Raw genomic sequence first — 248,293 nt, 5'->3', positions numbered from 1 at the left:
AAAGACAGGCTCCCCCACCCACAGAACACCCCTTCTGATCCAAACAAAAGACCAAATGGAGTGCATGGTCAGCAACTTGAGTTGGTTCAGAAACTAATTGGGATAGGCCCATAGTTGTCATGGCTGCTATGAACTCCTGAGCTGCACCAGACAAGCCAGCCCCAAAGTGGATATTGAAGTCCCCCAGCACCAAACGTCTAGGAGACTCCAACACCAACTCCACAACCAGCTGTCAGCTCAGTTAGGGAGTCAATTAATCAGTCTTTATTACCAGCACAGGATATAAAACAGTAATACAATAAGATAGATTGTATGTATTACTGCGATTGGTATTAAAATTAAGAGAAAAATAAAAAATGCAAAGTATTTTAAATTATACTACGAAGCACAGACAAGGTAGCTAAAACACATATAGACTACAAGAAATAAAACCTCTAGTTAAAATAGTAAGGTGACTATCTAGAACGGATAATAGGTTTATAAGATCTGCTACATAAGATGAATAAAAGATACAGGAGGATAAGAATGATTGCAATTTACTGGTAGTTAAAATGCATATCTACTAAGAAACTAGAAAATACTAAAAATGAAGATGATAAAATAAGCCATTATAACAACAGTATCATATACGATTACAAGATAAAAGCAACTAAGGTAGTAAGAGTAGTAAAAATATTTTTTAAAATATTTAAAAATATTTTTTAAATCCCTGCCTTGGGATTGTTTTTAATGAAAGGCAGTATATAAATCTAATAAAATAAATAAATAAATAAAAGTTGATCAATAATTAAAATCACAAGTTATGGATTGGCAGTCAGAGTCCGTTGAATCTTGCATGCTGCCACAAGAACCTAGCAAGATTATACGTAAAGGTTCACTTTTCATCTGAGAGGCGGCCAGGGCAGTTTCGAAGTAGAGGAAGTATGAGCCTCTCCCGACTCTCTTTGTAAACAGTTAGGGAGTCAGTTGGACAGCAGGGTGACAGTATACCAACAGAATCCCCAATCTATCCCTAGTTCCCAGCCTCAAAAATATGCACTCTGTACAAGTCAACTGTCTCACAGGGGCCCTGGTAAGGGAAAGGGTATTCTGATGGACCACAGCCACTCCACCCCGCGCCCCACTTCCCTAGGCCTGCTCCACAAGAGAGTAACTTGGACCACACTGGACCACTTGCCGCCCCCCACCAGATCTGTTATATATGCCAGGTCAGCTCCCTCATCCATGATCAAATTGTGGACAATTTCGGTCTTATTCTGAACTGACCTGGCATTGCAGAGGAGCAAGGCCAGACTCTGCGGGTCACTGGAGCTGTTCCCTGAGGCCTGAGAGTTGACAAAGCAGTTGGATGTGGAAACAGTTACTAAATTACTGATTTCCCTTCCCCTGTGACAGCCAGCTGCTCTGCCAGCGCTAACTTTTTCTGTTCCCCACTACTACAGTAATAGCTGCCCCAGAACTGCCAGGCACACACACCCTCAGCACCATCCTACTCAAGAGAGCCCAAACACATATCTGCAGAGAGGCCTGGCACAAACCAAACCACCAGCCATCAGCCCCACCCTCAAAGGCCACAAGGGATCTTGAGCCAAACAGCCAGATCCTCATCCTCGTTATCCCCCAAAAGGGTGGCTCTCCCAAAGAGGTGACCCCCTCTGGTGTCACTGGTGGCAGGCCCATCGCCACAGGCAGCATTCCTATAAAGCCCAAAACTGAGCAGGTGACCCGAGGAACTGCTGAGTCACTCAGGAGCTGGTCCCAATCCTGACCACACTCCCCACAGATGTTAACCCAAGGCTGAAGCCCCACAGGAGAAGCAGAAACAGGCAAGCAACAGCAGAAGGAACCCCAGGACCCACCTGGTCTCTCACCCTAGGCAGCACTGGGTGGGAAGTGGATGGACTCTCCTCCGCTGGGCTTCTAGATTTGGGTACAAACAGTTTTGTACCCAAATGAGTACCCAGAATGTTGAGGGCAATATGCTAAATCATTGTAAACTGCTTAGAGAGCTCCAGCTATAGAGCGGTATATAAATGTAAGTGCTATTGCTATTGCACCCAAATTGATTTGCACATCCCTACTGGTAACCTCAACTGGATTACTGAAGTGCGCTCTATGTGGGGCTGCCCTTGTATGTAGTCCAGAAACTACAGTTCATCCAGAATGCAGCAGCCAGGTTGGCCTCTGGGTCATCTCAGACATGTTACTCCCATATTGAAGGAGCTACACTGACTGCCACTAGGTTTCCTGGCAAAATACAAAGGAAGCTGCCTTCTACCGAATCAGACCATTGGTCTATCATGCTCAGTATTGTCTTCACAGACTGGCAGCGGCTTCTCCAAGGTTGCAGGCAGGAATCTCTCTCAGCCCTATTTTGGAGAAGCCAGGGAGGGAACTTGAAACCTTCTGCTCTTCCCAGAGCGGCTCCATCTCCTGAGGGGAATATCTTACAGTGTTCACACTTCTAGTCTCTCATTCATATGCAAACAAGGTGAACCCTGCTTCGTTAAGGGGTCAAGTCATGCTTGCTACCACAAGACCAGCTCTCCTCTCAGCTGCATAGGTGAAAAGTTCCTGTTAATTCTGAACTAAAGAAAAAAGAAAAAAGAATCCACCAGGGCAGATATTCAGACGAATGTTGTGCATGCTAAGACCTCTGTATACACAACAGACAATATGTCCCACAACTGTATACACATCTGAGGGGCAATTATTGCTCATCTCCCCTTTGTTTGATAGCCCATTGTGTCTCATGAAAATATGGCCAAGAATTGTGGGACATATTTTTAGCAGGCCCAGATGGATGTAGTGGAAAGACTTGCAAAAATCTTTCATACCCTGTTGTGTTTACAGAACATTTGGCAAGTGCAACTTTAGTTTGAACTAGAGATGTGCAGAACGTTCCGAGGTCAGAACATTCCGCCTTGAAACTAGCTGTTTCTAGTGTTCCGAGCGTGGAACAGAACATTCTTTAAAAAGGGGTCCTATTCCAACACTGGAACGGAATGACCCCTTCTGAGGCAGAATGTTCCAACCCCGCTCTGAGTGCCATTTTGGAATCCAAAATACCAGCCGGAATGGCCGCACAGAATGAGGTTGTTCCATCTGAACCACCGGCTTGCCTGGTTGTTTCCACAAAATGTTTCACACATTGTGTTCCATTCCAAACTCAGAACAGAATGCTAAATGTGTTTCGTGCACACCTAGGAACATAGGAAGCTGTCTTCTACTGAGTCAGACGCTTGGTCCATCTAGTTCTGCATGCAAGCTTGAAGGTGCTCTTCCCCATCTAGTTTGAATTGTCAGCCCATGTGTTTAATTTGCTAAGTGAAATCAATAGGACTTCAAAGTGAATTCCTTTGGCTGGATTATGCCCTACTTTGTATGCCTTGTTTACTACTGGACATACTGCCAGCACATTTTAAGAATGCAACACTTTTCCAAAGAGATGAACATTTTACAAACATTTTTGTGAACACAGATCAAACATACATTTTAGGTCACAGTACATCTAACAACTGTTTTATTAAAATTGAAATTAAACTTCAACCATATTTTCTAGTGTTGCACATTAAAATAACTGACAAATACAAAATGTGGGTAACAAAATAACTGATAAAAACCTTGTGCTTTGCAGTTACTTAACGCAAGGATTCTTGAAGGGTTCAGGAGTAGATTGACTTGTCTGCAAGCCTGCATGCTCTGAACACAAAAACACAAACGTAATTATTTGAAAACTGGTCTTTCAACCATATCAGTCTTCCCTAAACTAATATTTTGTTTCTTTACACATTCACATGCTCTTGAAGATCAATGGTTTTCAGCACTTCTGCAATTGACGATCTGCTCTTTCAGAGCTTCCAAAGATGGCTTCTCTTTTCAGTTGCACATGCCAGTCCGCTCACACAATTATCTGTAGAATTCAAGTATATATGTCAGACCCACAATATGGCTGCAGAGATAAACGTAGAAAATTGACAAGTCTGAAAATAGTCACTTGACAATAGTAGGATTTAGCAGTTCAGTTTTAAATGCTCTAAAAAAGATATTTAAATCTATTTATGAATATTTAGGGACAATGACATCCCATGGAAGAATTGAACAGATGGCTACATCATTTCCTCTTTAGTAAACAAAACCAGACAAGTCTTCAAAAGTATCTTGCTCACCAAGGGTGCAGTTTTTAGAAATGCCTACAAGATGTTGCTTGCATCTGAAAAATACTGTGTATTCTGTGTAGTTATTTGCACATCCTGTAACCAGCTTTAATTTTTACACCAACTAAAAGTAAGTTGTAGCATTGCTTTCAGAAACAATTACTGTCATAAGCAGCTAACACTTGGCTCATGAGTAAAAATTCCATAAAATCTTTAACACACAAAGAATCTTTTAACACACAAGCCTGTATGCAGGTTTGTAGCCTTACACCATCCTTAGCAGTAAGTTCCACTGAAATTTGTTCCCAAATATGTTTAGCTAGCATTAGAAATTTATTAGCACTATTCAGAAGGAAGATGTTTGCCAGGTTGAACTGTATGCAACACTAGGAAAAATGTCTTGCAGTTTGCAAGCATTCATCCTCTGCTACAAAATCCAGACACTCTGTGTAAAAGTACCCAAGAAAACTGCCAAATTTGGTTCAAACTCCAACACTAACCCTCATACTTTCCCTAACCTAATGCTTTCCCCATGAGAGAATCAAGAATCAATATTTATTTCAATCAAATATCAAATGAGTTAAAAACAAACCAACTGGATTACGACTGTGCCAATTGTTGTATTTTTACTGCTGCTACAGAGGGTTTAGGTACTGTGCAAGTTATGATTTGATTTGTATCAGAGAGCAATCATTTGGTATAGAACCCCTCCTATCTGTCTGGGTACCTCTGCAATAGAGGGAAAATATATCTTGTGTGGGAATCCTTGTAAAAGGGGAAGTGTAACAGGACATGAAAGAGTTTTCCTGCATATTCCAGGAACGTAATTTTCCCAGGGTTTTCTTTTCATAGTCTGGGCGAGGTCTGGAATATGTTTCTTTATTTCGTGGGTTGGTCTGGGAGTCACATGTGTCTGGCCCAAGCAGCTTTCTATTAGAGATTACGGTTTCAAGTTATTTTAGGTACTTACCTATTTTTCAGATAAATCACGGATTTTTGTCTGGTTTAGGTGTATATTTCTTCTTCAGAAGCGATGATGTAATTTGTACAATAGTGCTAAGGGATAAGCCACTCAGTAAACCTTTTGTTTCTTTCATTTCCACCAAAGCATCCAAAATACTGTTTCTAAAGAAAATCAAGGAAAAATGAGAGCCTCCAAGACAAGCCTGCTAAACACATTTCTCTGAATGCCATCTTGGAACATTCAACTCACCTACTAGTTTCTGGATGTAGCTCTTCCAACTTCTTTACCACTTTGCGGAAACTTCTCAAGTTTAATGAGTTTGGAGGTATATAGATAGTGGATGGATTTGGAGTAAATTGTATTGAGTCCAATGGCAAGAGACCCTCTGCAATCTCCTATGTAAATATTATACAGACAACTTAGAGCAAGCAAAACTTCTAATTCAACAAGATGGTTACTCAACTATCATCAATCTATGAATAGCACTACAAGTGCAGAATTTCAGACAGACACGGAATGGGAGCCCCTGTTCTTACAGGACCTCAAATGCAGAGACCTTTCATGGATATTTAAGCCACTGAAAAGGAACACATATCTTAGGGCTCTTTTGATGCTGCACTCCCTACTACTTAACCAGGTTTTAAGAACACAGGATCTGAAACCAACTTAGCCACAGTTTCAAATGCTGAGTTAAGTAGAAATCCTGTTTAATCCTCAAATGTGATCAATGCTGGTGCCAAACAAAGTTAACCCTTGGTTAGATCCAGTTGGACAAAGGGGGTCTGCACTTCAGTTAAGAGGAGCATATAATTCCACAGCTTGCTCACTATCACTTAGACGTGGTAATCAGAGGTATTATGCCCATACTGAATCTTACAAAGGAGGCTGTGTGCTTGATGCTTTAAATGGCATTTTAATAAAATCCTATAAACCAGGGCTTCTCAGATTTGAAACTGTGACCTCCAGATATAAAGCTATGTGATCCCCTAATGTTTAAAGCTGCTGTCTGATATCCTACTTATGTGTAGAGCAAACACATATTGCTGAGGGTCAAGCAATCCATTTTCAGTCTAGCAGAGCATTCCTTAAGTACTCTTAGAGAGCAGGCAAGGAAGCAGTCCTCACAATCACATAAGGCGGCTACCCTGTTCTGGGGAGAGGAAGCCCAAAAGCTCTTACTGCCCCGAAGATAATCACAGCCAGGTCTCTGCATGGGCAGATTACTGGTACAGACAACTGGTGGCTCTCCTGCCATCCACCCGCGCCTGGCAGCTCCGGGGGTTGGGTGAAGGGAAGTGCCACCATGCGATACCTCACACACACCCCGGAGCCCCAGTAATGCGAGTGCATTTGGAGCCCCCCTCCCCATGTCCACCATGGCTGCAAGCAGCTGCAGCAGACACACGATCATTTAACCTGGTTTGGGGGCACACACTTGTGCCTCAAACCTGGGTTAAGCAGCAGGTTCTGTAAGTGGGCTTGCCACCAGGAACCACACGGCTCCCATAAGTGCACATGAGCACCAAGAACTGGGCTGGGCTCCCTTAACCCAGTTCCTGCTGCTCATGAAACTAGCTTCAAGCTCTGGAAAGTATTTGCACTATTGCACTAGAGTGGAAGAGTACCCACGCTTTGGAAGCATGGCAGACCAATGCTGAGGCTAGTGTTTCATTGATGTTAGGAGTGTGCATAATGTTAGTCAGGATGTCAGCCATTGGTTTGATTCGGTAGAGGCAAAAAAAGCACATTTAAATTTTGCATGAGGATGAGCTTGCTTGCACTTACTTAGTTTTTCAAAGCTCTTGGCTTTGTGTTTGAGACTGCCAATCTAATTTTAGGCTTTGCTCATTATAGCAGCAACTGCTGAAAACACTGATTCGCACAAGTAGGAATCAAGCAAAGGAAGTCAGTATTTTCATGGCTTTTTCACTTAATGCTTTGTATTCTGCTTGCACACTAATCTAAAATTCAGGAAGAGAGAGAGTCAAAAATGTGAAGTGAAGAACTGCTCAGAGTTCCCCAAGGCATGAGGACAGGAGCTGAAAATCACCCAGCTTCTCCACTGCTCACAAAGCCAAGGACAGGCATAGCAATGGCACTTCTTTGGACACTTGCTAGAGAAGAGGGAGCTCTCCCCTGTCCAGGCAGCCAAAGAAGCATCCCTGTTGCGCCTGCTCTTGGCTTTGTGAGCAGCAAAGCCAAGCAGTTTCTGTCTGCCTCCCATCGTCCATGACCGTCTCCACACCTTGGACATATTATGTAAGGTCTTTGTCATCCCGACAACTCTCGGCTGAGTGGCTGAGTGCCTGCTATAAACAATAAATGCAAGTTACCTCTTGGTCAATCTGAAGGAGTGCATTTTTGGATGAAGTTTTAGAAGATTCAAGGCCAGGGTTGGATACTTTTGAAGGGGCCAAAGAACAGTGGGGCTGTCTTAATGAGGCAGAGGCAGGCTGAGGAACACTTGCAGAAGCCAAAGGAGATAGAGATGACTTTATAGAACCTTTGGTTACATCTGGTCCTTTCAAAGTAGAAACCGGAGCACCAGCACCCAATGCAGAAGTAGTTGAGACAGAAACAGGTGCTTTCAAAGTCACATTATGATTCTTCTTATATTCAGTAGGCTTTTCAGAACTGTAACATGGTCTTTGGGTCTTATGATCTTGTTTTACCGATCTCCAATAATCTGGGACTCCACTTTCTCTTACAGTCTCCACAAGCTGAACTTTCACTGCTTTTCCCTTTATTTCTCTCCCATTCATTTCTTTCACTGCCAACACTGCATCAGTGGCTGCTTTAAAACCAAGGGTTGCAAACCTAAAATTCATACGTGCCAGAATTAAGAAAAACACTATCACGTACAACAGAGCATTAGTAATTTAAATATAGAAAATGTATGTCCAACATGATTCTTCCACTTAGGAAAATAGTTTTTCTTACAGGTAAAACTTGTTTATCTATAACTTATTATCTATGAGTGGTCCTTGTACATCCATGTAGTATTGTGAGCAGCACCTGTGCAGCTGATGCTTTGGAAAACTTCAAGCTTTAGACAGTTCAAGGCCAACATCATGTGTCTAGTGTTACCATTAGAAAAGCGCCATTTAGCGAGTTATAGCCTCAGTTATACCACTATGACCACTAATAGTTATACAGTCATTCCAGAAAAAGGATCCGTGAAGTTGCCTATGTATATGGGCTTCCTAAGTATATAACATAGGAAGCTGGCATATACTGAGTCAGATCCTTTGTCCGTCTAGCTCAGTATTATCTACTCAGACTGGCAGTGGCTTCTCCAAGGCTGAAAGTAGAGATCTCTCTCAGCCCTATCCTGGAGATGCCAGGGAGGGAACCTGGAACCTAGATGCTCTTCCCAGAACAGCTCCATTCCCCAAGGGGAACATCCCACAACGCCCACATATCCAGTCTCCCATTCACATGCAACTATGTGAATAACCCGTTAACTTGGCAAAGAGGCACCTTTTAATGTGGTGATTTTATTTATTTAGCAGGGGGAGAGAAACTGGCCCTATCCACCCCCAGCACAGTACCTCCAGTGACTTCTGCTGGTGTCTATCTTATGTTTCTTTTAAGATTGTGATACCTTTGGGGACAGGGAGCCATCTTATTTATTATTTTTCTGTGTAAACCGCCCTGAGCAGCCATTTTTGGAAGGGCGGTAGAGAATTCAAACCAACAAGAACAAGAACCACCACCAGGGCAGACCTGCCCAGCCAAGGGGACAAGTCATGCCTGCTACCACAAGACCAGCTCTCCTCCCATTCGACATTTAATGGCCCATCCTTCCACTCTTCTTTGTCACCCAGAAATACACCTCTTACCCCTTGGTGGACCATGGAATGAGAGAAACCTCTTGCAACTGCACCAGAGAGAGCAATTTCACTTAGCTGACAGATGGATTTCTTCAGAAACAGAAGCAATAAAATAGCCCTGACATTTATGGACTAATCCCAGAATTCCCAGGTAGTGCAATTCTCCCTATCCCTCACATTGTCTGTGCTTACTTGCTTGTTGGAGGGGAACCTTTTGTCCCCAGGGGATCTAATGGATACCAAGAAGCAGAGTGCAATTTGCAGTTTTTGCCCAAAGGGAGGATTTATTTCAGTTGAAGATGCCATCAGATAGGGACCACAGAGAGTCGGTGTGTTGCTTTGTGCAATTAAGCCATCTTCAGAATTTGTTTATAAATTGAGAAAAGAAACGTTACACTAAAAGTAATTAAATGGGTCAGAATGTAAATAATTGAGAAAGCTAAGTGAGAATGAGAGCAAGTAACACCTACAATGGGGTGGGTACGAGAGTCATGTGAATGCACGAGGACCACTCAAAGAATCAGTTACATGTAAGCAACCTTTTTGTCTTTTTTGTGGCCGTCTGTGCATTCACACTATTGGAAGATTAGCTGGTATACCCATATGATAGAGAGGCAGGCAATCACAGCAGTAGGGGTGTGCAATTCGGGTTTTCGGGTGATTCGGCTCGGACCCGAACCGAATCACCCCTGTTCTGTTTTGTGCCCGAATCTGGGTCACCCGAATCTCCCTTGATTCGGTTCAGATTCGGATTTAATCCGAATCCGAATCGATTCGGGGGGGGGTAAAAGGGGCCCAGGGTCAAAATTTTGGGGTGGGGTGGTAGTGCCCAATGGGTAGAGTCTACCACCCCAATTTCAGGGGGATTGGGCAAAGTCCTGATTTTTGGTGAATTTTTTAAGTTTTAGTGACTTTGGGGCAGTTCGGGGGCATAGCATGGGATCTGGGCAAAAGGGGTGGGGTGGTAGTGCCTAATGGGTGGAGGCTACCACCCCAATTTCAGGGGGTTTGGACAAAGGGGTGATTTTTTGAGAATTTTTGAAGTTTTAGTGACTTTGGGGCAGTTTGGGGGCAGAAAGTGGATCTGCCCCAAAAGAGTGGGGTGGGGTGGTAGTGCCTAATGGGTGGAGGCTACCACCCCAATTTCAGGGGGATTGGGCAGAGGGCTGATTTTTTGGGAATATTTGAAGTTTGGGTGTCTTTGGGGCAGAAAGTGGATCTGCCCCAAAGGAGTGGGGTGGGGTGGGCTGGTAGATAGTGCCTAATGGGTGGAGGCTACCACCCATCCCCAATTTAAGAGTGATTGGGCAGAGGGGTGAATTTTGGTGAATTTATTTTTATGAGGTTTGTCTTCATAAGGTGAAGTGTGCTAAATTGATTACTTCCTCATATTATTCATAGTAATAGAGAGTGTGAAAAAGTGAAAGTGGGGTCATGAGAGTTGTCTAATTGAAAAAAATCTCATTTGCTATGATAGAATGAGAATTCACACCTCAGAAAAAACTTCTGAGGTGTGAATTCTCATTGTATCATAGCAAATGAGATTTTTTTTCAATTAGACAACTCTCATGACCCCACTTTCACTTTTTCACACTCTCTATTACTATGAATAATATGAGGAAGTAATCAATTTAGCACACTTCACCTTATGAAGACAAACCTCATAAAAATAAATTCACCAAAATTCACCCCTCTGCCCAATCACTCTTAAATTGGGGATGGGTGGTAGCCTCCACCCATTAGGCACTATCTACCAGCCCAGCCCACCCCACTCCTTTGGGGCAGATCCACTTTCTGTCCCCAATCTGCCCCAAAGACACCCAAACTTCAAAAATTCTCAAAAAATCACCCCTTTGTCCAAACCCCCTGAAATTGGGGTGGTAGCCTCCACCCATTAGGCACTACCACCCCACCCCACTATTCTGCCCCAGGCCCCACTTTCTACCCCCAAACTGCCCCAAAGACATGAAAATTTCAGAAATTCCCCAAAAATCAGCCCTTTGCCCAATCCCCCTGAAATTGGGGTGGTAGCCCATTAGGCACTACCACCCCACCCCACTCCTTTTGCCCAGATCCCATGCTATGCCCCCGAACTGCCCCAAAGTCACTAAAACTTCAAAAAATCACCAAAAATCAACCATGAACCGAATCACCCGAATTTTTTGGGTCCAAAATTCGGGTGATTTGGCTCGTGCCCAAAAAATATCGGGGGACATCGAGGGTGATTCGGTTCAGCCCCGAATCACCCGAAATTGTTCATTTCGGGCACAGATCGTTCTGTGCCCGAAATTTTTTGCACATCCCTACACAGCAGTACCGGTTTCAGAACCCCTCTCCCAAAAGATGCTGCTGCCACAGATTTAACATCAACTGCATAATATCATGAATCGCAACTCTGATGACCAAGTGGGCACACAGATATCCTGTATGGGAACTCCTGCCAAATTGGTGGCCGAGGACCCTACTGCTTTCATATAATGTGCTTTAATATTCAATGGAGTTTGGATCTGTGCCAACATGTTGAGATGATTGTACTGTCAACCCAGTGTGAGAGTTCCCAACTAGAAGTTATCTTACCCTTAATCTTCCCTGAGTATGGGAACAATTAATTTTCTGTTCTGAAGTCTCTAATTCTGTCTACAGGTGAAACTCGGAAAATTAGAATATCGTGCAAAAGTCCATTAATTTCAGTAATGCAAATTAAAAGGTGAAACTGATATATGAGACAGACATATTACATGCAAAGCGAGATAAGTCAAGCCTTAATTTGTTATAATTGTGATGATCATGGCGTACAGCTCATGAAAACCCCAAATCCACAATCTCAGAAAATTAGAATATTACATGGAACCAAGAAGACAAGGATTGAAGAATAGAACAATATCGGACCTCTGAAAAGTATAAGCATGCATATGTATTCAGTACTTGCGGCGTGGCATGGATGCTATCAGCCTGTGGCACTGATGAGGTATTATGGAAGACCAGGATGCTTCATTAGCGGCCTTCAGCAATTCTGCATTGTTTGGTCTCATGTCTCTCATCCTTCTCTCGGCAATGCCCCATAGATTCTCTATGGGGTCAGGTCAGGCGAGTTTGCTGGCCAATCAAGCACAGTACACGGTATACTTTTCAGAGGTCCGATATTGTTCTATTCTTCAATCCTTGTCTTCTTGGTTCCATGTAATATTCTAATTTTCTGAGATTGTGGATTTGGGGTTTTCACGAGCTGTACACCATGATCATCACAATTATAACAAATTAAGGCTTGACTTATCTCGCTTTGCATGTAATATGTCTGTCTCATATATCAGTTTCACCTTTTAATTTGCATTACTGAAATTAATGGACTTTTGCACGATATTCTAATTTTCCGAGTTTCACCTGTAGATTGAAAGATAATTCTCTCCAAACCATCGAGGAGTTGAGATGTTTATCAGCGTCTTGATTCTGGATTGGGGAAAATGTATATTATTCTGATGTTTTTGGACTGAACGAAGTATCTGGTGGCAAAATCTTATCTTTGTGAATCAGACCTGCACAAAGTGCTATACTGTTTGACTGAACTGAAGAGTCAGAGTTCACTGAATCTTCTTGCCAATATTATAGCTACCCAAAACAAGGTTTTTTAAAGTTTTATAAACAAAAACATCTTTTTAAAAATTTATAACATACAGTAGCCATTACTTCAAATGGTTTAGACATTTGGATCCAACTCCAAGCTGGCACTGGATTGCTCACCAGTGGGGAAAGTTTAACTTCTATTAAAATCTTTTAGCTAAGGTATGTGGGGAAAAATGAATAAGTCAGTAGATGGGTGTATTGCAAATATGGCTGTAAGGTGTACTTTGATTGGTTACACCTGATGCCTTTAAAGATTTAAAGTATAATAGAATCCAATACACTGAAGCAGATTTGGTGGTGGTGGTGGGACTATCTTCCACATAAAACATGAAGCATTCCCATTTCCTTATATATGACTTCCTTTCAGATGGTTTCCCAGCATTCAGTAAGATGTTTGACAGCAGACTACAATGCTCAGGGCTAAATCTTCCAAGCTGTCATCTTGAGTTGATGTCATGATGAAGTATTTTGCTCCTGTTCTTTTTTGCTCCAGAAGAAACCTCAGAAGTGTGATGAACTGTCCCTGAGCTAGGCTTAGAAGACCAGGAAGCCACCATTGTCCCAGCCATTGATAAAGGTCACATTTTTTGTTGAATTCAGAGAAAAAAGATCCACTGATGGGAACTCTCACTTCCTGAATATTGGACAAAGATGGGACAATGGCACACTCCACCTGTGAGTTTGAAGCATGTCCCTATATCTGCTCAGAAAATCGACTTTAATATTGTCCACACCTTGGAAGTGTATTGCTGTAGAAGTGAAATTGTGAGGACACAGACATAAGATGGTGATGGATCAGCTTCATTTCAAGTTGTTAAGAAGCATAGACTTAAAATCTTTAAAGCCGAGCATTATCTGAGAGAGTTGCTGGCTGCAATGGGGAGGAAATGAAATAGGATGAGCCATTCCTCATTAAAAGCACCAAAACAGACACTGACCAATGACCTCCTACTTTTAAAAAGAGACGGCGAGTGACTTGGCTACTAAAACCTCTCCCAATAGATATGAGATGTTAGAACAGGAAGATCAAAGCCTGGCTGATCAGTTAATTAATGAGGTTGGGATGACGAAGAGCAATAGAGATCTGGTCTCCACTACCAAGGTTTGTCAGACAGAGCAATTACTCTGTTAGGAGACCAAACTCAGGAGCCTCAACATGGCTCCTTCACAGGCCACTTAGCCCAATATACTTTTCTTACAGCAAACACAGTTTTGTCAATTTCTGAACAATTATCAAATATTTCTAATAAACTGGACCTCATTAATACTGTGCTTGACTCATTTATACAGAAACAACTGGGGTTTTCTCTGGCTAAAAGCAAAAATGTCAGAGTCACAGAACTAGGAAAAGCAGCAGTACAGCCCTTTGGAACAGAGCCAGCAACTCCAAGAAGGTAATGCCTCAGAGTTGAGAACAGAGCTCTGGCTAAGCAATTCCAACAGAGAAATTGTATCACACTGCAAATTGCTTTCTCAGAGATTAACAGGGGACGATGGCATTCAAGGAAAATATCATACATTCACTGAGCCAGATTTTAATAAGATGGGATCAGTCATCTATAGACCTGTTGAACTGGGAGACACTCCCAAATATATCTCTGGGAATGCATCTCCTATATTAACCTTTGACCAAGCTCCAATTCCTTCAATTTTATTGAAAATGGAAAGATTTCCTGTTCTGCCATATAAAACATCACCAATTTATAAAGAAGTGAAGGTCTGCCAAAAACGAAAGGCAGTTCCTGGGCAGAATGACCTTGCGCTACAGAAGTCTACTGGAAGGATTCCAGTCTTCAGTTTTATCTGGACCGATAAACAAGCCAGCCACAAAACCACACATCAACAACGAGCCTTTAAAACAAAGTACTGTTAACTCTCTCAAGACTACTCTACAAAAGGAAGAAGAAACAATTTCTTCAAGTTTAAATAATCTCAATTGCATTTTTTGAATGGCTGAAACGCTTAATCTCCTTCCTGAGAAAGAGACATTGTCAAAGAAGGAATATAAAGAACATGGAAAATAAGAGAAGATACGCAACCAGGTAGTTATTTTTTTTTTTACATAATACAGCAGAAGACAGTAAGTCCACTTCAGATAAATAAATAACACAAAAGCAAGGCAGCTCAAAAAACTGAATCGAATAAAAATTTAATGGATTTTGAAATTTTGCATCCAGTGGAAATGTGTAAAGATACATCTTCTCCTTCATAGGGCAACCTCCTGAAAATACTAGACACTGACAGTATTGAGGCAGAAGCTTCTATGGTGTTGCACCATTCACCAGAGTTAACTGGGAAAGTTCAGAATATGAATCCATCTTCAAAACCAGCCAAGAGCTTAATTGTATCTACCAACTTATCTACTCCTTCTGAGGTGGATGCAGGTTCATCTTCATCAATAACATGTTTGTCTAATTCTAATCCGGAACTCAATCTGTCCATAACAGAAGCAGCCCAGCAGGAAGATATCAAAGGGCGACATCCATTGCCAGAATTGACAAACACTGCAAAAGGAGGCCAGGTTCAGAGCCCTCCTATAACATTAGGGGTATGGGCAAGACAATTAAAATGAAGGAGTGTATTGAATTTTCTCTAAGGATTGCATTTAACAATCACTTTGCTGCAGGAAACTCGCAGCTGGGGAAACAAGACAAGACAAGACACTTGTAACCACCCTTTAATAGGGCAAAAATTTGTTTCTATTGATTTATCTAGAGCCAGGGGAGTAGCCATCATACCAGCAAGCTCTTCAAGTTACATGTTAAAATTAAGAAAGATCCAAAGGGGTGGTTCATTTTTATTATTTAGACCTATTGCCTTGCTCAATCAAGATCCTTACATCCTGCTTAGCAAAAGACTAAATTTCATAGCCCAGTGCTGATCCCTATCCTGGGAAAGGAGAGCGTTTTCTCTCAAAACAGCCAAAATCAATTGCGTTGTAGTCAATAAATTAAACTTTGATTTTTTCCCACCTCAAAGCATATCCAATTAGTTGAAGTTGAACAATATGAAGCTGTTGGAGCGGAGTCCTGCCCCTTGAGGTAAGAAATCAATTATATGTTTGCATCTTAGATAGGCAACCACTACAGCCATACATTTGGTGAAGATGCTTGGCGCCATGGACAGATAACAAGAAAGGACTTTGTATTGATTCACCTCTTTGCCTACAGTGAAATGCAGGAACTTTCTCTGTCATTGTCTTATACTGATATGGAAGTATTTTATAAGTGATTGTAGAATTCCCTGCCCTGAAATCATTCTGAAGTTCCTGGTCAAGACAGTCATCAAGCCACTTGAGGCCTAAAATTGGTTTGATCTTTCCATCCTCATTGGTACCTGAAAGTACTTCAAGTAAGTTATTTTGCCCAGATGTTGACAAACCTGGAACAGATTCCATAGCATCTTTTTTCAAAAGAACCTTGACTTCAACAAGAGCTGGGATTGGTTGTGAGAATTTTCTAACACTTCCACCCATACTGGGTATAATTTCTATGATATACCTGAGTTTTACAATAGCAAGGCATCTTGCTGTTATGAAGAATTTTGTGGAGGGAGGGAGCAGGCAATATTAGACACTCTTGGATATGATTAGGGATGTGCATTAACAGAAGTTTGTGCACATCCTTAGAGATGTGGTCATATGATCTGAAGGATCTTCCAAAACTTATGAGTCAGAGATGCTTGCTATTGTCAGCAGATTTAGAGCAACAGAAAGCCTGAGTTTCTGCATGTAGAGCTGTCCCTGCTGCTTCATGTCCTTTCCGTCTCTCTCATTTCAGGACACTGCTTATTAAAGTCTTTTGAAATAAGCATTATGTGGATCAATATTGATATAGAGCTTATAACTGTTGCCAAGAGAATAGGCCAATTTTTTTTGCTGTAAATATAGATTTTAGTTTATCTAGTGTTTTATCAATCTGTGCATTGAACAAACTCTCACCCTCAATAAGGACAAATCTTCGCTTTCATATCCTAAAAGGGTAGAAGTCCATAACCAGCTATTACATCTCAAGGTGATAGCTCCAACAAATTTCAGATTCACAAACTACTAAATGCTTTTTGTGCCAATATGTTGCCTTGTTTAGTCCACAAACTTTTGTAAATAACTTAGAAAATTTCCTTTTTGAGATCTGCAGTAGGAGTTGAATATGTTGTTGCCAACATTCCCACAGACTGCAACAATACCTAGCCATAGACAACATACAACTGGCTATGCAAACTACTAATGACAATGCTAAATAAGAGTGTCAGCCTGTATTATCTAGTTTGATCTTTTCAACCAGTGCAGTGCACTGTGTGGCATTTTAGACAGTGAGTGCTCCACAATCATGGAGTTGTGAGTCTGATCTTTAAAATAAAAATTGCCCAACAACCTGCACTTTGTACATGCTCTCTTAGGTTCCACAACGTTGGCAAGACCAAGGATGGCTTTGGCCAGGCTTACTTCAACACCTGAATTGGTATAGGGAACATAGGCAATGCCACTAATCTAGAAGAAACAGCACACATGAATTCAAACTGTACTCTTAATACAAGAAGACTGACTTGCAGACCCAATGGTTTTGCCATTTCCAATATATGGAGATTGTTCTTTAGCTCTTCAGCAAGTGGCACCGATTTTTGAGATAAATCATCAAAACCCTTTGTGGTTTTGTACTATCTGTGACAATAGAATGTTCCTCAGATATATACTGTATGCAGCAACCAATTAGATCCTGACAAATGCAGTTTAAGATTCTTTTCTATAGGGTTTGATGTTGAGTTACTGCTGATGTCCACACTGAAGTAATGGACTCAGATGGTCAAAATTGGAACTGACATTACTGCTGTAAATGAAGCAGTATCTCATGAGCAGCTGTTGGGTGACTTTAACCATTATCTCATTAAATGTATTGAGTAGCGACTTCTTCCTCCTCATCAGTAATCCATATGAAAGCAGATATGATTAGTAGGAGAAATGGCCAAGATAATCCACATCCCCTGCTAAAGAGGAAAAGAATGGCACCCCAGCCGCTTTAAATAACAAACATGCTGAGCGCGCGAGACAGAATGTGGGTGCTGCAAGGAACTATAGCAGTCCCCTTGTGAGGTCCTGCACATACTTATCGATGGCTAATGGACCACACTCACGATCCATATTCATCAAAGATCTTCCACCAAATGGAGGACTATAATGATGAAAATTGTGTCTCGGTCCTTAAAAGCAGACCATCATTTGTTGTAAACTGCCCAGAGATGTGTGTTTGGGGCAGTGAACAAGTATACTGAATAAACCCCCCTGAATCTGTATCTGATGAGTCAATTGACCCAATTCAAACTGGTTTCCAGGCTGGCTATGGGATGGAGACTGCCTTGGTCAACCTGATGGATGATCTCCAACTGGGAATGGACGGAGGAAGTGTGACTCTGTTGGTCCTTTTGGACCTCTCGGCGGCTTTCAATACTATCGACCACAGTATCCTTCTGGAGCATCTGAGAGGGTTGGGAGCGAGAGGCACTGCTCTGCAGTGGTTCCGCTCCTACCTCTCGGGCAGGTTCCAGATGGTATCCCTTGGAGACTGTTCTCCAAAATCTGAACTTTTGTATGGTGTCCATCAGGGCTCCGTATTGTCTCCGATGTTGTTTAACATCTACATGAAACCGCTGGGATCATCAAGAGATTCGGTGTAGGGTGTTATCAGTATGCTGATGACACCCAAATCTAATTCTCCATGTCAGCATCATCGGGAGAGAGCATAACCTCCCTGAATGCCTGTCTGGAGTCAGTAATGGGCTGGATGAAGGATAACAAACTGAGATTGAATCCAGATAAGACAGAGGTACTTAGTGTGTGTGGTTGGAACCAAGGAGACGATTTTGATCTGCCAGTTCTGGATGGGGTCATGCTCCCCCGGAAGGAACAGGTACGCAGTCTGGGGATGCTTCTGGATCCAAGTCTCTCCCTGGTGTCCCAGGCTGAGGCAGTGGCCAGAGGTGCCTTCTATCAGCTTCAGCTGATACGCCAGCTGTGTCCGTTTGAGACATATGACCTCAAAACAGTGGTACATCTGCTGATGTAATCCAGTCTGGATTACTGTAATGCACTCTATGTGGGGCCACCCTTGTACGTAGTCCGGAAACTACAGTTGGTTCAGAATGTGGCAGTCAGGCTGGTCTCTGGGTCATCTAGGAGAGACCATATTACTCCTGTATTGAAGGAATTACCCTGGCTGCTGATATGTTTCTGGACAAAATACAAGGTGTTAGTTATAACCTATAAAGCCCTAAACAGCTTGGGCCCTGGGTATTTAAGAGAATGTCGTCTGAATTTGCCACCAGTTCATCCGGTGGCTACTCAGGGACAGGCCTTCTCCGTTGCTGCCCCGAGGATTTGGAATGCACTCTCTACTGAAATAAGAGCCTCCCCATCTCTGACAATTTTTAAAGTCTTTAAAGACACATCTGTTTACCCAGGCTTTTAACAGATACTGTTTTGATTGTGTTTAATGTTGTTTTAGAATATTGTTTTTAATTTTTTTAAATTGTTGTGTTTTAAATTTCTTGTTTTTGTTTTTAACTCATGTTTTAATGTTGTTTTTATCTTTTTGTAAACCACCCAGAAATGTAAGTTTTGGGCGGTATAAAAATATGTAAAATAAATAAATAATAAATAAATTGAGGGATAGAAAGTGGTCTTCCTGGGGAAGCATGAATAGGTGAGAGTGAAGGCATTTTCAGTATTGGGCATTCCTTGTGGAGGCTGATTAATGAAAACGACCGATAACACCACTGAAGCAGTAGTTGATGCTGAAGCCAAAGTCAATTCTGAAGGAGGCAATTGAGTTGGTATCTTAACTGTCAAAGATGTTGATGAGGTAGAAAAGGCTGATTGTTCTTCAAGTGGTATTTCTGCCATTTTTTGCGGCCATCATTCTTATTTTTGGACACTTGCCCAGAACAGAAGATTGTGTCATCACTCTCAGATCTCCTCTTAGCGGGCTTATGATCATGTGAACCTGAAAGTCCATCCTAAATAGTAGGTGGAACAGAGATGCATCTCAGGATTAGCTGCAAGATGTCCGATGGCAACTGAATGAGACAGGGGAAAGTGGCACTGAAACCAATGGTCTTGACAACAGAGGTAAGGAAGTATTTATCCATGTTGATAAACATTGAAGCAGCTGATGATGTCGAGCAAAGTGCATGTTTATACAATGTAACATGCAGCTGCAACTCTACTTTGAGTTTGTTTGGAAAACTCAAGGCAGATTTTTTTTTTTAATTGATAAATTTATATACTACTTTTAATTAAAAAACAATTTCAAGGCTGTTTACAAAAGTTAAAAACATACAATAAAAATGACAATAAAAATATTAAGCTAAAAATATAAAACCAATCTAATGTAAAATCTATAAAATACAAACATAAAAACTATACGCAAGTAAAACACATAGAAGCAGCAATAAAAACAATCATGTAAAGGCCTGGATAAAAAGCCAAGATTTAACAAGCTTTCTAAAAACTGTGATGGAGTCCAAGGAGCGAATGGCCACTGGGAGAGCATTCCAAAGTCTGGGGGCAGCAACAGAGAAGGCCCTGTCCCGAGTGCACAACAGCCGAGCCTCCCTCATTATCGGCACCTGGAGCAGAGCCCCCCTCAGATGACCTTGTCAAGCAGGCAGCAACTCTTGGGAGCAGGCAGTCACTCAATTACTCTGGGCCCAAACTGTTAAGGGCTTTAAAGGTCAAAACCAGCACCCTGAATTGGACCTGGAAACGAACTGGCAGCCAGTGCAACTCTTTCAGAATGGGTGTGATGTGCTCCCATCAGGCAGCTCCAGATAAAACCCTCGCTGCCGCGTTTTGCACTAGCTGCAGTTTCCAGATATTCTTCAAGGGCAGCCTTCAATAGAGCGTGTTACAGTAATCCAGCTGTGACGTGACTAAGGCATGGGTAACTGTGGCCAGATCTGCCTTCTCGAGAAAGGGTTGGCACACTAGCCGAAGCCGTGCAAGGGCACCCAGGCCACAGCCTCCACCTGAGCTTCCAAAAACAGAGCCGGGTCTAGTAGTACCCCCAAGCTGCTTACTTACAAGGGGAGTTCAACTCCATCCAGAACCAGTAAAATCTCCTCATCCCGACTGGCTCTCCTACTGACCAACAGTACCTCCGTCTTGTCTGGATTCAATTTCAGTTTATTAGCCCACATCCAACCCATCACAGCCTCCAGCCCCCGATTCAGGACATCCACCGTCTCCCTAGGATCAGGTGACAAGGAGAGATAGAGCTGAATGTCATCTGCATAGTGCTGACAACTCAGTCCAAGTCCCCGGATGATCTCTCCCAGCGGTTTCATGTAGCTGGGATGAACAGCAGATCTTACACAAGTTCACTTTATAATCTACCATGACCATCAGTCAACGTTAAAACTTTGCCTTACAGAGACAGTAACATTTAAATGATTTTTAAAGCCCATATGCCTCCAGAAACATACACAGTCTGAAAAGAGCAGGAAAAAATGCTCATAAATTGACAAAGTTGTTCTCACTCAGATCTGATAGAACTCCAAATGAGTGAAGGAATGAAGTTCCCTCTTGCTGCTTGAACGGAACTGATGATCCAATGCTCCAATGGCCCTCCCTAATGGTCATGGCAGACATATGAGGGCAAGGTAAAGCATCTCAAGGAGCTAGCTTATTTAGCAGATTTTTATACCACCCCATATACAAATCTCTGGCCCATTTACAAATTTAAAAGCACAAAACAATTAAACACATTACAGTAAAAGTTTAGAAAATAAATATCAGTAAACTTTAAGACTTCTGAACTAAAAGTCTGATTAAACGAGTGTGTTTTCTCGTGTTTCTTAAAAGCAACCAGAGATGGGGAGGCTCTAAATTTGCTTGGGTTTCTTTTAGTGGTCATCTGTGCAGTCACATATATGGACCTACACCGAGCCAAGTTTTGGAACAGTATAGATCTAACTGGGGAGCTAGTGTGTATCCCCTTTCTTCAAGGGGAAGTAGTCTATGTGCAAGTCTTGAGAGGCAAGGTGAGCACTCTGAAACGCATCAGTTACAGGTAAGCAACTTGTTTCTTTTTTGTTCCAAAGTCCTGGACCTTAGGAGCCTGGTTTGGGTCACCACCAAATCAACCAGTGGCAAATGCAATTGAAACTCCCCTGATGATCTAAATAGATATTATTATTATTATTATTACATTTATATCCTGCTCTTCCTCCAAGGAGCCCAGAGCGGTGTACTACATACTTGAGTTTCTCTTTCACCCTAACCCTGTGAAGTAGGTTAGGCTGAGAGAGAAGTGACTGGCCCAGAGTCACCAAGCAGGTATCATAGCTGAATGGGGATTTGAACTCGGGTCTCCCCGGTCCGAGTCCAGCACTCTAACCACTACACCACGCGGGCTCCAGGTAGCAGTGTTCATGAAAGAGACAGTGCTCTCTTAAATACCTTGAACCCAAGCCACTCAGGGCTTTACAGGTGATAACCATACAAATAATTTGTATTTTACCTGGAAATGTATTGGCAACCAGTGTAGTTTTTTAAAGAAAGGAAATAATGTGGTCTCTTCAGATAACCCTAGACACCAATCTGGCTGCAACCATTCTGCATCAATTGCAGTTTACATTGCAATACCTTTGCACATACTTCAGACTGCATTGCAGTCAATCCTGGATGTTACAAGCATGTGCACCACTGCACATGCAGAGGTCATTTATCTCCAGAAATGATGTAGCTGGCTTATCAGAGTTTAAGAAGTTTCCTATAGCATCAACTGCACAGGTGTAACTCCCAATACAGGCCACACACAAAAATCTACCAACTTCTGCCAAGACGTTTAGGGCACGATCTATCTTCCTGTTCATATAGAGCCCAGCAGAGCCCTCTCCAACCTCAACACTGATTTTTGGCTGGTGCAGCACACCACCACATGTATAGTAATTGCCTACAATGAGAGGGCTGTGTATCTCCTTTATGTAGAGCTAAGTGCAAGTAGTTACTTGCTCTCCACCCTGTGTGCATGAGCCTGCTGAGCAGTGGTTTTCTGGGCTGACAAACCAGAACACAGAGTCCTTCAGGTGTGTGCACCACTGTGTACTTATGCCCATGACCAAGGCCAGCAGGGAACAAAGAAGACCGATTCAGTTGTACCTGTGGACCCCTGGACCTTTCAGTTGGGTGGGAAAGGGGGAGAAGAGAGGGGTGCTGGTTGCCAGATAAGGTAATGAAGGGTTGTCTTTGAGGAATACTTGTAGAATGTTATCTACTTTAAATTTATTAAATGTATTTTTATACTGCTCAATATATTTATCTTTGAGAGGTTTACACATTAAGATCAATTTAAAACAAAACATGTAATTGTTTTAATCATTTGAATTCAATTTAAATGTTAAAACTTGTTAATTTAAAAGGCCTGATTAAAAAGGTACATCTTCAGCCTTTTTTAAAAAACCAGCAGCGATCGGGAGGCTCTGATTTTATTCAGGAGCGCATTCCAGAATCCTGGGGCAGCCCTAGAGAACAGTCTTATTACTGTGTTTGCATCAGGTAGAGTGATGTACCTGTTGCAGAGAGAGTCATGCCAATTAGACACTCCCACTGTGCAGCAGGGAAGCAGATTGCCTAGGGACCAAGAAGCTATTAGTTTGAGTCCCCACTGGTGTTTCCCAGACTGTGTCTAGTAAATTTATATTTGTAATCACCTCTATCGGGCAGCAGTTATACAGGACAGCACTGGAAGCAGATGCTCATTTCAGTGATGGCAAAGGCATCATCTCATACTGCGCAGGAGGAAGGCAATGGTAAACCACTCCTATATTCTATTAAGAAAATATGGCTCTGTGGTCACCAGAAGTAGACACCAACTCAACGGCACAATCTTTACTTTACTCTATAAAGGCTTCTTCTGGCCCATTGCTCAGGCAGACTGACCCAAAAAACAATCCCAGTGCTCCATTCTGCCTGAAATTTCTGATGCTGAACCTCAAGTTGATAAATGGCAAGGCCCAATTCACCCAGGATTTCATTCTGGATGAGTGGAACAACTTGGTGTGTATCACAGAAGTCTGATTGGATAGATGAGAGCGAATGTATATCTCTTGCAGTTCTGCCCAATAGGCTTGTGTGCAGTACCGGCCAAGGCAGGATGGACAGATGGGGGTATAGACTGTGGTCCAGTGAGATAGCATCACCCTCAACAGATGCTCCATCCACCAATCAGCCCACTTTGAGTATTTGTACCTGGCATTGATTTGTGTTGCATGATTGAGATTCTTCTGGTGTACTGCCCATCCCACTGCCTCACTTCTCTACCCAAGCTGGCAGAGGTGGAATCAGATTTGGTATAGAAGACCCCAAGATGTATAGTTCACACAGAGGCTGACTTGTCAGACCCCAGGATTTCAAGGCTGCCATGACAATGGGCTTGTGGAAAGTTATATCTGGCGACACACACATAGCTGGGCATACAATTTGACTTGTTTTGGACAATGATGGGGTTGGTAATGACAGGTGTCTGGTGCAGGTTAGACTTTGGGCAGACCTAGTTTACCTCTGCCAGAGTAGAGGACCGATTGGAACGGTTGCTCTCAGAAGCTTATACATCTAATGTGGGGGGGGGGGGTTCCCCAGGGAGAAAACAGACTGCAACAACCCTGCTTTCTTTTTGGAATGAGAAGATGACCTTGGCAATCTACACCACTCCCAGATGCCTTCTTCAGACCTACTGAAACCAGGAAGCACTGTGGATAAATTTTGGACAATGAAGCAGACAGACAAAAATGCAAATGAAATAAGGAGAACTTGAAGTAGAACCAAAGAGGTCAGAGAGCTGATACTGGGGCCTACTCTGCGGTGAGGGTGGCAGTGAAGAAAGCTTATTTCTCTCATTTCATTCCGCAATTGCAGCCCTACCTGAATAAGGCAGACCTGACATCAGTTACCCATCCTGGATAGGCTACCCATCCTGGATAGGCTACCCATCCTGGATAGGCTACCCATCCTGGATAGGCTACCCATCCTGGATAGGCTACCCATCCTGGATAGGCTACCCATCCTGGATAGGCTACCCATCCTGGATAGGCTACCCATCCTGGATAGGCTACCCATCCTGGATAGGCTACCCATCCTGGATAGGCTACCCATCCTGGATAGGCTACCCATCCTGGATAGGCTACCCATCCTGGATAGGCTACCCATCCTGGATAGGCTACCCATCCTGGATAGGCTACCCATCCTGGATAGGCTACCCATCCTGGATAGGCTACCCATCCTGGATAGGCTACCCATCCTGGATAGGCTACTGTAATGTGCTCTATATGCACCTTTGAAGACTGACCAGAAGCTTCGGAGGGGCCAGAATTCTGCCGCAAGAATGTTCATGGGAGAACAGTAGTATATGAAGTTTTACATGTGTAAAAAGTTTACAATACCATCTACATACCTGTAATTGTTAGAAAACCCAATGGAAGTTTCAGAAATGTTATACTTCTGAAAACGTAACCATAAGTCCACCTGAAATAGGCAAAAATATTTTGACTGTAAAGAAATGATAAAGTATCCAGTGAAATAAATGATTTAAACAAAACACAGCCTCACTTCTGATACTGAAGGACTTAAGCCACCAACATGAACATAATAGAAGTTCTTTGACTCTTCCTTTGTCTGCATTTCTAGAAAGGTAAACAAACCAAACAGAAACTGTAAGTGTCTAACTGAACACACTTCTATTAAAACAAAGAAATGGCATATTTTACAATTATATGTATTGTGCAATTGTCATTTTTATTTTTGTATGCTTGCAATAATGTTTTAAACAAAAACACAAAATAATATCTGTATTAATACAACCACAATACCGATTACAGAAAACACATTCATGTCCCATTAGGCGAGAAAGCAAAGATTCCTTATGAAATTACTCCCACCACAACACTGGGTATCAGTTTTGCAGAACTTTAGGATTAAACAACCAACTTATGATAAATATATCTGACATTTCCTTAAAGGCAGGTTGATTACATGCAATTGGGTTTCTTTTAGTGGTCATCTGTGCAGTCACATGGACCTACACTGAGCCAGGTTTTGGCATATATGGACCTACACTGAGCTAGTGTGTGTCCCCTTTCTTCAAGGGTAAGTAGTCTATGTGCATGCAAGTCTTGAGAGGCAGGGTGAGCACTCTGAAACCTATCAGTTACAGGTAAGCAACTTGTTTCTTTTTTGTGGGTTTTTTGCAGACCCATATATGGGAGATTAGCAAGATGATATACCTGGAAGAGGGTGCTGCTGTCTTGGGGGAGGCTAAGGATGACTACTGTGTCAAATTTTTCATCACCTATGACTGAACATACAGAGAGGAGTGCTTTGCAAGAACAATCAGCAGCAACTATTTATTATTTTTATTTTTACATTTATATCCCACTCTTCCTCCAAGGAGCCCAGAGCGGTATACTACATACTTGAGTTTTTCCTCACATCAACCTGTGAAGTAGGTTAGGCTGAGAGAGAGAAGTGACTGGCCCAGAGTCACCCAGCTAGTATCATGGCTGAATGGGGATTTGAACTTGGGTCTTCTTGGTCCTAGTCCAGCAGTCTAACCACTACACCACACTGGCTCTCAGCTACATGGGAGCCTTACCAAAAAATCCCTACGAAAGGCCAAGGAGAGAGCACCTCCCAACTGAATGAATTTGACATTAAGGAAAGACTGGTGAGCTAGCTCATAACATAAGATGATAGTGGAGATCAACAAGAAAAGTGTTGAGTAGAAAACAGATAACCTTTATTAGGAGCACTGTAACAATCGAGAACTCTCTAGTCCTCCTAGAAGCTGAAAGTTATGTGAAGATGGAAGGCTAGTGCCCAATGAATGGCTAAAGGGAGCCAGCGTGGTGTAGTGGTTAGAGTGCTTGACTAGGACCGGGGAGACCCAAGTTCAAATCCCCATTCAGCCATGATACTAGCTGGGTGACTCTGGGCCAGTCACTTCTCCCTCAGCCTAACCTACTTCACAAGGTTGTTGTGAGGAGAAACTCAAGTATGTAGTACACCGCTCTGGGCTCCTTGGAGGAAGAGCGGGATATAAATGTAAAAATAAAAATAAATAAAATAAAGCGAGCAGGGCACAACCAAGGTCATCCAGAAGGCTTTTTAAAAACCTGCAAGGATGCTGCCCAGGGGAAATCAAACATCTTCAGGAGAAATGCCAGACCAGACCTACTTTTATCCTAGTTAGAAGAGCAGATCACAACACAGGGAACTCAATTCACTGGTATGCTGGAACAGGATGGCTACCAAGCAGTTTCTGCTGAGCAAAAGCTACCAAGTCATGTAAACAAGGAGCTACTGCATGAATTGCAACAGAACCAAGGAAAGGCTGATAATGATAAGGCTGATAATGATAACCAAGGAAAGGCTGATAATGATAAGCTTCAGTTCCATAGGCCCTTAAAGAAGCACATAACCAACTCGTAAAAGATTGGTGGGTGGATGCTCTGAGGATTGATAGCAAGATTTCAGCCATGTGGATTCACAGTGCAAAAAGCCAGCCCAGGTGTCTAAGTGCAAGAGACACAGGATGAAAGAAACCAACCAAGCAGACCAGTTCTGAGTGTGTATGTGCCAAACACACAAACCTAGTCTGTTTCCGGCAACAGGACCTTCTAGTGGCTGCCTTCCTTACACTAAAGGAGGACCTTCCAGAGAGCCAAACAGGTCCCTATAAGAGTTGTGTTCTTTCCACAGTGGGTTTCAGGGTGTGTACATTTTGTGACTTTCATTTTACAGAGAGGAAGTCTGCCTGCAGTAGTAGACAGATTAAGGTGTCCACATTAGTTGAAGGAGACAACAAACATTGCCACTAAGGTGCTATAAAATTAATATTAAATTGATTTAATATTTTAATGTGTTTTAATGGAATTTTTTGTATCAACTTTTGTAAGATGCGTTGGGATAATTTTATTGAAAAGATTTATATAAATCTAACAATAAATAAAATAAATAAGATGAGGATGCAGTTTTGCAGTCCAAACAAATCTTTTGAAGGAGACAAGAAGTCATAGATGAGGGCTTCCTTCCACATCCTTATGGACACATCCTCAAAATATTGAGTCAGTTCCCCACACTCTGCTACTGCACAACTGGATACACTTGGCATTGTCCAACATGGCAAACAGGTCCATGTAAGATTGATCCATTCATTGAAGATTTGTGGGCTACGTCCTCTGGCATTTGCTGCAGAGTTCCTTAGGCTCATTAGTATGCCACAGTGAAAATCCACCGGTCCCAGAGGTCCATGAACATCTGACAAAGGGTGGTTTATCCTGTTCCCACTTTGTTTCATATTTTATCAACTTGTATTTGTTAGCCAAAAACAAGACCACAAAAAGACACCAATCATAAAGCTATTAAACATACATGGGGAACAGGACAAACTTCACTATCCCAGGTAGGGAACTGCAGAGATGATAAAGAATCTCCCCAAACTAGCATGAAGAAAGATGTCTGAAGCTCAGAACAGTGTTTGTGCTATTCCGGAACCAATACAAGCTTACCTGTCGTACCAGTTAGCTTTAACTGATGTTTTTCTATTTCATTCCCTGTAACTGACACTGAAGAATCAGTCACTGTCAGGTTCTCTTTAGCATCAAACCAATCTTCACTGATTTCTTGAGTATTCAAAGAACCTTCAATACAATTTCAAATATTAAAAACTGGTAGTACTGAGAATATAGTACTGACAGGTAAAATCCACACAGGATTCAAGAAAGTGAAAAGTTCTGGACACGGAGCTTTTGTCATCTTCCCCATCCCTAATGTTTGCTGCCCCAGCACATAACACAGGGATCAGGATAGGACATACACACAAATAGTTATACCAGCCCAAGATGTGTATAAATCTTTAAACACACTAAAAAATGAGAGCTAAAATTAAAGTTAGTTATATTAAATGTCTAAAAATAATGTGGCTTAAAATTAAATCTGAATCTAATTCAAGTCAAGTCTACACTTATGTCTTCAAACCGATTCCGTGATAATCCTATATTCAGAGGCACAGCCACCCTTGGACAAATGGGGACACTCATCCCTAGTCTGCCAGGGTCTGGGGGAACACCATGGCACCCCTTGCCCCCTCCAGCACCCATCTGCTGAACGAGTGATTGTCAGCTGGGAACGTGAGGCACGGCCCTCTTCTGCCCAGCAGGAGCTTCATTCAAGCGCTGTTAGCCAATGGCTTCTTTCCCTGCCTTGCTCCCAGAAAGGCAGAGAAAGAAACCCCCAGCCAGTCAGCAAAGCACTGGGTGGGGAGGATTGGGGAAAGGGCCAAGCAGACGCAGGGGACGTGGTCAGCACCAGAAGCCGGAACACTCAGCCCTACTCCCCCAGTTCTCCCCAGCCAGAACTTTGTTCAAGCACTGCTTGGGAGCTCCTCTCTGCCTCGCAAGGTTCAACACTGAACCAGGAGTGTGTGGTTAGGGCATGTTTTCCACAGCAAGCTTTGTATGCCCCTGCCTGTATCAACGGTAATGCATTAAAGTCTGTTTTTCTGCATAAAAGGTGGCTGGTCAGTAAGTGCAGGAGGGGCTGTGCCCCCGCAAAAAAAGAAAAGAAAAAGAAACAACCCCCCACCCCCAGCAAATAAAGGATCAGACTTACCAGCAGCCGGAGAAAACTTCACAGCAGGTAGATTCTTCTAGCCCCTCCTCCCCTGCCAGTAGCTTCTTGTTTTGGCCTTAGGGGCTGCTACTGAAACTGCTCCAGCCAATCAGATTCCTAGGGGGTTCCTCCTGACACTGCCCCCAGGAAGAACTAAAATAATGGATTAAAAATGCATTTAGAAATCCGATTGGCTGAAGCAGCTTGAGTAGCAGCTGTTCCAGCCAGTAAAACAAAAAAAGGAAGTTGCAGGTGGAGTGGGGGGGATGCAGGGAAGCTCCCTGCTCCAGACAATTTCCTGGCTGCTGGTAAGTCTGATGTTTTACTAGCTTGTTTGGTGGGAGGGGGATGCAATCCCTGCTTTCTGCCTTTCACCCTGCTTTTTGCCCTGGCATTTTTACTTTCTGGCTCCTGCCCCCCCGCCCCACATTTACTTTCTATTTTTATCCCTGTTTTTCTGCTCCCCACCCCGTTTGTTTTCCTCAATGCTGGCAGGCTTGGGTAAACACCCAAGCCTGCTGACATGGGAGGGGAGGGTTAGGCTTCTGCCTATGTGACCAGCACTCCCCACGCCACTCCAAAGCCCACCAGACAGACACACACACAGACAGACAGACACACAGACACTTCTAGCCCATCGTATACCTAAAGGTCGCAGAGCAGGTTACAATAAAACCAATACAAGACATAATTAAAACATATGGACACAGAAGTCCATATACTACCGTGCAAATCATGAATGTTTACACTAATGAATCGTGCAACATGGAGATTTACTTTCCATTTAATGATGAAACTTTTTTTGCCAAGTAAATACCAGTCTTTAATTGAAGTTCTGGACACTTACACTACAATGATAGGTACTGCATCTACCCGAATAGGATAGAATAGTACTCTGAATGTAAAATGAAGCCTTAAAAGATAGGTTAAATACAGGTTATACCTGTATCTACCCCAAAGGAGGAGGACTGAATCTAAGACAATGACCACCCACCCCACCCCTACTTAAGAGGCAAGACCTAGGGGAAACCCTCATTTTAGATTTGGATAAATACAGTAGATTTCTATTATCTTTTAAATTATTTATTTCTTACATTGCTATACCACCCCATACAAAAGGTCCCTGGGTGGTGTACTATTAAAAAACCATTAGTACAATTTTAAAATGCAGATAAAAATGCTAAAACTCAAAGCTTTAACACTATAAACGAGAACTATAAACAATGAATGGTGCTTGCCAGGGGTGTAGCTAGGGGAGATGGGGCCCATGCTCACCTCTCTCCCTGGTGGCCCCTCAAAGTGAGGGAGATAAGAAAATAGGGAGGGGTGGATCTGGGGTGGGAGCTGGGTCCTTTGAACCCATCCACTCAGTTATAGCTACACCCCTTGTTCTTGCCAATAAAACAGACTTGGAGGAGGAGGAGGAGCCTGAAGCACATCTTGCTTTGTGAAGGAGAAAGAACTGGCTTGACCTTGCAAGTCTCTTCTCCAAAGAGTTGCACAGTATTCAATGCTGTGGGATACTCTCACTGGTTGGGTAAAAAAGGTAGCGAGTCGACTGCTGTAATCAGACATCAACAGCAGTTTGTTTTCGAGCAGTTTGTTTTTAAGGTATTCACATTCATACTTTAGTGACTCAGAGATTAGGTTACAGAGTAATTCACTATACATGGGGCTACCCTTGGGAACATAGGAAGCTGCCTTCTACCAAATCAGACCATTGGTCCATCTAGCTCAGTCTACACAGACTGGCAGTGGCTTCTCGAAGGCTGCAAGCAGAGAGTCTCTCAGCCCTCTCTTGGAGATACCAGCGAGGGAACTTGGGACTGCTTGCAGATGCTCTTTCTAGAGCTGCCCCATCCCAAGGGGAATATCTTATAGTACTCACAGTCTCCAATTCAAATGCAAACCAAGATAGATCCTACTTAGCAAAGTGGACAATTCAAACTTTCTACCACAAGACAAGGTCTCCTCCCATACGTTTACCCTTGAAGACAGCCCAGGATTTCAGCTGGATCAGCATGTGGCATGGTTATTTTATGCCTACATCCCATGGGATGTTCAGTTCAAAGTTTATTACTGTCTCTGACCAGCACAAGGGGGGGGGGGAATTAAAATATAAATAACAATTAAAAACATAACAAGTCAACAGTCTAACCCACCAACAATATTATAACTAAAAGGTTATAGGGCAGCACTAGAATTATTAATTAAAAACTGATGCAATCTTCGAGCTGCCGCACAGAAGCCCGCCACTTTCCGAGTGATGGCAGGAATACTGTCCTCAAGCAGGAAAGCCACTTGTTGACTAGGCGAATTTCCTGGGAAACGAGCCAGCAATGGAAATATTAATTCTAGATGCAAGTCCCTACAAAAGGAGCAATGAAGCAAAACATGTTCAATTGATTCAACTTCCCCATCACCACAAGGGCATAGATGCTCCGCATAAGGAGTCCCACTGTAGCAACCTTCAAGAAAAGCAGAGGGAAGGCATCTACATCTGGCTTGTGTGAAAGCCACCTATATCTGGGGGTGTCTAATTGTTGCAGATAGGATAAAGGAGCAACAAGGTACCTTGTGGTATCGTTACATTAAAACTCCGGCAACTTAGCTAAATCTTCCTGCTGCTCCGTGTCCAATATTTTCTGTTTCACCAAGGCACGGGCTTGTTGTACTTCCATTTTAAGCAGGGTAAGCAGAAGCAACCCCATTGTTGCCAATTTAGTAAGTATTCTATGTTCCCAGGAGACATGAAATGAATCTTTTAATGTAAGAGATACCAAACTACTATGGGAATGATGGATCTTAATCCAGTAAAAAATTGTAAGTATCCAATATCTAGCCTCCACCTTGACTAGACCCATCTCCAGTATCAATCTGGCATTAGAGACACAACGGGGGCGGGGGGGGGGGTCAAAAGTACAACTCTAAGAAATTTTTAGATTGAATTGTCTCCACCTGCTGAAAGCTAGATAAGGGCCCTAGCTGCGCACCATATGTAAGCTGAGCAAGAGATTTGGCAAGAAAAAGTTTAATGGCAGAGGGTGCAAAATGCCTCCCTTGTATTTTATAGTACATCCCCAGCTTATAGAACCTAGCATTATATCAAGATTTGTGGATTCTTCGCATTTTGGGTATTGCCAAAAGGATTTTAATACAACACTGGAAGGGCAAATTCACTCTTCAATTGCAACTTTGGATCACTGATGTGTCAACATTTGAACTGGTTCCTCCCTGCCCCCCCTATCAGCAAGGTAAAGAAGAAGAATTTTTAGCTATTTGGTTTAACTTTAATAATAAATAGTTTATGCTCTGAAACATAGAACATATCATTGAAGAAGGTGTTGTGTCCTCCCCGCCACGATTTCCTCCTGAGCTGGTTTTAACTTCTGTTTCAAGGGATTTTTCTTTCAGTTATATTCACATGTATTATTACTATCCTTGGTCATGTTTACACATTGTAATCCTATTACAATAAAGGAAATATATATACTTTATGCCTATCTCAAAACAGCTTTATTGATTTCCATTTTGCTTCCAGGCCAAACTCAATATGGTGGTTTTAACTTGTAAAACCTTAAAGAGTTTGGCTTCTAAATATCTCAGGAAGCACCCTCTTTATGAGCTTCCTGAGATTTAATCAGCCAACGAAGCTCTGCTGTGTACCATGTTTTGATGCTAGATTGTCTCAGGGGAATGGCATGGGAAGAACAGAAAGGAAAGGCAAGTGCCAGAAGATCACTTCTCATCTCACCACATGTAGTAATAGGTTAAATACCCAAGCAGGCACCGATTTGAAAACATATCAAGAAAACAGTACACGGAACATCTAGCATCTGAAAGCCATGATATAAACACATTAAGTCAACAACATGGAAGGAAAACTAAAATATGTCACCATGTAAGTAGAGGCAAGTTTAAATTGTGGTGCTCCACAAACACACATTTTAAAATAAGTGAGATGCTTATTCTAATTACTGAAGATGAGAACTGCCCAGAGACTTGCATATGGGGTGGAATAGAAACGTGCTAAACTATATATAAATACATACATGGCACTGGTTCAATACAGAGGCAGTGTTGTTTTAAGAGAGGAGGAATGACACTGAGCAATAAAATTTGCTACAAATTAGAAACCTTTACTCTCCCTATTACACACATTTCTATTAATATCTAATACATTTTGGATAGATCTATTTAACTGTTTGGTCATAATATTTAATGCTTGATTGTTATAGTAGAAACGCCAAGCAATTGCTCTATACGCTTTAGACAGATGTTGAACTTACCGTTTTCTACAAGTTGATCCCTCTCATTGCTGAAAAGCTGCGGGGCACTGTTTTCATCAACACTCACGTGACGAGTAACCTATTAAAAAAACCACTATATTCAGCGGTGTTTCCAAATTTTAGTTTTTTTCCTGACACCACCGGCCCCAGCTTCTTCAGAAGCAACTGCAAATATTTATACACAGCTTTTCAATGAAAGTTTCCAAAGCAGTTTAGAGAAATAAGATAAACCAGCTGGCCCGGACACAGAGCATCTGTGCCTCTAGTTCTCCCCCATTCTCAGACCCTTGTTCTCTGTCCTCCCCCCTCCTCCTATGTTTTTCTCTCTGGCCAGCCCCCTACCCCGGCAGTCACCACTTTCTCTTCCTCCCTGCCACTGCTGCTTTTGCTTCCGCCCCCGCATTTGCTTTCTCTCCTCTGCCACCGTTTTCACTTTCTCTTCCCCCACCACCACTGCTGCTTTCTCTCCCCACCCACCTACCTACCTGCCTGCCTGTTCACTGGCCTGTCTGTTGGCCTTATGTTCCTTGCCACCATTGCTTTCCTCTCCCCCTCCCCTCACTCACGAACTCTTGCGAGAACTAGCAAGCATAGAATTAGCGATGAGTACGTCTAACAGAATTATATATATAGAAGATAGATAAATAAGATGTATCCCTGTCCCCAAAGGGCTCACAATCTAAAAAGAAACAAGATAAACAGCAGCAACAGTCACTGGAGAGGTACCATGCTGAGGATGGACAGGGCCAGTTGCTCTCCCCCTGCTAAATTAAGAGAATCACCACTTTTTAAAAGGTGCCTCTTTGCCCCAGTTAGCAGGGCCATATACTTATAAAACATATGGACAGGTTTCCTACCTGTAACTATAGTTCTTCGAGTGGTCTTCTGTGCATCACACTTGGGTTATGCGCCTGCTCAGAAACCAGGTTCCGGAACCTTCCAAAGCTTTGCCATTAAAAAAAAAAGAATGTGGGAAACGTAGCTCCGTCTATAGGACTCTATCCCACTCTACCTCAGTCAAGGAGACAGCAGCAACCAGAGATTGGCAATAGAGTCAGGCTGCTGTGGGGAGGTAGGGCGGGAGTGTAAATGCACAGAAGACCACCCGAAGAACTACAGTTACAGGTAGGAAACCTGCCCTTCTTCGTGGTCTCTGTGCATCAAATTTGGGATCATAAGCTGTAATTACCTGGTCGGAGGAAGCAACCTACCGAGAGACTGACTGGGGCACCGATGTTCCAAACGTGGCTGTGACCGTGACCGGATATCCAGGGCATAATGGCAGACGAAGGTTGACGCGACTTCCCAGGTCGCTGCCCTGCAGATTTCATCCAGAGAGTTTCCTTGCCAGAATGCCATGGCAGATGCCACAGCCCATGTTGAATGAGCCCAGACTAGGCAAGGTAGCTTTTTCTTTGCCACGTGGTAGGCCAAAGTAATTGCTTCTGTGACCCAGGACAAAACTCTTTGTGTCGAGATGGGCATACCAATGGATAGGGATGTGCCCGAACCGGTTTGGAGGCCATGCTGGAGGCCTCCGAACCGGTCCGGTGGTTCGGCACGGAGGAAGGTTGTAGCTTTAAGGGCAGGGGGGTGGTACTTACCCCCCCCGCCGCCGCTCTTCCCCCTCCGGCGCTGTGTTTTTAGATAAAGATTCTGGGGCGGCAGTGTTCCTCCCTGCCACCCCTGCCCCCGTCGTTAGTCTGCCATTGGCGAAGTTAGTCACACGCATGAGCCCATTCTGCCGTGCGCACGCTCCGCAGACGTCACACATCGTGTGATGTCTTCGGAGCGCACACAGTGGCGGCGGGTGCGCACGTACGGCAGAACGGGCGCATGCGTGTGACTAACTTCGGCAATGGCAGGCTAACGACGGCGGCAGGGAGGAACGCTGCCCCCCCCGAATCTTTATCTAAAAACACAGCGCCAGAAGGGGAAGAGCGGGGGTGGGTGGGAAGTACCACCCCCGCCCTTAAAGCTACAACCCCCCCGTGCCAGACCGGACCGGTTCGGAGCCTTGCACATCCCTACCCATGGACAGACCTGCATAACTAACAACCAGCCTGTTAGACTTTCGGTAGGCTTTAGGCCTGTCCACATAAAAAGCCAACACTCTGCAAACATCTAGAGAATGATAAGCCCTTTCTCTAGCAGAGAGCGGGTTAGGGAAGAACACCAGCAACCTGAAATCCAGAGCCATGTGAAACTCTGATACCACTCTAAGCAGGAACATAACGTCAGGATGCAGCACGAGACTGTCCTTGTGGAATATCAAGTGGGGGAATCACAACGAAGGGCCTTCAGCTCACTAACTCTCCGAGCTAAGGAGATGGCTACCAAAAATACTGTTTTCAATGTCAGGAGCTTCAGGCTGCATGTGGCCAACGGTTCAAACGGATGAGTCATCAGCTGAGAGGACTAGCTGTAAATCTCATGAGGGCAATAAATTGGGGGGGGGGGGAGGCAATGGAAACAAGTTAAGCAGTTAAAAACCTAACTGCCGGGTCAGTAAACAAACCTGAATAACTGTGATAGGCAACTATCACCACCAAGTGTACCCTGTCAGACATGAGCTTGTGCTGACTCCCACAGTGCCAGAAAGAACTCCAAAACAGCTTGGACTGGAGCTTGATTGGGGGCAAGACCCCATTTTGAAGTGTGTGAGCACAATTTCTCCCATTTCGCAGCCTAACACCTACGGATGGATGGTTTCCGTGCTGCATCCAGGAACCTTTGAATTGTCAGTGAATTGCGTTGGCCTTATATTTTCCAGACCATCCGGAGCAGCGACTCTAGGTCTGGATGCAATCTGCAGCCATTGTCCATTGTTAGAAGTTGAGGGCTCAGAGGTAAATGCAGGTAAGTGTGACTGGCCATATCCAGAAGGGTGGTGAACCAAGGCTGCCTCTGCCACCATGGGGTTACCAAGATCACCCACTGAATCCTTGGAATCAACAGAAATGGTGGGGACACATAAATCAAACCCCGACCCCAAGGGCAGAGAAAAGCATTGCCTAAAGAATGCTGGTCGACCTGCCCTGCTGCAATAATGTCTGCACTTCGCGTTGGCAGCTGTGGCGAAAAGGTCTATGGACGGTGTTCCCCACCTGCAGAACACTCCTAACAGGGTGCTCAGATCCAAGGACCACTCATGGGGGTTAGCTGTCTGGCGGCTGAGTGCATCCACTAGGGAGTTGGAAGTCCCCTCTATGTGTATGGCTGTCGGACAGACTTTCCTGAGCGTACACCAGGTCCGTATATCTAGAGGTAGATACATCAAGCTCTGAGAGACCCTGAACTGGCCCTGCCAGTTCAAGTAAGCACAGGCTGTGGTGTTGTCTGTTAGGATGAGCACCGGCAGCCCTTTGATCCAACAGTGAAAAGCTTTTGACACCAGAAAAACAGCCAGTAGTTTGAGGGAATTTATGTGCCTCCCCCTGACCAAAGGCCCGCTACTGTGAGGTTTCTGAAGTGGGCCCCCCAGCCAGAGTTGGAGGCGTTGCTTGTTATGGTCATCTTCAAGAAGAGCTGTTGAAACAGCATACCCTTCGTCAAATGCTCATCCCTTGTCCACCACAGTACTGCTGCATGTATCTCCTGTGCAAGCCAAATGTGCATGCCCTGATGTTGGTATTGCGGACTGAAGTTGTCCAGGAGCCACGCTTACAGATGATGCATGTTGAAACAAGCTAGCAAGAAAACTGTCGTGGTGAAAGCCATAAACCCAAGAAGTCTTTGCATGAACCTGGCCATATGACATCTTCTCTGACAAAATGCCCATGCTGTGTCTAGGAGACTGTTTACTCTGCGAGGAGCCAGGTAAGCCCTCCGCACCCTGGAGTCTAACAGAGTCCCCAGAAACTCCAGTTTCCGAGTCTGCGTAAGTGCTGACTTTGTGAAATTCACCTCCAATCCTAGGGAATGAAGCAAGCGAAGAGCAAGTTGCATGAGTCTTACTAGGTGTTGGTGGGAGGCGGCCACCAGCAACCAGTCACTGATGTATGGAAAAACTGTTATCCCTTGAAGCTGAAGATGTGCCACCGCCACGCACTTCATAAAGACATGAGGTGCTGATGCCAGTCCAAATGGAAGGACCTTGTACTGGTAGGTACAGTCACCCACTCGGAACCTTAGATACTCTGTACATGCCCTCCAACTTCTTTGAGGTCAGAGGGAAAGATGCTGGCTTCTCCCAAGCGGACTTGACAATTTGAGCGATCGTTGAAACTAATGGAAGCACAACCACTCCCATAGTCTGAGGCTGAATTAACTCAAAAATGGGATCCTCCACTGGAGGGCACTGATTAGAAGTGTCCAAACCCAGTGAGGTGCCCATTCGGAGCAATTGCTCTGTATAAGCCTTAAACTCCACTGAAGAGCTGCCTTCCGGCTGCTCCGCTCCAGCATTTTTTGTCACACTGTCCACTATCTCTCCATCCAGGGTATTTAGCACTTCCAATGGCTGGAACCAGATTTCGTCCAGGATCACTTCAACTGGAATAGATAGTACAGCTGGTGGCAGTGATGGAAGTGGGGGTGCAGGGGTTACTGGGGCAGGTGGGTCCTCCACTGGGGTTGGAGGATCCGGACCTGGAGAGCTACGAGGTTTAGCAGGCTTCCTCCTTTTAGTCCTTCAGCAGTCTAGAGTTTTGCCTCAGATGTTTGGTGGAAGCCCCTCCCTGTGCTACTGCAGTCAGCTTAAATAGGCATGACTCTTGCCTCCTTTCCCTCAGTTTTGATAGACTGCCACAGTAAACCCCACATGGAAAACAAAGAGTTACTGCAGAGGGCAATGTTTGTGCACAGATGGCCACTTGTTTACTTTCTCTTTGTGGCCTCTGTGCACTCACACTTGGGAGCAGGAAGCTAGATTACCAAGGAGGACAGTGCAGATCAGACAAACAGGGATTAAAGAACAGCCCTCCTGAGAGCTGCACTGAGAGCATAGTATCTAATGAAAGTGAATGGTTGTGCGTAAGCAGAAAAGACTGAGAGCATAGTATCTAATGAAAGTGAATGGTTGTGCGTAAGCAGAAAAGACTGACAGAGTTCAGGAATGAAGACACCTATACAAAATGTAGTACAACATGGCAATAGTCCATGCGGAACTATTACAAACAGACCTGTACTGGCACTGGCTTCTTAGTCAGATGGTACATGAGATTAATCATGAGAGACCAATTGAGACAGGAAACAAACTGAAACCTGGAGTCCCTTGTTGGACCTGAAACAGCAGATGAATAGAAACAGTCTTTCAGAAGGCCGACAGTACATGCAAGAAAAAAGCCCCCACCTAAAGAATGCAGAGCCTGTTCATCTACAGATGTTGGTGAAGGGAAGGACAGGTATATGTCCTGAGATAAGTTGAAGCTTCTTTGATCTCCTGAATTAGTTCACAACTTGAAGTTCTAAGGTGCTGTCAGATGTAGTACTGGTAGATATTCTCAACTGACTGAACAATGTAGGGTTGATAACGGAAGAGGTTTCCACCTGGGGCTGCCATAACTGCCAGTGATCTTGGTGAAATGCCAAAATGACATTTTGTGTCAAAGTGTACTAAGACACTTTGGAATACTAGGTAGAAGCAATCTCATCAGTATGGCCCAACGTTAGAGTTCCAAAAGCCTGTGTGAAAATCTGCTGAGTTCCAGAATCTGGAGCAACCAGAGATTCAGTCATTGGTTCTGAGTAACAAAGAGCCAAGATGGAGGATGGCGAGATATTACACAGCAGCTGGACATGTGAAGTTGAATTCTTGGCCAAGTTAACAAAGCTCAGTAACAGTTTATCCCCCAGTAGAACAGTTCCTCCCAAACAAGAGGAACAATTATGGCATGCACAGCATGTGCATTTCTGACAGTGAAAGCACAACTCAGCTTTGTGTTTTTCTCCCAAATAATCTGGCATTTGTCAGTAGCAGTGTTAATGTTGAGCGTTTACTTCCATACACTAATAAAAAGGAAATCTTGGTGGTAAATCTATGGTAGTAGCAGCAGGAGGTGGGTGGGAGGGAAACACGATTTTAAAAATAAGGCCAGGTAGACAAAGGCTACCAAAAAAAATGCAAGTAAGAAGATATAGAACTTTGCATGGGAAACATTTTTCCAATTCAGAAATTTCCAGAAAAGCCACATTTCTAGTTTGAATACTGGGATACAATATGGTTGACATTGTGACTAGACTGCTGTATTAGCCTTGAAAATAAATATATTGAGGACAGTGTTCCCTCTAAGGCGTGCGTGTGTGTATGCTCTCACACAATTTTTGATGCTCACTCAGTTAAATTTAGATCACACTCAGGTTGAATCAGGAAGGTCCCACTCTGAATGCATGTGCACGCACACTGCCTTGATACTGTTACACAGAACAAAACTCATTCTGCACACAGTTGGGGGGGGGGGAGAATGAGAGAACACAGATTGGTTATAATTAATCATCCAAGGTTAGGAAAAGGTTTTTAGCAGGAGCCCCTACTACTGCAGTGCCAAGCCTTGAATTGAGGAGTAAAAACTCACTTTTCAGAGTGAATACCCAAAACACAAAGGTTCTTCTGTCACACCTACTTAGGCTGAAACTACAGTAGTAGGGGCTCCGCATGTGGAGCAAGGCTGCAAACAGGCTGCACAACAGAGGCCCATGCAGTCACTTGGGAGGAGGGGAGCTGGAAACGGAGCATTGGTTTCACTTACCGTGAAGGCTCCTTCTTGATGCTGGAACCGAGGACATCTCTCATTGGGTTATCATGTCCACGTGCTCCCAGGCAGGACTAATCAAAATTAGTTACTAGGCTTAAGAGCCCCGGATGGATAACCCCGCCCAGTTCTTTTAGGCCAAATGTGCAAATAGCATGGAAGTAACTAGTATACAACCAGCGTTAAAACACGGACACACACTGGAACTATTAGCTGTGCTCTTGTAATATGCTCAAGTTTCCTGTGGAGTAGGCCAGGACACCGCCTGGGAGGGCCGAGATGTCCTCAGCTCCAGCATCAAGAAGGAGCCTTCACGGTAAGTGAAACCAATGCTCTGTTCTCTGATGCCTGGAGTCGAGGACATCTCTCATCGGGACATACCAAAGCCCTGGCCAAAACTCTCTGGGAGGGAGTGTCCTTGCCTACTCTGGGGGAAGAACCTGTTGAAGCACTCTGCGTCCAAATGCAGCTTGAGAAGATGCATATAGATCAATTTTATAGTGCTTCGTAAATGTTGACAGAGCCTTCCAAGTCGCAGCCCTGCATATTTCATGCACTGGCACGTTGGTTGAGAAGGCCGCAGATGTGGACGCTGCCCTAGTAGAGTGAGCCAGAATGTGTTCTGGTGCTGGAAGGTGTAGAGACTCATAGGCTAGTGAAATACAAGTCCGTATCCATCTAGCAATAATCTGTGAAGACACTTGGCTTCCAATGGAAACTGGTAAAAAACTAACAAATAGACTCTCCGTCTTCCTGAAGCTCCCCGTGCGTCTCAGGTATCTCTTCAAACATCTGCGTATGTCTAGTTTATGCCATTTTCGTTCTGTTGGGTGAGTTGGCCTAGGACAGAACGATGGAAGTATGACATCTTGTGAGTGGTGGAATGCTGAGGACACCTTCGGCCTGATGAACGGGCTAGGAATGAGACACATGGAGTCAGCAGAGAAAATGCATACATTTTTATGAGCCGACAGAGCATGCAATTCAGATAGTCTTCTTGCAGATGTAACAGCTATTAAGAACGCCATCTTGTACAATAAAAGCCTTAAGGGAATGGTTCCTATCAGCTCAAACGGATGATTCTGAAGTGCCTTAAGAACAGTGTGGAGACTCCAAGATGGAAAAAGGTGAACCACCATAGATGACAGCAGGGTAGCCCCCCTCAGGAATCTTTTAAAATGAGGGTGGTTAACAACCTTGGATTTGGATAGACATGCTATCACATCTGCTAGGGAAGCAGCTTGTCTTTATAACGTATTAGTCTTGAGTCCTTTGTCTAAGCCATCTTGTAAAAATGCCAGGAGATCTTTAATGGACACTGTCCCCTGAGGTATGGAATGCCTTGCTGAACATCGAAGAAATGCTCTCCATGTATACTGATATATACGCTTGGTGGACTCCCTTGTGGAAGATAACATGGTAGTTAGGACACTTCTCGAATAGCCGAACTTACTTAAAATTCCCCGCTCAGTCTCCAGGCAGCTAGTTGAAACCAGCCTGGATCGTGATGTTCTATGGGACCTTAAAGTAGAAGATCTGTTGACACCAGGAAGAACCACGGTTCCTGTATGGCCAAGTGATGTAACTCTGCAAACCATGGTCTCCTGGGCCAGTAAGGCGCTACTAGGATGACCTGAGCCTTGAGCAAGCGCACTCTGCAAAGAAAGCGGGCCAAGAGCGGAGTTGGTGGGAAGGCATACAGCAGTTCCCAAGGCCATCTCGCTGCTAGGGTATCTGCCCCTTCTCCTTGTGGGCAGGGGAAGCGGGTGAAGAACCTGGTGAGCTGTGCGTTCAGTGCTGAGGCAAACAGGTTGACTCTCGGGGTGCCGAAGCGTCGCGTGATCATCCGAAAGACTCTCCTGTTGAGTGCCCACTCCACGGGTAGGAGCTGCTCTCAACTCAGCCAGTGCGCTATCGAGTTGAGATCCCCTTGTACATTGTGGGCTATGAGTGAGGCCAGGTGAACCTCTGCCCAATCCAATATCAGTGATGCTTCTGCCTGAAGAGATCGAGACCTGGTCCCCACCTGTCTGTTTATGTGGGCCTTCGCCATCGTGTTGTCTGTTCTTATCAACACGTGGGAACCGGTGATCAGGTCCTGGAATGCCAAAAAGGCAAGACAGATGGCCCTCAGCTCCAACCAATTGATGCTGTGTACATTCTCGCCTTGTGACCACCGGCCTTGGGCTGTTCTGTGGTGACAATGTGCCCCCCAGCCGGTCTTGCTGGCATCAGTCATGATCAGAATCCAGGCCGGGTCGAGGAACTCCTTGCCTCTTCGCAAGAGCCACCACCGCAGGGACATTAGTATGTCCTGGGGAACGAGGATGGTTATGTTGACTTTCTTCGAAATGGGTTCCCTGAATGTTAGAAGGAACCATTGTAGCGGTCGTAGATTAAATCTGGCCCACAGTACTGCATCCAACGTGGCCACCATTAGGCCGAGGAGACGTGCCAACGACAGGAACTTGGCTTGACAAGCATTCAGCACCTCCCATATCTCTTCCCTGAGGATCTTGATCCGGTCTTCTGGTAGAAAGAGACAGTCCCTTCGTGTGTCTATTAGGAAGCCCAGATGTTGCATCCTGGTGGAAGGTTGCAGGTGACTTTTTTCTACGTTTACTAGGAATCCGTGTTGTTCTAATGTGCGAAGAGTTAGATGAAGGTCTCTTGTGGCAGACAGTTCTGAGGGAAACCTTAAAAGCAGGCCGTCGAGATAACAAAGAACACGAACTCCCTGTAGTCTTAGATGTGCGGCCACAGGTGCCAGCACCTTGATGAAAATTCTTGGGGCTGAGGAGACACCAAACGGCAATGCTTTATATTGATAATGTACTCCGCTGTATTTGAAGTGCAGGAGATGACGACTTTCCAGATCTATGGGAATGTGTAAATAAGCTTCCTTTAGATCTATGGAAGTGAAGAGGTCCAGATGTTGTAACCCCTCTGTTATGGTGCGAAGGGATTCCATGCGAAATCTGTGTTTGGGAACCCACTGATTCAAAAACTTCAGATCCAGAACAGCTCTGAAGGATTTGTCCTTTTTGGGAACCGTGAAGATTATGGAATAGATTCCCTGTCCCTGTTGATTGATAGGCACCAATTCTAAAGCCCCTATATCTTTTAAGTGGTGAATAGCGCCCAGAAGGCCAACATGCTTGATAGGCCAACGTGACCTTGGGGTTGGTAGAAATCTGCTGGGTGGTAAGGATATGAGTTCTATCTTGTAGCCCCACTGCACTGTCGACAGAGCCCACAAGTCCGTAGTTGTTTCCTGCCATTTTTGAAAGAAGGCTGACAGGCGGCCCCCCAGACACCGTGCTGGGGAGTCATTGCTGTTTTTGAGACTTGGGTTGATTGGCAAAGGCCTGTCTGCCCTCTTGAAGGGCCTAGTGCCTCGCTGTCTGCCCCATTGGGGTCGCTGGAATCTCGAATCCCTGTCTCTCCCTCGAAAGGAGGGTCGGAAGGATCGAAAGGGCTGGTACTGGAACTGAAAAGTCCTTCTTGGAGGAGGACGTTCCTGTTTACGTGTGGTGGATGGAAGAGGCATGGTCTTATGTTTGTCCTTAGACTCTACTAACACCTCTTTAAGGGCCTCCTCCCCAAAGAGTTTAACCCCATCAAAGGGAACAGAGGCCAAACTGGCCCTAGAAATCGCATCCACAGGCCAATGTTTTAGCCACAAGTTACGGCATCCCACAACTGTGGCTGTGGAAGCCCTGGATGAAAATCTTATAGCATCTAGGGTTGCATCAGAGACAAAGACTTGCACCTTTTGAATCTTTATGAGTTGGTGCCTCAAATTAAACACATCTGTAGGGGGATCCTGAATAAGGTCATCTAACCAAACTATAGATGCCTGTGACAACATTGAGGCCACCGCCGAGGCCCTAATGGCCAGAGAAGAGGCCTCATTAGCCCTTTTGAAAGAAGCTTCCAGTTTTTTTTATCATTTTGATCTTTCAGGGCTGATTCCCCATCCTTCGGTAGTAAAGCCACATTTAGAAGGGCAACCACCGGGGCATTTGTTAAGGGTACTTTAAACATGTCCATAGCCTCTTGTTGGAATGAGTAGTACTTATTGGCCACTGCCAATGATCTACGACTAGAGGAGGGGAGTAGTCACTCCTCCCTAACCATATCAGCCAGGAGTTCTGGGAGAGGTAACAGCAACTCCTTACTCTTCAGTTTAGGAAACACCAGCGAGCCCTTAGTAGGTGGAACTGCCTCAGTGGACACAGGTGTTTGAAGGTCTAATGCATTCATGGCTCTAGACATGAGGGGATTCAAATCCACTTGAGAAAATAATATTTGAGATATTGTGGATGCAGGATTGTCATCCAACCATTCTCCCTCTTCTTTGTCAAATGGGTCTAAAGGTAATTCCAGCCGCGGGCTAGGAATAGAGATCGGTGATGGAACCACAGGATTAGGAATTGGAGCCACAGGATTTGGTATAACAACAACAGGTACCCCCGGATCTAACGGTACCGCATCCGCTCTTGAAGGAGTCGGGGATATCAGCCCGACAGGGCGAATGGGCTCACGTGGGGGAGCCGTAGGTAGGGGTTACTGGGTGTAAAATCCGGTGACTCCCCGCCAGACCCCTCCGAAGAGTGAAACCCCCCCCCCGCCTAAAACCACCACGTCATGAGGTGGAATCAGGTTGAGCCTCTCAGCGTTAGTGTGCCTCCTCTTGCGTGTTGCTTTTCTGGGGGCCTGAGAAGTGGACTCCTCAGAAGAGGACGTATACACATTCCCTGGACCTTTTCTTAGACTTCCTCCCTTTTTTAACCACCTCCCTAAGAGACACAGAAAAGATCTCTTTAACCCAGTCCTGCCATGCAGTCAACATATCCAAAGGGAGACTAATGGCCTGAGGAGGTACATTCTGAATAGGTTGAGGGACATTTACTGGGGGGTCATTTACTGGAGGTCCCTGGCTAGCCGCAACAAGGAGGAATCTCACCGGTCTTTCTGCTGTGGAGACAGCTCCCTGACGGTCCGTGGAAGAAATGTGGCTTGGAAGAGTGGCGGCTCCCAGGATTCCCGCCAAAACTGTCGAGCCGCCATTTGCAGGAGCTGTTGCAGAGCCACTAGAGGGTACAGCGGCAGAAGCGGTACAGCTCGGCTCTCTGAGCTCTGGAATGGGTGGGAAAAAGACCGAGGTCTGGCCAGCACCATCCAGGCTTGCATCTCCCCTTGCTCTTGCCACAGTTCGCATTGTGCGGGTGAGCAGGGATGGGCCCGATCCAGCGCCCATGCCCATAGCACTTGAGGGACCCGATATGGCGGCCATCAGCAAATCCTCCTCTTCCCATGCAGCCATTAATGGCGCCGCCGCTAATGGCAGTGATATGGGGGGCGAGCCCGGCGCTCGAGAAGCCCTCCATTTGTCCTCCCCTGGGCACTAAAATGTGTCTAATAGCCTGGCGACGCTCCATTGTGCAGGGAAACAGAGGAACAACAGTTGAGGAGGCTAGCAAAAAGAGCGAGAAAGAAAGTGTGTTGGTTTAAGTTATTTGTTTGTTTTAAAACTAAGTAAAAACTAAGTAAGAAATAGAGTAAAAGTCCAAGTACAATGAGAAACACCACAAAGAAGTAAGAAAGAGACAAATAAGATTTGCAAGAGCAATACAAACGATCTCTGCCTAGGAGCGACTGCAGGACTAAAAGAACTGGGCGGGGATATACGTCCGGTGCTCTTAAGCCTAGTAACTAATTTTGATTAGTCCTGCCTGGGAGCACATGGACACGATAACCCAATGAGATGTACTCGGCTCCAGGCATCAGAGAAGAGCTTGCTGCCACCTCCCCCCCCGCATCCCGCCATGCAGGGTCATTTTCAAAAGTACAAGGGGGAACTCTCCCCTCCTCACCCCCACTTCCTCCCTGCAGCCGCTGCCCCAACCCATCCCGCTACCGGCAGCAGTGCTCTTTACAGGGCAAAAGGGTAAGTTTCCCCTCCCCCACCACAGCATTTTGTTTTTAAAATAAAGGTAAAAGGGCAGCAAAAGCCTTTTTGCCTATGGGAGGCAAGAAGCTTAATCTGCCCCTGCACAGGAAGAAATATGTGGATACCTTGCAACCCTCATCTCTGACTAGATGACATACTATGATAGAGATGCTACATCTTTGTGTAGCCCTAATTATGACATCATATAGTGGAGAATCTGCCCTCAAAATACTTTAGCAAGTTGTCAAACAGCTGAAAAAAGTTAATGTTCAAAAGACTTACTAAAGGAGCTGAAGAAGCTTCCATATCTTGGGGCAATGAAACCTGCAACACAGACTTTACTGTCCCGAAGGTAGAACTGAAAAACAAGACATTACTACTCTAAACAAGTATACATTATCAATTTATGTAGCATTTCTTTAAGTGTGTGAAGTACTTTCCAGCCACTGCTTTATTCCTTGAGTGTCTGTAAATATGCAAAAGAGGGGGCACCACAACAGCAAGGCCAAAGATGCAGACACGTGGCACAAAACCGTTTACTGGTGAAAAACAAGTCTCTACACATTTCGAGAAATAATCTCTTCAGGGGACTACAGTATCAAATAGGACAACACACAATAGAAAATGAATTGCAGGAAGTTCAAGCAAACATCAGAAGAAATACAACACAGAAAAATAAAATGGTCATAATAAAAAGTTACACAAAACACACTACAAAGCATAAGGATTCAAGTTACCAAAAAGACAAGAATGATGAACACTTAAAATTAAGAACTTAAATGGAAAAGTTAAAAAACAATTTGAAAAGATGAAAAATATACCTACTCTAAAAACAGTGTTAAAAAGTTATATTAATAAGTATATAAAATACTGACTAGTTTATCCTATAGACTTCAGGATCCTCAATGTTGGGCCCCCAGATGTTCTTGGACCAATTCCCATAATCCCCAGGCCCAGTGGCCTTTGGCTGGGGATTATGGGAGTTGAAGTCCAAGAACATCTGGGGGCCCAACGTTGAAGATCCCTAGAGTACAAAATATATCTTACCAATAGCTGTTCTGTGAGGGACCAGTCTTTTGTATATCATGAAAAAGAATTTTGCTTTTTATATACTGTACTAATTTTTAAATATTGAGGAACAATAAATGGGCTGTGCCCACTCTTGAAGAACCAAGTACGTAACCCAAGAATGTCATTTGATACAGCACTGCATTCTGAAACTCCAAACAGCAGCAACATCCAGAAGTGCTTTTTAACAACTGCATTTAATTCATCAGCAGAAGCTTCTCCTGGAGAGACGGCTTGACAATCTATATCCACAATAGCAGTTTATAAGACCGACCTATAAGACACCCTACATAGGGCTATCACCGAAAAATATTCAGAAGGTTCAGCTGGTGCAAGATGTGGCAGCCTGCTTCCTACCAGGGAATAGGACATGTTATAATGTATGTTAGTCTTTAAACTGGCTCCTGTGTGCAATTTCAAGATGCTTGCAATTGTTTATAACACTGTAGGTCCTGCCTATCTCAGGGCATGCTTCCCATTTGTGCCCATATTCTGCTGAAAATGGAAGAGGGACCCTATCAGTGAGAGGCACAAAACTGGCTATGTTGGTGGCATGATCCCTGTCAGATGATTTAACTACTGTACAAGGTTTGCCCACACCCTACCATGTAATAATTCCACAGGCACTGCAAGATTTAGATTAGTATTTAATTTGTTGATCACAGAATCAGTGACACCTTTTTCTGTGACTGCTAATAATTGTTTTATTTATAGTACAACAAAATCTAACTGTTGAATAACAGCCTTTTTCAGTTTTTATTTTATTTTAAGTGGCACAACAGTTAAGGTGGGCTACAATGTCTAGCCAACAAATAGATGAAAAATATTTAGCTTGATAAAAGGTGCCAATTTATCGAGACAATTTTTAAAAAAAAGATTAATGTATGTACTTGCAAATCCACAAGTGGCAGGAATCTTATTCTTAGTCACTTGTAGTCCATTTTTGTGTTTTTGAGTCTAGCAATTCTATTTCATTCAAGAGGAATTTCACACTTACTTGCTTACATATTCCTTTTCTTCTATAACAGGCCTGCAAGTTTGCTGGCAGTGCCGATGATACATCTGACAGCGAATTCTCAGAAACTGCATTTCAGCAGTTATTACTCTCTGTAAGAGTTCCTTACAGCAGTTTGGCAAGTGATTGGTTATTTCTTGAGAAAGCTGCATCATCCTTTCAACAGATAAATATATAAATTAAGTAATATTTAGGAATTTACACCCAACCTACTTTTCAAGAAACAAGGTAGACTAAAGGATTATTTAATTTTTTACAAAGTTGATTGTTTATTGTTTATGGCCTATCAGCAGTTGCCTTAGCCAAGCAAATAGTTATAAGGGAGAGTTATAGTTCCAATTTTCCAATATTATTGATACAAAGATGTATCAAGAATAATGTATTCAAATGTTTCAAATAAATGACGTTCTTTAGCTTGGATTTCAAATAAAGTATTATGAAAATTTGTTTTCCTAGCTTTTTTAAACTTGTTGCTATTTTTCACAGAATTTTAACTTCTTAAAGGAAAATTAAGTCTTAAGATGTAGTAATATCACTAGAAGAGCGCACACATTTTAAAGCATATATCATACCTGCTCAGGATTTCATTTAAGTCTCTACTATTCAATTCCAAATGATCCTGGAAAGACAAGTTGTAAAACGTTTCTACCTGAATTTGCTGGCAACCATAATTTGCAAACAAGCTTTAATCAATGTAATAAGTTTTTATAACAGCTTTAGCTGATTAAACAACAAATCATTAACTTTGTTGAACACGCACTGCTTTGGTGCTCCTGTAGTGTTTGAATAAGGGAATCTGGAGTACAGAAAGAGCGAACTATGTGTTCTCTCTCTCTGCAAAATATCCACTTCATACATTAAAACAGAAAATACTTTTCTGTAGGACTCAATGGCTCTTACTTAAGATGCATATCTGCAGCTGGACACTACCTTATAAAATAAATTGTGGCTACATATCAAAGATTTGTCCAGAAAGGTGACTAAATCTAGCCCCTTTATGAACAGCTGATTAGAACTGCAGTTCATTTTACAATCTTCTGTACATACAGCCTATATATCTGATTGGGCTGGCGAAAATCACATTCATAGCACCCACTTCTGTGTACTCATCCAGCTGGAGATGTGTGCAGAGAAGCCTGTTGAACATCTGGTTCTGACCAATACAGTGGATATTTATTCTTATTTCTCTATGTAAATCGCTTTGGGAACTTTTGTTGAAAAGCAGTATATAATATCCATAGTAGTAGTAGTAGTATCATCATCAGAATGACACAATTTCACAAGCCCTCCAAGGTTTTTCAAGGTTACCTCCATGTTTGATTTCCATCCATGTTTTGCAGTTTCACAAGTGATACAGTTTTCTAATATATCAGCCATTGCTATTTGCGAAGAAGTCATCTCCATATCACCGCAGATGCATGACCAATCGGTATTGCAAGCAACACTTCTGTGGGAAACATCCAGCCATTCCTTTGGCCTACCTTTGTTCATCATTGTTATCACTGTGTTTTGTGCCCGGGAAACCACTGAAGCCTTGATATTAGTTGCTCGACTTGTTGTAAAGCAAGCTCTAAAATCAGAACTTGCATCAACAGCTTGGTTAACTTTGCTTGGGCCATCATTCAAATATGTTATGCACTTTAACTCTGAGTTGGGAAGATTCTCTTGGCATCTTCCACTATGACCATGTGATCTGTGGCTGCAATTCTCCTTGTCAGTTCTAATTGCAGACACAATTGATTCTTGATAAACACAGGAATCTGAATGTGCCGAGTCTCCACTATAAATGTGTGCATGTGGTAAAAATGTTCTCCCCTGCTGCAGTATGTGTGAGTTTCCACTTTTCTGTAAGACACTTGTACTGGTGTGATCAGTTTTTTTACATAATTCTCCATCACTAGCCATTTCAGACACCAGTGCTGTGTCAGTGGCTTCCATCTTTTCATCAATGGTGATATTGCTCACAGAAAGAGATTTTGAATTATTCCTTCCTTTACTTCCAGCGGCTTTAGCACTACCTGAATCTTCATTAAGGAAACTATAAAAAATACTGATAGTCTGCTCTCTTTCACCGTCCTCAAAATTCAAATGTGTATCTTCTGAACATTGGCCATTTTCATACATTTGAGGGAACTTTGATATTTCACTATAATCGTAACAGTCATCAACAGAACAAACTGAAGTAGAGGACTTATCCTCCAATTTGTTAACAGACTGCTGGTCATCTATAGACTCATCTTCATTTCCTAGTTCTTTGCTCTGAAGAGATTCTGAGCTTTCTGTTTCTTGCCTGGATGAGGAGCTTTGATCTACGTAATCTTGTTCTTCAGCACTGTGATATTCTAATTGCGAATCATCATCTAAGTCACTAAATCTGTACTCATCATTCTGATTGTCCCTGGAGTATATACTGATACAGCCTTTTCCCAAGTTATCAATATCTGCTTCATTTGCATTATGTACTGCAATGGAAATTCTCTGTCTCTCTTTACAAGCAACATCAAGATCATCATCAAACGATGAACTTAAGTAAGATAAGTTCTCTTTTGGTAATGTTAATTCTGAGGCACTCAGATAGCATGACTGGCTTGAAATGGAGCAACTGGTTCCTACTTGAAGTTCACTAGAGATATTAGTAATTTTAATTTGTTCAGTATGTTCTGACTCTTGGAATGCATTCAATATTTCTGATTTACAAGCAACTTTCTCTACTCCACTTTGTGTTTGTTGCATGGTGCTAGCATTATGACAGTCACTAGAAGCTATTAGCTTAAGCATAACTTCATCAAATCTACTTTTCTCAGAACTACTTGATGGCTGACTGGATTTAATGATTGCGTTCTCACCTGTTTAGAGACAAGACAACATTCAGGCTACACATTTCAACATTGCTCTTATAATTACACAATACAATTTGCTGATGCAACTAAAAAGGAAGTGACAATCTATGAACACATTGATAGTATGACTAGAGTTGCCACCCCCCCCCCAATTCCAGGTTTCACCCAGATTTTAAGCATCTCACCCAGATTCGCAAGAATTTCAGCTTTCTTTTTCTTTTTAAGCTAAGCTCTAGCCCTTGGAGAAGCAGAGTTATAGAGCAAAACATGGTCACTATTCTGCTCAAAAATTATTTCCAAACCAATTTACATAATATGCAGATTAAGCACCTAGATTTGGAAAGCCAAAATATGGCAACCCTAAGTATGACATACTACAAACCAAATACGTAGCTTCTTTCACAAATAAAGAGATAAATTACTTTTCTAAAATTAGAACAAAAATCACTAAGCTACTGAAAAGCAAAGTTAACTCACCTGAAGGGCTATTAGTACTGGGTTTTGTGAGAACGTTTCTCCCAGATGCATTTATTGCAGCAGTACCATATCTACAATAATACTCCCTTTGCCAGTAATTAGAAGCGACAGGTGAGAAAGGTGCTACCACAAAGGGGTGTGATGGATCTATAGTCACAGGACAATAAGTTTCAGGTGTACACAAAGGTGTTCTTGGGCAAATGTATAAAGGTACCACTGAATAAGCAAATCCTTCATGAAACAAATAGTGTCCCTGAAACCAAGGCCTTGCACACAATAAAGGTCGAGCATATACATTTTCATTAAAATAAGGTAGGCATGACATATTTTAGACATGTGTAACAGGATAAGAGTATAGTTCCTAGAACGCAAGAAAGATAAAAACATGCATATAAAAATAATTAACAAATTGACTGAAGAGTTCAGTCATGAAATTGTTAATTTATATTTTAAGTTTAAGCAACATCTCAAACAGAATTTAAAAGTTTGAAACGAAACTAATCATGGTGAAGTGCGCTTCTTAAGAACTACTTTAAGCTTGAGTTTGTAAATATTTAAAATATTGAGACTGCATTTAGCCACAACTAAGTTACACAATTTCGCTTACAAGACCACCACCGCCCCGCAACATGCAAAGAAATAATGAAACATCATATCTTCATGTCAGGATGTCTTATCTAGATTTGGTGTCATTTCCAAAACAACTAGAGAAATACAGTTGGGCCGTGGATAACGAAGGTACACCCCCGCCCAGCCCCGTTAGTTCAGTGGAACGGCGGCCCGTTACGCAGTCAGAGGCCAGGCCAAACTCCCCAGCACACCTCCGTTAGTATGTTTCTCCTCGGGCTACGTTCCCTCCTCGCGAGAATATCTAGTAAGAAGGGAAGGTTTCGGGGCGCGGGAGAAAAGGGACCGCGCAAGGACCCTCGAACCAGCTCCCCCAACGAACGGCGCTCGGCGTCGTAACGCACGCGCCTAAACAGCTCCTTTTATAGAGAGCGGGCTCGGCTGGGGCCTAACGTTCTCTCCGCGGATTGGTGTAGAACGATCGCGCGCGCCAATCGAAACCGGCGTTCTCATCTGCAAAGTTTTTCGCAGGCTCAGAGAAGCTACGCGCACGTCGCACAGTCCGGTGAAGCGGGTGGGGCGCCGCGGGAAAGGATGGGACGAGGAAGCCCCCCCCCCCCCCCGCTCCCGGTGCTGCTCCCGCCTTTCTTGTTCCGTTAAATTAATCCTTGTTAAATTAATCCTTGCAGTGACGATTTGACGACGACCTAATGAAGCCTCTCTCGCTATGGAACCTTAGAAGTAGTCAAAGAGATCTTTGATTATTTTTAACCCACCAGGCAAGGGAGAGCGGTTGTGTGTGTGTGTGTGTGTGTGTGTGTGTGTTTAAATGTTTTGCTCCAATGTTGAGGGTAACATAGGAAACTTGCCTTATACCGAATCATACCAATGTTCTACTTCTATCTCAAAACAGTCTACACTGACAGGGCCGGTTTAAGACTACTGCAACTGCAGGGGGCCAAAGCATTTGGAGGATCCCCACGCTTGGACAGGGCATGCGCAGAACAGCAGCAACATTATAAGGTTTACTCTGCTGTGCTCTCCTCCCTTCCAGAATCTACCACCCCTCCAAGGGGATTCTTTCCTCATTTTTCTTGGATACTTGGATCTAATTTCAGGACATTATCATTTGCTCTGCTTCCAGCCCCAGCCCACCCCCCCATCCTCCTCTCCTGTCTCTTATAGGGTTTGTCCCTTTAACATTATCGATCCATGTACCTTCAGGTTTCAGTTGCATTGGTTATCCCATTGCTGCACCAAAATATGTTTTAGTTCACTGAACATTTCACATGTGTAAGCCTGAAGATTTTTTTTAACACAATGGTTATTAAAACAATTTGTTTTATGTTGTTAGATCTGGAAAAGGCCTCTTGGGGCCTGAGAGAGCTGCTGAGGTGTGCTCTACTGCAGAGCTATGACCTTGTAACTTAAAACTGAATCTGTTTTGAGTATATGAAACTGTCAAGTCTACCAAGTCAGACCATAGATTCCTTAAGCCTAGCCCTGTTTCCTGTGACTGCAAGCCCTTCTCCCAAGTGCCAGGCTGGGAGAAATCCGAGAAAGACTTCTTTCTTCTCAGCCCAGGTCTGACAGAAACAGAAATGGATGTGGCTGGTGCACCAGCTGAAACTAGCCAAAGGCCCCTCTCTAGGCTTTGGCAGGCATCCATGTGCAGTGCTACATCCAGGAGTACTCCCAGGCTGCAAACCTGCTCTTTCAAAAGGAGTGCAACCCTGTCTAAAGCCAGCTGATAGGCTGAATCAATAGTTCTGACCAGGAGATCCTATGTCTTGCTTGGAATACATTTCAATTTGTTAGCCCACATCCACTCTTTTACTGCCTCCAAACATTGGTTTAACAAGGGTAGGCAACCTTGGCTTCCCAGGCATCAGTTTATTGTAACTGGGATGATGGGAGCTATAGTTCAATACCTAGAAAGCCAAGGTTGTGTACCCCAGTTTTAAACACCAACAGATTCTCCAGCAGGGGTTGGCACAGATATATCAAACTGCATGTCATCTGCATATTGGCAACACCCAATGTCAAACCTTTCCATGACTCCCTAGTGGTTTTCATGTAGATGCTAAAGAGTATGCAAGACAGGATAGATCCCTTCAGAATACCAATGGCAAGGAGTTTAGCAGGAGTTCCCCAGAACTTACATACCATGCAAGGAAGTGCAGAACCACTGCAGAACAGGGTCTCTCTTAACTGCATCATTGCAAGGTGATGCAAAAGAATACCATTGTCCTGAAAGCTCCTGAGAGGTTCAGTGGAACTAATACACACACTCCCCTCATTCAGTCTCCAGCATTAATCATACAGAGTGATCAAGGTGGTTTCAGTCCCCAAACTAGGGCAGAAGACAGACAAATCAGTTTCATTCAGGTATCCCTGGAATTATTTTATTTTTCAGCTTTAAAAATTCTGTGTCTGCAACCCAGTGGATGGTTGCCAGTAAAATCCTCATGAAATCAGCTCCCGTCCCTGTTCCCTCCCGTCACCTGTCATTTTTGACAGGCCTTTGGCTACTTCTTTTCATAAACATGTTAGATATTTATTAGTGTGTTGCAATATATCCAACAGTAGTCATAATCTTACATTTTTAATCCCATGGAAAAAACTGAACCAGTTCTTAGAAAAAGTGGAATTTGTTCACTTTGTATCTCACTGAAGTTTACAATATTTAAATTAAGTAGACAAGTTTGATGGGACTAATTTACATCCCATTCATTTCAGTGGGATTTGGGAATCCTAACTCTCTGAGAATACAACCCATTGATGTGAGACAGCTAGATGCACCTTCTTGCTGCTCTGTTCTGTCTATCCAAGAAGAGAAACTTAGGTCTTTTCAGCTGCCTATGAGGTAATGCACATTGGCTGACATCTGGACTAAACTACTCATATCTGGCTCCTTGGTATACGAAAGAACTACAGGGACTGAAGCAGCAAGGCAGATGACTGGAGGGCAAGTGGAGAAAGTCTCGACTCGAATCTGACAGACAATCCAACATGGAGCGCATTTGAAGATCTTTGCTCAGACAATATGTGTGGCAAAGAAGTGATTCTTTTCTGCTCGTATTGCATCCACAAGTTCACATCTGACAGAGCTGTTCAGGGTTGTGAGAGGACTAGTATGTGCCTCTCCTTGAATCAGAATCTGGAACCATTGATTACCCGCTGTGACATGTTTAATGAATTTTTTGTCGGGGAAATCTCTTGTATTCGGGCCAACTTAGACTCCATCTCCACAATTACTTCAGTGTCTGATGTGGAGGTGTCCAGTGACTCCTCTTGTGTGGTTAAGTTGGATCAGTTCCAGTTTGTGACTCCTGAGGTTGTGGACAAGCTGATTGGAATGGTGCAACCTACCACCTCTTCTCTTGACCCTTGCCTGACAAGGTTTATACTATCTGGCAGGAGGGCTGTTGTAGAAGGCCTGGTAGAGATTACAAATGATTCTCTGAGGAAAGGCGGGATGCTTTCTTGTCTTAAGGAGACAATTATTAGACCGCTTCTGAAGAAGCCTACCTTGGATCCCTCAGAGTTTATTTTATTTATTTTTATTTCTACATTTCTATCCCGCTCTTCCTCCAAGGAACGCAGAGCAGTGTACTACATACTTGAGTTTCTCTTTCACAACAACCCTATGAAGTAGGTTTGGCTGAGAGAGAAGTGACTGGCCCAGAGTCACCCAGCTAGTATCATGGCTGAATGGGGATTTGAACTTGGGTCTCCCTGGTCCTAGTCCAGCACTCTAACCACTACACCACGCTGGCTCCAACTACAGGCCTGTCTCCAACCTTCCACGGCTGGGCAAGGTAATTGAGAGGGTGGTGGTCTCCCAGCTCCAGATGATCTTGGAGGAAACTGATTATCTAGATGCATTTCAAACTGGCTTTCGGGCAGGCTATGGGGTGGAGACTGCCTTGGTCGGCCTGATGGATGATCTCTAATTTGGAATTGACAGTGGACACTGTTGGTCCTTTTGGACCTCTTGGCACCTTTCGATAATATCGACCATAGTATCCTTCTGAAACGTCCGAGGGGGTTGGGAGTGTGAGGCACTGCTTTGTGGTGGTTCCGCTCCTATCTCTCGGGCAGGTTCCAGATAGTGTCAGTATATGGCAGCTTCCTATGTTCCTCCTTGGAGTCCCAGGTTGAGGCAGTGGCCAGAAGTGCTTTCTATCAGCTTCAGCTGATACGCCAGCTGTGTCTGTTTCTTGAGATCAGTGGTATATCTGCTGGTAACCTTCAGACTGGATTACTGCTCTATGTGGGGCTGCCCTTGTGTGTAGTCCAGAAACTACAATTGGTACAGAATGTGGCAGCCAGATTGGTCTCTGGGCCATCTAGGAAAGACCATATTACTCCCGTTTTGTAAAATCTACAGTGGCTGCTGATAAGTTTCTGGGCAAAATACAAGGTGTTGGTTATAACCTATAAAGCCCTAAACTGCTTGGACCCTGGGCATTTAAGAGAACGCCTTCTTCGTTATGAACCCCACCGCCCATTGAGATCATCAGGAGAAATCCATCTGCAGTTGCCACTGACTTGTTTGGTGGCTACTTGGGGACAGGCCTTCTCCGCTGTTGCTCCAAAGCTTTGGAACATGCTCCCTGCTGAAATAGGAGGCTTCTCATCTCTGACAATTTTTAAAAAGTCTTTAAAGACACATCTATTCACCCAGGCTTTTAATTAAATATTGTTTAAATAGTTTTAATATGGTTTAAAATGTTTTAAGGTTTGAACTGTTGTAGTGTTTTAACTTTTGCTGTATCATTTCTTTTGTTTTAACTGGTGTTTTAATTTTTGTTATTTATTTTAACTGGTGTTTTAACTTTTTATGTTTTGTTTGCTTTGTGGTGAACTGCCCAGAGACGTGAGTTTTGGGCAGTGTAAAAATATGTTAAATAAATATCTGGAAAATTGAGGTGCAAGATCCCATTTGTTAAAGCCTTTATACCTGCTCCCCAAATGTTCTCCTTGAGTTCCTGCTGCCACCAATTGTTTCCAAGTAGGTTGACGGTTTTGTGCACCCCTGAACCCCCCCAAACAAGGGGGTTCAGTCATGCAACTGGTTATTCCCTGGAGCCTAAGGGAAATCCTCAAAATCTAAGAACCTTTATGTAGCATGGAACCAAAGTGGCGCTAATAGGACTAAAGTAAAGTGTGCCATCGAGTCGATGTCAACTCCTGGTGCCCACAGAGCCCTGTGGTTGTTTTTGGTAGAATACAGGAGGGGTTTACCATTGCCATCTCCTGCACAGTGTGAGATGATGCCTTTCGGCATCTTCCTATATCGCTGCTGCCCGATAAAGGTGTTTCCCATAGTCTGGGAAACATACCAGCAGGGATTCAACCAGCAAATTCTAGCTTGCTAGTCAAGAGGACTAGCACAGTATAAAACCAAAGCACTGTCAATTTTATTTTAAAAAGTTAAAAGCTTATAACAAAAAGTAACAGAGTTTACAGGCAAATAAAGATCAAGCTGATACTAATGGAAGGAAGGAGAAAAAGTCAAAGGCATTCTTTCTTACTGCAGTATCTAGGTGTCACTGCATCAGAGGCATGCAACTATCTTAACGTTGCAAACAAGGAGGTTCATATAAAGCCCTAAAAAGCACAACTGTCCCCGGCCAGAAACACAAGGAACATGGCCTATGCCAAGGCACAGTAAGCCAGACCACAAGCCTCCGAGTTCCTCCTCTAGGAAGAGAGCCCTACTTGGTTATACCTACTTATAAGAAAACATAAAAGAAAACTGTTTGCTCTGGCCTATCCTGCTGTCCATCACCTCAGAGACACAGGAACATAGTGGTATTCTAGCTAATGGGATCCCATGAACTCCTATGCATGTGTAAAGTGTCCTGAGCCCCAGGAAATAATTTCAACTGTGAATGGTAGCAAGGAGACAAGGGAAAAAGAGAGCCTCCCTCTCTCCCAACACTAGAACCAGGGGTCACCCCATGAAACTGAAGGTTGGGAAATTTAGGATGGACAAGAGGAAGTACTTTTTCAGGCAGCGCATAATTAAGCTATGGAATTCTTTGCCATGGGATGTGGTGATGTCCACTTGGATGGCTTTAAAAAGGGGATTAGACAGATTCATAGATCCAGCAGGGCTGTTCTTATGGCTGCCCTATTTGCATTAATGAATCTTAATTTCTTAAGGATGACCACTATTATCCAGGTGGGCAGGGGTGGAAGTGCAGGAAGAGGGCATGTGCTTGTCAGGGTTCAATGAAATGGAGTTGTCATGACTAACTTGTCCCATTAATTTTAATGGGACTCTTCATGAGTAACTGAGTTTGGATCTTAGTCATTTGATTTATATTTAAGTAATGAATAGTATGTGTAGTAAACAGACAATGAGATGAAATACACCCTTTTAAAACATGGGATTGCGGTTTTATTTTTTGCAACATTACATCTTTTAAAAGAAGTCATTTACTTCAATTCCAAATACAAGGATTAAATACAAATAAAAAGCTGTAATTTTTTTTTAAAGTCAAGCTATTGCCTATTGACCCTGAAATAAAATAGTCTTACAATTGAACAGGTGCAAAAATCCCTCCATAACCTTTTATTTTTATTGGCAAAGTCATTTAAGGTCACTTTTGCTTCCTAGACCGTCTTCTTCCATGACTTCCACTGAACAAGTTTTGCTTTGTAATGGCTTGTGGTTCCACAGTGTTTTGTAAATGAAGAGACTGCTATGAATACACTATCTCTGTTGCTACAGTTGCAGACACTGCCACAAGAGGAAGTCCAGAAGTTATAGTTATTTCTCCCACTAATTTTCAGAAAAAGACAATTCAAGTTCCAGTTTAACTTTTTTAAAACCCCACAAAAAAACCTTTCAGTATCGTTTTCACAATGTCAACAGCCAGCTGCTGTGCCTTTCCAACTGAGGAGCTTACAAGATGCCCAGTGTGCTTGTTAAATGGCATACAGATACTGTACTGCATGCACTTCCAGAGTACAGTGTGGAAGGGCATCTACAAGGAGAGGCATTTGGAGCAGCTATTTTTATGCATATAGTGCAGCAGGTTTGAATCTGTGTAGATGGAACCTCAGTATGGTGGCACATGGCAAATGGGTTCATGTGTTTGGATTTTTGTTGCTCTCAGAAGGCATGAAACAAAGCATCCCAAACAGGTACAGACATAAGCCTCTGCAGCATTGTTGTCATCCAGTCAAGTGATCCAACAAAAGCTGGCATCTATTGCTGAGACAGTAAAGCACTCCGATTTGCTTTCATTTTCTCTAGTCGTTTAACTAGATGACCATTGCTTACTTCAAGTTCTTCTGTTTTGTCTAATGCCGAACGAAGCTGTAAATAAATTTTTAAAAGGTTATACCAAAAGCCAGGGGCAGCATAATTAGTAGCATTTGCTCACTCATCCTTCAGCCCTGTGGATGTTTTTCATTCTGATTTTAAGAATGGGAAACTTAGGTTGCAGTAAAAGTGGATTGCACAAAACTGGTAAGTGAAGTCATGATAAAACTAGCATCTTCTAGAGCTCTATCCAGACATTATGTTGAACATTATGTATGTGAGTGTAAATAGATCTGTACACATATACCATTATTCACACATTGTGCTGAACACAGGTACAGCCGTACATTTCCTAACTGTACCATGCATTTGAAAGGCCTATACTCAGGTTCATTTTTAAAATGAACACAGGTACAGCCATTCACACAAAAACATGCACAAGTGTACAGACATATGTACATTTATACAACATAATGTCTGAATAGAGCTTAGGTCAACAGACTATCCACCCGACTATGCTGACGTCTACAAAAAAGAAAGCCAAAGTAATCATTAACTGCAGTTCTCTATTTAATGGGTTAATTTGTTGGGAAGTCTGTAATATTGCCAGATCTTCTGTGAGCAGTTGGGACCAAATAGCCTGCACTTCTCAATTCTGCCCCATACAACACCACTGTATAGCTCTTGCCATGTAGTAGCAGCTTAGGGAGCAGGTTGTCTGTACTATGTCCCCATGGTAGAGTAGGGTTGCCAGCCTTCCAGGATTGCCTTGGAGCCTCCATGAATCAACATCAATCAATACTGAAAGCAACCCTGGGGATTTTAATGGCCTGATATTGTGAGAAGTATTGGGGAGGGAGAGGTCTCCAGGAATAGCTTCGGTCATTGCTGGCAACCCAAGCAGAGCCCCACACAACACAAGTCAGACTCAAATACTCTGATAGCAAAGATTATTTGCATATCTTGCTTAGGAAACACTAAAGTAATTTTAAGGGTTTATTACAACCTAGGAACTTGAAAAGAAGTTAGATATTAATTCTATGATTTAGTAGTTTGGATTACCTCTCTTTGGAGTTTACGTTTTTCTGCTTTCAATTCATCCTCTATTCTTTCAGCATTTTCTGCAGCAGTTTTATAGCGAGCAACTTGGCCTTCCAGTCGTATTACCTAATATGAAAGCAAGTTATTATTATAGAAGTAGGAATAAATTATTTATGCATTTAGTAGATCTGTGTCTCGCCTTTTGACCATAGTCCCCAAAGCAGCTCATAACATTCACCAAATGCATTGGATAGATTAGAACACACACTTTGAACCAGGCAGCAAGCTCAGCAGGTTCTTCACTTGTTTCCCGCTCTCCCCCACACCCCTGTTCCCTCCCAAAAGGTCACTGGCTGTTGGAAGGGCCTATGAGGAAGAGTGTGTCTAACAGTGGCAAGCCCAGGCACCTGATTCTAGCAATTCTAGTTCCCCTTTGACAAACCAGTAATCACCATTCAGGATTGAAGAATAACTCACTCTTCAAGCAGCATAGAAGGCTAACTGGTTCCATCTAGCTTGCCTGTAAATATTTTTCATCCAGCCTATATAAAGATGGGCTCCATATTTCTTCACAACCAAGGGGAATCACTTTAATGTAATTGAGTGAACTAACATGTTTAGAATTACATACTGCACAGTATAATGTAGGTGCTTTTCAACTACTCATGCAGCGGAGAGTGTCCAAATCAAGGTATTGCACAAGGGCAGTCTTGATAGATGTAAAATTATGCAGTTGCACTCCCATAGCGCTATGGCCATTGGAAATAAATAAATCAATAAATAAATCAATCAATAAATAATAATAATAATTATTATTATTATTAATAATAATAATAATACATTTATATCCCGCTCTTCTGTAATGGCTGTGTAATGGTGGAAATAATGGCTGTGTTATAGAAGTACAATTGCACCATTTTACATATCCACGCAAGAATGCTCTTGTACAATAGTACAGGGTGTTTTAGATGCTCACAGCAGTGCAGGCGGTGGAGAACTGCCCTGTGTTACTCTGTGAGGAATGTCAGACAAAGGTAGTTTAATCAACTGATCAAAATTGTGATGTATTAGGTTTTACACTGACCATGGCAGGCAATATAAAAAATAAATCATAAGACAAAGCCTCCAACATATGAATACTTCAAACTGTTCGATTCTGTTTACATGTGAAACACTGAAGAAATGCTTCCAGGTTTTATTTTATTTTTAAAGTAAGTGAAGACCAATTAGGGTTCAAGACATTACCTTTCAAAACCTGTTCTGACTCTGAAGTAATTTTGCCCCAATATCTTCTTATGCTCTGTAGCACATACTGCTAGCAACATGTCAACCACCACATATGTTCAATGATTCTAAAGCAGTGACATTAAGGCCAAATTAGACTGCACATTAACTGCATTTTTGGCTAGCTAGTAGTTAATTTTTTACTTTGAACAACAGCCACATTGGGCTTCTGATCTGTACCAGGACTGGGGCACAAAGGTAGAGCATGTTTAACCTTTTACTTCTGTGGTATTTTCCCCAAACTCAACCCCCCAAGTTCCTATGAGCCCTTAAAAGAGCCATTTGCCACAATGGCTCGTTTGAGCCCCGTAACAGTTGGGGCGGGCAGATTTTAGGTGGGGGAAAGGCATGGAAGTAACGAGTTCTCTCTCCCTCAATGTGCAAAACGATGTGCAAAATGTTTTGATGCTGAAACGGGCCATTTCGAGTGTCTCGAGTTCAAAACAAAATGCCATTTAAATAAAGGGCCTGTTTCAAGCTTGGAACAAACCACCTTGTTTTGATTTGAAATGTTTTGATGTTTTGAGAGCCATTTTAGAGGTCTGTTTTTCCCTTGCTGATTAGTTTTCTGGCACTGGCTTCCAATTAGCTTGTGATTCTATGGGGGTTTGGGGGAAAGGTTAAAAATGTGTTTAAATTTCTTTGCTTGCCCATTTCTTTTGTGGGTTTGGGGGTAGGTTGCACCCATCATGCCCTACCACCCAACCTACTTTGGTGTCCCTAGGAGCTATCCGTGAGGAACAATGGTGTGTTTTGAGTTTCCCCATTGTTCCCTATGGCCAAAACACTTGAAATGTTTCAAGGTTTGTTCTGTTACAGCAGCAGTGATGGGTGGGTGGGTGGAGCAAAGGAAACCATGATTGGGCCTTTGCTCAATAGGAAGCCAGCTACACAAAGGTTGAGACATTGCAGCCCATAATGGTTGGCCACTGTTTCAACTAAACATTTTGGCTGTCTGCGTTTTGTTTTGAGCTCAAAACTAAACACAAAATCTGTTTCATGCACAACCCTAATATAAATTCCACTAATTTCAGGATCACTTGCTTTGCAGCACATCCATTTAAGGATCACAGCTTGAACTTCCTTCCCCAACATCTTTAGATAAGCAACTATAAACATCTATATGCAACTGCCATGGCTCGAGTATTATAAACATGCCATAAACTTACATTCTGTTCCAGTGCTGTAATGTCTTGTTCAGATTTTGCAAGTTTAAATTTGAGGTCACTAATTTGTCTGTTTGCATCTCCTAAAAAGAATTTAAAGAAACCCTTTATGGTAGGCATCAAAACAATTCTGGGTGAGGTTCTATCCCAGGGGTGGGCAAACTTGGCCCTCCAGCTTTTGGTGAAGTACAACCCCCATTATTCCCAGCAACAATAAATTGTGGGCTGGGGATGATGGGAATTGTAGTTCAACAACATCTGGGGCAGTGTTCTAATTTTTTTCATCTGTGTGTAGAATGATGTTTGTTCTGGGCGGTAGTATCAAGGCAGTGTGTGTGCATATACAGAGTGGTACCTTCCTGATTAAACCTGAGCGGGATCCAAAATTGAATGAGCAGACATCAAATAACTTGTGAGCATGTGTACATGTGCACGCCTTAAAGGGAACACTGATCTGGAGGACCCAGTTTACCCACCTCTATTCTATCCCCTACAACCCAACAGCATTAGATATATTGTGATTTGTGTGCAATGTAAAAAAAAAAGTATGGACTTCACACCCATGATAAACCTCATGAGCTTCTTATATTCACCCCTAATGAAATGCATCACTGAGCTTTTGTCTCCAGAGAATCTCTTGTCACTACACAAGTAGTGTCTAGTTGGTTTTCCGAGAAGCAAAACCTGAGCTCCTTTTGCTGCATACCTCTGAGCACTAGGAGCCTACTGAAAGTCCCTTTCTTTGGATGCATGGATGGATCCTGAGTCAATTGAAAATAACTTTTTCTTCCAAGTTGAAAGGCATGCATACTTAGTGAGAATCCCTCTAATCTACATTGATTACCTTTGATCACCCTATAAGAAGATAGCCACCACCCAACTTCACGATCAAAGTCACTTTAATTCTACAGTATTTGATATATTCATTATGTAAGTGAAGATAATTTACTATTGTTATTGTTGTACAAAATCTTCAACTGGAGAATGAACCTTACTTTGGAGATCGATCACATGCATCTCTGTGCCATTTTCTAGGACTCCATCTTCCAAATGTAAATGCTCCATTTTACTATTTTGCTTTTCTTCCAGTTGTGCTTTTAATTTTTTAATCTGAAAGCCACACATAATTTAATCAACCTATTGAGAAAGCCAAGCTACATGCTATGGAACAGGCTAATTAGAACTATCACAAGAGACAAATATGTTTTGTGCAAATATGCTATTTCCCCACCCGCCCAACACCTCAGTTGGCATGTTATGACCTGATATTCGCATTTGTGTAGAATTTGAAATTTTGTAACCATTATGTGATTGAAGTTGTTGATGTTATGGCAAGGTGAGGAGCAGAAGAGGTTTATGAGTCAAACACTGTCCCCATTTTCTCAAACAACTATGGCAATTAAAGCCCTGCTCTTGTTGAAAATCTTGGAAAGCAAATTATTGCATTAGATATCTGGGTTGTTTGTATACATAGATCAGGAGCAATCCTGTTTACAGGGGATTGTTGTTTTTCAAATCAACAATGTCTCATGTCTAAGATGGACTGCTTCGTGCCAGACACAAAGGATGTGAGGAAGCACAGATGCTGCATTAACTACCCTACTCCCCAAGGAACAGGCTGTCAAGACATGATTTTGCATTACTGTTTTCCAGATATAGTTCTGTATTACAATTAATAAATGCAATGGAAAGAGGCCAGTGTCACTGACCTGTACAAAGGGAAACATCACATAGTAGTTACCAAGTGATAAAATGGATTGTACTCAGGTAGGATGCATTCAAGCACAGACTGTCTTAGCACTAAGTCAGATAGGAAGCACATATGTATCTTGGTGACACTTCAAAGTATGAGGGGACACCCAATCTTTCCCCAGTATCTTTGTATATGTATTATGTAGCCATAAGTTTTGGGCGGTATACAAATATGTTTTACAAACAATGTATTGCAAGAAAATGCACATGCACACACACACACACACACACACACACACACAATTTCCTCCACACACACCCCACACCACTACATATACAATGATTCTCACACTCAGCCCCACATCCAAGTATGGAAGTTCGTCCTATAGAATTGCCTACAGTCTTGTTCTAGTCTGGCTCTGTGAAGCAACTTAATGCAATTCAAATCACTATGTGAAAAATGTGACCTTGTAAATGAAACAAGTGGCAACATCCAAAGATACTGAACACAGAAGTATTTAACTTTTGATTACCTGCTCATGTAAATATTCTCGTTCATCAACAAGTTTTTTCAGTCTAATGTCTACAAGGGGGGGAAAAGGAAATATAAAACACTTTGTGTTGATATTGTTAAGTGAAAGATGTCACTGTAGGTATTTAATTTTTTTGTAAAAAAAAAAAGAGGATGATGGTTAGTGAAACTAATGATAAAGGTAGTTATGCACGTACCACGGTAAATGAGGTCACAAACAGGACTGGGAAGGGGTTTCAGCCAAGGGAGGTTATGCCAGTCTCACAAAGCATGCTTGTCACTTCAGTAGAAGCACCCAGCTGCATGCAAAGCGGCTAATCTTCTACTGTAGGTTAGCATGCAAGAACTCTAGGGACAAACACTGGAATACAAAAATCTTACAGATCTTTAGAGTTTATCAGCATTAGGTACACATCAATACACTGTAACAGGGAACCTAACATACTCTTAAACACTCTAGTTTTTATCATAGCTTCTTAAGCTTTGTGGGTTTCCCCCCCCCCCAGATTGAAAAAAAAAAACCCATTCCTTTTTCTATATGAGTTTTTCATACCCAAAATCTCACCCCAAAACAGTTGCTTATTGTATTCCAAAACTTGAAAAAGATCCATACATTCTTAAAAGTCTAGTATGCAAAAATAAGCATGCAATTTATTCCCGTATAAAATAAATGTACATGTTTCAGAAGATAACCATGAAATAATCCAATAATCATTGCATTTATTGTATTTGGATTGAACATACACATCAAGATGAACAGTGGCAATGATCAAAAAAGCTACTGCATGCACATTCTGAGGAGTTTTTCTGTTTTCTCATCATCTGTCGAGGTCACTAGCTTCTCAAGGCTTAGGCACTTTGTTCTGCTATACAGCAAGCTGCTTGCAAAGACTCTCAAGGAATATTTATGGGAATACTGCACAGGGAGATTGCTATTCTTCCCACAAAACTTCTCTGAAATCTAGTCATTATCTTTAGCACAGAAGTAGTGCAACTACAAGCAATCCAGCAGAGCTATTGAATCCGTAAAGATATGTGTATTATACTTTGTACTTGAATGGAGAGCGCTCTGTGCTATGTAGTAGAAATTCAAAGCAGAAGGCCTGAGCCCCAAACACTTTCATTGGGACAATCCATGATGTTAGTGGGTCTTGAGTAGTAAAATAAAGTTATCTTCGTCTGCAATCTTCCCAAATGGGAGATTTATTATTTGTAACTACAGTCCAAAAAGCTTAGAAGACAGTTAAATGGAAATTTTATATATGAATAGTGGCTCACATCCTAACATTCTGTTTTTCAGGGAGGGTTTTTCAAGAGGGAGGGCGCTTTTCATAGATCCCTCCTTTCCTTCTGCTGATCATGAAGCCCCTCAGAGTTGGGAGTTCTCCAGGGACATATTTTTTAGGGGGCATTGAGGAGGAATTAGAAAAAGCGTTAAAACATCACCCCTCCCCCTTGCACAAGCATGTTAGTATGTGAACCAATTAAACTACACTCAATTCCTTGCAAAAATGATACCTTCTGTGATAACTGAATTAATATCTGTGGGATGTAGAACTGCTTTTTTAAAAATGTGGTATCAGGATGGAGCAGTATGGCAACTCATTAGGTCCAACCCAATGATAGTTATTAACTTAACTGAATCTAAATATTGTCTAATGAAAACAACAAGGTGCCCATCATATACAGTTGCAGACATATAGGAGTATTTTCCAGTGTGATTCCTTACAGCTGGGGATAGCATGAGAATGATGCAACCATGTGGCCTTACCAGTTGGTAAGGGTTTTTTAAAATCCAATCTGCCCCACCCACATGGTTGTATCATTAACACACAGGCCCCATCCAGGTAGGATCATATCACAGAAAAGCCCCTCTTCCACATGGCTGTGTGTAAAGTACTTGACTGAGCATACTGGGAACTGAATTGCACTGCATCACTTTATCCACTTTATCCAAAATGCTTTGAGTATTTTGAACACTGCCTTTTAAGATAAACATTTAAACAACCTCACAAACACTGATCATAAAAATACATGGAAGCATCAGGATTGTGGAAGAATGATGCCGAGAGTGTACAGAGGGCAGAATCATCTTTAGAAGTTTCAGGGAGGAGGGAGAACTTCACTCTTGGAGCTAAGTTCCAGGGACAGGTAAGTTCCAGCCTGCTCCTTATTGCTACTGTATGGCATATCTGAATTCAACAGTTCAAGAAAAGCAATTGGTCAATGTGCTCCATCATTTTCAACAGCAGTGGAAGACACTAATATTCTTTTCCCTCACTAGTTCCTCCATCCTCCCACATGTAGTTCTTTTCAAGTAGCTGGGATAAAGCCATGAACCAAGAGACAGGGTGGAGATTTTACAAGTAATATCTTTGAGCAGTCGCAATGACTTGCCATTAACCTATTTCTCAGCAATGGTTACCACGCATATCTTCATCATATATGAATTAAGTGAACTCTTGATTAATTCATATAATTCTTTATATAAATATTGGTTGAAATGGTAGTTATCAGGTGATAAACTTCCCACTTAGCTTACCACCCCCTGGCAAAGAGACAATCCTCATAGAATTACAATTAGGTTGTCAATATGAATCAACCTAGTTTTGTAACAAATGACTACAACTGCAGATTCATAAGTGCATATGAAAGTTGAATAATTCTGGCTTTGCTTGGCTACCCAAGTAGTCATCATTGCTGATTTCCAGGATTTATGGGGAAAGTAGCCATAACTACCTCAGCTCATAGAGAAGCTACAGGTGATACATAAGGAGTATCATAGTAAGAGTAATGCTTTCCTATTTTGCTTGACTGAAAGGTGCACAAGCCCAGGACCATTAATTCAAACACCCATGCAGAAGATAAAGGGTACCCAAACTTTAAATGAGAAGTGTCATTCTATTACAGGGATTTTCACTATGTTTGAAGCAGGAGCCACTTTGGGGGCAAAACTCCAATATATAAACCATTTCCCTCCATGTTGGGAAATAGTGCTGTGCACTATTTAATACATAGGGCTGTAATTTCCCCAGTCCCAGGGTGTGTGTTTGTGTGTGCTCTTTAAGAGAAGTGGAGTCCTGTCAGGCCCTAACACCATCTTGGAAAAATGCACATGAAGCAACACAAAGTGTAATTCTTTCCAGTGCTTTCGCAAAAGAGCTCTGTGGGAAGGACTGCACATCCCACAGTTCTGTGTGCACCTTCCAAGATCCCGCTGCGGCATGAGGAAATGTAATTTCCCATGAAAGGGCCACATTGCTGCTAGGCAAAGGACAGCACTGTGTGATGGGAACAGCTGCCCCCACAAGGTGGCGGTGGGGTGGGGTGGACTGTGCAGAGCAGAGCTACCACTGGCTCTCAAGCCTTGAAATGAAGGCGACTGGTTCTATTATATATAGAGAACTCTATGTACCCAAAGAGTGAATGAGATCCATAGAGCTATATGCTTGGAACACTTGCTTACAATGGAAATTGGCCACAGCTTATGCAGTCAGATCCCCGAGTCTACAGGAGGCTGGCTTTATTATTTGTAAGGCACCATCTATATTGCTGCAATTGCTGCTATGTTCAAAATTGCCATTTTCATGATAAATCGGGTATATTTTCAAACACCTGGGAAGAAGGTATAGAAGCTGCAACTGTGAAGGGGTGCCATCTCTCTGGAATGAAGGCTGGGAGTGCTGTTCTGGCATCTTCAATGCTTGAAGTCATTCCAGGCATTCCAATCCATGGGTCCTGTCCACTTTGTGTTTTCTAATATCATTTCATGACTTCATTGCTCCTAGTGTGAGAAGCATATTTTCGCAGAGAGAGTATCCACTTATGTGTGATTTAAGTTACTAATATATATATTTAATTCTCTAAGGCATACACGTTGCTAATCCCTTGTGTGGCAGCTCTCGCGCGAGTTCACAAGCAGAAGCACCTGATTGGGCAGTGGGGGATTCCATATGCAGATAGGGAGGGGGAGCCTGTGATGGTTAAGGTCAGTTTTAATGCAACAGTTACTGGTTGGAAGATGTTCCTGATTGTAGAGGAGAGGAGAGGGGAGAAGCGGGCCGGCGGAGGCGCATATGCTCTGCGCCCAGCCCAGCTAGTTTTAAATATTCCTAGTACTATTGACACAGAATAAGGGCTCTGTGTTTTTAAACAGTGCCTTCTAAAAAAAAAAGCAACAACTGGACAGACAGAAGCAGCTTCCCCCCCTCAAATAAATCTTTATAAAAATATTAAAAGCAGTATCCATTTAATTATAATCAGCTGTACAAATACTGGGTGAGGCGTTTTACAGTATAAAAAGTTTATTTCCATTATATACAACTCAATGTGTATGGCATACAGCTTGTTCTTTTTTGTGCTTTACTATCTGCATACAAGGAATACATTTATTATGGTGCTCTAGTGCTACAAACTTTCAGAATTTGCATTCTCCCTTGATTTTAATAGCATAACACCACTTATATTTATGCAATAAAAAACCTTCTAGTTGTGCACATTTGGAAATAAGATGCAAGCTCATAAACGAGGAAAATGCCATTATTCAAAAGCAATTAAATGCTGATAATTTTTTTTAAGGCAGTGTACTTAATAGGAGTTTCACACATAAAACAGCAGTTGCCATTACCTTTGGTTATGTGGTTTTAAAGAAATGATTAAGGCATTCACAGAGACATTCAGATTGCCTACATTTCAGTTAAGAGGAAGGAAAAAAATCTAGATTTAAGAAAACATTCATTTACAGCTATTGCTTTGAGGGAGAGGGAAAGAACATGATATAGACTATTAAGAAAAGAGATCTGAATAATTTTACAGTAATTACTACTTGAGAGAAAGCACAATGTGAACTGAAGCTTTCTTAAAAATAAGAAATGTGTGTTAGATATAAAAGGCTTGATTTGGTGTGGAATGGCTAAAGTGTAGACCTATTTCTTTTAGCAAGCCAACAGTTTTTCACTTCAAAATTCTGTAATACAAAACTCCTACATTGACCTAACTATATTTTGGCAAGATAAGTAACATTTATTTGGAATATGTCGATACTAAAACTGCATTTTAAAAGTGCATTTTTGTAAATCTCCAGCAAGTTACCACATGGATATTGAAATGATAGTGCTTTATAGTAACTTAAATCAAGCATAAATGCATCTGATAATTTTTCGCTAGCAAGCACTTAAAAGTGGTCAGTTCCGAAGAACATTCAAATCTTAACTAAGACTGAAAACTATATATTACATTCTTGGTGAAATATTTTTTAAAAACCATTTTATTAGGAATGAGAATTATTAATAGTTTTGTGTTATGATAAACAGAAATTAAACCTGGAAATAAAAAAGAATCTTTCATTACTATTGCTATACAAATGGAGTTACATAAATTTATAAAATGGAACTAGTTCAGTGTGAAACTCTTAAAAAAATCAGGTTAGAAGATTTTTTCTTTGGTCTTTTAATAAGATTTTGCTCTGTAACGTATCAGATAGTTGGTATATAATAAGTAACAACTTAACCTCAGTCTTAGCTTGAGGTTATGATAACACACAGTCATCCCGAGATTTACCTTTTCCCTTTCTACCCACCTGTGTTTCCTCTTCACTTGCATCCACAGAACTTTCTAGCCTTTCCAGCTGCTCTAATGTATATGCAGTAGCAACAGGTTTTATACTGGTTTTATCTATCAGCTTTTCATGAGAGTCCTCCAACAATTCACATGGAGGCTTTGAGGACTCTGAAACCAAAGAATCAGTTTGCAAATGTTGACCTTCTTCAGATTTCTCTCCTTTCTCCTGATTAATATTTTCATCACCTTCAGTCAATGTGCCCTCATTTATCACCTCATCTTCCAAGTTTAGATATTTTCTCTCTATATTTTCTTCAACTTTTTCTTGGCCCATATACTCCTCTTCATAGTCTTCTTTGATTACATTCTGCACTGCACTTTCTGCAATATCATCTCTCTCTTGTACCTGATCATTATTTCTCTCCTCTTCATTATCTTGACTATCACTTCTTTCAGTAGTTTTTAGCTCTCTGGATTCCTCAAAATCAAATGCTTCATGATATTCTTCTACAGCTACTTCTTCTTCACTGTTGGGATTTTCTTCCTGATCACTGAGTTCAGCCTTCTGTGAGTTGAGGCAAGCAGCTGCTTTAGTATCCGGCACAACTTCACACACCTCTTTCTCTGTCTTTTCACAATTCTCCTCTTGATTCCCTTTGTGTACTTCAATAGTGTCCATGTTTATAGTTGTAGCTCTAGCCAATTCATGAACAGTTTTATCTTGTTTGTTTACATTCTGTTCTTCTACAAGCCAGTCTCTCTCTTGTGCTGGAGAATATTCTTCTTCTTCTTCTTCTTCCTCCTGACTGTCATAAGTAACTACTTTATGTGTTGAAGCATTTGCCAGAGTTTTGTCATCTATGAATTCAGAGTTTATTTCTTTGCATTTTCTAGAGTTATCTCCTATGTCTACATTGCTTTCTTCATAGGCCTGGCATTCATTATGACTAACATCATCTCCAGCAGTTTCTTCTGTATGTAAGGTATCTTTCACAGCATCTTGCTCATTCTTTTTCTCAGAGTCCGAGTGTGCACACAATTCTCCTAACAAAGCTTCTTTCTGATCGTTCTCCTTAATGGAACTCTTTTCAGGGTTATTTTCACCTCCTGTTTCTTGCTCATGTTGCTCCTCTTCAACACATGGATCATGTTTTGAAGCCAGGAACTGGATTTCTTCCATTTCAACTTGTTTTTGTTCCTCTACAAACTCATCTGGTGTATATTCACTAGGACTTGTCATTTCTGCCTGTTCTGCTACTACTTTGGTTTCCTGCTCTTCCTGGATTACATTCTCAGTGTCACTCTCTTCATTACCAGGCTCATTTTTGTCCCACTCTGCTTTACTGGTTATTTTAATATCCTCTTCACCTTCAATGTCTTCCTCCAAATCAGCAACCTTGCTTTCGGTATTTTCTTTTGCATTACACCGCAGTTCAGTATTAGAATCAGAACTTGGTGCTTTGGTAAGAATATCTTCTAGTAATTCTGGTTGACTGGAACTTGCCCTTTGACTATTAATCACAAAATCCAAAGCTTCTTGAAATACTTCATTATTATTCCCTTCTGCCTCATCAGCTAAAGTATCTTTTTGCATTTCTTTACCTTGCTGTTGGGGAAGCATTTCTAAACCTGCAATTATTTCCTGATTAGTCTCAATACCTAGACAAGCTACTTTACTTTGGTTACCAGTTTTACTTACAATATTTCCATGTTCAACATCTTTTCTATCAGACTCTTCCACTTCTGTGGTATTACCCAGTAACCCCGCTTCACTCCTTAATTCAACTACATCACTATTTTCAAGGGAATCAACAATTCCTGGAACATGCTCTGAATGACTTTTAGCTGGTTCCTCAAGTCCACTATTTAATATCAATGTTGATGCAACTTTGCCTTCAATGATTTTCTCTGCCTCCGCATTTTCATCAGCATGCAAAGTCTTTATCTCCGAACATTCCTGTACAATTTCCTGCTCCTTAGTATCCTCTGTGTGTTCCTCATGCTCAGTATTCTGCAAGATTTCTCTTTTCCCCACATTCTCCAAAATCTCATTTTTCATCTCCACTTCATTGGCTCTGCCTAAAAGATCATTAAGAAAGTTGAAGGGACCAAACTGTACGGGGACCACTGTGTTAAGTTTAACACTTACCTCCCCATTTAAAACCCAGAAGAGAGAATGAATCAGAAGAACTGGTTAAGAAAGATCACCTTTTGCCAATTATGTGAAGGCAAAGCAGCAATTGAATTAGTAAGTTGTATCAACAAAATGCACCTCAGTTCCCTGTATCAACTGCCTTTGTAAATCTGGAGCTTTCTGCTGTCATTGAAGCTGTGAAGATTTCACAAGTGAAAATACTCAGTTCAAATATATAATATAGAACAGAGCACTTCAAGTGGCATTCTAAATATTTTTACAAGGATATGTCTCATCAATTGTAATGGAACATTAAGTAATTGTGCTTAAGAAAACAGTGTACAGTTTAAGATGATGAAAGAGGAAACATTTCTTCTACTGTTCATAAAAAGGAGTTGACTCATACATTGCCTGCAGTTTTTCACTCTCTTATTGTGTTCACAATTATATATCTGCAGTACTGCATATTTAATGTCTGTTTTCTTCAAAAGAGTAAATAATAAAAGGCTATGTACCTCAACTGGCATCCAGACCTTTGGCACAGCAGTGTATCATAAACAGATGCTCACAAGTGGAAGGACAGTTGCATCTATGCGCAGGTTTGTTACATGAGCAGAAGAGACTCTTTCATAAGCATAGCTTGCTTCTGAACCTTCCACCAAAGGTCTGGATGCCACATTTTACTTTCTCCTTCAGACTTGCCTGATAGCTATAAAGATTTAATTGACCAAATATTATGTTTTATTATCCTTGCTGACATTAGGGACCAGTAGGTTTTCATCAAATATGAGATAATTTCAAATTACCACCATAATACTAAGCATAACTAACATATACTGTTATATGTTATATTGTATACATATACATATATTGTATATGCTCTAACATATACAAGCTGGTGCAAACAAAAGTATTCTAGAACTTTACCCTAACCTTATAAAGAGTCAAGTACTCTTAGTCTGGTTCTCGTGTTATGTGTTTTCTGGGAATCAAAGCAACTTTGGAGGATACAATTAAGTCTGTATATCTGTCTAAATAAAAGTTGATGCATATTTTGTATATTTGCCCTGTTACATAGTTAAGATGTCTTTTGATCACTTATTTTCTTAGATGGGGGAGGAAGGAATTACTTTCACATTCCCTTTTAACATTGAAAAAATGTAATAATGCTTGAAGTGATCATTGCCATAAGCAGAGAATAAAATGCATAGAAGTGATTAAACAAGCAGCATGCTGGTGATCAGTTCAGATTATAGAAGTTTTCAAGCAAAGGTGGTGATCAAAAATTCTGGAAGAATTCACTTACCTAGTATATCATCCTCAACTTCTTTAAGGGCATGACTTGTCTCTGGAACAATCTTGGGAGAAAATCCATCTTTATCAAGAGGAACAGAGGTTTCGCCATTGGTAGCTACTTCTGAGCTGAAGATTATTCCATGTTGCTGTGAGTAAAAGAAAGTAATGATACGGTATCATGGTCATGAATTTTTATTTTGTCAGCAGGCTGAAGACCCAAAACAGAGATGGTCCAGAGCATGTATGTGCCTAATGGGAGGATATTAACGTCTGATACAACATGATAAAGGAGACTGTATTATATTGAGATCAACAGAGATCATGGTCACAGACATCTCAATCTGTGCAAAGATTTTAAAAGTCACTTTAAGGTGCCTGCGGCCTTTACGCCAGAATTAAGGGGTGAGGGAAGGAGGTGCGGTGGCAGCACAGCAGGACCCTCCAGCCAACAATAGGCTCCACATGGTTGAGAGGGCCTCGAAGGAATAGAGGCAGTGGATGAGGAGTGGCAACTTCCTGGCTAAGGGTCTGCATGCTCTCCCCCCTTTCCATTTACCATGGAGTGCTGTTTGCGCTCCACTTGGGGGCTCTCCCCACAATGGTGTTTGCTCAGAGAGTGGCCAGGTTGGGCTTGCAGCGAGGCCATGACCACATTTAGCAGCCAGTGAGGGTGCCGTAGGGGGTGGTGGGTGGCACCTTTAAGTGGAAATTAGAAGGTGCTCACCTCCTTGTATTGCAGGCCCTGACCCGACAGCGGCGGAGGATCAGCTGCGCCACTAAGATGCAGCCACTCTTGCATGCAGCGTGTGCCCAGCTGAGTGGTGGAACCGATCCTCCACCACTGCTGGGAAGAGTTTTCAGGGCCAGCCATACAAGGAGGTAAGCACCTTCTAATTTCCATCTAAAGGCACCTCCCGCTCCCCCTCCCCTGGTCTTTGCAGTGGCTGCACCCGTGTGGCCTTGGCCTCGCTGCAGGCCACCCCCGCCCAAGCAAACACCTTCAGTGGGGAGGAGAGCAAGAGGCCAAAATGCTCCCACGTGGAGCACAAACGGCTCTCCATGGGAAAGGGAAAGAGGGGTTGTATTTGGTGCTTTAGCTGCACCCTTTACAACGTTGTGGCGTTTCTGAAGTGATTTTTTAAAAATTCAACCATTTTGCGGCTTTTACACCAATGTGGCCTTTCTACCAGAAAATATGGTACATCTGTATCTTTGCTTCTCCTCCAAGCAGTTCAGAGCATCATTTTGTCCCATGGCAATCATGTGAGGTAAATTAGATTGAGCACCTCACAGCCAAAGCAGGATTTAAAACTGGGTTTCCTTATGTCCGAGTCCAAAAGCTTTCACAACATTCATTTGTTTTAATATGGTTTGAGCAGGAAACATCTCAACAGGTTCTGTCAGGGTCATCAGGGCTTTGGTTTACAGAGACAGACTGACAAATGGTCTCTGTTAAATAGCAGGATATGATTAGATACATGCTTCTCTCCAGTGTTAATGTTCACTAAATATCAGAACATAGCTGTGCATTACAGTACTACACTTAATTTTAAAAATTCCACATTTATTTGCTCAAAACTACTGCAAATCTCTACCCAGCTTTTTTGTCTGGTACACAGAAAGAACAGATACTTTTAAAAAAAACTTTTTTCTTTTGTTGTTTCTGCATACCTTCAATTGTTCCTTCAGCACAATCACCTCCTCTCTAAGATCATCTCGCTCACTTCTTATGGAATCAAAGAACTCTTTCTGTCTCTCTAATGCCTGAGTTTTTATGGGACAAGTAGCAAGCAGAGAGACAAGAAGAGGAGGAAAAAAGAAGAAGAAAAATAAAGGTAAAGAAAATTAGCAATAAGAATAAGCAGGTTTCAGATATACAGAGAATAATGGAATTTGCATGCAAGTAGAGAAAGGATTTTATTCTAATGTGTTTGGCTGTTATGACAGCTTCCATTACAGAACTGAGCTGCCATTTGCAGTTAACACTGCAGAATGTGCAATGTTCTCAACACTTTGAGCGGCACTTAGAATTTCACAAAGATGTGTTCTATGTGTATAATATAAACAAGCTTGTTTTGTTCAGCTGCACTTGATCCTTACAAATGCTGGTTTCACAAATGTTCCAAGTCACTAGCCTCTCACCACACATTGTGGTTTTGCCTAAGCTTCCTCATTTTCTCTTTTTATGGTTATGGCATTATGAATCCCCCCCCCCCCGTTAACAATACTACATAGAATTCCAGTGATGAGCTAATGTTTCTCATATTATAAATTTGAAAGGGGATGAAGCTGTAGTTCAGGGCTACAGCTTTGCATTGAAATGGCCTCCCAGGTTCAATCCCTGGCATCCTGTCTGAAACCTTGGAGAGCTGCTGCCAGTCAGTATAGCCAATACTGAGATGGACCAATGGTCTGACTTGGTATAAGGCAGCTTCTTGTCTAGGGCTGGCAAATTTTATAATTTCTTCTTGTCTAGGGCTGGCAAATTTTATAATTTACTATTGCCACAATATAGGTCACAATGACATGTAATAACTTGTGTATTTAAAATGTATATGTTTTATCCTACAAAAGCTATTGCTCAGTACCATTGGCTGACATTCAAAGTTACGCATGAGCAGTCTTACTGAAATTCATGGGGAATGTGAGTCATGACTCACTTGTCCCATTAATTTCAATGAGATTTCTAATGAGTTATTAATGAGTAATCAGAATGGCAAATATTGAAATCAATGAGAAGCTAGTTGTTCCTATCTTGTGTCTCAATTTCAGTGACACCTAGGAATGTAAACTCATTTAGGATACAACCCATTCCTTTATGAATGGAAACCTCATACAGTAGTTAGCAAGAGATTTACCAGTCTTAAATCTGTATGTCTGCCACTGTACTATGGGACATGCAAGGTGAACTTGAGCAAGGCATTATGTACATAATCTAGAACAACATGCCTTTAAAAAAATTAAAAAAAAAAAGGATAACATTCTAGCAGCATTATTGAAGGCAAAAGGGCATAGTGTCCTTCGCTGCATTTCTTAGCAATTGAAATTTTTATTCTTCAACTTGAAACTACTGCATATGCATTTCTTGTACGTAAATGTGAAGGCTCAGGTTTAAAGTGTTTTGTGGGGGGAAACCACTATTGCCACTAGGGCAGAATATATGTGGATCGCTGTGAATATATTCAGGCTAAAAAGTGGCAAATAGAGGGTAGAATGGTTTTGTCCAAGTGGCACAGTGATGTGGCTACTCACGAGCAGGCTCATCTGCAAGTGGAGTTGCAAGTCACTGCTGAAGCTACTTGCAGACAAAGTTACTCATTAGTAGGAAGGGCAATGTGCTCACGTTGTAGCAAATATGAAACACATAGTGGAAAAGTTAGCACGTGCTTAATGAGCACTCACTTGCATGGGACAAAACCCAGAAGCAAGTCCTACTCAAAGAAATGACTTGGGATGTAATACAAAACCCATGCCAAACTGTTTGCAGTGTGTCTGGGAATGGGACAGATCTAGAAACACAGTGGTTTTCTTTGGGAATTAGAAAAGATTGCCACATTATAGGGCTTCTTCACTAAGTACATTTTCGATATTTCGCCCAGGAATTCCAACTCATCATTACTAAACCTACCTGAAAACATAAAGGATTAAAACTTTGTACTATGTGGATTAAGGTAAGTTCAACGAATTTGTGTAATTTGAGTTACATTCCAATTGTAACATTTCTGTTTGCTGCATTCTGTTCTAACACCCCAAATTAGCTTAGGTTGCCACTACTCAATTTAACAACATAATGCATATCTTCCCTCATACAAAAGAGTATATGTGTGCATTTTGTTGCATGAAGAGGAGCTTAATTCTCAATGGATAAGAGTGTTAATGTAACTAATATTTGGACTAAAGTGACATGTCACTGTAAGTGTGCCACTTAATTCTGAGTATACACACAGAGGAAGATTAAAAGATACTGAGGCTGATATCCAAAGATTATTGGAGGAGTTTTTGTCCATACCCTCAGTTTCTGTGCTCTCTCTTCCCACAACTGGGGAACCTTCCAGAACTTTTTTCAATTCATCAAAACAACGGCACTCAGAATGGGAAATCCAGCAAGCCCTAGTGTGCTTGCAGAAACACTTCAGAAAGCAATATAAACTTTTTGAATCCTAAACCATTATATTAAACTAAGATTACTGCACTCCAAATATTATCTTGTTTGAAACTGAGCACTGACAATACGGAAGAAAAAAATCTGATATGACCGAGAATCCTACCCCTATTTTTTTTTCTTTCCACTCTATTGTCTCCTGAAGATCAGAAATTTCCCTGACATAGCTCTCCTGTTTCTGTTGCAGTTGTCGAATTTCCTGAGGCACAGGCGCAAATAAGAAGATAGAAAGCAGATGAGAGTTAATCAGAAGAAAAATTCAAGTTCGTAACATTTACAAAGAACAATGAAATCAAGCATTGCAAACCAAGGCCAAAGGAATCTACAGTACCTATTTACACCAGTTTCATAGTGCTGCCCAAAATGTCCCCTCTTAAGAGAAAATACAATTCTATGTTACCTACCTGCAGAGAGCACAGTGGCCAGTTTGTGGCATGGAGGGGTCTGCAATACTCAGGAGCAGGAGCAGGAGGGCCCATGGGCAAAGTCAGGCCTTGGTTAATGTCCATCTCTTCAGGTCTGAGCTTATTCCCCAGGCACAGGGGCATATGGTGATCTCGTTCAATGAATGACTGGTACCACTTCACTCTTAGCACTTGAGCCAGCATGGTGTAGTGTTTAGAGTGCTGGACTAGGACCGGGGAGACCCTAGTTCAAATCCCCATTCAGCCATGAGACTTGCTGGGTGACTCTGGGCCAGTCACTTCTCTCTCAGCCTAACCTACTTCACAGGGTTGTTGTGAGGAGAAACTTAAGTATGTAGTACACTGCTCTGGGCTCCTTGGAGGAAGAGCGGGATATAAAATGTAAATAATAATAATAATAATAATAATAATAATAATAATAATGGCACACTTGCCAAAAGGGCTGGCTAGCACTGTCCCACTTCTACCAAGAGTAGAGGTCAATCTTATGACATAATCTCACACTTCTTCCTTCCAGTTTTTAGGTGTGTTGTTTTTGGTAGTGGATGCATGAAAAACAGAGTGCTTGTAATTTGATTACAAGAGCAAGTACTTTGGATCTTCCTCTTAACAGTAGCTGTTGCCAGCTTTCTGCCCTTGCTTTCTCAGGCCACTCTACAAAGGGTCAGGTAGCTCCACATTTTTCCCCCTTTTCTCTGCCTCCAGGCATGTTTCTCAGCCTAGTAGTGGGGAGGGGGCTACTTTTGCTTTCCTGGCTTCTGTCTAAGATCAGTATCAAACTCAGCATTCCAGAATGTGGAACCATGTTTCCTGTGGTTTGGTTCGTGGGTAAGAAATTAGGGTAACTGCTATTACAGGCTCTAAGGAGGTGTTATGCATTTGTCTTGATGGCTCTAGGCTACCTGCAGGTTCAGGGGCACAAGGCCTCTGAACACCAGTTGCAGGAGAAAGGGCATGCCTTCAGCTCCTGCTTGTGCACTTCCAAGGAGCCTCTCCTGGGTCACTGTGGCAAACAGGATTCTGGACTAGATGGGCCTTTGGCTTGCACTGGCAGGGCTCTATTATCTTATTAAGTTATTTTAAAACACTTTTTAAAAGGGAAATACATGGAGAGCTATAAAATATAGGAAGGGTTTCCCCCTGTAATAATGTGCACAATAAACCCATAGCTGGTGCTGTGTTTAGATCAAATAAAACGAGAATTTAACAGAAGAGTTTACTGAAACGTTCTATTGCTCCACAAGCTCAGAGGCCAGCCACTGAATTATTGAGTTACTTCCTGTAAAAAATCTGAAGCTGTAACACAGATTACCTGTGTTGTATCAGTCTGCATACAATATATTGATAAAGACTATCATCATTTCCTTAAATGTAATAAAGTAATTCACTTACTGCGAGAAGTTCCTCTCTTTGCTTCAGAGTTTCTTTGACTTCCATGAACTGAAACTGCAAAACAGTATGTGCATGCTTCTCTCTCTCAAAGTCCTACAAAATAAGCATTTTTCAATCAGCTTGTGAACTACAGGCTCAGTAGTTCTGTAATAAAAACTCAATTTTGCAGAAGGTATGTAGAATGGACTGGCCAGGTGAAATAATATTTTCAGTGAAAAAGACCGTGCCTTCTCTAAATGTCCCCATTTGGTCACAAGTGTCACCCTACCTTTTCACAGGTATTAGTTCTAAGGTTCGATTCATATACTGACCCAATATGTGCACTATGCATATGATGAGTCATGTAAGCAACCTTCAGACTCATTGCACAGGAGACCCTATTACACATAGACCCATTACACATATACACAAATAGTTGCATAAGTAGCTTCCTGATCATGTGATTCACGCTGTGAGGACTAGACAAAATAGAGCAGAGTTTACTGATGTCCTATACACATAGGACCTGATTCACACAGAAGCTATGATGCCTGGTGAGGGTGTGGAGCACCAGCTCAAGGCTCACTACTGCAGCCTGCCACATGCCTAGGCCAGGGATCTGCAGGCTGTGGCTACCGAGCCACATCTCTGACTCATCATAAATAAAGTGTCATCTTGATGTATCGAGTAGTGCATTTAAAAGAACAATATCAAGCATTTGTTCTTGACTTCTTTATACTTTTAAATGCACTACTTTATATGTACAATGTGAGAGTCAGAATTGTGTACAGCTAGAAGCCAGCCAGAATGCAGAGGGCTCTGCAAAGGAAACACCAGTGGAGAAAGTAAAAGACAGAAAAGAAGCACCACTGCGCTAAGTGAGATGCAGCTGGGAAGTTTCCGGCTAGCGAGGCCCTAGGCTCAGTTTGAGTAGCCTTGCCGTAAGGCCCCAATTCTGTAAACACAGAAATTTAATTGATAAACACAGAGAAAATAAATACATTCAAGTGTGGAGATAACAACTAAAAAGAGAAGACAGAAGATTAACATCAAGAATTTCAGCAAGGCTGGACCGAGTCTTATGCTTTTATAAGTTCAGCTGGGTCCTACTGTGCCTCATTTGCAATGAGAAATTTAACAATAAGAAATCAAACCTGAAAAGACTTTTTAAAAACATTTGCTCAAACTCCACCAATTGGTGATGCAAAAAAGAAGCAGTAGAGGAGCTAAAGAATAAAGCAGAGCAAACCAAGTGTACATTTGCTAAGTGGGTAAACTGCCAATATCACTACTGCTTGTTTGACCATGGTCCAAGGGATAGCTGAACAAGGAACGTCATCCATATATGGAGAATCTATGAAAAAGTGCTTCATAAAAACACAGAAACACCCTTTCAGTAGTTTAAAAACAGAAATGAAATGGTAAACAATGTTGTTAGAGGTATGTCATTTTCTGTGAAGACACGAGGGAGAGAGAGGAGAGAATGAATTGTAAGGATGGCCACAGATGTGATTAGCCAAAAGGTTAGTAACATTAAGTACCACAATGAGTCCTGTGACATGGATGACATCATGCAGGTTGCCCTACTCTGCAGATATTAGTGCTCAAGGAACGAAAAAATAATGAATCAAATTACCAGCACTCAAAAGGGCAAGCTTGGGGATGGGGGGAGATATTGTATTTGCTGTCACTGAAAATGTGAAAAACTACAGGTTGCTTACTTGTAACTGGTTCTTCTAGTGGTCATCTATCCTTTTACACCAATGTGCTATGCACCTACACAGAGACCTCGCTGGAACCTAACAAGCTCAATTCTCCTGCTTTGGACAGGAATCCCGCCCCCAGCCACTATATGTGGCTGCGCCACTCCACATCCTCTCAGTCACAGAGTCCAGCTTCAGTAGACCCAGCGGGGAGGACGGGAGGGCATGTAAAAGGACAGATGGCGACTAAAAGAACCAAAGTTACAGGTAAGCAACCTGTAGTTCTTCGATGTGGTCTCTGTCTTTTACACCAATGGGTGCATAACAAGCTAGCATCCAAGGAGGAGGGAACAAATGGAAGCAATATGTAATCTGCCAGAAGTATTTATTTCAGGAACGAGTATATCAACTGAAAATAGACTGCAGGACACTCCTGCCAAACATAGCATCATTCTGTGCCCTGGCATCAATAGCATAATGACAGATAAAGGAGTGGGGCAAATAGCCGCCTGGCAGATAGTGTCCAAAGGGACCACATGATCAAAGGCAACAGAGGCCACCATAGACCTAACTGAATGCACCTTAACGGTTGCAGGCAACTGTTTACATGCTAATTTAAAGTTCAATTGTTGAAACTATCCACCTAGACCTAGACTGAGCAGAAACTTGTAGACCTTTACGTAGTCCATCAAATAGAATAAACAGAGGAGGAGTTTTCCTCCATTCAGGTGACCTCTGGACATAGAAGGATAATGCCCTCCTAATGTCCAAATGATGCAACCTGCACTCTGCATCAGAGGAAGGGTTCTGGGAAAACACAGCCAAAGTAAGTGGCAACGAACGATGGAACATGGAAATCAACGAACGATGGAACATGGAAATTCACCAAGGAATTGGACATCCGGCTGGAGTACTACCTTGTCCTTGTGAAACTGAAGGTACAGCAGATCAACCCTCAGGTCCTGCAATTCACTCACCCTCCTAGCAGAGGTGATGGCCACCAGGAAGGCAACCTCCCAGGACAGGAGATGGGGGTCAATTGAGGCCAATGGCTCAAAGGGAGGCTGTAGCAATCTGGCCAAAACCACAGACAGGTCCCACGCCAGTGACATAACAGGGTCATCCCAAAAAACATGGGACAAACCTTTCAGGAAACTTTTAACTAATAGTCCTTAAACCATGAAACCTGGGGTGCTAGCGAATGCGCCACAATCTGTTCATAGGACTTTCACGTGGTTGGCTTTCTGGCTGCAAACAGAATGTCTCTGAGTCTCACTGGGAAGTTGGCAAGATCTTCCAGGCCGTCAGGTGCAGGGACCGAATGTCTGGGTGGAGCACCCGTCCTCCCTCCTGTGACAGTAGGTACGGAAGAGCGGGGAGGCGCACCCAAGTCACAGTCAGTTGCCTCAGGGCCGCAAACCAAGGCCTCCTGGGACACCAGGGGGCTTTCAGGATGGCCCTGGTGCGGTCTACCGTCAGTTTGCACAGCACCCTTGGAATGAGGAGAAACAGGAAATAGGTAAAGGAGAGGACCTGTACAGGACAGGACGAAGGCATTGCCCTAAGAGCCCTCGCCTTCCCCTCCCCTGGAGCAATAGAGGGCACATTGTCCTGAGATGCAAAGACATCCAGAGCTGGAGCACCCCATATTGCAAATATGCTCCAGAGGACACCCCGGTCCAAGCCCCATTTGTGGGAGACCATCGTCAGCCTGCTCAACATGTCTCAACATTCAGGGACCCTTGGATGTAGACCGCATGAGGTGACACTACAAGTGCCACACACCAATGCCAAAGGTCTAGTGACAGGAACAGAAGGCTTCTTGTAGTCGGGCCTCCTTGTCGATTTATATAGGCTTTCACCGTCGTATTGTCCATGGATTGTCACCAAGCAACCCGCAATCATGGGCAAGAAACCCTTGAGTGCATGGAATATGGCCAACAGCTCCAAATAATTGATGTACCGATCCTTCTCCATGGGCGACCAATGGTTGCACAGGCAAAACCCGTCCAAATGAGCTCCCCAACCTAGCTCTGACGCGTCAGTTGTAACCACCCATCACAGCTGGGGAATATGGAAGGGGGCGCCCAAGTTCAGATGAGGAATCTTGATCCACCATGGAGGGCGCATGCGCTCCAAACGAGCCAAGTCCCAAAGAGGGTCAAACACGTCCAAGAACCATCGCTGAATGATGCACATCTGAAAACACGCATGAGGGAGCATGTACGTGGTAGCAGCCATATGTCCCAAGAGGCGCTGCACCAAGTGCATGGTCTGCGGACCTCCAGCCAGGAAAATGAAGGCCAGCCTCACGAGCATTCTTATGCAGGAAAACCTTCTTTAAGCCAGTATCGAAGATCAGCCCTATAAATTGTATCCTGAGAGTTGGTTCCAGGTGGGACTTCTCAAAATCTATCTGGAAGCCCAGATTCTGCAGGGTATCTATGACCAATCCGAAAGCCTCCAGGGGAGCCTGACTGGAACTCGTCAGGATGAGCCAATCATCCAGGTAGGGCAGGATCTGCAACCCTCATTCCTGCAGAAAAGCCACCGCTGGGGCCAGGCATTTTGTAAAAACCTTCGGTACCATCGTGGGACCAAACGGCAAGGCTTTGGACTGGTAAGGAATCCCCCGCATCTGGACATGCAGGAAGCATCGATGCTGAGGGCATATCGAGACATGATAAAATACATGTTTCAAGTCTAGGGAGACCATCCACATGTCTCTTTCTAGGAGGACCAGTAAGTACCAACAACATTCGGAAACGACTGTACACCAGGTGCTTGTTAAGGGCCCTGAGGTCCAGTATAGGACATTGACCGTCGTCTGGTTTCGGAACAACAAAGTATCAGGAATAGAAACTGGGGCTCTGCACATTTGCGACCCTTCCTATTGCATCCTTTGAGAGGAGAGCGGAGACCTCTTCATCCAACTCTGAAGTAGATGGAGTAGTCACGACCCCGGACAGTCAATCAATAGGTCAGACCTGCTTGCCTCCTGAGAGCCACAAATGTGGCCATCACTTTGGCTGCGCACTCTACCAAGTGTCTAGCCGAATAGAGCTCCTGCTTCACCACTTGTACTGCTTTGCAGAGAAAGGCTTTAGCCAGGTCATGCTTGTCCTGTGGTAGGAAATCCAAAAGGGGGGGCCACCTTTTCCCACAAATAGTGGTTATATCTGGCATTGTAGGCTTGGTAATTAGCCACCCTTAAGTGGAGAGCCAAAGCTGAGTAAAGCCTCCTTCCAAAGGAGTCCAACTTCCTGCCCTCATCACCAGGCGCAGAATGACTGTGACCTCTGGACTTCTGCAGAGATGACTCCACCACAATGGAGTTAGGGGGTGGGATGATTCTTCAGGAAAGCTGTATCATCCTGCAGCTGTACCCTGTAAAAGTTCTCTAAGCACCTGTTGAGTTGGGAAAGTCGCTGGCTTTTCCCAATGCCCTCACATGACCCCCAATAATGCAGTGTTGTTGTTGTTGTTGTTGTTAATAATAATAATTCGATTTCTATACTGCCCTTCCAAAAATGGCTCAGGGCGGTTTACACAGAGAAATAATAAATAAATAAGATGGCTCCATCTGGGTCATGCGAGGGCATTGGGAAAAGCCGAAAGCCACCAGGACTCAGGTGCTTATAGACATTGCCACATGAACTACTGTTCGGACTATGGGAAGCCCCGATATGGGTCTCGGTACCAAGAGAACATAAGAACAGCCCTGCTGGATCAGGCCCAAGGCCTAGTCCAGCACACTGTTTCACACAGTAACCCACAGAGAGGAACCTTGCTTATGGGAAAGCTGGGACTGTTCACGATTGGCGTGAGTCCCCCTCGCATTCGGAGAAAGACCTTGCTCACACTCTCGTCAGCATTGCCTTCTAGATCACCCTGAGCAGCGCAATTCGCCCTCTGAAGTGAGGCCTTCAACAACAGGCTTCAATACCTACCCAAGTACTGCTAGCGGAGCCACACAGCTCAGTACCGGGCAATGTGGAAAACAAAGGGGACTCCCCTACTGTTTTGATGGCTTTGGCCAAGGACTCTAGCACCTCCCAAGTCAGACAGTGAGAGCAAACCTGGTTCTCCAGGCTCAGATGCTGTTTCCCTGGGGTTTTCCCATCTGGATATTCAATCGGACTCTAAGCCTGTTTCTCCGTCAGAGGACCTTAAACAATACTCTGCATATGTGGCCCACATGGCCTCTGCCCTGGGCATGAGCCTCAGTACGCAGCAGAAAGGAGAATTGGACCCCTTGTTCAGCCTTATTGATGTGGAGGCTAAGGTACTGGTCTCTCTGCCCCTTAACACCATAGCCCATTGGTGTAAACGACAGAGACCATGTCAAAGAACAATAAAGACACCAAGAAAATAATTTCTATTGCTACAGATAGGGCACTGAGCATGAATTGAGCATGAATTGTTTTTTTATTCTTTAAAAAAAGGATGGCACATTATTCTGAACTCCTGCATAAGAATGAATGATAGCTTTCTAGAAATGCAGTGCTGATAAGCTAACAGATTTTCACTCATTACTCATCATGATTCCCAACGGGGGTACTAGTACCCCTAGGGGTACTTGAAATCCAGGGGGTATTCAGAGCACTCCTGCCTCCCCATGCTGCAGCAGCACTATTTGTTCCCCTTCTGTAGATTGCTGGTACATCCTCAGCAATATGTCTGCTGCCGGAGGAGAGGGACAAGGGTGAAGACCCTTCTTGTCTACTCCTCATTGGCTGGCTATGTGCTGACGTACAGCATATCCCTTTCTTCAGCCTGATTGACTTCATAAAATTAGCACTGAGACTCCCATTGAAATTAATAGGACAAGTAAACTTGTCCCATTAATTTGAATAGGAGAATTCATGATTCTCCTATTCTGGATGTAAGCCATCCTAGTCTGGATGTAAGCCAGTGACTGGAGTAGCCGATCTCATAATGGCAAAATTTAAAATTTGTGTACACACTTTCTCGCTTGCTCTGGGGTACCTGAGCTGATAGTTTGTGACAGAAGGGGTTAAAGGAGGTTGGGAACCCCTGACAGAACTTCTTACTCAAATGTTCTAACTCAAGAGCCACAGGGAAAGCAAAATATGACAATTTTTCTTTTGGAAAAAGTTATTTCATTTGAATTAACTTCTTCTCATTTGAATGAGAGCTGTTTTTCTTTATGAAGGACACAGAGGCAGGCTGATGCATTTCCCAGAATGGAAGTAGTATAAACAAGTGACTGATATTGATCTTGCATTCCTGACAATAATCAAAATGCAAGCTACATTTGTAGGCCCATTTCATGAGTTCAGAAAGGAAAAAGGCAACTCTACAGTTTTGGTTGAAATCCCTTGAAGTTGACACTTCTGCACTGGAATTTTCAGCATTTGCTGGAATTGGGAACACCACAAGACTGTCAATGAAGACTTCTCACATTGCTACTTACTTTGTTTTTCTCTTCATACTGTCTCCTGGATTCTGCAAGCTGTTCTTCCAATTCTAACAATGCATCCTTTAGGGTATCTACTTGATACATGAAATTGGTTTTCTCATTATCTAACTGAGCATTTGACACCATAGCCTTCTTATATTTCTCTTCAACTTCTGCTAGGGAGTCCTAAAGAAAATACACAATTCATATATTAAGTACCATCAATCAAGTCAAAATGCTATAAAACTGTGGCTTCCTTTAATGTACATGTAAATTCTGTGCTGAGGAGACATATTTGAACGGGACCTAAAAAGCAGTCAGGTTTTTGCCAATGCTGTGGCTTAAATCTCATAAGGCAGCAATCTTCATTATTTTTTAAGTAGGGGCCATTTTTGCAAAAACAATTTTTAATCTGCCCTCCACACAGTACAGGTGGACCTCATCACATGTGCTCCCCACACCTGCAGTTTCACATATCTGCAATGAAGACTCTACCTTGGTATATGTAGTTTTTAAAAGGGTTGAAGTCAGAGTATCCATGGTTCCTAGGTGGCTGGAAATAACCTCCAAAGTCAATTCCAGCCAATATTTTGTAGCTCTTTTGTACATAATAATAATCTGCGATTTTTAACAGAAAATCAGTGCAATTGTGGGGCATTGCTGGACAGCTGGAGAGCATGGTACATTGCCTTTTTGCTCCTTTTTCTGCTCTCCAGGAACCTAACCCCCCAATTCCTATTCACTCAAGGTCTCCTTATCAGCAGTTCCATTATCCACGGTTATAGCCAAGAACAGAACCCACATGGATAATGAGGTTCACCTGTACTGCACTTTTCTCAGTGCTGCAAGGGCCCTCTAAGAGAGGTGGAACCCTGAGAACTCAAGGAGAAAAGTACTGGGAACAGTTATAGTTCCAAGCACTCTGTGCATACCTTCCAAGATGGCACAGGGGCTCAAGACGGCTCCATATCTCTTAAAGGAGAGAGCCAGCGTGGTGCAGTGGTTAGAGTGCTGGACTAGGACCGGGGAGACCCAAGTTCAAATCCCCATTCAGCTATGATACTAGCTGGGTGACTCTGGGCCAGTCACTTCTCTCTCAGCCTAGCCTACTTCACAGGGTTGTTGTGAAAAGAAACTCAAGTATGTAGTACACCGCTCTGGGCTCCTTGGAGGAAAAGCGGGATATAAATGTAAAAATAAATAATAATAAATACTTAATAATAATAATAATAATAATAATAATAGAGTCCCCCTGGTTCTGGGCAAAGTGCAGCACTGCACAGTGAGAATGGTCACCTCCACATGGTACCAGGGAGACTCTGCAGAGTATTCAGCTTTGGCTGAAGCTTCACACAGGCTCAATTAACACACAGAGTGCCGCACTTGGAGTTCATGGGGACTGCCATTAGCTCTGAGGCCTTACATGGAAGAACGCTGCCATAAAGTGACAAAATTCCCCATGCTTATTAATTTTTGTAAAAAGGAAAAGTAACCCAGGATGCTAAGCTTCTGTAATAAGACCTATATTAGTAACTTCAAGATGCCTGCAGCCACAAGAAATCTTACAAGCAGGCACAGGAGGCAAAGACTGCTGCAGGATGTACAATTACTTAATTTCTCTTTGTGTTAGGTATAAGTAATGCTACATAGGGAATGTTGTGGATGAATGATCGGCAGTTCTGCATTAACCATTTTTCTGGGTGATTTCACATGAAAGAAATTGAGGAGGGCTGTTGCACATTCAGGTAATCCAATTCTGCCAGTTGAGATTTAATGATACGAAGGACAGAATGTCACCTACTTAGAGGAAACTAATTACACTTTATACTGCATAAAAAACAACACTACTGACATTAAAGGAACAAAGCTTAATAAGGTTAGGAATGAGCAGCTTTTTCCTCGATATCATGCAAAAGTGAGATTGCTGAGCAAGAAAATATACTGATGAGCTCATTGCTTGAGAAATATTATCCTGTTAATAATACAAATATCTTTGCTAATAATAACGCATTTTAAAAGTGCATTTCAGTTGTTCAAAACACTTCACGCACATTTCTAGCATCAAGTAATTCTTACAATACCTCCATAAAATAGGCCAGTATTCTCCATCTATTACAAGTGGGTGCTGAGGCTGTAGCTTGCCTAAGACCACTGTGGATTTGTGACAGATGTGGGACTCAAACTTAAGACCTTTCAGCTCACCATCTGCACTCCTAGCTACTGCACAACCCCAATATCAAGATTTCTGGCACTTGTTACAATTTTACTGCTGTTACTTTAGATACTATGGGAAACAAGCAGGTAGGAAGCCAAGCAGCATTCAGCAGATAAAGAGTGTGATGTGAACCCACAAAATACATTGAAGCTTTTTTTCACCTTAAGGAGACCCATCAACTGACAATATGTATAATATTGCAACTGCAAGATCCTAATCAAAACTGCATAGTATTCTTCCCAAGAAGGTTTTGACAAATATTTATTACCAGCATTAATGCAGGTGTTGAGTAACTGGAGGACTTCAAATCTAAATTTGCCATTCTAAATTAAGTGAATGAGTGATATCCAGATAGATATTTTAGGTGCATTTCCATATAATCCAGAAGAACAGTATCTCCCTCAGGAGAAGCAAGACAGTAAAAGCTTTGTGATATAGTAGTCTGTGGAGCAGAGGAGAAGTAGGTAGGGACTGCTGTTGATAAATTTAAAAATAAGCTGCATATAATATGCTTCTCTGGATCGCAGCCATGGGCTACAAAATCCTTTATTATCCATTTGAGCCAAGAGACATTGTAACTGAGTGAGATGAAAAGACAATGTCATAACTGTAGAGTATAACTGTACCTGTACAGTATACTCTACAGATACCGGTACAATATCTAGCTCTTGCCAAAAGTGGCATTCATATCCAAAAATTTTAAAAAAACATTCTCCAGTTCAAGCTGTCCCCAATTTTCTTGAAACTCACCAATTTTAAACATAATGTTTCTAAAGTTGATGGTTTTACAATATTAGATAGTCTCCAAAATATAAAGCATGCAGAAGCAAGACCAATTTTAAGTGATTATTGTACTGCTGAATCTGTTAATGTGCTTTATATATTTACATTGCCCTCAACTGGGCAATTAGAACTTACCAGGATATAGCAAGGGTGTGCAACACATTCACATATAAGATGATGCAATTTCTGACAACATGCAGGTTACATTCTTGTTCCCTCTCTCAATGTTTAGCCAAGGTTAATACCACACGCTCACTCTATAGTAAACTTGTACCTTCATTTCCTTCAAGCCCTGCATGTATTTTCCTTCTACATCCTGAATCTGGTCTTTTAAATCACTGATATCCTGAAGAAAATTGCAGAACATTGTGTCAATTAAACCACTGGGTAACCTTTACATAATGCTGTGGGGACACAGAAATTATTCATCACAAAAAGGGATATTCTATTCCTTAGTGAAATGTATATCCCTGTACTAATTATTTTAAATTAGCAAAATGAGGTGGATTCATTCTCTCTGTGACCACAGTGCTGTTAAGACAGTTGTGCTCTACTCCTTTCTTGCACAGGCATCTGGGTTCTTCCTATCAGGGAGAATTCTCCCTATCAGCTTACATCTCCATTCCAATAAGTATCTTACCTTAATTTCTCGAATTTCTCTAATAGATGCTTCAGTATCCACTGAGATGGAAGTATCTCCACTGCCTCGCCGAGAAGAAGTTCCACCTAGAGAGGCCAGAGTAGCTGCTGACAAACTCGACACAGTTCGAACTCCCTGGAATTATATTTAATTAAATAATGGTAATTTACAATGCAGGGGTTTTTAAAATTAAAATAACACAAACTATAACATTTAAAAGCACATTAAAATAACCCTGACTCATCTTCAGAATTCTGGAGAATACTACTCATTTCCCAAGCATGGCTTATCTGTTTGCATATTGTATAAATGTTTGTATGAAGTATAAATATTAGTATTGTGATTCTCAAGATCTTAAAAATAAAATCAATTAAAAATCAAGGCTAAAGGCACGTAGGAAAGATGTGCCATAATCAAACTAGATATATTAATCAACTGACCATAACACAAACAGGAAAGCTGTGTCAAGCCTGGATTCATTTTAACTGAACACAGCACAACAAGAAGGTAGTTGTAGAGTGGGGCTACACAAATTTAGCCCTCCAGTTGCCATTTTTTTGGACTACAGCTCCCATCATGCCTAACTACAGACCACTGTGGCTGGGGATGATGAAATTTGTAGTCCAACAACAGCTACAGGGTCACAGTTGTGCAGCCCTGATGTAAACAGATCTCCGAAAATATTATTCCACAACTCCTCTGGCTTCAGAGATTTCACAATGCATAAGGGATAAAAATTTGCTTTTTAAATGAAAGCCAAGAGACTTAGTTCTGCAGCTTTTCTGCACTTGGCACACTGCCATCATTATAAGCAGCCTAGCTGTGTGAGGGACTAGTAAAGAAAAGCTCTTTATGATACTGTTTTGAATATTTACAGTAGGCCCAAAACTTCCCAGAAAAAAAAACTTCACTAGATTCTAATTAAACAACACTAACATTCTGTTCCATCTTGAACATCTGAGTTTCAGTCTTTCTTCCTTTCATTCTTGGGCCACATACACTGGCAGCCCTCTCAGCAACAAACATACTGGGGGTGGGGGGATGTCAGATTACCCAGTCTCCAAAATATATGATTCATGCCTCAAACAAAAATTTGAAAATGTTTATCAGTATTATCATCTCTGCTTACTTAGGGCTGGTTCATATGAACAGCCCAGCAGCAGCCCTACGCACAATAATCATGGTGCCACTGGCACAAATGCACCTATCCCAATGTCACTCAAGGAGGTGCTGATGCATCACATCCTTTAATTGCATGTGAGGGATGATCATCCAAATTGCCTCCCTACACATGCTACAAAACCCTGTTTAAACAAGTATAGAGGGACAGTTGGGACGAACCAACCCACACACACAATTAAAGGATGTGGCGAGATCATGCCAGCACATTCTTGAGTGATGTTAAGGCAGGCACATTCTCACCATGCTCCCAAAATTATCATGTGTAAGACTACTGCTGAGTCGTCGTTCATTTGAACCAGCCCACAGCCTAGCAAACATAACTAGTTAAAAATCTACTGTTGAATCAATATGAGGTCCATTCATTAGCAACTCCAGCATTCCATTAATCATGTTTCTTTTCTTCATAGTAAGAATAATTTGTCATTTTTCCAAGTTTCAGTTTGTGTCAGTCATTTATATCAAGTCTATAACCTTCCATTTGCACACAATGACACAACATTTTGTCTTACCTTCTCAAAGTCTTTTTCAGGCCTTTCTTCAACCTAGAATGAGGGAACAGAAACCATAATTAAATGACAAAGACAATACCAGACCTCATGAAACCATTTCCCCATCAACAGTTTCCTCTCAAACTTGTACAACATTGGCTACCTACAATCTTACAGCAAAACTGGTTTATTCACTACACTGCTCAGAAATCACCAAGAAAAGCAGCTTTGAACTTCAATATCAACCAAGGATACTTTTCAGATATGTCCATTCATTCACTACACCCTTTTTTTGGCCGGGGGGCGGAGGGTACTTCAGGATGAAGATTTATGTCTTAAATCTACTCTCTTTTGAAATTTGTACTCTTAAATATTAATTTGATATCAACAGTTCAGATTACTTCACTTCAGTGTCATGCATTTGAATACATTGACACATTTAACTGAATAACTCTGAAAATTTAACATGTTGGCTGAAAAGACTATGTACAGTGCAATATTCTTTTGCTGCTTTAACACCACAGTGTTAACACCAGTTAACAACACTGGGTATCGCAGGTAGTGCCAATAGTTACAGACATCTGGGTGTGCAAGACTGAAATTATGGGACTATATTCTAAGCAATGTTAGTGTACAAGTACTTTGGGAGAGGCTTTGTATGACTGAATGCTAAAAAGCATGAGGACCTATTCAGGAACCATTTCCAGGTTGATCTGTAACAATAGCCTCCTCCTAAATAAAAATGACTTTTCTCTAGAGCAGGGGCTCCCAACAGGGGGTACTAGTACCCATAGGGGGATACTTGAAGGGCTCTCAGGGGATACTCAAAGCCCTCTCATCTCCCCATGCTTTGGGCACACTATTTATTCTCTATTATTTTTTCTTGTTTACACAGTCAGACAGGTGTTATTGACTGGTTTGTTTTATCCAGACATCATCATCATCATCATCATCATCATCATCATCATCAATTGTTATTAAAATATTTGTTGCTCAAATATAATGATGCCCAAATATGTGTCCGAGGACACTTTATCAGCAATGTGTTCACTACAGAAGGAGAGGGATGAGAGTGAAGACCATTCTTCTCTTCTCCTGATTGGCTGGCTACATGCTGAGTTTCAGCATATAGCCATCCAATCAAGAGCAGAGAAGGATGGACTTCAGAAAATTAACACTGAGTACTCCCACTGAAATTAATCAGACCCATTAATTTCAATAAGATTGCTTATGAGTGTGGATGCAAGTCAGTGACTGGAGCAGTCTTCCTAACACACACTTAAATTTGTGTTTTTATGTATACAAGTGGATTCATTCTCTCTCTCTCTCTCTCTCTCTCTCTCTCAAAAGTTGCAGTTGTAAGACATGTTACTGCAGTCACTGGTTCACATATGCAGATTAAGCTAATTTTAGACTTACTGAAATTAATGGAAGAAGTTTACTTGTCCCATTAATTTCAATGGGAATACTCATAAATAACTTAATCTGGATGTAAGCTAGTAACTCAAATAGCCCATCTCATAACTGTAACATTTAAGTTTGCACAAACACCCACACTCTCTAAAAATCTCTTATGTGGTACCCTGCTGAAGGTTTGTGAAATAACGGTACACTACACTTGTTTTAAAAGGTTGGGAACAGTGTTCTCTCTAAATTTTTTCATCTGTGTGCAGAGCGAGTTTTGTTCTGAGTGGCAGTGCGTGTGCACATGCATTCAGAGTGAGACCTTCCTGATTCAATGTAAGCGGGATCTAAAATTGAGCGAACATCCACAATATGTGAGCTCACATGCACATCTTAGAGAGAACACTGGTTGAGAACCCCCTGCTCTAGAGAATGTTGTTATTTGGGTCTCTCAGAATAAAACGAGAATGTGATCTAATTAACACTGCTCCCCGCCCCACCCTAAAGGAGCTGGGGAGAGTCTTTCAGAAAGCAGTGAGCACTAAGGATGTGCAAATTGATTCGGGTACAAAATGATTTGTACCCAAATCTACCTGTTTTGTGCGATCTGTGGACAAAACAAATCACTCCTATGCTAGCTGGCCAGATTCGGGTCCAAAACAAATCGCCCAGATTTCTGACCTGAAAAATTTGTAGATTTTGATCTCCATTTTGTGGCGATCTCTCTTGCCGTCTCCATTTTGTGTCAGGACTTTTTTTTTTTTTTTTTTTTTGACAATTCCACCATCCTGAGCTTCAGACTGGTAATTTACAGTGTGCAATGTCTGGCTGGAGGTTTCCCCTGATTCCAGATTGGCTTATTTGCATTCAAATCTTGTATTGCCAGGGGTAACTGACCCCACATTGACCAGGGGAAGTGTCAAAGAAGGGAGGAGTTCAAAGGAGGGATTTTCAAATGTATTTAAGGAGGCAGGCAGCCACCATTCTGCCTCATGGGAGGAGGAAGGGAGGGAGAGTGAGAGCACCAGAGATGCTTTGTTTTGCCCTGCTTGCCTGCTGCCTGGAGTGGATTCTCTGCTTTTTGTTTCTGCTTTCCTGACTGAGGAAAAAAGAAGAGAATTTTTTTCATCCCATTTCTGCTACCAAGAAAATCACTGCCTGCACCTGCTGTCCGAATGAATTGTATGTATGTATTTGTTTATTGCGGCCCAAGGCCAGCATAGCTGTCCGAACGAATTGATTTGGGTACAAAACGATTTGTATACAAATCTACCTGTTTGGAGAGATTTGTGGACAAAACAAATTGCCTCTGTGCAGGCTGGCCAGATTTGGACCCAAATAAATTGGGGGTGATTCGCTTCAGGTATAAATTGAATTTTAAAAAATAGATTCATGCACATCCCTAATGAACACTACCTTGGCTACAATATTTACATTTCTGTTATAAATTATGTCTGATGAATTTGCAGTCTTGCAACATTCTAAACAATGAATTGATCAAGAGAGGCAAATCTTGCCTACTCTATGCTTCCCTTAAAGAATGCCTCCAGTTTTCAAATATAGGAGAGCAGTTCTATTGCAACATGCACAGAAGCAAAAACTGCAACACTTGTTATTCACTGCTTGCTCTGCTGTGAGATCAATCAGGGTCTGCTACATAGCAGAAAGCCTACAAAAAAAGCAACATATGCTGTTTTTTAAATGTCCATGTGATAAATGTGAGCATATTTATGAAAATTAAATGTGTTCACAAATTCAGTTATGTCTGTCAAACAAAAACATAGTAAACCCATTGCTCATATTAAAAGGAACATTCAGATTTTGGGGAGGTGAGGGGTTTGGACCAATCTTCATTTCAGAGATTTAAATCTCCCCTTGTGTATAGTGCCTCTTTCCTGAACTACTTTGGAAATTGAAACATACCAGTTGCGACTAGGGATGTGCAAACCGGTTCGAACTTGAACCTGGGTGGTTCGATGGTTCGAATTCGAACCAAAACAGCCATCAGTTTTGAGCTGCAGGTTCGAATTTGAACCAAACTGGAGGTGGTTCGATTCAAACTGGTTTGAACTAGTTTGAAGCTCCAAAAGTGGGTGGGCTGGTAACTGGCACCCATGGGTACCTACCATCCAAATATTGAATTTTATTTATATTTTTTCTCATAGGGTATAATGGGACTCGAACCAGCCCATTATTCCCTATTGTGGAGCATTCATGGGTGCCAACAACCACCCAAACCCCGAAGCAATGGGACACTCTTACGATTTTCTATGAATATTTGAAATATTTTAATTATTTTTCTCATAGGGTATAATGGGACATGAACCAGCCCATTATCCCCTATTGTGGAGCACCCAGGGGCACAAAAGTGGGGTGGGTGGTAGGCACCCAGGGGTGCCTACTACCCACAAAACCCCAAGGCAATCGGACACTCCTCCGATTATTGGTGAATTTTAAAAGTATTTTTGAATTCCTCATAGGAAATAATGAGGATTGCAGCAAACGTATAGCTTCACATCAGGGAGAAAGGGGTGTCCTAGAGCAGATTGTGGTGGGTGGTAGTGCCCAAGGGGGGCAAGGAAGCTATCAGAATTATTAAGTTTACGCGTCTTTAAGGTTTTTCTCCAGAAAGAAGCATGGAGGTGTCCGCAATGTATAGCTTCATGTATGGGGCAAAGGGGTAGCCTAGAGCAGAATGTGGTGGGTGGTAGTGCCCAATGGGGGGCAAGGAAGCTATCAGAATTATTTGAAAGGAATTGGGCAAAGGGCTGATTTTTAAGTGGTTTTTGAAGTTAATGTGTCTTTAAGGTTAGCAAATGAGAGTGGATTCATGGTTTGTCTTTGAAAATCTTATATCCTAAGAGTCCAGAAACAATACTATTAGGCATTGATAATAGCTCATTGCCTAGGAAATACTGGACCCTCTTTATGTATCTGACAGCAGCAACAAGATTGACATTTGCATACAAATGGAAAGACATCCATTGTCTGAGTAAAGAAGACTGGATACTTAAAGTGTTAGAGTTGGCAGAAATGGCAAAGCTAACAGCGTTATTCAGAAATAAATTTGAAGCATTTAAAAGAGAGTGGGACCCTCTTCTTATTTACCTAAAAACATATTATAAAATGGATTTCTATCAGGCTTTTAAGTGGTAACAAAAATGTTTTTAAAATGCCCTAGAGCTGACTTTTGTATGATTTAATGGGGGGAGAACGATTAAATTACATGCAAGACTTGGGTTTTGTAACTGATACTTGTTCTAATGATGAGATGGAAGTCCTCTTGTCTTTGTGTGTGTGTTTTTTTCCTTTCTTTTTTTCTTTGTGTGTGTGCATGTGTGTATCTTATGTTGTGAAAATTGAATAAAAAGTTATTTTTTAAAAAAGAAAATCTTATATGCTACCATACAATCTACACTCAGAACACTTCAGAAACAACAAAACCCAGTACCTCATGGGTTAGCAACCCATGGGGGTGGTTGGCACCCTCTGTGCACTACACTACCACTCACTCTGGGCCACCCAGCATCCCACAAGTGGCTTTAAGGTTTTTCTCCATAGGGAAGAATGGAGGTTTCAGCAGCCCCATAACTGCACTTGGGGGGTGCTAGGGTGGCCCAGAGCAAGGGTGGCAACCACCCCCATGGGTTGCTAACTGAACCGAACCAGGGGGGTTCGAGCCAAACCAAAACCGAACACCCCCTCCTGGTTTGAACCCGGTTCAAATTCGAACTGAACCGGGCAAAATGGTTTTGTGCACATCCCTAATTGCGACTTCCTATGTGCACATCCATTTACAATAACCTCAGGGACACTGTCTATACTCTATACAATCATTGCTTTTCCTAAACAAATATTTACAACATGACTTTTAGCTCTATGAGAAAGCCAGGTGGATGCAATTCTTCCCTCCTCTTTGCCTCATGTGTTGCCCTTTGACTTCCTACCTCTTCCCTCTATCTGCAGTCCCCATATAATAGGCACTGCTGTTGAAAACCTGTTTTACGGCAATGGGATAGTGAGTTGCAAACCAGGCTACTGCTGTCTTCCAGCAGATGGCCCTCTTTGTAATTCATTCATTCAACATTTGAATTGTATAGAATGTTTACATTGTCAGCAAACAAAATCAATTTGGTTAGTTTAGTACAATTTACTGGCTCTTTCTGGTCCAGACTCAGGCATACCAACTATTGACAGGATTTTTGCTGCACGTGTTAAAGCAATCTCTGTAAAAGTTTCAAACACATTTCTTGAATTGAACTTGTAATGTCTGAAAAATAGGAACTAATTTTACTCCTCAAGGTATGAACATGAATGAAAAAATTCACCTCAATGTTACAGGCAAAATGTTGAGAACCCAAAAATCTGAGGAGCCCCCTGCAATATAATATGTAACAGACACAGGCAGGGGTCCAATACATTGTGGCTTGTCTTACTAATCAACCATTATTTGTGTTTGCAAGAGTCCTCTTCACTTGAGGTGATTAATCATTTTTCATAGAGGGCACGCCCTCAACTCCTGTCTGTGGCTTCCAGCGGCATCTGGTGGGCCACTGTGCGAAACAGGATGCTGACTAGATGGGCCTTGGGCCTGATCCAGCAGGGCTGTTCTTATGTTTCTTATGTTCTTATGAACATTAATCTGAATTAAATTTGTTATTATTTATTTAGCACCTCCATGTACACTGCGCTGCAGAAAGAATGAGAGGACAAGTCCTTGACCCAAGGGTCTTAAAATCTAAGTGTCCACACAGGAACAACAACAGAAGAAGAGGGAAACCAAAGTGGCAAAGAATATGAACATCTTTCAGTTACATGTACTTGAGCTAAGTTACAGCAGGGAGTGGGGCACAGTGCCAAAAATTTCATGGAAAAGATAGGCTGTGAGAAGGACACTGAAGAAAATGATCACATCCCAAAAGTCCATTCCAAGTGTAAAATGCAACAAGGGAGAAAGGGCTGAGATGCTTGAAGGGGCAGGAAATCTTTGAATGGTGAGAATGTTAGGGCTGTAAGATCAAAGCTCACAGGCAGGAGTATAGTGAGATCTGAGAGGTAGAGAGGAACAAAGCCATGGAGAACTTTAAAAGTAAGGACAAGGAGTCTGTGATGGATCTGGCAGTGGACAGGAAGCCAGTGAAGTGATTTAAGGAGAAGGAGTACAATGCAGCTGGACTGAGAGGTGAATAATTTTTGCAGCAAAATAATGCATGGAGGAAACTGAGATAAGCCAATGGAGTACCTGCAAGGAGAAGGTTGAATAGTATTAGAGAGGACCAGGGTATGAAGTAGAGTTTTTGTCAAGGGAACAGGGAAGAATGGCCATATTCCTGCAATATTGTTAAGGAAGCAGTGGTATGATTGGGTGATATAGTGAATATAAGGAATAAGGAAGAGAGGAGAGTCAAAGATATGATTAAACCTTTCCGACTGTTCAACAGTGTAGATGCAATTTTATTAATGAACAAAGCATACAAGGAGAGGAAGGCTTAGGAGGAAAGATTCAGAGTTTAGTATTCTTGGTGTAGAGAAGCAGACCTGAGTATCATTAAAATATAGACAATACTTAAAACCATGGGCTTTGACAAGGTCACCGAGACTCAGCAGAGAGAGAGAGAGAGAGAGAATGAGAATGAATGAGAATATAGCAAGGGACCAAGAACAGAGCCCTGTGGGACCCAACAGACAGAGGGAAAGAGGAGCAAGCACTTCCATCTGTGGAAACCTTGAAAGAATAATTGGAAAGATAACCATTTGAGAACAGTCACAGAGACCCAAAGCCTAACAAAAGTCAAGCAAGTGAGAGTGATTAACCATAATGAAAGCAGAGGGATGTCTGGAAGAATGACAGAATATAGAACTTTTGATTTGGTAGCAAGATCATTGGCAAAAAAAATTTAAGGGAAGTTTCAGTGGAGTGCAGGGGACAGAAGACATATTAGAAGGAACAAGGAGCAGAGTTAGAGGAAAGGACGTCTAGGGAGCAGGAGTAAGCAGCATGTTCCAGGAATCTGGAGACAAAAGAGTAGAAGCAAGACTGATCGGTAGGTGGAAATGGAAGATGGGTCAAGAGACAGTTTTTTAAGAACAGGGTATGAGTGGGGGGGGAGATGATGTGGGTGAAAACAGTGGCAAGCGAGATGTTGACCAGGACTTGGGAGGGGATGACAGTTGGATGGATTAGATAACAACAAGGTAGCCAATTAATCAAGTGAGATGGGGGTGGGTGGCCGGGGAAGGCTGAAGGGAGAATGACAGAGGAAGCAGGAGCATAATATTTTCATTGCAAAAGGCAGCAAAGCCCTGAGTAGAAAGAGGAGGGAAAAGGTGGAGGGGTAGGCCTTAGCAAAACATGAAATGTTGAGGAGAAGTGCTGAGGATTCCAAGGGCTGATGTGGACCAAGGTGGTTTAGGAGAGTTTTTTTTCCAGGTGAATGGCAGATGAGAAGGAAAACAATATGAATTCCTAATGGGTGTAATCAGCTCACACGTTGTTCTCCTCCAAAGGCATTCAGCTGCAGAAGAGGATGAACAAAGATACTGAATGGAGGGACTGAGCCAGAGCGGAGGATGAGAGAGGCATAGAGGTCATTTTGAGATGATCAAATATCAAAGCTTAAGGACAGGAAGAAATGAAGGTGGAAACTGAAGAGTCTAAGGAAGATGCAGAGATCATGAAAGAGAAAGGAAAGGACAAGGCAGTGGAGAATGGCCCTGTATCCGTGGACTGCAAGTCACAGAAGGAGTAGAAGACAGGATATGGATGGCTGGACTGTGTGCAACGTTGAGGGAGAAAAAGTGATCAACAGACAGAGATAACTCCAAAGCACAGAGATCAAGTGTGTGCTCAAGGCAGTGTGTGGTAGAGTTGTCTGAAGAAGAGGCTAAAGAGATGAAGTAGCTGCTTAGGAACATAGGAAACTGCCATATACTGAGTCAGACCACTGGTCTATCTAGCTCAGTATTGTCTTCACAGACTGGCAGCGGCTTCTCCAAGGTTGCAGGCAGCAATCTCTCTCAGCCCTATCTTGGAGAAGCCAGGGAGGGAACTTGGAACCTACTGCTCTTCCCAGAGCGGCTTCATCCCCTGAGGGGAATATCTTGCAGTGCTCACAATCAAGTCTCCCATTCAGATGCAACCAGGGCAGACCCTGCTTAGCTATAGGGACAAGTCATGCTTGCTACCACAAGATCAGCTCTCCTCTCCCTCTGCTTCTGAGGGATCATTCACATGCATCACCAAACCAATTCAGGGGTGTTAGAGGGAAAAGGTGAGTGAGGCATCGAGATCGGAAATCTTAATTAATTAATTAGTTAATTAATTAATTTTATATCCTGCTCTTCCTCCAAGAAGGATAGAGCAGCAAGCATCATATGGGAGTGCGGTGGGTCAGTGAGAAAAGAGAGGTTGAAAAGGAGGTCAGAAACAAAGCAGACGACCAGACTCAGCTATTTATAGTTCTTTAGGCCAGAGAGGATTTGACTGTTTATTTGCAGTCCAATACAAACTATAAGGAAATATTTGTATATTTGTATTTGTGTAGTATTTGTTATACTACAGTATGGAGGTGGAATTTAACCAGAGGACATCGTCAGCTGGCCTTAGGTGCAGTTTCTGCTGGACTTTGTGTACCAAACTAAACTTTACACTTGCATGCAGGAGAAACTGCTGATGGGTAGCAAAAGACACTTTGCCAGTATTGCCATATCGTCTTCTCTACATTACATCCAATGATGGTCCACTGATGGACCATGAACCACTAATTCGTTTGTGGTTGATAATGTTTGGATATCAATATTTTCCAAATCAACTTAAAACTACAAGAAAAAAGTGTGAATTTTGTTGCAGTGCTAGTTGAAGTTCAAGCAATGATAAAATGTTATGCTTGTGCATGCTGAAAAACATCAGATCAGATCCAATATTATGAATATCATAACTGGACATGGGATCCATAAAAATAGGGAAAAATCCCTTTTACGGCAGCTATGATAACTGTTCTCTGACTTTCCCCCCTCTTTTTGGTTTGACAAGGTGCTTGGGCGCACTCTCACCATTACAAAAGGAAGGAAACAATACATAAATCCTTTTGAAGTAGTGCAATTGAACAAGCATGCTTTCTCAAATCAAAACACACACAGCTATCTATGGGGGGAAGAGAGAAAAAATTTCAGAATGCAGTAATGGCTGGGCAGAGAGCCATGAAAACTGGCACACAGATAGTGGAGGATGGCAAGACTCTGTGTATTTAATTTCAAATAAATCAGCCAATCCATTGATTTTTAATGATCTTTTAAGCCAGAAATCACACTAAAATCAAAGAATTGCAGCAAAAAATAACTTCACATCCAAGATACACAGTAATTGTGATTTCATTGTGGCACTCTCTAGCTTAAATTGTAAAGCAGATAAAGTACAATACCACAAAAATAGCTACAGCAGAAAAACCCAAAAGTAACATCTTCAGATCCTTGAGTTATTGGAATGTATGTTGTCACAAAATGCATTTTACAGACTCCAAAACATTGACAGTGTAAATAAACTAATGTTAGTTGAATTACTTTCAACAGGGCTTATAGGAAATTAGATTGGAAAAGTTATCACCTGGTCTGAAAATGCAACTTCTTTTAGAATAACTTTTTGTTTTGACAACATTACGCTGAAGCCTAATTCAAAACAAGATGCAGGCCAAAATGTTACTTTCCCATATCTAAATTATAGTGTGCCCTGACTACGAGTAATATCACAAAGAGTGTGACAAGGAGCAGAATAGTTGATAGTTATCATCCCGAGTTTCTCTTACCATATCACATAATAAAGTCATACTGCAAGCTGGGAGCAGAATCTCGTATTAAATTGCAAAGAAAAGCCCCAGTTACCACATGAATGGTCTAGTAGCCCATGAGGAGCTCAGAAGGTGGCCAGTCAGTCCTCAAATCTGTGATTTAATCTGAACTCATTCATCAACAGTATAATGCAGCCTTCTGCAACAGAGAAAGCCTAAGGAAACAGGAATGAAACAGTGCAATAGGGCAAAGAGGAAAAGGAAAGATATGCTCACCACAGGACTTGCACGAGCAGAACTAGCTCTAGAAGAAGCCCGAGATCCTGAGCCAAGGTAGCAACTGTACTCTGAAGGCTGCATGCATATACCCCAAAGAATGCATCAAACAGAAATGAGAAAAAAAGCATTAGAACAGTAGAGAATAGATAGGTAGCATAACAATGACATGAAGCCACGGGAAGTTTGAGAGGATTCCTCTACAGTGCAAAGTCAATATTAATCAAATTGTAATATTATACATTTGTTTAAAGTACATCCTTGTTTGAACCCAACACACAAGACTGAGCTTGAGACATTTAAGCTAACTTTCCCCCCAGCAGATAGAAAACCCTCATTTTTCTTTAGAATTCTATTCAAATCTTCTAAATGTCCTTGTAGTCCAAACAGCAGGATTATTTTTCAAAGTATTCATTAAGGCATTAAAGAAAATAAGGTGTTCAAATCAGAGAAGAAACACATTTCACTAAACCTGATTGGGCCGAAGCAGAAATATCCAACTACTCTACTATTATGAGTACTGTCAGAATCTACTATCCTAAATAAGAAACTTGTCAGTGACAGATACAGTAAACTATACTATAGCTGATTAAAAAAACAAATAGACTAGATTTTAAGTGGGAATTTTAAAACATTCCTACCAAAGATAATCTAGAGATACATATATCAAGCAGTACATAAAGATAAATAAAAATAATGTATATTTAATGAGCAATAGTATATTAATCAAGGTAATCTGGGGAAAATGCATCTGTGTTTTATATGATAGGGTCATAACACTATTAATGACTGCAAAGCATCTGATGTTATGTTGCAAAACGTCATGGACATCATGAAGCTCCCTGTTAAGGTCAATCTGTGCATTCTTCTGTACAGTGAAAATAACCCACCCCACCGCAAGTATGAATTTAACACCACAGATAACATTTTTAAGTATTCTTGCACCCAGAGATGCACCCAGAATCCTGCCCATCTCAAAAAGGGGATTTTGATATGATCCAATGATACCCCAATGTGATTTATCAAATACTGATTGAAAATGGGGAAAAACACAGAATCTTTCAGCTGGAAACCAGATGATACTACTGACAAAAATTAAACATATCTAAGAATAAAATGAAGAAATTATCTGAAAATGAGAGATGATTGCAGCATCTCGTTTAAAGTAGGCAGAAAATATGCCTTGAATCAATACCAAATAAGGCATTTTTCAATAATCAGCAATACACTCACATTTCGCCAGATGCAATACTGAAACAATAAAAGCTCTCGTCATCCAGGCATTAATTAAAATGGTGTGCGCTTCCATGAAGACATGACATAAAGGGGAAAGGTGGTGTGGGGAGGAGGATAAATTCATCTGGTCCTGCTGTGCATTTCACATTTCATATTTATAGCAGGGCAACTTTAAAGAATCTGGCTAAAAAAGCAAACACCTTACATTAGCCCAGTTTGGATTATCCAAAATACATGAATGAGTTGACAAGGCTCTGTGTGTTATCTTCTAGCTTCCCTTTTCCTTAACTCATGGAACACATCCTGGTTTTTAAAACCAAGTTTTCCATGATGGCCAAACTGGGAAATTGTGGTTTAATGAACTCAACACCCTGGATATCAAACCATGATTTGATATTCCAATTTGCTAGGAGCGTTTAAACCATAGTTCCTCAGTCTGGACATCACAGGTAACTGTGGTTTAAGAAACTAGAACGTGTTCCATTCAGAAGGGTGTGCAAGTAAAGAAGGAAGAGGCCATCTCCAGCCTCGAAGGCAGGATGTCTCTGAGTACCAGTTGCATGGCAGTAACAGCAGGAGAGAGTGCATGCCCTCAACTCCTGCCTGTGGCTTCCAGAGGCATCTGGTGGGCCACTGTGTGAAACAGGATGCTGGACTAGATGGGTCATGGGCCTGATCCAGCAGGGCTGTTCTTACACAGACTGAACACAGGACTGTTAGCTTGTTCACAATCTAAGAAACTATGGTTTGTTGGATCATCTGAAGTTGGCCAGATTTTCTTATTGGATCATTGTGACACAAAGCACAGTATCAAAATTCTAAACAGGATCACTATTTCAGACAGCCACAAAAAGTGGTCTATACAGAAAGTATACACTATACAGAAAGTATACACTATACAGAAAGTGTACACTTGTGCAAATAATATCCCAACAACCTACTGGCAATCAGTCTTACACAAGCCACTACCATAGAAATACAAATTTCTAGCTTAAGACAGAAATGAAGCCAACACAAAAATATGGAAACTATCTTACAGGACGTGAACTAGAGGCACTATACCGACGACTCCCACTGTTAAAGTTCTCATCATACAGAGATGCCTACAATTAAAAAACAGAGTCAGAACAAGATTGGTAGATTTTTATCTGGAGATTCAAAATGCAGCAAGATGCAGGATGAAAGAAGTGGTAGGGTAAAGTTAAGGAATAAAATATCCAAATAGCAACAATATCTCCTAGAGTATAATGCAAACTGCATGCAAGCAAGTCAAGGGTGAAAATGCCTCCTATTCCTAAGCACTATGAAACTGGTCAGAATGCATGCAGAATTAAAATCAGAAATTTAAAAAAAAAAATCACACCCTTCAAATCAGGAGTGTTGCTAGGCACCTCATGCCTTGATGACTCTTTTACTGTACCGTATTGCTATTGCACAATTTCTAAAGAACAAACCTTTTTTTACACATGCATATATTATTTTAACAGTTTCAAAATGGGAACAGCAAAGACTTCTCGATTCAAAGCCAAGCTTTCTGCCTGGAATCAAACACTAGAATCAGAAGATGGTCATGTTGAGGTAACATCAAGATAAGAAGCGAGGACCAGGAAGGGACCCAGAATCAGGATGTGGCAATATATACAACCTGTGCTAAGCACTGGCTTGATTATCTGTGTACTAATATTCACATTCTGGCATCAACTGATACCTTGAGGACAGTATTGCAGCCAAATCCAAGGATCTGAAGTGGGCAAAAATAAGTTAAAGTGTGCTTCTGTTCCAAAAATGGTGGATTGTGGTGACTAAGACACAAACTCTTTACATTTACTCCTTCAGGAAGCTGCCATCTTGGTGAGGGTGGTATAGATAGGAAGAGTTGAGTAAATTACAAAATTGTATATTATAGGCTCCATTTTCAAAGAAAAACCAATGCATATACAGTGAAGGGCAGTTAGACAATATAACTTTAGTACAGGGCTGCAAATGGACCACCAGTTGGATTTGCTTTCTTTGCCAGTCCGTTTCTGTAATCATCACACTTTTGTTTAATTTAGAAGCAACAAGCTCCTAAAACCTTCATGGTCACTGAGTTAATCTTGCACATAAAGTCAATGTTTGGTAAAGTCTCCGAGAATCTGTTAGGGCATGGGCTGGTTCTTATCGGTTCCCTCTTTCCTGATTTCAGTACTGCCTTTCTGGATCATTATCCCATTTCCAGTTTCTGTTATTCTACTATGGCTGTATGTTGCAACTGGGTATCAGGATTAGCTCAGATGCAATAGCAGGGCTTCTCAGCTAAACAATACTTAGCTGATTAAATCCTGTGAGTTTTACTTGATTGTATGTGAGTAAAAGCAATAGTTCTGAAGTAATGACGCAGATGTGTGTCATAGCAGGCATTTTATGAGAGATATTTCCTTCTTTCTGTGAGAGAAGGGAAAATGCCTCTTCTAATATGGTACCTGTATTCTGATAGATACTTGCAATAAAAATTAAGGATTAGATCCCAACTTGTTTTGTGAAAGTGGAACAGTTCATGCAGGAGGGAGATAGGATTTCTACAAACTCTCCCTTTCATTGACAGCTCCCTGCTCTATATCCCTGGGGATTCTCTGGCCCTCACAATTGGCTTTGTGGACGGCACTGGGGGCTGCAGAATGGAGAAAGGGGTGGGAAATGTCTGATCCACAATCAGCACACTACTCACAGTTCTTTGGATCTAAGCTATTACATTTGGGGAGGGGCAATTAATTGGGGGCAGTTTCAGCCAATCAGAAGTTTTTTATTAACTGATTAATCTGATCAAACTTGAGCCTAAACAAAAATATTACTTATGCTTAACATGAAAATTCATTTCACAGATAAAAAAGTTGTTTGGTAGAATTTGGACTTCTGGGCTACAGTAGTTTGAGTTTTGACTCAAATTTACACATAATGAAATTGGTACTCCATATTTTCAGAGTAAGCAAAGCCACTTAACTGTCATAATCTTAATCCCCTTGGTTGCTGATTTCTTGCCAAGAATCCTTAATATTGTATTGATTTATTGCCCATTTGGGCCTGAACACACCTGAACACTCTTAGGAATATTAGGATACCCAAGATGATTGATAATTCATAGTTTATAGATATTAGGTGTAAAACCACAGAACTCTAACTCTAAACTGAGTTCCATATTTCTTCTAAGGAACTGTTGCTTATGCCCTCAGAAGCAAGTGCAATTTGACCTCCAAACATTTAGGTTTTTGTTCATTGCTTTTGTACAGGAACCTTGTAGAACTAGAAAAAGTGCTGCACTTATCTAGGAAATGAGAAGCAAGAAGAGATGGCAACAGCTGCTTGATCGGCCCTGCTCTAAATCTGTTTTGTACCCAGCAACACCCCTGTTTCACTCATTCATAACCCATCAAACCTACAAGTGTAAAGTAACTATAAAAAGTGACAACATCTATAGTTTTAATTGAATAATCCAAAATGTTGAAAATCCTACTTATTCAAAAGGGAAAAAATATACTGCTGCATTGCTAAATGCATTTTACAACTGATATAGTAATATGATTATACAGCACATTACTGCCTGACAAGGTACTTTTTTGTATGTAGAAACACACACAGTTCTGGTAAAGGTAAGAACTAGAGAAAATTTAACTTCTTTAAAAAGTGCTGATGTTGTCCCTTTTTGCTTTTGACTACATTTCATTGAATTGTATAATCCAGAAATGGGGAAACAGACATGGCTTATTCCAACTATCCATCTACAGAATTGTTACAGTTCCACAAGCAACAACTGCAGAATTATAGTGGGGAATAAGAGGCAGGATTAGCAAAACAGAGCTGACAGACACACCAAAGGCAAATGTGCATTCCATTCATACAGATCTCACACTTAAGAGACACATACAGTATGAGTGAAATGAACTTGACTAAAAAGATATTCTTGAGTCATCAAATAAAACACATTCAACATATGCTATATATGAAAGAGATTCTGCACATGCGGTTAAAGGGAGACAGAGCACCAACCCTGTAGCTTCTGGCTGGCAGAGCATCACTGTACAACAAAGAGGGCTGGGAAAGACAAGGAGCAGACTCTGTTTAATACATATAGGAACTGAAGGAAGGAGGAAACCAAAAAAGCTTGTTCACAGAACGTTTCTTATATGGGCTAGGTTGCAAACAGGTTACTGAGAGGCAGACATACAATGTAACACAAGGTAACGATGTGTGGCAGGCTATTTAAGATGCTTAAGACTTCTTAAATAGCAAAAATTTAAGACCAAGCAGCAAGTCAGACAGAAAGAATAGCACACCTATGTGCATTTCCTACAGGAAGGGAGGATACCATTGCAAAAGCAAAACAGAACAATTGAGTTGTAGCCATTAATTACATAGCATGACTTCAGAAACTGTGCTTCAGTCATTCCTGCTTCAGTCAAACCATCACACAGGCAAAGAAAGATGCTTAGGCAACATGATAACTCATTAGGAAGCAACTTTGTAAACACTGGGGCAGTTTTAAGTGTTGCACAACTATGCTACTGCTAAACTGAACGTTAAGAATGAAGTTTCAGAATGTAGACTAACAAGTCTAGTTATAAGTCAGAATGCAATAGGGCCTAGGTGACAAAAACAATATTTTAGTTATATATATTTACAGAATGAAAACATAGCAGATTCAGATATAACATATGTTTGCTGGGAAGACACTCAAAATCCTACAGCCAGAAGAAGAAAAATCTTTTTACCCAGACAGCATTCCGATTGGGCAAATATTGTGATATTTTCTTCATGCAAATAGGGCAAATTCAACCCCAGTAAAGGCTTTTAAATCAATGATTCTCAGTTACCATTTTAGGAAGAATTTGCTAGGTAAATTGTACAATAAAGGATTAAAGTGTAACCAGTTTGCCAGAACATACTGAGCAGCAAAGTGAGTTCAGGTACTCATGTCAATTATAAAAAAACTAGCTGACCGGGCACATAGTGTCTGCACCCCTAGTTTGACTCTCCCCCCCAGCCCCTTCTCCCTGTCTTCCAGAGGGCGTCTCTGACGCCTGTCCCGCCCACTTCTCTCCCCACCTTGCAGTTTCTCCTGCCTCCTGCCGCCTCTTCCTGGCAGCCCAGCCAGCTCCTGACCCCGACGGGTGCGCAGGCTGCCACAGCTGTTGCCTCACCATGGCTGGGGCCTCTGTGGCTGCCGCCATTTCCCCCGGCAGCAGCTCAACGGCCTCCTGCCATGCGTGAGCTCTCACTGCCTCAGCCTATCAGGCGCCTCTGCCACCCAGCCAATCAGCTGGGTGCAGGGACGCACATTCTAAAGGTGCACCCAGGAGGATTATATATATAGATAGTTTTTCCTCAGGAAACAGCTACTGAGGGAATTAACTAAATTGCACTATGACAAAAATTATAAGGGCAAAAGTGAGGGAGCTTTGGGACAGAAGAAGTCCAGAGAGAGCTACCCCAAAAGCAACATTACATTTTGCCTCCCCCAAAACAGAAGTGAAAATAATCTTATAACAGACCACAAGTTGGAGATTCTTAGCAGGTGGCCGATTAAAACAGAAATTTGCTAGAAGTCATTTGCTAAAAGTCTCTTGCAGGAAATTGAGGCTGAATTCCCCGGGTGTAACTAGAGTATTCAACAAAACAGCAGGGAGGAGTACTGACAGACCCAGTTTCCATTTGGGAAAGAAGGTTGGGATTTGGAACGAAAACCACAGCTACTGTATGAAGACTAAAGTCAGAGTAGCAGGAAGCCTGCATAAACGTAAAAAAGGATTTAAGAACCAAGGGGGAAAGATGGCAATTACCAGAGTTCTCCAGCCACAGCAAGCCAACTGATTGATGTACCTAGACTATGTAAAGTTGAAGAAAAAAATCACCACCACCTATTCTTGTAGAGCGAATTTCATGATGCTGGATACTAAACTTTCTGATACAGTATGCAGAGATCAATACATTGCAGAAAGAAAACATTATTAATATGTTTGTTTTAAAAAATGATTGCTATGGCTTTTAATTCAATAAACTTAGTATTATTGGTACTTACCAACTTGCCTCTAAAAGTGTAGATTTGCTTTTTCCATGCATTGAGTTGTCCCTATGTTACTAGCTACGAGACAGAACTAGATTTTTAAGGAAAGAGGCTTGCCTCTACTATGCAGACACTCCTTTAAGTGGGAAAGTCAAACCAGAATATTGGGATGAGTCTGACACACCCACACACTTTAGAGAGAGAGAGAAATAAAAGCTATCAGATGTGCTTCAAGCACAGGAATACATTTTTCAAGTATGACTATAGAAGCCTCATTCAGAAGATGGAATGGATCACTTTTGCCAGAATTATCAATGCATGTGTTACTCAGAAGAAGACTCCCAAAACAATTTTGTACTTACTTTCACCTAAAAAGCATACTTAATCTTTTGTCCATTAGCATTACATACAAATGATAAAATGTTCATACCATTTATTTGACTGGTACATGGAACATATATTCTCAAATAAATGTCATCTTGGCCCACTGCATAATTATTTAACAGGAGTCTCTGAGTCTATTAAAGGAGCCTGAGTCTTGAAACACTGAGTTCAGCTACTGAGAAGAAAAAACAGAAGCAAACCATCTTCTGGACTGGAGCAGAAGTTCCTCCCCACACCTTTAAATAGGGATTCTTTCACTTACTATACTTGCTTGGTGTAAGATATGCGCACCAAGTTATTAAGTATTATTATATGCGCACCAAGTTATGTACACCAAATTGTGGAACTTGGCTAACAAAACATCTGCCTGGTTTTTCAGTACAACCTCTTCAGAAAAAGGAGAAACATAAAAATTATTAAGAGGCTGGAATAATGTTTTACAATTAGAATCTCTCACTCCTGTGAGATTATTACAGTTACTACCCAAGTCAGGTACAGACAGATGGTGAGGCTGGGGGTGGTGGACGGTGGGGCAGGTAGGCACAGAATCAGCTGCATCTCTTTCTCTTCCCACCCCAGCTGCTACTTCATCTCTTTTCTCACCATGGCTTTAATCTGAGCCATGTGGGCTGGTTCACCCAGTGAACCACCAGCACATACAGCTCAAGTTTAAGTGGGGGTAGGAAGAGAGAGGGGAAGAGGCAGCTGCAGTGGCGGGGGGGAGACCGTGCATGAGACGCAGCCAATTCTGCATCTGCTTGCCTCCCCCTCCACCCCACCCTCACTGGCCACACCTGCCCCAAGTAAATACTGATAGGGGTCTAAGTGCATTTATTTCAATTGAACTTCCTTCCAAGATTAAGCATGCTTGACACTGCAGCTTAGTTTCCAACTCTAAATCTTGTTACCATTCTCCATCAGGCATACATACTTGCAAAGGAAGGCAACAAAGACAACAAATATAAACTGCTGCTGTTGCTACTACTACTATTGTTATGTGTGTAATGACATTTGTGTACTTGGCCCACATTTTAAAAAGCTTCAGTCAATAGTCCTACATCTCTTCACAAAAAAGGTCTGGCAGGACTGGCTGGCAAATAATGGACCTGATCCATCCACATCTCAGAAGGTCAAATATCTTATTTTAAAGGATAGAATCAGGATTAGATACTCTGCCATCATTTATCTCAGCTTTGCAGATAAAACCACATAACTTATCCCCAGGTGTATCAACCAGTCACAATGAACACTGGGTACCAACAGGTTACTTGCCCAGGAGAAGGGCAAACTGAAAGCCTTTTTAAATATACTGCTTGGTCATGGAGAAATTTCATTGTGATGTCTTATACAAGAGAGATCTCATGATGGAAAAACCACCCAGCATATTTGCATATATGAACTGGACCCTGTACTACTTTGTTTCCTGGCTATAGAATTTCTCTTCCTCAGCTCAAAGGAATTTTTGCAAGGTTGCACGATGCAAGGCAGTCATTGAGTAATGCAAGATGGGCAAAGATTGGTTTTTACTTCTATAAAACCAGCCCAACTACACTGCACATTCCAGTTGAGAAAGTACACCTTCTCATGTTAGAAACACACATATCGTATGCATGCAAACAAACACATGCAAACAAACAAACAAAAACAGCAGACGTAGAATAATTTACTTTTTAAACCAGAACCACAGATAGATTACCATGGTCTACCTAGGAATAGCTCACATCCATACTGATTTCATTCACCGGATTCTATAACCATTTGTGTACTAGGTACCGCAATACAGAGATGTGGAATATAAAATTCTGCACTGCTATACCATTGAAAGCTTTCCCTTTCAAAAATACTAATTGATTTTATGAAACAATGTGACTTAATGAATTGATATCAATACAATATCAGGCAAATTGGGCAGTTGTAACTAACCTTTTTCAGCTGAATGCTTAGGAAGGATCTCTCACACATACCCCTATTGATTTGCAGTCAGAGAGGTACAATCAAATCAAAATACAAATACTAAATGTTTCCTCCTCTCTGTATTCAAGGCACATAATGGAACTTAGGTGGTCACTTCATGCATCTGAAATGAAGTCTCTGGCCCACAAATGCTTATGTCATAACAAGTTTTAGTTGTTAAGGGATCACACAGACCTTTGTTTTTGCACATTATTAGGCTATCAGTAAAAGCACAAGACTGTACAATGCTTGAGAAACCTGCCCAATCATTACTTTCATTATGAGAAAACTTGTTTAGAATTTAAAAAAAAATCTACTAACCCTACTAGATTTTCTACTCTGAGATGAACCATACATGTCTTCTTCATAACCATTTGTCTGTTATGAGAGAGAAAGTTAACAACGAACAACTTGCACAACCACCAAGCAGCCTCATAAATCATTTCTCATGTTGTATTGGGTTGGGGGACAGTAAAGCAAACTTGTGAAAGTAGGCAGTTGTAACTATCAGATGGAGTCAGAGCTCACAGGGAGACTTGAAAACAGTTGGCAATTGTGTATTTTGGAAAGCTGTATAAATCAGATGAAGTAGTTAAAGATGCATCTGCTTTGATAAAGGCATTATAACAGCAAACAGAGAAAATTATTCATCTTCTGTTCATTAGGAAAGAGCATAGATTCCCCAGAAAAAGAAAAGAAAGCAGAGCAACTAAAGAATTTATTCCACATTTGTCTGTATATACACAGTATTTTGCATAATTTTCCAGATGCAAGAGAGGAAAACCATTGCCCCAAATTCTGACTTTCTGTAACCATACTTCTAGAGCACTTGGGAAATGCTGAGAGAAAAGGAGAACATATCGTTATTCTCCAAACTTCTCTCCATCCCTTATTTGAAGTAACAAGGACATGGAGAACAAAGAAACTCTTCCTCTGTGCCTTGCAAAACAAGCACAGTCCACCATTAGATTGTTAGACGCAGTAGGAAGCTGCCTTCCAACAAGCCATTGGTCCACCCAGATCAGTTTTGCCTACAGTGACCGGCAGCAATTCTCCAAGATTTCAGGTGGATATTTCCTTAGCCCTAACTAAAGATGCAAGGAACTGAACTTGAGATATTTTACATGCAAAGTAGATCCTCTTCCACTAAGCTGAAGTTCTTCCCCATTGGTTCAGGAAAAGATATAGGGGCTTCTGAGGTCTCTACCATGGAAGCACTGAACATGGGGAAGACCTGTATTACTGTGCTGAATACAGCATAAAGATTGATTTTCTCATTTTTCTAAGCATCGAGCAGACAATCTCCATCCATTCTACTTAACACAGAGGTGTGAGCATAATTAAAGGTGTACAACCCCAGTGTAGTAAACTCTTCTTACTTGATCATAGTAATTAACATTGGCAATGAGGTATAAAGCATTGTTATAAACTATAATTTGGGTACATGTGTTATCGAGTCAAGCATACATATTTACGTATTACATTTTTAAACTGCCTGTCCCCTAAGGAGTTCAGGTCAGTGTAGAAACTTTCCTCTCTCCCCAGGAGATAGTGACAGATCCAAGGTTACCAAGCAAGAACCACAGCTGAGGGAGAATTTGAAGCCAGGTATCCAGGATTTCCCCATCCCACTACCAAATATGTCCACAGAAGTCTAAAATGAAAATGGGGAAATGATGGGATTCAGCTTTCCCTTCCATCAAAGGCAGCACTGCATTTGGGCAGTGCCTTATCATTTTTCTGCCCTCTATCAGAGAATGAAATTAGGGTCACTCACAGGTTCATAATATCCTCCCACAGTAGTGGGATAACTCCTTTGATAGGTGAGAGAAGAATTCATATGATGATTATACATATATTCATTTCCTTCACAGGAGAAGGAAAAATTATTAATTATAGTAATATATTCATTCTTCCTTCACAGAAGAAGGAAAAATTAAACCCTGCAATGTTACAGGAGTGGAAGTTATCTTCTAGGTGAAAAGATATGCTTATTTCCCCATGCCTTAACAACAGCACTTCTGGACTAATAATTAGCAGTTCTACTCTTTATACCAGGGGTGGGGAACCTTGGCCCTTCAGCTGTTGTTGAACTACAACTCCCAGCATCCCCAGCTACAATTATTGTGGCTGGGAATGATGGGCGTTGTAGTTCAAAAATAGCTGGAGGGCCAAGGTTCCCCACCCCTGCATTATACCATGACTATGCTGTAAATCATGGCACATTTCAAGGCACAGTGCCAGGAAATTTTTTGTAGCCACATTAGGTTTACCATTCTAAGTGGACAACAAGCCTTCTTCCTCCAAGCTGGCTATGGCCTATTAAACGTGAGGAGTTCTTTATTCACCCACATCTTGCAACAAGCTGGCTAATATATATCGGGCACCCAATGGTCAGGAAATAGATGTTTTGGATCTAATGCATTTCCCAAGAAACAGATGCTTTGTATTCTTCACATATTCAAGCATGTTACTACTACCAATTAAATGCAGCCACATGTATGCATGTTAGTATTACCAAGGGAAGATAGAATCTTTAAATACATACTGTTCTGAAGTTCATCCTTTTGGTCCTCTCTTTCTCTAATCCAGCCTGGAGCAAGAGCAAGAATGCAGGATAAGACTAGCAGCCCCCTTATACGGCAATTTCTCCCAAATCCACAATACAAATGTGGCTGTTGGAAATTTTATTGTTTAGGGATTTATGTTCATGCTCAGAGGATTCAGAAACAATGCAACTGAGTAAAGCCAACAGATGTAGACTTTAAAAATACAAAAGTGAGGGTAAGTCCATTAAAAACTAGCATATACTGTTCGATTATTCATGCCTGCAGGCTTAATCAACTATTGCAGTCAAAAACCAAGAAAAATGCACACATTCCAAAGACAAATAATTTCCTTCTAGGCAAGTAGCTGGCCCAACCAATTGCTTAAGCTCTTCTACAATAAAAATGCATGCCAACTTGTTTGCTAATTAAGCAAAATTAATTAATTAATTAATTAAAAATTCACAATGGCTATATTTTCTGTATTGTTCTGCAAGGGTTATATTATATGCATATATTATACAAAGAATTGGCTCTGAAGTTATATAGTCAGTCATAAAGGATAAAGAGAACTGTGCAATACTTGAGGTGGGAGGCTGGCTTTTAACAACCAGGATTACTGGCAAGTTTATCTACTAAATGTTTTAAGTTTAATTTATTATACTCTTTCAAATTATTTTTTCTTCCTAAACTCTTAAGTGCCTTGAGAAGATTTGGTTATGAATGGATATGTATATAACCAATCACTACTGAGAGGCCAAGAGAGGGTGTTTATACTGGTGTGGCTGAAATTGCCTTCTCACTATGGGAAGCTGCCTTCCACGATAGAGCTTGTTTGCCTCATTGTGTTTTCAAGCAGCAGCAACACCAGTATTGAATGATGAATCCACCTCAAGAGCGTTGTGTTTCACCAAACGGCAAATTTCACAAAGAGCAACATATGTATATTTTGAAAGGTTTTACACTAGGCTCTGTTGCATTACAATACATTACAATACAGAAAAATCCTAAAAAATAAATCAGAAACAAATTTATGAAACATTCCCTGCCTAACTGAACAACAAGCATCAGTTATTTACATTCACATTCTCTGCCCCCCTCAGTATCAGATCTAATCTTCTGATCACTTTTATGAAGTAATATGGTAGACAGGAATTCTCTAAAGCCCGCTGCTTTTAAACTATAGGTGAAAACTTGTAAAGTCAAAAGCCTGGACGAGCAGACACACTTTAGTTCCATTAAAATAAAACACATGGGCAGGATTGACTCTAAGTCAGTCATGAATAAGCACCATACAAATAAATGAGACAAAGCTAGCCTTTGTGACTAACTTAATTCCCATTAATTTCAATAGAGCTTAGTTATAACTAACTTAAGCTCAATCCTGCCCCATGTATTTGAGAAAAAGTGTACAAGTTATGCAAGCCCACTTGTGATGCCAGAGCAGTGCCCCCCATGCGCACGCACGCACCCCCCCCAAAAAAAGTACCCATATTACAACCAACTTTTATAATGTTACCAATGTGATATGGAAAGCATCCATGGGGTAGTAGTTTAGTTGCTGCAACCATACCACAAAGGCAATGTGTAGCATAGTCCACAACTGAACTCACAACATAGGGGCGGAGATTTTGTCTAATCATGGCTCGTATATCACACCAAGTGTTACGTTCTAACAGTGCATGCATCCTACAACCTATCATCTTTTTCTCACCACTGGGCAGGTGCTGGCATATTCCAAGTCAGTCTGTTGGGGGGTATAGAGGAAACAAACACTGTGAGAGCACAAACAGCCAGATAAAAAGAGAAAGAGATGCATCCAAAAAGTGTCAATTCCTTGTAAGCAAAGAAGTATAGGAGGGAACAAATAATCAGAAAACCTGTGCCCATTGCTCATTAAAAAAACAACACCTAATTAGGCATAAAGTACCTGACTGCTTGTTGGCAACACAAACTTACTGCTTATAGATTGAGATACAGAACACAAATCTGCTGCAAAATTTTGAAGCAAGAACAGCAGAAGGTTTTGAATCAATACAAAATAAAGTTGAATTCTCACTTAATTTTTTGTCATGTTCAGAGTACCAAGTGTTTCACTACAACATTTTGATATGAATATTGCTATTTTATGTACCCAAAAGTAGGGCAAGTATTTACCAGACTTGGGGAAGCTATTATGGCCTAATTCACCCTTATGTAATAAAGGCAGTCTCTCCCCAGAAGGATGCATTCAAATGAATCCAATATCATTGGCCCCACTCATGTGCCTCCAATCAACAAGAAGTATGAGACTGAGCCACAAGAAAGCAGTTCACTTCCTTGCAAGTATGGATTTGCAGAAAGAGGGAAGCAGATAGACCCCTTTGGGCCAAGAGACCAACCTTTATTTTAAGCTGTGAGGTTCAGCTTTAAGTTCCAATATCTGAGCCACTTCGGAATGAAACATTGAACAGAATGCCAAATTACTACTACTACTTCTACTTATTATTATATACTGCTTTTCAGCAAGGTTTTCCAAGGTTTACATAGAAAAATAAATAAATAATAAATAAGATGATTGTCCGAAAAGGCTCACAATCTAAAAAGAAACGTAAGGTAGACATATAACAACAGCCACTGGTCAGATGTTGTGCTCGGGTTGGAGAGGGCCAGTTGCTCTCCTCCTGCTAAATATAAGAGAATCACCACTTTGAAAGGTGCCTCTTTGCTCAGTTAGCAGGGGACTGCTAAGTCTGCCATCACCCTGGTCCCGAGCATCGCCTCCCAGCTGGGGTCTTTCAAAATCAGAATTGGATTCAACACCAGAACAGTGTGCAGGACTAATGCTTTCATAGTAAATCTAACAATTCCTATGTAGGATTAAGAGTATTCTTCCCAGACATATCCTGAGTGCTGTGTATGTGTACTACTGAGTGTATCTGTACTGAGTCATTTGCCTTCAAATAACACTGCATTTTATACCTGTTGATTATAGATATGCACACCTGTGCAAAACCACAACTGTAACTTCTGTTTGTTCCTACTTTAACTATTCTAAAGCAACCAATGGAATACTGCATCTCTCAGATGGCTGAAATTAACATTACCAGGATACAGATAAAGTTTAGTAATTGCTTGAAAGCTCAATATGAAATCTATTTCTGCTACAGAAGCTCTGGATGTAAACTTGACTGTATCTAATTGCCAGACCTTGTGCATATTTCATATTGATTGTGATCCTCTTCAACAACAATGCAGAGAACTCAACACTCATTTTAAACCTGGACCCCAACCAATGTTGGAATCTCTGTACTTGTTAGTAGGCCTGGTGTTTTTATTCAGTGTTACTCAAAGCCACATAATCTGAACAGCTCCTCACCCAGAGGTGACTGTTCTCACCACTCACCTTCACACAATTCTGTGCATTTCCCAGTGCCAAAGGGGTCTCTTAAAGAGAAACGCAGCCCTGCCAATGTCTGGAAATGTACATGGGTAGTTTTGGGAAATGAAACCTTTCCAGAACTTCCCCATAGAGTGGGGGAACAGTCATCTCTGTGAGGTGCCACAGGGGCTGTGAGGGTTATTCAGTTTCGGGCATTTGGAGCTAAATATTTGCACTGACTACTTGTTGGTATGAGATCAGCCCATTTTTCCTTTGCTATTGGACTAAGAGAGGGAGGTCTGCTACAGTCACCCAAATCCACTTGCCAGAGTTAAATACAGCTTGCAGGCTAGAACTGTCTAAGAGTAGATGCACAGTAAACTTTCATGTTTGATGCTGCCTTCGCTAAGGATCAGTTTGGCTTCCGTGCAGGTCGTTCTGTCATGGACCCAACCTTAATTTTGCAGCATATAGTAGGGAAATACTCCTCCAATTCTGACTCTGCTTTGTTTGCAGGATGCTGCCTTCTGTTATAGTCTGCATGAAGGGGAATGGGGAAACTCACTGTAATGAACCTTCAGACTTTGCCTGGATTAAGGGTGAGAATTTTGGAATGGAGAAATCACTCATTTAATCCAACTACCAGACATGCAAGTTGGATAATTTTGTAAGGAAAATCAGAAAATAACATTTTTACTGTGTAAAGAGTTGCAAGCTAAAACAGATCCCCTGAACCTCCAAATCATTTAAGATTAATGAAAAACTATACAGTTTTGGCTCAGAAAAGTATCAAGCAATATACTTTCTATAATTTGCATGAATCTTGGTTGTTTATTTTATATTTGTATTTTTAACACACAATAAATTATGATACAATCAACCAAGGAAAGGTTGATTTTATAGGGCAACTAGTTTTGTACAAAGAAGAGAACATGATACACTGCAAAATATTGGATGCCACACATAGATTGCTCTGAAATGTAACGGGCAACAGGACTGCAGTTTTTGTTAGGGGGTCTTTATTCAACCTAATGCTTAGAGAACCTGACAAGCCTTCATGGCTTTTCCTGACTCAAACTTTAATACAAGTCTCACAAAAACCTCACAAGCTAAAACAGTGAAACCTTGTGAGGGAGGGAACAATAGAAGAAAGCAATTATCAAACTACTGTCTGGGAGGGAAGCAGAACCACCCACCCTAAGGGAAAAGAAACTTCAGTTAATGGCAGAAATGGTTATGCACATTTAATCACTTGTTACTAACCCTTAGGCTTCCACGGCTACCCACTGACATGCGCTCATCTTCATCCGAAGCCTACAGAGAAGCAAGTGAAGAGCAAACCAGAGACAATTTTAAAAGATGCAAATATCACATGTTGAGTCAATAAGATAGACAACTGAGGGAGAAATTTTCAAGGCAGAATACAAAAAAGTCACCAAACCACCCACAAATCTACTGCTGAATGATTAATGTATTTTAATGAGAAACACAAGAAAAATAGAGCACCAGAAAATAGAAATCCAAGAGAGAAACATCTAAAGCTTTATTAGCATATTGGCTTCTAAAGCATCTCACTTACATACTGCAGACAAATAGAGGGTATATCCATATGCAGCTTTTGCCTGTATTATTGCTGCTAATTGCTTAGGACTGGTAAGCTATGCCTTGAATCAAGACTAAACGATTAGGAGAGAGCTGCAGGATCACATATCTCCTCCCCTAACCCCTTCCAATGCATAAAGCCTCCCCAGGCTCTTAACCATTATTCATCATAAGTACACTATCTTATAGTAACTGTTAGGGTCATGCACTCCTATGGGTCCAATCGGAATATCAGACCACTGTAAGGCATTATTGGAAGGATTTCTAATACAACAGCCAGGAGCCCCAACAGTTGAAATTCTTACTAAAATCCCTGCTGTCTTATCAGAAATCCTACTTCTAATAGTAATATCAGAACAAAACCAGCCCAATGGCTTGGAGAGACTTTCTCTCAAAGCCAGCTCCAGGCTGGTTTTTAACAACTGCACCCCCAAAATTGGAAGTAGGGTTTGGGAGGGCATATTGCTATTGGTCCAATTGGAATATCAAACCAGACAGGCACTGATCCTATATTTCTGATGGTGCACATGCCTAGTAATTACATCACACTAACCAGGGCACACTTGTAATCTTTGATGAGAAACAAGAGTTGAAGCTGGCTACATATTATGGCTTTGGAGGAAACCATGATCTGCATTAAACTAAGCTTGAAAGCCAGCAGGAGACAGCAAAGGCAATTTGAGCATGAGCGAAGAACAAGTAGGTGATTGCACAGTGCACCCTCCCCAGCAATTCCTTAATTTAAAAAGAGCTGTGGGGCTCTGTGACTGGAAAATGTGTAGAAGATGATTCCCTAGAACCTGTCATTTTAGTCATTTGTTTTTATTCATTAGTTTCAAATAAAGGTTTTAATGTTTAGTGCAAATCATACTGACCGAGGCATTTCTTCTGGATTTATGGGTGTAACGTTCACTGTCTTCCTACCAAAACAGGAGCAAAGATAGAAGACAGAATGTTGGAAGCAAGAAAAAACTATTAAAGTAGTTTAAATTGGAGCTGAAAACAGATTTAGCAAGATGGTTCCTGATGATGAAAAAAAGATATTAAAAAAAGAAAGAAAAAAGTAGTAATAGATAGTTCACCACACCTGAACTTCACAGTTGTTCCCAGCTCAAGGACATTCATGTGTATATGAGAACACATGATATAATTATTCCCTTCCCAAATCTACAATCTTTCCTTGTTCTGGAATTATAAGGTAACGAATTCTATAAGCACACATTCAAGCAGCTCTAATTTTAGGAATCAGAGACTGTGTTTCAGAACTTCTAGTCCCCGCAGTCCAGTTATATAGGAGGTACACTTGACCTGTGTTTGCCATCTGTATATATTACAGTGACCAGAACAATTTATGCAGCCAGCCTGCCAATTCCCCATTTTAACCTTGGAGATGTCCCTGGAGAAAAGATCAAAGGGATTCTGAGATAGCTAATACAAAAGAGCTGCTCAAACTGCCACTGTTTTCCAAAACCCCTTTTGTATACTAGGGCCTTTCTCAAGCAACCTCCATGCAGCTGAAGCCATTATTCAATGGAGGGAACCTGGAAAGCAGTCTGGAGGCTGAGTTATGGTGCTCTGACTTTAAGCACCTCCTATATGCCTGAACGATGCCTTATACCTCACTTTCTCTTTTCTCAAATATATGACAATGCTCCCATTTCCAGTGGATGATTAATGCATCTATTTATTTATTTATTTATTTGATTTCTATACCGCCCTTCCAAAAATGGCTCAGGGTGGTTTACACAGAGAAATAATAAATAAATAGGATGGATCCCTGTCCCTAAAGGGCTCACAATCTAAAAAAAAACATAAGATATATACCAGCAACAGTCACTGGAGGTACTGTGCTGGGGGTGGATAGGGCCAGTTATTCTTCCCCTGCTAAATAAAAGAAAATCACCACATTAAAAGGTGCCTCTTTGCCAAGTTAGCAGAGGTTAGGATTGAACTTGGCAACTGGAGGCTGCTCCAATGGTGGCAGCAACTGCAAAAGGGACAGGAAGAGGAGAAAAACAACATTCACTTGTGAATGTGGGCCTTTAAGGGAGCAAGACCATGATGACAGGTATAAAGCTAAGAAATACGGAAATTTTCAGAGCTCTGAAAGAGATCATTAGGAAACTTCTCTGCCTCTAAGAATCTCTCTTTACTACAACTATTTTTACATTCTGATGGTGTAAGCAAGAAGGTAGGAATACTTTTTTCCTTGGAGCAGACAGAGTACATCTTGGTAACTAGTATTTTGTTTATGTAAGTGTGCTAATGGCTCAGTGGGGAAATGACTTGATTAGCAAGCCAGAGGTTGCCGGTGCAAATCCCCGCTGGTATGTTTCCCAGACTATGGGAAACACCTATCTATATTGGGCAGCAGCTATATAGGAAAAAGCTGAAAGGCATCATCTCATACTGCAAAGGAGATGGCAATGGTAAACCCTTCCTACCACAGACAACCACAGGGCTTTGTGATTGCCAGGAGTCGACACCAACTCGACGGCACAATTGACCTTTACCATAGAATTAAAAATAACTTTTAGCTAGATACAGTATAGGTTAATTTCAGCATAAAAATTAGAGCCTTCTCATCAAACACCAAAATATTAATGGGCTATAGTGGAAAGCTAATAATGTGGCTTGGGTGGGCCAGCTGACACTCATTTAGAACCTTGACACAAGTTGCAAAGAGTGTGGTGTTAAGTATCAGCTAGTCCACTAATCTCAATGGTTCTTAGCATAGAAATTCCACAGCCTTAATGACATCCTAGAAAACCATTTTCAGATGGTGGTATTCCCACCCACCCCCACAAGAATGGATAGGTTTTATGCGACAATACACCAAACTATATCTGTCTTCAAACTATGAAAAAATATGTTCATAACTACAGTTCAAGAATGAAAATGCATATCTTCTAGTAGAGAAAACAGCTATGCTATCATGTCTGAGAACAAGTTATAATCTTAGCCTTTTAAACAATATTAGACAAAGCCTACCATCCATTGTTCGATGTCACCAAACTTTGTGTCCAGACCATAATATTTCTATGCATGGAAGAAGGGGAAAGAACAGGGTAAAAAGTATAGAATACATAGTTTTAAAGACATGCCTAGACTAGAGATTTTGCCTTAAGAAAGAAAACAAATTACTTTTAACTGTTACTGATATATTAGAAACTTGGAATTTCAGCTTAATTTGATTTAGGTGCAGTGTAGAGAGGTACCAAGAGTGAAAAAATTTCCCAAAGCTAATTTTTTATTATTATATTATTATTATTAATTTAACATATTTTATATATTTTTACAATAGCAAATAGCATAACAATAGCCTAGATCCACTGGCATTAACACTCTCACTGTCTTCCAATCAGAGCAAGAGGGAAGACATGATAGAGTTGTTCTTGCTCTAGCAATCTTGTACTAACACAAGAGCATTTCAATTCATGGTGACATCCACAGTAATAAACCAATACCCCAAACTGGTAACTCAGCTAGAAATAAAATAACTGGAGTCTTCTCTGTATCATAGGCATGCCCTTTAGAATCATATCAGTACAGGGCTGTGCAACCTATTGAGCATGAAGGACCACCAAGGAAATGCAACATGCGGTGAAGAATCAACCTTGAATGTATAATTCTCCTCATGGCTAACAGACAGTGGATATATACTTACTGCACTGTTAGCTGGAGGTCTAAAAGGAGAAATGTCACCAGCTAGAAAGACCTTCAGTGAAACCCACAGTGAGTCCACTTCTCTTGCCTAGGCAGGGTTAGGTCTCTTTGGCCCAATGTCAGTAATGTTTTCCTTCTCGCGGCAGATTCAAATGTGCAGAAAAAGCACACAATAAATTAAACCCGAACAATGTTTAGCATATCAAGAACTGTAAAAGACTAGGCACTGTACAAATTTTAATTTTAATACAGCAAGTCCAAGCTCACAATCTAAATCAGATAAGACACAAAGGTTATCGAAAGTGGAGTGTTAGAGAAATGAAAGACAGGAGGTGATACATCAAGTCCAAAAGAAGAGATATCAGCTAGGAAACAGCATGAGGCAGGGAAACCCAAGTTTTGAGCAGTTTAAAAGGCAGAGGGAGCAGTGTTAATATCAGAGAGAGAGAGAAATTCCAATAGGAGGATGCTGCAATAGAAAATGGACAGATTATGAGAAAAGACTGAGGAAGGCTGAACTGAACAAGTTAGAAGGAACTCGTACCACAGATTACAGAGACATGATAAATATGGAAGTGCAGCAGTGAAGAGATTTGCAGAGTATTACCACAAGAAGCTTACTGTAAATGCTAGCTTTCCACACAAGGGTAGATTTTTTGCAAGGGAAAGGGAGGAGTCAGGAGGGGGAGGAAGTATTGTGCTGCATCCTTTTTCTGCATATTTGAATCAGTTTTCAGTCCAGGCAAAGGTAAGTTTTACCACTCTCAATAACAAGCCCAGTTTGCCCAGCTTCTGACCCACCCACCCCCACACAGCACCTCAGAAGCTGTAGGGTACCTGCATGCAGTATGTTGCCCATACCTGTATATCACCAGTAATCTCTACAGCACAACATTAGCTCACATAAACAAGGGATCAGGCAAACATGCTCATGCAAAACTGCAAGCCAGAGTATGTGTTCAACCACCTTGGAAGCCACTGGTCCATACATTGCCATTCACAAGCAAGCTTTTCTGAGCAGAGTGACAGTGCTGCTTAAAGAGGCAATCTAAAACTAAAAAGCTGTGAAGCATTGTTGAACAGTGTACATCATGCCATAGAGAAAGAAGTGAAGAATAGCAAGGGGGCCTGAATGTTTGACCTAGTTTAGTTGAGGCTTATTATTAAAAAGTATATCTGAAGATGAACAGGGGATATCACACTGTGTTTGACAAACCTTTCATGGAACAAAAATGGACTGAGAAGGTAGTAATCTATTAGGACTCCTACCCACAGAGCTAACAGCCTGTAAAAAAAATTCCCTCTGTATAATATTACCAGGTTGCTAGGGTTTTCAGCATCTCCTCAAGAAATTGGACTAGTGTCATGAATAGTAACTGTTCCATATCAGTAAGTGATTAAGACAGGCAACTCCATACACAGTGCTCTAATGCTGCTGCAGAACAGAGGCATTTCTGGGTTCATTGCTTTATACATGGGATATGAAGACACCAAAGTTCTGGTGCAGGTATTAAATATGTGCTTAGTTAAGTATGTAAACAGTTTCTACTTCCTGATGATACACTACTGAACAAGCCCTATTGGCTTGCTGGGATAAATATACTACTATGTATATCACCCTGTAAAATCAATTAACTGCTAGATTTTGTATATATGATAAATGTGTATTTACTTTTTAAACAGTATTGTAAGCCAGCCTTAAATTGCATTCCTTCTTGACAGCAACTGGCCGTAGTTACAAGCTTTATCCTTTTTACATGGATGCAATACGTTATTAACTTATCTGTAGTATACTGTAGCATAAGTAAAACATGGAGCTGAAATTCTACACCCACCCACCCCCCCCACACACACCAAAGTGTGATCAGATACTGTTTAAACCAGGGCAGCAAAAATATAGCTTTAATAAATCCACAGCTTGGCTCCAGGTGGCACTGATTTGCTGTCTTTACTCTTATGAGTATAGAGAAGAGGAACAACCATTCTTGTTATTTGGCTCCAGAATCTTTAAAAAAATATATTTAGCTCATGATCAATTATCAGCCTCTTAGCAGATTCCTTGCAACAATACATATTTTCAGGTGACACAAGGAGTTGCAGAGGGAAGGGGGATTGACAAAAATCACCCTCTCCCCTCCATAATACAGCTCTTAGCTGGGAAGTAGGCCACTGGTTTCCAAATAAAACACCGGTTTTTAAATGTAGGCCACTGAGTTTTGTTTTTTTAAATCAACTAACAGTGAGTCATGAACCACTGCTTCTGTGCCATTTTCCTCTCTAGCAAAGATGGAAGCATATTCACAGGAACATTTATTTGTTGGAGATTTGCCAAACAACCACAAATATTTTGGTTTTCAAAAACAAGGCTTGCAAAGATTATTTTTAATCCTATGTGATTGATTTTGTACTTTGTATGGCACTATCGATTCCAATAGTTGCTGTTCTATTACATACAACATCGCGTGATAAGAAGAAAACCTATTTAACCTATTGCTTTTTCCCTTGCCTCTATGCCAGAGTTCTTCATTGTAAGGCCTGGGGATGAGTGACGGACCCCCATCAACCTGAAGTGCAGCTCCCTGACTGTTTATTGGGCCCATGTGAAGCTTCATCCAAGGCTGAATACTCTATATAGCCCTCCTGGCACCATGTGGAGACTCCCATTCCGACCATGCAGTGCTGCACGTTGCCTAGAAGGAGGCTCCTTTAAGGGGAACAGAGCCATCTTGGGTGTAGTGGTTAGAAAGTGATGTAGAGGTTAGGTGTAGGAAGGTGTAGTGGTTAGAGTGCTGGACTAGGACCGGGGAGACTCGAATTCAAATCCCCATTCAGCCATGAGACTAGCTGGGTGACTCTGGGCCAGTCACTTCTCTCTCAGCCTAACCTACTTCACAAGGTTGTTGTGAGGAGAAACCTAAGTATGTAGTACTTAGCTCCTTGGAGGAAGAGTGGGATATAAAATGTAATCATCATCATCATCATCATCATCATCATCATCATCATCCCCAGAACTTTCCCCATACAGCTCTTAAAAAGACTGCTCCTTCTCTCTTAAAGGGTCCTTCCAGGTCTGAGAAAAGTGCAGTACTGTGCAGAAGTCAGCACAGGGGGAAATGGCTCTCCCATTGAAGGTTTTTGCCAAGGTAGCCAACACTTGAAAAATAGTGAAGATCGCTGCCCTATGCTGACATTAGAAAGATTTCTCCATGGTTTTATACTATCATTTCTATAAAATATCACGCCTAGAGATATGGTGGTGCTAGTCATGATCCAGCACTGATAGTCTGCTAATAGTACTAGTCTGCTAATGGTAGACAATGATTCATTGTCTACCATTAGCAGACTAGTACTATTACTAGTCTGCTAGGAAGGAAGTCTAGTTTGCTTTTCTGCCCAATTCCCAATGGCTGTTGGTAAACTTTTAATAAGTGTTTTTAAAGCTTTTAAAAAGCTTATTAAAAGTGCTCTTGAAATGGTGGGGCACTATTTTAAGGAAACAGGTAGCTTTGCATTATTTTCTGCTTTTTAAAAAAGTACAGTACACATGCAGATAAGAGGATGTGCCACACACCTTTCATCAACCCTCAGTTTTTAACAAAAAATTTAAAAAGCCAGGCTGGGTATGACAGGTCAATTGAAGAAAGATGCTACTGGTCATTAGTAGTGGGCTGAGCACTAGCCAATATAACTCTGTGACAACATATATTGCAGCAATGCCATTTTCCGCCCAAGGAAAGCAAGTGGTCAAAAAGGCTAAGGAAATCAGGGAAGATTGATCAAACTAGGAGTGGATTTTAGTGGGGTTTTAAAAACAAACAAACAAACACACAACTCCTCCAGCTACTGACTGAAGCACCAAAGAAGCCTGCAAAACTGGTTTATATCAGACACTACAGCAGTCACCGACTTGTTTCTGCCCACAGTGGGAGAGAACAGCAATGGCAGCTCTATAATGTCTCCTCTAGTATAGAGTACAGCCCAAAACTAAAGCAATAGAGAATTCACAGAGCCAATACAGTATTTAAGAAGCAGTTTCATTTGGACTATTATTCAAAAGCATTAAGTGAGAACAGTCATCTAGTGAAATCATGCAAAAAAGGACAGAACACAAGCAAAAGGAGCCTGATTTTCAGAATCTTCTGTGGCTTATGAAATATGAATAATGTAAATGGCAGCAAGTTTACAAATAAAGGCATTTTGAGATTTTGTCCTCCCTTCATTACAATTTTGTATCTTGATGTTCCAAAAAGAACTTCAACACAGGATTGTCACACTTACACTAAACAAACTATTAGGATTCCAAAATACTTTATTTTTGAATGACATTTCTTCCACATATTAAAAAAAAAAAAGCAGGCACTTGGTCCCAAAGCTGCTTCTATCTGCAGCATTAAGGATATTCACTTTTGGTGCTCTGCTCTTACAATGCAATTCAAGACACAACTTCAGCTACACACTCGCTAAATTTTAAAAAGACGAGAGCAGTAATTTTGTAATACTCGCTCTGCAAGGTGTTTCCCATAGCTAGTGACTTGCTGGAAGCACTTCTTCTACTGAGGATATACTAATCCTGAGAGACTTCCAAGTAACTTGAAAAACAAAAGCCAGTTAACATTACACTGATGTGTGGCACGTGCTATTTAAATACTTTACTATAAGATGCCTCCAGACAGAGTTCCTAGAGTCTCAGACATGCTGACACCTACAAGTCCCACAGAGACATTATCAATCCCTTGTGCTGAAGCCTGCAAATCCAAATGACAGATTAGAAACTAGTAGAATCTACACAAGTGACATCATCAAAAGAAGAGCTATTGTTGTGGACAAATCCTGTGCCATGCGTTGCTTCTTCCATGAGGAGCATTACCCTCAATTTCTTGTTTCGTACTTTGTACTGGATCAATCATGGGGGCAGCTGCCATTTGGCTAAGCCATAAGGAGATCAAGCTCATCTTCTTGCGTTATGTTAAGCTAGTAGCACAATTTCATATGGCTGAGGAAGGTTAGAGGGCCTTAAAGATTCCAAATAAAATCTGCTGCATACCTGACATATTTAAGTGGATTTATTCTCAAGTGCTATCAAGACTCCTGATGCAAAAGAGAAAAAAAAATACATGCAATCACACAAGAGGCTTAGCAAACCCTACCTTTTGAACTTGATAGATCTATGGGAGAAGAGGGGAGAGGAAAGAAAAAGGAGAAACACATAAGGCCAATAGAGTTTTCAGATGGTACAGTGTGCAAAGGACTCTTTTTCCCCCACACACCCCAGCAAATCAGAAATACAGAAATACACACTTCAGGGCCAACTGTCTTTCTTTACCAAAGACACAAGACTTATTACAGAAACGATAGAAAATGACACAGGCTCCTTGGGCCATTATTGTGGACAAAGGAGTGCAAGAGACATAGAGGAGCAACTAACTGGCGCTTTGTGGTGCTATAACCCAGCCATTGGATGCTGCGAGGTGCCAGCTCTCTTCTGTTCCTCTAAACGCTGGTCTAGTAATCCAAGGTTGGGACAGGACTTGAGACACGCAGAGCTGTAGATGTGCAGCTGTGGCAACCTATGTGCATGCAATGCCTCACCCCACAACTCTCAGTGCAGCCACATTCCAAGATCCAGCCAGTGACCATGAAATTACATTCTGGCCAGGTTCAGATGCAATGCTAAGTCAGGATGAAACCAAGTCTCATTGCTAATAGCACATAGGTTGGGCTCACGCATTCCCCGCTCTGTTTTGCGTGCAAGGGGAGGAGGTTTGTAGCTTCTGTTCATTTTTTAAAACACAAACTGCAATTTGCATTGTGTCCAAACATGGCTTACACTGGTTTGTTCTGACCAGTCAATGGTACCAACTACAGTTAATTTCTTCAGTTAATTCTAACTATAATCCACACCAGGATCAGATCTGAACCAGACTGACCTCAAATTCACTTGAAAATGCAACCAAAAAACATGCAAATTTGCATAGTCTCATAGAATCTGTGAACAGAATGGCACAGCATTCGCTTCATCAGTCATGCCTGCTTGGTTCCCACAATACAAAATAGACCCAGTAATTGTTCTGTATCAAGTTCTTCACAGTGATTTGAAGTATATTGTCAATCCCCAACACAGAATAGATACATGCCAAGACTTTAAAAAAAAAACACTTTTAAAAAAAAACAACACATTTGTTAATTCTACAGAGGACCTCTGCACAAGGGGAAGCAGGAAAGCAGCCCACACTTCCTGCTTGTCAAAACTAAATGCCACAAAAGGCATTTAGCCAGTATAAGCAGCTCCTCTAGTTACAGCTCAATTATATCCAAAGCATACCACCCGTACCTCTATATAAAATATACTATTGACTATATTTATCATGGTGCATAATCACACATTAAGCCTAGTCTTTCTATTTTAGTTAGCTAACAAAGAGTCCTGAGGTTGTACATTCAAGCGTGTCTTTATGGAAAATTACTTCAGTAGAAAAGGGCTCTAATAAAATGAGCAAGCCTGTAAGCATAGTTCTTTCAACAATGTGCAAGCTATCCCCTTACATTCAAACAGAAATAATGTTTTATTGTGTAGGGGCTATCATTCAAACTCCTCTAAAATAACTGATAAAATGGGTCTCATATCAGTGGTGCTCCAGTGGCCTCCTCCCTCCTTCATGGGTGACAATGCTGTGAAATGAGGAAGCAAGAGGTGGCTCAGAGGAAAAATGGGTGTGAAGCTGGAACACACCTCAGAGGACTGCCAAGGACTCTGGGGTAGATTCTCACTTTGTACAAAGGAACCAGCTGGGACAGAAACAGGGCTCAACTCTCTCACACAATGCTTGTGTCCTGGTTGGAGCTGCTGCTCTCCACAAAGCTGAATTCATACCAGGACAAGTGGAGCATGCAAGAACTGAGTTCCACATCCAACCCAGTCAGCTGCCCACTGTAAAATAAGGATTACCCCAGAGGATTCTGTAGGATGACTATGGGATACATTACAATTTCATGCAACCTGCCCACTCCCAATTTAACTCAGACATCAATTATGGATCTGGCCCTATGCAGTATTTTAGGAACTTTATAAATCATAATATTAACAAGTCAGAATGGTTTCTTTGTTTTCTTGCTTGGTATAATATATTTTGTTGCTTTCACAATGCTCTATTTGCTTTCTGTAAAGGTTTGTTTCTTTTTGTTTTTAGGACATTCTCTCTTTGCTTTTGACTTTGATTTCTTTTCCCTTTTTTAGCCTAATTTCCAGAAGGCTTATGAGACCACGCAGCATTCTCTCTGTGTGTGTTTGTGTGTGTGTCCCCCATCAACTTCGCTACACCTAGACCAATATGAACCAAATCGGGTACAATTGTAGGGACACACAGGGACACCTCAACGGTGTAGTTTGTGATGATGTCATCCACCCTGATCCAAGATGGCAGACGCATAAACTTTTGAGGCACAAGTGAGCTAACTTGTGAACCACTTAACCAATTTGAACCAAATTTGCTACAGCTGCAGGGACACATAGGGAGGCCCAAATGGCATAGTGAGTGATGATGTCATCCATTCCAATTCAAGATGGTGGATGTGTGAACATCTGAGGCGCAAGTGTACTAACTTGAGGACTGTCTAACTGATCTGAACCAAATTTGATACAGTTGTAGTGAGTGATGCACAGAAACACCTCAATAGTGTAGTTTGTAATGATGTAATGCACCCCGGTGCAAGATGGTGGATGCATGAACATTTGAGGTGCAAGAGATCTAACGTGTGGACCTTGATTTGAACCAAATTTAGTCCAGTTGTAGTGAAAAGAAAGTAGGCTGATTAGTTTTTACTAGAACAACTTGTTCTTTACATAGCCTTGGCTTGTGTAACTGTTAACTCTATCTGATATTGGTTTTCCTCTCTCCCTTCCTCACTGCCTTACCCCAATACTCTCTGTCACCCTTCTCTTCTCAAGCTTCCAGAGTTATTGGCTGTGCCTGCTGATTAACTCTGCTTCTTGGGGTGTGTGTTTTTTGTTTTGAGGGGCAATATGAGCTTTCCCCCCAATCTAAAATTGAGCAAGCTTTCTGATCTTCCCCAACACGTCCAAATGCCACCCACAACAGGAGCTTCTCTAGGTTCTGTGCCTATCCACAGCCCCTTTAGCAGTTAACAATATATTAATAGATAATTAGTGGGGTGGCTGGAGAGCAGGGGTGAGATATTTTCCTCTTCTCCCATGGCTAAAATTAGATCCTACTCATCCAAGTTATAATTTTGACTTCTTGACCATCTGCCAAAATAAAGGTGCAGTTTGAGCAGAGATGGACTGTGTGGCTGCTTGAAGTTCACAGGCAGTTGTGGAATATCATATTTGCTTTTTAAAAGTGGTGTGTAGTGTGTTGCTGCTTTCACTGGAGTATGCTAAAGTGCGTGGGGGGTGGGGATTCAAATCTCAAGACCTTGCCTATATCTCATATCCTGGGAAATGTTATGACAATTGTAGCCAATTAGACTGATGTTGTTTGAAGTCTCTCCTATCTTCTACTGTAAATAGCTGCCCAGGAAGATCCTATTTACACTGCCATAACTGGGTCAGGATGTTATAAATGGCATGGCTTGCGGATACGCAACCAGAGGAAAGCATTCTGCAACTTCCCATTTTTGAAACTGAATTTGATCACTCTTCTAGACTAGAAACATATTTCCAAATTTCATCAGATTTGTGTGGACTTCAAATATGCAAAACATACTGACATAGAACTGCCAGTTTGATATATTAACAATATATCTCAAAGTAGGAACCTTCAAGAAAGGATACCTTGAAAATCAAATAACTATTTGCTCACAACTAGAGAGTCAAATACATGCTTGTTCCCCTTTTATGGTAATGTACAAAGTGTAAAACAGCAGCAAGTAATTCCCATTTCAGCATAGAGAAACAGCACACACTCTTCCGATAGTTCAACAATAGCCTTCTCTCTGACTCTAAAGGCATGAAAAAAGGGCAGATGCTTTGAAGCACCCAGACTTTTGCTGGGTCAGCTGATATGGAATGATTTTCTTCAGTGGACTGCATTACTATTTCATTTTTATTTGAAATTATTGTCTTTTGAAACTACTCATGACTTGTAATGCATGCATCAGCGCACCTTAAGGCAACAGTGCAAATACTGGAATCATATCATGTTCAATTTCTTGTATCACTGCTGCAGAACACTGTGTTTTAAGAGAATAATTCCTCATACTGATTCTACAAATTATTTAACAGGTTGCAATGATATTTGCAAATTAAGGTGTTGCATGAGAAGCAAAAAGCAACATTGGTCTTACTGTGAAGTGTTCTTTTTTGCAGTTGGATGGAGGCAATCCTAGCATAATGGCTTGTGCGCCTGGCATGCCTCAAAAAAAGACAGGATGAATTTCAAAGAAGTAGATACAATGCGGTCAGTGACTGACTAATATCAATTAGATTTTGCGGACAACACTTTAACATGACAGTTCTTCAAGTCTATGCCCCAACAACCAATACAGAAGAAGAGGATGTTGACGAGTTTTATGCTCACGTTCAGTCTGAAATTGACAGAACATGCAAGAAAGATGTGCTGGTGGTGGTTGGAGACTGGAATGCCAAAGTTGGAAAAGGTAAGGAGGAAAACACAGTCAGCCTATATGGCCTAGGAAACAGAAACAAAGCAAGAGAACGACTTCTTAGTTTCTGTCAAATCAATGATCTCTGCATTGCTAAGACATTCTTCAAACAACCAGGAAATCACCAGATGGAGTAGACAGAAATCAAACTGATTACATTACTGGTGCAAGGAAGTGGAAGAGCTTAGTTATAACAGCAAAGACATGGCCAGGGGCCAATTGTGGAACCAATCATGAACTGCTCATTTACAAGTTCCAAGTCAAGCTAAAGCGGAAAAACAAAGTTATCCAGCTTCCACAATATGATCTTGAGAATGTACCCATCATTTTCAAGGAGAACATCAGGAACCGCTTTGAAGCTCTGAACCTCACTGATAGGGAACCAGAGGAACTGTGGAATGAAATCAAAGAAGTTGTTAAGGATGAATGTGAAAAGAGACTGCCAAAGACCAAGAAACAGAAGAAAGCAAAATAGATGTCAGAACAGATGGAAATTGCCAAGAAGAGGAGAGAAGCCAAATCCAAGAAAGAGAAAGACCTCAGGAAGGAACTTAATAGGGAATTTCAGAAAGCTGTTAGTAGAGACAAGGAGCAATACTACAACATCTGTAGGATCTGCAGGACACCTTGAGGATGGAAATAGTTATGGAAAAGCAAGGGAAGTTTTCCAAAATATCTCTGAACACAGAGAGAGGTTCCAACCTCAAACTGGTATGTTAAGAGATGCCAAAGAACAGATAGTAACTGATTTAGAGAAGATCAGACCTAAGATGGAAGGAGTATACTAAAAATCTGTACAGCAGGGACGTCAACATCCAAGATACTCTAGAAGATATTCCCTACTTGCAAGAACCTCTAGTACAGGAAGATGAAGTTAAATCAGCACTCCAGTCATTACCAAGTCAGAAGGCTACAGGAATTGATGGAAAAGGTACAGAAATGTAGCAGCCAAAGGAAGAAGAATCAGTTGAGACTCTAACAAAACTATGCCAGCAAATTTGGAGAACACCACAGTGGCCAACAGATTGGAAGAGATCAGTCTACATACCCATACCAAAGAAAGGAGACTTAACAGACTATGAAACCATCGCACAATATCCTTAATTTCACATGCAAGCAAAATAATGCTCAGAATAATCCAACGCAGGTTTAGAGCCCTAGAAAGGAGAATTTCCTTTTCCCAGTGGAAAGGGAAATGCCAGATGTTCAAGCTCGTTTCAGACAAGGCCGAGGAACAAGAGACATCATTCCTGATGCACAGTGCATAATCGAGAAAGCCAAAGAATACCAGAAAGAAGTCAATATGTGGTTTACTGACTACAGAAAAGCCTTCAATTGTGTTGACCATGTCATGTTCTGGAATGTCCTTAGGAAAATGGGTATCCCAGAACATCTGATTGTTCTCATGAGAGACCTATACACAGGGCAGGAAGCCACAGTCCAGACAGAACATGGTGAAACAGATTGGTTCCAGATCGGCAAAGGAGTAAGACAAGGCTGTATACTTTCTCCTTCTTTATTCAATTTATATTCTGAACATATACTGAGAGAAGTTGGACTGGAAGAAGATGAGCATGGTTTAAAGTTGGAGGAAGAAACATCAATAACCTGCGCTACGCTGATGACACCACTCAGAGCTGAGAATGCGGATGATCTGCAAAGCTCTAGTAATGAAAGTCAAGAAGCACAGTAAAAAAATGGGACTACAATTAAATGTAAAGAAGACTAAACTAATGACAATGGTTACAGCAACCAGCCTCAGAATAGACAATGAAGACATTGAAGTGGTGGATAGCTTCTGCCTATCAACAGTAAAGGATCCAACAGTCAAGAAATACGCCGCAGACTAGCACTTGGTAAGGTTGCAATGAAGGCTTTGGAAAGGATATTGAGATGCTGTGACATGTCTACACCTTCAAAGATTAGAATCATTCAGACAATGGTTTTCCCCATGACACTCTATGGATGCGAATGATGGACTTTGAAGAAGCAAGACAGAAAAAGCACTGACGCTTTTGAACTTTGGTGCTGCAGAAGACTTTGGAGGAGACTATGGACAGCCAGGAAAACAGACAAATGGCTCATAGAACAAATCAATCCAGAATTTTCACTTGAGGCACAAATGACCAGCCTCAAACTATCACACTTTGGACACATTATGCGCAGACCCAGCTCCCTTGAAAAGTCCATAATGCCGGGGAGAGTTGAAGGAAAGAGAAGAAGGGAATGACCAGCAGCAAGGTGAGAGTTATAGTTCAGCAATATCTGGAGCAACCCTGGTTGGAAACCACTGCTCTAAGGGAATGTGATGCAAATCACTTACTTAAAAGACAACTCAAGTCCCTCCATTAATATCTGTCCTGTGCAGATAGAGTTCAATTTGTCATCCAACTCTAAAACTAATGGAACAAGACATGGGACGGATTCAGACGTAACCGGAGGTTGGCTGACTCACCCGTTAAATAACATAGCTGTCCACCAGAACTAATTGTTATACTCTTAGTTCTAACCAAAGACAAAATCTTTCTTTAAACTAAAATATTTAAGGGGTACTGTTAGCAAACTCCTATTTTCTAATTGCCAATGCTGTGCTATTAAAACCAGGATTAAGACTTTTCTCGGTTTTTAGTCATTACTTATATTCATATTGATTTCATCATTTATTCTTTTGTGTTAGTCAAGACTGATCCATTTATACCGTTTAATCTTCTGTTACGAAGAAATAATTCTCTAATTTTATAATTGCTCACTGAAATGTCAGAAAATCCTTAATCAGATCGGACTAGTGGGTTTTTTTGTTTTTAAACTGATAACATTTTAGGACGTTTGAGATTAGAAAAACATTCTGAATCTAGAAAGTGGGAAGGTCTTAGATGCCCAGAGTGCTTAAGTAACAAAAATAATACACTGATTAAAGATGGATGACTTCCCCTGGGATCATATTGGATTGACTTAACACACAAGCAATCTCCAGATAAACTTAGCAATAGTTCTGCTTATTTTCCAAGCTAATCTGCCTTACCAAGTCACCCAACCAGAAACTTCTCATGCGCCTACACAGTGTGCCAGGGAGTTGGAAAGGGAAGGAGGGAGAAACTGCCCCTCTACTTGTAGCAGCACTACTGCTGGCCTCCTTATCACATGACCAGCCAGGCAGGCCAGGCTTAAAATTGGAGGGGGGGGGTATCTGTCTTACATTTTAATCCATGTTGGAGAAGAATTCAAGGACCTCACTTCTTTGGGTTCCTGAAGCGCATATCTGAATCAGAGCTTAGTAAGCTTTACTAGCATATCTAATACTTGCATTATGTCCACAAGCATTTTCACAGGCAGGGTCATTATATTTATTTACTAGCGTATGTTCTAATGCTGTTTAGGAAGTCCTATTATTCAGGATGGCACAGCAGGCAGATATAAATATTCCCAGACACACAAACCTTCTGGCTAAGTCTACAAAGGATTATTCCACTCAAACAGAAGCAACAGTTATAGTGGAAATGCTCTCCATCAAGCCACTTATAATTTATAGCTAAGCCTGAAGTCTTGAAAAAGCATGCTTAAAAATATTAATTACTGGCTAGATACAAGAAGCAAACTGATGTGGAGAATACTATTGTGACTGCTGTCATCGGCCTAGTTGTCTGTGCTAATACTGTACACATTCCCTACAGATGCTCCTGTCATGTTATCCTCCAGCAAGTATTGATTGTAAATTCATCAGCAGAATGAACCTGATAAAGTAAGAGCAGCTCCTCAGCTGTTAAGTAGAAAGCACTAGAGCCATCCCATCTCCAATGCTATTTACCAGTGACTTTAGTTTTCATTGCAATGCACATACAATTTCAGTTACTTGTCACAGAAAAATGCTGCATAGGATCAGCTGCATCCAGGAGATTGTGAAGAAGTGATTTTGAGAAGTGAGGAAAACAAAACTAGCTGTATCCAAATGTGGTTCCTACATTAGTGCAGATACCATAACCACAACCACACCATCATTGGCCCTTCTATTTGAATTAGAGACATAGAAACATCATCCAGCTCAGGCTTGCACAACAAAGGGCATGGCACAGAAGCCTCTGCACATGTTAAAACACAAAACTCCAGGGATCAACCAAAGATGCTGCCTGTATCCTAGTAAGCCCCCCACAACCCAAACAGTTCACCATACCTAGCCAGATACAGCATTGCTCCAAGCCAGGAAAAACCACAGGAGGTTTTCTCCCCAAACTGTCGCACAAGTCCTAGCCAGGGATCCACCCAGAGCTAGGCCACAATGAAGCAGAGATTATGCTGGGGCCATGATCGGGAAAGATCCAATGGCTACGTCTGCAGCAGCCTCCTAAGGATGCCTGTCTGAGCAGTTCCTTTCTTTACTCTTTCAGTCTGGAAGTACAGAAGGGCCTGGTAGGTCCACTACCTTTGGGGCATCTCCTCATAAGTTAATAGGGATATAAGGACAATATTGGCATTTCCACCTTCCCGACAAGTGCTACAAGGTAGAATGCCAACACAACCTGTAAAGGCTGAATCACATTCTTTTATTTATTTCAGTTTGCTGAAGGGTGATCAAACAGCTGTCAAATCAAACAAGACGCTTTCTTAGAAGCGTCTCAAAGGTTTCCCCCCCTCTTTCTATACAATTTAGATCTAAATTAAGAGAAAGTTGCTTCAGCTTTATGATACTATTTCAAACAGTAAGATTAAACATATCCCAGTTCAGCTCTACATAACGAGATGAATTACACTGCTACACATTTCAACTTCTTTCAGATCTTGAAAGATAATCCTTACGCTTAACTGGGGGCACATCTAGGTGTTTTTGGCACCTAGACCTGGGGCTGAAGTGCTCTGGAGGGCCCCCCCCCGTCAGGCCCTCACAGGTGATCCACTACTGCTGCCTGGTCCCTGCCACAAGCACCACCGCCATTTCCCCCTCTTCACTGCTGGGGGGATGGGGTGAAAGGAGAGGAGCAGGCCTCACACACCCTGGTGGCGGCGGGCACAGGCGCGCGTCTTTGGCCTGTGGACTTGTACAGTTGTAGTGTCACATCCTGTGACGTCAAGGGATGCAATGCTCCATACTCCAACTGTGCATGCCAAGAAGGTTGAATTGCACAGGCCAAGGAGGCCCGCCTGAGCCTGCTGCCGCCTGGGGTGGAGTGGCCTGCTCTGCTCACTCCCCAGGTGGTGAAGAGGGGGAAATAGTAGCGGCAAGTCGGAAATAGTGGTGGTGCACACAGCAGGGGCTGGGCAGCAGTGGTGGGGCATCAGGGTTCTGGGGAGGCCCCCCAGGAGGCAGGAGGCCACAGACCCCCGCCCCGTGGTCCGTGCCTCAACACACCACTGCACACAACCTCAAATATGCTTTTCAAAAGGACAGTTTCCCCCCTGTCTATTTCAATGGATTGATAAGTAATTCTTGGAATGTGAACTTGAAAGTCAAGGGAGAAAATGAAGACTCACAAACACCCGTAATATACCTCTTTTTGCTGCCTCTCAAGTTCTTTCATTCGGATTTCCCGTGCTTCAGCTCGTGCTGCACGCTTTGCTGCAAGTCTGGCTTCAGCCTACCAAAAGAAAAGAATAAAAACTAAATTTACACGTGCAAAGCATTCCTTAGCTGGGGTGGAGAAGCAGGCAGGCTTTAATGTAAAATGTTAGTCAGTGGTAGCATTCCAAAACAGTACTTTATGCTGTCACTTAAAAAAATACCATTAGCATTCTCATAAGGTTTATAGAAGGAGACTATATTATAAGCAAAGTATGTCATATCACTGGAACACTGTGACACAAGGACATTTTTCCAAAGGGTTTGTTGATTGTCCTTAAGGAGCTTGTAAATATTAATCCACAACAGATAAAGACAACCATATTTTTCTTCACCTCTGCTTTCTGCCATGTAAGGCAACCATGTGTTTAATGGATACAAAGTGTCCCTTAGCACAATGGATACAAATTATCCCTGACATTTACATTCCAAAAAAGTAGAATTACCATTTCTTCTCTGTCTCAAAAGCCCTTGGTACAACTGTTTACCATCACAGCATAATTCGATCTGCATTACACTTCCTGTATTCCATCTTCTGTACACCACCTGTTGCAATCTATAGATGATGGGGCTCTTACATCATGTCCCATAATACAGTTGTCCCTCGCCAATCGCGGTTTCCCCAATCGCGGACTGACTAAGTCAGTATGACTCAGTTCAGGTGTAGTGAGAAATCCTGGCTTATTCCTAAGCCAGAATCAGAAGAAAAATCCTTTCTCCTCTTGTATGCAAAGAGGAGGAGGCAGCAGAGTGCATGCCCAAGGTGTAAGGGATGCCACAAAACCAGGGTTAGATCCTGGCTCTGCATTACATCTGAACTGAGCCTCCTCCTCTCTCCCCACACCTCCCATGTTTTACTGAACATCTAGGCTAAACAACAGTTCTAAAGAACTTAAATATTTGATCACTCGTTTGACATTTTAGTGGAACCTAGCAAAACATGCATTGCACTACTAGATTTGGATTGTTTTCTAATTGACCAGCACAGCTACTTGCCATTTTTGTCTCGAAGGTACTTGAAAATTTATTATTTCTGTACCTAGCAGAGGAACTAATGAGTATAAAGAATGTACAGACTTATACAGAGAATAAGCAACAGGCAAGAGAAGGCCAACGTGAAAAACAGGTTTCCTTCAGCAACTACATCTATAAATAAATATACTGATTACACTCACTTAACATCCATATGCCAAAAATAGACCAACATGAATATGTTACATGTTTCCACTGTAAGCTTTTTGTGCACACCAGAGGAATTTACCAACCATTTTGGAACACCTGTTTCAATTTTATTGTGCTGACATTGCCTATTTACATGCTGAATAAGATGTTCATGGTAAACAGCTTTTGCTTTTAATAATATGGGGTAATTGTTTCCACCTCTTTTTATTAAACATCTTAGTAAAACACCACTTTAAAATATAAACAGATATATTTGAAAACTAAACATCAATGTCAAATTACTGATATTTGGTAAGTAGCAAATATTTTGATTGCCAGCCTGTAAAACAAGGTTAGCCAGAGTAAGAACAAAAGTCAATGGATAACCAGGACAAAATTAGACTAGATGTTAAACACATTGTCTCCTGCATTCCCCCCCCCCTTCCTTTACAGTGGCAGCTGGGGGGTTGAGCTGGACTGAGACTGCAGAACAGGTGGTTTAATCCTCTGCCCCAATTTCCCTGCCAAAAATTCCCTTAAAGGTGCCAGTACAGCAAATGGTATCTTTAGGCTGTGTTGGGGCTGTGCAAGTGCTTTTTTGGTGGGAAAATGGCACAGGGTAAAAGGTTAAAGCTGCCCTCCACCTGGTTTTGTAGTACTCCATGGTAGCTGCTGCTGTAGATAGTGATGTGACCTGTTGCTGTGCTTTAAAGATGTTAATTCTACCTCTGTGCTTTGCTACAATGTGTTGTTACTATTTTCTAATTCTTTCTTTATAAATGTAGATGGTTTATTATGTTCGCACAGTGTTAAAAGTTAACTTACACAGAGAAGGATGTTTAAATTGGCTTCCAAACACATATGCAATATTTTAAACAAAGCATATTCCTGATTTGGGGGCTGGGATATGTTTGAATACAACTTTTTAAAAATCTTGCTTCTTTGTAGTGTTAACTACAAGGAGAGGAGAACTGGTCTTGTGGTAGCAAGCATGATGTTCCCTTAGCTAAGCAGGGTCCACCCTGGTTGTACAGGAATGGGAGACTTGATGTGTGAGAACTGTAGGATATTCCTCTTAGGGGATGGGACTGCTCTGGGAAGAGCAGAAGGTCCCAAGTTCCCTCCCTGGCATCTCCAAGATAGGGCTGAGAGAGATTCCTGGTTGCTGAGAGAGATTCCTGATTTCAAGTTCCCTCCCTGGCTTCTCCAAGATAGGGCTGAGAGAGATTCCTGCCTGCAACTTCGGAGAAGCCACTGCCAGTCTGTGAAGACAATACTGAGCTAGATAGACCAATGGTCTGACTCAATATATGGCAGCTTCCTATTTTCCTAATTGCATGACTGAATGGGAGTTTAAGACCAATCTCTTATATGCATAATTACATCTACATGTATTTTGCATTTGTGAATCTGTGGAAAAACTCTAACTCACAATCACTAAATATTAACTATTATCTCTTAAAAGCAAGATTAATTACACATACACATGCCCAACCCCCTCATCACACCACATGTACACACCCATTCAAAACACATACACAAGTATGTCTATGGTTTTTATAAGTAAAGATCCCCCACTCACTCTCCATTCCACCCACCCCCTACCTGATCAAAAACATTTCAAATTACTGTATACAACTATCCAGTAGCATAGAATAATGAAAGTACCCTGCACTGGACAAAATTAGGGTAAAAACCTCCACTGGGTAAAAACGAAGCATGTATGGCAGATTTAAAAAAAATAAAAAATACATCACATATGTGATGTACAGATTACCAAGCAACTACATGGTAAGTTGGTCATCTGCATCCACTCTGCATTATTTTGAAATAGGTGCCCATATCAACAGTATACCGTTTCTCTTCTAAGCAGCAGTGAGTGGCACCAACAAAAGTTGGAAAGTGACCAAGACAGAAAGCAAGCAAGTACAGATAAAGGGCCTGGAATTCCCCAAACATGCAAAACAGTACAATCAAATCTGCAGAAAACTCCAAACAAAAAAGCTGAAGAAAAGGTTGAGGTAGCCCCAATTCTGCCAACAGGCTTATTCTAGTTCCAAGACAAACAACCTAAGCTGTGTACGTTGCTAGTATCACTGGTTTGGGTGGAAGTTCAAGCTTCACTTGAGCAATGTGTGCACTTTGTCATAAGACCAATTCAGGAGCTCTGAGCCTATTACTTCCTACTTCTATATATTTAACCCACACAAGAGAAAACTGAAATTTAAAAGCTTTCCTGTGTACCCTCTTTTCACAATGAACACTGCCACAAAAGGGATTGAGCCATTTTGGCAGTTTCACTATGAATTATTCATGAGTTTTGTTTCAGAGGCAAGCTAGCTATTTAGAAGTAAATGAGGTCAGAGTTTAGTCTAGTCAGTTTAGCTTTTATTAAGTTTCAAAAAGCTGCAGCAGCAAGATTTGCTGCAATGAACACAAAAGATCTTATGCTCTCCATCTGCTTAATATGCACAAAACACTGCAAACACAAGTAAGATGGCATGTGCTATTTTGTTTTAGAGCTAACCTGTGCTTCTCCACTTACTCATGGCATATTATGGCATCCAAAAAATATCCTTCAGACTCACTCACTCCCTATCTTAAAATTCGACTCCCAAAGCCTGTTATCCAAATTCCAGCTTAACCGTAGCTAACCAAGTTGATCCATAAAGGAGGGGCTTACACAATTTTCAGGAAACTGTTGTGCTCAGATTCCAGCAAGTCTCCATCACTGCAGATCAAATACAAGACAAGACACCTTGTAAATCAGCTCAGGTGAAGTTTGACTTTCTTACAAATGCTCCCAACTTTGCAAACAACAGTAAGATGTGCAATACAAGCATTATAAAACAGAATGTTGAGAGACAGACAAGCATCAGCCTGTACAAAGTAGGTTAAACACTTCCAAGTGGTTTAGGAGACAGGGTCAAACCACCAGACCCAGCACTAGAAGCACTGTCATAAGAGCTGCTGTCTTTAAACAAAAACAAAACAAAACAAAAACCAGAAGGAAAAAAAGCTAATGGTACGGAAGTAGCTCTCACACAACAAACTTTTCCACTCCCAAAGCCACTGTAGACAGCTACTGCTGCAGCCATGAGCTAAGCAGTTCTCAGAACCAGCTCAACTCCTATGCTTCAGCTGGGTACTTCCTGGATCAGAGGGCTGCTCAGCTGTCCATGGAGTCAGATACCCCAACCCAAATAAGGAGACCTACACACCAACACAGGGTTTTCACATGTAGTAGTAGTACTAAGTTTTCTTTATGGTCTTAGACCAGCAAATTCACCTGTGATCACTTGTTGCATCAGAAAGCATTTGTAAAAGCCAGACACACAAATACACATTTGAATGCAGATACGATTTATCTACACTTTCAATAGGATATGTATTGGATGCGCATCCCCATACATATTCTAGATACACACTTGAATTTTAAAATATTGATTTGCTGTGCATATAACTTTCACAATAATATGTCAAACTAATCTGAGTTCTCCATTACACAAAAATCACCCAAAGATCTTCACTTGAAGACCAATTTACCCTTCAGGTTTTTTATGGGATTCCAAAGGCAGAGAATACATACACAACTCAAAGGTTTGCAATACTATTTAAGTTTACAAAATAGTAAGGTACAACTATATTAAATGTATTTCAGCTGCAAAATGCTCAGAAGATTGGACAAATACATGTTGCAAAAATTGAAACAATTATTTTTTTCCCCTTACCAGTATTTGAGCATCAGGACTGAAGCATTCTGCTTCTGTTTGCATGGCTGCAGAGATTGTTGTTTAGGTTTTGTATCCGAAATCCACGGGGATGGGGGAAAAATGGAGCACAGCACTCTCTCTACACCAATACTGGCTAGAGAAGTCCCTTTATTAAACATCCAGACTTTCTCTTCAAGGTTTTAACCAGTTTGTCCAAAAGATAGATCGGCTCATTTCCTTTAAAATCCTTCTGGTTTTGTCATACTAAAAAAGATCCTGCTCTGCCGAAAGTTCAGCTTGTGGGAGTGGCCACAACTCACAGGAAAAGGTTCACTAACAGAGCTTGCAGGAATTACCTTTGCTTCTTCTGCTACTAGGTACTTTTGGTCACAGCTTTCCGAATGACAGCAGCAGAGATACTCTCAGCAAACTTTTGGCCTTCCAGTTCCAATCTGCAAAAGGCATTTCCCCCCAGCCTCCACACCTTACTTTCAAGGTTCCTCAGCAGAATGTATGCTAGGAAAGGGAGGGCAGTCATAATTTACGACGCTCTGCTTGCTGGGAGCTGCAGTTCCTGACTCAGCAAGCAATCATCTGGCTCAGAAGGTGCATGGATACAAGCAAGCAACCTCATTTTCCTCCTTCCACAGGCACAAAGTACAAATGTAAGGGTTGCTACTACTGCACAGCACCTTAGCAAATAACCAAATGAGCACTTTGTGACAAAAGCACAGTTCTATGTATACACCAAGGGTGAGAAGCCTAAGGTAAGATAGGGAGGCATTCCCAATATACTTCAAAGTAAGTCTTACAGAATACATTTAACTGGGAGTAAACGCTTCTGAACTCCGTGGGGCTTAGGGCCAAATCATGGTATTAAACCATTCAATCAATCAATCAGTCTTTATTATGGTCATAGACCATAAGGGTGATTACATGTTAAAAGTGAGAGTAGATAAAAGGTGATTACATATAAAATGGTACATATAAATACAAAACGGACTAAAAATAGTAGGTAATACACTAAAAGCATGAGGGCCTAAAAGCCTGAGAAATTGTAAAAGTCATAAAAACACATGAAAGGCCAAAAAAAAAAAAAAAAGGGAGGGAGGGAGGGAGAAGAAGGAGGAGAGGTGGAAAAGAAAATGAGGGGGGCATAAAAACAGATGTAATAAAGTTAAAAGACATGAAAAGACAGAAATACATAAAAGCCTGAGTAATAAAACTGGAAAACAGCTAAATTGAAGGTTATAAGGAACAGTAAAAAGGGAGGCACATGAGCATTTGCAGGGCCTGTCCAGAGTCACAGAGGGTCAGAGGTAAGAGCCCATGGGGCAGCAGCATACCTCCCTGCTGCCCCTGTGCTGCTGTTCACCAGATGTCAACAGAAGTAGCAATGGCGGGTGCATGCATGCAACACGTGACACATGCAGCCGCCGTTGCTACTTCCGGTGACATCCAGTAAACAGCGGCATGGGGCAGCAGGGAAGTACGCTGCCACCCCAACGGGCTCTTACATACTTGCGTGTTGGCGGGGGGAAGGTGGTGGGGGGTAAGCACAGCTACCCCCACCCTTGAAATGCACCCACCCCCACCCTTAAAGCCACCCCCCCGCCATCAAAATAGCCCTCACCTGTTCCGTGCACATCCCTAGCAAGTGCCACTGAAGTAAATGGCACCTTTGGGACAAAAAATCACTTTGAGAGGTTATTCTTGGTGGTAAAAAAGGTACACAATTAAAAAGCTCTACTCCAGCACCATGGTTCCTATCTAGATTACGCCTCTGGCCACTATTCTAGAGGGAAGATTAACAAAACTCGACAATAGGTTTAATGTAATATCCAGCTTGGCCCTTCACATTCTGACAATTTTAGGAAGAGGACACGCTTATTAGGAATGCTGCCCTATCTGAATTTGAACTTCACAGGGCACCTCTGCATACCACGTTTCCTGCCTCTATCATAAAGTACATAGTTCTAACTTCTATTGTAGCTGGGCCACTGCATTGCTCATTCAATATGGGAACAATCAAGAATGGAATATATTCCTCAGGTAAATTGTTTAGATTTTGTCTTTTGTTATTAATTTTATTTGTACATATTAACTACACACATTATTCTAAAATGCACCAAAGTTTCATACAATACTTGCACAGTCATTTGTGCTACTCCTGGTAGGACTCAGACACTAAACCATATTATCTTAAAACAACATTTTGACATTTTGAGCCAGTACTGTATAGTGGTTAGAGTACTGGACTAGGACCAGGAAGGCCCGAGTTCAAATCCTCATTCAACCATGAAACTCAATGGGTGACTCTGGGCCAGTGATGTATCTCTCAGCCTAACCTACCTCACAGGGCTATTGTGAGGATAAAAATAACTATGTACACCACTCTGAGTTCCTCAGAGGAAGAGCAGGATATAAATGTAAGTTAATGAATAAATTAATAAATTAAAATGGAAGTGGGTATCAGTGATGCATGGATACCAGTGTTCTCTATAGCCCAAAATGATGGATGAAAATCCATCACTGTTTTGTGGGAAGTTTATGAACAGGCTATTGAAAATTAGTGCAAGCGTGGATGCCAGGAGCGTAGCTATAATTGAATAAGGTGGGAACACAAACGTCCCTGGGCCCACAATGGCTGGAAAAGTTTGCTCTTTACTCCTCTCCTGCCTCATTCGCAAGCTGCTGGCTCCTGAGCAGAGTGCTGAATATGTGTGATATTATTTGCACAAGAGCAAGGACATACTGCAAATGTTTTGTTTTTCACCATGTCCATATAGTTCTTCTGCAGTAAAAAGGGGGGGGGTTGCAAGGAGAAGAGGGCAGGGGACGCAGGAGTCACTATTTGTTCCAGGACCCACTTCAACTTTGCTACATCCTTGGTAGATACAATTCTCAGAGGCTACAAAGACGACAGATAAGTAAGTGTTTGATAAAGCTATGTTGCCTACTTCTAAAAACCCCAGTAGCTACCCTTAACACCAAAGATCCTTGCCTGTAGATTCTGATAAATACTTTGGAGGTTCCTTGTTTAAAGGTTCTATCACAGTGACAAAATGGGCTCAAGTGATCCCTGGAAGAAACCAAGAAGAAGAAACCATGCTAGTCTTAGTATTAGTCCATACATTCTAAATCAATCATTATAAACTATAACTAAAGCCTCTTTTCTTCTAAATATTCTGCATTATAAAAAGGCACACGGATGTAAAGTATTTGCTTTTCTCTAAGCCTTTCAAATAAAATCATTTTTGGAGCACATTGTTATTCCTCTTCTGAGCCTCAGAACATAACCATGAGGGGCAACAAAAGCATATTAACATTGTATGGATTATTAAATTCCCAACCAATTGGCTAGGAATAGAGGCTGATTGATTGATTGATTGATTGATTAAGTGCTGTCAAGTCAGTGTCATCTCTTTGCAACCATATAGATAGATTCTCTCCAGGATTATCCATCTTCAACTTGGCCTCTCAATGGTGCATTCATTGTTGTCCTAATCGAGTCCATCCACCTTGCTGCTGGTCATCGTCTTCTTCTGTTTCTTTTGACGTTTAAATCTTTGTATTGGTTTATTGGTGTTAATCTATGTATTGGTTTTTATTGTCTTGTAAACCGCCCAGAGAACTCGCGTTTTGGGCTGTAAAAAATGTGATAAAGAAAAAAACTTTTCCCAGCATTATGGACTTCTCAAGGGAGCTGGGTTTCGCATGTGTCCAAAGCGTGATAGTTTGAGCCTGGTCATTTGTGCCTCAAGTGAAAATTCCGGATTGGTTTTGTTCTATGAGCCATTTGTTTGTTTTCCTGGCTGTCCATGGTCTCCTCAAAAGTCTTCTCCAGCACCAAAGTTCAAAAGCATCAATGCTTTTTCTATCTTGCTTCTTCAAAGTCCAGCTTTCACATCCATAGAGTGTCATGGGGAAAACCAGTGTCCGAACAATTCTAATCTTTGTAGGTATAGACATGTTATGGCATCTAAATATCCTTTCCAAAGCCTTCATTGTAACCCTACCAAGTGCTAGTCTGCAGCGTATTTCTTGACTATTGGATCCTTTACTGTTGATGGTCGATCCTAAAAGGCAGAAATAGCTATTATTAAATAGCTAGGATGTAGCTATTTCCACCACTTCAGTGTCTTCATTGTCAATTCTGAGGCTGGCTGCTGTACCTGTTGTCATCAGTTTAGTCTTTACATTTAATTGTAGTCTCATTTATTCACTGTGCTCCTTGACTTTCATTACTAGAGCTTGCAGGTCATTCCCATTCTCAGCTATCAGAATGGTGTCATCAGTGTAACGCATGTTATTGATATTTCTTCTTCCAATTTTAAAACCACGCTCATCTTCTTCCAATCCAGTTTCTCTCAATATACAGTATGTTCAGCATATACACTTAATAAAGAAAGAGAAAGTATACAGCCTTGTCTTACTCCGTTGCCAATCTGGAACCAGTCTGTTTCACCATGTTCTGTCTGGACTGTGGCTTCCTGTCCGGTGTATAAGTTTCTGATGAGAACAATGATATGTTCTGGGATGCCCATTTTCCTAAGGATATTCCAGAGCATGACATTTTCAATGCAATTGAAGGCTTTTCTGTAATCAATAAAACACATATTGACCTGTTTCTGGTATTCTTTGGCTTTCTCAATTATCAGCGTGCATCAGCGATGATGTCTCTTGTTCCTCAGCCTTTACTGAAACCAGCTTGAACATCTGGCATTTCTCTTTCCACGTACGGCTCTAAATCTGCGTTGGATGATCCTGAGCATTATTTTGCTAGCATGTGAAATTAAGGATATTGTGCGATGGTTTACACAATCTGTTAAGTCTCCTTTCTTTGGTATGGGTATGTAGACTGACCTCTTCCAATCTGTTGGCCATTGTGCCAACCTCCAAATTTTCTGGCATATTTGACTGATTCTTCTTCTGTTGCCTGCCAAATTTCTGTAGCTATTCCATCAATTCCTGTAGCCTTCTGACTTGGTAATGACTGGCATAGAGGCTACTGAATCCCATAATATATAAGACTGTTTATCAGATTTTTACAGGTCAGGTAACAACTGTCCCCATTTCAGGCAAGTCAATTAGATTCTACAATGAGACAAAATACAGTCTAGAAATAACCTGGGCAGTGCTAGACCTGTTCAGAGGTTTCACCACACACCAGAGACACCAGACTCTTCTGCATCATTCATGCTGCAAATTGGGATCCTTCCCATTGCACATGCATGGTTGGTGCCTGTTGGGTAATGGAGCAACATGGTGCCCAGCTACCTCGGATGTATGCACAGGTGAGCCCAAGATCTCTGTGAACCCTACAAGCTTCATGCCATGAAATCAGGTCTCCTAGCCATTTAGGAAAAGTATTTTAAACGTTCAATACACCAGTTCAGTCAGTCAGGTAGTTATGTCATAATTGTTTCCAATTTAGGCACAGGGGAGGGAGGTGACACCAACATTTCATTTTTTAGAGAGACATGCTGTACATTACTTTTGTGTAGTGCACTGATTTTTTTTTTAAGGTAGTACAAAAATAGTCAGTGCAGTGATTACTTAAAACAAAAATGTTTTTGTTTTCAGTGAGTGAAATTGTGCTTGCAAGGAAGTCAACCCTTCCTGGCACTATTACTTATGCTGCCCAGACAAGCTAAGTAAGAGGTTGCCTGGCAACCAACACTATTATGTTCATTATTGGTTGGGCAAAAAAAACCTATTAAGTGTTTTAGGGTGCCCCACCTAGCAACTGTATTCAGGTTTTCCATTAATTTCCAAACCAGTGCCAGATCCAGCACACAGCGCTTCAACTTGGCAGACTATCTGTTACCATAGCACCATCCTGACAATCTACACTTATTTCTAAGCACACTACAAAATTTCAGATCACTAGATAGTACAGTTCTAGAATTGACAGTTTTTAAGGCCCTCTCTTCCCATTCTCAGCTGCTCCCATGGGGCATGCCCTCATGCTCCAAGAATGTACACATATCCTGCAACCATTTCAGCAAAGATAATTGCATAGCTTTTATCCAGTCAGCTAACAAATGCCTTGGAAAGATCCAAACAATTGATCCTGCAGTAGTATGATTCACATATGCCCCTGAAACATGAGGTTGACTACAGGGAAGCAGCTTCCACATGACTGGGACTGGAGCACATGTGAAAGGGGACTAACTTTGAGTTTCATCTTAGGACTCCTTCCCCTGCTCAACCAACACAGTGTAGTTAACACAAGTAGTAGTTGTAAGGGTCACAGTTTTAGTCCAATAGTCTCTCCGGACAAGAGTTTGAAGAAGTGAACTTCTCCTGTCTCTCCTGCACATTCTAAGAGTGGGATAGGGTGATGCTGTTCTAGCAACTTCATTCTGTTGCTCTTCTTGCTCTCAAAACTTACAGTACATTTGCCTTCAAGCAGCCTTTGTTTGCACCCACTGATAAAGCTCTAAAATAAATTGGGGTTGTTGTTGGGGTTGAGGCTGTTCAGTATCCACCCTCTAAGACCTGAAAACTTTGATTCCTCTCTTGTTATGGTGACTTAAAAGAGGACGGAAAACTCTCTGATTGATTAAGTGCCGTCAAGTCAGTGTCGACTCTTAGCAACCACGAGAACTCTCTATGCATTCCCATATGCCCTTTGCTACAATTTCACATGCTCTAGAGCATGGTTCCCAACCTGGGGGCCTCCAAAGGTTACTGAACTACAACTCACATCAGCCCCAGCCACAATAAATTGTACAATTGTACAAATTGGGAGTTGTAGTTCAGCAACATCTTTATGTAACAATGCACAAGAGAATGTAACAGAATCCATGAAAATGGCTTTTTGTGTACATAGCTAATGATTATCAATCTTTAGAAAAAACACTGTAAACTGCTCGAGCCCATCCGATAAAGCGGGATATAAATAACACACACACAGTAGTTTGTCCATTTACAATGTTTTACATATTTCAATCTGAGGGTTTTTTCTTCAACCTGATGCTTTTTTTCTTAGCTGCTATTAATGCGAAAAGAAAACTGTTTGTGCAGTAACCCATGTGGTGTTTAAGGATCCGATCTTTCCACCTGTTTGCAACCTTGCTTATAGCATTGAACAACATCTCCACAACCTTTAGTATGCCCTGACAAAGTTTTCCCATTCAGGGATTTGACAGATTCCTGTTTGTTTCCTTGTTTCATCTTCACTGTCTGTACTGATTTGCTGCCAGCAATTACAAAGGGCCCCTGTAAACTTTTAACCAAACAAAATCAACTCTCTTAACATACACTGGCCTAATTATGGCCAGAGAAACAAACGTCCCGTTGTCATTGTTGCTAGTATTGGCAGTTTATGTATTGTACGACAGACAGTAAGGACAAGGGAATTGCTCAAAGACATTCAGTACACTTTAAAACTTCAACAAGTAGCAAGCAAGCTTGTCATTTCAGTTGAGTTATTTCAATTTAGAGCAAGTGTATTAGGCTTTCTGAGCATAAAGCCTAAATAGAACAGCTCTTCCCTCGGTCTGCACTGGCTGCACTCTATGGAAATTGCAGGAGAAAAGGTTGCTGGTGACAGGACTGGTTCAAAATCAAGCCAACCACTTAATGATTAATGACTCAAGGGATTCCATGCACAGTACACAATGAACGCAAATTCCCATTGTGCACCATCATCATGGGATGACTCACATTTCTGACAGGCATCCAAGCATAACAGCGTAACTCAGTCTGTCTCCTTGCTGATGACATAGGAGTGATCTTATTAGTTCAGATAAAAATAGTTAATCACAGATAGTGGTGGATTTTCAAAAGGATGGGGGGGAGCACACTCCTTTAAGCATACTCTTACAAACTTTCTCTCTTCAGTCCACCTGCTAGACACCATTACATCTTTACTATTTAGAATACACCCTCTCTTTGCACAACTTGTATTTGACTCAATTTAACACCACCTTGCCAACAGATAAGGAAGCTGTGTCTATCCTGCATCCTTCTTTCCTTATCACTTCTCTATGGCCTCCCAACCAGCAGCACATCTGTCTTTTCCCATCTACAAAGAGCACTATGGAATTATCCACAGCCTCAGGCCTAATAGCCTAAGGTCAAAAGAAGCCATGAAGACAGCCACACAGTGTGCTACTCATTTTTGAAAGGCCAGGAGAGGGAGCTAGGATAGCAAAGCTGCATTCAAGGCTCCATCTCATGCTCTTAAAAGATCGGAGAGGTAGCTGTGCTGGCCCTGCAGCATACTTTCTGGCACTGGGAAACAGCACCAGAGCAGTTGCAGCAGACAGTTTCCGTGTTCAGCTGAAGACACGATGACTCACCCCAGGCAAACTGCACCTCTGCACACCTACAATTATATTTACAACACTTACAAATGCACACCTATATTTACAACACGGTGAAAAAAAGTAGAGACAGAATCAATGTCTGAATTGTATCTAACATCTTAGATCCATGCATTTGCACAACAATATCAGTGTATAACACCAAAGTAATGCCTTGTTCTTGGACATTCAGCAGATAAAGCACTTAGTAATTCTACATTAAGCATTTATTTACTGACAGACGCATTCAAATCATCACGTCACCTTAAAAAAGAAAAGAAAAAGAAGTACTGCCCTGCTATCCACAGAAGTAATAGGGGAAACCATGTCTGTTTATAGGAGAGTGAAACGTAGGCTAAGCAGGTTTGAGAAAAATAGATTTTAAAAAATTTTAAATCTGATATTTACAAATTTGTATCTGATTTCTTTAAATTGTTTTTTAAAAAACAATTCATAAAGAACCAAGGTAAAAGATATCATCATGAATATTAATCATAACTTCTAATTATATTTTGTGAATATGCTAACAGCAGTATACGGGGATAAAAGACCTGATTAGTCCTATTCTGTAGGTGGTGTAGATGCAGCACGCACACACAGTCAAGCCCTTGCTCCCCCCCACCCCAAAGTGCTAAGACAAACAAGGGCAATTAATGAATAGAGGGCTTGGGTAGATGGAGTCGATATGAGCAAGGAGAAGGCGCCTGGATATAAATGCACAGGGTGGGGAAGGGCACAGAAAGTGAAACCAACAGTGAACAGAATGAATGCAGTCCCGAGGAAACCTTTTCCAAGTGTATGCGCCATTGTTGAAGGAAAAATGCCTATCATGGCAGCATGCTGTAAAAGAGACCCCATTTGGGAATATTTTTAAGAAGTTCCGGTACCTGTGGGTAAGAAAGGCAAAACGCAAATAGTACAATGACAACCTTGAGCAAGGTTGATTGCCCGAATGAAAGAGCATTATGAGAAGTGTGCACCTACCTTCTAAAAATGAAACCTACACCTCTAAATATGCATTAAGGTCATATTAGACAACAAGAATGTACTTTTATAGAAAATGCTGATTAAACAGAATGTTCCTGACTAGTAATTTTAATTGTGATTTAAATCATTAAAAATGAGTCCTCCTGTGGAGCAATTTAAATCAGTTTGATTTAAATCAAATCAACCCTGAGGCCAAGATGAAAAATAATAGGGTTGATTAGCTAGGACTTGAATAATCATTTTACTTCTTTACCATGAACAGACTACAGGCTCTAAGCATGACTTGTACCCTTAGCTAAGCAGGGTCTGCCCTGGTTGCATATGAATGGGAGACTTGATGTGTGAGCACTGTAAGATATTCCCCTTAGGGGATGGAGCCACTCTGGGAAGAGCATCTAGGTTCCAAGTTCCCTCCCTGGTGTCTCCAGAATAGCTTCTGGAAGCCAAAGCTGGGACATTATTTAAACGGAAAGATGTGGCTCCCATGTACTACAAATTACCACAGAGATAGATGGGTAGGAGAGATACTCTGAAAGCTGCATGGGCCATTTTCCTGTCCATAGTCAACAATGAGGAAGTGCAACTTTGTGGTGTGAATGCGAGAAATTGCTCTAAGACCAGCAGCATAAACCAAATTGCTTAAAATTAAACAAGTGATTTCTTGAGACCTGCTATGCAAATATTCAATGCAGAAGCAATATGTGTCCATACAAAACATGTTAAAAAGTTAGATGGATACAGTAAAAAAAACCAGAAACATTGTCTTATATAGACAATGGTCTTGAGATGTTTTAGATACAGGTCTTTAACCTTGGCTCCAAAATCCCCTTTCCATTACTTCAAGAGATCATCATAATCCATCTCAGACATCCTAACTTCCTCTCTTTGAGGCAGTTTTCCTCAAAGAAAGCTTTGAAATCAATTAATTTTTTGTTTGAATAAAGAATCAGCAAAGGCAATGCATCATTCATCCTACTTTACTCGTACTAAGAGGTAACTGTAATCAAAGCCAGTCTAGAAATTCCCACAGCTCAACCAAAGCCTCGCAGTCTAGTACGAATGAATATAGAATATATCCAAGCATACCAATTTGTACATGCTGCATTTATGGATTAGTACCAGTGTGCCCTCTAAGGCGTGCATGAGCTCACAGGGTTTTGTTTTGTTTTTTAATGTCCGCTCAGTTAATTTTAGGTCCCACTCAGGTTGAATCAGGAGGGCCCCACTCTGAATGCACGTGCACACACACTGCCTTGATACTGCTGCCCAGAACAAAACTCATTCCGCACACAGTTGGGGGGAAAAATCAGAGAGAACACTGATAAGTACCAATGCTGCCAGAATATCCAAAAACAATCTGGTTTTTCAGAAAGGTAACTGAGAATCACAGTGAACTGTAGAAGAGTATTATAAACCTAGTTCTTAAGAGAGGATAATACTGCTTTTTCTTTTCTGCATGTACAGAAAAACCACGTATTTGCAGGAGCTCTGTTCCCAGCAAGTGGATACTGAATCCGCAAATACCGAGTAATTGGGGAAATGGGATCACGGGGGTTAGGTTCCTAGAGGCCCCCAAACCATAGATAAAATGGGCAAAAATGGGGGGGGGACTGAATAAAGTGCCCGACTGTATTCCGCAGGCCTCCAGTAATGCCCCCTGAAAGTGCCAAACTCTGGGGTTTTTTGGAGGGGATCACGATTTTCAGAGCTTTTTCCCCCTTTAACAGAACAAGCTGCAAAATGGCTCCTAGTCACAAAATGGTGGGCGGAAATTACCTCTGAGGTCATTTCTGCCCACCCCCGACCCACGGATATGCAGCTCTTAAGAGTGCCCTTTGAGTGCCCATTTCTATCACTTATGCCGAGGTCAGGTGCCAATTATCCAACCACGGATATGTAAAACTGTGGGTGTCGGGTCCACGAATGCTGAGATTTGCCTGTAATCACACAGAACTGCAATATTTGGTAAGGGTTGCAGCAATTCTGCCTTCCCTCACTACCAGAAAGAGCTAATAAGCTCTTAAAAGATTTCACCAAGCTTCTCAAGTTCTATACCAGACAAAAATCCATTGCTATCAAGCAAAATGGCTATCTATAATTAGAGTGCCCTCAACTTTTAAGTTTCTACTAGAATGCCAATTCCCTACCAGGCATGGGGATGCATCCTGTCCCCATGCCTTGTAGGGAAGAATGATTGTGCATGGCAATATCAGGTAAGGAGAATGGAATAACATTAGAATGTATTCCAGAAACCCAAGCCACATTTAGCCACGACACATTTAAGAGAAGATATATATATCCAGAGTGTTACAGTTTTAATCCTGCTCTTTCTCAAAATGGCATAAATGGTGTCCACCCATCCTGTCCACCCATCCTTGCAATAGTCTAGTGAGGAAGGCAGGGATGCGAAACAGAAACAAGTTGTTCTAGTAAGAACCAATCTGCCTACTTTCCTTTCACTATCCCTACAACTGGACTAAATTTGGCAGTTAACAGGTTAACCACTCACCTGGTCATCACTAGCGACCTGAAGTTTACCAAAAGAGAAAAAGGGGGGAAAGCCATTCACAGAAGCCTTCCAGTTTTTTCTCCCTCATCCTGTTCATCCTATATATTAGACAATTAAAAATATACCCAGAAACCAAAGTAAGTTGCTACTTCAAATGATATTTTATTTTCTCTCAAAACAGCTTGTCTGTATTGTATCACCATCCATTCACCTCTTCTAACTATTTCACAGTACTGAAGTGAAAAGTAACACTTGATATTCTCAGGTTTAGTTCTGTTAAAATATCATATATGGTGACAACAATGCAACAATTTTATCCAAGCCATTCATAAATGTTTAGATGGAGAATATTGCATTTAAAAGGACACTAATTTAAACATAAAAGTTACTTATAGCAATAATTGCCTCTATTAAAGCAAAGATCAAAGTCAGCATTTTCTCTCCTCTCAAATTACTGTAAGCAACCAGCCAAGTATTGTGTACACGCATGTTTTTTGTGGAACCCTGCAGTTTCTGCTCAGGCTAGAGCTCTTTCTGCCTCAATGTTCAACTTCAAGAAAACCAACAGTCAGCTGGCTTTAGATATTGTAACTCACTCCAATCTAAAACATGATCCTTCTGCTCCAACACACATGGATGCTTTTCTTCACTCAGGGGAATGACCTAAAGACAACTACATGGCATATACAACTATACAAGGATTGTATAGTTATTTATAGTTCTTGAAGTAATTCATGAGTTACCTACAGGGAGAAGAACTTCTTTTCAGATGAAATCACTTTCAAGTAGTGATCTTATGGAATATTGATTGGTTTTTGTCACTTATAAGATGTTGTGTAATCGTTTTAATAATTTTAGGTATGTTAATCCCATGATTATTAGCAATTTAGGGACATTTAACATTACCTGAGTATTTTATCCAGTAAATAAGTGTGGAGGAATTTTGTCTGTTTTAAATGTAGCATACTGTGTCGTTAGTACTAGTTTAATTATGTATCTTTTGTAGGATATATTGCATTACAAGAGAATTTAATCCATGTCTTTAAAAGTGTTTTCAACATGGTTTTTGAGTCACAGTGAAGATATTGTTGATTCTCATTAGAAACAATACATATGGACACTTGATAAAGCAGTTTGAAACTGTTTATCACCAGGTTGCTATCATGTGTTATGCTGTCATATATTATGGACTATATAGTCCCTTTTGGACTGGATATTATGTAGTGTATTTCATGTTTTAATTAATAATGTAACTTTGTATGATCAATTATCATCATTATCTTTATATGATTCTATTATTTATGATATAGTTAAGGTTAATATTTTTCATTTCTCATGAGTTTTTGGTATCTATTTAAGTATTGGATCTGTTGAGTTGCAATTTGAATTCAAAGTGATATTCATGCCACACATTACAACTTGCTTCTTACTGATGAGTGTGGCATTCATGTGATAAGGCAGCTAAAGATATGTGCACTAGAAGCACACCTAAAGAAATGCAGTTGCAATTATTACAGAATAGATATGATCCTGTGAAATAGTACAGTTTGGAATTGGGAAAGCAGTACAATTGATCTAAACTTGCAATTCTGCAATGACACCACCTCTATACAAATGTAAAGATTAAGAAAGACATTTGGAATTGTATGCATTGCCATCAGCTTTTGGCAACCTGTCTAGCCTTCATAGCTGAACAAACAGCTTAAGACAAGAAGACTTCACTTATATGTCACTTAACTGCAATTATGTGTGCTTTGCAGGAACTCAGTCTAAAACCTTATTCTCTATATTCCAAAGAGATCTGTCCACTTACTAAAAATATTTATATACTACTATTCAACAAAAAATAAACAAATCTCAAAACAGTTTATATTACAACAGAAATTAGACAAGTTGTTCTAGTAAGAACTAATCTGCCTACTTTCCTTTCACTATCCCTACAACTGGACTAAGTTTGGTTCAAATCAGTTAGGTAGTCCACAAGTTAGACCTCTTGTGCCTCAAATGTTCACGCATCCACCATCTTGGATCAGGGTGGATGGCATTATTACAAATGACACCATTGAGGTGCCCCATGTGTCTCTCACTACAACTGTACCAAATTTGTTTCAAATTGGTTAGACAGTCCACAAATTAGCCCACTTGCGCCTCAAACATTTATGCATCCACCATATTGAATCAGGGTGGATGACATCATCACAGACTACACCATGGAGGTTTCTCTTTGTGACTCTACTACTGTACCTGGTTTGGTTCATATTGGTCCAGGGGTTGAGAAGTTGATGGGGAGGGGAACCACAAAGACACACAGAATGCGGAATGATCTCATAAGCCTACTGGAAAGTAGGCTAAAAACTAGTTCTCTGTCTCCTAAAGGCTCACAATCTAGGAAGAAAAACAAGGTAATACCAGACATTGGGGGATACTTCACTGGAATTAACAGGGAAAGTTGCTCTTCTCCCTGCGAAAGTTAAGACACCACTTTAAAAGGTGCCTCTTTGCCCAATTAGGTGTTGAGTAAATCAGTGATTCCCAACCTGAGGGCCTCCAGATATTGCTGAATTACAACTCCCATCATCTCCATCCACTATCAATTGTCACTAGGGCTGATAGGAGCTGTAGTTCAGCAACATCTGGAGGACCACTGGAATAAATGAAAGATGTTACACCCAGGTAGATCAGGAGCATAACTAGCTGCAATGCTACCTAGAACTGAAGCACAGTTTGCCCCTCCAAAACTGGGAGCATGTGGTTTTACATTAAATGGTGCTAATTCAAGGATAGATTTTTCCTCCCTATCCGTTTTTAGCCTACTTTCAAGGAGGCTTACGAGATCATCCAGCATTATGTGTGTCCGTGTGTGTGTTCCCCCATCAACTTCGCAATGCCTGGACCAAAATGAACTAAATCAGGTACAGTTGTATTGTCACATAGGGACACCTCAACCGCGTAGTTTGTGATGTCATCCACCTTGATTCAAGATGGCAGACACAAGTGGAAGCTCAAGTGGGCTAACTTATGAACCGCCTAACCAATTTGAACCTAATTTGCTACAGCTGTAGGGACATATAGGTATGCCACAATGGCATAGTTTGTAATATCAGCCACCCTGATTCAAAATGGTGGACACGTGGACATTTGAGGCACAATTGGTATAACTTGTGGACGGTCTAACTGATTTGAACCAAATTACGTACAGTTGTAGTGAGTGACACATAGGGGCACCACAGTGGTGTATAATATAATGTCATCCACCCCGATCCAAGATGGTGGACGCATGAATATTTGAGGCACAAGAGGTCTAACTTGTGGACCACCCAACTAATTTGAACAAAATTAGGTACAGTTGTAGCAATAATGAAAGGGAAGTAGGCAGATTAGTTCTTACTAGAACAACTTGCTTTAAAATCCATTGTTGTAACTATACATGCTCCAATATAAAGATCTCCCAAACTCTGCATTGAGCAAATAAGAGTATTTGGCATTGGGGGCGGTGGGGGGGGGAGACAAGGCCACTGTCAAAAGGTCCACAAATACTGGCTTGGCTTACTAATTGCAGAGGCTGCTGTTTCTTATTTTCTCCAAATCACGCACTGCACATGAGAGCTCTGGAGATGGGATCTGCCTGTTGCTGGGCACATCATAGACCCTATGCATTGCGTTTAAGACTTATTAGCACTACAGTCTTATTTAGTACTTCTAAGCCAGTGTTCCATCTAATGCTCACTCAAATATTTTTTGATGTCTGCTTAGTCAATTTTAGATCCCGCTCAGGTTCAACCAGGAAGGTTCCACTCGGAATGCATGTGTGTGCACACTGCCTTGATACTGCTGCCCAGAACAAAACTCATTCCGCACACAGATGGGGGGGGGATGAGAACACTGTGCAAAGCCTTGTATAGAGTAAGGCTGTATCCTGTGAAATATTTTTCAGGTGTTTTACAAACACCTTCAAAACTTGTCTGATCAGAGACAATAGCAAAACTGAAAAAGAAATTAGTAGGCACCCACAAATCCGCTTCCCAGCTCTCCAGTGGCATGTGCCTCTGGAGAGCATAACATCCAGCACCTTAAAAACCTCCTTCACCGAGATCTCATTTCCATTGCCAGTTCTGAGAAAGAGCAGAAATCCCTTTTGAACAGGAGGAGAAGGCTTCCTCTGTTTCTTATCTTCTTCATATACTAATGCCAATGGGGGGGGCACTTCTCTCCTAAGCCTTCTGCCTTTGTGCTAGAAAAGGATATAGGGGAAGAGTTGGTGGCTAGCACAAATAATTACTGGCTAGTGAGCTAATCCTAAATGTGTGGCCCCCTGGGAATGAGCATGGCACTGTCAAGTATCTTTGTGGTGATGGAGAAAGAAACGTTGGTTTTACCATGAAAGGTTCTTTTTCATAGTTGAAGAGGCCATCCTTAAACTGTGTTGTGTACTGAGCATGCTCCAACAGACAGGACCTGACCTTTTGAACCATAGGCATGGCTAGTTTCCTGCCTGGAAGGCGGCAAATCCCCAGTTCTGGGACTGTTGAGCCAAACAAGAACACGAAAAAACCAACAGCAAATGTTACAAATATACTGAACAGAAAACCCCAAACGAAATGGGTAATAATAGAAAGAAGGAGGCAGAAGAAAACAATAGGGGATAAGATACTACAAAGCTGAAACCCCTGGAAGTCATCACCTCCCAAAAATGAGTAATCCCCACCCAGACTGTACAAGAACATACCTGCAGATTCCTAGGGTGGGTCGGATGGCCTCCTCAACGATGAAGAAGAACCCTTCACGGTAAGACCAATGTTTCTTTTTCCATAGTTGAGGAGGCTATCTTTAACACTGGGACAAGCTCAAGCTGGAAAAGAACACACAACAGAGACTAGGAAGACGCACCACACTACTTGCTGCAGGACCGTGTGACCTAACGCTGCCTGAGCAGAGTGGAAAGAGTAGATTTTGAAATGTTTAATGAAAGGGGAAATGGAAGACCATGTAGCTGCCCTGCATATTTCCAACACTGGGGCGGTGACTGAAAAGGCTGCAGAAGCAGCTGCACTGTGGGTAGAATGGGTGGTGATTCGCAAGGAACGGAAAGATTAGAGGCCTCGTAAGTGATCATAATGCAGGTTTTTATCCATCTGGACAAGGTAGCTTTAGACCTTATTCCCCAGAGATGACAGATGAAATGAAACAGAGAGAGTCTGAGTGTCTAATGGCTTTAGTTCATCAGATGTAAACACAGAAAGCACAGCATACATCCAAAGTATGCCCGATTTTTTCTTTAGGATGGGCTAGAGATGGACAAAAAGAAGGGAAGACTGAGAATGGTGGAAGTCGGAGATGATTTTTGGCAGAGAAGTAGGATCTGTCTTCAGCACCATGGCATCCAGCTGGAAGATGCAAAGCTTCTTCCAGAATGAGAGAGCCCCCAGTTCAGAGACTCTACAAACAGATGTGATTGCTGTGAGAAAAAGAACTTTATAAGAGAGGAGCTTCAAGGAGCTGTCTGCCAGGAACTCGAAGGGAGATTGAGTGAGTGTGTTAAGCACCTTGTTCAAGCTCCATGATGGGAATCTATGGACTGGAGAAGGAGCCAAATTGGAGCCACCCTTGAGGAACCATCATAAATGGGGGTGCAAACAGGAGGGACTCTTAGCTGGAAGTCTGAGAATGGAAGAAAGGATGGGTATCTGATTGGGACATAACCCTATATCTAACCCCGATAGTAAGAAGGCTAGAACCTTGGAAACTGCCTGCAAATAGCAGATGAACTGCCTTCCTGTGAGCCCAGCAAGAAAAGGCCACCCAGGTTGTCTGGTAAAGACATTTAGTTGAAGGTCACCTGGATGCTAGAATAGTATCCTGTACAGCCTTTGAGTACCCCTTCTTGGCTAAGATGGAGCGTTCAATTTCCAGGTGAAGAGTTGGAGCCACTGAGGATCTGGATGGAGGAGCGGCCCTAGTAATAGTAGATCTGGCCTCAGAGGGAGCTGCCATGGCAGATCGACCGAAAGATTCTGAAGATCCAGAAACCAATGCTGAAGGTTGAGCCTGCTGGTAGGAAGAAGCTTAAACCAGAAGATCATCTTAATATGGGTGTATCTGGACTCCCCGTGTTCTCAAGTGCACTATTGGTGTGATCATGACTTTTGTGAACAACCTCGGTGTGGAGGAGATGCTGAAGGGTAGGGCCCGATACAGGTAGTGGGATCTGTTTTTTTTTTTAAACGAAGGTACCTGTGGTGAAGGGGAAGGATGGGAATGTGTAAGTATACTTTGGACACATCTATTGATGCCAGGAAGTCCCCTTCAGCTATTGACTGAATAGCATGAACTCCATTCAAAACTTTCTTTTCTTGATTAAGCCGTTGAGGTGCCTTAGGTTGAGGACCACCCTCCAAGAATCATCCTTTTTGGGGACTAAAAATAGAGAGTAAATGCTGAGCCATAACTCTATTGATGGTACAGGTTTGATTGATCTGATCAGGTGGTGGTGATGAATGGCCTCTTCCATACGAAGATGTTTGGTCGAATTCTTGTGTAAGTGAGTCGGGATAACATGATCATGAGGGGGAGAAAGGAAGTCCAGATAATAACTGTTGGCTATGGTACCAAGAACCCAACAGTCTTGTGTAGTGTCTTTCCACTGAGGGTAGAAGTGGAGAAGCCCACCCCCCTACTGGTTGGTAGTCATTGCTTACACTGGGTTGGGAGGTCGCTGAGGAAAACTGGTATTTCCTGCATCCCCCTGGAAGTTCAATCTCCCTGTTATTGCCACTGATTACACCAGGTGGGTCAGAGATAACCAGAACGGTTATCTCTGCGTCCAGATCCTCAGAAGAAGGATCTGGAAAAGCTCTGAAAGGAGTGAAAAGGCTGGTAGGTAGGGTGGATGGGACTACAAACATATCCCCAAGGGGTAGGTAAGGCCTTTTAATTATCTTTAGTTTCCACTAAGATAGGGTTAAGGGCTTCTCCGAAAAGCTGAGAGCTGGAAAAGGGGGAAGTAGCTAGGTTGATTCTAGATTTAGAATCCGCATTCCAATGTTTCAGCCACATAGATCTGTGGACAGCCTCACTAGCAGTCATAGATTGTGATGCGTACAGTGCATAATGCAGCTGTTCCTGTACAGTAAAAACTAGTCTGCAGATTTTATTTCCATTTAGAAGCTTTGCTTGGTGGGCAAACTTCAAGTAGATTTACTTTATATCAAGCGAGATTGTTACCAATATCAATTCTGTTTACTTGCTTAATTCCCTTTTTCTGTTAAATTAACTTTCTTGGTTTATTTTATTTATTTATTTATTTTTGAATTTATATACTACCTTTCATTAAAAATAATCTCAAGGCAGTTTACAAAAGTTTTAAAAATACAATAAAATGACAATAAGAATATTAAGCTAAAAATATAAAAACAAACCAAATTTAAAACCTATAAAATACCAGCATTAAAACTATACACAGGTAAACACACATAGAAGCAGCAATAAAACAATCATATAAAAGCCTGGATAAAAAGCCAAGATCTTTTATCTACACAGTTTCTACACATGCACAATATGAGATGTGTAGTTTTGGAAATAAATGTCTTGTCTGTGGATTCTCCATTTAAATATTCAAAACAGGAGACTTACTGTGTTGAAGGACAACAAATAAATCTCATGCTAGAACTACACACACTAGATACCATGGCTTACCCTATTATCCAGTAAGGAGTACACATGCAAGGACAGAGTACTGGTAGGCAACAGATGACATATTTTCAAAGACTCAGGTTATGATATGGTCGGTAAAAGATTATTTTGGAGTTAAGGGAGCGGATGAAGAGCTCATATGAATGAATGCATGGTTATGCCTCAGTGCAAGATAGAGGTGTGCAAACCGGCTCATATCCATTCAAAGGTTCAGCTCCATCCCAAACCGAACACCATCCGGAAAGGGCCAAAGATGCCCAAACCAAATGATTTCTAATAGAAGGAAGGCCAGCAGGGGGAAGGAGAACCTTCGTGGACCCTTGGAAAGCACCCTGGAGAAAGAAAGTTTCAATAAAAAGAAAAACCTCTTTTAAAAAAATGTTCATTGAACCCACCCCCCCCGAACCGAACCAAACTGTGAGGGAGGGGGTCGAGGGGGGCCAAAACCAAACTAGCACAGTGTGGTTCGAGTTTAGTTCAAACCGAACAACATCTAGCCTTTTTTCCATTCAAACTTAACTTTTGAATCAAAGATTTTGAGGGGCTGGTTTCTCTTTAATGGATAAATGTGTGTGTGTGTGTGTGTGTGTGTGTGTGTGTGTGTGTGTGTGTGTGTGTGATCTGACAGGGCTAGCAAACTTCTGAGGCATCCAGTTTTTGTTTGTCCCTGCCTGGAGGAAGTAGAGTCAGCTAGGGCTGTGGGTGGTCCCACATTCCTTTGAACCACATCTTGTGTCTCAGTTTGACGCCTACTCTCTACATAAGAGGTGAAGGCCCGGGAGCACAGTGAATGGAGCATAGCAGACAGGAATAGCAAACAGGGCATTAGTTTTGCAGGAATTTGGCAGGAAGTGTGTGGGAGAGGCTGGAACAAGTCTCTGTGATCACAAGGAGCCCGGTGGAGAAGAGAAGGTAAGTACAAATCGCTTCCTTATAGAAGTACAGATCCCTCCCTCATTCTTGAGAAAGGCTGTTTGGACAGTTAAATAGCTGACCAATAACCTATCCTTCTAATAAACTATCTCTAAATACAGCCAACAAAACCAGTTATGAAGACAGAAAATCATCAGAGAAGGGGGCACTTTCCACTGTATTGCACAGAGTGTCACATGTATGACTATTTGCTCCATGGGCAGAAGTCATGGGTGTATGCTCGGTGCAAGGAGCTCCTGGCTCTCAGGGAATAGGTTCGTTCCCTCGAGACCAAGGTGGCGGATCCGGAGAAGCTCAGAGAGATAGTGAGGCAGGCGGATGAGACCTTCACGGACGTAGTAGAATCATCCTACTCCAGGGCTGATAGCTCCTCTGCTGTCAGGGAGAATGAAGGTCTCGCGGAAGGAGGACATCGGTCTGAGGAAGAGGGAAATGCTCCTTCAGAAGGGACCCCTTCCATGGAAGATGAACTCATATCCACTTGCACAGGGGATATTCGTCCGGGGGGTAGGGACCAACCTGTAGTGGATGATTCAAACATTAGAGGTATAGAGAGATAGGTTTGTGGCCTGCGTGTTGTGGCCTGCGTGGTGACTTGCCTGCCTGGTGCAAAGGTTGCGGATATAACACCGCATCTAGATAGGCTCTTAGGCAGTGCTGGGGAGGAGACAGTTGTCGTGGTACATGTTGGCACCAACCATGTGGGGAAATGTAGTTGGGAGGTCCTGGAAGCCAAATTTAGGCTGATAGGTAGCATATTGAAGTCCAGGACCCCCAAGGTAGCATTCTCAGAAATGCTACCTGTTCCACACGCAGGTACAGTGTGAGACAGGCAGAGTTGACGAGTTTCAAGAGCTGAAGGCATGGATGAGATGTTGGTGCTGGGAGGAGGGTTTTAGATTTGTTAGGCACTAGGATACATTTTGGGGCAAGCAAGGCCTGTACAAAAGGGATGGGCTGCACTTGAATCAAGATGGAAAAAGACTGCTGATGCTTAAAATCAAAAAGGTTGCAGAGCAGCTTTTAAAATGATGCCTGGGGAACAGCCAACAAGAGCTGGACAGTATCTGGTTCGGCAAATGTCATCCTTTAAAGTGTGAAAGTGTCAAGGATTCAGATAAAACACAACAGGACAGAGTAGAACCACATAAAGAGCAGACAGAAGGCTGTGTTAGCTGGTCAAAGAGTCTAAATAAAGTTAGCATACACCAGGTAAGAAATTCAGTGTATAGGTCCTTACATGCCAATGCCAGAAGCCTCCAAGCCAAGATGAGTGAGCTGGAGGAGTGATTGGTTGCTAACACAGAAATAGATATAAAGGGCATAACAGAAAATTGGTGGAACAGTGAGGGTGGGACACTGTTATCCCTGAATAGAAATTCTATAGAAAGGACAGGGAGGGGCACCTTGGAGGTGGAGTAGCACTGTATGTTAAAGAAGGGATAAAATCTAACAAGGTCGGAAACTTAGGACCACCGGAGAAACCCTATGGGCGACAATACAAAGCCTGAAAGGAAATGTGCTACTGGGGACGTGCTATTGCCCTCCGGGTCAAAATGCTGACAGTGACTGGGAGTTGCAGAAGGAAATCAGGGAGGCGTCAAGGAGAGGCAGGGCAGTAATAATGGGTAACTTCAATTACCCACACATAGACTGGGTAAATTCACAGTCAGGTCATGACAAAGAGGTCAAATTTCTAGATACACTGAATGACTCTGCCCTAGAACAGTTGGTCTTGGAATCAACTAGAGAGAAGGCGACCTTGGACTTAATCCTGAGTGGCACCCAGGACCTGGTGCATGATGTCAGTGTCATTGACCCTTTAGGGAACAGTGACCATAGTGAGATCAAATTCAGCATACATATGGGGAGAGAATCACAGAAAGTCTAACACAGGAAGGAAGTCTAACACAGACATTTTGAATTTCAGAAGAAGAAACTTCTCCAAAATGAGGAGTATGGTGAAAAGAAAACTGAAAGGGAAAATCAGGAGGGTCACTTCACTCCAGAATGCATGGAGTTTACTCAAAACCACAATACTAGAAGCCCAGTTAGATTGTATACCCAAAAGGAGGAAAGGTACCACTAAGACCAGGAGGATGCCAGCATGGCTAACAGGTAAAGTCAAGGAAGCCATAAAAGGGAAGAAGGCTTCCTTCTGAAATTGGAAGGCCTGTCCAAATGAAGAGAACAGAGAGGAACACAAACTCTGGCAAAAGAAATGCAAGGTGACAATAAGGGAGGCAAAAAGAGAGTCTGAGGAACATTCAGCTAAAAGCATCAAGGGGAATAACAAAAACTTCCTTAAATACATCAGATGCAGGAAACCTTCCAGAGAGGCAGTTGGACCATTAGACAATGAGGGAGTGAAAGGGATTATTAAGGCAGATATGGAGGTTGCAGAGAAGCTCAATGAGTTCTTTGTGTCCATCTTCATGGCAGAGGATACTGAGCATATATCTGTTCCTGAACCAGGCTTTTCGGAAATGGAGGCTAAAGAACTGATAGAAGTGACAAGATGATGTTCTAAACTGTCTTGAAAAACTGAAAACTAGCAAATTGCCAGGGCCAGATGGCATCCATCCAAGAGTCCTCAATGAACTCAAATGTGAAGTTGCCAACCTCCTTGCTAAAATATATAACTTATCCCTGAAATCAGGCTCAGTACCAGAGGACTGGAGAGTAGCAAATGTAACACCGATTTTCAAAAAGAGATTCAGGGGTGATCCGGGAAATTAAAGGCCAGTTAGCTTAACGTCCGTTCCAGGCAAATTGATGGAAAGCATCCTCAAGAATAAAATTGTAAAGCACATAGAAAAACAGGCCCTGCTGGTAGTGAACCAGCATGGCTTCCGCAAAGGTAAATCCTGCCTCACCGACCTTTTGGAGCTCTTTGAGAGTGTCAACAAGTGTGTGGATCAAGGTGATTCAGTTGACATAGTATACCTGGACTTCCAAAAAGCTTTTGACAAAGTTCCTCATCAACAACTCCTGAGGAAACCTAGAGGTCAAGGGATAAGGGGACACGTACATGTGTGGATTGCTAACTAGTTGAAAGACAGGAAACAGAGGGTAGGTATAAATGGAGAGTTTTCACAATGGGGGGAAGTTAAAAGTGGGGTCACCCAGGGATCTGTACTGGGACCAGTGCCTTTTAATTTATTATTATTATTATTATTATTAATAATAATTCAATTTCTATACCACCCTTCCAAAAATGGTTCAGGGCGGTTTACAAAGAGAAATAACAAATAAGATGGCTCCCTGTCCCCAAAGGGCTCACATTCTAAAAAGAAACATAAGACACACACCAGCAACAGTCACTGGAAGTACTGTGCTGGGGGTGGATAGGGCCAGTTACTCTCCCCCTGCTATATAAAGAGAATCACCACGGTAAAAGGTGCCTCTTTGCCCAGTTAGCAGGACAACTCATATTCATAAATGATCTAGAAGTAGGGATAAGGAGCGAGGTGGCCAAATTTGTAGATGATACCAAACTCTTTTGGGTAGTGAAATCCAAAACAGATTGTGAGGAGCTCCAAAAGGATCTCTCCAAACTAGGGGAGTGGGCGACAAAAGGCAAATGCGCTTCAATGTTGGCAAGTGTAAAGTGATGCACATTGGGACAAAAAACCCCAACTTCAAGTATACGTTGATGGGATCTGAGCTGTCGGTGACGGACCAGGAGATGGATCTTGGGGTCATGGTGGACAGCTCATTGAAAGTGTCAACTCAATGTGCGGAAGCTGTGAAAAAGGCCAATTCCATGCTAGGGATAATTAGGAAGAGAATTGAGAATACAACTGCTAATATTATAATGCCCTTATACAAAACTATGGTGCGGCCACTAGGGATGTGCACGATCCGGTCTGGAGGCCATTATAGAGGCCACTGCATACAATTCTGGTCACCACATCTAAAAATGTAGTCCATCGCTCTGGGCTCCTTGGAGGAAGAGCAGGATATAAAGTGTTTTTAAAAAACCAATTAAAAAGGACATTGTAGAACTGGAAAGGGTACAGAAGAGGTGATGATCAGGTCCCCAAGATGATCAGGGACCTAGAGCACATTTCTTATGAGGCAGGGCTACAACACCTGGGGCTATTTAGTTTAGAAAAAAGACAACTGCGCGGAGACATGATAGAGGTCTATAAAATCATGCATGGTGTGGAGAAAGTGGATAGAGATAAATTCTTCTCCCTCTCACATAACACTAGAACCAGGAGTCATCCCATGAATCTGATTGCCAGGAAATTTAGGACCAGCAAACGGAGGTACTTTTTCACACAACGCGTAATCAAGTTGTGGAATTCTCTGCCACAAAATGTGGTAACAGCCAACAACCTGGATCGCTTTAAGAGGGGTTTGGATAACTTCATAGAGGCGAGATCTATCAACGGCTACTAGTTGGATGGCTATAGACCACCTCCACCCTCCAAGGCAGGATGCCTCTGAGTACCAGTTGCAGGGGAGTAACAGCAGGAGAGAGGGCATGGCCTCAACTCCTGCCTGTAGGCTTCCAGTGGCATCTGTTGGACCACTGTGTGAAACAGGATGCTGGACCAGATGGGCCTTAGGCCCAATTCAGCAGGGCTGTTCTTTTGTCACATGCTTGATCTGGTCTTTTACTCTGAACAGGGTGGTGCTCCGTGGTTGGGGACTCTTGTGATTTTCCCATTTTCATGGACAGACCACCATTTGGTTAAAGTAGGACTCATGACCACGTCCAACCTCCGCAGGGGCAGGGGGCCTATTAGGATTCTCTGCCCAAGAAGTTTACTGGATCCAACAGGATTCCAAGAATCTTTGGAGGAATTTAGTGATGGCTCTGCTGGTGATCCTGTCGACACTCTGGTGGAGAACTGGAATTATCAGCTCACCAGGGCAGTGGACAAAATCACTCAAGTGTCCTTTCTGAACCACTTCGAAACTGGCCCCTTGGTATACGGAAGAAATACGGGGGCTGAAGCAGCGAGGTAGATGACTAGAGCACAAGTTGAGAAAGACTCAACTCAAATCTGACAGATTATTACATAGAGCACATTAGAAGATCTATTCTCAGGCAATATTTGTGGCAAAGAAGCTATTCTTTTCCTCCCATATTGTGTCCGCAAGTTCACGTCCAGCAGAGTTGTTAAGGGTTGTGAAGGCGCTAATGTGCACCCCTTCCCCCTTGAATCAGTACTTGGAACCAACAATTACACGCTGTGAAATTTCTAGTAAATTTGTTGTAAACAAAATCTCTCGTATTTGGGCCGACTTAGATCCAAACTCTAAAATTGTTACAGAGTCTGATGCCAAGCTGTCCAGCAGCTCCTCTTATGTGATCATCCTGGAAGAGTTTCAGTTTGTGACTCCTGAGGATGTGGACAAGTTGCTTGGAATAGTGCGGCCTACCACCTGTCCTCTTGATCCTTGCCCGACATGGCTTATACTATCTAGCACGGAGGCTGTTGTAGAGGACCTGGTAGAGATTATAAATGCTTCTCTGAGGGAGGGCAGGATGCCTCCTTGTCTTAGGGAGGCAATCAGACCTCTTCTGAAGAAGCCTGCCTTGGATCCCTGAGAGTTAAGCAACTACAGGCCTGTCTCCAACCTTCCGTGGCTGGGCAAGGTGAATGAGATAATGGTGGCCTCCCAGCTCCAGACGGTCTTGGAGGAAACTGATTATCTAGACTCATTTAAAATTGGCTTTCGGGCAGGCTATGGGTTGGAGACTGCCTTGGATGGCCTGATGGATGATCTCCAATGGGGAATTGACAGAGGAAGTGTGGCTCTGTTGGTCCTTTTGGGTCTCTTGGCGGCTTTCAATACTATTGACAATAGTATCCTTCTGGAACATCTGAGGAGATTGGGGGTGGGAGGCACTGCTTCTGCTCCTACCTCACAGACAGATTTAAGATGGTGTCTCCTGGAGACTGTTCTTCAAAATCTGAACTTTTTATGGTGTGCCCCAGGGCTCCATATTCTCTCCAATGTTGTTTAACATCTACATGAAATCGCTGGGAGAGATCATCAGGAGATTTGGTGCAGGGTGGTATCAATATGCTGATGACACCTAAATCTATTTCTCCATGTCAACATCATCGGGAGAAGGCATAACCTCCCTAAATGCCTGCCTAGAGGCAGTAGTGGGCTGGATGAGGGACAACAAACTGAGGCTGAATCCAGATAAGATGGAGGTACTTATTGTGCAGGGTTGGAATTCAGGAGACGATTTTGACCTGCCGGTTCTGGATGAGGTCATGCTCCCCTAGAAGTAACAGGTACCCAGTTTGGTGGTGCTTATGGATCCGAATCTTTCCCTGGGGTCCAAGGTTGAGGCAGTGGCCAGAGGTGCAGCATGGGGGGGGGGGGAGAGATGCGGGACTTTATCCTGATCTATAGGGACCCCAATCTGACTGCAGTTAATGATAGAGGAACTAAACCTGCCAGGACTAATAACTCTTTAAATGTCACACACAGTTTGGTTCTTTGACATTGCTTTCTTTGATGTTGCTCTCTTCCTTTTTGGCTTGAATAAAGCAGCTAAAGAACAAAAGAAAGCAGGAAGGAACATATGTACAATGAATTGGAAGGGCGCTATTGTATTTAGTGCCCTGAAAAGAAAATAATTACACAGACTGCAAAAAAGCACAGTATCATTATTTTTTGTATTTATTTAAAATATTTCTATACATCCCAAAACTTACGTCTCTGGGGGCCTAAAAGCCTGAGAAATGTCAGTCATAAAAATGCATTAAAGGCATAAAAGGTGGGGGGGGGGTATAACAATGGATGTAATAAAGTTAAAAGATATAAGACAGAAATATATAAAGGCCTGAGTAATAAAACTGGAAAATCAAGCCCATCAGAGCTAATATTTCAGTGCCAGGTGTGATTTGGCCCTAGGAGCTCAATACCCTAGACATGCAAATGTAATCCACAAGTTAACAGTACACAAACATATATATTAACTTGCTTGCTAATTAGAACGGGTAGGGGCTGGTTCAAAGGTGGGAGTGGGAACCGCCTTGGGGTTGTCTTTTAACGAAAGGTGGTATATAAATGTAACAATAAATAAATAAATAATGTAAGGGCAGGGGAGGGTGCACATATTTTATTTATTTAATTTGATTTCTATGCCAACAATCTAAAACTTACCCCTCCCTCCACTTCCCCCCTGCCAGCGCTGGGTTTGTAAAGACTCCGTTGGGATGGCAGCGTACCTCCCTGATGCCCCGTTCCTCCTTGGCTGGAAGTGCACACACAGAGAATGCCAGGTGATATAAGCCTACTGGAAAGTAAGCTAAAAACACACCACCACTTTACCTGGCTACTGCTCTGTTGATGAAAGCAAGGTCTCTATCATTTCTCCGGGATACTATGACTTACCTTCACTGGTAGCTACACTTTACTAATGGCATAAGACGACTGTGGTTCTTTTAGCCATTAAACACTTAGCAAATATTCACTCACCACCAAACAGGAAGCTTCTGATTTAAGGCAAACACTTTCCCCAATCAGATAAGTCCTACTCAGGTGAAACTCACTGGGCAACTCTGGGCCAGTCATGTATCTCTCAGCCTAACCTACCTCTCAGGGTTGTTGTAAGCACTACAGTATTCTAGCTAGCCAAGCAATGGACTGTCTTTTTATTTATTGGCCAATATACTTCTATTCAAAGCAGTTCTGAAAATATTTTACAAAAATATTTGGAAAGTATTTCTTGCTTACACCCCCCAATAACCCAACAACTCGTAAAATTAATGGAGATAACAAACGCATGCACATTGGCCATTTCCGGTACAACGTTCACCAGGGCTGCAAGCGGCCAGGTACGCTGCAGTCCCGTACTAACACTTTTGGGGGAAGCACTGACAGGGGAGGGGGAGTGGCGGGGCAGGTAAGTGCACCCTCCCTGCACGTTAAAGGATCCCCTCCCACCTGCAAACCAGCTTTAACACTGGACTTCAGAACCAGAAGGAGCGCCAAACAGATTCTTGCACATCCCTACTCCGAGTCATCGTTTCCTGTTTTTTATGAGTTGCATGGCTGATGTTGTTTCTGTCATCTCTATAGCACTGAAACCTGGCAACCTTAAAAGGCTGGTGAGGGCGAAGGAGGTAGCCCAATGGGGTGAGAAATATCATTCAGTGATGTCAACTGCCTACCTAACGATTTAGCTGCAATCCTATCCTCTAGTTATTTCAGAAAGCACACTTACTTAGAGCCACATCATCCAATTCTAGCTCTGAGGGTGTTAAACAAAGCAGTTCTTTTATTAAAAACACTGAACAACCAGTTACCAGAATGCTACTCAAATACATTACTTCCTTTGATTTAGGGTGACCTTTCTCTGCTCATACTAGAACAGACCAGAGATTAGCCACCTCTGCTAATCCACGAACCAGAAGTGCTGGTACAGTGAACTTCTCAACCCCATTCATTCCTTTCCAGTCTAGCCTTCCCAAGAGAACAGCATATGCTTAACCCAGTTTGTAACTGCGTCCTCCTTAGCCTGTCACAGATGCACGTGACTCTCATTCCTGCATTTGAACGGCCTGGCTTGCTCAACAAGGAAAGGAGAATATTAAAATTTGTGCTTGAGCTGGGGGAGGGGGAAAGAGCTGAAACTGGCCTACAGTCAGTTCATGTGCTAAATGGAGTCAGTCACCAGCACCTACTTTAGCAGCAGCTAAGATCAGGAACTCAGAGGGAAAGCAGCTCAACCCTGCATGGCATAAGCCACACAGTCTAAGCTCCTTATTCATACTGTATTTCATTTTGACAACCACAGAGCTTTGAGTCTAAGCTGTGCCGCTCAGGGAACATGTATTAGGATCTACCATGCATGTGACATAGTACACGGTAACTTTTTTCTTTTAAACTGCTGCTATTCCACAAATGAAAAGGTATTTTAAAAACTCATATACAAAACTATATTGCTTTATACAATGCATACTTTCTAACACTTATGATATATCTGCAAGTGTGTAGTTCTCCTGTGTTCTGTGCCCATTGCTGTTCTTAAAGATACCTAGAACATTGATCTTCACTATTTTTTAAGCAGGGGACACCGTGACAAAAACCTCTCAGTGTCAGAGCCATTTTCTACCATGCTGACCTCCATGGAGTGCTACACTTTTCCCATCATGGGGTGGGGGCTTTAAGAGAAACAGATCCAGCAGCATACCTCACCCAACTGCAGGTCCCAAAGCACAGAAGGGCATTCACTTTGGCTTGCTGTCATGGCCTCCATTCAGCAGTGCTAGAGGGCCATTATAGAAGGACCCCATTTGCAGAGCGACTATGCCCCTGTGGCATAGGGAAGATCAAAACTACTGAGCATGTTCTCCTCTACTGCTTGTTCTATAGAGACATTCGCACCTCCCTCATCCTTCCATCGCTAAGCAAGTATCCAGGTTGTATCAGCCAATTCTACAGCTCCTTGCTACTCTCTGACTCTAAGCCTGACATCACATATAGCGTCGCCAGGTACTGTGTAGCTTCTATCAGCATTCGTCGGCAGATGACAGGCAGTGAGTCCTATCAGCCTTAATCTGACTCTTGGTGACTCTGGGCAGGCTCTGCTATTGCTCACACGCCTCCCTTTTTTACTCTTCCTTATAACCTTTAATCTGGCTGTTTTCCAGTTTTATCACTCAGGCTTTTATATATTTCTGTCTTATATCTTTTAACTTTATTACATCCATTGTTATACCCGCCCCCCCTTTTATGCCTTTAATGCATTTTTATGACTGACATTTCTCAGGCTTTTCGGCCCTCATGCTTTTGGTGTATTATCTACTATTTTTAGTCCTTTTAGTTTTAATATGTACCATTTTATATGTCATTACCTTTTATCTACTCTCACTTTTAACATGTAATCACCCTTATACTTTATGCTAGTCTATGACCGTAATAAAGATTGATTGATCGATCAAGAGAAACAGAGCCATCTTGAAAGGAATGGACAAAGCTCTGAGAAGTTCAGTGTTTCCTCTATCAAGGCCTATAGGGAGAGCACTACATTTCCCAGTATGTCATGTGCATGTTCCACAGTGTTACTGGGGCTTGGGAGGGCTCTGTTCCCTTTAAAAGGGCCCTCCAGGCACTCCAGTGGGGCATAGAACTGCACAGTGGGAATTTTTGCCACCATGCTAAACTATGGGGGCCTGTGCAGAGATTCAGCTTTGCCTGAAGCTTCACACAGACCTAATTAGTCATGGAGCTGCTCTTAGGGTTGGTGGGAACCATCACTAGCTCATAGGCCTTGCAATGAACACTATCCTAGGAGAAGAACCTAAGTGTTTGTGGGTGGAGTTTCAGAGACTTCATAGCTTCTTGTCTTCCATATAATTATCAACACCAGAATTTTTCAAAATAAGGTAAATGGAACAACCCTGCTTGGTTTGCAGAGTTTACACAAGTTACAAGATAAGACTTTTCTTGGCACAGAATTTGGATCAACTAGGCACAGACTTGGATTGGTATTTTTGTTTTTGTTTTTTTTAAGAGTTGAATAGACAGCCTTTTATAGCAAGGGTTCCCAACCTGCGGTTCTACAGATCATGCCTCCTGGGGATGATACGAGTTGTAGTTCAGCAACATCTGGAGGACCGCAGGTTGAAAACCCCTGTTTTATAGCAAGGATTACAGAAATGATACTGTGACATATGCAGCCCAACATTCTGGAAACATAGGTTCCATTAGTTCAAGAAGTACTAGCTAAAATTAAGACAATTCATTCAAAGAAAGAGAAAAAAAGATGTGCAATTTAAACATGTGTCATTTAAAGCTTCTTGTCCTATTTTGTGTTCCAGAATCAAGAGATAATCCCATCTAAGCACTAAATGTGATTTGATGGTTGCTTGGCTTGCTTACTACCAACAGATGTGCATATTTCTTTCCTGATTAGTAATGTCACATGGTTTGGTGGAATTGTTCAGCCTGGTTTGGTGGAATTGTTCAGCCGGTTCTGGATGAGTTTGCACTGCCCTTAAAAGATCAAGTTTCAAGGGGGTACTCCAGATCTGGTGCTAACCCTGAATATTCACATGGCAACCATGGCCACCATAATTTGATAGCTTGGTTTGTTGGGATTCGCAATGTTGGGAGTCGCAATGTTTGTTGGGAGTTGCAATGCTTGAATTTCAACATTACAAGAAACTATAGTTTAACAAACTAAGAAGCTTTGCATTTGGCCAGACATGCAAGGGCATGAGGAGCAAACATTCAGGCTTCTTCACAATCCATCAACTGGACTGGATCACATAACTGAAATAAATAAAGTGCAGCTTGGCTCAGTCTGCCTTTTGAAGTTTTTAGCCGAGGAACGGGAGAAGGGATGGCAGGGAGGTGTCCTGCCGCCCCAAATGCCTTAAAATCTGGGAGTGCTGGAGGGGAGAAAGTGGCGCGAGGGGTAAGTACACCCTCCCCCGCCCTTAAAGAGTCCCCCTCCCCAGTGCCGGACCACGGAGGTGCGGTTCTGTGCACATCACTACTCAAGCTGGAGTAAAACTATGCCACTTGCATCAACTGTTGATGTCCTAGGTGATGAATGCAACACCTGGGTCCATTCAAAATACTACTCAGCTATAATTAAGGCTCAAGGAACTAGCCCGATTCTAGGTCAGCAAGATTATTGCTTTTCTTCCCATCTGCATGAACACTAGACTAATGGGAGAAAAATACACTGGAACATAGGAAGCTGTCATATACTGAGTCAGACCATTGGTCTATCTAGCTCAGTATTGTCTTCACAGACTGGCAGCGGCTTCTCCAAAGTTGCAGGCAGAAATATCTCTCAGCCCTATCTTGGAGAAGCCAGAAAGGGAACTTGAAACTTTCTGCTCTTCCCAGAGCAGCTTCATCCCCTGAGGGGAATATCTTGCAGTGCTCACACATCAAGTCTCCCATTCATATGCAACCAGGGTGGACCCTGCTTAGCTAAGGGGACAAGTCATGCTTGCTGACTTGAGACCAGCTCTCCTCTCCTTATTGACTCCTTTTTGGAACTTCTGAGGAACTACACTCCAAAACCTCATGCTGGATAGTTATACTCCTTTTGTCTCCTAGCTTTTGCCTTGTTAGGATAATACAAAAGTTGACACCAGAGGTCACCCTCCAAAAGCAACCTAAGTGAAGTAAGAAAGACTCAAAGAACAGTATGCTGATCTATGCTGAAACAGAATCTACACTGCAAGAGGATCAAGCTGCACACCTAGCAGGGTGCATAAAAATAGACGATTTTAAAATACTAAATTCCAAGTTCTCATGTAAAAGTGAATGTGGTTAAAATTAAATCTGAGTACAGACATGCTACACCAACACTTATAGTCTCCTACAAATTAGGACTGGGCCACGGGGATCTGGACTGGCCCTCACCACCTGAGGGTGCCTCCAAACACTCCCTCCCTCCCTCGCCGTGGCAGGCTGTGCCACCCGCGATAGTCCCCCAGTCCTCCTCCCCACACTGGCAGCGGAGACCAGAGAGCGACGCTGGGCCTGCTGTTCAGCCCCATGTCTCTAACGAACTGTGCAGGCACACCCGTGCAGTTGTGAGAGCTCTTTGCAAGCCCATGACGTCACGGGCTTGCGACGAGCTCATAACTGTGCAAGCACACCTCGCAATTCATTAGAGATGTGGGGCAGAATGGCAGGCCCAGCGTCGCTCTCCGGTCACTGCTGCCACTGCCGGCAGGGGGGCAGGGAGGACTGCTTGCCACTCCTGACAGCCACCCCTCAGCTGTGTGGCAGCTGTAAAAAAATTTTGTTAATGAATGTTCGGTGCAGTAGGGTGGGTGTGGGAGGCCCCCAAAAGTAGGGGGGGGCCTTGTGCTGGGGGAGCCTCCCGCCTGGTCCAGGTGCAAAAATGACCTAGATTTGCCCCAACAATGAGCTACCTACCAATCAAATATGGGTGGGTTTTTTCAGTTTTATCTCATGAAAATGGACCTCATCTGCCCAGCAAGTACCAGCGCTTGCTTTTGGAAATCTCTGGGCATTCAGTTTCTGTTTCTAAGCAGACTAAAGTCACACATGCTACGCTTCAGCACAGGTTGAAGTGTAGAGCGATTGCTTTGTGGCCGGGCTTTGCCACGGCAGAAGAGTTATGACAGAAACACAATATCAGAAAAGGAGATGGAGTAGAAAATGGGAAGGCATTGTTTAGTGCACAGCTTCCTGTACTGCCACACACTCTGTCACAGAAAAACTGCTGTAGCTTCTGAGCATAAGACACACTCTATCTGGGATAATTTGGAAGAAATGCCTTCCCTGGGTAAAAAGGAAAACACGTAAAGAGTAAAGGTATCCATTATGTTAAAAAAACAGATATTATATGTTACTTCCTAAATTAGTAAAATCGAGTTATTTTAAAATGTTACATGAAGTATACCCTCCTAGATTTTGTAAATGTCTACTGAACTATAGTTTAACATGTTTTAGTAATCAAATTTACACCATCTATTACATTAATTCTCCTGGGGATGCCTTGGAATGTGCGTCCCAGAGCCCAGCTGATTGGCTGGGCAGCGGACACGCCTGATTGGCTGAGGTGCACCCAGGAGGATTGGTTGCCGCCGCAGCGGCCCAGCCATGGAGGCCAGAGGTGGCGGGCCCGGCCCGGCCGCGGAGGCAAGGCGAGGGGGGCAGAAGTGGCAGTGGGGAGGAGAGGTGTCTGGGCCCGGAAGCAGATACTGGGGCAGAAGTGGGGGAGAGGTAACTGCCAGCCCCAAAGAGTGCACAGATGCTTTGTGCGGGGTCAGCTAGTTGTTTAAGAAATATGTGAAGCAGTATAGGTGGGAAACTTGATTTAAATCAGTTATTTAAACTTAAATTTTCTCTTGACGATTTAAATCAATCAACTCCGAGGCTTAGCACTGTTCCTAAAGCAGTTTCCATCAAGCTTTTCACTTTTGAGTTGTCACACTGTTCATCATCTCACCCACATGTTTTCAGCCAGCGATGCAATGCTGCAGAAGAGCAGAGAAATTTCTCCTGTACTGTCCACCTGTGCTTTCCTCCTGCATTCCCACAAAATACTGGTATCATTCTGTAATCCTTGGAGCTATAAAGACACCACACCCTTTAACTCCTTCCCAGGAATGGTAAGTTGACTTCACACATCATCTAATAACAACGTTTTTTCAACAAAGGCAAATTTTAAAGTTGTTGACAACAATGGCTTGCATGTAGAAAGTTCCAAGTCCCTCCCCCCGCCCAGCATTCTCCTGCTTGCAACCTTGGAGAAGCCACTGCCAGTCTGTGTAGACAATACTGAGCTAGATAGACCAATGGTCTGACTCAGTATATGGCAGCTTCCTATACTCCTATCTTGCTTTAATGACACATTTACAATTACCAACACTTGATTGGCCAGACTCCTCTAGCTGCGTTGATCAGCTGAGAGAGGCAGTGATCAATTGTGTGTGTGATAGGCCTCATCTCTTTAAGAATCCTGACCACATCATCTGAAAAGAATCAATACAAAATGACAAGCAAGTGTCCTAGGAACAACCAGAATCACATCTGCACAATGTTAATAAAAATGTATGTTTTTTAAAAAAACCCAACCAGATTTTTAGAATTTCAATCTGAATCTGAATTTAATTTAAACCAGATTTTAATTTTTTTAAAACTTATTAAAGAAGAACCTAGGTCAAAGATATCATCATGAATATTAACCATAACTTCCAATTACATTATATGAGCATGTTAAGAGCAGTATATGGGGTTAAGAGATAACAGACCTGATCAATCCTATTTTGCAGATGGTGTATATGCAACAAACACACAGTGTCAAGCACTTGCCCTACCTTTAAAAGTGCAAAGACATTAGGCCCATTCACACATTACATCTAACACTCGTGAAACGAGTGTACAGCACACACAGGTACAGTGATCCACATGTTATGTTGAACACAGGTGCAGCAGTACGCTTCCTATCTATACCATGCATCTGAAGGGCCTGTATCCAGCTTCACTTTTAAAACGAACCCAGGTACAGTCATTCACACAAATATATGTACAGACATCTGTGTACTCATACAGCATAATGTTTGAATCAGGCTAAAGAGGACCAATGAATGAACAGAGGATTGGCGGAGCAGCAATAGAAAAGGAGCAAGGAGGAGGAGTCTGGACATAAATGTGAGGGATAGGGGAGGGGAATAGAAAGTGGACAGAACAGATTCATGCAGTCCTGAGGAAAACCTTTCCGAGTATATCCTCCACTATAGAAGGGAAACACCTATTGTGGCAGCAGGCCATAAGAAAGAGCCCATCTGAGAATATTTTAATGAAAATCCTGTACTTGTGTATAAGACAGCGTGCGTGCAAAATGCAGTGCAATAAAGGCCCGATTGCCCAAATGAAACAGCATTATGTGCAACTATTATAGTGTGTATGTACTTTCTAAAAATGAAGCCTACATCTATTCCCAGGGGTCATGAAATGTTTACCAGGCAGACAAAAGTTTTATTCATCAAGGTGTGATGATGTGAGCCCTGTAAGATATTCCCCTTAGGGGATGGAGCCGCTCAGGGAAGAGCATCTAGGTTCCAAGTTCCATCCCTGGCAGCATCTCCAGATAGGGCTGAGAGAGACTCCTGCCTGCAACGTTGGAGAAGCTGCTGCCAGTCTGTGTAGACAATACTGAGCTAGATGGACTCAGTATATGGCAGCATCCTATGTTCCTAAGGTATATTGGTACATTACTCATCAGGATTTTTTTCATTCAATCAGGTATCATTTTCCACTGGTCACAGACCAGTGTGTAATAAATAAATATTTTATAAATAAATAAATAAAATATTTATTAAATAAATATTTATTTAAAAATATTTGTTCCTACTTTTCACTGGATACTAAAAGTTGACAGCATGGAGAACCAAGATTTAGTAATCTAATCAAACCTCAGTCTCTATCCTCCCTCAAGAAGGTTTTCCTCAACAAGCACCTTTTACCACACCTCTTTCACTGATATTGTACCTTTAGTCCACAAGCTTTACCATCCTAAAACAAACCCGATTACCTACTGTGTAACAACAAGGCTGTGTGAAGCAGCCCTACTCCAAATCAGGAGTGGCCTGACTGGAGGGGTGAGGTCCTCCACTCCACTTCAGGGATTCAGAGAGGGATGCCCCTTCAGACTCCCCTCCCAGCCCTCCTACCTAAGAATACTGCTTGCAGAACCAGGCAAGGAGGAGGAGATAAGCCACTTTCCTAGCTTCACTTCTGCAGGCAGGGCAGCATCTTCAACAGTTTGTATTTAAAACAAACCATTGCTGCAGCCTCAGAAAATACTGTAAGTCCCAGAAACACCTGTGCCACTCGCAAGATGCCAGGGAAAGTGGCGGGGGAGGGGAAGGTCATTTTAAATACAAACCACATAATGTGTGTTGTAGGCAGAACCACTTAATTCTCTCCCCTCACAACAGCCCCACACAATGGCCATGATCTGGCTCCCAGATGTAGAAATGTGGTCAGTATCACTGATTTGGCATTCCGGGTGCCAGAAAAGAACTGGAAGGACCACACTCATATTGATAAGTGATTCAGTACTGAGTCAGCTTCCCTGCTTGGAAAAGTTTCAGAGACTGGCAGAATGAGAGTTGTTTGGAGAAAACTCATGGTTGGACACCTGCCTTTTACCAGAACACACCACCCTCGAGTAATGTAGGAGAATCACTACCCAACTACAACAAAAGGAACGCAAGGAGGGAGCTACAGTAAGGAGCCTGCCTATTGTGCTTTGGAGCACCTGAACAGAGTGAAAGAGCCACTGCCAGCTTCAAGATAATCAAGACTTTGTCTTTGGGCCACAACTGCCATGTGTGCCAAAGGGCATGATGTGTGCACCTCTCCCTTACTCCTAGATACCCCTAAGCACCCCAAGTCTCACAGACTGGTAGCACTGAGCCTAAGCTGCCTTTCTGTTGTGCCAGACGTCAGAGGCAAAACAGTATTCTATCATGTTATTTCACGTGACCTTCCCACCAACTCTCCATGGTTTCTTAAAGCTTTCCTTTTGCTCTGTTCATACTCGAACAGGCATGCTTACAGACATGGACTCTAGACATGGAGGTGGAGCCCGGCGGCGGGTAGTCTGATCCTAGAGATACTTAAGGACCAGAGGTGTAGCTATAAATACCGAGGAAAACCGATGATGTTTATCAGGAAGAGTTGATAAGCTGACCAATGGGACAGAGCAGATGCTTTTCATCTTTCGTTTGTGCCTTCCTGTTTGAAAAAATCTGCCGGCTAGAGACTTTGTTGCTGAAGGAATCCACCAGCTAAGGACTTGATGCTGACGTTTGTCTGTTTTTCCTGCTTTTCTGAGGTCCTGAGTAACATCTTCCAGCTAACTAGTCTGCAGCTGGGCTGTGTGTTTGCCAGGAGGGACTGGCCAGTAGCCATTTTTTATTATTATTTCTTGTTTACACAGTCAGACAGGTGTTATTGACTGGTTTGTTTTATCCAGACATCGAGTCCTTCCCACGGACCTGGGATGCCAGAATTTTATTGTCAATTGTTGTAGATATCATCGCAGAACATAGGCTGTTCCCAGTAAAGCTGCTTTTTGTAATTGGCTGATGGTGATTTCTGTGGCCCCTATGGTGTTGAGGTGCTCTTCAAGGTCTTTTGGAACTGCACCCAGGGCACCAATTACCACTGGGATTATTTTGGTCTTTTTCTGCCACAGCCTTTCAATTTCAATTTGTAGATCTTTGTATTTGGTGATTTTTTTCTATTTCTTTTTCTTCTATTCTGCTATCCCCTGGTATTGCTATGTTGATTATTTTGACTTGTTTTTCTTTCTTCTCCACTACAGTTATATCTGGTGTATTGTGTGGCAGATGTTTGTCTGTTTGTAGTCGGAAGTCCCATAATATTTTTACATCTTCATTTTCAACAACTTTCTTATTTTATGGTCCCACCAATGTTTGGCTACAGCTAGCTTGGATTTTTTGCAGATGTTCCAGTGTATCATCCCTGCTACCTTGTCATGCCTTTGCTTGTAGTCAGTCTGTGTGATCTTTTTACAACAGCTGATTAGGTGGTCCACGGTTTCATCTGCTTCTTTACAAAGGTGGCACTTGCTGTTTGTGGTGGATTTTTCGACATTTGCTCTTATTGCATTTGTTCTTAGTGCCTGTTCTTGCGCAGCCAGTATTAAACCCTCTGTTTCTTTCTTCAAGTTGCCATTCTTAAGCCATTGCCAGGTCTTCATGATGTCTGATTTTTCAATTTATATTGTGCAAATATTGACCATGCAGGGGCTTATTTCTCCATTTTTCTGCTCGGTTCTTGACTTGTTCTTTCTTGTAGGCCTGCTTTGTTTCATTGGTGTTGAATAGTTTCTCGTTCTTGACCATTTTAAGTGCATCTTCTTCACTGTCCTTGATATATTCTTCAAGGCCTCTTTTCTCCTCCTCTACTGTTTGATGGACTTGCAGCATTCCTCTTCCACCTGAGCTGCGAGGGAGGTATAGCCTATCTACATCACTGCGAGGGTGCAGAGCATGATTGATGGTCATGATTTTCCTGGTCTTACGATCTAGCTTTGCCTGGGTCCAGTCTATTATTCCTGCAGTGTATCTGATAACAGGTATAGCCCAGGTGTTTATGGCTTGTATGGTGTTCCCGCCATTGAGTTTGGACTTGAGGATTTTTCTAACTCTCCTGATGTATTCACTTCCAATTTTTCTTTTATCTTCAGTGTGTGCGATGTTATCAGCCTGGAGAATGCCCAAGTATTTGTAATGTTCTTTCTCTTCCAGGTTCTTGATCTTGCTTCCATTGGGCAGTTCTATTCCTTCTGTTTTTGTTATTTTTCCTCTGTTCATTATTAATGCAGCACACTTGTCTAGTCCAAACTCCATTGCTATATCGCTACTGAATATACGGACAGTGCTTAGCAGTGATTCGATTTCTGACTGGGACTTATTTGATTTCTGACTGGTAAATATTATTATTATTACATTTATATCCCGCTCTTCCTCCAAGGAGCCCAGAGCGGTGTACTACATACTTGAGTTTCTCTTTCACAATAACCCTGTGAAGTAGGTTAGGCTGAGAGAGAAGTGACTGGCCCAGAGACACCCAGCTAGTTTCATGGCTGGGTGAATGGGGATTTGAACTCTGGTCTCCCTGGTCCTAGTCCAGCACTCTAACCTCTACACCACGCTGGCTATATTTTATCTATTTTATCTCCTTGGCTCTAAATAACCAGGAGAACTGAAGGCACAGCCAGGAGTGTGGCTGCCTGCAGGCGGCTGCCAAACCAGCCGCCAAAAAGGGCCAGCCTTTGGTGAGGGTGTTCAGCAGTGGGCCTTCGGTAGGAGCTTCTCCAGGGATGAAATAGACATTTCTGACCTTTGGATACGTGTGAGAAAAATGATCACTAGAGTCAATAAAAGAATCATTGCTGGCGGGGAGGGAGAGCAAAGAGAAAAATTTAACTGGCTGGTGGAGAATAGCCAACACATCTCTTGTCTCTGCAGTGTAAAGACATAACTAAGCTACCTCAAAGGGTTGGTGTTCGTGATAAGCAGGGAGTGGAAGGGAATCACATAAGCAGTACAGTTGCATAAGCAGCGCATTTTCTCTTTCATGCTAAGCCACCTTGCAGGTTTGTTGGTGGGTGTAAGTCACAGTTTGTTTTTTGATAACCTATGAGAGAATGAAACCCAGTATTTGCCTAGAGTCCTTATAGTATTATCACAAGGAAATTCAATTGTCCATGATCTTCACGCCATGGAGGTAAGAGACCTGGTGTTCAGTCGCGGATATTATACTGGCCTTCAATATCATACTACAGAAACAAAATTTTGCTAGGTCCTCCATGCCCCGGTCCCCTAACCTGCATAAGGTGGTAGCAACAGCAACTTGCATAAGGTGGTAGCAACAGCAAATCTGGTAACATGTGCATCTGAGCATATGATGAGTCTTGCCACCTGAGCATATGAGTGTTTTGCCCGCTGAGGTAATGGCAATCACCATATCCTCATAGGCACATGGTACCAAATTCATTTTAAACAGTGTTGTAACATTAATCCCCAGTATTGATTTTGTAAGCCTGTACAATATCTCAGATTGGACACAGAGCCTCATACTCCCATGGTATGAACATCATGGGCCACTGGATTTCTTCATTTTTTGCAGTTCAGTTGGAGCTCCAAAGCTTTTTCAGTTGTATAAAAATGCATCTAGAGCCTACAGAGGCTGTTCGAGCACATTAAAAAACCTTCTTTTAACTGTATCCTCCTTATGCCCCAATATGAAAAATGCAGCAATCAATGAACTCAGCATATGTTCACTAATAAGCATAGAACTCCACATAGATTCAAACAACTCACTTTTTTTACCCAGAAAGCAACTAAGTAGACTCAGTAGATGCACTAGGCAAAACAAACAATTCTGGAAAAGGTCTCCAAAACCAAGCAACATACAGGAGTCCAGTAAGTCAGTGAGACAGGTCATTGTTGAAGACTAACAACTTTTGTGAAAAGTTGGAAGACTGATATATTTTCCATCAAGTTTATCATCAATGAATAATTAAAGTAGAAACAAACTAGCTGGCCTGGCACACAGCATCTGTGCCCCTAGTTCTCCCTGTCTCCCCCCCCACCCCATCTTCATTTCGTTCTAACCACACACCCTTCCTTCAGCCTCAGTTCATTCTCCCCTGGACGGACAGCCTGGCCGCCATTTGTTTTCCCCGCCTGGCGGCCAGCCCAGCCACCGCTTCTTCTCCCCTCCTGCTCGGACATTCTCCTGGTCAGCAGTTTCTTTCCACCAGTCCCCGTCGCTATCAGGCAGCTGCTCGTGAACTCTCACGAGAGCTGCCACACATGGGATTAGCGATGGGTATGCCTAAGATAAATAGATAGATAGATAGATAGATGGATAGATAGATAGATAGATAGATGTGAATGAAGAGGTACCCAATTGTTTAAACCCTACAAAACTAGGCATCACATTTGTTATGCAACTCCAGGTCCACTTGCATAGTAAAGAACAGAACTCCAAAATGGCTTTTTGCGTGCATGCAGACTGTTTTCCCACAGTCAGCTAAGAAACAGTAAGGGGGGGAAAGGGGGGTGGGGGAAAAGGGGGATGGGGGAAAAGGGGGAGAGAAAAAGAGAATATTTCTGGCAGAGATCCTGGGAAGACACAGAAGTTGTGTGAATAAATATCCTTAAGCTCTACCCTAGCACACTGAATAGAGGCAGTCCTCGATATTTGTCAAAATTCTAATTAAGGATGCTACTGCAAGGGCAGGAATTCATAGGGACTTTGAGACCTTCACTCGAGAAGAGTAAAGACCACTGAGAGCTTGCCCATATACTCATGAACTTTGTCTTGAGAGACAGTGAAGGGCGCATTTTCACAAACAGTAGTTATTTGACTGTTCAGACCATCATACAATTCTTAAGCTTCAAGACACAACTCTCCAATTATTTCCACAAACACTGTCTCCTAAACCACTCTACCAAAATCCCCTTTCTTCCCATCACCAACAACCATCTGCTCCCAAGGAAGCCTCCCCTAAGTTTGCCTTCCCTCATGCTCCCTCCTTCCCTCTGCCACTATGGAATAAGTGCACCACTTCTGGTAAAACACAGCATTTCAGAGCTTCCATTAATTTGCCTTCCCAAACCATTTCATCCCCAAGATTCATGGTTCCTCCTGTCACACTGTCTGCAACACCTCCCCTTCCTGATCTTTCTCCTCTTCTTTCATCACCCACTAGAATCACCTGTTCCAGGGCTCTCACACTCTGCAGTACAAGAATAATAATACTTCTCTATTATTTCAATTAGTACTAGGATTCACCTTCCTCTGATCTAGGAGTTCCATTTCTAAGAACTCTATGGTTTCAATGTACTTCAATCACTCTGCCTTAAATGTACTCACTGGTGGTGGTGGTGGTGAATTCTCACCAAAGTATAATCAATACTATTGCTAATTCCTGCTTTTGAATGCTTGTGAACCTTTGAATGTGTGCTTTTAATATATTTATTATTGTTCATTAGAAGCTCATCTTGCCTCCCTCTTTACTGGTTTGATTCTTTGGCATAAGTTAGCCTTGGGCCTAAAAATCCTACTCTTTCATGGGATCCCCCTACAAACATGTCTTGTAAGCAACAAATTACAACTAAATACAGTGGGTCTCATCATCTTTAGGAGCTGCAGAATAAGGAAACATACTTTTTTAAAAAAGTCTCCCTAGATCATGTTATTTAGTGCTGGGGAACTGATATATATGATAACCCTACTTAGCAAAGATGCACCTTTCTAAATTGGTGATTCTCTTTATTTAGCAGGGGAGAATAACTGGCCCTATCCAACCCCCACAGCATCCCTCCAATGACTGCGGCTGGTGTCTTATGTTTCTTTTTTAGACTGTGAGCCCTTTGGGGACAGGGAGCCATTTTATTTATATCTTTGTAAACTGCTTTGGGAACTTTGTTGAAAAGTGGTACATAAATATTCATCACATAAACATAAATATCTTAAGTTAAAGCAGTTCATGAACACAGGTTATGTTAGAAATGTAAACATACCATTCATCACCCTTATTTCCAGGTTTTTAGGCAAAAGAGATTAAAGAGATAATCAGAAGTATTACATCTTTGCAACAAGAGTTATAGTATGTCTGAGTAGTCTAGAAATGTAAGTTTACAACCTGTCATCTGTCAACATAATTAAAAGGTGCAATGGTACGTAACTGTTTATGGAGGAACAATGCGAAATGGAGCATCCAGGACCAACATTAATTTTGTCACAATGCAAGATACCAATAAAACGTTCACACCCAATTGCAAAATGTTTCCTATTGATCAGTTCACATCTGATGCAGGTTATTTAATCAAGTTATACCCTGCCTTCTAGTCTGAACCAGATTCTGAGCAGCTTACCAAAATCAAGCACTATAATACAAAACAAAACAATTAGATCTATGGATTTGTGCCAGCACAATTCCAGAAGCCATTCAAAACATTTGAGTATGTATTACACTGAATATTATCTAGATTATCCACTAAAAATAGCAGACATGACTTTTTTAGTGCCTTGATCAGGACGACTGGGGAAACAGCAGACATGGCTTTGGCCTTGTTCTTCATAAAAACAAGTTGACAACTTAAGAAGAAAAACATAGCAGAGTTCTTACTTGATGTCCAGATCTTACTACTATATACTATTTATTTTATTTATTTATTTAAAATATTTATACCCCGCCCCTCCAGTGCTCTACTGCTCGGGGTTATTTATTCATAGGAAAGAGCCTACCTGTTCAACACCCAGTCACCAGTGAAGACTGGCAATACTCCACGCCATACACTTAATGTCCCTCTGGTATTTTCTTTATATGAAGTCTTCATCTAGTCTACTTGCTATACAGCAACAAGGCATTTGAAAACTCTATTGCAAACCAAGTCAAGACTTTGCAGCTCTCTCACTAACCACACTAAATGACCCAACAAATTAGGTTACCAAAGCCAAAAGACAGAAGCGACAGGACAGCTTGCTTGTGTGGGAAGGGATTACAACATCCATACTTGGCATGAGCTTCAGTGGATTAACATATGCAACTTCTTTTCTTAAGAGTTTATGTTCTTCTAACTCTGGATGAGAAAAAAGCCCATTAGATGCCTGTAACAAGTCATACGAAAATCTGTGGGAGACAAGATGTTTTTTAGGACCTCTGCTAACTAGGCAAAGAGGCACCTTTTTAAAGTGATGATTCTCTTTATTTAGCAGGGAGGAGAGCAAGTGGCCCTCTCCACACCCAGCACAGTACAGTATTCCTCCAATGACAGTTGCTGTTGTCTATCTCATGTTTCTTTTTAAGTTGTGAGCCCTTTTGGGACAGGAAGCCATCTTCTTATTTATTATTTCTCTATGTAAACTGCTTTGGAAATGTTTGTTGAAAAGTGGTATATAAATAGTTTATGACCGTTCATAAAGTCCCCAAGTTTATAGAAAAATCCATGCAAATTTATGACCAAGCAGGCCACCTTACCTTGAGTTCAGATAATTTTCTTAAGTCATTTGCTTAGATTGTGGTTCATGGAGCCTAAAGAGCGCTCTCGCTCTCTCGCTCTCGCTCTCTCTCTCTCATCTTGATGACTGAGTACCAGAGTATGGATGCAGCTTCTGAGGTCCCCCGCCTCTCTCCAAAGTTCTCTCCTAGCCATCTCTCTCTTAGTTTGTCTTCACCAATTTTAGGACTCCATTTCCTTCACATAAATTTCTAGACTTGGGTCCATCATTGCTTACCTGTCCTCAGTCAGGAAGCATTTGGAAATCAACTATCAAGACAGTTACATATGCAGTATCTTCCTGTCTGAGCTTCTAGCTGAAATGTCATCTCTATTTAAAGCAGGAGGCTAATGTTATGTAGCATAAGCATAAATACGGTTCCAAAGTATAAATACAGTACAATCCAAAAATTGACAAAAAATGTTTACCTGGGATGACCATATTCATCACAGTCTAGTGACGAGATCTCTATGCAACAGTAAAGTCTGCATTGAATATCTTGTGAGAGACCCATTTTCTAATCCATCAAAGGGTCTCAGAAGGGGATATCTCTTAACTTGCATGTTGAGAAACATCAGGAAAAGCAGGACTCTTGCAACTGTGATGGTTTGTGAGGTAAAGTGTTGGCATTGGTCAAGGACCACAGGAGAAAGCCACCTACTAAGGGAGCTTAAGAAGAAGTAGCAGCCATGCATTTGTTCAAAGCACCAAGCACAAACATGAACTGTCTGACACATGTGATGTGTGCAGGGTACTGCTTATCCTGCCTGCTTGTCACCTTAAGCATCTGACAGTTGATATAATACTAAATTCCTGTTACTGTATGTTACTATAATTCCCTACTGCTGCAGACTCTTCTTTAGGTCAACCTGGTATTCTCCACAAATGCAGCTAAGAACTTACAAAAAAAGGGGATGTATTATTAAAGAAAAGTCAAATTGGAATACAAATGAGCCAAGACCACTTCAAGGCCAGAATGCAGCAAGCTAGTAAACGGAGTCATAATCTGAGCAGAACTGACAAATTCCAGTAATGGCTAGGTCATTAGAAACAGTAATTGTGCCCTTTTAAGTGTTTACTTACACTCTTGCTATGCCCAGGAGCTTGTCTGTGACTGAAGGGTGAAGTCCTGCCTGTGTCTCCCCCACCCCTTCTGATTTCTAACTGTGTGCATGCCCCAAGCCATGCCCCCTGCATCTGACAAGGGCATAGCCAATCCTGGGGATGGGGCCAGTCAGCCCCTGCAGAGTTTCTTCAGTCAGTGGTTTGTTGAACCACTGACTGGCAGCCCCTTCTCCTGCATCCATGCAGAGGCAGGGAAATGCTTTCATTAAAATGTCGACTGACTGGGCTTGCCCTGAAAGACCAGCCAGCATTTCAGTGAAACACTGGATGGCGAGGAGAGGGGCACACTTCATACGCCCCGCCAGCTAGCGCTTCAATCACCGGTTGGGTGCAGAGGGGGTCCTGGCTGAAGAAATGCCTTGATGGGGGCCCCAGGCCTTAGTGGCCAAGCTGCTTTATTGGTTACCAGTCTGCTTCAGGGCTAGATTCAAAGTGCTGGTCTTGACCTTTAAGGCCCTACATCGCTTGGAGACGAGGTATCAGTCAGACCGCATTTGCCCAAATGAACCTGCCAGGGTTCTACATCCAGTATCTCCAGCCCTGGTCATATTTTGCTGTAGTTTACTTTGCTGTAGAATATGAGTATTGCCTCAGTGAGCAGAAGAAAGCCTGTCAGTCCAAGAAGTGTGAATGATTCTTCACTAATAGCTTTCATAAAAATGTATGCCAGTTTAGTTCTCAGTGTTTCTACCAAATACATTCCATATGATTCAGTCTTCAGCATAGCACTGTGACTCGCGTTTTGAAAATCTTTGCTTCTTGTGCTGGAAGTTTCTCACAGCTTTTAGTTCGCATCTTCTCCGGAATGGAGGTGTGCATTCAGATATCGGCCAAATTTACCCCAAAGTCCCTGTGAGCTACCAGGGAGCACTTCACACACAATTTGGGTTTATATCCGGAGTAAAAAATCCACTTTTTGCATCCATTTTTGGGAGGCAACTTCAAACTTGTGGTAAAGCTTCTGTCTGGAAAAGCTCCAGGTAGTCCTTACCAAACAGAAGGTATTTACAATGCACCAACCCTTTAAGGCAATGGTACTCAAGTCCATGTATATGTGTTTTGCAATGTTGCAGCAAAACACAAAAAGAAATTGACATAACCTTTTTTCTGTCCTGCTTTGCCACATATTTTTTCCAATCCTTGTTGTCTAACAGTCCAACCCCCTGCCTGCCTCATTTCCCATTTTTGATGTATTTACTTTGAGAATATTTCACATCCTTTAACAGCTGTTTTGCTACCTCTGCCCACTTCCTCAGTAAATATCTCTTTTAAAAAAGTAACCAGTAGTTTCAGAATCCCATGTTGTAATCTAATATCTCTAGCTGTATTAAAGGGAATTAGCTTTAAAAAAAACTATGCTTGAAAAAGCCATCTCTGATGGACAGATAAAACGTTAAACAAAATGGTCTTTATTCTTAAATAATTCCTCAACAAGGGGGGAAAGAGAGTTCTATGCAGCTTTTCTGATTGATGTTCCAGTTCTCAGTTATCTACAGTACTAATTTCTTTACTAAAATCAGTGTAGCTTATTTCAGCAACAGAAAAAAGTAAAGTTATCCAGATCTTGTCTGTCAAAATTACTGAATTTAATCTTTAATGAGAAATATTTCTAAATTACGGTCATCTTTTATGCCCACAAAACCTACCTACATAAATAAATAAAGGTGGTGTCATAATCAAAATGGCCCAAACTTGGACATAGCTGCCTGCCTATGTCATGACTGAAGCCAGACACTTATGCCAACGGACTTCTAAAGGTTTCACATGAAGTCACAGGTATGAATGACCATAGCCAGAATGCTAATTCAATTCATTTTCTCTCTCCTCTAAACCAGGTATCAATATAAGAAAAGAAAAGGAAGATCATTTTGTAAAACTACAACTTGTTCTCCAAGGTAAGCTGTCTTTAGTGTCCTTTTTCAGCTAACCAGCATTCTCTCAAAAGTGGTTAAAGAAAAAAATAGTTAGCAGCTGCTATTTCAGAGGAGCTATTTTAAGGTTCTGTTAGTTACTGTGTCCATCTAGCACCAATTATATACTGTGCCTGGAGGCCTGCTGCTCTACCTCAGGCAGTGGCAAGTACTTCCCTCTCCTCCTCCTCCTCCTCCTCCAGACTGTTAAGAAAGGCATCTGTACTTTATGTTCCAAGGAATCACTTAGAAAATTAATGTAAAAGACATCACAGAGTGTAGGCCAAAGTAATCTTATTCACATTTTATCTCAGAGAAATTATATTACGCACAAGACTTCTTACTGAGTTGTGAAGAATGAAAGAACAACTCACAACGAAGCCTACGTTAGCTTGTTCTATGTCTTCATTTGTCTGAGAACCTTCACAACAAAACAAGTCCAAGTGTTCTGAAGAAGAATTATTTGGAAGCCGGAGTTAAGATTTTCAGCTGGATGATAAAACACGCTTTTGAAGTTGTATTAGTTAAAAGGAGGATATAACATGCTTTCAGAAGAAAAGTTATAGAAAGTTTGTGAAAATGAACATGAAAAGGAACTGGGAATAAGCCTATTTTTAGACTCTACAATTGAATCAAGATTCATAGCAGTATCTTTGGATAGGACCACAACTTCCCAACGTGCCACTCTGATAAAAGACATTATAGACACTCATTCAGATGTTATTTTAAAAACTGGTGATGCTGTGGACAGTGTGCACAGGAGCACGCATTACAGTCCTGCTCCCACACTGACACAGTCAGAAGAATTCAGATCATAGGAAGAATGTGTCCACGAGTCCAGCATTTATCTTTGCACACCCAGGCCCAACAAAGATATGACACATGTGACTGGATGAACTAGGGCCACTTTTATTAGATAATATTATATAACCTGCAACGAGGCATAACAATTAGCATGCAGGTGCCCCTCTAAGGGTCAGCCTCATAATGAGGACTGCCCAGAACAGGGCGAGAGACTGGGGGTTAATTCAGCCTGGACTAAATCCAGGCTCATAACCATGAGGTGTTAACCCTGCTGAGGCCGCAGAACTCTGAGTGGTGGGTGTCAGCCAGCCCCCGAGTAGGGGCAGATCCCAGCCCAAGGGCTGCAAAACTTGCAGGGGCTGTTCCTCAGTTTGCCCACTTGCCTTAAATGGCCTCCAGTCAGACACCAATCGAGACAACCTATATCAACCCACACTCTCCAGCAAAGTGATCAAATATGCAAATGACAACCCTATGATCAACTTCAGTGAAATATAGGCCCCCAAAAAGCCACACCAGGGCCCATCAGGCATGACCCAAAAAATTCCTACTTGGCCTCAGAAGGTGACTGGAAAACCCTCACTGAAGTGGGACAGGAGGGAGGGATGCGTAGTCAGAAACAACTGAGAATGAGTGGCTGGAAGCTGGCCGCTTATGCAGTTGCTCCCATTGGTAGGCCCACGACATGTGGCATGGGAGCCAAGATGGCACCCTTCGTGTCTGTCTCAAAGGCCGGGAGCACAACCTCACCCCCCGCAGAGCCGCATATGGTGCCAGGGAGTGGCATTGCAGACAGACAGTGGCAGGCAGGTAGAGCTTCTGAGCGCTTCAGTGCAGGGGCAGGATTTCAAAGCTCGCTTTTGGGGACACTGCACAAGCAAGTATCTCTAGTTTTATAGTGTCCTGACAGGGCTCAGTAGAAAGGAAGAGAAACAGCTGCACGATTTCTTGCAAAAAACAAAGCCAACAAAGCCAGTTTGGAGAGATCCTTTTGGAGCTCCTCACAATACATTTTGGATTTCCACTACCCAAAAAAGTTTGGTATCATCTGCAAATCTGGCCACCATGCTGCTTACCCCTGCTTCTAGATCAATTATGAATAAATTAAAAAGCACCAGTCCCAGTACAAACCCCTGGAGACCCCACTTCTTTCTTCCCTCCATTGCGAAAACTCTCCATTTTCCCCTACCCTCTGTTTCCTGTCCTTCAACCAGTTAGCAATCCACACATGTACTTGTCCCCTTATCCCATGACTGCTATGTTTTCTCAGGAGTATTTGATAAGGAGCTTTGTCAAAAGCTTTTTGGAAGTCCAGGTATACTATGTCAACTGGATCAGCTTGATCCACACACACTTGTTGACACTCTCAAAGAGCTCCAAAAGATTGGCCAGACAAGATTTACCTTTGCAGAAGCCATGCTGGTTCTCTCCCAGTTGGGCCTGTTCTTCCAGGTGCTTTACAATTTTATACTTTAGGATGCTTTCCATCAATTTGCCTGGAAAGGACATTAAGCTAATAGGCCTGTAATTTCCCGTTTCACCCTGGATCCCTTTTTGAAAACTGGTATTACATTTGCTACTTTTCAGTCCTCTGTTACAGAGCCTGATTGCAGGGGTAAGTTATATATTTTAGTAAGGAGGTCAGCAATTTCACAATTTTAATTTGTGAAATTGTGAAATTTCACAATTTCAATTTCACTCGTATGAGGTTTGAACATAACAAGTAAATGGGACTAATGTCATTGAACTCTGGGGGTGACGGTAAGGGCTTGACTGTTTGTGTGTGTGCGTGTGCAAGCGTGCACACGTGCACTGTACACCACCTGCAAAATAGGATTGATCAGGTCTGTTATCTCTTACCCCATATACTACTGTTAGCATGTACATACAATATAATTAGAAGTTATGATTAACTTCCATGATGATATCTATGACCTATAGTCTTTTTTAATGAATTGTTGTAGAAATAATCAAAATCCAGTTTAAATTTTAAAAATCTATTTTTTAAAAATATCAATTTTTATCAACCCCGGAATAATATACCTAACAAGTATATGTTCCACAAGAAAACCAGACTTCCTGCCTATCCATATTATATATTTCATAGTGTCAGATATATTTCATGGAATAGTGGCAAAAGAGAGCAAGCTAACCAGAAATGTTGGTTTTCCAGAAAATTTTGAATTGGAGAAAATCAAAAAAATTTCCTACGCAGATTTCCCCCTCATTTCCACAAAATTGGCATTTTCTCTCTCTCAAAAATACTATTACACAGATTTCCCCAATGCCCTAAATAGACTGTGATCCAATTTGGCATATTATTTGACCAATATATAGAGTTTAAAAAGCCTCCTCCACATATTTCAATTTTTTTTCAAGTAGCCAAGTACGAATTTTAGAAATGAAAAAATGTTCACGGGGAAGTTTTCAGCAGAAATCTTCACACTCCATATTTCTGGTCGGGGAAAAAATTAAAATGCATAATTACCCACATTTAATTATGTACTTATTTAAATGATTTAAGTATTTAATTATGAGGATAATTATTCACAGTTCTTAAAAGCCAATCCAAGTTTAATTTTTCTTAAAACAGTTTCAGAATCATGAGAAGTGAAACTGACTACCTGTACCTCTCCCATTTTCATGAAACATTATACCCATTTTATATTTAACCAACATGGGAGTGAGCTGACACACAGACCCATACACTAGTCCATCATCTCTGTTTCAATATGATGCTCAGTGCCTAAAACGTACTAACTTCTGAAACAGTGTAAGAACAGAATAGCTGTCAAACTATAAAATAGTTACTTCCACCCCCATTTCTCCAAACCCAAGCATGAAACTGGAACACAAAGAATATGGACCACGAGAAAGATCTGATTTTTCAGATGTCTTTTCTTTTACATGAACTGCCCTGATAATTTTGATGGTAGGGTAGTATACAACAGAAGAAAATAAAAATTAAAACGAGGAAAAGTCTCATGTATTTGTGATTGGAGCAGGAAAGAAGGGAAATTTTGTACTTTTCAAAATATACCATATGGTCATACCATAAATTTTAATTACTGCATGTGCTTTAAAATGGCTGGTTGAATCACTGTGCATACTGCTCTACAGTCATATTGCAGGATAACAACAGATCTCTTGGCAAGCTTACAAGAACTGATACGACTCTGCTAGTATAGTTTCTTCTCCTCAAGCTACATAATAAGAGGCAGGCCAGGTTAATCTGTATTCACTGCTCTTTGAGAATCTTCTTTATATATATTTCTCCAAGGCGTACCTGTCACTAATCCCATGCATGGCAGCTCTCGTGAGCTGCAGGCAAAGGAAATACGGTGGGGTGGGTGGGAAGAAATTGAGTGCCCAGACAGCCCAGGTGCCACTGACCACGACAGGTACAGGGGCATAGGGAAAAATAAACTGTTGCCCTCCTGCCACGTCTGCATAGTGGCCAAGCAGGCAGCAGAGAGGGTGGTGCAGCCTCCCTCTCTGGGCCCGCCTGCCAGCCAAATGTCAGGTCGACCTGCACTGGGGCCAAATGAAGCCTCTCTGCACCTGCACGGAAAGGCAAGAAGAACAGCCGAACAGATGGTGGAGAGGGCAGCGCAGCCTCTTTCTCCGTGCCTCTGACCTGCCATTGGGCTGGCAGTGGTGGCCAGTGGGTGGGTGGGGAGAAAGCGATGGCAGCCGGGGGAACTAGAGGTGCAGATGCTCTGCACCCGGCCCAGCTAGTATTTATTAATGCAATACACTGTTACAGAATGCAAGATGGTATTTATATCACTTTGCCTTATGTCAATTCACTCTGCAAGAAAATGGTTAAAAATTAAAAACATTAAAATAGCAGAAAGTCTCAAGGACTCAGAGGTTCCAGGGCAAGACGTTTAAAGATGTGAGAAAACAGATTATGTTTGAGCCAATAAGATCGCCTGCTGAACAGGTTAACACCACACACACACATACACCCCAATTAATCTGTTTCAGCAACATGTTCATTTGCAGTTTAGATTTTCATTGTTCTTTACCAGGTGAAGACCTTTTTGTTCATCCAGGAAAATTTGGGTTTTCAGATTTGATCTGATTTTTAACTAATTTTAAAAGTGAGTTTTTAAGCTGCTTTGTATTGTATTTTATTTTCATCTTTTTTGTCTGTTATGATTTAATGGGCCGTGTTTTTATTGTATTTTTTAATCCTCTGTTGTGAGTTGTCTAGAGAACAATTTGGTTCATTACTACTACTACTACTACTACTACTACTACTACTACATTTATTTCCCGCTCTTCCTCCAAGGAGCCCAGAGCGGTGTACTACGTACTTGAGTTTCTCTTTCATAACAACCCTGTGAAGTAGGTTAGGCTGAGAGAAGTGACTGGCCCAGAGTCACCCAGCTAGTTTCATGGCTGAATAGGGATTTGAACGGTCTCCCCGGTCCTAGTCCAGCACTCTAACCACTACACCACGCTGACCTCTAGTCATGGATAGATGCCTCTCATCTTTTGAACACGTTATGCAGACAAGGTTAATTGTGTATAAAGATGTCCAGAGCCAGAAGACTGCAGAAACAAATATATTTTCACAGTGACACACTATGCAGAATAAGGGGCCTATCTTTCCTGTGGAAGAAACCCATACTCTATGATGTCAAGCATATCAGTGTAGGGATGTACCCAAACCATGGTTGAAGCACCTTTTGGGAATGGTGTGGAGAGGCTTTAAGAAAGAGAAAAGAAGGTTCTTCTCTGCAATCCACTGCCCCATGCAGCTTCCTGGCATGGTGCTACACCAGTGTAGTGTAGTGGTTAGAGGTCTGGACTAGGACCAGACCTCTAACACTACACTATGGAACTCACTGGATTACTCTGGGCCAGTCACTTAACTCTAATCCTAACCTACCTCACAGGGTTGTTGTGAGGATAAAAAAAATAGCCATGTACACCACTCTGGAGTCCTCGGAGGAAGAGCAGAATATAAATATAAAAATCAATATAATATATAAACACACAATGGTAGAATGGAGAATAGATGGAATATCACTTTTGAATGCCATCCCATGTAAAAAAAATCCTAACAAACTACAGATCTCCCTGATAAAGGAATACTACTGCATGAGGAATAAAGGTGCTAGCTTGGTGTTTTGACGGTTGTGTCAACTGTGGAGTTGCAGAGAACGTGCCGTACAAGGGAGCATTCAAATATATGATCCTCCACCTGCAGCCTCAAATGGTAGAAATCTATTCTACTACCATTTGTCTGAAAGGCCAGGCCTACCTAAGATTTTAAGATCTAGCTTTTGTCCCATGAATCATCCATCCCCCAGCATGGTAAATCGTATTCTGGGAGCAAAAATATATCCAACACCATGTAGCCATCATGGCAGACTAGAGCCTTCCTTCATCCTGTCCAATCCATACTTGAAGACAGAAAACATGACCACCATTTATCTAGGAACCAGCTCTATGGCAGCTACATCCATTCAACAGATAGAATGCAGGCTTTGAGTGAGCAAAGAATGCTAGGATACCACCACACTACTTCAGTGCATTGTACTCAATCTCCTATGCAGAGTGCTTTGTACTCCTGTAATCAACCTCTCCTATGAGCGGCATAAAATACTGTGTAAAGTAGGGGTGAGAAGACTGGGAAATAAGTTTTACAACTTATCTGGCAAAAGGCTGAAGGAATAGTAGTCCTGCCTCAAGTCAAAACATTCTTATCACTATTGTTTCAGTTCTGCTTTGCCACAAGCATCAGCCCATATACAATGACTGGCTGATCCTTAAAATAAACTAAGAAGTACTCTTTTTTTTAAAAAAAAGTGCACAACTCAGTTTTGCAAACTATAATCATTATAGCAAATTACTGCCATTTTATTCGTCGGACCACAGAAAGTGATTGTTGTCTTAAACTCATGCTTCGACTGTTGTGAGAAGCATGGTACAGAAGAAGTCAGGATATAAAAAATAGAACTGTTAGCTAAACCAACACTTCAGGGATTTGCAATCCCAAAGGAAAACAGTACAAGGAATCTAGTGATCTAACGCCAAGAAGATCTATGATCACATCCAACTGCCTTGCAAATCACAACAATAGTCCCTTGGGACTGGCAGTGCTCTCCAGGCTCTCAGTCTTTCCCACCCTGCTAACCAAGATAATTTTAAATGGAGATGTTGGGGATGATTCTGAGACTTTGTGTATGCAAAACTTTGCTAGAAGAAAACTCAAACCCTTCCCCAACAACAGACATCATTGGCTGGGTCTGTGTATGCAGCAGAATGATATGGTTGAATGAACTGCACCACTTCAGACTGCAGATGAAGCAAATCACACTTTTGAGTACCCCTTTGTAAAAGCAAGATTGGCCTTTCAAGGTTTTTCCCCCCTGTAACTGGAGCCCATCAGTATGGGATTAGTCACTGAGCATGCTCAAGACAGGCTGGAAATAATCAAATGGTAGTTACTCTGACTAGAGGACGCCATCCCCAGTTCTGGGACTGAAGTGAAGAGTGGTGAAGTAGGTTGAGGTCTTGCTAGAAAAAACCAATTCAAACAACAAAAGTGTCACGAAAACAATTCCTGCAACCAAAGAGGAAGAAGGCAGGGAAGAAGAAGGGAAAGAGACAGAAGTAGTGGTATAGAAAGAACTATAACCCTGGATAACTGCCACCTCCCAAAAGCTACCTAGCCCTTCTAACTATTTACAAGGACGAATAGGTAGGTTACCCCAAGCCAAAAAAAAATCTGGGAGGGCCCGATGAGCTCCCGTTACAGGGGAAAAGAACCCTTCACAGGTAAGACCAATGTTCCTTTTCCCCCTGTACTGGAGCTCATCAGTATGGGACATGCCCAAGCAGTATCCCTGAAAGTCAGGGTGCAAGAGGATATTTTAGACCACCCGTTGTAGAACCCTACAGCCAAAGTCCACCTGAGAAGAAACAAAAGAGGGAATATTATAGTGGTGGATAAAGAGTGTGGCCGAGCTCCGTCACCGCCCTGCAAATATCCGCCAGCGGAACCTAGGTAGAGAAAGCTGCAGCAATACGGGTGGAGTGGGCCATAATACCTGCCGGAGGGGGCAAGTTCTGAGACTCATATGTGAGCTTAATGCACGTCCTAATCCAGGCTGCCAAATAGTAGTGTGCACGGATCGGTTCGGAGGCCATTCTACTGGCCTCTGAACCGGTCCGGACAAGGGGTGGTTTTAGTTCGGGAGGGTTAGGGTGGGGGGGTCCATTAAGGGCGGGGGGGGGCTTTACTCACCCCTCCCGCGCTTTGCTGCTTCGGCGCCATAATTAGTTTTAAAAATGCGCCGCAGAATCCCTCGCCGCTCCGGGGCTCCTTGACTTCAAAATCGGGCGGCAGGATACTTCCCTGCCGCCCCCAAAGCCCCCTCAAGCCATTTGAGCTCTTTAAATCTCGCCCCGGACCGAGTGCTAAAGCGCTCGGGCGGGCGGCGGGGAGATGTCCGTCCGTCCGCCCGCCCCCTTCCCTGCCTTCTGCGAAGTGCAGGGAGCCTTCTGTGCGTGCGTGCGCAGAAGGCTCCCTGCACTTCGCAGAAGGCAGGGAAGGGGGCGGGCGGACGGAAGGACATCTCCCCGCCGCCCGCCCGAGCGCTTTAGCACTCGGTCCGGGGCGAGATTTAAAGAGCTCAAATGGCTTGAGGGGGCTTTGGGGGCGGCAGGGAAGTATCCTGCCGCCCGATTTTGAAGTCAAGGAGCCCCGGAGCGGCGAGGGATTCTGCGGCGCATTTTTTAAACTAATTATGGCGCCGAAGCAGCAAAGCGCGGGAGGGGTGAGTAAAGCCCCCCCGCCCTTAATGGACCCCCCCCACCCCAGTGCCGAGCCGCAGGTCCGCGGTCCGGTGCACACCCCTACTGCCAAAGTGGATTTTGATGCCTTCTGGCTGAGATTATGTGACTGAAACAACACAAAAAGAGAATCTGACCACCTGGTATCCTTGGTGCGACAGACGTAGAAACGCAAGGCGCAGCGGACATCTAGCTTGTGCCAGAGCTTCTCTTTGCGATGAGAAGGCTTGGGGCAGAAGGAGGGTAGGACAACATCCTGGGAGCGATGAAAAACTGTATTAACCTTTGGCAAAAAGGTAGGGTCCAGTCACAGGATAGCCACATCAGGCTGGAAGATGCACAGTTCTTTATGAACCGAGAGGGCCCCTAGCTCCGAAACCCTATGGGCTGATGTGATGGCCACCAAGAAAAGTGTCTTCTATGATAGAATCTTTAGAGGGATGGAACTCAGGGACTCAAAGGGCAGCAAGGTAAGGGCATTCAGCACCTTACTGAGGTTCCACGAGGGAAAACGAGGCACTGGTGGAGGAGCCAAATTGGAAGCTCCCCTGAGAAAATGAGATATGTGAGGGTGCAAGGGCTGTGTCCCCAGATCCGAGATATCCAGGAACAAAGCCAAGGCAGAGACTTACCTTTTCAAAATGGAAAGTTTTAAGTGTAGCTCCAGCCCAGAATGGAGAAATGCCAAGACTTCAGGGACCCCCTGCAGCAATAGGGTCGATGTTTTTTCTACAGGCCCATCTGGAGAATGCTGCCCAGGTGGCCTGATAGATACGTTGAATAGCCGGGCAGTGAGATGCTAACATGTTGTCCAAGACCTGATGCGAATATCCCTCGCTGCCTAGCTTGTGGGGCTCAATCTTCAGGCGCAGAGTTGGAGCCACCCTGGGTCCAGATGAAGAATGAGCCCGTGCGAAAGAAGGTCCCAGCGAAGTGGTAGACGCCATGGAGGTGAGACTGATATGTAGACCAGGCCCGCGAACCACGCCCATCTCAGCCAATGGGGGTCAATGAGTATGTTCTCCACTCTCTCTAGGCACAGCCTCCTGGCTACTTTTGGCAGAATAGCAATCGGAGGGAAGGCGTAAAGCAACCCCTGTGGCTGTGGTGATACGAGAGCATCCGCGGCTTCAGCCCTCTGGGACAGGAACTGTGAGATGAACCTCGGCACCTGGGTATTGAGAGGAGACACGAAGAAGTCTACTAGAGGAGTGCCCAGGCGATCTGCTATCTGATGAAAAACTTGAGGGTGTAATCTCTACTCCGAGGGATTGACTGCCTGACGGCTTAGCCAATCCACCTGCTGGTTGTCAACTCCTCTTAAATGTTCTGTGGTTAAGGACAGGAGATGTATTTCGGACCAGGTGAAGAGGTCAGGTTCCTTCATAAGGCCCTTGGATTGGGTGTCCCCCTGGCGATTGATGTGGGCCTTGGTGGTGGTATTGTCCATCCTGAGGAGGACATGTTTGTCCTGGATCAAATTCTGAAAATGTATAAGAGCTAGCCTGGCTGCCCTGAGCTCCAGATGGTTGATGTTCCACTTCCTTTCGGACTCTGACCAGAGACCTTGAGCTGGGTGATCCTCGCAGACTGCTCCCCAGCCCATGAGGCTTGCCTCGTTAGTGATTAGGATCCTCTCTGGCTCCAAGAATGGCAGACCTTTTTCCAGGGCCGAGAAGAGCCACCAAAGGAAGGAATTCTTGACCCAGCTCGAGAGGGGTATTGGAATATGAGTCACCGCCATAATAGCTTCCTGGAATGGAAGGAGAAGCCACTGAAGAGGCCGTGAGTGCCACACTGGCCCAGGGAGTACATTCCATGCCGGCGGCCATTAGCCCAAGAATCTGGGCTAACAGCATCCAGTCCGCTGACTTGGCCCGGAATAGGGGAGAGATGGCAGATGTAATCTTGGTCTTTCTTTCTGTAGGGAGTGTCACCATTGCTGGAATGGTGTGAAACATTTGTCCAGATTCACCACAAAGTCATGGTCCTGGAGGCACTTTAAGGTGAGCTGCACGTGCTCTTGAGCCACTGGGAAGGATGAAGCCCTGCTAAGAAGGTCATTTAGATATGGATAAATGCACACACCCCTGGAGGCAGAGGTGTGCTGTGAGGGCCACCAAAATCTTTGTGAACACCCGTGGGGCCAAAGCTAGGCCAAATGGGAGAGCCCGATATTGATAATGGTGGTTGTTGTAGAAGAAGCGGCGGATAGGAAGGATAGGGACATGGAGGTATGCCTCAGAGGTCCACCGACGTCAGGAAGTCATTGGGAAGGACTGCCTGCTTGGTGGAGTGTAATGACTCCATTCTGAATTTCCTCTTCTTGATAAACCTGTTGAGGAATCTGAGATTTAGGAACGCCCTCCAGGACCCATCCTCCTTGAGCACTAGAAAAAGTAGTGAGTAAATGCCTGAACATCTTAGCGTCCAAGGAACGGGCTCGACTGCTTGAGTCCGAAGAAGATGTTGGAGCGCTTCGGTCATCAGGTGATGTTTTTCTATCCGCCTGGAGTGGGGAGTAACAAAGAAGAAGTTGCAAGGAATGTGAGACAGATACAGGGAATAGCCTTTGGAAACCATGTCCAATACCCATTGGTCCTGGGTTGCGGACAGCCACGTGAGGATGAATTGCTGAAGCCTGCCCACTATGGGCAGATAGTCATTGTTTGTTATGGGGGCGGTAGCATTAGGGGTCCTATTGCCCTGTGGTCTGGAAGGTCCCTTGCCTCTTGGTCTCCACTGGTATCTACCAGTGTCTCTGAAACGGTAGGTGGGTTGTCAAATTATCTTTTGGAACAAAAGGAACTACCTGGGTTGCAAAAACCCCTGCAATAATCTTTTCTGGTGCTAGGCATAGCCTTCTTCTTATTCTTGGTTTCCACCAGAACCAGGTCTAAGAAAGGGTCAAAAAAGCTAGTACCCGAGTAAGGGGAGGCTGTTAACGTGATCTTAGATTTTGAATCAACTTGCCACCCCTTAAGCCACAGCAATCTACGCAAAACTACCCCCAAGGCCAAGGCTCTCGAGGCCTGCTGGACACAATCAAGGCTAGAGTCAGCCATGAAGGCTGCAGCCTTAGCCATTGTATTACAGGTGAAACTCGGAAAATTAGAATATCGTGCAAAAGTCCATTAATTTCAGTAATGCAAATTAAAAGGTGAAACTGATATATGAGACAGACGCATTACATGCAAAGCGAGATAAGTCAAGTCTTAATTTGTTATAATTGTGATGATCATGGCGTACAGCTCATGAAAACCCCAAATCCACAATCCCAGAAAATTAGAATATTACATGGAAGCAAGAAGACAAGGATTGTAGAATAGAACAATATCGGACCTCTGAAAAGTATAAGCATGCATATGTATTCAGTACTTGGTTTGGGCCCCTTTTGCAGCAATTACTGCCTCAATGCTGCGTGGCATGGAAGCTATCAGCCTGTGGCACTGCTGAGGTGTTATGGAAGACCAGGATGCTTCATTAGCGGCCTTCAGCTCTTCTGCATTGTTTGGTCTCATGTCTCTCATCCTTCTCTTGGCAATGCCCCATAGATTCTCTACGGGGTCAGGTCAGGTGAGTTTGCTGGCCAATCAAGCACAGTACACTGCATACTTTTCAGAGGTCTGATATTGTTCTATTCTACAATCCTTGTCTTCTTGGTTCCATGTAATATTCTAATTTTCTGGGATTGTGGATTTGGGGTTTTCATGAGCTGTATGCCATGATCATCACAATTATAACAAATTAAGGCTTGACTTATCTCGCTTTGCATGTAATGCGTCTGTCTCATATATCAGTTTCACCTTTTAATTAACATTACTGAAATTAATGGACGTTTGCACGATATTCTAATTTTCCGAGTTTCACCTGTAATTCCCTATCTTAATTTAGAATTACCTGGAGTCACTAAAATGGAAGCCCTGCGAAAATGGAGTTAGCAGTGGCTGCCCAAATCACTGTGGAAGAGGCCTCATGGGACTTTTTAAGCAGAAGATTCCAATTTTTATCCTCTTTAGACTTTAGCTGTTCCTGACTCTCAATATTTAGAAAAGCCTCTGATACCATCTGGACAATAGGAGGATCCACCCTAGGTATGGCCAACAGGGAGGTTTCCTCAGGAGATAAGGTAGAGTGTTTCCTAGGATAGGATCCAATGGGCCTGCAGGATGCTGGGTTTTGCCATTCTGCTAACATAACCTGTTTAAACAAAGATGGAAAAGGCACAGAGGTCAAGGGAGCCAAAGAGGAAGGGAATACAGTCTGATCTAATCCTGATGGAGGCGCCACATCCGCCAGTGATACGTCATTAATTGTCTGCTTAGCTTTGGATAAGAGGACATCAAAATCAGAAGAAGTAAAAAGGCACGCAGAAATGGGTGCCACAACAGTGGTTTCTTCCTCTGAAAGCTCACCCTCTTCTCTATCAGAGTCCTTATGCAGTGGCATGTGAGACTCGGAATCTGATTCAGAAGCAGGTTGAGCAAAAGGAATGGGAGGGGTAGGAGGGGGCTGAATGGGAGGGGTAGGAGGGGGCTGAGCAGGGAGGCTAGGAAGAGGTCGACTAGGCGGAAACACTGGGCCCACCAGAGCAGTTCATTTGGAAGGTACCCTGGGAGCTCTAGGGTATTTGCTAAGCCTCTGTTCAGTGTCTGATGCAGACAAAGACATAGGAAGCTGCCTGTGACCAGGTGGCTTGGGGGCAAAAAGCCCACGCTCCATCAGGGGAATCACCTCCCTCCTAGGGCTACTGTCTGGTGAAGATGAGGACAAGCACCTGTTAGGTTGCAAAGGGCGACTGGGGCAGCCAGAGGCCTCAGGGGGAGGCTGGGAAGACTGCAAGGGGGCTGGAGGAACCTGCAATTGAGGCTAGGTCATAAGAGGCAGGCACTCCCTGGCAAAAAGGTCCTTCAGCCATGAAACCACATAGGGAGAAAAGGAGGGGGGTCAGTCCTGGGGGCGAGGGAGGTTACCTGTGCAGCACCATCCCAAGCGGCATCTCCCTGTTCCTCCAAGCCCACAGGCTCCTCCGATGCTCCGTTCTTTGTTGGTTAGTTAGGGTGGTGTGCAGGGGGACATAGTGGGCCAGCCGGTTCCCCCTCAGCAGCAACCACAGGGGAAATGCTCACAGATGCCAACGAATCATCCACTGGGTGTTGGTCGCCCTTCCCCTTCTTTGCCCTCTGCTCTTTGCTGTGCGTTTTGGACCGTTTGCAAATAGCCTGAACGAGTAGGCGCTCACTGAGGCGCACCAATTCCAAGAGCTTTTTGGGCTTCTTAAACTTGCCTCCGTTCCCCTTCTTAAGGTGTCTACTCCTCTTTGCCGCCTTGCAAGGTGAACTGAGAAGGATCGGCACGAGTGCCTCCACTGGAGCTGGAATGGCTACAGCCGAAGAGAGGGCTGCCAAAGTTGACAGCAATGGCGCATCGGCTCTCTTATCTGATCAAGGGCAATAGACCTTTCCGAGAGAGAAGCTCCAAGAAGCTCCTTAGCATGGGCGAGCTCCATAGCGGAGAAAAAACACCCAGTACATCCAGGCGTGGAGCCAGCCGAGTGGCGGCCTGAGTCCAGCCCCGCTTGGCAGCCCCCTCCTATACAGCTGTGCGCATGACGTCACATGCACAGGGGCGTGGTTCGGGCTCCAGAGAAACTCAGAGCAAAATCGCCCCTCCCACACCCTGGCACCGAGAGCCTCCTCCCACCCAGGCCACCAAGAGCCTGGGCGAACCCTTCACCAATTATTCCAGGCAGCTCTGACTGCCCGATAGAACATTTTCCCCTTCCTCTCCCTCTCTGGAGGAAGAGAAAGGGGAAAATGTCCTCTCAGGTAGCCAATGCTGCCTGAAATGACAAGGGGAGAGCTCGTTCGGGCTCTCAGCAGCCCAGGCCATGCCCCCTTGTCACGTCCTATGGAGCCCGAGCCACAGGGCGGAGCTTGACGGCCTTTTTCCATTGGCGGCCTGGGTTCTTTGAACCCGTTCACCCAATGGTGGATCCACCCCTGAGTACAGCCCGAAAACAAAAATGAAAGTAAACTGCCAATCAGCCAAATCGACAAATAAAAAACTAGTTTGAATATTTTACAAAGAAAGAAAAAGCCTAAAGCAGGTTCCTTCCTGCCCTTGCTCACTAGAAATCCAAGATAAAACAGATTAGAAAAAGGTTCTGAGAGAAAAAAAGTCCAAGTTCCAACAGAGCAAACACTCTCAGCGTGAGAGCCTCAAGCAGACAGGACTGGAACTGAGGATGGCACCCTCTAGCAAGAGGAACTACCATTTGATTATTTCTGGCCTGACTCAAGCATGCTCAGTGACTAATCCCACACTGATGGGCTCCAGTACAGGGGAAAGCCCTATAGTAAAACCTCTCTCTCCAGTCTAAATACAAATATTTACATACAATGCAGTAAAATGAGGTTGTAAAACGAACTGCACCCCCTTCAGATTGCAGGTAAGGAATATCCTTTTTTAATACTAGTATAAAAGTACTCGTGGAAGAATACTCAAAAAGAATTTTTCCTACATGCAGTCTGAAGGTGCGGTTTATTCTACAACCTCATTTTGCTGCAATATACATAAATAACTATATGATCAGCTTTTGTGACAAGAGTATAAGAGCGGATAAATCCAGCACTAACCATCTCAACTATGTAGTCCTAACAAATCTAGGAGGTAAGAGTTGCAATGAGGTAGAAATACACTTATTATAAGATAAGAACCCTTCTGTGGGACAATTACAGATTATATGTAGAAGCTGGAAAAGACCTGGTACATGACTCTTCATCAATGAACTGTATATATGCTTGGTAGGTCTATAAATGGTATTTTTTAGGGGTGTGCAATTCGGATTTTCAGTGATTCGGTTCGGGACCCGAACCGAATCACCCCTGTTCTGTTTTGTGCCCGAATATGGGCCACCCGAATCACCCTTGATTCGGTTTGGATTCGGATTTAATCCGAATCCGAATCCGAATCCGAATCGATTCGGGGGGAAAGGGCCTAGGGGCAAAATTTTGGGGTGGGGTGGTAGTGCCCAATGGGTGGAAGCTACCACCCCAATTTCAGGGGGATTGGGCAAAGGGCTGATTTTTGGTGAACATTTGAAGTTTTAGTGACTTTGGGGCAGTTCGGGGGCATAGCATGGGATCTGGGCAAAAAGAGTGGGGTGGGGTGGTACTTCCTAATGGGTGCAGACTACCACCCCAATTTCAGGGGGATTGGGCAAAGGGGTGATTTTTGGGAAATTTCTGAAGTTTTCATGTCTTTGGGGCAGTTTGGGGCAGATTGGGGCAGAAGGTGGGGCCTGGGGCAGAAGAGTGGGGAGAATTCAATGAATTCTCATTGAATGAGAATTCACACCTCAGAAGTTTTTCTGAAGGGATGTTATTCCCTTATTTTCTGAGGTGTGAATTCTCATTCAATGATAGCAAATGAGATTTTTTTCAATTAAAGAACTCTCATGACCCCACTTTCACTTTTTCACACTCGCATTTACTATGAATATGATGAATGAATCAATCTACCACAAAGCACTTTATCAAGAAAAACCTCAGAAAATCAACAAAATCCAGCCCTCTGGCCAATCACTTTGAAATTGGGGACGGGTCGTAGCCTCCACCCATTAGGCACTATCTACCAGCACACCCCACTCTTTGGGGGCAGATCCACTTTCTGCCCCCAATCTGCCCCAAAGACACCAAAACTTCAAAAATTCCCAAAAAATCAGCCCTCTGCCCAATCCCCCTGAAATTGCGGTGTTAGCTGCCACCCATTAGGCACTACCACCCCACCCCACTCTTATGCCCCAGGCCCCACTTTCTGCCGCAATCTGCCCCAAACTGCCCCAAAGACATGAAAACTTCAGAAATTCCCCAAAAATCACCCCTTTGCCCAATCCCCCTGAAATTGGGGTGGTAGCCTGCACCCATTAGGCACTACCACCTCACTCCACTCTTTTTGCCCAGATCCCATTATATGCCCCTGAACTGCCCCAGAGTCACTAAAACTTCAAAAAATCCCCCCAAATCGGCCATGAGCCGAATCACCCGAATTTTTTGGCCCCGAAATTCGGGTGATTTGGCTCGGCCCCAAAAAATATCAGCGGACATCGGGGGTGATTCGGTTCAGCCCCGAATCACCCGAATTTGCTCATTTCAGGCACAGATCGATCTGTGCCCGAAATTTTTTGCACATCCCTAGTATTTTTTAAAAAAATTAACCTGTTTCCAAATTATATAGCTTGTGTAAAGCTCAACAGGGTATATGGTTTCACTCCCAATCCTATAACCAAAAAGTGTGGGGGCGGGAGTGCTTTAAATAATTCCACCTACTTATTTTGGCAATCCACTATGATCTTTATAAGTCTTCTATGTAGATGTTTTTCAAATGCTTCTTCCTTTTATCTTGCCATTTGTATCTTAATTTTACTAAAACAAAAAAATTGAATTATTCCAATCCTAGCTGCTGCGCGGCTGAGCGGATAGCTGGGGGGGGGGGTGAGCTGTCCAGTGGTCCTTCTACCCGGCTCCCCTGGCAGCGGTGGATACCAGAGCGACGCCGTAGCCTTCCCTCCAGTCCGGCGTCGCTTTCCAATTGCGAGGCTTGCAGTTAATACACGTAACTGTGCAGGTGTGCCTCGCAGCGCGAGCGACACTGTGGCCTGCCCTGCAGCCCGGTGTCACTTTCCCAATTGCAAAACGCCAGTCTATTCTGTGAGGCTTACTTGGCTCAGGTCAGCAGTTGGGCGGGAGCTGAGAAAGGGAAGGCGGAGCGGGAAGTTTGAATGCAGCAGCAGTAGTGACGAGGCTGGTACAATGAGATGGTGTTGCGGGGGGACCTGGCGGTCCAGCTCCACTAGCGTGCAGCTGGTGAAAGAACCGGTGAGCGTTGGGGTAGGCAAGGTAAGGGGAGGATTTTGTTCCCTTTCCCACCCCTTTTTTAGTGTTCGGCTTTCTCTCCAGTCAGCTCCTAGGATGGGCAGAAAGACAGGCTCCCAGACGCTGCCGCTCGAACAGGGGGTCCTTTTCTCCCTCTCCTTGTGCATCCCCCTCCTGAGCCTTTATTTGCTCGGAAAGCAAGCAGGGAAGGTAGGGAGGCTAGCAATGAGAAGGCAGGGAGCTCTCCTTGCTTTCCTCCTTTCCCTGGAGATCTTTTAGCTAAGTCACAACGAGAGGGTCTGCCCATAGATCTTCTTTTCTCTGTTGCGTCCATGAAGATAAAGGGGCGGGCGCAGCCGTTTAGGAACTGGCCTAAAACTGGGTTTGATTGGCAAGATTTCCCTTGAGAAGAATCACGGGGACAGCGGCTGCTAAGTTGGGTAGGCAAAATCTGGTGAAATCTTAGAAATTGCTGCTTTAAATTTCCACTGGTCAGATATGTACTGCAGCTGTGTACTATTTAGCTCTGTTCTCCACCCCATTGCTAGAAGAAGAAGAAGAAATTCTGCAAAACCAAAGCTTGCTGTACAAAATTACTATATGTTGCAGAATTTTGCTTTTCATATTTCCCCACTATTTAAAAAGAATTTATTGTTTGTTTTTTGCACAGCTGAAATGATAATATGATATGTTTGAATCAGTTGTAGACTTGTGCTAATGAGATGGATACAACCCTTATGGCCCTAAGCATTTTTAGAATTGCTTCCTTTCTGCCAACAATATTTTGCTCACTAAACCAATATTCACGTTATTAAATTGGATTAAGTAACTCTGGTTCAAGAGTTGCTAGTTGCTAGTGTGTATTACACATTTGACTCTGTCATTCACCCGATTCAGATACCATAATTGCACCACTGTAGCTTTGTATAGCAGCCTAAAGGGGGAGGAAGTCCTACCCCTACTGTGTCAATCACCTATGCACCCCACCTCCCATCCGTGCAGCAGAGCTTGGCTGATGAGCCCTACTCGTGATGGCCAGTGCTCCTGTGATTGCTTGTCTGAAATGGGAAGAGCCCTAAGCATGATGGTGAGTGCTTTCAGGATTGCAAGGTTGGATCAACCCAACCTTGCAATCATAGAAGTGCCCGCCATCATAAGTACCATGAATATTTGTATACTGCTCTTCAACCAAAGTTCACATAAGGGTTGTGTGGTCAAATTTTAATTTCCCCCTGGCCACCCCCACCTGGCAGCCATCCCCAGCCACCCCCTCAGTCGCACACCAGCTGGCACTGGAATTTTTAAAAATACATGGAGGTTCACAGCAGGGGAAAGCAAGTGGCAAGCAGAGTGAGGTGCGGCGCGGTGGGGTGGTTCTTCCATCAGTTTTGTTTCAAACTTTCTCTCTCTCCCTCAAGTCAAACCTACCTATCCTCTTTCAAACTCTTTCTTTTCTAGCTTTTTTCTCTTTCTTTCTCTTTCTCTCCCCCTCCAAGTGTGCCCCATCCCCTTTTTCTATCCCTCTGTCTCTCTGTCTGTCTCTCTCTCACTAAGCCTGCCCCATTCTCTTTCTCAAGCCAAGCCTGCCCTATTCTTTCCCTCTTTCTTTCCCAGTCTCACTTCTCTCTTTCCTTCTTATAAAAGCCTGTGTGGTGAAGGATCAAAGTATAATCTTATCAAAAATTAAGAGAAAAACTTCTCTAATTTTTTTCCTTACAAGTGCTCTGTGTTAAGTGTGATGATTTGGCAGAGGTGGAAAGGAAGAACAATGCATTTTATTATGTATTTTGTACAGATTGTATTGTGTTTATTTTATTAGCATTTTAATTGAATTTATTTTATTGTAATTTAAATTAATCTTGGCCTGCCAGAACTTCAAAAGTTAAATTTTGATTAAATTCATTTTAATTAATTTCACTTTAATTTTATTGATTTAATTGATTGATATTAAGTGTTACTTTACTAACTGTTGGTCCAGAACTGCACACGAAGGATGTAGTGGTCCTTGAAACTCCAACGTCTGTGGCATTTTCAGCACTGGGAGAACAGTTATGTAGATCAGTGTTTCTCAACCTTTTTGGAGTCAAGGACCACTAAATTCTTTGTGGAGAAGTAATAATATTCCCAATATGAATACTTGGATACAGTCCTAAATACACATTTCACACAAAATGAAATACGAACCCTAAAATATGCTCCTATATAGAGATGAAGCACTTGGTCTCAAAAATGCCTACAAAAATCCTTACATTGATAGTCTTCATTATGTCACCAGGAGATCCTTCAATTTCAATTTTTTTCACAGTAGTAAAGAATTAGAAATCCCCCAAGTAAACACAATTTCTGAGATTGTGTCAGTTCTTGATGTACTTTATGCAACATCAGTAGTTTGCACAGTTTCCTCTCATTTCTTCATAGGAGTTTCCTTGTTAAAATTACATTCACATCCTGAGCCTGAGTTTTAACCAGTACATTTATATTAGTGACACTTTCAGAAGAAAACCCTATATGGAAGTACCACAACCCAAGCTTCAATGCACAAGAGAGTATTAATAGTGTCTTGGGCCAAAACAAATGTGTCCTGTCCAACTCAGCAGCATTCTCTAAGCAATCTGAAACTCTAAGTACTGTTAGAATTTAGGCATCTGAAGCCTCAGAACAAGTTAGGATAAATGACTGGAAGAATGAAAACAGTTCACAGCTTCTGTTATTGTTCACATACACACTTCAGAAGTCACGTGTCTTTCAGATCTCTGTGGCAAACCTAGCGAAGGAACAAGTACTGTTTGCAATGCTATGAGCCGTATCACCCATCTTAACCCGATTACTTCATTATGTAACTGTTAAAGAAAATAGTTAGAATACTTATGGAAGAAAATAAAATATGTACCACAAGTTAAGAACATAAGAACAGCCCTGCTGGATCAGGCCCAAGGCCCATCTAGTCCAGCATCCTGTTTCACACAGTGGCCCACCAGATGCCACTGGAAGCCACAGGCAAGAGTTGAGGGCATGCCCTCCAGGGGCGGAAGCACCATTGGGCCAATGGGTTCAAAGAACCTGGGCCGCTGACCAATCAGGGGCTGCGAGAGTGGCCCTGACACACACCCCGCGTCTGACGTCAGACGTGGGGAGGCTAGTTTAGCTCTTGAGAGGGGGCCGCATGGCCCCTTTGGGAGCTAAACAGAGGCTGGTGCTGTGTTCGCAGTGCCAGCCAAGAGCGGCTCTTCCCTGCAAAGGCAGGGAAGAGCCGCTCCTGGTTGCACACACACACACACCCAGTTAAAAGGCTGGAGCTGCCTTCGCAGCACAGCCCAGGAGCCGCTCCTGGGCTGTGCTGTGAAGGCAGTGCCAGCCTTCGTTTAACTGCCGAAGGGGCCACATGGCCCCTTCGGCTGTTAAACTCTCTCTCGGCCGAACAGAGCCTCAAGGCTCCATTTGGCCAGACCACACCCCCACGTCTGACATCAGATGCGGGGGCGGGGTTAGCAGGGCTGCGGCGGCAGCACACAGTCAGCCAGCGGTCCCACTCAGCCACTGGTGCCCTCTCTCCTGCCATTACACCCTTGCAACTGGTACTGTCCAATTTAAGTTGCACATAAATTGCAAAAACTGAAGTATGTGATTAACAGGGCTCAGGAAATCCACTAGTCTACTTGTCTGTAATGAGTTAAAAATGATGCCCAAGTGCAAAAAATCCTGATGAGTAATGTACCAACACAACTCAATGGGTAAAAAAATATATGTCTGGCTGGTGAACTGAACCAACATTTCTTGACCCTTGGTGATTAAATCCCAATCTTTAGACACATGAGAATCTGAATAGGGCACTGATGTTCAGTGTGAAAAACTGGCAAACACAATGCTGAATATCTTCTAATTATTGTCATTATTTTAACATCTATACATGGTGTGACTGGTGGAACTTTTTTTGATCAGGTGCCCTATTTGTGTATAGTTTGCAAGAAAGAGTTCTTTATATTTAGACAAACAGTTGGTTTTGAGTGTGCTTATAGACCCCACGAGGTATAAGAAATGCGATATAGACAGCTCTACAGAGTGATCAAAGTGTTTTCTTTGGGCAATTCAATGAACGAACTATGCTGTCACAATAAGAAGCGTAACCACTATCATAGTAATGCTGGGATGTTATTTTTTCAGCAGGTCACACAGGTCCTTTACTGGTGGGGGAAGAGGGGTGCATAGCCTACCTCTGATGTACAGCATAACTTCCTTTCTTGAAGCTTCTGAATGTATTTTAGTAAAACAAGGAATACATATAAAACTTCTTAGGTTATTGCTTTGCTGTTGTACTTTGTTATTTTTGTTAGTTGTCTTAAATACTATTAGTAGAAAATGGGGTGTATGTATTTTAAATAGATAAATAAAATGGACGTTATGTAAAGTTGTGTAGGATCAGGGTGGAAAGGCTAACTCAGATATCAGATATGTTTTACCAACATGCAAAACTGATCAGGATCAGATCCCACATAGAAGGCAGCTAAGTTGAACAATGCATTCAAATCATCACTGCCACAGTCACTATTACACCTGCTCAAGAGAGCTGCTTGTACTCTCTCTCAAGAGTCACAACAACCACAATAGGAAGGGAGGAGAGAAAGATTTCAAACTGTGCACCCTGTTTACTTGGAAGCAAGGCCTACTGAATTCAGTGTTACATGACATGCCAAGGTCAGGAAGCATATGCATTCACCATGCTAAAGAACTTGTACACTTTTCAAACCTGCCTGCTGCCATGTAAATATACATTCAGTGGCTTCATTCAGGTAAAGGTAAAGTGTCCCATTGAGTCAGTTATCAACTCCTAGTGACCACAGAGCCCTGTGGTTGTCTTTGGTAAAATACAGGAGGAGTTTACCATTGCTTCCTCCCACAAAGCCTAAGATGATGCCTTTCAGCATCTTCCTTTATTGCTGCTGCCCGATATAGTTGTTTCCCACAGTCCGTGAAACACCCATCCTAAAGTCTGGGGAACATACCAGCAGAGATTCAAACCGGCAACCTCTGGCTTGGTAGTCAAGCCATTTCCCCTTTGCGCCATTAGGTGGCTGGCTTCATTCAGACCTAATACCAAAACATTATTTGGCATTCTGAGCACAAGGAGCCTCAAGCCTGTGAACTTCCTCCATGCATAAGGAAAAGAGAAGCTTCCTTTTCTAGACTGTGGCAAACTATTATTTGCCATTTCATCTGAATTAGGCAAACTATGATTTATAAGAACCCACATTTGCCTGCAAACAAGAATCCTAAACCATGGTTTGATCTTGGATCAAAATGGCATAGTTTGCTGCAAACCAAAATCTTCTCCCTTCATGCAGGAAGGGCGGGGGGGGGAGAGGGAGCGAGAGAGAGCAGGAGCACACAAGAGCCTGAGGCTGCTTGCATTCATCACACCAAACCATAGTTGGGCATTACATATGAATGCAGCCAGTTTCTCCCAAGCCTAATTATGCTTTTGAAAATTAGATTTTTTTATTTATTTGATTTCTATACTGCCCTTCCAAAAATGGCTCAGGGTCATTATAAAAGTCTTTATGTCCTAATTAAAAGCAAAAAGAACCAAAAAAGATCCCCCGTGAAACTAGACAATAGAAAGGAAAAATATAACCACAATATGATGGAAATTTACTATACTGAAAAGTATACTCAATGTGAAAAGAATTAGATATACTACAACAACAATAGAATCCACAGTAGATATGACCATATGAATGACATAGTCCTCGGACTGTATATCAAAACAGAGCAATAGAGTCTATGATGGAATTGATGGTAAAGATGTCCACACCCTACAGTGAACCCCGTTTCAAAATGGCTCTTTATCAAGTGCTGATGGACATGGATCTTGTGAGCTGACATAAATCAGTATACTAAAATTTCTTCATCTTAATGGACTGGTTGTATTGCCAAATGTAGTATAAACATTCTTGTCTCAATTCTGTCTCAAAACTTTCAGATTTGAGCTGAAAGAATACTCAATTCTTCTGTTGTTTCTAGAAAATGCTCTTGTGAAAGTAGGTACAAAGCTACTGTGGATTCTAGTGTTGCTTTTGTATATATCATTCTATTCACATTGAATATACTTTCCAATATAGTTAATTTCCATCATATTGTGGTTATATTCTTTTCTTTCTATTGGCTAGTTCCATGGGGTATCTTTTTGGTTCTTTTTGTGGCACATGTATATAGATCCCCTTAAAGGTCAAGTTGAAGACAGATCATTCTGGTGAGAATCTATGTGGTTGCTAAGAGTCACACTGACTTGACGGCACTTAATCAGTCAATCAACCAATCAACATAGATCCCAGTACACTATAATTTTTCTCTAATTAAAAGCAAACCTCCAAGGTTTGCTATCCTCTACATTTTCAAAATAGTATTATGAAATAGTATTGTGCCTTGGAACAATGTCCCATTAAAAGATTTACAGTTCTAAATGCAATTTAAATCTGAAGATGCCTCTATAATCCAATATTCATGACTTCTATAATTTTACCATTTAATTTCTTCCTGCAACAAAGCTGCCGCCTAGAATAAATGTCCATGGATATTTTCACCAAAATATTTACATGTACAGCAATATGCAATTAAGTACTGTTTGTTTCTCTTTACTATGGATTCACTGGAAAGTCCCCTAGTCTTTTTTCTGAAACCTTATAATTTACAAGTTAGTTACTAGCAAAAAGCAAGAAAAAGCAAGTTTATACAATGTTTCTAAAACAATCAAGTTGGCATACTGCATATGTTCTCAACACAGAAGTTCTACTCCTCTCACATTAAAAAAAGCTAATTTTAGTCCATATCAGACAATATCAGAAGAGAAGATATCTATATATATATAGAGAGAGAGAGAGAGAGAGAGAGAGAGAGAGAGAGAGAGAGAGAAATATCCTGTTAAGGCAACCTCAGGGGGAGGAGAGTGCTAAACTTTCAAAATGGATACACATATTAGTTATGCAACTTAATCAGACACTCCCTGATTACCAAATTTAAACATACACAAACTCACTGGATAATCTGTTAAGATGTAAAGAAGCTGTTCTTGTTTCCATAATACATTTTATGAAGGGAATACATTAACTGAAAAGTTTCCTGTTCTGCTGTCATTAAGGAAGTCCTATTCCCCAAACTGCTAGGAACTACAGTTTGAACATAAGCTTAAATAGAGGCCAAAAGAGTGAAAAGGGAAACAAGCCTCAAAGCAACAGACAATGGTATACAAGACAAAATGTTACAGTGATCATGTTCCTTCCCTGTATGTTACAATATCACTGGAACTACAGAGATACAATAATGAAAATTAAAGACACAAATCAGACTGGCCAGTAAATATAACCGAGACATCTGTTAGAAGGACATGGGCTTTACCATCTTTGGGAAACAAATCAGAGAGGGAGAAACTCTCTTTCTCTCCTTCTCACAGCAACAATACACGAAGGGAGGGAGGAAGAGAGACTGGGAGAGGAAAGTATGACCAGGGGTAGCATACAACACCTACATGGGCTTGAGGCCTGCTAGTTCTAGTACTTGAGGAGTTTTGTTTGTTTGTTTGTTTGTTTTTAAACACCCTCAAAAACCAAAACACCACCACCACTGAGAGCATAGATAGATAGATTTGCCTTATTTATCTCCTTCCTCCTAGGGTTGCTAACAGTCAGGAAACACACATACTTTGGCCTCTTCAGAGGTCTTTCAAAAAGTGACACACAACCATCAGCATGTGAAGCTTTTCATGATATGGAGTGAAACATTGTTGCCTGCTAGTTGCCACAGATCAAACTGCTGTTAAAGGTTCAAAGTTGGCAATCTAACCACATCCCCTTTCTGATACAACAGTACATTGTTGGTTTTACAAATAAATGTCTAATCACACAGAATGTTTCTCTCTCTTTCTCTCAAAGCTTGTAACATTAATAAAACTCAACATATGCACTGCAACATAAGTTTTGTGAGAAGTTACTGTTGACATATAATGGATAAACAGGCAGAACGACAGACACACAGAGAGATACAGAGAGAAAGTTGTACGCAGTGCGGCTTAAGGGCGATGGGACACAAAGGCAGAAGCTCTGCAGAGCCCGAGTATATAACAGAGAAGAACAATTCACAAACAGCAGTGACTGGAGAGAATCCATCTGTGCACGTGTGTGCCAAAACACCCAATAATATCCCACCATACACGCACAGGCCGGCACGATCTATTTCCCATTCTATTCCCCGTTAATTTTAACTGGAGAGTTAAGTATGCGCGCAACACTCCCTCACTGCAATTACTCGGAGACATGCGCTTTAACGTGGGCTGGGGTTGCACCCACAAGCATGCCGTGCGGAGAGAGAGGAGGCTGCCGCTCCGAGCTGGATGGGACCCGCTGCTCGGGCTGTTCCCCGGAAGTCGATGCGGGGGAGGGGGCGAAGGGGGAGCGGGGGGAGGGGCGGCGGCACCTGACAGCCTCAACGCGGCACGGGGGGGGGGGGCGGGGGGATTAGGGAGGGATATGGCTGAGGGTGACAGCTACAGGGCGCGGGGACGAAGGGGAGACACCAAGCGCCCCCACCCGGCCGCTTCCTCCCCCGCTGGCCCCCATGGAAGGAAGGGACGGACCGAAGAGGCGGAGGGAGAAGCAGCGGCAAAGGGGACCGAGAGAGGGAGGGAGGGAGAAAGAGGCACGCCGCCTGCCCCGCCCGCCTCACCTCGCGAGCGATCTGGTTCAGCGCATCGTCTTCAGCCGTGGGCCTGTCCCGGTTGGGCAGCCTCTTCCTCCCGGCGGGCCCCTGTTGCTGCTGCGCCCCCACAAGCTCCATCGCCGCCGACCACCCTCTCAAGCTGGTCTCGCCCGGGGCTGGCAGCTTCCTCCAGTCCAGCGTGAGCAGCAGCAGCAGCAGCAGCAGCCCGCATGCGCGCCACGGGGAGGGGTTCGGCGGGGCTCTGCAAGAGGCGGGGCCCAGAGGAGCGACAGCCAAGCCAGCCTTGCCTTGCAGGGGAAGGAAAGAGGGTAGCCGCGGAGTGTCTGTTGGCGAGGGAGCGGGCAGGGCGCCCTCCGGAACGTCATGTTTCCCTGAAGAGTGGATGCCACTAATTTGCTGTAGAGAAATGCCAAGATTACAAACTGATCGTGGTCGCACCAAATGGATAGATAGAGGGGGGCACAGACGGGGCAAAGTGCATTTCTGACGGAAGGCAAATTTAACTCAGCATATCATATTTCTCAAAGAAAAACAGCAGGATATTTCATGTTAGTAATGCTCCTATCTTAACTAATACGAGAGTGAGCCCATAACAAGCGTGTTCTTTATATTATTTATATATTGATTAATAATAAAGAAAAGGACATCTGATCTGATTAATGATAACATAATTTTTTTTTCACAGGGTCCAGCAATAGGGAGCAGCAGGGGGTGAGCTTCCATCTGCGGTGATTTGCCCCCACCCCCAGCGCTGCTTTTGCAAAATACACCATACAAGTGAAGTGCTATAAAGCTTGTTTCAGCAGGAAATAATTAAAACTTACCAAATAATAGGAACAACAAAGAATCTTGAAGCACCTTTTCTTTTCTTTTTAATTACTAGTGGCACTTTGTGGGATGCATAACTATAGACTATGGCCCACGAAAGCTTTGATTGATTGACTGAATAGTGCCGTCAAGTCTGTGTCGACTCTTAGCGACCACAAAAATTCTTCTCTCCAGGATGATCTGTCTTCAACTTGGCCTTTAAGGTCTCTCAGTGGTGCATTCATTGCTGTCATAATCGAGTACATTCACCTTGCTGCCAGTTGTCCTCTTCTACTCTTTCCTTCAACTTTCTCCATCATTATGGACTTCTCAAGGAAGCTGGGTTTTCTCATAATGTGTCGCAAGTATGATAGTTTGAGCCTAGTCATTTGTGAAGATTCTAGATTGATTTGTTATATGATCCATTTGTTTCTTTTCCTGGCTGTACATGATATCCTCAGAAGTCTTCTCCAGCACTAAAGTTCAAAAGCATAAATACTTTTTCTATCCTGCTTCTTCAGAGTCCAGCTTTCGCATCCATAGAGTGTCACAGGAAAAACCATTGTCAGAATGATTCTAATTTTTGTAGGTATAGACACGTCACAGCATCTAAATATCCTTTCCGAGGCCTTCATTGCAACCCTTCTTGCAACCCTACCAAATGCTAGTTTGCAGCATATTTCTTGATGGTATATTTCTTTATTGTCGATGGTTGATCCTAAAAGGCAGAAGTTATCCACCACTTCATTGTCTTCATTATCAATTCTGAGGCTGGTTGCTGTACCCTTTGTCATTAGTTTAGTTGTATCCCTTGTCATTAGTTTAGTCTTCTTTACATTTACTCATAGTCCCATTTTTCCACTGTGCTCCTTGACTCATTGACAGAGGCTTGTTTGGTTTGATGTCTTTTCAAGATTTCACCCCCAACCTAGGGCCTGCCTAGGTAGGGGTCAGTGTTCCCTCTAACAGGGATTCCCAGATGTTGTTCACTAAACTCCCAGCATCTCCAGCTGCAATGGCCTTTGCCTGGGGATTCTGGGAGTTGTAGTCAACAACATCTGGGAATTCCTGTTAGAGGGAACACTGGTGGGGGGGTGCAGAACCAGTTCTATGCAAACTTGGTTTGAACAGAACTAGCCTGGCTCAACCAGTTCAAACTCAAACCAAACTGGACCCCCCCAAAAGGGTGCTGGTCTGAGTCTGAGCCAAACCGGCCCTGGTTCTAATGAACCAGTTCGGAACCGGTTCAGCAGTTCGAGGGGGCCTGCTTGTAAAGGGGAATCCAGAGATGATTCCCCTTTACAAGGAAAGGTGGGAACCCTGCCTACCTGGAAAAAGAACCCTAATGGGGTGGTAAGAAGGCACCTGGGCATTGGCACGTTGGCAGCTGTGTGGCTCCTCTGAATTCTCCAGACCAGGATCAGTGCTCCAGTATGGCCCAGTTCCAGCCTTCATGCATGCATGAGTGGAAACATACCCCATACCCACATGGCAGGACATACTCTGGATCTGGTTTTTGCCAACCGGGGAATAAATGATCTGGAGGTGGGGGAGTTTAGGATAACTCCCTTGTCATGGACAGATCACCATCTGGTGAGGTTTAGTTTGACTGCTCCATCTGCCCTCTGCAGGGGTGGTGGACCGATTAGAATGGTCCGCCCCTGGAGGCTTATGGATCTGCTTGGATTTCAGAAGACCCTCGGGGAGATTCCAGTGTCCAGAGCTGGTGACCCTGTCGAGGCCCTGGTTGATCTCTGGACAGGGGCATAACTAGGTTGGAGTGGGCCCTGAGACAAGATTCTTAAATGGGCCCCCCCGCCGAAAAATGTTTTAAGAATAATAATAATAATAATAATAATAATAATAATAATAATAATAATAATAATTCGATTTCTATACCACCCTTCCAAAAATGGCTCAGGGTGGTTTACAAAGAGAAAAAGGTGCCTCTTTGCCCAGTAAGCAGGGGGCTTTTATTCTCACATTTCTGTCCTCATTCAAAACATACAAAAAACAGATGTACAAAATTGAGCAAATGAGAAGAGAAGAATTATATGGGAGTAAAACCTTTTTTAAAAGGAGTCAGGAAGCGCATCTTTGGAGGCTCAAATGGATACCTTTCAGGCACAACTATTTCCAAGTCAAAAATTCCTTTTTCATATGGTGTATTTGCAAAACCAAGGATTTGAGCTTGAAGTTCATCTAAGCGACTTCCAGTCTGCCAGCAAGTAATACCCGGTGGTGGCTCTGTGGACAGCAGATGCAGCTCCCTTTTCAATCGTGAAGCTCTCTGCATTGTGCTCCGTTTTCGAAGTAGAGCTCTAAGAGCAGAGCCGAATATGCTCAGGGGCGTAGCAAGGTTGGAGTGGGCCCTGAGAAGAGATTTTAAAATGCCCCCCCCCCCAAGTCCAGGGCCTCCACACACCCCAGGCTTCCAAGGATTTAAGTCTGATATTTCAAAATAAGTATGCTGCCAAGAAATACATTTCACTGAATACACACACACACACTTCACAATAGATAGTGATATACATTGAATACTATATATTTGTGCTACTTTTAATGCCTAGAACACACTAGAAACACTAATGATTAAAATGGGCCCCTTGCTGCAGATTAGCAAAGGAGACTTTCAACCATGCAGGGTGAGCCTATGTCTGTTTTCTCAGAATTCTGAACCAATTCAGTCAAGTTTGATTCCAGGAGGTTTTTCACAAGAGGCTTTGAAAGCCCTTGTGTGTTAACATCTCCTCTGGAATGGAGGTGCTGCATTCACATGTTGGCCAGATTGACCCTAAGGGGGACAAATATAAAAGCACAACACATGCGTCACAGTTCTCACTCATGTCTCAGTTCTCACTCAGACCTGGGTTGCAAAACAACTTGAACATAAGTGTATTAATTAATTAATTAATTAATTAATTAATTAATAGATAAATAAATTTGTTCCAGAAGTTTTTGTAATTTCCTGCCATGAAACAGGCAACTTATAGGGCTTTTTAGAGGGGTTTTTTAAGCCAGCAAATTTCCCAATCAGTTTTAAATTAAATATTCAGAGACTTCTCCGTCTCCCCACCCCCCGTCAAAGCCCTATGGCAAGCAGATCCCTACCTGTAGGGGGTGGGGGTAACCACATCAAGGAATTCATATTCTACCTGGCCAAGGCAGAGCTGTCTGGCCTGGGAAGAGGGTCTGCTGCAGAGAGCTGTCGTGGCCACTCTGACTGCCAGCCTTCTTCCTGGGGCTTGCCAGCCTACTCGAATTCAGGCTTCACGGAGGCCTACACGGAGGCCTCCCTGCAAGCCCCGCCCACCCGCCCATCAGCTGAGAGGCGCCCGGGAGAAAAGCAGCTTGCCTGCTGCTTGGATTGCCGACCAGGAGGACGAGCAGGAGAGGGGGCAAACAGGGCAAGTGGCTGAAGGGTCTTGGGGCTGGGCAGGGGGCAATGGGGAGTCATGTGAGGTGTCTCTGGGGGGCCCCTCAAGGCAGTGGGGCCCCGAGACGACTGCCTCCCCCTGCCTAATGGTAGTTACGCCCCTGGGTCTCCCTCTTAGCCCCCCCATTGCAGAGGGCGGGGCTCTCAGGACGGGGTGTGTGTGCTCTGTGGGGGGCGTGGCTCCCCCTCCTAACCCTCCTCTTTCTCGGGGGTCTCGTCTCCCACTCCCGTGAGGGGCCGCCTGAACGGACTGACAAGGGGGCGTGGCTTCCTTCCTCCTCGCACGGGGATGTGCCCCGCCCCTGAAGCCCCGCCCCCTCCCACCCCCACCCAGCCTGGGCAACTGGCTGCGAAGAGGGAGGACGCTCTAACTCCTCCTCCCGGGGCCGGGTTCCCGCCCCGCTGGCTCCTCCCATTGCCCCGCCCACCCCAGCTTGGCCTTGGCTGCAGCAGCCCCTCCCCTCCTCTTTCTCCTCTGCCTCCTCCTCGGGGGTGGGGCTTGCTGCCGCTGCCACTGTGGGAGAGCAGAACCGCTCCCCAAGTGGTGGTGCTTATTCTGCATGCAGGTGGCATCCCATCCCCTAAGGGGAAAGTCTTGCCCTGCTCACCTGGAATCTCCCATGCAAATGCAAACCAGGGTGCATCTTGCTTAGCAAAGGGGACCAGTCATGCTTACTACCCCGAGGCCTCCCATATGCCATGCGGTGCATCCGCTCCCCCCCCCAAATTGAGATGTCTCACTCCTGGCTACAACTCCCCCAATCATCCACTGCCACAAAGGACATTGCGGCAGCAGAAGATAATGGGAGTTGTAGTCCAGCCACATCAGGGGACCCAATGCAGGGAACCCCGGCCGTTGTGTATGGGGTGAGACCTGGAAGAGAAGTTCCACTTCCAGGGAGGGAGGATGGAGACCCGCTGAGAACTGGAGCTCTCCCCTGGAGAACTGAAATGCATGTCCTGCTGCTTCCGTTTTCCGCCTTCAGCTTTCCCTGCTCTGGATGCTGATACTTCATGCAAGTGGAGACTTCCTGTGGTCGCCCTAAACCAAAAGCCAGACTGACTTGTATTCAAATATCCCCAAAGCTGTCTGTCCAAAAGCAAACTGAGAGCTTTGTGGGAAGTCCAAGCATCTGCTTAGCCTTCGATGAATTTAGACTTTGGAAGAGGCTGTTTTCCTCTGGTGGAAAAGGGGATGCCCTTTCGGGTGGGTCTCCTCCCCAGACCTTCTGCTGCTGCTGCTGCTGAGTAGAGCCCCTGCATGATCTCAGTCAGGGCCCCCCCACATCTCCTCCCCTCCAGCAGCACCCAGAGCAGGGAATGGATGGGAAGGTCCTTTTGGGTTTTGCAAGCAGATGGGCGAGTGGAGGGCTCAAGTTCTCAGGGAGCATCTTTCATCTGTGCAAGTGGAACAGGTTCACCAAATACTCCGTCTGGAATCGCCAGCTCTCCGTCTCCATCTGGGAATCTCCAAGATCCACATTATCGGGGCAGGCCAAGCAGCCCACCCTAGTTGGGAGCTGTGGTGGGTGCTCCCATTTGGTGATCCGGTCCTCTTGATGACCAGCAAGGTCGGAGGGGGAGGAGCTGCCTCTGGCGGCATTTCCTCCCACCTGGGTAAAGTGCTGGGCACCAGAGCAGAGTGGGACAGCTCCATCCATGCCAGCGCCTCTCTCCCAAACCGACCTTGCTTGTCCCCTCGCACAGGCTCACCGAACGGGAGCACGCACAGCTCCTGAACAAGGCTGGGATGCTTAATCTCCCTGAATCGCCATCGTGCAATTGATTCTTCTCATTATTCCAAAGGGAGGGCTCGCCAGTTTGAAAAGAAACACTGCTATTTTTCAGTATGCAGAGCCAGAATTCTTTCTCTCTTGCCTTTGGTGAATGTATTTTTCAGAGGGGAAAGCAAGGAGATTTCTGGTCCTGCCATGGCCTCTTCCACCAGAAGGTCTTTGCAGAGCATTCATGGCTGGGATTCTCCGTGTTGGCCATCTGGGAATGCGAGAACCCCAGATCTCCTGTGGCCATTGTGGCTGGGGATTATGGGAGTGATGGTCCAACAGTGTCTGGGGACCCAAGTGGGAGAACCCTGCTTTGTGGGGAAAGAGCATAAGCACAGACCCCATTGGATCTAGGCCACATTTGGCTGGATATTCCAGCATCAGCCAGCAGGGGGCGCTGGACTGAAGAGTTAATACAACTCTTCGAGGAGAATAATGCAGATCTGGTAGAGGTGATGCCATTGGCCAGATGAGGAGGGCAGATGAGAAAGCCTGTTTCTCTGGGTCAGCACCAACAACAGCTCCACGGCTGTACCAGGGAACCCATCCTTGATTTCACTCCTTCTCCCTTCTCAGCATCCAAGGTTTCTCCTGTCTGTCCTCTCACTCCTACGAAGCTGCCCTATCAGACCACAGGTCCATCCAGCTTTTCAGGAAGACGCTTTCCCAGCCTTCCTGGGGATGCTGCCAGGGATGGAACCTGGGACCTTCTGCCTGCAAGGCAGATGCACTTCCACTGAGCTACAGCCCTATGATCCCCCAATGCTTGGTCCATATAGCTTGGGATGGTCTACACTGACAGGCAGCAGCTTTCCCAAGGTTTCCGGCAGGAACTCTTCCCCAGCCTACTTGGAGAATACAGCAGGGATGGGATCTGGACCTTCTGCATGCCCAGAGCCACCACTGAGCTACGACCTCATCCCTTCCAGCTCCCGGAGCAATCTTTTAGCAAAACCATCTCACACAGGAGCCATGTCTGGGCCCCGGCTCCTTGAAGCACGGCCTTCTGCCAAGTGAAGCTTCCCAGCACACAAGATCTGTTGGGAATACTTTGCTCTATGTGCCAAGCCCTGCTGAAGCTCAATTGTCATGCACGCAGGACGGGGCCTTCTCTGTGCTGGTTTTGGGGAAGGTCTGGGAAGGGTGGGGACGGGAAAACACATCCTTTGCCCACCAGACCTCCGGAAGTGTCCTTGTCACTCCAAACAAGGGTCCTGCCCCACGCGGGCTGCAGCCTTGGAAGGCCTCGTTAGGGACTGGGGAGACCCTGTGGCAGCCTCTTCCTCCCCCAGATATGTGGTGCATTCCATCATATGATGTGGTTTTGCAATTCATTCTAATTTCTACAGCTATTTTGAAGACACACATTTTTTCTTTTCTTGTAGGGTGCATGTGGCCGTCCTCACCCCCCCACACCACATACCTTTCTCCCCATTATCCACACAATTAGGGCAACCTTATTGTTTTATTCTGCTTTGGGGTTGGTTTGTTTTCTACACCAGCCATTTCTAACAGAAATGACTACGCTGCAGTTACCCGAAACTTGCATGTGCTCAATGAATGCAGGCCAGTGTTTAACCTAGACCCAAACCACAGACGCTTCTCCTGCGCAGAGATCTCAGGGAGGTTTCTCCTGCTGAATCTGGACAAAACAACCTGCCAGATGCCCTGAGCCTGACTCTCTGCCCAAGATTGGGTGCTTGAATTTCGGGTCTTTGTTTTGCCGGTCCAAAGAGAAGAGAGGAAGAAAAGCATCTGATGCCAGAGTGCTCCGGTGCGGGTGAAAAAGGGGCAAAGTGCTAAAAACCTGTTCGGCATTTCCCAACGGCAGCCAGTGTGGAAGAAAGCTCCCCCCATTCTAACCCAGATGGGCTTCATCATGTCAGTCCTTCCGGAGAATGTTTTTTATGGCCCTGTGCTTTACCTTGAGTGACATACCATACTATGAAGCCTCAAAAGATACTGGAGGAAAATGTTTTTAGTAACGGATTTTCTTCAAGAACAACAATACCTTATTAATACTAATAGTAATAATAAATAAATAATGAAATCCATTGAGAGAAACAAGTATATAAAACCAGGGCACAAAGATGTCCTTAGAAATTAAGTAGGCTTCACCTCGATATTAGCATAGGAACCAATTCAGTTTCTTCACATTTGGCTTCATGCCCACAAAGACCACCTCCAAGGGCATTGATGAACCTGCTCAAACTGATCCTTTCTGTGCTAGTAAACCAGCTTTCTTTTTGAAAAGACTTATGCAGGTACTATAAAAAGTGTGGATGGTCAACAAGGATGAAGACATAGAAGCAAGTCCTTTGGAACTACTTGCTGCTTTAAATATGGTGAACCAATGGCAGCGGAAGGTGATTTCACAGTGGTCAGGTCAAGTGCAGTTCCAGTATAGCAACAGCATATCAATCCAAGTAGGAGTAGACGTAAATAAAGATACAAATAGTAGGTTGTCCCCAGACCCCAGCCCAAGAAGACACGTAGACTTTTTATGGGTGAAAGGACCACAATTTTATTAAAGAAACAACAGATATGGCGGACTGGAACGCCAGGTGATTAATCACCCTTAGAGAACAGTGCGGGCCCCTAGGCTCGGGCTAGGACTCTAACGTCCTACCCATCGCCTCACTGGGCGACACACCCTGCTCAGGAAACAGGCAGGTACGCCCCGCCTAATTCCTTCAAAGCCAACCGCCCCCTTTAGAAGAGGGGATCTGGATACTTCAAGGTCTTCACCCACCCTGGACCGCACAGCCCAAAGGTTGGTGAAGTCCTGAAGGAGGTTTCATGGCAATCCATTCTCCCCGTGCCGCACAAGCCACAAAGGAGCAATTGACCAATCAACCTTTAAAGATCCAAGGGTGCTCACCGATATTCTAACCCTCAACTTACCCCTCAGCCCTCACTGTTACTGCCAACTCTAACTCTAACTAAACGCCTGAGTACAGAACGGAGTAGGCGAAAAAAACCCCAACAGTGGCCAATGTGTTGAGAGCAAAAAATTCCTACTCGGCTCCCGTGGGCGACCAGCCGCTAGACCCGCTCTGCATCAGGGAAGGAAGGGAGGGAGGGGATTGCCAAGGCAAAACTGAAGAGCTTGGGGCGTGGATCGGCCGATTACGGCCCAGACCACGCCTCCAATTTCAAGGGAGCCAATCGGCCCGCTTCTTGGGCCTCGTGCGGGGCAGGGCTGGGACAAACTCCCTCCCCTCCACACAAGGCCAAGGAGAGGGGGATTTTGTACAAGTTGACCTGGATATATAATAACAAGAGGTATATGTAATAACATGAAATACAAACGTGACTAGGGCCAGATTCTCCTCCGTTTGATTCTGCAAAAGAGAGAGGAGGAAAGGAATCAGTCCCTGCGGCTGGCCAGGGTTTGCTCTGCAGGCTTCCGCCTGTTCAGATCCAGGAAAGCACCCATCCCAGCCCCATGGCTTTCAGGCCCGGCCTCAGACCTAGTTCCCACATCTCCATGGAGGTGACCAACCTGTACCCCTTCCCATGGCGCAGGGTGGGCACTATTCAGGTGAACAAATGCTCCCCCATACAAGAACGTTTCCCCCTTGTGGACAAAAGGTGGATCAGGGAGAGGCCACACCAGAACCCCAGGCCAGAAAGGGAGACTCGTCCGGATGCCGGAGGGCATGAACCACCTTGATGCATCGCGGAAGACCCCACAAGAGATTTCTGCCCCGGGCCAAGTTACTTTTTCTGCTTGTGACCCTGCAGAGCTGCTGCTAGTCGTTGATGCCAGTCCTGGTCTGGGAGGACAAAAGCTCTGGCTGTGCTTCAGATCCCCCACCCCACCCAGGCCTTCCTTTCGAGGTGGAGATTTACACATCAGGAAAGCTTCAAACAAAGTTACCTTGGGCCTTCTCCTGGATCATATGGCCTTTTCCTCTTCCTGCTCTTCTTCTAAAGGTAGAAAAGAGAGAGACATGAGGATGTCATCCCAGACAAAGGATTCATGAGTGAAGATGAGTTTTAATGGCTGCACAAGGAGGGGGTCTTCCCTGACCCTGCCCTTTTTCAGAGGAGATCCTTCAGGAAAGACATGCTATCCTGTCTTGCCTCTTGTTTCCCACCCTGGCCATTTGCTGCCTCTGGGAAGCCCCCAGGCCAGAGGTGAAGGCCTGCCCCCTCCCCTGCCACGGCTCCCTGCAGCTGCTACTCAGGGGCATCCTGCCTCTGAGCCTGGAGGTGGCCTACAGCCATCCAGACTAGTGGCCATGTATAGGCCTGTCCTCTGTGAAATGGCCAGAGTCCCCTTTAAAGCCCTCCAAGCTGGTGGCCAGCACCGCATCCTGTGGCAGAGAATTCCCTAGATTCATGATACACTGTGTCCAAAAGGACTCCCTTCTGCTGGTCCTGAATGACTTGGCAATCATTTTCACGAGATGGCCACTGGTTCCAGTCTAATGGGAGGGGAAGAAATTCTTCTCACTCTCCACGTTCTAGACACCAGGCATCATTTGATAAACCTCGATCATGGCTCCCCTTCTTGCCTTCTCCCCTCAACTAAAAAGCCCCAGATGTGGAAACTGAGCCTCATAAGGGAGGTGCTCCAGCCCCCTGATCCTCTCGGTTTCCTCTTCTGTACCTTTCATACCTCCAGAATGTCCTGTGAGAGATATGGTGACCAGAACTGTACAGAGTATGACTCCAAATGTGGATGTCTCAAGGGGTGATCATATTAGCAGCTCTGTTCTCAGTCCCCTTCCTGATGAACCTTTGCATGGAAATTGCCCTTTTCACAGCTGCTGCACACCGAGGCAACACTTCCCAAGAGGCGCTTCCTCCACACCTACTCCCTGGTCTTCACCAAGGCATGCAGACTTTGAAAATGGAGTAATCTGCACTTGTGCTTGGAAGGAGCTGCTGTCCTCTTCCAAGGGGGCAAGTTGTGCCCGAGGCACCCACTGGACCAGCTCTCACCTCCTCCCCACTTTCCAGAGTACCAAGGCCCTACTGGGGCCTGCCTTAGACAACCCACACGCTTCCACAAAGAGGCAGAGCGCAGGGAAAAGCTTTTCCCAGAGAACTTGGTACTCCGTTTACTTCTGATTTCCTCACCTCATTCATCTTACGGAAGCGTTTCAATGTCTCGAACCTCCCTTTCTTTTTTAAAAATGTTGTTGTGGGGTCAAGGCCACAGGTAAGGCAGACCTGTTGGTTTTGGGGAGCCTGGTGGAATAAAAGAGACATTCGTCAACCAAGACAGAGACTCGAAGTTTGGGCACTGTAAGATATTCCCCTCTGGGGAAGAGAATGCTGCTCTGGGAAGAGCATCTAGGTTCCAAGTTCCTTCCCTGGCATCTCCAAGGTAGGGCTGAGAAAGATTCCTGCCTGCAACCTTGGAGAAGTTGCTGAAAGTCTGTGTAGATAATTCTGAGCAAGATGGACCAATGGCCTGACTCCGTATATGGCAGCTTCCTATGTTCCTAGTCTGTTATATACATGAAATCAATCATCATCATAACTGCAGGAGCACTTGAAACCCAGAAACAGAAGCAACCAGAGATCCCCTGCATGTATGGAAACTGAAGAGGAAGGAAGATGAAGTTTGAAGCTAAGCCAGATCTTGCAGTACAGAATGGGAAGATTGGAGAGGCATTGAAAACGTCTGAGAGATAAATAAGTGTCTCCAGGCTTCCCAGGCCATGGTGGAACATGAGGATGGCCATGTTGGCTTGGAAAAGGAGAAGCTGCTAGTACTCTACCCAGTCTAGGCACACCCATGCTGGAGGGGCAGTGCTTCCCACAGGGTGGAGGTGGTGCTTTTGTGCTGGGACTGGGAGAGTATGGAGGGGGCCCCCAATCTCCTCCTGCCCACACCCAGTTCCAACGGCACCCAGGCCAAGACCCCCTGAATTCTGCCTTAGCCAAGCCATACAATTCAGCAAAGGGGCTGAGCGCAGGGAAAAACTTGCCCCATTGCTCTTGGTTCTCAGTGGGGGTCTGTGTATTTCTGATTTCCTCACCTCAGCCAGCTTGCGGAAGCGCCTCAGGACTTTTTCTCGGCCCACCTGCTGTAAGTGCACTGCTCTCCGGTTAGGGCCACAGGACAGATTGGGGTGGTTAGGGTCTGTCTCCTGGGGGAAGAAAAGAGCCATTTGCCAGCCAAGTCAGAGTCAGGTTTACACATGTAATTCTTCGTTGTTGTTCTCATCATCATCATCATCATCTCCACCACCACCACTGCAACAACCCTTGAAACCCGGAAACTGAAGCAACTAGAGATCTCTACATGTATGGAAAGTGAAGAGGATGGCAAGATGAAGATGATCTTGCAGTACAGAATGAGAAGATAAAGAAGCATTGGAAATGTGAGAGTGATAGATAAGTGTCCCCAATACTGCTGGAGAAATAGGGGGATAAGAGAGAGAGAGAGAGAGAGAGAGAAATGCCAAACTCCATCCCACAGGAGTAGAGAGCCCAGGATTCCCTGGAAAGGGAGGGTGCTTACCACAAAGTAGGGTCGGGTCCGTTCGGCCTTGGTGGTGGACAGGGCTGGAGTTTGCAGTGGAGGCTGGTTTCAAGATTCACCAATCAAGAGCATAGCACAGAAGGAAATACAAAAGCAAGGTGGTATTGTCAGAGATGTGGCAGAATTTGAGAGATTTATAACTCAAATGCCGAGCACTTCTTGGGTCTTACAGTGGGTATTGGAAAGAATCACCCCCTTTGATAGACCTTAAATTCTGGTTCTGGTTCTCTAAATTCTCTAAACTCTGGTTCCCTTAAATCCTGAAATGAAAACACAAAGAAAATTCCCTTCACCAGCTGTACTTATCCAATGCAACCTATAATATCCAACTGAAAAAACATCACAATTACAGTCCAGAAAAAGTGTCAGAAACAAAAAACAAGAATTACTGAGATTGAAAAAGGATCACCCCCCCCTCCCCAATGTCAATATTTTGTTGAACCACCTTTTGCTTGTTTTTGCTCTTCCATCCAGTTTGGAGGGCCGACCGGATCCAGGGAGGATAGCAGTCCACCAACACCTACCATCCAATGTGACCGAACTTGAACAGTTCTGTATGGAGGAGTGGGCAAATATTGCTCCGTCTAGATGTGCAAGGTTGATAGAGAAGTATCCCAACAGACTCAAGGCTGTTATTAAAGCAAAAGGTGGTTCAACAAAATATTGACATTGGGGGGGGTGTGGTCCTTTTTCAATCTCAGTAATTCTTGTTTTTTGTTTCTGACACTTTTTCTGGACTGTAATTGTGATGTTTTTCAGTTGGATGTTATAGGTTGCATTGGATAAGTACAGCTGGTGAAGGGAATTTTCTTTGTGTTTTCATTTCAGGATGTAAGGGAACCAGAATTTAAGGTCTATCAAAGGGGGTGATTCTTTCCAATACCCACTGTAGTTGTTGGCATGAGATGTTCAGATTCCTTAGGTGATGCTCACTCCCATGGCAAGATCTACCCAGTCTTGGGGCAAGCTGAGGCTCTTGGATCTGAGGCAGAAAGGTTCAGCACAGGCTCAGTACCCCGAGGACCAAAAATGCATTTCCGCAGATGGTGGCTGGCATCCAGAACCGCAGAGTGCTACTAGAATGATGCTGAACAATCAACTTTGGAGAAGCCGCTGCCACTCTGTGTAGACAATACTGAGCTAGATGGACCAACGGCATACTGCCAATCAGTATATGGCAAAACTGTTGTGCTAGCCAGCCAGAGATCGAAGCCTGCAGTGGACTTGTCAACACTGCTGAAGCAAGGTCTACCCTGATCCCGTTTTCCCCTCCAGTGCAACTGTCCCTGCCCAGAGCTATCCAAGGTCCTGATCTGCCTGCTAGAATCTTGCTCAGCTGCCTTTTCTTCAGTGGCACTCCCCATCACCCCAATGTGTCAGTCTAGCTCCAACCCTAGCAAATTGTTTCTTGGGCCTGTGTGCAGCTTTGGCTGTGATGCACAACAGTGTGAACCCCCCCAGGGTGAAAAGGAGAGGTGGGATTCTTTTCTGATTAACTGCCCTGTCCCATAAAAAGTACCCATATTTAGACCCCGATAGCCCCACTTTACCGGTCCCCCTGGCACCAGTGGAATGGGTGGCAGATTTAGCACTCCCACCCTATCCTGAGGATGCAGGCCATCCCTTGGGTTGTTACCCCCATTCCTCTTCCGTAGGGAATGCATAATACGTACCAGCATAGATCTCATCGTGCCACAGAGAAATTCTTGCAGCCAGCGCTCATGCTCCGGGAGAAATCCACCCAGTCCTATAGTGAACCAAAGATCTTGGACCTGCAACAGAAGGGTTCAGCACAGGCTCAGTTCCCGGAGGGATGAAGATGCATGATCTCAGACTGTGGCTGCTATCCGGAGCAGCAGCAGAGCGCTGCTGGAAAGATGCTGCACAAACGCAAAGCTGTTGTGCTAGACAGCCACCCTAACTAGCCAGAAAGTCATCTAAGCCTGCCGTGGGCTTGTCCACATTGCTGAGGCAACCTCTACCCTGCTCTGGTCTCTCCGTCTGGTTCAATGGTCCCTGCCTGGAGCAACCCAAGGTCCTGATCTTCCTGCCATAATTTGCCACCCCTCAGAGCTTCCTGAGGCAGTCAGGAAGCATCTTTTGTGTACGGCCCCATTGACCCCCATGTGCTTGTCTAGCCCTGACCCACCAGGGGGTGTTTGTGTGTACTCTCTTAAGGGAGAAGGAATAGCCTTGAGCCCCTGTGCCATCTTGACTTGTCTCAACTTCTAAAAGAAATCAAGAAAAGGACACAGACCCACTTCTGAAATCTCAGCTAAGTCACAGGAATGATCATGGGACTACTGCACTGACCGTCCCTAGATCTGGCCTAAGGCAGAAGATCACCTCAGCCTGACAAGGCTTCCAGGGTGGGAGGACATGCTAACCAACTGATGCTAGACGGACAGTGCCAGATGCAGCCCCCCTCCCTCGGGTTCTGGCCCCCATCCCTCTTCTGTAAGGAAGGTAAGATTTCATAGAACGTACGCTGAGAGGTCTCCTCATGTGGTGGGCAGGTTTTTCTTTTCGCCAATGACTACATTTAAAGTAGCAGTCACCCTGTGACAGACACTCCGTAAGCCAAGGCTGTTCCACCTGCAAGAGAAAGGTTGGGCACAGGCTGGGTACCCTGAAGGCTGGAACTGCATTTCCTCAGATGGTGGCTGACATTCCGAGCAGCAGGAGAGCACTGGTGGAACGACGCGGCACAAGGGCCCTGGACCCATATGTGTGTTTGACCATACCCACTGTGCAGTGCTGCCATCTGCACAGGCCAGAGTGTTTATATGTGTGTGTGTGCTCCCCCAAGGAAAAAGGAACCGCCTTGAGCCCCTGTTCCATGTTGGCAGGCATGCTGGAACTTCAGCCTTCCCAGAGAGCTCTTCCGAGAGGGCTCCTTCTCTCTGAAAGGGCCCTCCCAGCACTGAGAAAAGAGCAGGGCCATGCCAAGGTCAGCACAGTGGGGAATGGCTCTCAGGCTGAAGGGTTTCTGCCCCAATGGCCCCTGCTTGGAACAGAGTCAAGGTCACTGCTCTGAGGTCTGGATTCCTCCTGATACTCTGAAGGCATTTCCTCCAACTTTGCTCCTCCTATGCTCCGGGAAAGTACTGGGTAGGATGACACTGTCAGAGTCTGCACACGCCTCCCATGCATTCCTTTCCCTCTTCTCTGATGAGGTTTTTGACTGGTATGTGATTGGCGCTTGGGAGGGTGCAGAGCTCCTGAAAGAGTCTGGGAGCTTGTCCCACCAACTAATAGCCATGAGGACAGCTCTGTGGTGTGTTATCCATTGAAACTTCACAAGGTGCACACAAGTGTTGGCTTCTTGAATAGCGCCCTTAACACAGGCCTGCAGCAGCATCTGGGGGCTGAGCTATACTTCAAGGTGCACCCTTTACTCACGGTGCCTGCATACACTACCCCACCAGCCGACCCATTTGATCACGATTTGGAAGGACTGCCCTGAAAGGATCACAAGTGCCGACTTAGAAAAGAATACTGACCAATGCATTGATTAGAGCTGAAGAGAACATTCTGGAGAATTATCTTATCCCATCTATTAAATGCATGGGTGAATATTCGATCAACCTATCCGTCATGTTCTTTCCCAAGCTATTTCTGTAATGTCTTGAAAAGAGAGACCTGTCTTACTCAGAGTGTATGAATTGCTCCATGACCTGCAGTGGCAATGCTTACACAACCAAACAAAAATTTTGCTCGGGAGTGGGGGCGGGGTAGGAGGGCCGTGAAGATTGATCCAACCGAAGTCTGTGGGGTAAACAAGCTCTTATCACAAGCCTTACACCAGAGTCTGCAAGTAGGCCTGGGATGAGCCCAAGGAGCAGAGACATGCTCTGCACGGATGGACCCCATCGCTGGCCTAAGACTGAAGAGTACTTCATCCTGGAAAGTCTTCCACTGAGGGGGTCTCTTCGGACCAACTGATGCAAGATGGACAGTGCCAGATGTGTCAATGGCTCTCTCCACAGCATCCTTCTTTTGCTTTCCCTACTGTGCCCTGGCACAGCTGTGATGCCCACAAGTGGGGGGAGGAGGCATAGCTTCCGTCCTCCTATCCCTGACTCAGTGTTAGGAAGTCCCCAAACCTCAGTAACTGACAGCCCCACTTCAGTGGGACCCCTTGCACAAGGGGAATGGGAGAAAGATCTTCCATCCCTCCATGGCCCAAGGATGCGGCCCACCCCCCATGGGTTCTGACCCCCATTCTTCTGCTGGAGGGAATGTGACGCTTGCATAAAACTTACGTAAACAGGTCCTGGCATCTGATGTTCAGTTTTTTTAGAGGGCCGCTTAGGTAAACGCCGATGGTCCACCCGGACACGCCGCTTCTTTCGTACCTGAGACAGAAAGGTTCAGAACAGGCTCGGAACACAGAGGACGCAACATGCATTTCCTCAGATGGTGGCTGCCATGCAGAGCAGCAGCAAAGCCTTCCTGGAAGGATGCTGCACAACCACCCTAACTAGCTGGCAAGAGATCAAAGCCTGCAGTGGGCTTGTCAACATGGCTGGAGCAACACCACTCCAGCTCTGGTGTCCCCTCCTGTTCAACTGTCCCTGCCTGGAGATCTCCAAGGTCCTGACCTGCCTGAGGCCGTGTTCTTCAGGTCCTCGCTGGATGCCATGCCCTCCCCTCTACTGTATCAGGAGGCAGGGACAGAAAGGCCCCCACCGCCAAGAGGGGATGCCCCTGCGACACGAGTCAGGTGAGAACCAGGGAGCCCGTCCTCCTCTTCGAGCCCTTCTAGAGAGACTGCAGGAGGGTGGAGTGGGCTGGGGAAAGAAGAGAAAGGCAACTCCACCTTCTTCTCCCTGTCTTTGCCACATCAGATCTTGCAGGACACATGTAACGTTGTGTAGCAGATGAACAGGAGAGACAAGTACAAGAACCAAGGCTTTCCTTTCAAAGGGACATTGTGACAAAGACATCCATGCAGCCCTTAGTAAGGTTTCCGTCTTGACCACGGATTGGGGAGTCCCCAGTTCCAATCCCCATTCAGCCACGAAACTTACTGGGTGCTTCGGGGCCACTACCTTGGCTCTCAGCCCACCCTACCTCACAGGGTGGTTGTGAAGATAACCATAAGCATGTAGACCACACCAGACCCCGCAGAGGAGGAGTGGGATAAACATGTCCAAATGCTTGACTAAAACGATCCAATTGCATGCAGAATGGCATGGGACTACAATCTGCAGCTATGGCTAAATGCAGGGTTGTCAAACAAAGCAGTCCCAAACAGAACACAAGGAATGGCTAGGCACTTTGGTTTTTAAAACATAAAGAGGTGGATCAAAAGCAAAAGCTAAAACAAAAAGTGAACCAAGAAGCCTCAAGAACAGTTCATTGTCTCTCTTTTAAAAAAAAGAAATGTTATTTACAAAGACAGAGGCAAGCAATATATTCTGACACTAGTTTCACTATTTAAAGACTTCTGAGGAAATTGGTTGAGAAAACCTTTGTTATCCATATGTCAGATGATAGTTTAGAGAGAGTGTATCAAAAAAGAGAGGACACTGGAAAAATGTTCTAGAGTAAAGCTTCAGAAGCACAAACGGTACCACAAAAAAGGGGTGTGCGCTTCTTTCTAGTGATGGAAACCCTCCAGGAGGCAGGGGACCTTAATTAGAATGCAGCAACATAAAAAGCCCGAAACCCCTGCAGAAATGGATACAAATTCTTTGATTTGCCATTGGCTGATGTCCAGCATGAAATGATTTTAGGAAAAGAACAAGTGAACAAAAAATTAGGAGAAACCTCTTTTGACCCACCACCCAGGGTTCACTTGGCAAAACGCGACCCTTCTTACCTGTCTCCTCCGCCTTGAACCGCCCTTTTTCCGGTAGATATAGACCAAGACAATGAGGCTTGTAATGGCCAAAGCCAAAACCCAGATGAAGAAGGCCATCTCGCTTCAGGTCAGCAAGCAGGCAGTTGGCCAACTGTCTTCTGGAGCATCTTTTGCGTTTCTCCATCTCCATGGATGCCGGAACTCTCAGCTCAGTTCTATGGGGGGATGGGAGCTGGCCAGGCAGAGAGAGCTGGGAGGGGAGAGATGCTGACTGCTGGCAGCAGAGGCTGTGGACTGGGGTGCTGGAAGTGGGGTAGGAAAGCTACTCTTGGAGCCTTGGTGTCTCCTAAGAAGAGGCATCATGGGAAAGAAAGAGTGACCACTCCAACATCTTTCATGGGGGGGGGGCGTTTGCATTTGATACAGTTGTGGAGCCCGAGGGTTAGGCCCCATCCTGTTTCACTTTTCTGCAACCTTGTAGAAACCCAGAGGACCCACAGGCCTACCAGCTGCCCTCAGGGCACACCACTGCCATTCAGGGTGGCTTTTCTTAGCCATGCCCTGTGTCTTTAAGAGCAGCCCCAACAGACACACCAGAAATTCAGGATGGTGATGCTTTCCCAGGATAGGGGACAGGCCCTCTCTGATAAGAAGAGAGATCCGCACACTGAGCAACCGCTTCCTCTATGCAGAAGCCACAGATTGCTTCGGTCTGATTCCATTCCTCTCCTTGGACTGCTTTTCCGAAAAGAGAAGCTGGCTCATTCCCCGGGTCCGGTATTCTCTGGCCATCAGAGCACATGCAAGTCAGACCTGCGAGAATCTGCCTCTGCACCTGGGAAGAAGCTGCAAGGTGGCCTTGGTGAGCAGGGCACCTTCTGGCTGTGTTCATTTCCGCCTCACCACGGCCAGCTCTCCTGAGGCCACTTGGCAGAACCAAGCACTGCCCTTTTGCCCCCTTTCCCCATGCCGGGCAAGCACGGAGGACGTTTCTCTTTGGCCCTGAATGAATAGCCGTAAACACCACTTGGCATAAGCATCTGCGCGACCCCTTGCGCGGAACTCCTGGCCCCAGACATGAAGTGTACAAGCAGCACACTCTCGAGGGCAGACAAGAAACCGGCCAGTTTCCGAGCAGAGTTCAGGCCATCTCGTTTGGGCTCAAGCTCTACAAAGGCGGGAAATGGGAACCGGAGGCTGACGCTTTGACAGAACTGCCGCCACCACCTGATCAGTTGTGATGTTGTGCAACGTCAGCAATTGTGCTGCCCTGCAACTTGCCCTCCGTGCACCCACACTGCTCCTTGGTCTTGGAGGCCCAGGTGAAGATGAGGGAGATGCTAGCCCCAGCCACGATGCCCCATGGTGTCCATGTGGGTGCATCCAGGCAAGAATCCACGAGGCGAGGGGTTCCCAACCTGTGGGACTCCAGAATGCAACTGTAGATTGCAAGTGAACTGCAACTCCCATCATCCCCAGCCACAATCAATTGAAGCTGGGCATGATTGGAGTTGTAGTCCAGCAACATCTGGAGTTTTACAGGTTGGGAACCCCTGCACTAGGCATTTGGTGGGTCAGCCTTCAAGCTTCATTGCAGGACAAAGGATCCCCAACTCTCTCTTTCTCAAGGGACTTAATAAACTGGGAAAGAAAGTTTACTCAGAATACTGAGTCCCATTAGCTCTGCCCAACTGGTTGCCTGTAAACTGCTCTTGGAGTCCATGAACATTCCGCTCCATGGAGTTCCATTGGGCAGTTTGGGGTGAATTGCCCCCTTTGGATTCTTTTCCTTCACAGGTTTGTGAAACCAATGTATCTACTGGTAATTCTGAGTCCACCTTGCCCACAGGTGTTCCGGTTCTGCCTCCATAAGAGATTCCATCTCTTTCAGAAATAGATCTGAGATGCTGTTCCTGAAACTCTATTTCTGTGCCCCACAGGGCTCATCGAAGCTTGAGGGGCAATTTTAGATCAAGAAAAGGGAACTCGGGAAAAGATCCAAGAGTCATTGCTTGAGGAAAGGGAAACTGCTGTTCCTAGCCAGAGCTGGGTGGTGCTGGGTGAGACGGAATGTTGGCGTGTCTGCCACTCTGCTGTCTAGTTTGAAATCCCAATTGGGGGAAATAGATATCTTTGGCCTGATTGCAAATAGGTGACTTTTCCTTCTGTTTTGGCATGCACAGCACATGTAATGCTTCCATTGGCTAATACTCAACATAAATAAGCATATGGCATGTGTACAGATGTGTATTTTCTTAGGCCCCTGATATCCTGCCCTTCCTTCAGGATGGTGTACACAGTTCTGCCTCCCCACATTTATTCTGACAACAGTCTTGTAAGGAGGGTGAGGATGAGGATGAGAGAGAGAGAGTTTGTACTGGCCGAAGGTCACCCAGTGAGCGTTAGGGCTGCATAGAGAAAGATTTGCACACAGGTCTCATCCAGCCCTCTAACTACCTTCCCCCCCCCCCACGGAGATTCAGTTGTGCGGGGAATTGGCTGCAGGAAAACAAGGAGATGGAATTCCCTCATTTTAGCAGGGAAACAGGGTAGTGTGTTGGCTACATGTTGTTAAAATTGGCTGGCATACACTTTTAAGCAGTTGAATCTTGCTTCATCTTAGGAGCTCCTGGAAACTGGTCTTGCTTGGGGCCGAACAAAAGCTAGAGAAGGAGGTCCCACATGTTCCAATTGGTGCACAGCCCCACATCCCCCCGGGATGGCCCTGCTGCAAACTCTGCACTGCTTTTCCGGGCTTCTCAATGTCACCATTGGGAACCTTTCTGAAGATAATGCATCTGAGCATTACTCTGCCAACGATTGGGCGCTTGGATTTGGAGGTCATGATTCAACAGCCACCAGGTGTGGATCACTTCAGTGTGGACGAAAGCTCACCCCAGCCCCAAACCTGATGGGCTACATCTTGTAGGTCCATCAGGAGAATGTTTTGTATGGCCCTAGTGATGTACAGTAGTATAACACCTCAAAGGAGAGAGATACTGTAGGAAAATGAGGTTTGAAAATCTGTCCATAAGGCTAAGGATGGATGTGGCAAGCCCCTCCCACACAGTGCTTTGCCAATCAGAAGAGAGAAGTTGGCTCATTCCCCAGGTCCTGTATTCTCTGGCCATCAGAGCACATGCAAGACCTGCAAGAACCTGCCTCTGCACATGGGAAGAAGCTGCAAGGTGGGGTTGGTGAGCAGGGCATCTTCTGGCTGTGTTCATTTCTGCCTTACCACGGCGTTCATCCCCTTTGCTGAAGCCTGTGGGCTGTCTCATGCATGCCCAGGGGGTCTTGGCCTGGGTGCTGTTGGAATTGAGGGTGGGCAGGCGGACATTGGTGTCCTACCCTCTACGGCTGCGTGGCCACCCCCATCTCCGACCGGTGCCAGGAAAGCCCACGGCTCGGTCGTGGATGGTGTGCCTTCTCTACAGAAGGGGCCAGGTTCCCTCCCTGGCGGCATCTCCAAGATTGGGCTGAGGGAGCTTCCTGCCTGCAACCTTGGAGTAGTCCCTGCCAGTCTGTGAAGACAATACTGAGCTAGATAGAGCAAAGGTCTGACTCAGGATATGGAAGCTCCATGTGCTCCTAAGCAGGCAAAACCTAGTTCTAAATGACTCCTTATGGGGAGGTCAATATCCACTTCACTGCAGTTGCCAGAGCACCCGCAAGCAGCTCCCAGAGCTTGGCCCCGAGAGCGAGTCCAGGCATGCCGAGGGCAGGAGATGTGCACCCAGCACCTGGACATGGCCGCATGCTTCCCACTCGCCCATCTCTCCCCACAGTGGCGCTCTGAAGCTCTCCTCCTGTCCCTCACAAAACCAGGCCTCCGCGGCCGACCTCTCTCCAGTCCAGCTCTTCCGACCCGGTGGCAGCTCCACAGTTCAGCCCCAAGCGGCGTAGCTCATGGTGCCGTTCTTGGATGGGTGGTTGGGCTTGGGCTGCTTTTGAGGGAAGGAGATTCGGGGAGGCTACGTGATTCTGGGTCCGTGCACACAACGGACTCCCTCTGCATTTCACATCCTACCCCCAAATGTCAGAGCTTGTGCCAATTTCCAGCTCAAAGTCTTCTCCTGGATGTCATAGAGCATTTTTAGTGGAGTGAATCGGTTGTCCCAGAACTGGGTCCTTGCCTGGCGTGTGTTGAGCCAATAAAACACAGCCAGGGTGGAGATCTCGAAATCAGCTTTTATTCTGCAGAATAAATGGTTCTCAAGGGAATCATCTCCAAAGCAAAAAGCACACCCAGCACATTCAGCATCAGCGTTATATAGGAAAAGCCACACATCACACTCCGCTAGTCCTCCTCCCTCTCTGCTAGTCAGGCAAACATGCTTGAACATCCAGGATCCCTCTGCCCTTTTAGCCTAATCTGCTTTGCATTGATCTCTGGCAGTTACAGAACCAAGAACCAGGAAGAAAGAACCATTTTCTTCCTTCTTTCGCAGGGGAAACAGAGGTGATTCATACAGGGAGTCATGGTGAATTTGTTGCAAGCAGAAGGCTAAGCTAAGCTGGCAGTTAAAGCCCTCAGCTGACTTAGTGGCCTTACATCCAGGGGAGGGCCAAAATGGCTGCACCCTGGCTCATCCAATCCATTTGCTTGTGTTTGGTTGCGCTTCGCCCACCAGCCCGCCTGTTGGAAGAATCGGTTTTTAAAAAGATGATATACTTTTCCCCGGCAGAGTCCAAACGCTCACCCATGGGCTGAGGGGATTTCCATGAGGGGAGAGGCCTGGCTGAGTGGTGTGGACTTGCTTTGCCATGAGGGCTGGGAAGGGGTTTGGAAAAGGACACGCAGGAAACCTGCCCTCTGGACCTCCCTGCAGGACTGATCCCAAGTTTCTATGCTGGCCCAGAAAGTCACGTTGCAAGGGAGAGGAGGGGAGAGAAGAAGACCACAAGGTCCTTGTAGCTGGAGCTGGATCTAGGACTCAAAATAAACTCTCCCAGCCCCAAAATGTTGCCCTCCTACATGGTGTGCCAGCATGAGGTGGGGATATTTTTCATTTTTCTCCCTCGTGCGGAAACGGAAGTGTGGCTGTGAGAAGAAAGGGAGAGAGCGGGAGGCTGTTTCTTGCTTCTTCCTCTTCTTTTCAATAGTCTTTCCCTTCAGAAACCGCTGGGAAGAATTTCTGACGGGGCTGGTGAGATCTGCCCCACCCGCCCCCCAGGGATGGAGAAAGCTCTTGGCCAGAGAAGGGCGGCCATTCTGGTGCTGGAGTGATGATGTCCCTCACGTCTCTGAGGTGACGAGAGAGACTGGCTCACTCCCAGAGGCCTGGGCTCCATGGCCTCCTCCCTCGTCCCTCCCAGCGGGCAGTGGCCTCTCCCTTCATTTTACCTCAGCACTGCCAGGCCTCACTGCTCCTAGTGGGCGAAAGGAAGTCTCTTCTTAACAGTGCAGGGGTTCCCAGCCATGTTACTCCAGGTGTTGCTGAATGACAAATCCCATCATCCTCAACCATGAATTGTAGCATGGGGGTGATGGGAATCGTAGTTCAACAACATCTGGTTGAGCACTGGCTGGGGACCCCCATCTGAACCGGTTCCCCAAAAGATGGGCGGCTTATTTCAGCCCAGCGTATCGGGACTGATGCTCTGCTTTTCTGTTTCTTTTTCCCAGAGTGGGGAGCTTCCTGTACAGAGCTCCAGAGGAGCAGCTGACGGACATTTCCTCTGAGGTTACACCTGTCCTCAGTTTCTGGTGAGAGACATCCCTCTTACGACTTTGGAAAGGTATCCTCCATCTTCCTGCTCCTTGTTCAGACCAATCCCATGCCCCTCAATCCTCTAGTCATTCCTTGTCCTTCTTTAGGCCGATTCAGACATTATGCTGTACAACTTGTACACATGTTGGTGTGAATTACTGTACCGGGGTTCATTACAAAATTGAACCTCGTTACAGGACCTTCAAATGCATTGTACAGATCGGAATTACACTGTACCTGTGTTCAACATAACATGGGAATGACTGTACCTGTGCACAGAATTGTACCTGTGTGTATACTCATTGTATGAGTGTTGAACATCATGTGTGAATGGGCCTAATGTCTTTGCACTTGGAGAGAAACACCCAGACACCCACAAGGGCTTGACTGTGTATGTGAGTGCTGTATATTCACCACCTGCAGAATAGGATCAGGCCTGTTCTCTCTCATCCCCATATACTGCTGATACAAAAAATTCACAGAAGATAATTAGGAGTTATGATTAACATTCATGGTGATGATGATATCTTTGACCTGTGTTCTTTTGGAAAATAAACTGGTTAAAGAAAAATAAAACACAATCCAGTTTCAATGGAAAAAATCAGATTTTTTTAAAATTAATTAAAAAACAAACAAACATGGGTTTCTATCAACTCTGGATGCAGCCTGAATTCTATGCAACATGTCGTTTATGTGATTTGAAAATTAAGCCATATAGATCACAGACCTGACCAAATCATGCATGCGGAAGATCTCAATACAACAACAACAACAAAATATTTATATACTGCTTTTCAACCAATGTTTCCAAAGCAGTTTACATGCAGAAATAATCAATTAAAAAGATGGGTTCCTGTCTCCAAAGGGCTCACAATCTAAAAAGAAACATAAGACAGACACCAGCAACAGTCACTGGAAGTACTGTGCTGGGGGTGGATAGGGCCAGTTACTCTCCCCCCGCTCAATAAAGAGAATCACCATGTTAAGAAGGTACCTCTTTGCCCAGTTAGCAGGGGCAAAGGATTAATTCCTCTTTAAGAACCTGGGTTTTCCACTGTTAATGAAACACACAGAGAGAGAGAGCTATTTAGAAATCTTTGTCCTACACATCAGTGAGCATCAACGAGAGCAAAACAAACTCACTTTTTGACTGAGAATGTACGTAGCATATTTGTCTGTCATCTTATCATGATCTTCCCCGTCCCCTTAGGTTGTAAGTAAGTGTGATACCGCAACAGAGTTTGGGTGGGTATACCTGCTCCTGATGACAAGCTGGTGAAGCAGGTCAAGTCACAAAGGGGGAAAGAAAATGATATCATCAAATATGAGAAGAGAAAGAAGAGAAACCTGCTCCGTTCCACACACACTCGCACTGACACACAGCATCAGAGTGGGGCAGACAAGACAACGGAAACCATGTGGCCCTTCCGCACAGGAAGAATTCCTCTTCCTCCTTCCTGAAACTCCAGGAAGCAGCAGCCGGCCTCTGTAAGTAGAATGCCATGACCACATGGTGCCTGGGGGACTGTGTAGAGTATTCCGCTTTGTCCGAAGCTGCACACAGGCCCAATGAAAAAACTGTCACAGTCAGGACTGGACAGCCACTTAGGCTAAATGGGCCTGCCGCCAAAGAACACTACTCTGAGGGGGAGCAAGATTCTGGCAGGAGGTTCAGGACCTTGGATAGCTCCAGACAGGGACCCTTGAGCCGGTGGGGGAGATTAGAGCAGTGTAGACGTTGCTTCAGCAATGTTGACAAGCCCAGTGCAGGATTGGATCTTTGGCTGGCTAGTGCCACAGTTTTGGACTTCTGCAACTTCCTTCCACCATCCCTCTGCTGCTGCTCTGGATGGAAGCCACCAGCCTCTGAGCAAACGTGTTTCTGGCCCTCCTGGTACTGAGCCTGTGCTGCTCCTTTTTGTTGCAGTTCAGAAAACCGTGCTTCATACGAGCACCTGTGACGTTTCACATTGAATGTGAGATGCGGACCAAGCAGCCAGGACCTGTCCATGTAAGTTTAATGCAAGCCTTATGTTCCCTATGGACTAAGAATGGGGGCTGGAACCCGAGGTGGGGGCTCCATCCTTGGGCCATGGAGGGAGCGCTAGATTTTTCTCCCATCCCACTTGTGTAAAGGGCTCCAGTGAAGTGGAGCCGTCTCCGTCTGAGCATGGGGACTTCATAAGTCAGGGATAGGACCGTGACTTGGAAGAGATCTTTCCTTCTCTTCCTCCCCCCACCCCTGCTTGTCATCACGACTGTTCCAGGGAGCAGAAAGAAAAGCAAAAGAGGGATGCTTCAAGGTGAATCACTGCCGCATCTGGTACTCTCCGTCTAGCATGACTTGGTACAAATATCCCCCCTCCGTAGAAGCCTTTTCAGGCTGAGGGATGCCTCAGCCTTAGGCCAGCTAGGAGAACCGTCAGTGCAGAGCATGACTCTCTTTCTTTGGCTCATCCCATGCCCACTTGCATATGCCTGAATAAGGCTTGCTATTGGAGCTTGTCTACCCCACAGACTTCAATGGGTTGAATCTCCCGCCATCCCCCGGAGCAAACTTTGATTGTGTTTTCTTTGCATTGCCACTGCAGGTCAAGGAGCAATTCATACAATGTAAAGAAGACAGATCTCTCCTTTCACAACATTACAGAAATAGCTTGGAAAAGAACATTATTTACAGGTCTGGGAAGAATATTCGCCAATGCATTGGATAGAATAGAAAAATGAATTCTCTTGAGAGAATAGAGAGCCAGCGTGGTGTAGTGGTTAGAGTCCTGGACTAGGACCGGAGAGACCCGAGTTCAAATCCCCATTCAGCCATGAAACTAGCTGGGTGACTCTGGGCCAGTCACGTCTCTGTATGTGGTACAAAGTATGTAGTACACCACTCAGGGCTCCTTGGAGGAGGAGCGGGATATAAATGTAGTAGTAGTAGTAGTAGTAATAATAATAACAACAACAACAACAACAACAATAATAATAATAATTCTCCGAAATATTCTCTTCATTTCTAATCAATGCATTGATGAATATTCTTTTCCAAGTTGGGGGCTGTTACACTTGCAGGGCATACTTTCAAACTCTCTCTTCAAGAGAAAATGGATAGGCTAATGTGCTGGTGTATGCAGGCACAGTCAGTTAATTGTGAAGCCTGAAGTATTGCACAGCCTCCAGATTTTTCCTCCCCTCTCTTTCCTCGGGGAGCAGGAGAAATCCTGCTGCAGGCCTGTGTTAAGACCCCTATTCAAAAAGCAACACTTTTGTTGTGTCCCTTATGAAGATTCAATAGACAACACACTACAGAGCTCTTCTCATGGCCATTCGCTTGGTTGGACAAGCTCCCAAGCCTGTCTCAGGAGCTGTGCGCCTTCCCAAGATTGAGTCATGTATGAATCAAAAACTAGATCAGAGAAGAGTGAAATGAAGCCGTGAGAGGTGGGAGGTGGACACAGACTCTGACAGTCTCATCCTACCCAGTCTATTACCCAAGGGGGAGGAAATGACTTTCAAGTCTCAGGAGCAATCCAGAACTCAGAGCAGTGATCTTGACTCTTTTCCAAGTAGGGTCCATTTGGGCAGAGACCTTTCTCCATGAGAGCCATTTCCCTGCACAGCCATTTTCCTGCACAGTCCTGTGCTTGTCTCAGTCCGTGGAGGGCCGTTGCAGAGAGAGGAAGCCCTCTCTGAAGAGCTCTCCGGGAAGGGCTGCCCTTCCCAGCCCTCTCTGCAGGCCTTCCCAGACAGTGCAGGGGCTCAAGTGGAATCTGTTCTCCTTAAGGGAGCCTCCACCTTCGGGCCTGCACAGATGGCAGCACTATCCTGCGGGGATGGTCGTTCCAGGGTTTTCAGCTTTCGCTGAATCTGCACACAAGCCCAATCAACACTTGTGCAAGGGGATCTGGTGAAGTGGGGCCATCTGAGCTGAGGGGACTTCCTAGCTCTGAGTCAGGGAAAAGACAGTTCCTGGGAAGAGAGCTTTGCTCCCCCTCTCCCTCTTCCTCCTCCCACTGCTGGGCATCATGACTCTTCCAGGGCACGGAAAGAAGAGCAGCAGAAGGATGCGACAGAGAGAGTCACTGCTGCATCTGGCAGTGTCCCTCTAGCTTCAGGTGGTCCAAACATTCCCCCTCCACGGAAGTCTGTTCAGGCTGAGGTACTCCTCAATCTTCGCCCAGCCCTAGGGACCATCAGGGCAGTATTCCTGGGATGTAGCTGAGATTTCAGAGTTGGGTCTGTGTTGTTTTCTGGATTCCTTTTAGAAGTGGAGACAGTTTGTGGCCACGGAGGGTTTAAGGGAGCTCCGCAGTTCGGCCTGTAGGATCCTGCAAGCGCTGGAACCCACACAGGTAATGTTGAATCAAAAACTTCATCAATAAAGAGGGAAAGGAATCTGTGGGAGGCGGGTGCAGATTCTGACAGACTGAGACCCTGAGCCTTTACAGGCTGATTTACTCTTCAGTCTGAGGTCATCATACCCAGCATGTGGTCTACCCAGCAAATAACCAAAGTAGAAGAAAATACCTTCAAGTCCCCGGAGGAGTCCAGACCTCAGAGCAGTCATCTTGACTCTTTTCCAAGCGGGGGCATTTGGGCAAAGACCCTTCAGAGTGAGAGCCATTTCCCTCTGTGCTGACCTCTGCACCGTCCTGCACTTTTCTCAGTGTGGGGAGGGCCCTTTCGGAGAGATGGAGCCAAGGGATGTGCACTGAACCATGGAGGCGGCGTTAGGGCTTTCAAGGCACATCGGATTGATGGGGCCTGCCGTGGAAGAACACCATCAGCTGCGTAGGACAAGCTCCCAGCCAGTCTCAGGAGCTGTGTGCCCTCCCAAGCCCCAGTCATGTATGAATCAACAACTACATCAGAGAAGAGGAAGAGGAACCTGTGGGAGGTGGGGGCAGACTCAGCCAGGGTCATCCTACCCACCACTTTCACCCAGCTTATCACCCAGCTTATTATTAAGTAGGAGGAAATGCCTTCAGAGTCCCAGGAGGAATCCAGACCTCAAACCAGTGACCCCCCCCCTTTTTTTTAAAGAGATTATTATTTAAAAACACCAGACACCATTACAATACATTTATAAAAACTATCATTAAAGAGAAAAGCAAGAAGAGGCCCAAGCCGATGACTACAAAACATTCAACATATAATACTCTACAATGTCGTTCTTGGGTTGTCCGCTCCTTACGATAATGTTTCTAGTTCAAAAATAATCATAGATTCTGCTTGGTCCTAATAAAAGACTGGGATGGAATTACACCTTTTTGAATCTTTAAAGAAAGTTAAAAGTTGGAAATGGTAAGGAGGAAAACAAAGTTGGCCTGCATGGCCTAGGAAACAGAAATGAAACAGGAGAATGACTTCTTAGTTTCTGCCAAGCCAATGATCTCTTCATTGTTAACACATTCTTCAAACAACCAAAGCACGCCTATACAAATGGACTTGACCAGATGGAATACGCAGAAATCAAACTGATTATGTTCTTGGTGCAAGGAGGTGGAAGAGCTCAGTTATAACAGCAAAAACCTGGCCGGGGGCCGATTGAGGAAGAGATCACTAACTGCTCATGTGCAAGCTCCAAGTCAAGCTAAAGCGGAAAAACCAAAGCTATCCGGCTTCCACGATATGACCTTGGGAACGTAGCCACCATTTTCAAGGAGAACATCAGGAACCACTTTGAAGTTCTGAACCTCATTGATAGGGAACCAGAGGAACTGTGGAATGAAAAAAGAAGTTGCTAAGGACGAATGTGAAAAGAGACTGCCAAAGACCAAGAAACAGAAGAAAGCAAAATTGCCCAGAAGAGGAGAGAAGCCAAAGTCAAGAAAGAGAAAGACCTCAGGAAGGAACTTAATAGGGAATTTCAGAAAGCTGTTAGAAGAGATAAGGAACAGTACTACTATGACATCTGTCAAGACCTTGAGGATGGAAATAGACACGGAAAAATGAGGAAGATTTTCCAAAAGATCTCTGAACTCAGAAGCTGGTTCCAACCTTGAATTTGTATGTTCAGGGATGCCAAAGGACAGACAGTCACTGATTCAGAGAAGATCCAACAGAGATGGAAGGAGTATACTGAAAATCTGTACAGTAGGGATGACAACGATACTCGAGAAGATATTCCCTACTTGCCAGAAGCTCTAGTATGGGAAGATGAAGTTAGATCAGCATTCTAAGAACATAAGAACAGCCCTGCTGGGTCAGGCACAAGGCCTATCTAGTCCAGCATCCTGTTTCACACAGTGGCCCACCAGATGCCGCTAGAAGCCTACAGGCAGGAATTGAGGACACGCCCTCTCTCCTGCGCTTACTCCCCTGCAACTGGAACTCAGAGGGATCCTGCCGTTGAGGCTGGATGTGGCCTATCGGCCTCCAACTACCGTAGTAGCCATTGATAGATCTCTCCTCCATGAAGTGATCCAAACCCCTCTTCAAGCCATCCAGGTTGTTGGCTGTCACCACATCTCACGGCAGAGAATTCCACAAGTTGATTATGCGTTGTGTGAAAAAATACTTCCATTTTTTGGTCCTAAATTTCCTGTCAATCAATTTCATGGGATGACCCCTGGTTCTAGTGTTATGAAGAATTCCTCTCCATCCACGTTCTCCACACCATGCATGACTTTATAGACCTCTACCATGTCTCCCCACAGTTGTCTTTTTTTCTAAACTAAATAGCACTCTGGACATTACCAAATCAGAAGGCTACAGGAATTGTTAGAATAGCTACAG

The 248,293-nt window shown here is 43.2% G+C and overlaps 2 protein-coding genes and 1 long non-coding RNA gene across 47 annotated transcripts; all 3 read right to left on the bottom strand.

Moving 5' to 3' along the window:
* Nucleotides 1-3,500: 3,500 nt before the first annotated feature.
* On the bottom strand, nt 3,501-52,543 carry RBM44 (RNA binding motif protein 44). 2 transcript variants are annotated; one of them, XM_053283291.1, is made up of 14 exons: nt 52,391-52,542; nt 51,570-51,930; nt 49,561-51,098; nt 48,825-48,871; nt 48,235-48,408; nt 46,452-46,527; nt 33,522-33,600; nt 28,131-28,262; nt 25,174-25,247; nt 25,019-25,089; nt 7,455-7,938; nt 5,371-5,516; nt 5,128-5,282; nt 3,501-3,913 (listed from the first exon to the last, which is right to left on the bottom strand). In XM_053283291.1, exons 2-13 carry the CDS (start codon nt 51,892-51,894, stop codon nt 5,144-5,146), a joined length of 3,285 nt encoding a protein of 1,094 aa, XP_053139266.1. In that variant the 5' UTR covers nt 51,895-51,930; nt 52,391-52,542; the 3' UTR covers nt 3,501-3,913; nt 5,128-5,143. The 2 variants fall into 2 exon arrangements, with proteins under 2 accessions (XP_053139266.1, XP_053139267.1); XM_053283292.1 differs by lacking the exons at nt 46,452-46,527; nt 48,235-48,408; nt 48,825-48,871 and having other exon boundaries at nt 51,570-52,543.
* A 5,982-nt stretch (nt 52,544-58,525) lies between these two features.
* On the bottom strand, nt 58,526-217,715 carry LRRFIP1 (LRR binding FLII interacting protein 1). 44 transcript variants are annotated; one of them, XM_053283284.1, is made up of 25 exons: nt 217,513-217,706; nt 138,863-138,949; nt 128,909-128,926; nt 123,087-123,134; nt 120,971-121,015; nt 119,757-119,807; nt 116,847-116,879; nt 115,135-115,179; nt 112,908-112,964; nt 108,236-108,280; nt 105,250-105,315; nt 102,977-103,054; nt 92,535-92,567; nt 90,844-90,978; nt 90,478-90,549; nt 87,221-87,391; nt 80,102-80,194; nt 78,391-78,483; nt 75,794-75,886; nt 74,133-74,268; nt 65,135-65,184; nt 63,905-64,019; nt 62,913-62,992; nt 60,481-60,585; nt 58,526-59,472 (listed from the first exon to the last, which is right to left on the bottom strand). In XM_053283284.1, exons 1-25 carry the CDS (start codon nt 217,621-217,623, stop codon nt 59,362-59,364), a joined length of 1,971 nt encoding a protein of 656 aa, XP_053139259.1. In that variant the 5' UTR covers nt 217,624-217,706; the 3' UTR covers nt 58,526-59,361. The 44 variants fall into 44 exon arrangements, 43 of the variants coding, with proteins under 43 accessions (XP_053139259.1, XP_053139261.1, XP_053139260.1 ...); XM_053283286.1 differs by lacking the exon at nt 217,513-217,706 and adding an exon at nt 143,823-144,320; XR_008313028.1 differs by lacking the exon at nt 63,905-64,019 and having other exon boundaries at nt 59,438-59,472; nt 217,513-217,712.
* Nucleotides 217,716-226,109: 8,394 nt separating this feature from the next.
* On the bottom strand, nt 226,110-228,707 carry LOC128339484 (uncharacterized). The gene is made up of 3 exons (XR_008313058.1): nt 228,625-228,707; nt 227,417-227,466; nt 226,110-226,877 (listed from the first exon to the last, which is right to left on the bottom strand). It is a non-coding gene; the product is annotated as an uncharacterized LOC128339484 (long non-coding RNA).
* Nucleotides 228,708-248,293: the final 19,586 nt, after the last annotated feature.

Source organism: Hemicordylus capensis, chromosome 1 (genome assembly GCF_027244095.1).
Source record: "Hemicordylus capensis ecotype Gifberg chromosome 1, rHemCap1.1.pri, whole genome shotgun sequence".
Taxonomy (NCBI): Eukaryota; Metazoa; Chordata; class Lepidosauria; order Squamata; family Cordylidae; genus Hemicordylus; species Hemicordylus capensis.
This window is presented reverse-complemented; position numbering and strand designations above follow the sequence as displayed.

What these genes read in the sequence shown, in the direction of transcription:
- RBM44 (XM_053283291.1), bottom strand. Translation starts at nt 51,894, where the DNA reads ATGTCATGCCTACCTTATTTTAATGAAAATGTATATGCTCGACCTTTA. An exon ending in GATGGAAATCAAACATGGAG is followed by an intron (nt 48,872 to 49,560) that starts GTAACCTTGAAA and finishes TTGTCTTTCCAG; the next exon opens with GATCATTTGGAATTGAATAG. An exon ending in GAAAAGGAATATGTAAGCAA is followed by an intron (nt 46,528 to 48,234) that starts GTAAGTGTGAAA and finishes CTTGTTTTTCAG; the next exon opens with TTCTACCTTCGGGACAGTAA.
- LRRFIP1 (XM_053283243.1), bottom strand. Translation starts at nt 217,623, where the DNA reads ATGGAGCTTGTGGGGGCGCAGCAGCAACAGGGGCCCGCCGGGAGGAAG. An exon ending in TGAACCAGATCGCTCGCGAG is followed by an intron (nt 138,950 to 217,512) that starts GTGAGGCGGGCG and finishes TTCTTTTGGTAG; the next exon opens with GCTGAAGCCAGACTTGCAGC. An exon ending in CTGCTCGTGCAAGTCCTGTG is followed by an intron (nt 92,568 to 102,976) that starts GTGAGCATATCT and finishes CCCTCATTCTAG; the next exon opens with GTTGAAGAAAGGCCTGAAAA.